At 38.3% G+C, this 265,104-nt stretch overlaps 6 protein-coding genes and 3 long non-coding RNA genes across 11 annotated transcripts; 5 read left to right on the forward strand and 4 right to left on the reverse strand.

Annotated features, from left to right (window-relative positions):
• The first annotated feature begins 10,787 nt into the window (after window positions 1-10,787).
• On the forward strand, window positions 10,788-11,365 carry LOC136258346 (uncharacterized). Its single transcript, XR_010702755.1, has 3 exons — window positions 10,788-10,831; window positions 11,193-11,261; window positions 11,313-11,365. It is a non-coding gene; the product is annotated as an uncharacterized lncRNA (long non-coding RNA).
• A 46-nt stretch (window positions 11,366-11,411) lies between these two features.
• On the forward strand, window positions 11,412-33,242 carry LOC136259328 (adhesion G-protein coupled receptor D1-like). The gene is made up of 18 exons (XM_066052822.1): window positions 11,412-11,427; window positions 11,476-11,634; window positions 12,836-12,908; window positions 12,993-13,092; window positions 17,294-17,394; window positions 17,450-17,579; window positions 17,633-17,739; window positions 18,369-18,477; window positions 20,547-20,700; window positions 20,750-20,816; window positions 20,876-20,942; window positions 20,995-21,083; window positions 21,132-21,258; window positions 21,319-21,360; window positions 32,252-32,329; window positions 32,383-32,428; window positions 32,760-32,870; window positions 32,935-33,242. The coding sequence occupies exons 1-18, from the start codon at window positions 11,412-11,414 to the stop codon at window positions 33,156-33,158; spliced, it is 1,800 nt and encodes a 599-aa protein (XP_065908894.1). The 3' UTR covers window positions 33,159-33,242.
• LOC136258012 (NACHT, LRR and PYD domains-containing protein 4A-like) lies at window positions 24,098-31,210 on the reverse strand. The gene is made up of 2 exons (XM_066051309.1): window positions 30,856-31,210; window positions 24,098-27,456 (listed from the first exon to the last, which is right to left on the reverse strand). The coding sequence occupies exons 1-2, from the start codon at window positions 31,155-31,157 to the stop codon at window positions 24,381-24,383; spliced, it is 3,378 nt and encodes a 1,125-aa protein (XP_065907381.1). The 5' UTR covers window positions 31,158-31,210; the 3' UTR covers window positions 24,098-24,380.
• A 27,668-nt stretch (window positions 33,243-60,910) lies between the features above and the next one.
• On the forward strand, window positions 60,911-161,885 carry LOC136257463 (multiple epidermal growth factor-like domains protein 11). Its single transcript, XM_066050684.1, has 6 exons — window positions 60,911-61,012; window positions 86,602-86,724; window positions 112,061-112,161; window positions 157,236-157,331; window positions 158,351-158,446; window positions 161,835-161,885. The coding sequence occupies exons 1-6, from the start codon at window positions 60,921-60,923 to the stop codon at window positions 161,855-161,857; spliced, it is 531 nt and encodes a 176-aa protein (XP_065906756.1). The 5' UTR covers window positions 60,911-60,920; the 3' UTR covers window positions 161,858-161,885.
• LOC136259020 (uncharacterized) lies at window positions 128,745-130,111 on the reverse strand. Its single transcript, XM_066052426.1, has 5 exons — window positions 129,939-130,111; window positions 129,655-129,885; window positions 129,422-129,593; window positions 129,222-129,370; window positions 128,745-129,168 (listed from the first exon to the last, which is right to left on the reverse strand). The coding sequence occupies exons 1-5, from the start codon at window positions 130,096-130,098 to the stop codon at window positions 129,020-129,022; spliced, it is 861 nt and encodes a 286-aa protein (XP_065908498.1). The 5' UTR covers window positions 130,099-130,111; the 3' UTR covers window positions 128,745-129,019.
• On the forward strand, window positions 129,092-131,285 carry LOC136259021 (uncharacterized). 2 transcript variants are annotated; one of them, XR_010703162.1, is made up of 5 exons: window positions 129,092-129,560; window positions 129,688-130,366; window positions 130,421-130,657; window positions 130,773-131,011; window positions 131,072-131,285. It is a non-coding gene; the product is annotated as an uncharacterized lncRNA (long non-coding RNA). The 2 variants fall into 2 exon arrangements; XR_010703161.1 differs by having other exon boundaries at window positions 130,421-131,011.
• LOC136258105 (uncharacterized) lies at window positions 151,956-154,838 on the reverse strand. The gene is made up of 3 exons (XR_010702583.1): window positions 154,126-154,838; window positions 152,778-152,849; window positions 151,956-152,259 (listed from the first exon to the last, which is right to left on the reverse strand). It is a non-coding gene; the product is annotated as an uncharacterized lncRNA (long non-coding RNA).
• Window positions 161,886-172,239: 10,354 nt separating the features above from the next.
• Window positions 172,240-199,145, forward strand: LOC136259329 (uncharacterized). The gene is made up of 6 exons (XM_066052824.1): window positions 172,240-172,319; window positions 185,768-185,863; window positions 192,222-192,317; window positions 195,695-195,820; window positions 198,592-198,714; window positions 199,035-199,145. Exons 1-6 carry the CDS (start codon window positions 172,248-172,250, stop codon window positions 199,143-199,145), a joined length of 624 nt encoding a protein of 207 aa, XP_065908896.1. The 5' UTR covers window positions 172,240-172,247.
• A 15,227-nt stretch (window positions 199,146-214,372) lies between these two features.
• LOC136258561 (uncharacterized) lies at window positions 214,373-216,693 on the reverse strand. Of its 2 annotated transcripts, none has more exons than XM_066051881.1 (8): window positions 216,147-216,693; window positions 215,936-216,098; window positions 215,685-215,811; window positions 215,367-215,431; window positions 215,278-215,306; window positions 215,095-215,187; window positions 214,585-214,649; window positions 214,373-214,525 (listed from the first exon to the last, which is right to left on the reverse strand). In XM_066051881.1, the coding sequence occupies exons 3-8, from the start codon at window positions 215,726-215,728 to the stop codon at window positions 214,450-214,452; spliced, it is 372 nt and encodes a 123-aa protein (XP_065907953.1). In that variant the 5' UTR covers window positions 215,729-215,811; window positions 215,936-216,098; window positions 216,147-216,693; the 3' UTR covers window positions 214,373-214,449. The 2 variants fall into 2 exon arrangements, with proteins under 2 accessions (XP_065907953.1, XP_065907954.1); XM_066051882.1 differs by having other exon boundaries at window positions 215,095-215,227; window positions 216,147-216,358.
• Between the last annotated feature and the right edge of the window lie 48,411 nt (window positions 216,694-265,104).

Below are 265,104 nucleotides of genomic sequence, written 5' to 3' on the forward strand. Positions count from 1 at the left end.
CCCAGGGGTGGGGACAAGAAGCAATGTCAAATCCCCACCTGGGGATGGGGACGCCCAGGGGTGGGGGTGGGGCATGAAATTGACAAGTGCATTAGCTGTAAGCAGATTCTGATGAATATTATCTGTTGCCTGTTGATCACAATCTACCAACCAGCACCTATATTAGTAGTTCTTTAGTTCTAGTTCAACGTACTAGGTTATATATAATAATAGTTCTTTATTTATGACACATTTTCCAGAATTCTTTGTTTTTATTACCATATTTGGTACTTTGTAAAATCACGTGAGCCATGATCAAGTGTGAAATTGCAGGACGGAATCGTACAAAGTGCTGGAGCCAGGAAGCAAGGAAAGGTGTCTCTACTAGCTATCAGTGACTTCGTATTTTAGAGGTTACCACTGAGCCTTATTTCCATCCCGGTACGCGTTGCTAACGTTTAACCCGGCCTTTGAAATGGTATGTCTGTAGTCGCCGTGTAGCTGCTACATGTACATCCAGCTATCGCTTAATATTACAGTATATAGCCATGCACGTACGTATTATATACGTCGTAACCATTGTTCAACCATGTGTAAGTGCTGCAGGCATAGCTTGACTTGTACCTGTGAGTCGTTGACAGCTAACTATGTAGCTAGCTAACTATATGTCACTCCTTTGGCCCTTTGCATTTTATTTTTAAGCTATATCAATGCCCAGTTGATATCAGTCCACAACTCCTAGATAGCTACACTAAAATTACCTTTTACTTTTCGGTATGGGCTACTGCTAATGTAGTTGAGTAGTTGTGCTACATGTTTATGCAATTGAATTGCTGAATCTATAAACCACAATTTATCAATGAAGGGGAAATTGTGTCCATCTGTACTGTAGGTGCCAAAACGTGCACAAAAGGGATGGTGCAAGTTGGAGGAATGCTGAAAGCATGCATGCTATTATGTGAAAGTGCGCTATATTCAAGTGCCAATCAATTCTTGATATTATGTTCCTTAAATATATCCATTAATTTTACACTCATTAATTTTGCATGGCTGGCTTATCCATTGTATACACAATGACATTTGCTGGCTTCACTTAACCTGTCTGTCTTTGACTGGCAGCTGATTCTATTGGATTCTCTTGAGCTAAGTGATATAGAAATGAATACTGAATGTAGTGGAATCATTTTAGTTTGTGTGTGTGCGTGTGTGTGTGTGTGTGTGTGAAGATGTTCAGTTGCAAGGGATCAAGATGTTGGTCATGGCAGTCATGTAGTCCTCCAAGTGTTTGCATGCAAATTTAATTTGTTAGATAAGTTGCTAATAGATTTCTTTGTTCATCAAAGCTACAAGTGGCTATAGTTAAAAATCACCAATATAATCCTGTAAAAAAATACTATGTACCTATAATTATACAGACTACCAGGCACCCACCCCTATAAGGTGAAAACTCTTGCAGCTGACCAGTATGAATTTGACAATCTTGACTTGAGAGAGTGTAGAATTTGACCAGCTACAAAATTAACTTTGTTACGTAATTGTTATACAACTAATTGCAATATAATTCTTACCCACTTCAAGGTAACTGGCGCCACTTACTGGCTGGATACTAACTCATGCACTTACTCACTGACTTACTCACTTCTTCATTTGCTAGCTTACACACCTACACCAATGTTTTGTTTACTAGTGATTCAATGCATTGTTACTAAAGACAATGGCAGCAGCTCACAAGTGAACACTTAAAACCTAACTGGCATATATAGGTTTGCATGGTTTTGTTGAATGTGGGTTGATGGCTGGTTTACAGTGGTTCATGTGAAAAGGGTGTAGATCTCCTGGCTAGTAATCACTGGTAAACACAAAGATTTCACATGGCTTCAATAAACAGACCAGCTTTGACTGAAGAATTAACAGTTGAATAATTAGTATGCAAACTATTGGATGGGAATGCTGTGATTACAGTTACACACTCTATATCTGGTTGACAGTTGCTATAGGTGTGCCCTGCAGTTGTGATTATATTGTTGTTGACATTCACACTTGAGATCCCAGCAACATTGAGTCTACACTAGCTAGTCAGTGAGGTACTAGCCACAATCTCACTGCCACATCCTTAATTTTTAACAAAGCCATAATATATATGGTTGCTACAATGGTGGCATTAGTACTACTGCTGGAAGAAGCACATATAAGTTTATGAGTTGCCCACCAAGTTGTCTAGACTGTTGCTAATAATGTAGTAGTTAGAATTAATGTTCATGATTAGGTAGAGAGTATTAAGTTTAAGCTTAAATGGTTCATTGACAAAGTATAATGTGTTTTGTGCATCACTCATTTATGGTGTGCTCTAGAAAACTATAAAAAGCTTAAAGCTCTACCAGTATTTGTGATGATTTGATTGCATTTAGTTGATCAAAATAATTTTGAGAATGTGTGTGGCAGAAAAGCAAATTACAACTTAAAACACATACTCAAATAAAGAACATTCAACTACATCAATTAATAGAACGATCATTAACACATTTGGTAAAATCCCAGATAATGTAATTGTAGTTGCACTGTATATACCTGAAAAATATATGCAACTGACTTTATTGACTAGTATAAATTCTTAATGCAATGTGCTTTGTGGTAATTAGATTCTGCTTAGCTATGTCATGCTGCTGAGTAGCATATATGGAATAGTGGTGGTGGTAGTCGATGGTATGTCAAGAGGAGCTCCCATTCAAGCTTGTGGAACTACAACAGATATTGTGCCAAGCCATAGTGGTACTTCATCCTCCACTGATTCACTTCCATTCTCCATAGACCTCAGTAGTTTTAAAAGAAACGTGTACACACCTGGTCAGATCTATACCAGTAAGTGTATCTACATTGTGTGTACTGTAGCTCCATGTTATGTTCACTATTATGCAGTTACCATGTCTGGTGGTGAGAATAATACTGATTTCAAGGGTTTCATGATTCAGGGAAGGATACTGGCTGATGATTCTCCTACTGGAACATTTGGGTCTGGTACTAACTACCAACCACAATGCGATAATAATGTAAGACAGTAGTATGTCCTTCATGAATATATTTGTGATAAAATATTCCTGGTATATCTGTACACAGACAGCTGCTACACATATCAATGGCAATGTAAAAGCTTCAGTTACTCTCTCATGGACTGCACCACCTGCTGGAACTGGTGCTATAAAGTTTAGGTGAGAATCGTAGTACTATATATTAGGGATCTCAGAGTTTGCATTAAATGACCAGAAACTATAGTTATAGCCTCACAATACATTCACGGTGCCTTTGCAGTATTGGTTAAGTATAACCAAGCCCAAAAGTGTCTTCAGTATGACCTGAAATGCTTCCAATGAGTTGCTATGAAATTTTTATTAAATGGTGATTTTCTGCTGAGTAACGGCCTGATGCCTTTGCAGAGATGCTTCTTGTACTGTTCTTTATTTGTAATGGGTTGAACATAGCTCAAAATGGAGCATAATGGACACTTCACTATTTCAGTAATTGATAGTTGGGGGCACGCATTCAGATGAAAGCAGTAATTCTGGCATCATTCTTTCTTTAAATGTAGTATGCATGGGTTCATCAGTCATAATTATGTTGCAAAAGTAACGAGTATAAAGCAAATTAAGTTTTGATTTGGAAATAGAAGTAGTGAAACAAAGGGAGGTTGCCTACACCTGCAAATATTCTAGTGGACATTTAATCTCTACCAGTATATACCCATGGGTGATCTTGAATTAGGGATTAAATGTCCACTAGTATATCTGTAAGTGTAAGTGATTTCCATTGTTTCATTTCTGAGAATTTAAAATTCCTATATAATAATATTTTCCATATAGTACATAGTCAATTTATGGGAATGGGTAGCTACTTCTGTAGTGTAAATATAACTTTAAAGCACACCACCATGTGTTATGATAGTAATATTATAGCAGTATATGTTCTTTCACAGGTTTGCATTTGTCGATACATTTTCTGTTTACTGGGCTGATTTGTTTACTGATACAATCAATGAAGGTATATCATTGTTGTATTATCATATATATACAATACCAATGCTGTAAAGACATTGACAACAAGGTTTGCTACACTAGTGTAGAACAAATTGCCACTGCAGAAATATTGCTTTTAAAGTTGTCACATTTGCTCCATTGGCTAAATTAACTGATTTCCACATAATAATAGCATGTGATCGAGATACTGTGATTGAGATAATCTAATAGAGCAGTCAATTTGTTGTTACACCTACTGGCTTTGTTATTCCAACCACAATGTCAATAATAGAAATTTGTTTGAATATCCAGTGATGAGTTATAATGTGAAAACCAACTATGCATGCATGTACCAAGCACATTTCAAGATCCCTTTATGGAACAGTTTCCCGATATTTTAATAGGCGATAAGACCGGTTTACCAGACTGGGTCACAAATTAAGTTCAAAAGAGTACAAGATGTCTCTTATAGTCTAGTTCTTCTGCTTATCTGTAGGGAAAAATACATAAAAGCCAGCATAGCTATATAAAGAAATGAAAACAGTAAAGTTATGATAAAGAGTGCTGTGGCCTTTAATAGGTTAGTACGAAAAAGATGTAATATCAAAGGTGATGGCCTAGAAATGGCTGCATACTGTAATTCATACTTCATACGTAGATTATTAATTAGTGTTTTAAAAAATACAGCCACCCAAGGGTATAGTGGGTAAGTGTATGAAACTTATACCACAGATTTATAAATTTATTAGCTTTCAGAACATGCCCAGCACTAGTAACTGCTTGTATAGTTTCAGCCAAATAACCTAAAGATAGAAAATTTGACAAGTTGGACGAGTGAAGTACTATCTAGAGCCTTTTGTACTCTAATAGAACAGTCATAGAACCTTCTAAAATTCATTATGATAGAACTAGTTAACTACTGTAACTTTCATTTATAACATAAAGTCAATATTATAAATTTAGGTAGTAACTGGCAGCAGTATCATAATGGTAAGGGATTTGGGAGATTAGTAGAAGAAATTCCTGGTTCGAATCTATGCAATGGTTTTTGGATGACTGTTGTATTAGAGTATTTTGATGATGATGTGAAGCATCTCTGGTTTCTCTTGTAACTAATTCTTTAATTTAATTTTAATTTGGTGAAGCATTTCTTATCTACAAGCAAATCTTGTGCAACTTTGCTGTTTCTGAAGTACAATAACTATACAGAAAATACAATACAGGCTATACAGCCATAGTAACATTCATGTATGTACGTTGTACTAACTATGTATATGGCTCAAAGCGTTCACTTTGAATATTATCAAACCAAGTCGGTTCCTTCAAATCAAGTTGCATTGTTTTCAAATCCATTTAAAGTATGCAAGTGTATCCAAGCACCGTCTCTCGGCCTACTACATATATTTGAGCTCACTTATTTGATACAGTCAGCCACATAAAAATACTATGCTTATAAAACTTTTTTGTTATCTACGTGTACAGTGAATGCTCTGGAAGGAGAGTAAAGCATGTGAACATTTGGCTTTGACTAACATTTCAAAGCTATGTACAATACTTAAAAGCGACATTTCTCGATCCTTGCAAATATATATGTAAGACCAGTTTTCTCTATTATACAGTGCAGATAAGGAAAATTTGATAACCTAGCTTGTTAAATACTACATGTGTGTAATGATTTGTTTAGTTTATGTAGATGGTTCACCAAATATTGATGAAGGGCCGGTCATACCACGACCATATTCCATTAAACCTGAGCACAAGACAGTCAAGATAGGATCTCCTGTATACATCATTGATGGATTTGATCTTACGATTGTTTGTGTTACCATTAATGGAACACCCACAATAACTGTTAGATGGTTTTATAATGGAGTGTTCAACCCATCTTGGATGAATGCCTCTACCATTACCATCCTTAATATAGGATTGAATATGAATGGTGACCATTATACCTGTAGAGCCGATAATGATGTGGGATATGATGAACACACTACTACTATAAATGTGTTTGGTGAGGAACTGATAAATTGCAGAAGTACTGTATTGATCTTGCAATTACATGCATGAGTGTTAATATTGGCATTATGCATTTGAAAATACCATAGATAATATAGTAAAGGGATTCGCAACGGTGACGTCACTGTGGACAATCCTCGTTACGGGGAGGGACTTTCGAGTGGCGATATCTCACTAACTCTACTTTGTTTCTTCTTGAATTTACCTTGACACTTTCCTATTCACTATTAGATTAAGTGAGTGTTATCAAATCACAGCGGTTTGCAGCCAGTTTGTCTCGGAACTTTTTCGCTTTGGTTGCTCAGGCGTGGCACCAATAGTTTTTGTGGCGCTATTACTAAGGATTGTGACAAGGTACGAGAATTTTTTAAGCATCAACTAATATAAGTCCCCAATGACTGAAGATTTGTATAAAAGTTGTATTTTGTGAGGCGAAGCTAATTCTTAGCCCGTAACCTTGCGTAACCAAGACCCATGAAACCCGTAACGAGGATTGTCCGTACATAAAACTATTAGTTCCTACGGAAATGACGTCATTGTTGCGAATCCCTTTACTATATTATCTATGAAAATACGTATCAACTATAGAAGTGAGGAAGTTAATTCTGTATCCATTTTGGTTTAAAGAATGAGGTACTCTTCACCATAGTATGCATATGTGACCGAATTTTGGAAAAATCACCCATATGGGTGCATTTGACACCTAAAATATTTAATGATCAATCACAAACCTTATAGTGCAAAATTACTTGCTAATGGTTGTAAGCCATTCTCAATGCCTTAAATTACAAGAAAATTCTTGAAATATTTTTAAAACTGTGCCATGCTCTTGTTAGCAACCCACTAAACCCGAAAATTCTAATTATTTCACGTGCACCCATATGTGTGATTTTCCAAAATTCAGTCACAAATGAACACATAATTATGTTCCTGTTGTTTGGATTCACAATGGGGCACTAGATCTGGTATGTTTTTTAATCCTGTATTCATGAGAATCACTCGTAAACACAATCCAATCACCTACAACTACACCATTAATGACATCTCTATCAAAGAAGTTGATCTTTAAAATGAAATCCTTGTGGTTTGTAGTTTATGATACATGTAAAGCATTGTACTATAATTGCTCTTATGCATATGTAGATCCACCACAGTTTTTGCCAAGCCTGCTTGAAACTGGTGAATCCGGATATGTAGCAGTCAGCATTGGAGGCTTTAAAGCTAGAATCAGTACTGGTTCAGTTGTCGTTGTTTACTGCAATGTTACTGGTATAGACATTCCTTCTATTGAATGGTTTAAAGATGATACACAAATCAGCAGTGGTGGCAAGTTGAGTATCACAAGGAGTTCTTCTCATTCACACATCACTGAAGTACTAACTATTAACAACTTCCAACCACAGGATGCTGGAATATATCAATGTTTAGCTACAAATATTGCAGGAAGTGTTAGTGGAAATATTACCCTTAGAAGTTAGTTATTTATAATTACTATAACATGTAATGTTCCATCATTGTGTTACTTTATACTTAATCTAGGTTTTTGTCCAGTGTGTCATATTCCAGCAGTGGAAACACTTAACCCTGATCCAGATAAATGTCCTATTTGTGGTATATGGTCAATATCTGAAGAGGTAAAAAATGTATTCTATTTGTTTAAATCAAATGAAAATGTTACAGTGTACTTGTCGTTCCGGTGCTCAGATCTGTTCAGTGACTTGTGTAGATCTTAATCATGGCAACATTACTGTGAGTGATACATTTTGCAACTCAGCCATAAGATCTGAAGAAGAAGAAAGTAGTGGAATAAACCAGTGCAATACTGGTTGGAGAACAGGCCCTTGGAGCATGGTATATACATTTTATTATAATTCACTTAAAATTTTTTATTGTACAGTGTTCCAGCCCATGTCAAGGTGGAAGTCAGGTACGTCAGGTGGAATGTGTCCAGAATGGGATGATTGTCCCAGATGGTGAATGTGATGACAATATTCAACCTATACCTCAGCAACCATGTAATGAACATGCCCCGTGTAATTGTGAGTTGATCAGTTAAGTACACTGTATCATTGTAAAGTCTTTTACAATTAAGTCAGCAAAGTGAACAATAGAACAATCCTTCTGGGTTCAAATACTACATACATACTTACTCTTTAATGGGCAATGCCCAAACAGTAGTATAAGACATTGTTCATGATACACATTACAGAATAGGGCTGGGTGGTAGTGTGAGCATATTGGAATACCAGGACAGTATCATTGTATCACCTATATACTGCATAGTTTGTAAAATTGTTCATTGTGTAACATGTAAAAACTCTGTATGCAGACATAAACACCAAACCCTATTTGTGGGGAGAACAGAATCAGCCTGTTCTCTTAGTTGAATGACATATCCATAAATGCATCCCTTCCTGCCTCTCTCTTTAAAAGTAACGAGTATGTACATATGCACCAAGTGAATTTTCACTATACATTGTTACATTATGACCACGCTTTAGTTTCATAATCTCAGAGAGCCAAATTAAATGTATGCAGGAATTGAGGAAATTAGTATGAACTTGATGTTATGCAAATAATATACTCACCATTTGTCATATTTAAAGTTTCAATACATGGGTGCTTAATGCACGTATCAATATGCACCCCCTGGACATACAGTATATGAGGCCATGGTTTGGATTTGACACACCTGAATGTCAAATGACCCATAGTAGGGAAAACCTAGCTTGTCAGATCCCCATTATAAGCCCCAGTTGCCACATGCGAATTTGGCATTGTAGAGGAGTTAGCAACAAAAATACTTAGATGATTAATGAACGTCCCATGGTGGAGCAACAGGTTCATTTCAATTTTCTCTGTGAAGCCTCACCTATGCCCAAGGGGGTGGTGGGGATAGATGCATAATAACTTAGCACAAAAAGGAGATTTATAAAACCTTGTTTTTTCAGCAATACCACAAATTACTGTTCACCCAGTTGACGTGTTGATTGAAGTTAGTAATGACATCACAAGTGTTCAATTCACATGTGTGGCTGCTGGAGCATCATCATATTACTGGCAGAGGGAAGGCAACGATAATATCCCAGCCAATGCTCTGGGGACACATTCCAATACGTTAACTCTTGTTAACATAAAGCCAACTGATGGTGGTGAATACAGATGTGTTGCTGTTAATGTACATGGACGCAACTATTCAGAATATGCTAAACTTACTATCAGAGGTAATGACCCATGCTAATTTATTTAATGCTAGGAAACTGTACACATGACCGGCATAATATTATACAATGCAACCTGTCTGATGTATCTGTCTATCTGGTCTTGCTTATACATGATAACTTAATTAGCTTTTCTCATTAAAGTGCTTAAAGCTTAAAGTGCTAATTTTGTGCATATACACATACAGTGTATGTGTGCTAAAGTTTGTTCACAATTGCATATATTAAACCACCAATAAAGCCTTGGAAAACATTTCTGAGCAGGTGGCTATAGTCACTTCATGTTCACCTGAGCCCTGCCAAATGCAGTATTACTAAAGAGGTAAACACATCAAGTGCTCACGCCTGGACTGGAACAGGGTATGTTTTCATGTTGTAAACAGGTTTGCAAGTGTGAATGTACTGATAATCAAAACTCACTTGTTCCCCGTATCAGTTAAATAAACAGTTCCAGGATTTAAAGGGCTTCACAGTGCTAATACCTATTTGGGTAGCTGGACTATTTCACAAGAGTTATTAAGGGCTGAGGTGAATAGCATACATAATACAGGTGACCTTAATTATAGCACATGTACAGTATAATTTACCTATCCAGTATTCACATGATTGTTTTCACAGCACATCCACCTGTGGCAAACATTATGCCACTGTCAGTAGATGCTATTAGGGGACAAAGAGTCACATTTTCATGTTCAGCTAATGGTGTGGGTGTTAGTACATTTGTATATGGCTGGCTACTCAATGGAATCCCTATTGATGGAGAAACTTCACCAAATCTTACAGTAACAACTTTTGGAGATTATACAGGAAATTATCAGTGTACTGTTAGGAATACATATAATGGATTTGGAAGATCACCAGTAGCTACACTGATACTAAGTTAGTACTTATAAAATTCATGTAAATCTACATATGCGTTTTTTTTTTTCAAGATCAGTTTTGCGATCCAGTCACAGTGCAGTATACTGGATTTACTGTTAAATGGAATGAAACACTTGTTGGTGCTACTGTGGAGGTGTCATGCACTGGACCTGGATTAGATGGTAGTTTTATATGTGTAGTAATTTCAAACTGCTTGTCATTTTATATGGTACATAATAAAAATTTAATTACTTCAGCTTCGTTTGATCATGATAACTCTCAGGAATTACATGTAATTTGCTGTAGTACTATTTAATTTTGTTCATTGTATTTTAGGCACTGTACAGAGGAGGTGCAAAGGAGGAAATGAATGGGAGGAACAAATCTATTGCTTTAGAGAAGAAGTCATGGTATTGTTGAATCAGGTGATGAAGCTTTATATACAGTACCTTCAACTCCTAATTTTAATGTGTACTTTTAATTAGTCAATGAGCCTTGTTGCATCTGTCAATGAGTTAAACGAGACTGAGAGAATAAGAAAAGTTGAAGATATTGCTATAATGCTGGCAAATTTCACTACAGTCCAAGACCAACCCATCTACGCCACAGAGATTGATATGGCAGTCAACATTGTCACTTCTTTGAACAGGTATAAGTATTCAGTTTTGCTTTATTTATATTAATATACATTTTAGTGTTACATCAACAGTGGTGAACAGATTGAGCCCTGCTGATATGTTCTTTGAGGTGAAAACTACTAATTTTAAAAGTTGTATACTAGTGGCTATTACTTCTGACGTTTTTGAGGAAACCCTGTAATGTAGCTGATTATCATTGTAAGACTTATAGCAACTATTCTAGATAGAAATCAATCACGTATTGAAGGGGAGTGTATGCAATATATTGAATTTGTTACCAAATAAGAGTTACTTGAGAATGAAAAGCTTACTGGAAATGAAACAAGGGACAGCTCCCAACTTAATGTATATACATACTATAATTTATATTGTACCCACTAATCCTGTGCCAATGCAAAATAGATCATGTATTGTGTATATGTTATCATCAAAATTAATGTTGCTTTGTACATACATGTATACATGCACAGGAAACATCAACAGTCATTGATAACCTGTTGAGTGAAACAAACCAGGATGCTTGGCAACAGCTGGAGCAGGTGTATAAAAATCATTTGATCAATTTTAAGCATTTTTCATATACATATTAGACATCACCAGAGACTAGTCAGTTTCTAGTAAATAGTACAAAACAGTTTGGAAGACTTTTAAGTGAGACACTTAACAATGAAACAACAAGAGTAATTAAAATGAAGAGAAACTTTGGTAAGTGCAAATGTAACATGTAAATAATTTACATTGCATCAATTACAGTTGTCAAAGCACAACGATTGTCCAATGAAAATATACAAGCTGGAGAGGCTTATGTGTTCCCAGATGAACAAGATGATTTAACAAGCTTCACTGGAGGAGATACTCAGATTATGATTCCTAATATTGTTCTACAACATGTTATGGAGCAGCTTCCATCAAGTATGTGTTTTGTATTTTAAATAAGAATAGTACAGGAGGGGTAGATCCAGGGAGGGGGCACACATCAAGATGCAGATAGTCAAGGATAATTATAGTGTTAAATGTAGTTATCTTTAAATTTAGCAGTGAAATAAACTGCTGCATTTGAGTGGCCAAAAGGAGTTTTATACATCAGTGGCAATGTTTCTATTAAAGATCTTGAACTGCCCCATAATTTGAATTGTAATAAATGTACTATTAGAGTTATCAATTGTTCTATATATCATTTTTTAAATGAATTTTTTTTACATTTGCATGATTCAGCTGGAGAGAGTGCTGCTGGAAAGATGCCTCTACATCTGCCTTAATGAAGCTAACAGCTTCTCTATAAGTGTTGTATAGTATCCATAGCCTTTAAAAAAGCCGCATCTTGGAAGTGGAGCCTTGGGAATAAGCATTGGCTCCAATTTATGTCCCATGAAACCACTATTGCACAAAAACAAAATTGTATGGGTGCTCTGTACAGTTAGTACAAGGCTTCCCAAGACATAGTCTGTTTTGCACTAAAAGAATATTATGGTCACTTAATTAGTCTGTGACATGTTGATGCATTTAAGTATCTGTAAATTAGGTATCCCATAGCAACAAGCGCACGCATCTTGCTATTCTACACCCTATCACTTAAATTAGAACTACTCCGTCACTTTTAATTCAATAGACATGAAATTTTCACACAAGCTACTTTAGTAATTTTGCCAAAGAAGAGCGTTTTCCATTTTTAAATAGCAAGTTCAGATGATGAATAAAGTGGAAGTAAAGAAAAGGATTTCTGGGAGTGTCAACCCGAAAGATAAATATGTGATGATTGAGAAGCTAAAAGACAAAAATAAAAATGCACAATGGTTTGTGCTGTTTAGCATAGTGTATCATAAAAGTATCAAGGCTCTTGTGCGTAAACTGTAGGACTAGTTCTAGTATAAACTGTAACTCCTGTTCTAAGCAGTTGGGTTTGGACTAAACTGTGTACTAGTGTTAGCTTATATCCAGTAAAAAAGTACAGAACATTTGCTAAAACCATTTGTAAGTTATAGAACAACTTAATTTCATGGGAAGCCATATAAGCGGACTGTACAGAGCACCCTTAAGTATCTGTTTGTACAGTTCATATACTGTAGCTTAATGTGGTAACTATAGCCAGCATATTACATGCAATTTTATACAGACACTACAGGATTTTCAATCACTAATACAGTTCTCAGAGATGACTCATTTCAGCTACCAAATCCTAATAATGGGTAAGAGGTCATAATTATAGGTTATTAGATTGCTGTATATGCCTAGCCATGCACATATAGACTTAGGATTTCTATTTTTTACAGAACTGATGCCATTCTACGGATATCTCCAATATTTTCAGCTCTTTTACCTGTATCTGTTGATGTTAGTGATGAGCAGTCCATAATGATGACATTTGACGTGGTAATATAAGTTGTTCATACACGTGCACTTCTATGCAATGAACTTTTCTTACCTGATGTACGGTATGGCAATCACACCTTCTACCTATTGTTGATTTCAGGTCAAAAATTTCCTTACTGTTTATATATATCTAAATTTTGTCCATAGTAACCAGCTCTGTGTAGTGTAATGGAAATACTACTGTACCGTTTAAGTAGGGATTGCCCAGAAAATTTCGTGTGCCACCCAAAAATTTGCCATTAAAACTCACCCTAGAGACATTTTATGTGACGAAAATCAACTTTACAGAATAGTACTAGTCCATATAATATATAAAATATAACAAAACACTTTCAGGTGGCTGGATATAAATTTTTTTTTAAAATTTCCAAAACTTGAATTTTAGTCTCACTGCCTGCCTCACTGACTACAGTCGCAAGGCTAGAGGCTAAACGAAGCAGCGCATGGCCACCATTTTACACCACAATAACAAACTCACCAGTGGAACGTGCCCTTTGGGGTTCCAACGAGTGTCGGCTCTCTGCGCCTTGTCTTTTCTTTTATCTTCAATCAGGCTGCTCGTCTTCTTCTTCATCCAACAAAACCATATCGAGGCATTAATTTTCCCATAGATAATATATGTGACTGGGATTGCAAAAATAGGGCATGTTGGCACATGATTTTCCCTACTATTTCAAACTTTCATCACAACTTTTTGTACCATCCTGCTATGGTAATGCAATTTTCAGCTCTTAGTAAGCATTTAATTGGCTTTAGGATGCAAGTCACAGAATGCAAATATTCTGTTCCACTACTGAGCTATGACCTATAAAGTGATGGGGGTGTAGTTTGTGCCCACATGCCCTGTTTTCACAGGCCTGGTCACATATATATATATATATATATATATATATATGATTTTCCACATCAACACTTTCTTTCAGCAACATAATAAGATGCCACAGAATTATTTCAGAGCTGGATTTCAGAAGCGCTTCAGTCCTAGTGCTACTATAAGAGATATACTAGCTAGATATCTGCAAGTTCACGATTGGGATCCTGCTGGTTCGCGACCATGCCCATCAATTAAAGATCTAGGTGGACTAATAGTGATAGAGTACGGAAACCACACCTCTTAACAAACTAGTTGTTTGCTTAACAGTAAACAAAATGACCTCACCCCTTATTGGTCTTACTTCTTGACTGATTCGAGAAATACTCTAATACAACAGTTACTCTAATACAACAGTCATGTATCAACAGTCATGTATGATAATGTGCCAAAGTAGGGACTTTCCCATCGAGTTATGAATACCATTATTCATCTCTTGTTTCACTACTTTTTATTGCATAGATCCCTACTTCATTTTAAAAAAATACTAGTTTGTTTAGTTATTTCGTTGTAGCACAGCTATAGTATGTTCACGTTGAGCTGAATCCTCAAAAACATTTAATAACTCATGGATGCAATTACACACGATCTTGAAATTTGGCTAATTTGTAGTACTCCTTGACCCACTAAAAATATTTCAAAATCTTTTTGTTCAAATGTTTGACATAATATTTATGGTCAATCAAAATTTTCACAATACATTTCCTATGGGGAAGCCATATAAGTACAGTGGCCATTACAGCCCTTTCCCGAACTTGTAATGGAGCCAAACCATACGTGTCTGTTGTTGACACCTTTGCTATTACCAATAATCATCTGGTTGGCTGAAATGTTAACTCTGTTGAGAAAAAATCCACTTTTAATTTTTAGCTGTTTTTCAGGATTCAGCTCAACATGAACATACTATAGTTACAGTGTAACTTGTGAGCTAGCTATTACATTCCTGTACAGCTTATTACAATACATTCTGTGCCAAAATTGGAAGCACATAGGCCTGTAGTGGCATGCAAAGCTTACCTTTGATCGTAGTAGCTAGCAGTGGTGCTCAGATCTATGACCTGTCTCAGTACGGTGGTCCGCGTTCTATTCATCTGGACTGGAAGTTGTTCGAACAAACAGGCCCTTTCAGTTGTCTGGAGCTTAGTCTCGACTAACAGGATGCAGTAATACAATTTCCACTCGAGTACTATCCAATCACTCGCTGATCTCATCGTCCGGCTGAGTCAGTGCGTTCAGAGGAACAAGCCGTCGAGTATCAGTCCGTCTATTAAGTAACAAATCTCTTTGTCGTCCAGGAGTTGGCAAAAGTTGAAGTGACAATTCAGCAGCCTTAATGTTTCACCATAGATTTCACATGCAACACTTGAAATTATAAGCTCCCTGCTTTTTTAGCAGCATAAGCGCTTTCTGAAATAATTTTGTGGTGTCTACAGAAAAGTGTTGATAGTTGATACGAAAAATTAATGCCTCGGTATGGTTTCGATGCTTGAAGAAGAAGACAACCAACCTGATTGAAGATAAAAGGAGAGACAAGGTGCACAGGGCGTATGCTCGTCAGAGCCCCAAAAGGCACATCTCACCAGTGAGTTTGTTGTTGTGGCATATATACAATGGTAACCATATGCTGCTTCAGTTGGGCTCTAGGCTTGTGACTGTGGTCAGTGAGTGAGTGAGTGAGTGAGTTAGACGAAATTTCAAGTTTTGGAGATTTAAAAAAAAATTCTATATCCGGTCACTATAGTATGTTCACGTTGAGCTGAATCCTCAAAAACATTTAATAACTCATGGATGCAATTACACACGATCTTGAAATTTGGCTAATTTGTAGTACTCCTTGACCCGCTAAAAATATTTCAAAATCTTTTTGTTCAAATGTTTGACATAATATTTATAGTCAATCAAAATTTTCACAATACATTTCCTATGGGGAAGCCATATAAGTACAGTGGCCATTACAGCCCTTTCCCGAACTTGTAATTAGGGACCCGCCGATTATGCTGGCATAATTTTGAGCATAATAGGTACCTAAAAGCATTGAGCATAATGCCAGCATAATAGGTTAAATATTTGTAAGATAGTATAAATTCTTGCTGGAAAAATGACAATTGCAAAATAAGATCGATATACTCTAATAGAGCAATCAGTAACTCTAATAGAACAATCATCAAACTGACTGTTCTATTAAAGTATATCGATCTTTTCTCTTACATGCAGCAAGAATTTATTATTTGTGTTCCAGCCACTCATTTTTTTCTTTCTATACAGTGTTAAACTAATAGCAAAGCATATGAACTAAAGCATGAACATTGAGCATAATCGAGCATAATAGGTAAATATTGAGCATTATTTTAAGCATAATAGGTGAATTTTTGAGCAGTGCAGCATAGCATAATAGGTAAAATTATGAGCATAATCGGCGGGTCCCTACTTGTAATGGAGCCAAACCATACGTGTCGTTGGCACCTTTGCTGTTACCAATAATCATCTGGTTGGCTGAAATGTTAACTCTGTTGAGAAAAAATCCACTTTTAATTTTTAGCTGTTTTTCAGGATTCAGCTCAACATGAACATACTATAGTAAGTGTTTTCTTGTTTTTAATACTATATTTCATGTTAGATGGACTAATATTATTCTGTAAGGGTGATTTTGCAGTGTAAGATGTCTCTAGAATAATTTTAAAAGGTGGAATTTTAGGTGGCACACGTCATTTTCAGGAGATCCCTGCTTAAAGAGTACTACCGTACTGTTTGCTAGAACAGTCACAAGTTATATTGTAGCTAGCTATGCTACTGCAAAATACTAAACAAATTATTATTTTAAAAATTGTTAATTTAAAAGTGAAGTAGGGATCTATGCAATAAAAAGTAGTGAAACAAGAGATGAATGATAGTATTACAGCATAGCTCAGTGGGAAAGTCCCTACTTTGGCACATAAGCTATAACAATTATTTTGCTCAATGTCAAAGCAGGGGCTTTCCCACTAAACTATGCTGTAACACCATCATTCATCTGTTGTTTCACTACTTTTTATTGCATACATCCCTACTTCACTTTTTAAAATACTATAGTCTATAGAACCAAACCCTGTCCATGTGAGCTTTCCCTCTTCATCAGGTCTCTAGTGTGATGACAAAGTTATATAGTTGGTATATATTAGTTCTCACTGTTGGTTTTACAGTTGTTTCTCTAAAATTATGCAGTCATGGCCTTCAGTTGGTAAATCAGCTATAATAGAAGAAATAAATTCCTAAATCTTTGTCAGTTATTCAACTGCATAGTGGCAGTATATAAGTATGTAGTTACAATATCTTTTCTTATTTACACTGTAGAAAAGCAGATCACAAATTTCAAATTTGTTGCAAACTAGTTCAGCAGCGTTGCAAGAAAGGAAATGTGTATTTTATGATCACAACATGTTGGACATCAAACTGTAAGTCGAATTATTCAAAACTTGTGTGCATTACATGTACCATCCTTCGACACAGTGATCAGGCTGGTGGTTGGTCACATGAAGGAGTGCAGTTAGACAAAGACAATTCTAACGAAACAAGAGTAACTTGTTTTACTACCCACTTGACTAGTTTTGCTGTACTGGTGACTATACAAGACAGATCAGTAAGTAGTTACAATTTCATAGACCAATTGCTTAATGTTACCAACACTTGTAGCCTTCTACAGAGGACAAGGCACTATCACTAATCTCAGTTATTGGATGTGCTATATCTCTTGTGTGTCTCTGCCTTGCTATAGTCATATTAGCATACGTTATACCGAGGTATGGTTAATATAATATGTGACTGGCTGACCACAAAACCTGCCATTTTTGCACATTCCTCAAATTCCATTTTATTACTTTTCTGTTATCTATAGTAACAAAGGAGTAGACTGCCAATGTTTCATCCTTTTATGATGAATAGTCTTTCAGTTCTAATGCTTGACAGTTAATTGAAACAGCAGAAACTATGCGACAAAAAAAAAAAATTACAGATGCTTAACTAATCCACCTTAACTTACTAGTGAACTGAGATATGCGGGCTAGACTTGTTTCAATCTTACACTGAACAGGCTAAAGTATAGTGTTTCCCTTATTTTCCTCTGTATGCAGACAATTCCAACAAAGAACAAAGAAAAGACTATGGTATACTTTATATTACACTAAGCACCCATATTGCATGTGCCTTTTACTGTACGAACATAAAACAATTTCTACACTCCATGAACGGGTGAATCTGATAATTGTTGAGTTGAGCCTTCTTTCAAATTGTACCAAAGCAATTGAAGCATGTGTAAAGTTCTATGTAGCACGCTTATTATACTTAGTAAAATCATTTTTTTGCAAAAATAACAGGTTTTTGCTCAGCTGGTCACATAGTTAAATTATTGTATATCATACATTTGTACCAGAACCAAAGATAGAATCAATCATCTCTTCATACATCTCAATTTGAGTATTGCACTTGCTTTGGGACTTGTGGTGTTCCTTGCTGGTATAGAAACTGCAACTGAATATTGGGTGAGTTGTAAAATGCATTGGTTGTGCATGCATGAAAGAAGTTTGATGTGCATTTTAATAAAGGCTGAGCATGGCCTCTATAATTATAAGCATTTGCATAACAGATACATCCCAACTACAGTAGGGTGATGTAAGGGTTGTCATCACCAGACATGGGCAGTGGAAATGGGCTCCCCCAATTTCACTGGACAATGCTTGTAAAAAAAATCGAGATACCAGTCAACCACACTAATACAACAGTAACTTTATATTTCTTTTGAAAATAGTAAGTAGCTACTTAAAATATCTGATTCAATAACTCATCTAAAATATACTTTTATAATATGCTGGTAGAAAGCCCCCAGACCCCCAAAAATATCATTCATATATGTTGTAGCTTCTACCTCCATTGTGTAAATTTCATTGCTATTGTTGCAGCCCCTTTCTTTTATTCCTTGACCTGCTCCACTGTCCCTTTCACTAGATCTACGTAGTGTAACTTAGGAGGGTATCACACAAGAACTCATGCATGGAGAGTTGATGGATATTTTACAAAGCATTACAAGAGTAAATAATGGAGATGACGTGGTACCGTATAATTACTGCACTTTATAGCATGACTAGCATCTCATGTATAACACTTTCTTTTTGGCTTTAATCCTCTTGCACAATGTATTAAGAACAATGGCTCCATAATCAAGGCTGGAGGAGACGGTCCGGTTGGTCAGGCCCGAGCCGGACCAATAATCTGTAGTTGAACCAACTAGCTGACCAACTTGAACTACATTACTCTCCTGCAATCTTTGGACGATCACATCTACATGTAGCTACGTACATCTTACACGTTATCGAAAATGCATGACACGAGTAGTTACCTAGTTTCTCAGCCTAACTAAAGCACAGAACTACACGTATAGTACCTCCAATTACCTTACAGCATTCGTATCATTTTGTACAGAAATGATTGTGGGTTCTACATACAGTATCATGTGTGCTGACAGTTGGCATTTATCACGTGTGCTGACAGTTGGCATTTATCACGTGTGCTGACAGTTGGCATTTATCACGTGTAAGGCAGGTGCCTTTTTTGATTCTAAACCAGCACACTTATATCACAATTCAATCTTCATAAAATAATCATTAGCATCCCTTGGTTTGTCTCTCTTGACTTCTTTTACTGGGAGAAGGGCTGGCAGTGACAAACCAGATGACTCATTCCACGGCAAGAAGCTGTACACCCATACATTACATGGTGGCCATCTGGATGAGATGTTGAGTAGAAATCACTCCTCTTAAACTACCCACTCGTCCTGTCGAGATACTGAGCAAACTCTCAGTCTTACCCACATCGTGCCATTTTCGAATACTAATTGGTCTCGTGACTGTCAACCAGTATATTTACGTGATGATCTGTTAACTTCATACAAACCAGTAAAGTAGTATACTGTATTTTTGTAGCTGTGTAGCTTTTTATTGTAGCTGTGTGAATGCACTGTATAGTACTTATATCCTAGCTAAAGGGGGCCATGCTGCATGGGTTCTCTGTGAAATTTGGTGGGAAAGTTGCAAGTTGCTAGCTAGTTTTACTTTAAAATTTAACATCAATTTTAAATTTTAAGGCATTTTCAAGCCTTTAAATTGCAAAATTCTGCAACTCCTGGGGGTTGGCAACCCCCAGACTCCCCTTGAACTTCTAATTGCTAGCTATAACTAAATGAACCATACAGCAAGTTTCATGCTGTGTCCCCTGTATGTCAGGTCTACAATTATACATAGTATAGAAAGTCTGCAGAACAACAGATAGGCTTGAGCATATTTATATAGCTAGCTAGCAGTGAAATATCACTAAAATTGCATATCTGGGTGTCTAATTTTCAAAAATTTCCTGTGGGAGCATGCCCCCAGACCCCCCTAGAATGCTCGTGCCGCTTCGCACTTCGCAGAGTGTGCTTTGCACACTGTGCAACAGCTCCTCTCATTGGCATGTATATAGTAGCAATTTCAACATTATAGTCAATGGCCTGACCAACTCAATTTTCCCTCCTCCGGCCCTGATAATTAATACAACACTATGCTACTTTGTTTTTTAGGCCACGTGTATCATGGTAGCAGCTCTTCTACAATATTTCTTCACTTCTGCTTTCTGTTGGATGTTATGTGAAGGAATAATGCTCTACATGATGTTGGTAACTGTGTTTGGTAATAAACTGAACTGTCGACGATTCTTCTTCATCTTGGGCTGGGGTAAACACCTGCCACTTTAACAAATAATACATTCATTCAACTTCTTTAGGTCCAGCTATTCCTATTGTTGCAATATCACTTGGACTAGCTCATAAACATTATGGAAATGACGATTAGTAAGTGTATTCCCATCCATTACTCTTTTGTATTGTTATTATACACAATCATACTGTAGTTGTTGGATTGAGTCAGAGGATGGAGCAATTGCAGCTTTTATTGGACCAATAGTAACAATTATGTTGGTATGTTTTGATACTGTTAAAACTTCATTTAGGTGTAATTTTGATGCTTCAGATAAATTTTGTGTTTTTGGGGATTACTTTAAAAGTTCTATACTCCAGTAGAAATGATAATAATGTTTCTACAAATAAAGACACAGCAAAGTAAGTGTTAAACAACAATGTATTGTTTATACCTCATTTATTTTTCAGGGAACTGTTAAAGGCAATAATAGTTCTTCTGCCATTGCTTGGATTGACATGGATAATTGGTATTCTTGTTGTGAATGAAAATACTGAAGTATTTGCATGGATATTTGCAATACTCAATTCCTTGCAAGTATGCAAGAAAAACAAACTGTAAGCAACAAGAAAGAACTATTCAATATTTATTTCTTAGGGCGTCTTCATATTTCTGAATCATGTACTGAGAAACAAACAGGTGACAATCACCTTAACAGTATAAAAGTTGGCAATGCTTTGTAACATACTGTAGGTTGGTACAACACTCAGGGAACGTTATCATATATGGAGATCAGGTGGAATGTATAGTATATACAACAGGATACGTTCAGTACGTAGTTAATATTTTAATAATCACAAAAAAAATCCATCATTGGATATAGGGACGAGGTAGTTCATATGCCATGGGAGGAACATTGAAGGATAGAAGTAAGTATGCAGGTTGAATATAATCATATAAACAGTGGCCCTGGGCGAGGACCGGGGATCTGCAAGGATTGAACCCTCTTGGGTTATATGCTTCACAATTTTTTTAGCTACCTCTGCCAGCGGTGCAAGTTTATATAGACATGTGATTTGTAGAGGTCAGCTAGTATATAAGTACAAACGTTGTGAAGTTTATAATATTTCTAGTTAAGTTGGTCCCCAGCTAGGCTCCTGGTCCTCAGGTCCACTGTTTATACTAACCCAGAAGAACCTATTGACTGTCATGATCAGAAGTTTACATTTCTTCACTTTGTGTTTTTGTATAGCCCCAGAAAATAATTCAATACATAGAAAAGATTTGGCACCTGCAAACAGTGGTACAGTTGATAACAAATTGAAATCCCAAATTGAAATTGAATTTGGCAGTAATGTGTCAGGTACAGTGGAGCATTTCATTCTACGTACATTAAACATGTTCATATATGCATATACTACTAACAGATGAAAGTATACGGGATGATGAACCCCAGACAACGGTACTGACTTTTAAGGGATCAAGTAATGAAGACAATGTTGCTAGTCTTAAGAAGAAACGTATTGATGAGATTAAAGATGACAAATCAATAGTTGAAAGTGTCACTGAGCAGGTATCAACATTTAAAGGTGTTGATACTGAGGCTGGGTTGAAAAGAAATGGGAATGAAGAGGCAACCCTTGTACCATAATGATGAGGAATATTAAGTACACATGTACTGTTTGCACACACACATATTGCTCACAGCTGTACTGTACATGAATTACTGCATACTTTACACTCCTTTTCAGGTTTCATTAATAATGAACCACAATCAAACCTTATATATATAGCTAAGCATACATCTTGTATATGAAAAGTACAGTAGAAAGATACATGTGTACAACAAGTGATGATTGATCATGATTGAATAACTTCTGTCACTACCATTGTAATAGAGAAGTGTGTGGCTCTTCTTGACTCTTTAAATACCATGTTTTGTAAGGCAGTTAAAAATTTTTATAAGTTACAAAACAGAATTAGCTATAATATACTCAAGCACAAGCTTAATTGATTGTTCTAACATATTTACAACATCAGTTTATTCATGGCTACTATTGGCTAGTAAAGTTGTTGTTCCTACATATGTTATATTTATGATCAAAATCACATGGCCCCATCATACAGTACATTAATATTGTATATTAAGGATCATGAAGATTTGGGCTTTATTGGCCAAAATATCATGTACAATAAATACGTATCACCCCAAAACCAATCTCACAATACCTTCATGGCATCTAGGCAGTATTATCTATGTATAAGTAAGCACAAAAGTGTCTACAGAGCAGCCAAAAACACTAGTTCCACTATATTACTTCGGAATTTTATTTGTTTTTCAATTTAGCACAATTTTCTACTGACTGCATGAATGACTGACTAATTAACTGCCTGCCTGATGCCTTCAGATGGGCGTAACTCGACAACCACTAAAGCTATGGGCTTGATATATATGTCACTGTTAGATGTTGCTTGAGCCCGACTAGTACATATGTGTAATGTATACTTCATGTGTCCCCTTTTGTGTCTCACAATACAAGGTGTTGATTCATGGTAGCACCACATGATGGCTTCCTAACGTTTGTAATGAGAATCGTCTGAGTTTTCCGTTGTGACTGTGTTGATTGCAGAGGTCCTTCTCATAGTGTTCTGGCTGAACATAGCTGAAAATGAAGCATAATAGCCCTTTACTTTTGAGTAATAATTGATAGTTGGGGCACGACTCGTGTTCAGATGCAAAATCTATTTAATAGCATGTCTGGCATCATTCTTCCTTTTGATGCACTATATGCACAGGTTTATTAGTCATAATCATGTTAAAAGTTAAACAAATATGTGGAAGGAAAAATAGGAATTTTAAAGTTGGATTAGGAAACAAAGAAAAGAAAGTAGTGAACAAGGAAATATATAGCTAAAAAGTATATAGTGAAAGGGCCTATACCTGCAGACATAATAGTGGATGTTTATATATATTCCCTATACTTCAGTATAGCTATAACCAACTGAAGTATATGGGTTCAATGTCCATTGGTATATCTGCAGGTATAGGCAACCTCTCTTGTTTCAGCACAAGGACTGCATGCTAGATATATACACATGTGCACTTGGGTCTGTGGCCCTTGTGCTTGTGCATATATATCAAGTAAACAACTTGTGTCTATTACTTAGGGATCGTAGACAAAGTATCAAGTTATGCTTGTTTTATAAAAAAAATCTGTAGCAAATTATTGGAAGCATTTAGGTTGCTCTGGAGACACTTTTGGGCTTGATTCTACCTAACCAATACTGCCAAGGTGTCATAAAGGTATTGTGAGGCAGGTTTCGGGTCAATATATTTTTTTGTGTGCAAGAAGTGTGTAAACCTCCATGATTCCTTAGATACAGTATTACCATACGTATGATACCACAGCATAAAGCTTCACAAAATATGGTCAATTGCAAAATTGCAGTTCCTTGGTAAAATGATTTCTAAATTCATTAAAATAAGTTGTAAAATTCAAGTGTAAAATGAAATAAACTTACATGTAAAAGCACATAACTATATACATGTCTAATCAAGTTTTACAGTATTTGATTTACCTATAAATAATACTACTACAGTAGCTGCTTTCACATGTACGTAAGTGTACAACTAGTGTTTCAATCTGCTGTAATAAAACCTTTTGAACCTGTATTGTTTAGTTGTGTTGGACACTATATAGCTAGTAACATCAAATATGTTATCTTTTCATTGGAACTACATTGAGTTTGCTATTCACTCCCACTTTACTTCTGTTTGCATTTATTGTGGTTATGCAATCTTTAACTTCTTGCCGATATTTGTTTACACTTACTCGAAGTTCTTGTAATGTACTAGTGCTGAGTAATGATTTCATAAAGTCTATTAAATCTGATGTTGAAAATTCATTGCCTTGTAATGCTAGATATTGGATCTTGGTGTTGACCTGTAACATATTCCTCAAAACCATTAATCTCTCCTTGGTGATATTACAATATGCAAGATCAAGTTTTAGTAGTGTTTTGTTATATTTTAAGCATTCACACAACTCAATAAATTCACTATCAGTAAATGAACTAAATGGAAGAGTAAGAGACTGTAAGTAGCACTGTGTTTGGACCAGTGTTAACAGATTGCTAAAGTCCCCTGGCTGCACATCGTACATCAATCGCCATAATCTTCCACGTACTTTATTAGGATTGGTAAGGTAAGTGAGCAGTAATGTCAGCCCACTAAAAACAGGTGCTATTTGTAATGCACAATTCTTATTGGAATGTGATACAAAATATGACAGTGCAATCATTGTTTGCTGTGTAGCAGCTGAGAACGGTACATCAATGTAACAAGCATCAGTTGAAAAGAAATGGTTAATAAATTCATTGCAAAGATTAGGACATTGAGCTTCATAACAACAAAGAATTAATACAATGAAAAACTCTGGTGATACTGTTAATTCTATGAGATGTTTGCAATGATAAATGGAACCATAGAATGCTTCATCAAAACTTTGATAGTCTGTATACACTTTCAGTTCTCTTTGAAATGATTGTGTGGATTCAGGCTTTACACCAGGAAACACATTGCTAACAGATACTAGCTCAAATTTGGTTAATCCAATATAAAATAGCCAAACCATTTCAAACTTAATATTCCCAAACAAACTCTTCATTTCTTTTTCTTGTTGCGTGCTTTCAAGTTTAGATAAATACAAAGCTGCTAGCAATTCTTGAATAGTTTTATGCAGAAAATTGTAATTTTTAATTACTCCTATATCATATTCTGTGTCATGGACTTCAAATAATCCCATTCCATCAAACTCTAATGGAACTGCATCACCTTGAAAAACCATCTCAGAAACTAACTCATCACTAAAAACAAGTTTATCTTCCCACAGTAACATATAAGACAGTTGTTCTAAGCCATTCAATATTTTGTTCAGCTCTTCTGGTAATTTGTACAAACTGGTGAGAGTTTTTGTGTCGTTGAATGTTTTAATATTGTAGCGTCGTAAAGACATTAGCAGAAATTTCTTGTACACTTCAGTGATCGTTTCTGGTAATTTATAGCTGTAACTAAAAACACGTATGAGAATGGCAAGACTCATGGGATTATATGTTAGCGTCTGTAAACTAGGAACTCTACTCATTTCATCTTTAAATTGCATTTTAACGTCATTTTCAGCAAAGCTACAGTCAATGTACTTTTGTGATAGGGTCTGTGTAAACTGGAATATTTCAATTTTATGCATAATACTGTTTTGTGGGATGGTCTCATATGCTGCTGGCCTTGTAGTAATAACAACAGTAGCTTGTGTCAATATGCGGCATAAGATTAAATCAGAAAACAAAGACTCTTGCCTTTTATTGTGAGCAAGCTCATCCCACCCTTCTAACCAAACCATGACATTTTTCCCATCTAAACTAATTAGATCTTGATTTATATGATTGGCATTTTCCCTACCTGTATCAATTTGAATAATTTCATCTAAAGTGTTTGCACTATTGACTCTGTTATCTCTTAGTACTAGCAGTATTAGATGAGATATGTGCTGCAGTATACTACCTTCAGCCCAGTCCTTACATAATTTGTATGTTAATGTTGTTTTGCCACTTCCTGGATTTCCTTCTATCACAATTACACGGCAGCCATCACTGCCTTCGCACTGAAAGATTTGTTTATAAGAGGTTAATTTTTCAATTTCATAGTCCTTTTCTTCATGATATTGTAAAAACTGGTTATCAAACTTTGGCTTACTGATTTCCTTAGGAACCCTAGCCAATGGTAAATCAATAAAGTGCTGATGAGGTTTTGGTGGCCAATCTCCACAAGATGATGTTCTTTGTGAAGTGTATTTAGATCTCAAAGACTTTTCATACACACCAAGATGAGATGATTGAGGGTAATGAGGAAATGATAGTTTGTCTTTTAGATGAGGATGATGAAATTTAAACACAGGTGATCTTAAAGCTGTCAGCAGGTTTTCCCAAGATACACTGTCACTTCTCCTAAGCCAGGTGTGCAACATTTCCCTGCAGCAGATTTCAACATGATTAAAGTTAGACTGGATATTATCAAAAATGTAAGAAGGTACTTCCAAAAGATCACCGAGGATTCTCCACTGAGAAGAACAGTATGGGATAACAAATTTTGCCAATTCTTTATGAGTTGGTCTACTGTTGCGGTGGTTTCTTATAATATCACTAAAGTCACGTTCTTTATCACATTGTTCATTACTACAATCTACCTCTCTAGGCTTAAGTTGTAAGTTTTTGATGTCAGCTAAAGCGATACTTGGATTAATGTAAGAGCTGTCTTTCTGCTGCAAGCTTGCAATAACTGATTGTAAAGGTGTAGATATTTTATCTGGCAAAGCTTGTATTATGATACTGATTGGAATATCCATGTCAAGAATGCTTTGTATCATTGTTTTAAGTACATCAGTGTGATCCGTAGTAGCCAAGAACCTGAGCACTGCAAGATGAAATTCAAATGTCTCAGTTTTTAGTAGTGTTTCAAAACAGCTTGCTGTACTAGTTTTATTAGTGCACTGCTTCATTTCTTCATATACTAGTTTACTTTCTTTAGCAACAACATGACATTCTAATAATTTAAAGGCACTTTTATCTGTTATTAGGAATTCCGAGATGATATGTATATTTTTGAAAATAGCAAATGAGAAAATAACTCTGGTAATGAATTGCTCGTAACAATGTTCTTTGGACAATACTATCAGAAACTGACTAAAGCATTTCACTCCATGTACTGATATTAAGTCACTCATACTGTTAATCAGTTCTCTATCACATAAAGATAATACATGACCATGTAACCATTCCCTATATACTACTAATAAGATTAGTACAGTGTATATCAACAATATGAATATGATGGCATGTGTAATGAATTCATTAATTCAGATTACACATTTAATTGTGTTCAATTAATGCATAATTAAAAATCAAGATACATGGTAGTGTGTCATGTTTGGACTGCTTTGGCCAAAAATATCACCCCGTGATGAAAATTGCCACATGCTTCATCGGATTATAGTCACAATAGCCATCAAAAATCATCGCCAGGTGTTGTTAGAAAGCATTAAAGATAATCATGTTTGTTTAGGAAGCCTACCAGTGAGTTATTTTAGCACTAATCTGATCAGGAAACCACCATTACTGGCAGAGACCAGAGCAAGGGTCAGAGCTGCACCAGTTGTAGCTAATTTAGTTGGATTTGGATTTTATTACTGAGCAAGACAGCCATAGGTGGCTGATACAGCTCAGCGGGATGGATTACAGACATCTGGGTACAGTATCTACACTATTTTAGACCTGAGGAATTATACAATAATCTCTGATCATTATGCCATTCCTCTCTAAAATAGAAGCTCTGGTGATTATTACATCATTCCTCAGGTCCCTAATATAGAAGCTCTCGGTGATTATTGTACCATTCCTCAGGTCTCTAATATAGTGGATTTGTGAAATAGCAATAACCTATACATAGATATTTATTCCCTGCTTTGGTCATGGCTATATACTCTAGAAGTAAGAATTAAATATCCACTATAAATATACACTGTAGCTACATAATTATGTAGATGACCTCCCTTTAATGCCTTGTATCCCTAAGTTTCTAATTTTTGATTACGTGTGGTTCCATACCTACAGACAATATCACACATTACAGATAAGTGGGCATGGCTTACAAAAGTAGTTACGTGTGGGTGGAAGGGAGTGCCTTTAGGGCCGGTGGGAAAAAAAAGAACATTTACATAATCACATCAATTTGTACACCAAGTACAGTAATAATAATATGTGACTGGATTTTGGAAAAAACGATCTAAATCGCACATTAGAAGTTTCAAGATAAACGGTTTTAAAGAATTCAAGTCAGCATAACTTGCCAAGGATAGCAAGCACGCATATGAAATTTACACAAAAGATGCATCAATCTATTACCTTTCAGACCACTTCCAGTACTTGTAGCAGTTTCCCGCCAAATAAGATAGAAAGTCTGAGCAGTTGGATGAGCGAAGTAGCATCACGAGTGCTCACAAAGGGGTAGGGGGTGGTGGAGTGGGCAAGAGATAGACTTCAAAATGGAGGCAGACCACGACTGGAGCCCAGACACAAGATTACAGGGCTGTGCTGGCTCTTTAGTGGCTGATATGTATCAAAATCAGTCTAGCCAACATTATCAGATTGTCCACCGGTAAACCACTGATTCTTGTCAAGCCAGATCCTTCACAAGGCCAGAAACCACCATTCAAGATCTTCACACCACCCAGAAAAGATGTCTGCATGGATTCGTGCAAACTTACAGACTGAAAAACTCCCACTGATAAATGGGTGTTACTCCATGTATGTCCACACATAATCCCTAAAGGTGAATCCTGATAAATGTGAGTGGCTCATGAAAGAAGCTGGGACTAGTGTATGAGGCGTTAGTGCATCTCCACATTGCCAATTCAATTTTACATGTGATCCAATCTGGGTCATACTATAAAGCAGACCTAACTCAGTGTCAAAGCTGATACATACAGTATACAACTAAAAATAGAAAATGTATAGTTAACTGCTTTATGTATCATTTTCAGCACTGTAATGCATGTTTGCATGGCTATGCATGGTGGGTGGCAACTGCCCTCTAGATCAGCCACAAGTGGGTGTCATGTAGATGTATGACCACAGACAAAGTCTTAACTGACTGAGATCTGTGACTTAGAGCTTTTTCCGGTGGGTGTGACCTGCATCTTAGCAACAGATATTTATACTTTTATATTGTGGGTTTCATCTTTTGATTATTGACTTAGCAGTACCACTGGCCCCTTCACAAGGGTCTGGTCACTCTAGCATTACAGAGGAATGTAAGTAAACAATGGAATGTAAGTAAACAATGACATCACAATAATGGTAGTAAGAATGGCACATCTAACAACCATACTAAGGAAGTAGTTCTAGAAATGGGTCAGCTAACACTGGGGCTAACACAATCAAAGATACTTTCCAGGTAGCATCACAAATACATTAGTTCTAACTACCATATGAAGAAGTTTTTACATGGAACGGACATAATTTGGCTTAATCATAGAACACTAATTTTTGCAAACTAACCTGCAGAACTAATTCACAGTGATTTTGTTTCATAGTAACGCTGATGTAGTGAAGGTTAATGGCTGTCAAGACATCCAAATACCTCGTAGCATTCCCTTCCAAATATCCTCCATTCAATTCGCCATAGAAAGTGATTTTCAACCTTAAACCTTAAAATGATGCATTTAAATTTCCTCTGATTTCCTTTTGCTATAGCTCATCGTAATCGCTATTCACTGCTCTTTCCAAATCTTGTTCGGAATCTGAGGTATCTATCACGTGTTGCGGGTTATTATGCCTTTTATTGTATGCCCCCGAAATGCCCAATACAAAATGTATGGGGAAATTTGCTACATCCGGTCAGTTTAGGCCATTTCGACGCACTTAAATTTCCGTGAATTGGACTTCTTTTGGTATCATATGTACTCGCAGAGAGTTTCTCTACATGATCAAATTTGGAAAGTTACTAAACAGACTCGAGGTAGGCGATACACGATAATTAATTTAATTTTTAATGGTTTTTCAATCGGAATGTATTGGACATGCCTGTTTCAGCTGGCATTTTTGCCATTGACAAAAGTACAGCAAATGTCCACAAACTTCTTGATATGAAGGCTCTTTATTGTCTCCATCTTTTGTTCTTTTAAAGAACACCCTATTGTATGTAAGAAGCCTAAATCATAACGCATCTTAGCAAAACTTCGTGACAAACTCTTCTGCGTATTATGTAATTCTATAGTATCTATTGTAAATCTAAAACATGTCACAAAATTTTTGTAATTACCAATAACAAAATCTGATAGGTGTAGCTAATCTGTTTTCTGTAACACGCCATAAATTTTGAATGCTAGAGTGACCATGCAGACCCTTCCAGGGGCAAGCACTGCCAGACTAAGTATTGACTGGATATGAACTGACTGTGGTAGCAGGTATATCTACGGTCAGTACCTGTGTGTCACCCCCTTGCTGTTTCACCTTGTGGTTAGTACATCAAAGGAGTTTGTGTATGTTTGAAGCAAGGGACGTGGTCAAAGACAGAGTGTTATCTAGTACTCCATCTAGTATACACTATGGTCATTAAACCAGTCTATTGATAACACTAACCTGTTCCTAGCTTCACAGGTCATTTTCTTAATCCTTTCTAAGAACGTGGAATCTCGATTAAACTCCAGCCGCAGATGCTCTGATTCCAGTTTGTACAAAACACACATACAGTCACCAGCGTGAACAAAATCATCATCATATTTGCGAATTACTAACTCCTCAACGGCAACAGTTTTACTCATCGTACACCGTGGTCTCGTGATTACTTTCTTCGGGCGCCTCGGGCAATGATTGGAAATTATACAAGACAGTCGTAGAGACTCTAGCTCTCTATACTGAACATTATTCCATGGGCACATCATGATGGAAATCTGTGGGATGTTTGCTGTGGTCTTATACAAGTTATTGACTTGGATCACGTGCTTTCTACCAGGAACAGGATAAGTGGAATCATAGACCTTCAGTGCTGGTCACTGTAAAGCATTAATACAATGCAATAATACAAATAGATAGTATATTCTACGCACCTACGGGTACGTAGAATATACTACTATGGTGGAATGTAGCTAGCCACAGAGGTATAGTATCTGAGCTAATCCATTGCAGAGCTCTCAACCTGTAACCTTTGCCAGGAGTGAGATCAACAAACTGCCATCCATCCCATACAACCTGATGGAGTGAACAAGCACAACATACATAAACTGTGCCCTTAGGCTGATAATGTGTAGTTGTGCAGTTATGCTTTCTATCTATCCACCTGTTTATGCAGGCTTAGTTGTATCTGTGCACGATCCATCTGCTATGCCACACACACTAGAATTAGTTGAGCACACTGACGTATCCATTGAATTCTGGTATTCTGGCAGTGCACATTTAGCTATCCTTTGAAGGCATTGGAATGTCACAATCTTTTTTAATGTTCAGCCACACTTAGTCGCTTGTTCTCTATTTTCATCTTGTGGTGTATCCAAGGCATCACGTGATCATTTTAGTACTGTTAAAACTTCATTTAGGTGTAATTTTGATGTCTCAGATAAATTTTATGTTTTTGGGGATTACTTTAAAAGTTTTATACTCCAGTAGAAATGACAATACTATTTCTACAAATAAAGACACAGCAAAGTAAGTATTAAACAACAATATAGTTGTGTTTATACTTCAATTATTTTTCAGGGAACTGTTAAAGGCAATAATAGTTCTTCTGCCATTGCTTGGATTGACATGGATAATTGGTATTCTTGCTGTGAATGAAAATACTGAAGTATTTGCATGGATATTTGCAATACTCAATTCCTTGCAATTATGCAAGAAAAACAAACTGTAAGCAACAAGAAAGAACTATTCAATATTTATTTCTTAGGGTGTCTTCATATTTCTGAATCATGTACTGAGAAACAAACAGGTGACAATCACCTTAACAGTATAAAAGTTGGCAATGCTTTGTAACATACTGTAGGTTGGTACAACACTCAGGGAACGTTACCATATATGGAGATCAGGTGGAATGTATAGTATTTACAACAGGATACGTTCAGTACGTAGTTAATATTTTAACAATCACAAAAAAAATTCCATCATTGGATATAGGGACGAGGTAGTTCATATGCCATGGGAGGAACATTGAAGGATAGAAGTAAGTATGTAGGTTGAATATAATCATATAAACAGTGGCTCTGGGTGAGGACCGGGGATCTGCAAGGACCGAACCCTCTTGGGTTATATGCTTCACAATTTTTTTTAGCTACCTCTGCTAGCTGTGCAAGTTTATATAGACATGTGTTTTGTAGAGGTCAGCTAGTATATAAGTACAAACGTTGTGAAGTTTATAATATTTCTAGTAAAGTTGGTCCCCAGCTAGGCTCCTGGTCCTCAGGTCCACTATTTATACTTCATACTAACCCAGAAGAACCTATTGACTGTCATGATCAGAAGTTTACATTTCTTCACTTTGTGTTTTTGTATAGCCCCAGAAAATAATTCAATACATAGAAAAGATTTGGCATCTACAAACAGTGGTACAGTTGAAAACAAATTGAAATCCCAAATTGAAATTGAATTTGGCAGTAATGTGTCAGGTACAGTGGAGCATTTCATTCTACGTATATTAAACATGTTCATATACACATATACTACTAACAGATGAAAGTATACAGGATGATGAACCCCAGACAACCGTACTGACTTTTAAGGGATCAAGTAATGAAGACAATGTTGGTAGTCTTAAGAAGAAACGTATTGATGAGATTAAAGATGACAAATCAATAGTTGAAAGTGTCACTGAGCAGGTATCAACATTTAAAGGTGTTGATACTGAGGCTGGGTTGAAAAGAAATGGGAATGAAGAGGCAACCCTTGTACCATAATGACGAGGAATATTAACTACACATGTACTTTTTGCACACATACATATTGCTCATAGCTGTACTGTACATGAATTGCTGCATACTTTACACTCCTTTTCAGGTTTCATTAATAATGAACCACAATCAAACCTTATATATAGCTAAGCATACGAAAAGTACAGTAGAAAGATACATGTGTACAACAAGTGATGATTGATCATGATTGAATAACTTCGATTCTGTCACTACTGTTATAATAGAGAAGTGTGTGACTCTTCTTGACTCTTTAAATACCATGTTTTGTAAGGCAGTTAAAATTTTTTATAAGATACGAAACAGAATTAGCTATAATATACTCAAGCACAAGTTTAATTGATTGTTCTAACATATTTACAACATTAGTTTATTCATGGCTAGTAAATTAAAGTTGTTGTTCCTACTTATGTTATATCCATGATCAAAATCACATGGCCCCATCATACAGTACGTTAATATTGTATATTAATGATCATGAAGATTTGGGCTTTATTGGCCAAAATATCATGTACAATAAATACGTATCACCCCAAAACCAGTCTCACAATACCTTCATGGCATATAGGCAGTATTATTTATGTATAAGTAAGCACAAAAGTGTCTACAGAGCAGCCAAAAACACTAGTTCCACTATATTGCTTCGGAATTATATTTGTTTTTCAATTTAGCACAATTTTCTACTGACTGCATGACTGAATGACTAACTAGCTGCCTGTCTGATGCCTTCAGATGGGCGTAACTCAACAACCACTAAAGCTATGGGCTTGATAATGTATACTTCATGTGTCCCCCTTTGTGTCTCACAGTACAAAGTGTTGATTCATGGTAACACCACATGATGGCTTCCTAACGTTTGTAATGGGAATCATCTGAGTTTTCCGTTGTGACTTTGTTGATTGCAGAGGTCCTTCTGGCTGAACATAGCTGAAAATGAAGCATAATAGCCCTTTACTTTTGAGTAATAATTGATAGTTGGGGTACGTGTTCAGATGCAAAATCAATTTAATAGCACGTCTGGCATCATTCTTCCTTTTGATACACTATGCACAGGTTTATTAGTCATAATCATGTTACAAGTTAAACAAATATGTCGAAGAAGAAATAGGAATTTTAAAGTTGGATTAGGAAACAAAGAAAAAAAAGTAGTGAACAAGGAATATATAGCTAAAAAGTATATAGTGAAAGGGCTTATACCTGCTAGGGATGTGGCGATTATGCCGGCATAATTTCGGGCATAATAGGTATGTGTGGGAATCAGGAATTACGCTAGCATTTTGAGGTGATTATAAAGCTTTAACAGTAGGAAAATCTGCAGATCACACAATTCCATTAAAAAAGATCGAGATACTTTAATCTAATCCAAAACAGCCTAACTGTAAAAAAAGTGTGCGGCCCTCAAAAAGGCTATGGTGAAAAAAGATGTGAAATCCAAGGTGGCAGCCAAGAAATGGCTGTGATGATAGGTTAATGGTAAAATTTTTAATAACGACAATTCAGGTGAATTATTGTGCCGCTTGGTCTTGGCACAAAATTAACCTGAATTGTTGTCATTAAAATTTTTACCATTAACCTACCATCACAGCCATTTCTTGGCTGCCACCTTGGATTTCACATCTTTTTTCACCATAGCCTTTTGCACACTTTTTTTTACAGCTTGGCTGTTTTGGATTAGATTTCACTTCTTTTTGTATTTGTATACCCCAAAGCTGGCCTATGGCCAGCTTTGGGGCTTTTTAAATCTAACTTTTTTTTCTTTTCCACAGGAAGAAGAAAAGATAAAGCAGATGAATACTTTAAATTTTTCTGATTTTATCAATAAATGTACAAATTATATATATCTAATCAAAAACAGCCAAGCTGTAAAAAAAGGTGCGGCCCCATAAAGGCCATGGTGAAAAAAGATGTGAAATCCAAGGTGGCGGCCAAAAAATGGCTGTGATGGTAGGTTAATGGTTACATTTTAATAACAACAATTCAGGTGAATTTGGTGCCAAGACCAAGCGGCACAAAATTCACCTGAATTGCCGTTATTAAAATGTAACCATTAACCTACCATCACAGCCATTTCTTGGCCGCCACCTTGGATTTCACATCTTTTTTCACCATGGCCTTTATGGGGGCCGCACCTTTTTTTACAGCTTGGCTGTTTTTGATTAGATATCACTTCTTTTTGTATTTGTATACTGCAAAGCCGGCCTATGGCTGGCTTTGGGGCTTTTTTAACCCATGTGTTTTTTTCTTTACCACAGGAAGAAGAAAAGAACTTAAAGAAGAATTTTAGTACTTCAATTATTTTTGATTTTATTAGTAATTATACAAATTATATACATATATTTATTACATGCTCATTATTCCCCACAGGATTTTTTTTGCAGCTGATCTCTCTACTGGGTGACTTGAAATGTAGCTGAACTATATACAGGATGGTTTCTTTGTAGCTGAACTCTCTGTAACAGGTGATTTGTTTGCAGCTTAACTCTCTACATGGTGGTGTCTTTATAGCCGAACTCTCTACATGATGGTTTCTTTGTAGCTGAACTCTCTATAAGGTGACTTCGTCTAGCTGAACTCTCTACAGGGTGATTTTTTTGTAGCTGAACTCTCTGCAGGGTGATTTGTTTGCAACTGAACTCTCTACATGATGGTTTCTTTGTAGCTGAACTCTCTACAAGGTGACTTCGTCCAGTTGATCTCTCTACGGGGTGATTTGTTGCTAGCTGAACTCTCTACAGGTGAATTGTTTGCAGCTAAACTCTCTACATGGTGGTTTCTTTGTAGCTGAACTCTCTACAAGGTAACTTCTTCTCTACAGGGTGATTTGTTGTAGTTGAATTCTCTACTAGGTGGTTTGTATGAGGCTGAACTCTCTACATGGCGGTTTCTTTGTAGCTGAACTCTCTACAGAGTGATTTGTTTGCAGCTGAACTCTCTACATGATGGTTTCTTTGTAACTGAACACTCTACAAGGTGACTTCTTCTAGCATGATCTTTCTACAGGGTGAATTGTTGTAGCTGAACTATCTACAAGGTAACTTCTTCTAGCTGATCTCTATACAGGGTGATTTGTTTGTAGTTGAATTCTGTACAGGTGGTTTCTTTGTAGCTGAACTCTGTACATGATGGTTTCTTTGTAGCTAAACTCTTTACAAGGTGATTTCTTCTAGCTGAACTCTCTACGGGGTAATTTCTTTGTAGCTGAACTCTCTATATGATGGTTTCTTTGTAAATGAACTCTCTACAAGGTGAATTCTTCTACCTGATCTCTCTACAGGGTGATTTGTTTGTAACTGAACTCTGTACAAGTGCGTTTTTGTGGGTGATCTTACTGCAGGTTGATTTGTTTGTAGCTGAACTCCTTGCATTGTATCTAGTTTCTAGCTGATCTCTCTACAGGGTGATTTGTTTGTAGCTGATCTCTCTACAAGTTGATTTGTGTGTAGCTGATCTCTCTGCAGGTTGATTAATTTGCAGCCGATCTCTCTACAAGGTAATTTGTTTGTAGCTGAACTGTCTATAAAGTGATTTATTTGTAGCTGATCTCTCTGCAGGTTGATTTGTTTTAGCTGAACTCTCTACAGGGTGATTTACTTGTAGCTGAACTCCTTACATTGTGACTAGTTTCTAGCTGATCTCTCTACAGGGTGATTTGTTTGTAATTGATCTCTCTACAAGTTGATTTGTGTGTAGCTGATCTCTCTGCAGGTTGATTTGTTTGTAGCCGATCTCTCTATAGGGTAATTTGTTTGTAGCTGAACTCTCTATAAGGTGATTTGTTTGTAGTTGATCTCTCTGCAGGTTGATTTGTTTTAGCTGAACTCTCTACAGGCTGATTTGTTTGTAGCCGATCTCTCTACAGGGTAATTTGTTTGTAGCTGAACTCTCTACAAGTTGATTTGTGTGTAGCTGATCTCTCTGCAGGTTGATTTGTTTGTAGCCGATCTCTCTACAGGGCAATTTGTTTGTAGCTGATCTCTCTACAGGGTGATTTTTTTGTAGCTGACCTCTCTTCAGGGTGATTTGTTTCTAGCTGATCTCTCTACAGGGTGATTTTTTGTAGCTGACCTCTCTTCAGGGTGATTTGTTTCTAGCTGATTGCTCTACAGGTTGATTTGTTTGTAGATGAACTCTCTACAGGGTAATTTGCTTGTAGCTGAACTCCTTACTTTGTGTCTAGTTTGTAGCTGATCTCTCTACAGGGTGATTTGTTTGTAGCTGAACTCCTTACATTGTGTGTAGTTTCTAGCTGATCTCTCTACAGGGTGATTTGTTTGTAGCTGATCTCTCTACAAGCTGATTTGTGTGTATATAGCTGATCTCTCTGCAGGTTGATTTGTTTGTAGCCGATCTCTCTACAGGTAATCTGTTTGTAGCTGAACTCTCTATAAGGTGATTTGTTTGTAGCTGATCTCTCTGCAGGTTGATTTGTTTTAGCTGAACTCTCTACAGGGTGATTGCTTGTAGCTGAACTCCTTACATTGTGTCTAGTTTCTAGCTGATGTCTCTACAGGGTGATTTTTTGTAGCTGAACTCTCTTCAGGGTGGTTTGTTTCTAGCTGATCTCTCTATAGGTAGATTTGTGTTGATTTGTTCATTGCTGATCGCTCTAAAGGTAATTGATTTGTTGCAGTTGAACACCCTGCAAAGTGTTTTGTTTGTAGCTGATCACTCTAAAGGGTAATTTGTTTGTAGCTGAACTCTCTCCACAGCGACTTGTGTGTAGCAGAATTCTGTGTAACTGAATTCTCTAGAGAGTGACTTAATTGTAGCTGAATTCTCTACACAGTGCATGACTTGTTTATAGCTGAACTTTCTTCAGTGTGACTTGTAATGTTCTGAATCTCTATAGTGGTATATTTGCTTAACTCTCCACATGGTGACTGTCTTCTTGCTGAACTGTCTAAGATTAACTGTTTGCAGCTGAACTCCCTACAGAATAACTTGTGATGTAATAAAATTCTATAATGGAGTAAATAAATTAGCCGAATGCTCTATTAGGGTGACTGTTCTATTAGAGTATCTCGATCTCGCATTTGCTACACGGAGTTGGCTTTCGAATCATAACTCAGTGGTTTGTAATCCGATTCTTCTGTACTACTGCAAGGACTTTCTATGAAGATTATTCCAGCTATACACCGATTTTCAGCTCATTGCTCTAAGCGGTTTGCCTAGTAGGCGTGAAAACTAATACATTTTTATTCATAAAAATCGATCGCGTAATTGTGACACAGGTTGGGTTTTGTGTCATATCTCCGTGGTCTTTATCTCGATTCCTTTCAAACCACCAAAAGGCACTCCTACGATGGTTACTCCATCTACATAGCAATTTTCAACTCATTCCATGAAGCGGTTTACCCTGTAGGCGTGACAACAAATCGATCTTGTTTTACGCGAATAATCGGTCATAACTCCTGAACCATACATTGGATTTGTACCAAATTTGATGCTAGGATTTGCCTTTGGACTCCCTTTCTGTGTGCCAAATTTCAAGGCGATTGGAGTACGCGTTTGCTTGTTATAGCAATTTTTGCAAGTGTGCGAAAAGACGAAGAAGAAGAAGAAAAAAAAGAAAACTTTGGCAGCTCGTATCTCGGAAATGGCTGGAGCGATTTCCTTCAAATTTGGAATGTAGACTCCCTTGGCTGGCGGGCAACTGTGTAGCAAATTTGGTTCCAATCAGATAAGTGATCACCGAGATACAAAGGTGTGAAAATGACGTTTTCGTTCTTCCTGTCAATATACTCACGGTGTGGCGCGCCGGCTTCTTGGGCCGCACGACACACTACCGTGTGTCTTGATAATACATATATTTATTACAGAACTCTACATGGTGGTTTCTTTGTAACTGAACACTCTACAAGGTGACTTCTTCTAGCTGCTCTCTCTACAGGGTGAATTGTTTGTAGCTGAACGATCTACAAGGTAACTTCTTCTAGCTGATCTCTCTACAGGGTGATTTGTTTGTAGCTGAACTATCTACAAGGTAACTTTTTCTAGCTGATCTTTCTACAGGGTGATTTGTTTGTAACTGAACTCTCTACGAGGTAACTTCTTTTAGCTGATCTCTCTACAGGATCACTGTTTCTAGCTGATCTCTCTACAGGGTGGTTTGTTTGCAGCTGAACTCTATACATGGTGGTTTCTTTGTAGCTGAACTCTCTACAAGGTGACTTCTTCTAGCTGATCTCTCTACAGGGTGATTTCTTTGTAACTGAACTCTCTACAAGGTAACTTCTTCTAACTGATCTTTCTACAGGGCAAATTGTTTGTGGCTGAATTTTTTACAGGGTGATTTGTTTGCAGCTAAACTCTCTACATGGTGGTTTCTTTGTAGCTGAACTTTCTACAAGGTGACTTCTTCTAGCTGATCTTTCTACAGGTTGATTTGTTTGTAGCTGAAATATCTACAAGATAACTTCTTCTAGCTGATCTTTCTACAGGGTGATTTGTTTGTAGCTGAACTATCTACAAGGTAACTTCTTCTAGCTGATCTCTCTACAGGGTGATTTGTTTGTAGCTGAATTCTGTATAGGTGATTTGTTTTCAGCTGAGCTCTTTACAGAATGGTTTCTTTGTAGCTGAATTTTCTACAACGTAACTTCTTCTAGCTGATGTCTCTACAGGGTCACTAGTTTGTAGCTAGCTGAATTCTCTACATGGTGATTTCTTTGTAACTGAACTCTCTACAAGTTAACTTCTTCTAGCTGTTTGTGACATTTTTGATCTTTAAGGATGATTATCTGAAACTGTAAATTAACTGTTACAGAGTGTTTAAGTTTTAACTGTGTGATGTTAAAATGTGTCATTAAAAGCCTGAAGGCTGAAATTTAGGTGTCAGAAAAGCTGTTATTACTTTTTAACATTACATGGGCAGCCAAGTTAATCCACTTGGAAATCATGTTTGCATCACTCAAGATATGTGCCGTCTGTGTCAACAATCAGATCAAGAGATTAGAGGTAATTAGTTAAACGCACCATCTACTGGCAACGTCAGAAATAGAGCTGGTAACGCCATTAACAGTAACTAGCTATGTGTTAACTGCTATCGGTAATTCTGTTTGCTTTACTTATTATTCCATGTTTTAATTGCTTCATTATCTCTATTCTACTACATGTTTAGCCCATAGTCCTTAATATTATGTTTCAACCTTCTGTCAACCTTCTGTCAAGTGTATGCAAGGCACTAAATAGAATAGCATTCTATTTCAATTCATATGTCAAAACGAATTATACCAAGTCTGTTTTGGACTTCTTAACACAAATACAGTAGAATAGAGTCATTATCAATAAGACTAGCTGCCTTCTGAAGACACAAAATATTTTTAGGTGCTGAATTCAAATCTGTTTTTAGTTTTTTGACACAAGCAATTACTTGAAAGTTATGGATGAAAGTTTATATGGGGATTTATGACTTCCTGCACTATATTCCCTATACTTCAGTCTAGCTATAACCAATTGAAGTATATGCATATGGGTTCAATGTTTGATATATATCTGCAGGTAGAGGCAACCTCCCTTGTTTCAGCACAAGGGCTACATGCTAGATATATACACACGCGCACTTGGGTCTGCGGCCCTTGTGCTGTGCGTATATATCAAGCAAACAACTTGTGTCTATTACTTAGGAATGCTTGTTTTATAAAAAAAATCTGTAGCAAATTATTGGAAGCATTTAGGTTGTTCTGGAGACACGTTTGGGCTTTATTCTACCTGCAGGTTTCGGGTCAATATATGTATATATTTTTTGTGCAAGAAGTGTAAACCTCCATGATCCCTCATATACAGTATTACCATATGTATGATACCACAGCATAAAATTTCACAAAATATGGTCAATTGCAAAATAGCAGTTCCTTGGTAAAATGATTTCTAAATTCATTAAAATAAGTTGTAAAATTTATGTGTAAAACGAAATAAACTTACATGTAAAAGCACATAACTATATACATGTCTAATCAAGTTTTACAGTATTTGATTTACCTATAAATAATACTACTACAGTAGCTGCTTTCACATGTACGTAAGTGTACAACTAGTGTTTCAATCTGCTGTAATAAAACCTTTTGAGTCTTTATTGTTTAGTTGTGTTAGACACTATATAGCTAGTAACATCAAATACGTTATCTTTTCATTGGAACTACATTGAGTTTGTTATTCACTCCCACTTTACTTCTGTTTGCATTTATTGTGGTTATGCAATCTTTAACTTCTTGCCGATATTTGTTTACACTTACTCGAAGTTCTTGTAATGTACTAGTGCTGAGTAATGATTTCATAAAGTTTATTAAATCTGATGTCGAAAATTCATTGCCTTGTAATGCTAGATATTGGATCTTGGTGTTGACCTGTAACATATTACTGAAAACCATTAATCTCTCCTTGGTGATATTACAACATCCGAAATCAAGTTTTAGCAGCGTTTTGTTGTATTGTAAGCATTCACATAATTCAATAAATTCACCATCAGTAAATGAACTATATGGAAGAGTAAGAGACTGTAAGTAGCACTGTGTTTGGACCAGTGTTAGCCGATTGCTAAAATCCCCCTGGAGGTACAATGTACAACAATCGCCATAATCTTCCAGGTACTTAATCAGGATTGGTAAGGTAAGTGAGTAGTAACTTTAGCCCACTAAAAACAGGTGCTAAGCATTGTAATGCACAATTCTTATTGGAATGTGATACAAAATATGACAGTGCAATCATTGTTTGTTGTGTAGCAGCTGAGATCATTACAACAATGTAACAAGCATCAGTTGAAAAGAAATGGTTAATAAATTCATTGCAAAGATTAGGACATTGAGCTTCATAACAACAAAGAATTAATACAATGAAAAACTCCTGTGATATTGTTGATTTTATGAGATGTTTGTAATGATAAATGGAACCATAGAATGCTTCATCAAAGCTTTGATAGTCTGTATACACTTTCAGTTCTCTTTGAAATGATTGTGTAGATTCAGGCTTCACACCAGGAAACACATTGCTAATAGATACTAGCTCAAATTTGGTTAATCCAATATAAAATAGCCAAACCATTTCAAACTTAGGCCTGAGCCTATTATGCTCAAAATTTTACCTATTATTCTTTCCAGAATTTCCCAAAAAAGTCTCCTATTATTCTTTTTGCTATTCTCGTATCCAGCCTATTATTCCATAATTATTCTCATTCAGTATATATATATAATTATGTGGCTAGTCGCTTAGTTTTCAAGATGCTGCTATAAGTAGTTTTGTCCGATTTATTATAATAGCCATATATGAAGCATTCCACCTTACACATCATTTTTCTATCCATAATAGTTACAGCAGACTTAGAATAGCTATCTACAGTAATAATTCAAGGGTATTTAATTATTAGTGTATTATAGTAATATGCTGTAACTACTATAGATAATAATGCTCAAAGACTTGAAGAAGATACACTGGTATAAGATGTACAAGTTTCGGAATTGCAGATAATTACGCAGTTAAATCCCTGATGCTGGCTGCAGATTGTTAACATGAAACGATCTGACTGCTTTATTAGAGTATTTGAGCGTTCTATTAGAGTATATCGATCTTTTAGAGGCTTTTCAGCTCCTTTCAACCAGCTTTATATAATTTGTAGTAGCTTAACTCTTTCTTCTAGGTAATCAAGAAGAGACATGCCCCCTAATTCCACCAATTATTCCCGTGGTCGTCCGATTATTCTAAAATTATGCCTGTAGCCATCCTATTATTCCGGAATTATTCTCACAAAATTGGTGACCTATTATTCTCAAGATTATGCTGGCATAATATGAGCAGGCCTATTCAAACTTAATATTCCCAAACAAGCCCTTCATTTCTTTTTCTTGTTGTGTGCTTTCAAGTTTAGATAAATACAAAGCTGCTAGTAATTCTTGAATTTTGTGCAGAAAATTGTAATTTTTAATTACTCCTAAGTCATATTCTGTGTCATGGACTTCAAATAATCCCATTCCATCAAACTCTAATGGAACTGCATCATGATGAAAAACCATCTCAGAACTAATTCATCACTAAAAACAAGTTTATCTTCCCACAATAACATATAAGACAGTTGTTCTAAGCCATTCAATATTTTGTTCAACTCTTAATTCTGGTAATTTGTACAAACTGGTGAGAGTTTTTGTGTCGTTGAATGTTTTGATATTGTAGCGTCGTAAAGACATTAGCAGAAATTTCTTGTACACTTCAGTGATTGTTTCTGGTAATTTATAGCTGTAACTAAAAACATGTATGAGAATGGCAAGACTCATGGGATTATATGTTAGCGTCTGTAAACTAGGAACTCTATCCAATTCATCTTTAAATTGCATTTTAACATCATTTTCAGCAAAGCTACGGTCAATGTACTTTTGTGATAGGGTCTGTGTAAACTGGAATATTTCAATTTTATGCATAATACTGTTTTGTGGGATGGTCTCATATGCTGCTGGCCTTGTAGTAATAACAACAGTAGCTTGTGTCAATATGTGGCATAAGATTAAATCAGAAAACAAAGACTCTTGCCTTTTATTGTGAGCAAGCTCATCCCAGCCTTCTAACCAAACAATGACATTTTTCCCATCTGAATTAATTAGATCTTGATTTATATGATTGGCATTTTCCCTACCTGTATCAATTTGAATAATTTCATCTAAAGTTTTTGCACTATTGACTCCGTTATCTCTCAACACTAGCAGTATTAGATGAGATATGTGCTGCAGTATACTACCTTCAGCCCAGTCCTCACATAATTTGTATGTTAATGTTGTTTTGCCACTTCCTGGATTGCCTTCTATTACAATTACACGGCAGCCATCACTGCCTTCGCACTGAAAGATTTGTTTATAAGAGGTTAATTTTTCAATCTTGTAGTCCTTTTCTTCATGACATTGTAAAAACTGGTTATCAAACTGTGGCTTACTGATTTCCTTAGACACCTTGGCTAGCGGTAAATCAATAAAGTGCTGATGAGGGTTTGGTGGCCAGTCTCTACAAGATGATGTCCTTTGTGAAGTGTATTTAGATCTCAAAGACTTTTCATACACACCAAGATGAGATGATGGAGGGTATTGAGGAATTGATGCTTTGTCATTCAGATAAGGATGATGAAATTGAAACACAGGTGATCTTAAAGCGGCCAACAGATTTTCCCAAGATACACTGTCACTTCTCCTAAGCCAGGTGTGCAACATTTCTCTGCAGCATATTTCAACACGGGTAAAGTTAGATTGAATATTACCAATAATGTAAGAAGGTGCTTCCAAAAAATCACCGAGGATTCTCCACTGAGAAGAACAGTATGGGATAACAAATTTTGCTAATTCTTTAGGAGTTGGTCTATTGTTGCGGCGGTTTCTTATATTATCACAAAAGTCACATTCTTCATCACATTGTTCATTAGCACAACCTGATTCTGTAGGCTTAAGTTGTAAGTTTTTGATATCAGGCAAAGTGATACTTGAATTAATGCAAGAGCTGTCTTCCTGCTGTGAGCTTGCAACAGCTGGTTGTATAGGTGTGGATATTTTATCTGGCAAAGCTTGTATTATGATACTGATCGGAATATCTATGTCAAGAATGCTTTGTATCATTGTTTTAAGCACAGCAGTATGATCCATAGTAACCAAGAACCCAAGCACAGCAAGATGAAAGTCAAATGTCTCAGTTTTTAGTAGTGTTTCAAAACAGCTTATTGTACTAGTTTTATTAGTGCACTGCTTCATTTCTTCATATACTAGTTTACTTTTCTTAGCAACAACACAGCATCCTAATAATTCAAAAGCTCTTTTGTCCATTATGAGATGATGTGTATATTTTTGAAAATAGCAAATGAGAAAATAACTCTGGTAACAAATTGCTTGTAACAATGTTCTTTGGACAATATTATTAGAAACTGACTAAAGCATTTCACTCCATGTACTGATATTAAATCACTCATAGTGTTAATCAGTTCTCTACCACATAAAGATAATACACCATGTAACCATTCCTTACTACTACTAAGATTTAGTACAGTGTATAGCAACAACATGAATATGATAACATGTGTGATGGATTCATTAATTCAGATCATACCAACAAATTTACTTGTGTTCAAATATGAAAATTCAAGACGCACGGTAATGTGTCATGTGGCCAAGATGCTGGTGTGTCACACCAGTGCGTATATTAACAGGAAGAACAATAATGCAATTTCTATACATACATAGTTCCGTGCTGCCTTTACAAGACGATATTTTCTATGGACATACCCTCACTTTCAGTAGTCCACATACCAACATTGAGAAAAATAGCTTCAAGCATTCCTGAGATATGAGCCTTCAAAAATTGGCTTACATTTGTTTTTTTATTCTTTGTCTTTTTACACACTTGGTTTCCAGTCACAACAGCCATCAGAAATCACTGCTAGAGTGTGTATATAGGTGTTGTTAGAAAGCATCAACATAATTGTGACAAGATTTTACAAAACCGTTCCAAATCGCACATCAGGAAAAATCAAACTAATACCACCAGTGGATATTTATTTGTTATTTATACTGAGCAGTCGGCCCTGCTGGTATGCTCAGGAAAAAAGAAAGGTTACAATGTAGACTAATTGTCTAACAAGTGTAGTAATGTGATAGTAAAAGTGATGTAAATACATCAGAGTCAGAGGTTTCAATGATATGAAGTGGTAACATGTTCCATTCTTTAATAGTTCTGGAGAAGTAACTGTTTTGATATGACCTTGTGGATGAAGACGGTATGATGAAATGTAATGAGTGGTATGATCTGGTTGCTCTCATTGATAGTAATTAAGTAATATGATGGAATGGAGATAGCAAACTGGTGATACAGTGCCTTGTGTAGGACTTGTAATCTAGATATCTTACAACGGGTCTCAAGACATGGTCAGGATAGTTCACTTAACATTTTTGAGGCTGAGCTAAATCTACGGCAGCGTACCTTTTCTAATTGTTGGATTTGTGAATCACAGTATAGATCCCACACTGCTGATGTATATTCCATTTGTGGTCTAACCATTGTGAGGTATGCTGATTCCTTAACCTTTCTTGAGCAATTAATGAAGTTGCAATTCAAATAATTTAGAATGTTTGTTTCCTTTGCTACTATGGTGTATATATAATAGTTATACGGGTACAATGTGGAGTCTATGAAATTTATAAACCCGAAGGCCCGGGCTGTAGCGCACGAGCGAAGCGAGGGCGCTACTAAGGGCCTGAGGGTTTATAAATTTCATAGACTCCACATTGTGCCCGTATAACTGCTTTAGACTCTATTTCACATTACACTCAGATCACTTACCTCATCCATGGCTGTTTCTGCTGTAGGCTCGGCAAAAGCGGCTGGTTTTCTTACGATAATACTAGCGCCATGGCAACTATGCGTCCTCACGTGACTAAATAATCGCGCTCGTTAAATCACTGCACGTGAACAACGCATAGCGATTGGACAAATCCGATTTTGAGCATATGTCATATTGTGCTTAAAGGCGTGGAGTATATTAGAAAACAAGGTGGAGTATATGAGATTTATTACCCACCCAAAACAGCCTAAATAGAGTCTAAGTGTAAGGACCAGCTGTTAATTAAGACACCCGTGTTGTTCTTCAATATGGTTCTTCAATATGTAATCTTGTGTGATGGATAAAGAGGTATTTGTACACCGCACTACGGCACATTGATAACATTAAAGTTTAGTTTCTAAGTGTTAGCCATTCGGATAACTTGTTCAGATATTGTTGGAGCCTAGTGGTATCTTCTCTGCTATTGATTATTCTGTAAAGCAAGCAATCATCTGCGAACATCCGAAGAGGAGAATTAATATCTTTTGTTATGTCACCTATATACAATAAATACACCAGGGGACCCAGGACAGTTCCTTGAGGTACTCCTGATAAAACTGGTACAGCGTTTGAAGTTTCACCATCTAAAACCACGTATTGTCGGTCAGAGTGATTAGTTGAGTGACGCAAGAGTGATTTGATCGAAAGCCATGTTGATTTTCAATTAAAACAATAGCTGCACCATCGTACTACTAGTTTTTACCTTCAGTACTACTCAAACTACTCGAGGCTGGTTTTAACAGATGTCTTTTCTGTGTGGTGTAGAGAGCTCAAATGGCAGTTTCAGGCCTTGTGAAGGGCCTGGCATGGCAAGAATCGGTATTTTACTGGTGGATGGCCTAATAATGTTGGGCAAACAATTTTGCTGCACATCAGCCACTAAGAAGTCAGCACAGCCCTGCAATCTTGTGTCTGGGCTCCAGTCATGGTCTACCTCAATCTTAATTGGCGGAAAACTCTACAAGCAGCTACAAGTACTGGAAGAGGTCTGAAAGGTAATAGATTGATGCATCTCTTGTGTAAATTTCATACACGTGTTTGCCATCCTTGGAAAGTTATGTTACCTTGAATTCTTTAAAACTGTTTATCTCGAAACTTCTAATGTGCGATTTGGAATGTTTTTCCAGAATTCAATCACAATTGTATTCACCTAGTAAGCCTACCAGTAGCACTAATCTGATCAGGAAGCCACCATACAGATAAAGTAGTGTGGCTCCATGCCTACAGACAATATCACACATTACCGATAAGTGGGCGTGGCTTACAAAAGTAACTGGCTTGCTGCAAGACCAGAATATGACTTATACAATAACTGTACATTTATATAAACACATCAATTTGTACACCAAGTAATAAACAAAAATTGTTGGCAAGGCTACACATATAGAAGGCTGCAGACAGTGAATTTGTGCAATTCTACAGACTGCAATACACCAGCTGATAAATGGGTATGGCTCCACATATGCCTACAGACAATCACACATAGTACCTATAATAACAGTGAATTCCAATAAATCTAAGTGGTTCATGAAACAAGTTGGGACTAGAGTATGAGGCATTAATGCACCTACACATTAAAATTTTCCAAACTAATATATTTATTTTAAACACGTGATCCAATCTGGGTCACACTATAAAGCAGGACTAACAAGACCTGGTTGACCCAACCCGGCTTCAAAGCTGATGCATACAGTATGTAACTAAAAATAACATAACTAACTGCTTTGTACTGTTAGTATGGTATGGTGGGTGGTATCCACCCCCTAGATCAGCCACAAGTCAGTGTTACGTACTGTGGGTAGATGTATGACCAGACAAAATCTTAACTGTGCCTTTCCCAGTGGGTGTGACCTGCATCTTAGCAACATATTTTTCTACTGTTGGTTTCATCATTTGTGACTACTGACTAGCAGTCTAGAGGTGCCCACCCCTTTGAACAAAGAGTGGTCACTCTAGCATTATGGAGTTGTAATTATGGAATGTAATTAAACTATGGCACTACACTAATGGCAGAAAGAATGATACGTCTAACAACCATATATACTAAGTAGAAATAGGTCAGCTAATGAGGCTAACACAACCAAAGATACTTTCTGTACTGATTAGGCAGCATCACAAATACATCAGTTCCAACTACAAGGCTCTTTGTTGTCTCAATCTTTTGTTCTTTTAAAGAACACCCGATTGTTGGCTACAAAAATCTTAAATCATACTGCATCTTAGCAAAACTTTGTGACAAACTCTTCTATGTGTTATGTAATTCTATAGTATCAATGGCAGGGATTATAACTAGTCTTCGTCGATCTGACATGAGCTGACATTGTATGGCAATACTTAGCAGCATGCGTGAATGTACCAAGTTGGGGCATACTCCCTGAAAAAAAGTAGGATTTCCAAAGCTTGGATGTGAGTATTTTGATACCCAAAACTCCTTCAGCAGCCATGCACTGCATCATTGTTAAGCCATATACATAATAAACCTGTAATAATAACATTAGCCATGATGATTTGATATGAAATTATCCAATGTGATGTTTTGTGACATGTATCTATATCAGTTATGGTTTTAACTGCAGGACATTTAAAACCCCATTAGAAGCCACCAAAACAGTGTTTGAGCATGTGGTAGAATGGTGCAGATTGGACTTCATTGTAAGGTGCAGATTGGACTTCATTGTAAGGTGCAGATTGGACTTCATTGTAAGGTGCAAGTTTGATTCCCAGTCAGACAACTTTTTTTCTTCTTTGCTTTTTTGAACCTTTTAGGTACATCTTTTTAAAAGCTGTTCGACTGCTCTATTAGAGTTACCGACTGTTTTATTAGAGTATATAAATCTTTTTAGCGGACATCGGTCGGCCATCCTTGACCGGTTCAGTAGGTAATTGGGTGGTCTTTGAGCTAATTGATCGGTAAATGTCCGATGGCCGACTGTTATAATCTGGGGTAACTCTAAAACAAACATCACAAAATTTGGTAATTACCAACAACAAAATCTGATTGCTGGTACCTGTTTTCTGTAACACGCTACAAAATTTGAATGTAAATAGAGTGAGCATATAAGGCTGCAGCACATGTTGCTGTCAGACCTTCAGTGCTGGTCACTGTAAAGTGTTAATAATAAGAATAACATGTGAAGGAACGGGCACCGCCAGACTTTTGACTGGGCATGAACCCAGTACCTGTGTGTCACTCCCATGTTGTTATACCCTGGGGTTAGTTTTTCAAAGGAGTTTGTGTACGGGTGAAGCAAGGGGCATGGTCAAAAACAGAGTGTAATCATAGATATTATATACTATGTACCTGGGATTGCATAACGACTTAGTTAACACTTATCAACACTGCCAATCTGCGTTGTACTTCAATATACGGTCTTCTGTTAGTAATCGTAAACGTTTCCCATAAAACTGGCCACCTCCTGGCGATTTTACTAATACAAAAGATTTAACCTCTTCAACATTATGTAAACAGTGAAAGGATACACTTGAACACTTCTCAATAGACTGAATTACTACGAAAATGCTTGAAATACAGCATAAGCATTGTGCAAGTGATTTTACAAGCCTCAAACTCTCCACCATATTTCATCAAATAATGACTAGGGACCTGCCGATTATGCTCATAATTTTACCTATTATGCTAGCTGCACTGCTCAAAAATTTACCTATTATGCTTAAATTTATGCTCAAAACTTACCTATTATGCTCAAATTATGCCCAATTATTTATGCCTCAGTTCTCATGCTCTACTAATAATTTCCAGTTTATGAATAAATAATAAGTGGCTAAAGCATAAATTTACTTGTCAAACTGCATATTACAGAAAAGATCGATATACTCTAATAGAACAGTCAGCTATATGATTGTTCTATTGACTGTTCTATTAGAGTATATCGATCTTTCTGTGATAATTACTAAGGATTCATACTATTACACAAATATTCTACCCATTATGCTAGCATTATGCTCAATGCTTTCAGGCACCTATTATGCTCATAATTATGCCAGCATAATCGGCGGGTCACTAATAATGACTCAACAAACCAAGCTACAATTGTCATGCCTATCTTAAACGATTTGTCTGTGTCCACTCAACCAACAGCATCATAGTAAGTGACATATTTAGCCATTTAACAAGAGCTAAGATCCCAAACACCTTCCAACCACACGAAGTGGATACCACTATTTTACCACTCAGCTCGTGCCGAGGGGTAGCTAACTAGTCTCGCGTGGCCAGACCGCTTTTTCTCCGTCATGGCGCTTATCGATTAGAGATATTATAAGCGTCTACTCCGAAATAGGGTCTGGTCCAGAATCAATACGTAAACTCGTTTTCACACCCCAAGCAAGAGCTCGGGGTGTTTAATCAACTTTCGTCATAAAACGTATATACTTCCTTTAATTTTCAAGCCACGTACGCACTGGAAATGCCATGAACGACAGCCGGTAGAGTTGATGCCGGAGAGATACTGAGGCTGGTATTCTACGGTTAAAAAGGTCACGGATGTGAAAACGAAAAGGCTAAAGGCAGCGGCGGAGGAAGTAGTTGATATGAGGGGGGGCTCCGTTGAGCTGACCCAGACTTATTTCTATAGTTTGGTAAAGTGAGACCCAAAAAAAAAAAAAAAAAAAAAAAGGTCACAACCAACTCACAAGAGCTTTGCACCTCACCAGCTACCATTTCTAGCTGATAAACTACATAAAAATCCTTACATAGCTCGCTACACACTGACTACTTTATTAGAGTGACTGCTCTATTAGAGTATCTCGATCTTTATCACGGTTTTCAGCTCCACTCCAAGAAATATAATTTAGGTGTGATATCATTCTGAGGGGGGGCTAGCAGACCTAGGGGGGGCTTTAGCCCCCTAGCCCCCCCCTATGGCTAAAGGCGAACTGAGCAAGGAATCAACCCGTGTTCTTTTTAGCCTTAGAAAACCAGCCTCAGTGTTTCTCATCGACTCTACCGGCTATCGTTCATGGTATTTCCAGTGCGTACGTGGCTTGAAAATTAAAAGGAAGTATATGTTTTATGACGAAAGTTGATTAAACACCCCGAGCTCTTGCTTGGGGTGTGAAAACGACGAGACGAAATAATAGAGACAGCATCACTAACATCCTTGAAAACTTGCAATGGCCTACACTACAAGAACGTCGCAAATCAGCTAGACTAGTTTTACTATATAAAGTACTACATGATTTATTAATTATACCGAACTGTTATCTCCTATTTAAATCTACTGTATTACGGACCCGACACTCACACAACTCAGTTTAAACTAGTACCTTACCAACCAAGAATTGATGTATATAAATATTCCTTCCTCCCAAGAACTGTACCAGAATGGAATAGATTAGATGCTGAGATTATTGAGACTGACTGTGTTGAAGAATTTAAGCAAAAATTAGCCCCTTTTATGTATATAGTTAAGTAACTTATCGTAATTGTATATATTTTTATAGTTTATTATTGTAATTGTACATATGTATATAATTAAGTAACTTGTCGTAATTGTACATACTTATATAGTTAAGTAACTAATTGAAATTGTACACATGTAATTGCACATCAGCATTATACCCCTGGAGGGTCCTGCTGATTAACTATAAATAAAACGAGTTTACGTATTGATTCTGGACCAGACCCTATTTCGGAGTAGGCGCTTATAATCTCTAATCGATAAGCGCCGTGACGGAGAAAAAAGCGCCACGCGAGACTAGTAGCTAACGTCTTGGGACTCTCGTACACTATCTGAGAAATCCAATTATAAACGCAGCTCCGGATTGTGGGTGCGAATGACGTGTTTTGCTAACCATTGCACCATTTGCGTCCAGCTGCGCAGTAGAATCCCCACAATCTCGGGATAGGCCAACGACGATGCTATACTATGTTCACCAGACCCTTTTCTTTCCCCACCCCCACACAAAAGAAAGAAAAGGGTCTGGCTACGCGAGACTAGCTTTGACACTTAGCCAATCAGAATCTGTTCTCTAGCTATTGGAACTGCATGTAGAGGGTAGCAGATATGATGCTGTTGAGGGGATAGAAAACTTAGATTTCACGCGCGCACTCCTCACCTCAGTACAGTCCGAAATTTACACCTTTCTTGGGCTTCACTTTCTATGGCTTTCTCTACTGGTTGATCCACATGGCGCTGTCTTCAAGAAACATAACGGGTCAGAATGGTTCTTTTCCAGGAGGTAAGGAAGCGCATCACGTTATACTGTACCGTGTTATGATTATTCCGTTTTCGTTAATAACAGATCCCGTGTTACTTATTCGAGCTTCCCTTGGGGAAATGAAGCTGGACGACAGTTTCCAGTTGCCCTCGTCGGCTAATAAAGCATGTCTGGCAACTGTTGACTTAATGTTAGCTGATACACATAGCCTACCTGACAGGACTGTATGGTTTTGTCAATGAGCTGGTTTTAATAATCAATCAATCACTTTTTAAGAAAGGCACATGCAGTAAAGCAAGTAGTCTGGCGCCGCCCGCCCCTTCGCATAAAGTAAGGGGCGGGCGGCGCCAGACTATAAAGCAAGGTGTTCTGTGGCCTAAGCTGCAATTTTTACAAGGTTCAGACTGCTACAGAAGTGGATGACCTACTTGTCTTCAATTAATGTCAACCCAGAAGCAATTTTCTTTCAACGCCTTACAAGATTTATTTTTGGAGATTTGCTAAAAAAGAAATTTGCAGTTAACGAGTCAGCTGGCACTGGACTAACAGATGACCCATTGACATTTGAGGAAGAAAATTCCATATATTATGTGGGGGGTTATGTGGTTCGCCAACTGAAAACACATGAAGCTGATGCTGAATTGATAAATGGGCTTGACCATTTACAGTTTAAAGAACAGGATGACCAGTGTGAAGTTGCTGTGTGGACTGACACAATTAACAGAGGTGGGTTGATTCGTATTAGTAAAGAAGCACAACAGGCTTTTGTTGCTATTGAAAATGCAATCCGTAGGCATTTAGTCCTTGATAAAGTCCACAGTATGGATGAAACAACTAGGACAAAGCTTGAGAAAAATGTTTTTGCAGATAACGACGTACAATTTCAATGGTGCTTGACTGGAATGTCTCATGAAATTGGTGACGAACGAGCAGAAGAGTTGCTTGAGATGTGCATTGACAAGTGCATAACAATCAGGGGGAACTGTTTTGCTAATACAATCCAAGAACTATGCAAGCAGGAAGCCAAACAAGGCACTGGTAAAGCAAAAGCATTGTGAAAAACATTATTTTAGATAATATGCTGCATATTTAATTTAATCACTATGTAAATGAAGAATTAAATCAAAAATGTAAATAGTGTTACAGAAAAATTATTAGCATGAAGATCTGCGTGCACGCTTTCTCTTTCGAAGAGGAAGCAGCTTTGTGTCGTCAATTGATTGTCGGACACCAACACACTTCCGGCAATTCCCTCTAGCATCGTCAAACCACATCAAGCCAACTTGATGGATAGTGCCACTATTCTTGACAAACTGGAGGACAGTGGGGTTATCATTTGACTTTCCCTTTTGGCGTTGCATGCCAAAATTCTTCTCTAGTGAGTCTTGATTTACACGTCTGCTCATGAAGCAACTAACTTCAGGAATGGCAAGTACCACTAGCACTAACTCCAGTAATGAGTAAACTAAAATTAAAAGTGATATGCACTATATAGGTGTGAATGTATTATCCAGAGTAGCAGTACTGCATCCCAGTTCTAGACTCCCTTGCTATCATCATCATTTCTTTTTCAGCATTTGTGAACCCATCTCTAGCCATGACACTCTTCTCCCAATTTTCAAAGTAAACAAGGAATTCCTCTTTGAGAAACTGTAGTTGGAGCATATAATACATTGTCACATTGCACACAACCAGCTTACCTTTAGACGAGAATCAGTTGAATACCTGTATGGCTGTTTAAACTGCTTCCTTTCCTTCTTAGCTTTGGAGATAGACAATACATTGAAGGAATTAAAAAATTTGTCCATCAAGTCAATAAAAATTGCTGCTTCACTGGCTTCTGCTCCACCTGTCAGCTTTAATGCATTGGCTACACTGTTGCTGAAAACCTGCATAAGTACAATACTGACTTAAATGATTAAAATATATACAACATACACAGTTTAAATTATTAACTATACATGCAAGCTTAGTCAATGCATGCATTAATTGGGAATATACAGACATTGTCTAATATACTCACTTCTGCTGCAAGGTCCACCCTCATTTTTGAAAAGTTTGTAAGCTTGATATGCTCATACTTAATCTTATAGGCCATGGAGTATCCTGGTCTGCCAGCATTTCTTTTATACAAATCCTTAATAAAATCCCATTTGATGCTCTTCCCATTGCACTAAATAGACATAAAATAATTGTATACATATACACATAGGCGCACATGCCATAATTATTACTGTAACAAATTTAATTTCTTACCCACAGTTTTCGGACAGGATTACAAACTGTTCCTGACGGTCTTAATTAAATGAGAAGGATCATCAAAGAAAAATATTTCTTTTTCATCATTAGAAAAGATGTTGACTGTTTTATATGTTGTATCAGGGTTATTGCATTGTGGCTTGGTGTGCATACGAAACAGTTTCCGGTTAGGTGCTGCACCATCACAAGTAATCCCAAGGATTACACAGCCCATCCTATTCAGACGACGTATAGCTTCCCACAGCAGAGGAAAAATATCATGCCCTTTCACAGATGTCACAGGAAACTGTGCAAATGCCAGTGCAATATTTGTGAATAATCCTCTGAACATAAACACCAGCATAGACTTGGCTAGTGGCCGGTGTAATCTAGGGTTGTCATTATTCAGAGATCTTTCGAATTCACTTAATTGGTTAGACACCTCACCAAGATCTGTGAAACCTATCATAGCTCCAGTGCTCTTATCGAACACAACTCCTTGTTTCACATACATCTCATCAATGAGAATGACACCATATTTAGCCAGACCTTCTCTAAGATTTAAAACATCAAGCAGTTGTCTCTCTGCATCAGCAGAAAAGCCAACTCTGGTTGGAGAAAGGTGAGTGTATTCTCTCAGAGTCTGTGCCGAGGGAAGTGTGAGAATGCCAGAATTCCGGATTGTATCATATGCTTTCCCAGAGAGGTGATGCAGATACATTGCCCACTTCATAACTAGTGGATGCCACCGTCTGCCATTAGGACTCTTACAAGCAGACAGTTTCAGCTGCTGCTTCCAAAATATAGCTTGAAAGGAATCTTCACTATATTTGGAAAGCACATTCTGCGTTTGGCTATTCATGATCATGCGAAGATTGCCATCCATAGTTTGATCAACCTGCAATGCTTCTGACTCAATGTGACTATCTACTTTGGATTTCATCCGTTGAAGTGCTCTACTCTCTATGCGGGTGACATGATGTGAATCAGCAAGCCTTGCATGCATTTCAGCAGTATTACAATGCCGATAGTTGGTGTGGCTTTGTGAGCTTGAACGGTTAGGGCTCACTCCCTGGTGTAAACTGCGCAAAGCAATATTGAGGACATTTCTCTGGTACTTGTAGCAATACTCACACAGGTCTTTCTTCATGTTTAATAACAACAGCCTCAGACACTTAACATGTCGTATGCAATTGAAGTGGTGGTCATAATATGCAAGCAGTTTCTTTCCTACAAAAAGGAAAATAATGATATACAACCACCTTCAGTGCAGGCATAATTATTATTATAAATGTTATATTATACTTACCTGAATAATCATAAAAACTTCCTTTGTGTTTTTCAATGAGTGGCTCATACTTCTCTTCATCTATTCCTTTGCAATTCTTGCAAGCATCAATCATATCAGTTACTATCTTTACATCACTCACAGATCTCAATCGAAGAGGCAAGGCTTGTAAAAGATCATGATGGTCCCTTGACAGAATACCAGAAGGAAGTTTTAACTGCCACTCATGTGTGGCATGTATTTCAATGGTGAAGGTGATAATGGGTGAACCAACATTGTTTACTCCGTAAGTACAAAACTGAATTTTGTCTACAGATTCATCTGGAATCACAAACCAGCCTCTAAAGCCCATACACTGTAAAAGATTTGATCTTAAGTTTAACAGTGAATAGTAATCTGTGTCAAGCTGAAGCCGCTGGTGAAATGGAAAAGGAGGATGTGGATGCATCCATGAACTGCCTGCAACCTGGTTCCACTCATAATATCCAGCTGATTGATCATTTGCAATCTGGGACTGCCCAACAGAGCAATAATAAGGCTGCCTGTAATCCAGTCTTGGAGGAAGAAAACCATATGCTTCCTGATAACCAATCTCCGGAAAATCCATTTCCTTATTCCAAGAGAAAGTTTGGTATCCGAGATGATTCCCAGAGTTACAATATATACTACAATCTAGCTGGTCATTTGCAAGCTGATAATTGTCTACTCTGCTATGGTCACTGTTTGTTACATTGTCTGTTATGTGGTCACTGTTCGTTACATTGTCTGTTTGGTAGTCACTGTCTAGTTCGTCTGTTACATTGTCTGTTATAATGTGGTCACTGTTCATTACATTGTTTGTTATGTGGTCACTGTTTGTTACATTGTCTGTTTTGTGGTCAACATTCCTTACTTTTTCTGTTATGTGGTCACTGTTCGTTTCATTGTCTGTTATCTAGTTGGTCTGTTACGTTGTCCATCATAATATGGGCACTGTTCGTTACATTGTCTGTTATGTGGTCACTATCTAGTTGGTCTGTTACGTTGTCCATCATAATGTGGGTACTGTTCGTTACATTGTCTGTTATGTGGTCACTGTCTAGTTGGTCTGTTGTATTGTGGTCACTATCTAGTTGGTCTGATACATTGTCTGTTGTGTTCTCATTGTCTAGTTGGTCTGTTACAATGTCTGTTGTCATCATTGTCTAGATGGTCTGCTACACTGTCTGTTGTAGTGTGGTCACTGTCTAGTTGGTCTGTTACCCTGTCTGCTATGGTGTGTACTAGGTGGTCATCATCTGGTTGGTCCATTGCATCATGATCTAGTGTGTATGGAAATAAACAAATGAGTGGCTATGCAAACAATAAACTGTATCTTTGGAATTCACTACTCGAGTTTCATTAGAACGCCGCTTCCGAAGCTATAATATGTAAGTACACAATCAACAGCTAGCAGTCCATAGCAGAGAAAACGCATTAATGCGTGTGCATGCATGGTGTATCCTTGGACTCACACGACCAAAATTTGGTGACGTATGACATTAGGGTTTCCACTCAAAATACGAAAGTGCTCCTTTATATTATTTGTAGCGATTTTCACATAGGCCAACCTTTAAGATATAACAAACAAGTGTTAATTTGTTGTTAAAATATCTTTAGCGCTTGGTAACAGCATAGTTTTAGAATGCGTAAATGCTCAAAAAGTGGTCACGTGACCAAAGATCCCACAATAGTTCGAGTTATATACCTTGTGCATGCTACGGAACTACAAGATGTAGAAAATGTCACTGAGGTAAGAAACATGACAATTGTGTCCTAGTTCACTCTATGAACTGGTTTTAGCCATAATTATTGTTTGAATATTGCCTATTGAATTGCTGGTCACGTGACCACTTTTTGAGTATTTATGCATGCTACAAACTACACTGATACCAAGTGCTAAAGCATTTTAACAACAAATAAATGGTTGTTTGTTATATATTAAAGGTCAGCCTGTGTGAAAATCGCCAAAATCAACAAAGAGACACTTTCATATTTTGAGTTGGAAACCCTAACCGTATGATCTATCCATTACACTTCCCGCATGCACGTACACACCCCGAAGATGTATGCCATAGTAAAGGATCTATGTGTACACACATGCCAACTGCATCTGTCTTCTCTTAGTAACCGTGCGAATAGCTCTGAGCGAGGCTCTGTGCCATTCGCACGGTCACGTACGAATAGCTCCGTGCTATTTGCACGTGACCGTGCGAATAGCTCTATGCTATTCACACGTGACCGTGCGAATAGCAACTGCCTTTTGTAAGCGCCTGTAATTTATTTTCCCTATACTTGCTGTACAAATGGATTTTTCTGGTGATGCTACTTTGTAGGGCTGTAACTCCAAAAGTTGTTGGCAAATGGAGCTGAAACTTTGCCAGTGGGTACACTTGGCCAAGTAAATTATAAATATTTAATAAACAGGAATTCGAAAAAAATGCAATTATGCCCTAGCTGTTTTCACAGATCTAGTCACAATTAATTAATTACTCAGCTAAAATTAATATGTTGCTAAATAAATTAATGTTAGGTGATTTGACAGCACTGCTGGATAAATCATTCCATAATCTATTTGCAGAAGGCAATGGCGGATCCAGGATGGGGCATTTGGGGCAAATACCCCCTCCCCCCTCTCTCCACCTTGTGGAGGAGCCAGCCATGCTTCTGATTAAAACAGCTAGTAAATTTTATGTCAGGTCAACCGAGATCAGTTTAAAACTTATGAAAATATGTACATTTTACTAGCATTTATTACAAATTCACCTGAGACCAAAGCAAATCAAAGTCAAACTAACTGTAAAATAGTCACCCAGCACCTTCGTACGTACTAAGCGCCTCTAAAAATAATTATTGTGTTGCTGTTATTTAAGACATTCAGAGCCTTTTAAACAGTTTTAAGACTTCACAACCATCTGAAAAGGCCAAAATGGCAAATATCAACAGTGAGACACCACTAAGAAGTGATTATTTGTTGTTTTAAAAAAGCAGCACTGAACTATAGAGAATATGGTTCTCCTCATGCATGCAACCACCTACAACTTACCCTGCTTGTGCCCCTCCCCTAGCTAGCTCCTGGATCCGCCCCTGGAGGGATAATATGAATAGAGATATATGCTGTATAAGCATCAATTATTATTAGCACTTTACAGTGACCAGCACTGAAGGTCTGACAGCAACATGTGCTACAGCCTTGAAGGTCTGACAACAACATGTGCTGCATTCTTGAGTGTGGCTGTAAAAGTCATTAGTTATGGCCCCGTGTATGGCTTGCTGTTTGGATTAGGTAGTTTCCACTTTCAACTTGGACTTGAATATGAATGATTTTATACATCATAACCAGTTTCAAATTTTTGCATTGCTCTTCAAGGGTTATTAGGTCAAGGTTGTGCACTGTCCGGCTCAGCCCAGGGTAAATAGTTGTTTGTAATAAACCTGGCAGCCCTATGCTGGACTATCTCTGACTTGTGTATATTACTGTTTGTGTATGGAGACCAAACGATTGATGCATATTCTAAAATGGGGCGTACCGTTGCTAAATGAAACATTGTCTTGAGTTGTAGAGGGCAAGAGGAGATGTTTCATCATAAGAAAGCATTGGCAGAGTTTGCTTTACAGATCACATGTTGGATATGGTTTGCCAAATTGAGGTGTTCGTCAATCATAACACCTAGGTAAGTGGCATTTTTAGATCAATGGATTTGATGTTGTTTCATGAAGTGTGTTGAATCAGTTGTTAATATCCTGTTAGTAATCTTGAGGTGTACACACTTCAGTGCTAAAATTGACCAGTCTTCACTCCATTTCACTATGGCATCAAGGTCTCTCTGCAGTGTTACTCAATTATGTGAATTTGTCTGAAAAGGAGTACATCATAATTGGATATGTCAAAGCTGTATAGTACAAAATACATTCAATAGTATGGAAACAATACACTGGTGTTTGCTACCTTTGATAATATTATCTGACTATGTATTTAAGAGCTACTGTATACATGATGATGATTAACTTGATACATGTTTATTTAGTGCAGTATAATATCAAGCACCACCAGCACCTCTTAATTATTATCATGTTAGATATCCATTAATGGATTTATAAAAAGTAAACAAACTAGTGCAAAAATAATTTTAAATAATTAAAACAAGGGAATATGGATCGCTGAAAAATTAAAGAAACAAGAGTCAAACAAACCAGCATGTTAAACACACACAGATCTCTTTTTTTACTCAAATGAACATTTACATTGTAGAAGCATTCTCATGAAGTATTTATCTGCCCCTGTTTTGTGGAATAACTACTGCTTTACCTTAGTTTCTATACCGTATTCATTAAGTCCCAATAGAGATCTCTGTGTATTTAGCATGCTGGCTTGTTTGACTCTTGTTTCTTTACTTTTTTTTCAGCAATATCTGTTCCCATGTTTTAATTTTTAAAATTATTTTTACACTAGTAATATGATACATGTGTACTTATCCTGTGTGGTAAACCACTATTAGAATATTGGATTTATTATATATATTTTTATCATTGCTCTTGTAGATAATTACTGTAACTCAAGAATTAAATTTTATATATGGACAGTCAGAAACCACAGTTCACATATATGGCTAATATAGGCACATTGAAATAATATAATAAATGATAACATTGCCAGAATAGCAGATGCAGCTGTTGTCTGAGTCTCTTAAGTATGAAGTATCTGAGTGGCAAACTAAGTTCTTTGGCAGTACTGCTGCTCATAATTTTACTACTGCTGCTAATCAAGAGATCTCATCAGCAAGGGTAAATGTGGAGTTGTAACAATGTGTATATAAAAAATGTCTGTTATGAGCTAGATTTACAGAATGGTACAGTGTATAAAGAATAAAATTTTGTCCGCTGGCATGTAAAATTGTGTGAGAATACTACAAGCACAAGGAACATTTAAGTCCAATTTGGGACCATAGAAATAAACAGTAGTGAAACTATGGAGGTTATTTGTTTTATCTACTTTACCAGTTAGGCACTGGAAGGCAAATATGGGAGGTCCTGTATAACTGCACATATACATTTTACTATAACTATGACTAAGGTAAGGATTAAACGTCCAGTAAATTAATTTTTCACCTGCCCCAAGCTGAGAAATAAAGTGACCATTACACTTTGTTCTCAGTGACATATTTTCAATCTGTTATACATAGCATTTCAAATAGAGAACAGTACAAAAAATGTCTCTGCAGTCAATCCAGCCACAAAGAAAAATACAGGCGATAAAATGGGGTAGCTACAATAGTCAGTACAACTGCAGGGAAGTCATAAAACACTATTGCAAATTAACACCTTATGCTGTAGGAGAAAGTATATTTACTCTTCTTATTCAATTGATCAGATCAATTGCATAATGTTTAATTATAGGTTAATCAATGTATAGTGTAGGCTAACAGTTAGATAGATATAGTTTTAGTGTGGTTACATAAATTATTAAAGTCATTTACACTAGAGCCACAAATTAGTTTAACATGAACATTTTAAAATTTGCACTAAGGGAATCCTTATAAGTAGTAGGCAACTTGCCTAGAACCTCAGGGAAAAAGGGTCCACAGAGTTTCAAGTATAAAGGCTTCAGAATTTCATATTTCATATGTTGTAGTCATAATTATGTTGATTATGTTGAAATGCAATTGCAGTATGGCTGTATCATATGGTAAGGAATTTGCAAACCGCATAACTCCTATCCAACGTCTAACTATGCATAGATGCATAATTTTTATCATTTGAAGGATCCCCGTATATAAATTTACTTTATATCCTCAATGATACTAAGAATGGCTCTGAGGGAATCATAGCATGAATGTGTTTAGCTTTTTAAATTTCACATTAATTTATATAGCTATAGATGAATGTATAACATTGTAGGGGCAAGCCTTGTTTAGATAGCTAATTAAAGTTAATGCAATTTGGTATACTTGCTGATAATTCTTTAATTGACCAGCCATTAATCATACAAAAAACATATGTCTATAGATTATCAATCCTGCAGTGTTTATATCTGTGTGAGATGATTAATCATGTGTAGGATGAATATAAATATAATATTTAGATTAATAATTTATTATAGGGATTGAGGTAATGAAAAGATGTGTGCATATACCAGCACACATACAGTGGCATGATAATAATATTATACATAGGTTACACTTGTCATGTTTCACTGGTCAGAATTAAAATTGAAGTGAAACTTGTAGTAGTTAATGGTTAGCTATAGTTGGCTAAATAGTAGAATCTATGTAATATGGCTAGGCTAGCACTTAGGAGGCTTTTGACTATACTGTTTTGTCTACACTTTAATAGTCTTCAAGGGGTTTGTAATAGTATTTGCTCTATCACTATAACTAGTTTCTCATAAAATAACTAGAGAGCACAAATTACACAACAACTCATAAAGCCTACTACAACAACTCTAAGGATGCATCATACCTTCTGTGGTTACATCACACCAATTACATAATTACCATAGAAACCTAATGTGTCTACTACATCTCTCTCCTTAAGTATGATGCATGCTACAAAATGTTTGTCATTGTTCACTCTCAACAAACCGTATAGAGGTCTAGAATTTCTTCCACTCCTAGTCTGAACTACAGAAGGGTTTTCATCTGAAACAGTAATAAAAGGTTCGTCTGGAATTTCTATTGGTGTTGGTATTGGGTTGTCAACACTTGAAGCTGTTTCTTGATTGGCTAGAGGTATCAAATCTCTTCTGTTTCGTCTGTAATAGTGGTAAGGTGTTTGGACCATATAGGATCTGTTGGATAGTTCTTCTGTGATTACACCTTCTGCTTCAATATCAATTATCCAAACTGACTCTCCTTTTTGCAAGGGAATTAAATCCTTTGCACAATGTCGCTGATCAAAGTTGATTTTTTCTCTTTTTCTCATGGACTTCTCCTTTTTCTTCAGTTTGTTGGCATCTGGTAACTTTGGCTTTAACTGCTTTGGGAGTACTGGAATAGTAGTATGTAGCCGTCTCCCCATCAGTAGTTCAGCTGGGCTATAACCATTCTCTAAAGGAGTAGAACGGTAAGCAAGCATTGCTAAATATGGGTCATCACTTTTGTTTAACAGATCTTTTACTGTTCTGACAGCTGTTTCTGCTGCACCATTGGCTTGAGGGTATTTTGGGCTGTTTGTAACATGTGTAAACTGTATTGCTCTGAAAATGACTTGAACAATGCTGCTGAATATTGTGGACCATTATCTGAAATGACAGTTTCAGGAATGCCATGACGAGCAAATATTGACTTGAGATGTTGTACTATGTTTTGTGATGTCATGGAAGATAACTTGGCAACCTCAATGTAACGAGAGTAGTAATCTATGACTAGTAAATAGCTAGAATTTCTCCATTCAAAAATTTCAGTCCCTACTTTCTCCCATGGTCTATTTGGAAATGGTGATGGCAACAATGGCTCCACATGGTTCAATCTGTGCTTAGAGCAAGCAATACATTTTGAAACTTTTTCTTCAATGTCCTTCTTTATGCCTGGCCACCACACAGAATCTTTAGCTTGCTGTTGGCATTTTGTAAAGCCTTGATGACCAGAATGTAATTTTTCAATAATCTCAAGACAGAGAGAGGAAGGAATAATCAGTCGATTGCCTCTTAGGAGAATGCCATTGTTAACACTCAGCTCATTTCTAACAGGAATGTAGTACTTCGGCATACCACTCAGTTGTTTTCTGGCTGGCCACCCATTTTGACAGTATAGTTTAAGTTTCTGACAGGTTTCATCCTGTTCTTGGAGATATTTGATCTCCTGTAGCCACTTTGTAGTAGCTGGAAGACGATCAATAACAAGATTAACATAAGCATTTACCTCTTTATGAAAGGCTTCTGCAGTGTGGTCTTCAGTCAGAACTGGTGCTCTGGAAAGAGTGTCTGCTGTGCAAATATCTTTTCCAGGAACATGATAAATTGAGTAACTGAATCTCATCAGACGTAGTCTAAAACGTTGTACTCTTATTAGCATTTTGTCAAGGCTCTTTGTAGATAGCAGCGGAACAAGCGGTTTGTGGTCTGTTTTCAATTTGAAGTGCATACCCAACAAAATACTGTTGAAATCTTTCACAAGCCCAGGTTGCAGCAAGGGCTTCTTTTTCAATTTGGGCATAGTTCTGTTCAGCTGCACTTAATGCTCGAGAAATATATGCAACTGGACGAAGGCTGCAATCTTTCTGCTTCTGTCGTAAAACAGCTCCCAGTCCATACACTGAAGCATCGGTAGAAACAATGGTTTCTAGAGTTGGATCATACATTGCGAGAACTTCACTGGATGTGATAGTATCTTTGAGACTTGCAAAAGCTCTGTCTTGTGCTTCTCCCCATACCCACTGAGTTTTAGTACTAAGGAGTTCTCGCAAAGGCTGAGTCTTGTCAGTTAAATGTGGAGAAAATTTACTTAGTTGATTAAGCATACCAAGAAATCGATGAAGTTCAGTGAGGTTACTTGGTGGTTTCATGTCACAAATTGCACGGATCTTGTTTTGATAAGGCTGAATTCCTTCACTGTTTACAGTTTGGCCTAGGAAACTGATACTAGTAGCACCAAAATGCATTTCTCTTTGCTAAGTGTAAGGCCTGCTTCACTTATTCTCCTGAGAGTTGCTTTGAGATGCTGATCATGTTCCTGTTCTGTTTTGCCATAAACTAGAATGTCATCAATTAGACAGACAACTCCATCAAGGTCTGACAAAATACCATTCATCTTTCTTTGGAAATGTTCAGGTGCAGAGGTTATTCCAAATGGAAGACGATTAAAGGCATATCTCCCAAATGGAGTAATAAATGTTGTCAGTTTTGAGGATTCAGGTGCTAATTCAATTTGCCAGAAACCAGAATTAGCGTCAAGTTTTGAAAAATACTTTGCATCCCCAACTTGTGCTAATGTCTGTTCTACAGATGGCAAGATGGGACGCTCACGGCAAACACTTGTGTTAAGGTTACGGGATACTGTAAACCCCACATGTACACTATCAATCATTTTTCATGCTTAGGGGCTTTATTTTTCTTAATGCATTGTTATCAAATATTTATGCATTCTTAACTTCTCATTAATCAACATGAAATTCAAATGTTGTTATGGAAACATGAGCTGTCCTCATGCTAATTAGTGAAAACTATGAACCAAAAATCAGACCAACGAAGAACCATGAGAACTTACTAACAATTCTAAGATTTGAAGAACATCACTTGTGAGGGACTAACAAGAGGATTTGTGAATAATGTGTATAGTTGCTGAAATATGACTACAATATGGCCTAAAGCAAGACACTGTGGTCACAAAATTAATTTTTAAATTGATATCATAAACACTAGAAACATTATTTCTAACAAATGGCTCCATCAGGACCTAGACAAGAAGCCAAACTAGTAGTCTGTTTATACAAAATGTTAACAACTAGTTTGACAGTCCTGATTTTTGGTTCAGGAAAATATCACCATTAGTCAGCAAAACTACTCATGCACTTACAGGTGTGCCAGTTGCTAAGTGTGTTGTTTCTATGTTATCTTCTACTGTTACGTGTGTTTTCTTGTACCTTGTACCTGTCCAATCAGCATGCTATGATTCTCCTAACAATTTAAGCCTGTTACCAGCTGATACACAACACAACAATACCAAGCCCACCTTAATTACGTAATAAAATTTTTGTTTGACAGTTGGGCTGACTGGACAGGTACAAGGAAACACATGTAACAGTACAAGATAACATATAAACAACACACTTAGCAACTGGCACACCTGTAGGCGCATGCATAGTTTTGCTTACTAATGGCGATATTTTCCTGAACCAAAATTCAGGGCTGTCAAACAAATTGTTAACATTTTGTACAAACAAATGACTAGTTAGGCTTCTTGTCTAGGTTCTGATGGAGTGGTTTGTAAGAAATTATGTTTCTGGTGCTTGTGATATGAATTTAAAAAATAATTTTGTGACCACAGTGTCTTGTTTTTAGGCCATTTTGTTGCCATATTTCAGCAACTAGACACATTACTCACAAATCCTCTTGTCAGTCCCTCACAATTGAACCTTAGAACTGTTAATAAGTTCTCATGGTTCTTCATTGGTCTGATTTTTGGTTCATAGTTTTCACTAATTGACATGGGGACAGCTCATGTTTCCATAACAATATCTAAGTTCCATGTCAATTAATGAGAAGTTAAGAATGCATAAATGTTTGGTAACATTGGAATAGGAAAAATCAAAACCCAAAATCATGAAAAATGATTTATAGTGTACATGTGGGTTTGCGGTATCCCGTAACCTTAAGTTTTGTCAGGTCAACACAGATTCGAACTTTGCCATTGGGTTTTGGAACAACAACAATATTATTGGAGTACACCATTCTGTGGGCTCTTCAATCTTTGAAATCACCCCAAGTGCTTCCATTCTTTGGAGCTCTTCTTTAACTTTAGGTAGCAGTGGTATTGCTATTCGACGTGGGGCATTTAGTGCAAATGGCTTAGCATCATTTCTGAGTTTGATCTGGTAACTGTCTTGAAGCTTGCCTAGTCCTGTAAATAATTGTGGGAACTGCATGAATATGTCACTGGCTTGTACTGGCTCAACAAATGATAAAATCTGTAGGGCTTCAATGGCAGGACGTCCTAACAAAGCTTTGTGCAAGTCTTCTATCACATAGATTGTTTGCTGTGGTTTCTTTCAAGGTAGCCCACAAACTTCCCTTTGACTTTCAGTACATGTTGGCCTGGACCACTGAGCGTTCTGTCTGCTGGTGACAATGGACCATCTCTGCTTCTAGAGTATTCTGTGTTGGGAATAACTGTCACATCTGCTCCTGTGTAAATTTTAAACTGAACTGCTTGACCTTTCAATGTCAGCTCTATCACCCATGGGTTGCTTTTGTTTTCATGGATGATTCCTAGAAAGGAATTATTATCTGATTCTTCAGATGATTCTGATGTCACTAGAGAATGTACACCATTTTGAATTTCTGTTGTTTCAGCTAGTTGGTCAATGGCACTTTTACTTCTACAAAATGCTTTGAAGTGGCCTTTCTTTTTACAGTTGTGGCAAATGGCTTTACTTGCTGGGAAGTGTACTCTACCATGCGATGGAGTTTGGCCACACCTGGAGCAATTGTTAGGCCTTCCTGGTGGATTTTGTGGTCTGGAAGAATCCTTACTGTGGTGGGAGTATGATTGCTTATGGGTTTGCTTTTTCACCAGTTCAATTTGTGCTTCTCTTAGCAAGTCATTTCTCACTGTTCTCTGTTGCAGTTTTACGGATTCGCTCTGTCGAGCCATCGCTGTGGCTTTTTCTATGGTCAGCTTACTATCCATCTGCAGTTTTTCTGACAGCTGGCTGTCTCTGATACCAATGACTATTCTGTCTCTGACCATTTGATCATGTAACTGTCCATAATCACAATGTTCTGCCAAGAAATAGCGATCAATTATGAAGTCATCAACAGACTCGCCTTCTTGCTGCACTCTTCTGTTAAATTTGGCATGCTCAAAGATAACATTGCGGCGCTTAACAAAGTGAGAGTCAAACTTGTCTTTTACTGTATTATAGATTTTTACCTGCTCTTCACTGAAGTTAAATGACTGGAAAATATCATCAGCCTTTGCACCCATAGAGTACACAAGAGTATTTACTTGGTTTACCTCTGACTTTGAGGATAGGCCAGAAGCTACTCGGAATCTCTCAAATCTGTGAATCCACTGAGGCCATTCTTCAGGTTTCTTGAAGTTGAATGGTTCAATTGGCTTAATCTGGTAGGATGCCATAACTGGTAACAAGGTTCTCAATTTCTGACACCATGTAATAGTATTTGCTCTATCACTATAACTAGTTTCTCATAACTAACTAGAGAGCACAAACTACACAACAACTCATAAAGCCTACTACAACAACTCTAAGGATGCATCATACATTATGTGGTTACATCACACCAATTACGTAATTACCATAGAAACCTAATGTGTCTACTACAGGGTTCACTAAGGTTCTCCCCAATTAATTTAAAAAGTGATGTAGGGATCCTATTGATAAAAGTAGTGTGGTGAGGGATGAATGATGGTATTAGCTACAGCATATCTATTATCACAATTATTGTTTGCTTGTAGAGGTCTTCCCACAGAGATATATTGTAGTTGTAGTAGCATTATTCATCTCATAGTTTCACTTTTGCTACTGTATAGTGTAGATCCCTACTTCATTTTAAAATTAATATATGTGACCCAGTCTGGGAAAACTGGTCTTATCGCCTATTTAAAAGTATCGAGAAACACCGGTTTTAAGTATTTTGTGTGTTGTAGCTCGCCAATGGTTGAAGCTATGTGTACCAAATTTTCACATGTTTTACACCAATTCCTTACCTTCCAGAGCATCCATTGCAAGTAGCCAACAACTAAGTTTCTCTACATTTTAGATAGTCTTTAAACTGAGCAGGTGAGCTCCAAAAGGGGTGGAAAGCGGGGGGCCTGGAAGGTGGGCAAGATGGTGTTCAAAAATTGAAAAGTAAGGTGTAGGGATGAATTAGGCCAAGTTTTCGGCCATCACTGTTGGGGATAACGCATTGCATAAGTAACGCGATACGTAATAATTTTTACTTTTGTGGTAATGAAGTAATATAATGAAATATGCTGTAAAAACAGGTAATATTATAAGTAGACTTGCACAAATTATGCCAGCATAATTTTGAGCATAATAGGCTAGCAAAAGAATCAAGCGTTATGCCAGCATAATAGGACAATTTTCAAGAATTTTAATTAAAACTTGCAATGCACGTGCCAAAAATGCTGTACAACATGAACACACTGCACATTATTACTGCATTTCATATCAAAAAACCTTACAGTGTTATTATTATAACTATTCCTTGACTGATTATTCACACTTTAGGCCCTATTTGGTGATTATTAGTTTCTCATCCACCGCCCGCATCCTTCTTAAGCTACCACATGGTAAGCCCGGCATTATTTACTGTACATGCTCTTTGTTGATGAACGCTACAATGCGCTATATATCGCCAGGAGAACTGTTGCTTTCCTTAGCAAATTGCTGCAGTGCCAGTTGAAATCGTGCTCTATCGACTTCATCAAAGCAGGCTTTCAGTTGACTGTCGAAAAACAGTTGGCGATCACGAAAAGTAGAATCAGCTGGTGAAGGAGATGTTTGTAGTAAGAAAGAAAGACAATTTGGGCAAGGTCTGTACGTCAGTGTGTTAATATTATAAAATAATGGCATAATGGTAATAGCTACCCTCCCGCCCGCATCATAATAATTAGAAACGCTGGATGAGAACTAATAATCACCGAATAGGGGCCTTATGGAAATAAGATCGAGATACTCAGTCTAATTGAGCAGTCACTTACTCTAATACAGCAGTCAGGAAATGCAGATATACTCTAATAAAACAATCAGCTCTCAGGCATAATCTTGATTTTGAGAGCATAATTTTGAGCATAATAGGCTGGATTTTTGAGCACTGCTAAAAAGCATAATAGTCAATTTTCAAAGCATAATTGGCTCAAGCCTAATTATAACTCAAGTTACTTTACTAGCAAATGTAACGTATTACCTAAGTAATGAAGTTACTGTAACAAGTCTAATATTATGTAATATTATTTCTTTAAGTAACGAAGTTACTAATCTTGTTAGTAATCCACTGAGTAACACCTAGCCACTATGAAGTAACGAAGCCTACTGAATGAAGCTTATTCACCAGCTTCTTGCGTATAACCAAGCTTTGCACATTGTCCATCAATGCAATCATGTCACGTGATAAAGTGGTAGTTTCACACGTGACAGCTTAAGGCTGTGGACACAAAGTATGTAATATTATTATAGTTACTTTATTATATGGGTAATATATGTAATGGTAACTATTGTAAATAATATGTATCGAGTTACATTTTAAAAGTAACTATCCCAACACTGTGGTCTCAAAATTGGCTAAAATGAAAGGAAATTCACAGCAGATTTACTTATTCAACACCACAGAGCTGTACAGCCACACACAGTAATCCCCAGGCTGACCAGAGCTCCATTAAGGCCCCGCACCGGACCGCATGTACGGATCGCCATTGGACTTGGGAAAGCAGCCAGCAAAACCAGACGACTCAAGTCTAACTGATTTTGATTGTGAAATTATATAGTTTATTCATGTAGATTTGTGTCCTGGGTGAAAAATCGAATCTGCTGACATGGGAGATCAGACCGGTTTTCTCAGACTGGGTCACATATCAAGACACACGGTAGTGTGTCGTGCGGCCCAAGAAGCCGGTGCGCCACACCCGTGAGTATATCAAGACACACGGTAGTGTGTCGTGCGGCCCAAGAAGCCGGTGCGCCACACCCGTGAGTATATTGACAGGAAGAACGAAAACGTCATTTTCACACCTTTGTATCTCGGTGATCACTTATCTGATTGGAACCAAATTTGCTACACAGTTGCCCGCCAGCCAAGGGAGTCTACATTCCAAATTTGAAGGAAATCGCTCCAGCCATTTCCGAGATACGAGCTGCCAAAGTTTCGTTTTTTCTTCTTCGTTTTTTTTTTCTTCTTCGTCTTTTCGCACACTTGCAAAAATTGCTATAACAAGCAAACGCGTACTCCAATCGCCTTGAAATTTGGCACACAGAAAGGGAGTCCAAAGGCGAATCCTAGCATCAAATTTGGTACAAATCCGATGAATGGTTCAGGAGTTATGACCAATTATTCGCGTAAAACAAGATCGATTTGTTGTCACGCCTACAGGGTAAACCGCTTCATGGAATGAGTTGAAAATTGCTATGTAGATGGAGTAACCATCGTAGGAGTGCCTTTTGGTGGTTTGAAAGGAATCGAGATAAAGACCACGGAGATATGACACAAAACCCAACCTGTGTCACAATTACGCGATCGATTTTTATGAATAAAAAAGTATTAGTTTTCACGCCTACTAGGCAAACCGCTTAGAGCAATGAGCTGAAAACCGGTGTATAGCTGGAATAATCGTCATAGAAAGTCCTTGCAGTAGTACAGAAGAATCGGATTACAAACCACTGAGTTATGATTCGAAAGCCAACTCCGTGTAGCAAATGCGAGATCGAGATACTCTAATAGAACAGTCACCCTAATAGAGCATTCGGCTAATTTATTTATTCCATTATAGAATTTTATTACATCACAAGTTATTCTGTAGGGAGTTCAGCTGCAAACAGTTAATCTTATAGACAGTTCAGCAAGAAGACAGTCACCATGTGGAGAGTTAAGCAAATATATCACTATAGAGATTCAGAACATTACAAGTCACACTGAAGAAAGTTCAGCTATAAACAAGTCATGCACTGTGTAGAGAATTCAGCTACAATTAAGTCACTGTCTAGAGAATTCAGTTACACAGAATTCAGCTACACACAAGTCACTGTGGAGAGAGTTCAGCTACAAACAAATTACCCTTTAGAGTGATCAGCTACAAACAAAACACTTTGCAGGGTGTTCAGCTGCAACAAATCAACATTTAGAGCGATCAGCAATGAAGCAATCAACACAAATCTACCTGTAGAGAGATAAGCTAGAAACAAATCACCCTGTAGAGAGTTCAGCTACAAAAAATCACCCTGTAGAGACATCAGCTAGAAACTAGACACAATGTAAGGAGTTCAGCTACAAGCAATCACCCTGTAGAGAGTTCAGCTAAAACAAATCAACCTGCAGAGAGATCAGCTACAAACAAATCACCTTATAGAGAGTTCAGCTACAAACAGATTACCTGTAGAGAGATCGGCTACAAACAAATCAACCTGCAGAGAGATCAGCTACACACAATTCAACTTGTAGAGAGATCAGCTACAAACAAATCACCCTGTAGAGAGATCAGCTAGAAACTAGACACAATGTAAGGAGTTCAGCTACAAGCAAATCACCCTGTAGAGAGTTCAGCTACAAACAAACCAACCTGTAGAGTGATCAGCTAGAAACAAATTACCCTGAAGAGAGGTCAGCTACAAAAAATCACCCTGTAGAGATATCAGCTAGAAACAAATCACCCTGAAGAGAGGTCAACTACAAACAAAACACTTTGCAGAGAGTTCAGCTACAAACAAATCAACCTTTAGAGTGGTCAACAACAAACAAATCAACCTGTAGAGAGATAAGCTAGAAACAAATCACCCTGTAGAGAGTTCAGCTAAAACAAATCAATCTGCAGAGAGATCAGCTACGTACAAATCACCTTATAGATAGTTCAGCTACAAACAAATTACCTTGTAGAGAGATCGGCTACAAACAAATCAACCTGCAGAGAGAACAGCTACACACATATCAACTTGTATAGAGATCAGCTACAAACAAATCACCCTGTAGAGAGATCAGCTACAAACTAGACACAAAGTAAGGAGTTCAGCTACAAGCAAATCACCCTGTAGAGAGTTCATCTACAAACAAATCAACCTGTAGAGCAATCAGCTAGAAACAAATCACCCTGAAGAGAGGTCAGCTACAAAAAATCACCCTGTAGAGAGATCAGCTAGAAACAAATCACCCTGAAGAGAGGTCAGCTACAAAAAAAATCACCCTGTAGAGGGATCAGTTACAAACAAATTGCCCTGTAGAGAGATCGGCTACAAACAAATCAACCTGCAGAGAGATCAGCTACACACAAATCAACTTGTGGAGAGTTCAGCTACAAAAAAATTACCCTGTAGAGAGATCGGCTACAAACAAATCAGCCTGTAGAGAGTTCAGTTAAAACAAATCAACCTGCAGAGAGATCAACTACAAACAAATCACCTTATAGAGAGTTCAGCTACAAACAAATTACCTTGTAGAGAGATCAGCTACAAACAAATCACCCTGCAGAGAGATCAGCTACACACAAATCAACTTGTATAGAGATCAGCTACAAACAAATCACCCTGTAGAGAGATCAGCTAGAAACTACACACAATGTAAGGAGTTCAACTACAAACAAATCACCCTGTAGAGAGATCAGCTACAAACTAGACACAAAGTAAGGAGTTCAGCTACAAGCAAGTTACCCTGTAGAGAGTTCATCTACAAGCAAATCAACCTGCAGAGCAATCAGCTAGAAACAAATCACCCTGAAGAGAGGTCAGCTACAAAAAATCACCCTGTAGAGAGATCAGCTAGAAACAAATCACCCTGAAGAGAGGTCAGCTACAAAAAATCACCCTGTAGAGAGATCAGCTAGAAACAAATCACCCTGAAGAGAGGTCAGCTACAAACAAAACACTTTGCAGAGAATTCAGCTACAAACAAATCAGCTTGTAGAGAGATCAGTTACACACAAATCAACCTGTAGAGAGATAAGCTAGAAACAAATCACCCTGTAGAGAGTTCAGCTACAAGCAAAATACCCTGTAGAGAGTTCAGCAACAAAGAAATCACCATGTAGAGAGTTCAGCTGCAAACAAATTACCTTATAGAGAGTTCAGCTACAAACAAATCACCCTGTAGAGAGATCAGCTAGAAACTAGACACAATGTAATGAGTTCAGCTACAAGCAAATCACCCTTTAGTGAGTTCAGCTACAAACAAATCAACCTGCAGTGAGATCACCTACAAAAAAGCACCTTGTACAGAGTTCAGCTACAAACAAATTACCCTGTAGAGAGATCGACTACAAACAAATCAACCTGTAGAAAGATCAGCTACACACAAATCAACTTGTAGAGATATCAGCTACAAACAAATCACCCTGTAGAGAGATCAGCTAGAAACTACACACAATGTAAGGAGTTCAGCTACAAACAAATCACCCTGTAGAGAGTTCAGCTAAAACAAATCAACCTGCAGAGAGATCAGCTACAAATAAATCACTTTATAGACAGTTCAGCTACAAACAAATTACCTTGTAGAGAGATCGGCTGCAAATTAATCAACCTGCAGAGAGATCAGCTACACACAAATCAACTTGTAGAGAGATCAGCTACAAACAAATCACCCTGTAGAGAGATCAGCTAGAAACTAGATACAATGCAAGGAGTTCAGCTACAAGCAAAATCACCCTTTAGTGAGTTCAGCTACAAACAAATCAACCTGCAGTGAGATCACCCACAAAAACGCACTTGTACAGAGTTCAGTTACAAACAAATTACCCTGTAGAGAGATCAGGTAGAAGAATTCACCTTGTAGAGAGTTCAGCAAAAAGAAACCACCATGTAGAGAGTTCAGCTGCAAACAAATCACCCAGTAGAAAGATCAGCTAGAAGAAGTTACCTTGTAGAGAGTTCAGTTACAAAGAAACCATCATATAGAGAGTTCAGCTACAAAGAAATTACCCCGTAGAGAGTTCAGCTAGAAGAAGTCACCTTGTAAAGAGTTCAGCTACAAAGAAACCATCATGTACAGAGTTCAGCTACAAAGAAACCACCTGTACAGAATTCAACTACAAACAAATCACCCTGTATAGAGATCAGCTAGAAGAAGTTACCTTGTAGATAGTTCAGCTACAACAATTCACCCTGTAGAAAGATCAGCTAGAAGAAGTCACCTTGTAGAGTGTTCAGTTACAAAGAAACCATCATGTAGAGAGTTCAGCTGCAAACAAATCACTCTGTAGAGAGTTCAGCTACAAAGAAACCGCCATGTAGAGAGTTCAGCCTCATACAAACCACCTTGTAGAGAAGAAGTTACCTTGTAGAGAGTTCAGCTACAAAGAACCATCATGTAGGGAGTTCAGCTACAAAGAAACCACCATGTAGAGAGTTTAGCTGCAAACAAATCACCTGTAGAGAGTTCAGCTAGAAACAAATCACCCCATAGAGAGATCAGCTGGACGAAGTCACCTTGTAGAGAGTTCAGCTACAAAGAAACCATCATGTAGACAGTTCAGCTGCAAACAAATCACCCTGCAGAGAGTTCAGCTACAAAAAAACACCTTGTAGAGAGTTCAGCTAGACGAAGTCACCTTATAGAGAGTTCAGCTACAAAGAAACCATCATGTAGAGAGTTTGGCTACAAAGACACCACCATGTAGAGAGTTTAGCTGCAAACAAATCACCTGTAGAGAGTTCAGCTAGAAACAAAATACCCTGTAGAGAGACCAGCTATATAGAAGAGGTTACCTTGTAGAGAGTTCAGCTACAAAGAAACCATCCTGTATATAGTTCAGCTACATTTCAAGTCACCCAGTAGAGAGATCAGCTGCAAAAAGTATCCTGTGGGGCATAATGGGCCTGTAATAAATATATGTATATGATTTGTATAATCTATATATATAAAGCTGAAAATGTCTGTCTGTCTGTCTGTCTGACGGTCACGCTGCTTACTCACCAGACTTGGTGCGAATCGACATAGTCTGTGCTGATAGTGAAGCGCTCATCATCCGCCTACTCTAAGATTGTTATCACGAGTTCGCGCGTGCTTCCGTTCGGTCTCTACAGCGTGTAGAAGGCCAAGGTGTAGAGAAAACTTGAGCAACATTCCTTTGAAAACCACAGCACATACTGTTCAAGTGGTAGAACGCCTGACTAGCGTGTAAGAGGTCGTGGGTTCAAATCCACGTGTTGACAGATTTTTTTCTTTCTACTCAGTACCTTTTTGTGAACACCTTTTTTTAAAACACGACTTTTAGCTCATCATATCTTGGCATGCAAAGCACGTATCGAGGCGGGACTTTAGTGAAATTAAACGCCCATCATCTGGCAACTCGAGTGTTGTTGTAGCAAATCAATACGTGCTTTTGTTCGCTCTTTATAGGGCGATGAAGGCACTGGTGTAGGGAAGGATCACTGAAAAGTTGAGCTACATTCCTGTCAAAACCACTGATAAACAACGGTGGCGATTTGTGCACCCCCCTTAACCCCAAGTTATTATAACCAGCCAGGGTTCAATCCCCGCCTAGGTCATAACTTTTTTTTTCACTTTTGGGACCTTTTTGATGCACCTTTTTGCTCTATCTGTTCCATGCAAGTCTTCATCTACAAACTCTTATGATCAGTTTTTCAGCACTGGCACTGAATTACCTCACATAATAGGGACTCTTATAGCACTTTTGGGACAGGGCAGACAAATTGCCAACATATTTGTCCATCTGTGTGTCGGTCCAGTGTGTTGTATTAGAGTAGGTAAAAGCTTCTTTCACCAGTATCCAGAATATCTACATCTTTGTTTTAAGCACATAGGTGTGCACTGACATAAAAAACTGTTTGTTCAGACTTACCTCAATACTGCTGTAGTAATAGGCAGCTTGCATGATTGAACAAATACTACTGTGCATCTGAAAAATGATAATACTGGAACCATGCAGATCCATAGTTTACACCGAGGAACTGCATCTGACCTGGCACAACTGTTTCACTATCCTGCTTACATGCTTTCACTCTAAAGATTCATACATTACCTTATTGGTCAATTACACTGCAGGTGTTTCAAAACTGGGTTTTTGTATGGCAAGAGGTATATGTGTCACTGCAACATCAGAACTGAAAGTGCATAGGACAAGTTCTGAACTTTTGCTTGCCATGCAGTAACTATAACTGCAAATTGTGTTGACTGTAAATTATGCTCAAGTTCATTTCTCTTTGTGACAGTCGGTAAGGTAAACATCAAAATGTAGAAACTGAAACTATACCGTGTGTACACAACCTGTATGTAATGTAGGGTATACTATATACAATTGCCTTAGCTCGCATGCAGTTTAACTAATTAGCTAGCCTTGCATGCATGCTTCACTATAAATTATTATGTACTGCATAAGGATCATGTACTTTAAAGCACTATCGACATACATGCTACACAGCAAATATAGGACACTAATATTTATGCTTGGTTCCCAATATATTAATTATTGTTGCATTAGTTCTCATGTAAAGCAGCAAAGGTTTCGTTTGTTCTATACAGCACGTTGAAGTCACTGGTAGGGAAGATGCACTGAATAATTAAGCTACATTCCTGTCAAAACAACAAACAATAAACTTTAGTGTTTTGCATCATTAATGACATAAGAAAACCTCATGCTCTTTAAAAAATGTGACATCACCATGTACCCTACATAGCTACATTAGCAGTGCTGGTGTTTAATGCTTAGTCCCTCTTCGTGGCATTAAAATGTTTAATGTGGAGATGGTCCTGCACATAGGGCAGGTACCAATGTGCACCTCCCTTAACCCCAAGTTATTATAACCAGCCAGGGTTCACATAACTTTTTTTTTCACTTTAGGGACCTTTTTGTTCTATCTGTTCCATGCAAGTCTTCATCTACAAACTCTTATACTCAGTTTTTCAACACTGGCACTTAACTGCCTCACATCATAGGGACTCTTATAGCACTTTTGGGATAGGGCAGGCAAATTGCCAACATATTTGTCCATCTGTGTGTTGGTCCAGTGTGTTGTATTAGAGTAGGTAAAAGCTTCTTTCACCAGTATCCAGAATATCTACATCTTTGTTTTAAGCACATAGGTGTGCACTGACATGCAAAACTGTTTGTTCAGATTTACCTCATTACTGCTGTAGTAAATAGCCAGCTTGCATGATTGGACAAATACTACTGTGCATATGAAAAATGATAATACTGGAACCATGCAGATCTATAGTTTACACCGAGGAACTGCATCAGACCTGGCACAACTGTTTCATCATAATCCTGCTTACATGCTTTCACTCTAATGATTCATACATTACCTTAATGGCCAATTACACTGCAGGTATTTCAAAACTGGGTTTTTGTATGGCAAGAGGTATATGACAACATCAGAACTGAAAGTACATAGCATAGGACAAGTTCTGAACCTTTGCTTGCCATGCAGTAACTATAACTGCAAATTGTGTTGGCTTTAAATTATGCCTAAGTTCATTTCTCTTTGTGACAATTGGTAAGGTAAACATCATAATGTAGAAACTGAAACTGTACCATGTGTACACAACCTGTATGTAATGTAGGGTATATACTGTATACAATTGCCTTAGCTTGCATGCAGTTTAACTAATTAGCCTTGCATGCTCATTATTTCACTATAAATTATTATGTACTGCATAAGGATCATGTACTTTAAAGTACTATCGACATGCATGCTACACAGCAAATATAGGACACTAATATTTATGCTTGGTTCTGAATATATTAATTATTGTTGCAATAGTTGTCATGTAAAGCAGCAAAGGTTTCGTTTGTTCTATACAGCACGTTGAAGTCACTGGTAGGAAAGATGCATTGAATAATTAAACTACATTCCTGTCAAAACCACAAACAATAAACTTTAGTGTTTTGCACCATTAATGACATAAGGAAATCTCATACTCTTTAAAAAATGTGACATCACCATGTGCTCTAGATAGCTACGTGAGCACTGCTGGTGTTTAATGCTTTGTCCCTCTTCCTGGCATTACAATGTTTAATGTGGAGATGGTCCTGCACGTAGGGCAGGTACCAATGCTATTACTAATAAAATCAAAAATAATTGAAGTACTAAAATTCTTCTTTAAGTTATTTTCTTCCTGTAGTAAAGAAAAAAACACATGGGTTAAAAAATCCCCAAAGCCAGCCATAGGCCGGCTTTGCAGTATACAAATACAAAAAGAAGTGATATCTAATCAAAAACAGCCAAGCTGTAAAAAAAGGTGCGGCCCCCAAAAAAGCCATGGTGAAAAAAGATGTGAAATCCAAGGTGGCGGCCAAGAAATGGCTGTGATGGTAGGTTAATGGTTACATTTTAATAACAACAATTCAGGTGAATTTGGTGCCAAGACCAAGCGGCACAAAATTCACCCGAATTGTCGTTATTAAAATGTAACCATTAACCTACCATCACAGCCATTTCTTGGCCGCCACCTTGGATTTCACATCTTTTTTCACCATGGCCTTTTTGGGGGCCGCACCTTTTTTTACAGCTTGGCTGTTTTTGATTAGATATATATATATACATATAGTTTGCTTAGTATTTTGATTTATATACGTACCTATACTGTATGTATATGTTGCCGTGACTGCTATATGAATAATAAAGTATAGTATGAGGCGCGCAGCTGAGATGCTAATAAAGCGCAAAGTGAAGCCGAGTCCTTTATTAGCTGCATCAAGGCCAAGTGCTGAGTGCTTTATTTTCATACAGTACGAGCAAGGCAATGCTTTAAATGATTTATGGAACTATCTAGTTGTGTAGCTTCACCATACACTAGGACTCGCAATTAACACGTGTTGCACGAATTATTAGCAACCTAAATGCACATGGCACACAAACTAGTTTAACAAAGTAACTCACTCGTAGTTCACCACACATGTAGTTTAATGGCATGGTAGATGTTCATCATGAATTTTGGCAGGTTTAGGTCTATATAGACCCACAATTGATTCTATTGTGACACATGGTGAAGTATTTCCGTGATATCTCCAGGACTTGTCTGTTTACATTAATAAACGTAACAGCAATGTTACCTTCTCCCACCCATCATCAAAGTATTTAGGTATGTCTATAAAGCAATCCTGTAGTAGCACTCATGATGGCTGGGGTGATTGACCACTCAGCGCGGTGAGGGCTATCAGCCTTCACCGGCTTGAGTGATTAGTTGTACTAGAGCACGTGGATAACTGTGATTCATTGCCCACAAAGAATGCTTTATTGCACCGCAAAGAGTGCTTTATTCATGCAATAAAGCACTCTTTGCGGTGCAATAAAGCACTCTTTGTGGTGCAATAAAGCACTCTTTGTGGTGCAATAAAACACTATTTGCCAGCCTAAAGTGTACTTTATAAATTCAAAGTACACCTTTTCCTTTGATCTCGCCCATGCAAAGTTCTATAAAATTATAAAAAAAGCACATGCGACTGTTCTATTACTGTACAATGCCATAGTACATTGTTGTTATATTAAGATGGCTGCCTTGAGTGAGACTCCAGCCTACGTGATACCAAGAGTTCATAATTATATATATATATATATATACTGAGGAGAGTATCCTACTCTCATATACCCCTGTAGAAGGACGTATCGTGAAGTTATGACATATCGACAAGATGTTGTGGTTTGTGACGTACAGGCAGCTGTAAAAGTGCAAGAATCGTTAGCACCATTTCACACTTGCAACATTCAGGATAGCTGTATTCGTGAATGACCTAGCAAGAAACGCCTACAAAAAGGTCTTAATCCATGAAGGAATGATTGTAGTTTGGTGAGAAATACTTAGAGCTGGAGTTAATTTGGTTACTAGCGACATTGTTAGGCACGTGTTCAATCGATACCATGTTCAACTAATGACATCATTAATTATACAAAGAAAATCAGAAGTGTTACATCATAACTTCACGATACGCCCTTCTACAGGGGTATATGAGGGTAGGATACTCTCCTCAGTATATATATTATGAATTCTTGGTGATGCTTCAATGGGCATGGTAGCCATAGCTTGTTTCACCATGTTATCATTATAAATGTAGCCAGACTAATAATTTAGGGTTTTTAGGTTTTTACCGTGATTGATAAGTATAGCAAGATCATTGAGGAACATGTTTGTTGTGTTTATCATTATGTGGTTATCATGGTTGATTATTCATGATGGAAGTAAAGATTAAATGTCTACTATAGTATAGTTACTGGTGTAGTTTACCTCCCTTGTTTGATAACTTTTTGAACCAATACATACATAAAGAATAGTACTGGCTAGACATAATTATTATAGAAATCAATTGAGCGACTTACTCAACTATAAATTGCTTTAAATTGCCATGGCCATCCCACTCCACCCATTAAACAGCATCAAAAATGAAGAACGGTTTGAGAAGCACCTCTGCAATCATTCCAGTATGTACAGAAATTGCAACTAAATGCACATCTGACTATTCATTACTGAGAATTGGCCAGTATGTTTTGTCCCAGGTATTTTCTACCTGTTGTACAGCATTACAAACAAAGAACATCATGAGAACTGCATGAAATAGCCTGTTCAATCAATGCAGTTGGTACGGAAATTACTCATGACAGCCAGCTTTACTAGCTGAAGTAATTACATGTTACGATGAATCGAAGTAGTAAAGAAACAAATGGGACACAATGGAGGACAGATGTAAATCCATGATGCATGCACTGTAGTTAATGTGGTTGGAAAAAGGGTACATCTCAGGTGGAAGTGATGTTATAAGAACAGTGACGAAATTATGCAATTAACGTTTGGCTGAAGGCATCACTTGGTTAGTTCAATTAGCTAGTTTGTTAGGTTGTTGGTTGGTCGGCTAGTTCATCAGTCAGTCAGTCAGTCAGTCAGTCAGTCAGTCAGTCAGTCAGTCAGTCAGTCAGTCAGTCAGTCAGTCAGTCAGTCAGTCAGTCAGTCAGTCAGTCAGTCAGTCAGTCAGTCAGTCAGTCAGTCATTCAGTCAGTCAGTCTGTAGGAAATTTTAAAATTCCATAGAAACTTGTTTGAAGGGCTTAGAATTGCTCTGAAGGCATCTAACCAATGCTGTCAAGCTGTTATGAAAGAAAAAATGAGATTGTTTTTGGTGAGATTTTTGCTAATGGGAGTGCAAACCCTCATGATAGGACAGTAATTCCATAATTAAGTAACAATCTACCATTAACTTGATGCTTATAAACAGCTTCCTAAATCTGCAAGTATTAAAAATTGAAATAATTATTTTGAATGTGCATTATCTTTTGTTTTTACTTATTGTTTACTGATGTTTCATGTGCTTATTTTTCTGTATTTGTGACAAGATTCAGGGGACTCCCACACTTAACCACTTTTCAACTTCGATAGTTTATTGACATCTACAAATTAGAACTGTTCAAGGCATGCTTATATAAATAATATACATAGGTAGTTATATCTTACTGAAACAAAGTTACTGTATAGTCTAGTCTTTCAAGCAGATTCATGCAGTACAGTGGTACGTTGTAGCAGTGATAAGGCCACATAAACCTACTTATTAGTTTCTCATCCTCCTGTACTCAAAATAGCTGTGTAAGAGGTCGGATTTTTATTATTTTTATACTACCTCTGTAACTAGATAGCTGATTTAGCTAAACTGACTCAAAATGCAATTTTCGTAGACTGCTGTAGCAAGGTGCCAACTATAAAAGGTGCTAATTGGCTTCCCTTAGTCACCAGTAGTGCAAAAAATCCTTGATGGGGTAAGAAAAAAGGCGATGCAGGTGGGCATGAGAAACTACTGTAATAATTAAGTTTATGTGGCGTATTGGAGGTTTGCAGTTTCCCATGAAAAATATTAACAATGAGACACGCTTATGTTCACGGCCTTTGACAGTACAGTGGAACCTCAGTTATCTGGACCCCACTTATCTGGATTCTTGATTAACCGAACTACGGAAATGACTGCTCTATTAGAGTAGTGACTGTTCTATTAGGGTAGTTGAAAATACTGATATTTAAAAAATTTTCTTTATGCTATTTTATATACACAGTTTCAGAGATAAGGACTTTTCAGACTTATGTACCACCCCTGGTCTCAAGGGGTTTGGAAACTGAGGTTATGCTGTTAGCCCAAAAGTGCCTTCAGTGTAATGTTTTTAAATATACAGTGGAATTTCTGTGGACTGACTCAATTGACTGTTACTTAAGGTGGTGACTACCTGATAACCCATGAATGTAATTAAAGTGTTTTTGCATGGGAAGGAAATTGTTGTTTGCTTCACAGTACCAAGCTTTATAGTGAGTGTAGTTATCAAATAAAATCTAGGTACCAGCTCCCATCCTATCCTGTGATAGAAGGGAGTTTAATCAGAACTGTTTTTCTGAAATAACATGCCAACCACGCTAGTTAGGGCTCTGAAACTTTTCCTAGGGCCTAGTATCATTATTCTTACCAACTCTATGGATTAGTTATCAACGATCTATCATTAGAACATGGTATAAAGGCAATATCTCCAATTTGTGGAATCATATTTCTGATCCATGATAAAGCTCTAAAATATGATCCATAGGGCTGTTAAGATATGTATTTTGTACCTGTCATCAGTCAAATTTTGATCACCTAGCATGCTGTTTTTGAGAGTTATTTGCTCTGATAGGGCCTATCATGTACAATAAAGTTGATCATGTTTGGTGCCTGCTAATTGATGCAGACATACAAGTGCCAAGATGAATCGTTGCTAGTGAAAAAAAGCATGGATTTTTGGCTTGCCACAGGTACTTCTACGTGGTTATAAACGCATTACAATATATCACAAAATTGTTGCAGTAATCCTTTCAGAAAGGTACGTAGTTATGCTGCCCTTCTTATTACCACTCTAATTTATTCAGGGAAGCTGCAAACCTGTTTGGTTATTTATTGGCTTCTTAGGATTAACATGGGCTACCAGGTAGCCACCACCTGCCCCACTCCCTCAGAAGAGAATGCGTAACTCAATCAAGGTATCATGATATATAGGGCTATGGGCTTGGTTTTTCATTGTTTAATAAACATTGCTTCAACCCAACAGGTGCCTTTAGGATATTTCAGTACATAGCATAAGTAACCAATTAACGGAATGTTTATTCCCACCACATGTCTTTTCTTATCTGAACATCACCGGAGCACAATTTTTGGCAGAGGAATTTCACTTGACTTCGTCTTCTTGTGTACCAAGTTTGGAGTTAAAAGGTGCTTCCCCTGACCAGTAACAGCTGAAAACATGCAAAGTTGAAGTAACCATGTATCGGAAACAATGGCTCAATCGCTGGGACTCCATATACTTGCATGTTGCAGTTATTGGACAACTGTCCAATGACTGGCCATGGCCTCATGCTGCAATGTCACAAAAATCTGAAAAAACTCCTGCATATTTATGAAGGTCTAGCCGACATCCATGCAAAAATTTGAAGCTATAGGTTGCATGATGGTAAAATGATTATAATGAAAAGCAGATAAATACGACAACTTACCCCTACTTAGCTGGCCTCCCTGGTTTGACCACTGAGTGTGGCACTTGGTCGGTATCTGGGTGGCCTGCGAATCAAAGTCAGGCTATGGATGGATCTTTACAAACCCCTTCTAGGTATGTGTCCCATTTAACTTAGTCAATGATTTTAGCTTAGGTTCCCAGGCTCATGGTAAACACCTCATAAAGGCTTTGCCTCCAGTGTTCACCCTCCAGTGACCTAACTTTTTATCAGTGGTGCCTAACTGTGGTATCATTGCTGCTGGTGGCACTTTGCTCATCACCATCGGATTTCTGGGAGCTGGCCCCCTGTTCATTATGATGGTTTTATGTCAATGTACAAACTTGTACTGTATCACCACTGCCACTACTACTTGGACATCCCAAGTCATCAGTAGCAGCACGGACATCTTGCACTCCATTTTCCATTTCATCACTTTTTACATTGGTTTTCATCAGTTCTGAGTTAGCCATGGTGACTGGTGAAGCTACAAGTACATCGGAAAAAGCATCTACAATAGAACGTTGAGACTGCCTCACCACCACAATGCTCTGCAAAAATCTCTGGATAGTTCTGCTTTATAGCCATCTCATATACTCTTCATCGGGAATATCAAATTCTTTTCTGAGCCTACGCTGGAAACGTTCCAGCTTCTCAGGTGATACTGTAATAGCCTGTTGTTGACTCCCCCTGCCATTATGACTCTCTGCCTCTGAACGTGCAGGTACCTGCTGTAGACTAGCCTCAGGGTTAATAATGTTGACACTGCAATCTATTGCACCAGGATTGAAAGGGTAAACACCACATCTTTGAAAGCCTGAACAAATTGTAGTGGGATTCATTGTATTGCTCCATGCTTGATTCAACAACCCTGAGAACTGGTACCTAGTGATGGTTATGCTGGGATTAGATTGAATAAAATTATGACAAGCATGCTGCCAATTTTGTTTAAGAGATTTAAACACACTGGCGTCCAAAGGCTGGCTCTCATGGGTCGTGTGGGGAGGTAAACAGAACATTATCACACTAAACTTCTTAGCATATTCAATCAGTTGGGGCTGGTAATGAGAGCTATGGCCATCTAGTATTAAAAGAAGCAGATGAACATGTGCAAGGAAATGATCTGATAGCTAGCCTCTGAAAAGTTCAGAGTCTACCCAACCATTACTACTTAGGCCACTAGCACTGACACAAGCAATTACAGTTAGCTGACTTTTGTTACCACTAGTCCTGCATTTAACCTTCTTTTGGCCTCTTTTAACAATAACCCTTGGGGCATGTCCATCTAAAGGAATTCCTGTTTCATCAACTTCATTAATTTGATTAGGAGAGTTAAACAAATCATGTTCAGTAAAAACATTTTTCATAAAGCAAAGTAATCTACAATAACTTCTTTGGTCAGGCAATTCATGCAGCCATTTGCAGTGGGGTCTCCCTTACGATAGGACAGTTGGGGCTGCTGTAGCATGAACCTTTTAAACCATCCATCTGATACTATTGCTTTGTCCCTCTTTCCTTTGTCAACGGCAACTCTGCCAGCAATTTGTCTCACTTCCCTCCTAGACTTACCATACACAGCTTATGACATTTCAACCAAAATGTTTGTAAATTCACTTTCCTCAGCAGCTGATAACAATGGTTTTGGTCCTGGTTTATCCCCATGGTTCATTTTACCAGAAATCCAGTCATTTAGGGTAGATTTGGGCACTCCACACTTCTTAGCAGCCCTTAACACTGTCATAATACCACCAACCATGTCCTTCATGGCATTCTCCATGTCTTCATTTGTCCACTGTTTCCACTTCTTGTCACTGACTTTTTAGTACTCACTACAGCAGGTGTTGACTTTGATCAGGGTCTGTCATGTTTGCTGTTATTCTTCAGCAATAGGGGTTGAAGTGGCATTCTGGAACGAGCCGTTGTAATTCCTCGTGATGAACAGTTTTTCTCTGTACTCCTACTCTAATTTACTGCCCATACAAGCTAAAGTAGAAGCATTTCAGATCAGGTAATGGTTTCCCTTGTTTAAGCAGCTTTTATTTTAACAAAAGTTGTAAAATTCCTATAAAAATGGATGTGTTTGAAATTTATGTAATGTAATATGTATGGTGTGCTTATATATATATAGTGTAACATGAAATTTGGTGGTGGCAAATTTAAAAAACTTTTCTAAATGTTGATACAGATAAATGTGACCCGGTCTGCAAAAAGGGCTCTTATAGCCTTTCCAATTGCATATATATGGTAACCCATAACGTGACTGGTGAATATGGTACAGGCCTACAATTTGGTCACTCAACAACCCTAACCTGGCAGTAGCTGTGGGTGTAATTACATGGTGATAGCTTTAGTAGATTAATGATTAGCCAAACATGGATAATTGGAAAGGCTATAAGAGCCCTTTTCGCAGACCGGGTCACAAATAATGTGCATTAGTAGTTTTTGACAAGAAAATTTTCCAAGTATTATATAGCTAGTAATTTTTAAACTTGCCAGACTTTTCCCTTCAAAGTAACACTGTATATAAACATGTGTGTTTTATTATCCAGGGTATGTTATCGGGTGACTACTAGACATGGAATAGAGAGAAGAACACGTACCACTCATTATAAGTCATATCACAGATACCGCTGTGGTGGTTGGCTAAGTAGAAAGAGATGCACTGGTGAAACGTATGTTATTGTATCAAATTATGTTCCATGGTGCCTGTCAGTCACTCTGTATGCTTTTAACTTGTGAATCTGGATGTTTCACTACATTTAATGTTCTGTTAAGTTGTGTTGATATAGTTTGAAGTTTGCAGACTGTAGGTTTTAGAGATTACTGATTTTTTGTCATAAGTTGTGACCAGATTTTATAAAGCTGATCCAAATCACACGTCAGTCAAAATCAAACTAACACTACCAGTAGATAGCTTTGCTATTGTACGCACTACTAGTTTGACCCTCAGTACTACTCAAACTACTCAATGCTGGTTTTAACAGACGACTTTTCTGGGTGGTGAGGAGAGCTCGAATGGCGGTTTCTGGTCTTATGAAGGGTTTGGCTTGGCAAGAATCAGTGGTATGGCCTGATACTGTTGGCCAGACATTTTTTCTATTGATTTGCTACATATCATCCACTAAGAAGCCAACACAGCCCTGTAATCCCGTGTCTAGACTCCAATCATGGTCTGCCTCCATTTTGAAGTCTATCTCTTGCCCACCCCACCACTAGGCCCCGGCCGATTATACAGACATAAATAACCAAAAGTATCAAGCATAATGCCAGCATAATAGGGACAATTTTTGAAATTTAATTAAAATGTGCAACGCGCACTATGCCAGAAAGAAACTAAAATGTGACACAATACTTACACTACTGCATTTCATATTCAAAAACACGTAAATATAACTAAATTAGCTGTTTCTTTGATGCTCATTCACAATTTGCAAAAATCAGATTGAGATACTCTAATACAACAGTCACTTATTCTAATACGGCAGTCAGGAAGCACTGTCATACTCTAATAAAACAGTCAGTTCTCAAGTATAATTTTGAGTATGTTAGACTAGATTTTTGAGCACTGCAGCTGCTCAAAGCATAATACGTAAAAATTTGAGAATAATCAGTTGGGGTTACCCTCAACCTCCACCCTCCATCTTATGTGGCAGGAAACTCTACAAGAAGCTATGAGTACTGAAAGTGGCTTGAAAGGTAATAGATTGATGTATCTTGTGTAAATTTCATACGTGTGCTTGCTATCCTTGGCGAGTTATGCTGGCTTGAATTCTTTAAAACCGTTCATCCCGAAGCTTCTAATGTGCGATTTGGAACATATTTCCAAAATCCAGTCACATTTGTGACCGGGCCTGCGAAAACAGGGCATGTGGACACAAACTACACCCCATCACACTACAGATCATATCTCAGTACTAGAAAAGAATATTCACCTCTGTAACTTGCACCTTAAAGCTAATTAAATGCTTACCAAGAGCTGAAAATTGCATTGCAATAGCATAATGGTATAAAAAGTTATGAGTGATGGAAGTTTGAGTAAGTAGGCAAAAATTATGTGCCCACATGCCCTATTTTTGCAGGCCCAGTCACATTTGTTGATTATTCCAGCATAATTCCTGGCACAATAGGTGGGAAAAGCATAAAACATAATGCTAGTGTAGCAGGCATGAGCTCTGGTATAGTGTATAATAATGGGTATAATATCTGTCACAATATGAAGTGTATGGATTTTTAAAGCAATCATCACAATACTGCAACAAATTTTCATTTTCAGTTTTTGTTAATAGTAGAATTTAGCCTGCTGTAACTCTGTAGCTACCACTATTAGTAATCTTAAGCTTGAGCTTATCTACAGTGTACACTGTAAATAATTCAGAACATTTAGCTGTTACTTGGGAGCTACTGTTTACTCACTTAATGTGACAATTGCTAGGGTTCCACTGATACAGAAAAATATCTACCGATCCGATACCTAGCAGAAAACTTTTACCAATACTGATACTGATAATTAGCATACAATTTATACACCTCTCAAGTTACCTATATGTGACTGCTCTTAGTCTATTAAATATTTTGTAGTGCAGTGACTGTTCTATTAAAGTATTTCAATCTTTTTCATGCAAACATAGTAAGTAGCAGTTGCTCTAGGTTAACAATGCAATTCCTGCACCTTTCCTGCTAGATAATGCTCAATACTATTTCCAGCTTGTTAGACCTATACCCCAAGTTTTGCTAGCATAGCATTTTTGATGATAGTTATGATGATGATGATTGATGCGAGTAGCTATTAATCGGTATCAGAATACCTAAATAACCAATATTGATTGATACCAAAATGCCCAATATTGGCTCCAATTTGATACCAATCTGATTATCGGTGTAACCCTGACAATTACAATAAGTTTGGATGCAGTGTTTTATCCTAGAGGTAGTTCATCAAAGTTGAAATAGTTAAACATAAAAATCCCACTTAGCATTCACAAAATCATAACAGAGATACATACATACATATAGACCTAATTGTAATGAACAATGGAATCTATGTAGAGTGAATTATTTTCTATCTATAACGTGGGTGTGGTCAGTATTCAACACCTTGTAGAAATGCTTCTGAAAAAGCTATAGTACTAGTTTGCACCTTAAACTATGTCACAGGTAAACAACATAGCCAAGGATAATGAAAGGCTTTTGCCTAAGTGAAAATGAAAGTTGTGATAATGATAAAATATTGAAATTGCAATAGCTTCACATGCAGGTATGTATATTAATATTGTATCAATGTACAAGTCAAGGTGTTATTAATAAGCATACAGTGATTATTGGTTTTAACAAACAAGTGGGGTTAGGAAGATTATTAATCATGTGTATATAATATTTTCTACAATGACATCACAACAATATTTAAATGAAATACATAAATTAAAATAAATTTCTTACAAGTTCCTATATTGTCTGGTTGACACATAACAATAGGTTTCTTCTCGTCGCTCAAAATTTGTACACGGACTCCATGTGCTTGGTTATCTCTCCCTTTCAACAGTTCAATTACTCTACCTAACTTCCACCAACATCAAAAATTCTAAATTGATACTGAGCTTGTCTAGTCAATTATTGGTCACTTCAAAATGATGTCTATTAAGGGTGGTAATAATTTGTCATCCATAAATTAAATCTGCTGGAATCAAGGGCTGAGATACGTCTTCTCCTTCATCATAAAGATATGTTAATGGATGATTGTTCCTTTCGCTTCCAGTAGTACAGTTCACAACTCCTCAAAACTCAAATCCAATCCACCTATAGTCTTCTCAAGGCACCTCTTCACACTGCCAACCAACCTCTCCCAAAAACCTCCCCACTAGGGGCCTTTTCTAAACTAAAATTCTAGGAAACTTGGTGATTGACCATGTATTGCTGCAACTACTTAGATCTGACAATCTTCTGAACATCAGATAATGCTGATTTTGAATGTCTTGGCATTATTGGTAATAACTGCTACTGGCAACCCTCTGTTACTTGTGAATTTTCTGAAGGTTAGAATGCTAAATCCTCAAATATATGACAGCTGCATATGCTCCCTTTGAGGCATCACTGAAGCCATGAAGTTGATAGCAAACAGATGTTCGATCCTTCACAAACAAACATCACGGATTCTGAATTACAGTAAGAGAGAAAACTCATTAGCAAGTCGCCTCCAATGTACCAGTGAATCTCCATCTAGCTAATCATCCCAGTTAACCTTATGTGTACACAGCTGTTGAAACAGAACCTTGGTTGACATTGTGAATGGACTAATGAGCCTAAACGGGCCAGGTAATGAATCCACAAACTGGATCAACTCAATAAATTCAAAGCAGATATAGTCTGCGTGTGTGTTCCATCCAAAACCCAGATTCTTAAGTGGCGTGTCCTCTGGTAGACCGACTAGGCCATTCTCAACCACCACTTCACCCTCTGTTCTGTCAACCATCTGTTGTAGGGTGCTATCACTAGTCTTCCACTTACAGAGGTTAAAGCCTCCATTCTTCATAATTTACTTGGACCCTGGAAAGTCATTAACATACAAGGTGTTAGCCTACAGTTTGATTACCTCAGGATCACTGTTGTTCTTGAGAAAGGTGATGCTGGACAACTCTTTATAGGATAGCTAGACTGAGTATAAGACCAACCACCAGTCTACAGAATCAGTACTGTACAATCTCTGGTTCTGCTACCTGTACTCCATTAAACCTACGTAGTCTTAAAATATTTCGGTCTTCAACATTAATTATGATCTGGTGAAATGCTTTCTCAATATTGGCTGTTATTTCAATTCTGTGAGTTGAAACCTCAACAGAACATCAAAAATCAGAGGAGTTAATGTTGGTCACTCACCTGTTTGGAGTGAATGTATCAATAGCCACCATTCCCATGAGCATTCTTCACCTCCCACGATCTATTGATTGTGGGGGTAATTTGGTAAATGTATGGGGTCTCGACTACCTTTGCTGGATAAATATTCATCTCTATTTTTTGTGGCCAAACATGTATGGGCTCTTTTGTTTTAAGACAATGGATACTTGGGTAAGGCGGAATTCGGAGTCAGGGAATTGCTTTCATTCCTCTGAATTCCTTGTACTCAAGCCTCCGCCTTAGGCATAGCCTATAATATATCTAATCAAAAACAGCTAAGCTGTAAAAAAAAGGTGCGGCCCCAAAAAGGCCATGGTGAAAAAAGATGTGAAATCCAAGGTGGCGGCCAAGAAATGGCTGTGATGGTAGGTTAATGGTAAAAATTTTAATAACGACAATTCAGGTGAATTTTGTGCCAATTGACCAAGCGGCACCAAATTCACCTGAATCGTCGTTATTAAAATTTTTACCATTAATCTACCATCACAGCCATTTCTTGGCTGCCACCTTGGATTTCACATCTTTTTTCACCATGGCCTTTTTGGGGCCGCACCTTTTTTTTACAGCTTAGCTGTTTTTGATTAGATTTCACTTCTTTTTGTATTTGTATATCCCAAAGTCAGCCTATGGCCGGCTTTGGGACATTTTTAAACTATCTTTTTTTTATTTACCACTGAAAGAATAAAAGATGAAGCAGATGTACTTTAAATATTTTATCAGTAAATGTACAAATTATATATATATATATATATATATGTGACCAGATTTTACAGAACCGAACCAAATCGCACACCAGGCAAAATCAAACTAACACCACCAGTGGATAGCTACACTATCTTACTACAAGTTTTGACCCTCAGCACTACTCAAACTACACGAGGCTGGTTTTAATAGACGTCTTTTCTGGGTGGTGTGGAGTGCCCAAATGGCGGTTTCATGCCTTGTGAAGGACCTGGCTTGGCAAGAATCAGTGGTTTACTGGTGGACAGCCTTATAATGTTGGCCAGACGTGTTCTCTGTAGATTTTGCTACATATCAGCCACTAAGGAGCCAGCACAGCCCTGTAATCTCGTGTCTGGACTCCAATCGTGGTCTGTCTCCATTTTGAGGCCTATCTTTTGCCCTCCCCGCCACCCCCCAGCCTCCACCCCTTTGTGAGCACTCGTGATACTACTTCGCTCGTCCAACTGCTCAGATTTTCTATCTTATTTGGCGGGAAACTGTACAAGCAGCTACAAGTACTGGAAGTGGCTTGAAAAGTAACAGATTGATGCATCTTTTGTGTAAATTTCATACGCGTGCTTGCTATCCTTGGAGAGTTATGCTGGCTTCAATTCTTTAAAACCGTTTATCTCGAAACTTCTAATGTGCGATTTGGATCGTTTTTCCAAAATCCAGTCACATATATAAAATACATAATTATTACAGAACTCTCCATGGTGGTTTCTTTATAACTGAACACTCTACAAAGTGACTTCTTCTAGCTGATATTTCTACAGGGTGATTTGTTTGTAGCTGAACTCTCTACATAATGGTTTCTTCGCAGCTCAACTATCTACAAGGTAATTTCTTCTAGCTGATGTCTCTACAGTGTCACTTGTTTGTAGTTGAGCTCTCTACATTATGGTTTCTTTGTAGCTGAACTCTCTACAAAGTAACTTCTTATAGTTGATGTCTCTGCAGGGTCAGCTGAACTCTCTACATGGTGGTTTCTTTGCAACTGAACTCTCTACAAGGTGGCTTCTTCTAGCTGATATTTCTACAGGATTTGTTTGTACTGTAGCTGAACTCTCTACATGATGGTTTTCTTTGCAGCTGAACTCTCTACAAGGTAACTTCTTCTAGCTGATGTCTCTACAGGGTCACTAGTTTGTAGCTGAACTCTCTACATGGTGGTTTCTTTGCAGCTGAATTCTCTACAAGGTAACTTCTTTAGCTGATCTCTGTACAGGGTGAATTGTTTGTAGTTGAATTCTCTACATGATGGTTTCTTTGTAGCTGAACTCTCTACAAAGTAACTTCTTCTAGCTGATGTCTCTACAGGGTCACTAGTTTGTAGCTGAACTCTCTACATGGTGGTTTCTTTGTAGCTGAATTCTCTACAAGGTAACTTCTTTAGCTGATCTCTGTACAGGGTGAATTGTTTGTAGTTGAATTCTCTACATGATGGTTCCTTTGTAGCTGAACTCTCTACAAAGTAACTTCTTCTAGCTGATGTCTCTACAGGGTCACTAGTTTGTAGCTGAACTCTCTACATGGTGGTTTCTTTGTAGCTGAATTCTCTACAAGGTAACTTCTTTAGCTGATCTCTGTACAGGGTGAATTGTTTGTAGCTGAGCTCTCTACAAGGTAACTTCTTTAGCTGATCTCTGTACAGGGTGATTTGTTTGTAGCTGAACTCTCTACAGGTGATTTGTTTGCAGTTGAACTCTCTACATGATGGTTTCTTTGTAGCTGAACTCTCCACAAGGTAATTTCTTCTATCTGATCTCTGTACAGGGTGAATTGTCTGTAGTTGAACTCTCTACAAGGTAACTTCTTCTAGCTGATCTCTCTATACAGGGTGATTTGTTTGTAGCTGAACTCTCTACGGGTAATTTGTTTGTAGCTGAACTCTCTACATGGTGGTTTCTTTGTAACTGAACTCTCTACAAGGTGACTTCTTCTAGCTGATCTTTCTACAGGGTGATTTGTTTGTAGCTGAACTCTCTACAAAGAACTTCTTCAAACTGATCTCTGTACAGGGTGAATTGTTTGTAGCTGAACTCTCTACAAGGTAACTTCTTCTAGCTGATCTAAGGCTGCAGGACATGTTGCTGTCAAACCTTCAGTGCTGGTCACTGTAAAGTGCTAATAATAATAATAATAATAATAATAATAATAATCTCTATACAGAGTGACTTGTTTGTAGCTGAACTCTCTACATGATGGTTTGTTTGTATCTGAATTCTCTAAAAGGTAACTTCTTCTAGCTGATCTTTCTACAGGGCGATTTGTTTGTAGCTGAATTCTCCACAATGTAATTTGGTTGCAGCTGAACCCTCTACATTGGTGATTTCTTGTAGCTGAGCTCTCTACAAGGTGACTTCTTCTAGCTGAACTCTCTACAGAGTGATCTTTTCGTAGCTGAAACTCTTCACAGGGTGATTTGTTTGCAGCTGAACTCTCTACATGATGGATTCTTTGTAGCTGAACTCTCTACAAGGTGACTTCTTCTTGCTGAACTCTCTACAGGGTGAATTGTTTGTAGCTGATCTCTCTACGTGATAGTTTCTTTGTAGCTGAACTCTCTACAAGGTAACTTCTTCTAGCTGATCTTTCTACACAGCAATTTGTTTGTAGCTGATTTCTCTACAGGATGATTTGTTTGTAGCTGAACTCTCTACATGGTGGTTTCTTTGTAGCTGAACTCTCTACAAGGTAACTTCTTCTAGCTGAACTCTCTACAGTGTGATCTTTTTGTAGATGATCTCTCTACAGAGTGATTTGTTTGCAGCTGACCTCTCTACATGATGGTTTCTTTGTAGCTGAACTCTCTACAAGGTAACTTTTTCTAGCTGATCTCTCTACAGGGTGAACTGTTTGCAGCTGAACTCTCTGCAGGGTGATTTAAACGATCTACAGGGTGACTCCTTTGCAGCTGAACTCTCTACATGATGGTTTATTTGTAACTGAACTCTCTACAAGGTAACTTCTTCTAGCTGATCTTTCTACAGGGCGGTTTGTAGCTGAATTCTCTACAGGGTGATTTATTTGCAGCTGAACTCTCTATAGGGTGAATTCTTCTAGCTGAACTCTCTACAGGGTGATCTTTTCGTAGCTGAACTCTCTCCAGGGTGATTTTTTTCAGCTGAACTCTCTACATGATGGTTTCTGTGTAGCTGAACTCTCTACAAGGTGACTTCTTCTAGCTGATCTCTCTACAGGGTGATTTGTTTGCAGCTGAACTCTCTACATGGTGCATAGTTTCTTTGTAACTGAACTCTCTACAATGTGGCTTCTTCTAGCTGATCTCTCTACAGGGTGATTTGTTTCTAGGTGAACTCTCTACAGGGTGACTTGCCTGTAGCTGAATTGTCTATCAGATTAACTGGTTGTAGCTGAATTCCCTATAGAATAACTTGCAATGTAATATAATTCTTTAATGGAGTAAGTTATAAACGTAGCCGAATGCTCTATTAGGTTGACTGTTCTATTAGAGTATCTCAATCTCCCATTTGCAACACGTAGTTGGCTTTCGAATCATGACTCAGTGGCTTGTAATCCCATTCTTCTGTACTACTGCAAGGACTTTCTATGATGATTATTCCAGCTATACACCGATTTTCAGCTCATTGCTCTAAGCGGTTTGCCTGGTAGGCGTGAAAACTAATAGTTTTTTATTCATAAAAATCGATTGTGCAATTTTGACACAGGTTGGGTTTTGTGTCATATCTCCATGGTCTTTATCTCAATTCCTTTCAAACCACAAAAAGGCACTCCTACGATGGTTACTCCATCTACATATAAATCTTCAACTCATTCCTCCAAGGGGTTTACCCTGTAGGCGTGACAGACCTTCGACCTTATTTTACGCACATAATAGGTCATAACTCCGTGTATGTTCATCGGATTCCTACCAAAGTTGGTACTGAGATCCGCCTTAATGAGCCCTTCAAGTGTGCCACATTTCAGCACTATCCGAGTACGCATTCGTGTTTTATGTAAATATTTTAATAACGACAATTGAGGTGAATTTGGCGCCGCTTGGTATTGGCACAAAATTCACCTGAATTGTCATTATTAAAATTTTTACCGTTAACCTACCATCACAACCATTTCTTGGCTGCCACCTTGGATTTCACATCTTTTTTCACCATAGCCTCTCTGAGGGCCGCACTTTTTTAACAGCTTGGCTGTTTTAGATTAGATTTCACGGGATGGGGTAAAACCGGGACGGGGACAGGGACGGGGACGGGGACAATAGGTGTAAAACCGGGACGGGGACGGGGAAAATAAGGGTAAAACCGGGACAGGGACAGGGACGAGGACGGGGACGGGGACGGCTAACAGGAGTAAAACCCGGACGAGGACAGCCGAGGTATAGGGACCACTGTTAGAGTAAGCGATTTTCTCTGAAGGGATTGAATCTTGGATTGGATATAAGTTATGTATGGCTAAGCAAAAATATCAAGTAGCTTTGAGGTAATTTAATCTTTAAACTGTCACTTAAGGTTTGAGAGATTTTGACGTCCTTATAAGCTAGTGCATCAACACTTTGGATGCTAATTCTCCCATCCAACCTATAAAGGAGGGACAGTGTTCCTTTATGATCTAGGCCTTTAGATAAAGCACAGTGGGAAGTCAAGAAAAAGAAGCTAAGGCAAGTGGAATTATTTAGCTCAAGCCGCCGTGCAAGCTGAAAATTAGTTTACTCATATGCTAGGCAAGAGTTCATAATATAGTAGTAGGGGAGAGTGTCTAACTGGAATACTTCTGTGGAACACACTGTGTTAAGTTACACCTGAGTCTGATCAAAGAATAAAGACTTGCCCTTAGCAGCACCAATTAATGCTAATCAAACGTTCTCTATCACCATGCAGTGGAGGTAGTTTTCTGTTTATATCCACAAGTATTTTCATGCAGGATAATATAGCTATACTTAGTAATACATAAGGTCATAGGCGGATCTGAGGGTGGTGCAAGGGGTGCTGTGCCCCCCCGGCCCCCCTCGGACCTACAGCACTATAATTGATACCATAAACTGGAATCATGCATTCATACTGTTCAATAGTATAGAAAACTAATGGACAAATAGAAGACAACAGTTATAAGTACACTTTACAGTTATACTGTATATTGTAAAGAAAGTGAGACAAATAAGTTTGATTTTTGTGCTAAGATCGAGATACTCTAATAGAGCAGTCACTACTCTAATAGAACAGTCACAATTCTAACGTCATTATAACAATACTATAGCTGTACCTTATTTTAGATTTAGTACACTTTACCATCAAACAGTTTTATCTCAAATAGGCTAACTAATCTTTATATGCATTGCAATCATACACGTTGTTAGCTAAATGTTATCAAAAATGCTCCCAAATTCAAACCTATAGGAGGTCTAATTTTTAAAAATGTTCTCTAACTACAGTCTTACAACAGTATGTCTATCATTCATCCAGTCATACTGAATAAAGTTATGCAACTAAATATAACTTGTGTACTAGAATTCCTGTTAGTGGAATAAACACTGTAACTCCTTGCCCCTCCTTGGCCGCCTCCTAGATCCGCCTATGTATAAGATTGCCACTAGCTAGCTATACTGATAAGACAAATGATGACATGATAAACACTGAAAATAATTATAGGATTAGCTATTTAAGACACTAAAATCATGAATTAAAAATGAAGCTCAGTACCTACAGTATAATAAAACAAATGCTAAGAAAAATGATAGACATAACAATGTGTGGCATGTAAAACATAGAGTTATTATCTACAAAAGGTAACTGATTAGCATGTGAACCAGTTGAAATTTTCAACTTTGTGGTCATGTTAGAGGAATATTTTACAAATGACTGTTGTTTTGTTGACTTCATACCATCATAATATAGGGACGTCCATGCCACAATATCTTGATAGAATAATGATGAGTAACAATGACAATTAAGTTATTGATTTCTTTGAGGCTGGTTGATTCTATGCTGATCAGAATTACCCATGGACTTTTATTGGTAAACAGGCATGACAAAACTTTTGATTTACCTTTGCATTCATAAAACTGATTTCTTATACTGTTTGCTGTACAGGCAGTAGCAGCAATTCAATCAGCAATGATATATTTTGCCTTTCAAGGTCTTTATTCTTTGATCAGACTCAGGTGTAACTTAACACAGTGTGTTCCATGGAAGTATTTCAGTTAGACACTCTCCCCCACTACTATATTATGAACTCTTGCCTAGCATATGAGTAAACTAATTTTCAGCTTGCACGGCGGCTTGAGCTAAATAATTCCACTTGCCTTAGCTTCTTTTTCTTGACTTCCCACTGTGCTTTATCTAAAGGCCTAGATCATAAAGGAACACTGTCCCTCCTTTATAGGTTGGATGGGAGAATTAGCATCCAATGTGTTGATGTACTCCTTATACGTTGTGTCAGAATTCTCCAAGTGATCTACAACTTGGTTATAGTCCAGAGCTACATTCAAATCGCTAGAAAGTAATTTTTAATGCTGTGCAGGCTTCCTGGGGATCTTGTATGCACAAAGAAAATAATTACAATCTGGGCACAAAATGATTTGATCTTCCACTTCACAATCCATTTGAAAAACCATTGAAGAGTGTCTAAGTGTGAGGTCTGGGTTTATATAGCTAGCTGAGGATGTCAAAATCTCTCTAACCTTATATGGTAGTTCAAAGGTTACTCGAGAAAGCTATTTGATTTTTTCTTAGCTAAGCCATGCACTAGCTTATAAGGACGTCAAAATCTCTCAAACCTTAAGTGACAGTTTAAAGATTAAATTACCTCAAAGCTACTTGATATTTTTGCTTAGCCATACATAACTTATATCCAATCCAAGATTCAATCCCTTCAGAGAAAATCGCTTACTCTAACAGTGGTCCCTATACCTCGGCTGTCCTCGTCCCGGTTTTACTCCTGTTAGCCATCCCCGTCCCTGTCCCTGTCCCGGTTTTACCCTTATTTTCCCCATCCCCGTCCCGGCTTTACCCCTATTTTCCCTGTCCCCGTCCCGGTTTTACCCCATCCCGATTTCACTTCTTTTTGTATTTGTATACCCCAAAGCCGGCCTATGGCCTGCTTTAGGGCTTTTTTTAACCTATCATTTTTTCTTTACTACAGGAAGAAGAAAAGATGAAGCAGGGTGATTTCTTTGTAGCTGATCTCTCTACAAGGTTATCCTTCTAGCTGATCTCTCTACCGGATGACTTGTTTGTAGCTGAACTCTCTACAGGGTGATTTGTTTGTAGCTGAATTTTCTACAGGGCGATTTGTTTGCAGCTGAACTCTCTACATGGTAGTTTCTTTGTAGCTGAACTATCTACAATGTAACTTCTTCTAGCTGAACTCTCTACAGGGTGACTTTTTTCTAGCTGATCTCTCTACAGGGTGACTTGTTTGTAGCTGAACTCTCTACAGGGTGATTTGTTTGTAGCTGAACTCTCTACAAGGTAACTTCTTCTAGCTGATCTTTCTACAGGGTGATTTGTTTGTAGCTGAATTCTCTACAGGGTGACTTGTTTCTAGCTGATCTCTGTACAGGGTGACTTGTTCCTAGCTGAACTCTCTACAGGTGATTTGTTTGCAGCTGAACTCTCTTACATGGTGGTTTATTTGTAGCTGAACTCTCTACAAGGTGACTTCTTCTAGCTGATCTTTCTACAAGATGACTTGTTTCTAACTGAACTCTCTACAATGTGATCTGTTCATAGCGAAACTTTCTACTGGGTGATTTGTTTGCAGCTGAACTCTTTGCATGATTGTTTCTTTGTAACTGAACTCTCTACACGGTAACTTCTTCTAGCTGATCTCTCTACAGGGCAATTTGTTTGAGCTGAACTCTCTACATGATGATTTCTTTGTAGCTGAACTCTCTATTAGGTACCATCTTCTGGCTGATCTGACTTCAGGGTGACTTGTTTGTAGCTGAATTCCTTACAGAATAACTTGCAATGTAATATAATTGAGTAAATTATAAATGCAGCTGAATGCTTTATTAGGGTGACTGTTCTATTAGAGTATCTCGATCTCGCATTTGCTACACGTAGTTGCCTTTCGAATCATAACTCAGTGGTTTGTAATCCGATTCTTCTGTACTACTGCAAGGACTTTCTATGGTCATTATTCCAGCTACATACTGATTTTCAGCTCATTGCTCTAAGCGGTTTGTCTGATAGACACGAAAACTAATAGTTTTTTTTATTCATAAAAATCAATCGCGTAATTTTGACACAGGTCGGGTTTTGTGTCATATCTCCGTGGTTTTTGTCCCGATTTCTTTCAAACCACAAAAAGGCACTCCTACGATGGTTGCTCCATCTACATAGCAATGTTCAACTGATTCCTCAAAGGAGTTTACCCTGTAGGCGTGACAGACCTTCGACCTTATTTTACGCAAATAATCGGTCATAACTCCGTGAATGTTCATCGGATTCCTATCAAAGTTGTTACAGAGATCCGCCTTAATGAGCCCTTTAAGTGTGCCAAATTTCAGCCCGTTCCGAGCACGCATTCGTGTTTTATGGCGGATTTTGCGAAGTGTGCGAAATGAAGAAGTAGAAGAAGAAAAAAATACCAAGAAATAAAAACGAAATTTTGTTCGCTCGTATCTCGGAAATGACAGGAGCGATTTTCTTCAAATTTGGTGTGTAGACTCCCCTTGCTGGCCGGCACCTCTCTAGCAAATTTAGTTCCAATCGGATAAGGGATCAATAGCTACATAGGTGTGAAAATTGCGTTTTCTTTCTTCCTGTTAATATACTCACGGGTGACACGCCGGCTTCTTGGGCCGCACAACACACTACCGTGTGTCTTGATATATAAGGCAGTCATCCTAGGTGAGACCCCAATACTGTCACATTCCTACTAGCAGGAATGGAGATGCTGCGTTGCAGCCAGAGCTAATGGTGCTCTGTTTCTGGAGTTGGCGCAGAAGGAGTTGCATGTCTACACTTGATAATTGTGTGTCAGAATGTAGGTGCAACTATCTGGCCGTACTGGAGCCAACATTTGCCATTAGAACAACAGCATGTTGGTGCTCCCAGTGTAAGGGGGGGACAGCAGTTGCTAGGGGTTAGCAGTGTGCGCTCCCCACGCTCGGAGCAAGGTGCCAGCATTAGCTTTGAATGAAAGCAGCTGACAAGCCCTTGCGAACCGGACAGTGGTAATAGTGCTACACTTGGGTGGCAGTTGTGCCTATATAGTCAGCCTGTGGCTCATCTGGTCTGATACATGTGGAGTTCTGTCTACAGTGGTGAAAAGTTTGAGCAATAAGACATTTATTTGGTGCCTCAAATGTGTTGTCTGGTTGTGCTTTGGGAGCTGCTGCTAGGTACACATACGCACAATATATATGCAGTTATGGCGAGTGAGTTTAGTCGGCCTTGTATGCATATATTCTGCACACGCAAGGTGTTACTGCACAAGATGTGACTATAATCGGCCATGCCAGTCGTTGGCACCAGCTACACAAATAAACATTGTGAGTAAATAAAATTAGCACAACATACAGTGCATAAGACCAGTGGTGGGAGGGGTTTAAGGGTAACACTCACTAGCGGCTGCTCAGCTGGCCTCGTGTGACAACTGCGCATGCGTCAATATTCTTATTAATGCGCTATTTCTTATTAGTGCCGTCCTACTGCTGACAGGAGGAGACTTGGCGTTCTGCTCCCACCATTAATTATGTTTAAAGGATTTAATGTTGGTCGCTCACCTGTTTGGAGTGAATGTATCAATAGCCACCATTCCCATGAGCATTCTTCGCCTCCCACTATCTATTGATTGTGGGGGAAATTTGGTAAATGTATGGGGTCTCGACGACCTTTGCTGGATAAATATTCATCTCTATTTTTTGTGGCCAAACATGTATGGGCTCTTTTGTTTTAAGACAATGGATACTTGGGTAAGGCGGAATTTGGAGTCAGGGAATTGCTTTCATTTCTCCGAATTCCTTGTACTCAAGCCACAGAAAGGGGGACCATCGAAGGATTGTGGAACCTTTCACCCAAGTAGCCTCTTGTGGTAAGTAGTGTATGATTATTAACTATTGTATACATGTGTTATGTGTCTCCCCCAATATTGTTATACTCCTTTATTCGTGTCTATGTATTTCTATTGCACGGGAGTATGCATAAGTGATTCATAATACATTACTTTATTCAAATGTATAGGGAGTACACATGGAAAAAAAAATGAGTAACATTTATTTGAGAAGGTTCCACTTACAGGCTCGTTGCCAATTTCTTAGTTAGCTTGGCGAGCTCTGATGGTGGTGTCTTGACATAGCTCTGATAGGCATTACTTTGCCAGCGTCCTAACATTTTTAATGTGGCTGTCAGGTATCTTGGCTTGGACCGCTGAAGTTGCAGCCCCGATTCGAAAACTGTGGGTATTGTAATGCTTCTGGTCCAGCTTAAGTGTGATCAGCAGGGAGTTCAACTTTGAACTAAACATTTGGCTGGTGAGGCCATGTCCTTCCTGAGTCTTGAAGAGAGGCCCAGCCTGGCCACCTCTCATAGCTAAGTAAGGTAATATAGCTTTTACTGGGCAAATGACACTGTCCGTGGCACCCAAGTAAATGTTTACGCCTCTTCTAAAGGGGTCGCTCTTTGACTGCTTAATGAAAATTTTCATTAGGTGGGGGTTATCTCTGCTGTCAATGGCGATGTCCCTGAAGGACAGGTGACAGGAAGAGTCATATGAATTTGTACTTGGAATTGTAAATTCACTGACCAGCAAGAAGCCGAAGAAAGCAAGTCAGCATGTTGCCCAAAGCATAGTGTCTGAGTAGGAGGGCCTCTTGTGTGAAAGAATGCATCAAATTTGATTAAGGATTTGAATGGTAATTGGGAGGCGTACTCTGGGAGGGTGAGTGAGTGCCTGGTACTTCTTGATACCTTTTAGGATAATCTGGAGCCGCGGTGTAAGCTGTTGGCTGAACTGGTCATGCAGGCCCTGTAAGACATGAATGTGTCGGATGGCTGAGAGATAGACTTTAATGGACGCCTGTGAAATGTTAGTAGTTGCCAGGTGTGTTACCAATAATATTAGTGTGGACTCAGTTGCTGGAGTAGTGGAGAGCTTAGCAGCCTTGCAGAAATTGGTGTATCGCCGTATGCCTGCTGCATAGGTAGTTCTAGTTGCTTTGGCCAACCCTGCTTCAAGGAATTGACGAGCTGAAGTGTGGAGCTGACCCTGGTCCAGAGTACCAGCATTGGGGGATAGTTCTGGACTACCTACAAGGGGTGAGACAGCACATTGAGATGGGTTGGATGTGCTGAAAAGTGCATGCAATTACAATATACAAGTATGATTAAGAAGTGCTGTACAACATTAAGGACATACAAGATCAATCTAAATTAAGTTATGCATGTATACGTGTTGACATTATGTGTGGTTAGTTATTGTCACTGGTGATGTAAGTGGGATGTGTCCTTCCTAGTCAAGTTAATAATGCGTCTGAAATGTCTGAGGAAAGCTGGAGAGGTCCAGTCGAGGCATCTTGGGGAGACAATCCTAAGCAGCAGGGTTGGCACTGGTGTCGGAATATGGGAAGCATAAGGATGAGAACTTAAAAATTGAGCTGTCCTGTTCCTAGAGAGCATGTCTGCTGCAGTGTTGAGTACTCCTGGGATGTGTGAAGCTCTGACTGTGATTTCGTGAAAGGCTGAGAAGAACCACAGGCACCTTAACAGGTGCATGACTACAAGTGCCTTTGATGAACCTTTGTTGATGGCATCGACAAGGCCGCGATTATCACACTTGAATTCCAATATCTTTTTGGGAAGTAGAGGGCCCCAAATTACACAACTTAGAACAATTGGGACTAGCTCCTTCGCCATAATATCCATTCGCTTCCATTCTGTGGACCACTTCAGTTGAAGCCAGATATTCTGAAACAGGGCACAACATCCCCAGGTGCCTGATGCATCCGTTTGGATTTGAGTGTCTGGTGGCAATGGTGGTGACAAGCATTCCAGGAAGCTCATGCCATTCCAATTGTGTATAAATAAGTGCCACCACCTCAGGTCTGAGCGGAATGCTTTCGAGAGTCGGGTGAAGAATGATAAGCGTTTGAGACAGGCTGCCTCGCTGTACATTCTGGCTACAAATGTGTGTCCAGGTTTTACCACCTTTGTAGCGTGCTGCAACAATCCCACTTGGGATAGTATTTCCCTCTTTGTAGCACTCTTCTTGCTAAGCCAAGTTGCCAAAAGTTTGCGAATTCATTGTAATTTATCTTTTGGCAGGCGAGTCTCCATTCTTTTGGTGTCCAAAGTGATGCCCAAAAAGGTGAGGCAGTGTGATGGCCCCTCCACCTTTTCCAGAGCAAGTGGAATACCAAGTGTGGAACATATTTCTTTGATAGTACATAAATTATGGGTGCAGGTTGAGGATCCTGGAGGTCCTAGAGTTAAGAAACCATCCAAGTAGTGGAGGACTGGCGAAATTTGCTTCTGTGTGAGTATCCAGGATAGCAGGTCGGCTAGTACATTGAACAATTTTGGAGCTGATCGAAGTCCAAAAAGTAAGCAAGTATCAATGTAGATGTCATGGTTCCAGTCCATTGCCAGCAGGTGACGATCACAGGGGTGGACAGGTAGAAGCCGGAATGCACTTTTAATATCAATTTTGGCTAGTAGAGTGCCTTGTCCTAGTTGCTGAATGTACTGAATGGCGGAATCAATAGTGATGTATGTGAGGGAGCAGAGTTTCTTTGAGATGCCATCGTTGATGCTTCGACCAGCTGGGTGGGACAGGTCAATGATTAGACGCCACTTGTCAGGTTGGTGGTTTTTTGGGATGACCCCAAATCTGCTTATATGTGCTTCTGGGATGACATGTCGCTTGAAAGGACCAACAATCCGGTGCTGGGCAATCTCATCAGCAAGGTACTGTGTAACAATGTCTGGATGATGGAGAGCACATTCCAGGTTACGTTTTGCTGACTTAAGGGGCTTGGGAGGTTTTTGAAGCCAATGTGGAAGCCATGTGAAATTCCAGTAATGAAAAATTGTGCTAGCTCCTGGTTGGGATGGCTTGATAGTAGTAATGCCCAGTGTTTTGGAATCAATGGTGTCGTGATAGCAGTAGCTTCCTGTGGTACCTTGATGTTGGCAGCCGAGTCAGAAAGGTAAGCAGTCCAAGCTGGGACCCATTCTTGATATGGGCTGCAGATGTCCTTCAGGTGTATTCCGATGACGTTTTCCCTTGAGAAGGCTGCAAGGAAAGATCTGTGTTAAGTGGAAACGCATGCAGTGGCCTAAGCCGTCAAGTGTGCTAACTTAGGTATATTTAATATTAAAGTATGGCACATCAGAAGTTGCAATGTTAATGAAATGTGTTAACACATGTACAATTAAAGCAGGGTACAATTAAAGCAAGGTAAAGGGGGAGAAAAAAAATGAAAGTAACAATATTAAGAACAGTTACATAGCGAATAAGTTCTGTGCTGTGAGCGAAGTTCTGTGCTCATTAATGCTGGTGGCCCCTTTTGTAGTTGGGTGGCTGCCCTCTCCTCTCTGTGTGGGCATTCTATAGCCTTATGACGTTTGTCAGTAACACGGGGGTTGTGTACGCAATGGTAGCATATGTGCTCATAGCGGCATGTGGAGCGAGAGCATCCCTCTGGGTTTTCATTCCAGTTCAGGCAGATTTGTTGCTTGTTATTGAATGCTGGTTGGTGGGGCAGGCGATAGGAGTTAGCTGGGATTGTCAGTTGAGATCGGCCAGATTGATAATTCCCTAAAGCATGATCGGGGAACGCTGTATTCCATATGGTTACATCGATGGCCAACCATTTCTTTATATTGGAGGCAGATGCTTTTAGGCGGAATCTCCGGTCGTACTGTAGATTGCCCAACGACCTTTCCGGTAATATAGTGAGGCAGAAATAATCAAGCTTTGATAGCCCACCAGGTCAGCAACCCGTTGTGGTACAGAACGGGAGAGTATTGCCATATATACCCCAAAGCACTGTATCCAGTCAAGAATGTTGTTCACCGCCTGGAGTTTTGTCTTTGCGCTAGTGGGTTGGTCTCTGGTGTTGGCTTCTGCGGAACTTAGGTAATCTGGGAATAGCTCTGCATTTCGACAAACATCCCTTGCTTGACTCTTTTCACCAACCCGGCTGGTACTGGTGGTAAACCGTCACTAAGTAAGATAGGGAATTGGTGATCAACCTGATGTTTGGTGTGTGGCATCTGAGGGGGCGAGTGATTGTCGGGATGATCTCATCTCTCTAATGTGCTCCAACACTCTGGCGGTTGGGAGTTCCTCAAAGGCTAAGGAAGAATGAGGTAGGTATATAATATGCTACAGACACCAGCTGGAAGGGGGGGGGCAATTGTCAGATATGCTCTAATGAAATAGCATGTCTCTGATGGTAAGCAGAGATATTAAGTGGCAGCCTTTGGTAGTAGCAAAGATATTGATTGGTGTTTAATATGGTGAAGCCACTATTAAGAGGTGTTGACGGCCCCACTGGTAACAGCGCATTTGCTGAACATGCAGTCTCTTGCAACTATACCTCACAAACTGAAGGGGTGGGTTGTAGATGAATGCACGCAATCAGACTACAGTACATGACAGGCTACAGGGTCCGTGATGTTTCAAGGCAAGGGGGTAGGTGGGGGGTGGGGTGGGGGCATTGGAAGGAAGATGCTATGATGGGAGTCCATCTTTGATCTTTACATAGTGTCATCACGGGCACTGTGCACCCGAATTCTTAGGATTTAACACTAAATTTATATAATTATATATATATATATTGTGCTCACCGAATTCATCACTGTCTTCGGAGTCTGTGCCATCGTTGATGTTGGCGGTTTCTTCCAAGGGCTCGGGGTTAGACGACTCTGGAAATGCCTTTCTGACGGCCTCAATGATGGTAGGAATATCGTCTGTAGTCAAAGAACGAGTCTTCTGGTGTTTACTCTGCTGGCTGTTTGGCTCTGTGGCTTTTCTCTTGCGTGTTGATCTTGTGACAGCGGCACTTGAATCACCTTTCTCTTGCTGTTGCTGTGTGTTGCTCGTCTTGGACTTGCTTGAACGGGTGGTAGCAACATCAGATCCAGAGCCGCGAGTACTAGTAGAACGAAAACCGCGCGTAGAAGCGGAGTCCATCTGTCTTGAACGAGACGTAGTGCCGCTCTTGGCAGTAGAGTTTCTCTTCTTAGACTTAGATTTCATCCTGTTTAAGGGGTAACACTCACTAGCGGCTGCTCAGCTGGCCTCGTGTGACAACTGCGCATGCGTCAATATTCTTATTAAAGCGCTGTTTCTTATTAGTGCCGTCCTACTGCTGACAGGAGGAGACTCGGCGTTCTGCTCCCACCATTAACTATGTTTAAAGGATTTAAACTTCATTTAATAAGATTTGGACACTTTTCCACACAATCATTTACGGAGTGATGCTGCTTCTCTGACTTAGCTGAACCATCAAACACTACTTACTCAGTTTTGCAGTATCCTTATTCTCTCATACAACACCGTGGTGAGGAAGAAAATGAAGATTACTAGAACTTAACTCTGACCATTCAATTGTGCCATTCTAGCTGGGTTGGAAATCTTATTGCACTCCACCAGTAATTAAAGAGTCTCTATCTTGTAGTTGAGCCTTCAACTTCCTTAGTCTGACCACACACAAATTATAATTCATAAATTCAGGTCTAGTTAACTTCCATGGCAATTCCACCTTGTAATGGCCTTGTAAGAAATTATACCATTATGTGTTGCAAATGGTCCCTCTACCACGACTGCTACAGAATCTTCTATAATTCAGTATCACACAATCTTTACTTTTGTTCCAGTCTACCCATATCATCTGAAAGTTCTCCAACTTCATAGGGGTCTTGCATGGTTAACACTAAGTGATCATGGGAGGTACTACTGTCAGATTCTCTAACTGTCACTGGTCCAGATATGAACCACCCCAACTTGCTACTCACAGCTACCAGCCCTCTAGACCCTTGAATTATTTCATCACAAACAATTTCCCAATGATCATCAGAACCACTAGGCACATTAATAGCACCGTTATCAAATCTTGAAGAACCATTCAGTAGGGTTAGATCAACCAATTCTAGTTCCTAGAATTCTGGGTGGTGACTCAGTGTAGCAATTCTATTCAAGGGGGAACCAATACTAGGAAAACAGAGATCAATCCCTTCTTGGCACATTCCTATCAGTTTCACCTGGCCAATTTCACCTGGACCAAATCACATTGATGCCTCAATGTCTGCCTACCAAACACATTCAGATTCCTTCTCAATGAGACCCAACCTGTTCTTCAACTTCTGAGTAGTGTATGATCTCTAGCTGCCACTATCTAGTAATACTCTCACTGCAACCAACTCATCTTTGTTGTTTAAGGCTGAACTACTAGCATTCTGAAGTAATACTGCTCCTTGATTATAGGCTTCCATTTGTGTGGTAGTTGTGCTTTACGGTGTCCAGGTTTGAATCAGGTACTCTTGGTTCACATATGGATTGATGGCATCATTGACCCATTTGCGGCATCTCCTTGTACTGTGACATTGACTGGTATGATGGTTCACTGTAAAGTATACGAAACCATTACCAACTTTGTCTGTAGAAGAAGGGACATGACGTTATGATAAAAAAAGGAAAAATAATGTATTACAAGCATATGGGAATGCAAATATAAGGTAACATGGTGTAGCAGTGAAAAGAGTGCTGCTGTTAAATATCATCAAAAGTTATCAGCCATCTATTAATATACGATTTAGCATCAGAATATCAGGAAAATATTGGTGTTGTCATTTGGAAATTTCAGTATTTATACATATTGCATTTCTAGTACATTTGTATAAGAAATGCAATATTATAAAATACTGAAATTGCCAGGTGACAGCACCAATATTTTCCTGATGTTCTGATGCTAAATCGTATATTAATAGATGGCTGATAACGTTTGATGCTATTTAACTGCAGCAGTCTTTTCACTGCTGCACCATGTTACCTTAAATTTGCATTCCCATATGTTTGCAATACATTCTTTTTCTTTTTTTAATCGTAACCTTATGTCCACCCAAACTTGGTAATGCAGTGACCATCTTGCTTCAAGACATTTATTCTTGCACCACAACTGAAACAAGAGGCTGAAAAGTGCTCTCCTTTACAAATATACATGATCTTCCACCAGAACCTTGTTATCTTATGTACAGTGATGAAGTAGTGCCTCGGGGATTCTTCCCAATTCCAGGCTGTCACTCAGACTTACTCTCATTCACTCAAACTGTGTTACTAAGCTCACGTGACTCCATTTTACACTTAATGACTTTCTTCTATCTGCGATACCTCCCTCTAGTAACTCTTGCAATTTGCAGGCAAACTTCATTAGGCAACTTTGTCAAGATTACAGGGATGAGGAAACTACCATACTCCTCTACCTTCACACCTAAGGCTTCTAGCACCCTAACATTTGCATAGACCTTATCATAAACCAATAAAAGGTGTGATGCCTTCTCACCTCAACACTTTGGTATCTGTATTAACTTGTCCATGTGTGATACAATAATTGTCTGTGGATTGCCGAAACATTTCTTCAGTATCTCCTTGGCCACTGAATAGTTCTTCTCCGACAAGGGCAATCTCCATATGCTATGAGCAGCTGTTCCCTCAAGCAACGAGTTAAGGTTACGGAATAGTTTAAAATACGTGGGCGGAACAAATTACAAAACCTGCTTTAAACCAAGCAGGGATAAATAATTTCAACAACTGTGTTGTGTTAGCAATACAACTAATTGTGCTTGTTTGTTTTTACTACAGAACAACTACTGTTCTTGGGTGTGTGGTCTACAATAGAGCGATGTTTTATAAAAACGCGCCACCAAAAACCAGACTAACAGATTACTGAATCCTTATGATTTCAACACAAGTGGCTAAACGATTTAAATATCTAGGTCCTGTGGAAGCGATTTTTTATGTTACAGGTTGTATAGACGTTTTATTGAACTTTTAGTAGTTTTTTTCGAGTGAAACAAGCTCTTTGAAGGCATGTATCTGAGTCACTGGGAAGAAACACACCAAAAACGCTTCCACAGGACCTAATAAATTTAATATACAATATCACTATGCCCCAGAAAAGCCAATAGAGCCTACAGCTTTTGCTGTATTTGGCGGCAGAAAAACATGGTAGTGACAGCTGGAGCTGAGCGATGTACGGGCTGGCTTACTTGTGTTACTACAACAAATTGTAGTGTTCCACCTGCCTCAAACTACACTGTAGCTACACAAAAACATTAAATATGAAGGGCTTCACCTTCATTTAAAACTTTTTACGCTGCTAGACTGGTTTTATGGGCTTCTCAAAAAGTATCGATAGGCATTCAAAATTTTGAACGATTGCCCGTGACTGTACCGTAACCTTAAGGTAATTAAACTGACTGACAGTCCAGGGTTATTGCCCATGGCACTCTCAAAGTTGTCCAAGAATGATCAATATCGGGTTATCTCTCTGTTGAATCTTGGAAACATAATCTTTGGGAGCTTTGGTTTAACAACATAGGTAGCCGTTATGTGGTGTAACCGTGGGAATAGACTCATGCTTAACCATTGGGTGCACCTGTCTTAATTATGCTTGCTGTTGACCCACATGTCTGCTCTGACTCACATGTCACTGAAATCTCACAAGATACACTCACACCTTTCGTTGTTTACTTTCACTCACTTCTACTTTCGGTACAACAGTACTAATCTGTAACCTCAGCCGGGTGATTTTGTCAGTAAGATTCTCAGCTTCTCCAATCTTGGTTTCTATGTCCTCCATTGGGCATATGGCTAGAATCAATTCATCTAGGGTTTGTAGTAGAGTATATTTGTCCTCCAAAGTCTTCAAAATCAACATAAAGAGTCTTCTTCTAATAGTTATGTTTCTAACAAAGACTTCGCCTATCATGTGTACTTTGTTACAACATCCCTCTGTCCTCTCAGCTTTGCCTTCAATCGCTCCAAGTCTCTAGACATCTTTTCGAGTCTTCCTTTGGGTTAAATCATTTTTTTTCACAAGTTCTCAAGCCCCACATTGGGCACCATTTAACAAACGAGTGGAGTTAGGAAGAATATTAATCACTTGTAATATTTTCTACAATGACATCACACACAATATTTTAATGAAATACATAAATTAAAATGTCTTAAAAGTTCCTATGGTGTGTGACATTGTTTTATCACAAATTATTGGGCATACTGTGCTAAAGCAATGCATCTACAATGAAAGCTTTGATGTGTACCTTTTTCTTAAGTTCTGGTAAGCTATTGGTAGTTATGCACTTGTCAACTTCATGCCCCACCCCCCACCCCCGGGGGTGGTGGGGGAATACAGGGGATTTGACAAATCGTGGTGTCAAATTCCCCACTACTGGGGCAAAATTGGCTGTCAAATCCCCACTATGTCCCCACTCCCTAGTAGGGGATTTGACAACACCTCAAGGATAAACGCATATTTCATGCATGCGACTAATAATTAACCTGGTATACACCTGTAGCTAATAAAATTATAGTGAGTACGATTTAATTGTTTAGAAATGCAACTACCGAAAATCGGTCAGTGAATTGGAGAACTGTCAATTGCCTCAGGGGTGGGGACAAGAAGCAATGTCAAATCCCCACATGGGGTGTGGGGATGCCCGGGGGTGGGGGGGTGGGGAATGAAATTGACAAGTGCATTACAGCAAGTATACTGCAGCACTAAAATGGTTTATAAGGTGTATAATACCACCCATGAACTAATTTAATTAGCAGTTGCATATAATATCAATATCAACTGATATTTCAATGGTATATAGTAGGTTTGCTATTACCAAAAACACTAATATCAAATAAGTGATAAAGTATTCACTCAATATCAATTTTCATGTGCTAGTTACATGTACCTGTATAATTATTTTACCAAACTAGGGTACTGAAAGTTTTCACCCATTTTAGAGCACTACTACTAACTACAGTAGCTGTTAAGCTTCCAACCAATTTAGAGGCATGTTGCAGAACAATGATTGCACACAATGGGATAGAGGGTGGAATCACTTAGGCATACGTATGAAGTGGACAATGCTAGAGACAAAATAATTGGGATGTTCTAGCCTCCTAGTGGCTAAAACACAGATACCTTCTGTTGTACCATTGTACTACCTCCCATCAAGGCCAGGCCCTTGCCAAAGCTAGAAGCCACTATTGAGCTTGTTATAATGCATTTTTTTCAAAACTAGCTACGTTGTGATAAAGAATATTGTGGCAGCTTCTCAATAAGGTTTTTATCTAATGTGTGATTAGGATTGGTTGTGCATAATTATAAAATCTGATCACAAAGAGTGATGATTGTGTACTGTACCTATGCATTGTGTAACAATTAAACACTGTATTCCATCATTTTATTAGCATTAATTACAAGAAAGTTGACTACTATGCCTATGTAACAGACTATGTACTATCATCTTATTGCTGCAAAGGATATACTGGAAGTGCACCTAGTTGTAGAGGTACGTTGCAATTACATTCTAGTCTGGAGACCTATTAATGGATCACAGGATAGTGTAGGACCTCATAAACTTCTGTATGAATTAGTATTCATAACTGTGGTATTTAATTGATCAAAGAAGTAATATTTACACCATTGAATTCAGTACATTTTCTGCACAAGATGATACTACTTGTGGGAAGTTGAGCAACCAATATAATTATATGTATAAGTTATACAAGAAAAAATTTGGAATTTTCCCATATGAGTAGGGACTGCAGCAATAAAAAGCACTGAAACAAGCCGCTGAGACAAAACACAACTGAATGATTGCATTTAATCCCTACTTTAACCATACATCATAGCAGGCTAAAGTAGGGATTAAAATGCAATCATTCAGTTGTGTTTTGTCTCAGCGGCTTGTTTCAGTGCTTTTTATTGCTGCAGTCCCTACTCATATGGAAAATTCCTAATTTTTTCTTGCACTTGTTTGTGTACTTTTTTTGTAAATGTTTATTCAATAACTGTATTTAGTAATTCACTCCCCCTGCAATTCTTGAAATACACAGCTAAACGTTCCTAAGGATGCGGATTTTTAACAAACCACTTTAAACAATGCATTACCCACAGAAGTATCTTTTCAACTGTTTTATAGTGTGTCTACAGTATTATTTTCCACTAATTCTCTCAACAAAGCCTCAGGGCTGCTCTTACTTTTAGTTCGTGTAAGAACAGGTCACGCCCACTTTCTAAACTACGAGATACACCAGCCTATGAGGCCTATTATGGTGTTTTTTCAGTTGTAGTACGCCTGATAAGTGCTCTGGGAAAGCTACCCATAGAGTCTGTAGAGAGGCACCATATACAACCGGTTTTTAAACTTGGAAAAGAAACCACCTTCGAGCCAAAGCAAACACCTTACGCGTGTAGTGGCGATGTTGTACAGGCAGCAGCATATCCCGAGGTGTATCCCAACATTAAAATCATGTGCTTACTACAATTATGCTACACATTTACTCCAATATGTTTGGGGTGCTGTGGTGTGCTTTGATGGAAGCCGTACCCATGAGAGATGGCCACGATAAAGGAGAATCAAAGATAAAACAGTAAGACAGTAGCGCACACATCGTAGGTATTTAATATTGTGAAGGGTTTTTCTCCACAAAATTCGAAGTGTTTCCACCAAAGAAGCAAGGCTGTAGCTGTAGCAAGCTTTCCGCTACGCTTGACTGAACGCATCAGTGAGGCGGTGAGGCAGTGAGGCAGTGAGGCAGTAGAAAATTCGCTAAAATAATATATTTAAAAAATTTCATAGCACTTCATCAGAAACGTTTCAGGTCGTTCTGAAGACACATTTGGGCTTGTTTTTACCTGACCAATACTGTGAAATGGCCGTGAAGGATTTCTGAAGTTGATTTGGGTAGATTTTTCTTCATGGACCATGCCCACACCTTCATCGTTCCTACTATATAGTACTATTGTACTGTATGATACCATGAGCACGAGTGCTATGCCTGATATATGTGCACAAGCATGAGGAGAGAGTTAGCTTGAGTGCAGTATGTATATATCAGGCAAAGCACGAGTGCCTGTGGTATAACTAATATGTGCCACATGGGTTAATCACCTACACGTGTGAGAAACTGCTGGGATGCTTCACGAGCGTATTTATATTGAGCTTAGTGGAATTTCGATAGTGTATACTGGAACCAACGTATGAATAACGACAAGGAGCTGGTGTGCTAAGGGTTCAAACGTACGCACAACGACATGAGCACACAAAAAGTTCGATTGTGGGTTTATACAGTGAGCAAGGGATACAGGAGATCAAAACATGGCATGGTTTATGCTGATATAAGTACTCCCAAGTATTCACTATAATAATTGTGAGTAAATTATAGCCATTACAGTGGTGCATGAATACAACTTCACCACCAATGGCTCAATCTATTTAGCTCACGTTGCATAAAAATAAGACACAGAACATCGAAGCGCGACTTGATAATGATGGTTTGATGATTTAATGCTGTTATAAGTGCTTCCAGGTATTTACTATAACAATTAGGAATAAATTGTATCTATGAATAAAATTACAGTTGTGCATGAATACCACTTCACCTCTAATGGCTCAATTTACTTAGCACGCTTTATGTAACATTAAGACAAGTGTCTAGAACTTCACAAAGCAGAGCTCACCTTTATTGCAAACAGCTCCATTTCAGTTAAAGGAACTACTCAACACACTTTGAGAAACTGCAAATAAACCTAATTCCACAATCGATTGTAACATGTGTGACTATATAATGGCACAAAGAGATAGCAAAGGACATCAAAGAAATCTGAGGATTTATTGGAATGGGTTAACATGATATACGCACACCTAACTGTGCAATATCGTGAGCTAATGAGATTATACATACTAGTACCAGTGTGTATATCTCGTTAAGACAATGCATATATCTCGTTAACATTTTGAGCTAGTTATGTGATATTTATGCACTGGCTTTCCTTTGATCCGAGGTATGAAAGTGGTACATATATATATATATATATATATATATATAAGTAGGGAAAATTAGGAATTTCAATCTGGATTAGGGATCCTCCAAGAACAAAAAAGCAGGGAAGCAAGGGAACAGCTAAAAAGTTGTGAAACGAGGGAGGTTGCCTATACCTGAAGATATACTAGTGGACATCTAATCCCTACTCTCCAGTCTATAGCCATGACTGAATTAGGTAGTACATGTCCACTAGTATATCTGCAGGTATAGGCAACCTCCCTTGTTTCACAACTTTTTAGCTGTTCCCTTGTTTCCTTGCTTTTTGTTCTTTAATACTTAATCCAGCTTAAAATACCTAATTTGTATTTTACTTGGTTGTTTACTTTTTAATAACACAATTATGACTACTGAATCCACGTGTACCACATTAAAAGAAAGAATGTATTCCATAAAATAATTTTGTGTCTGAATGTGCACCCCAATAATCAATTATGGTCTGAAAAGTGAGGTGGCCATTACCCTTCGTTTGTGGCTATGCTCCGCTTGTTACACAGCGTTACAAATGAAAACAGTACAAGAAACATTTCTGCTATGAATCCAGTTGCTATGGAAAATGCAGACGAAAAGCATGACACAGCCAGAGAGAAGCTGTATCACGCTATTACAAATTGACACCTTGTGTTGTCAGCAAAAAGAACTGGAACACAAAGGAGGACAAAGGTAAGTACATGATATGTGCATTGTATGTACTGCGGTTGGTGAAAAGGCACGTCTCGGGATGAAGCGACGTCGATCAAGCCTGCAGTCTTATCCATTGTCAAGTTATGCTTGGCTGAAGCAAGAGTTCATCTATATATATAAAGCTGAAAAGCTGTCTGTGTATCTGTCCATTTGGTTCGTGACGCCGCTAACTTGACAACAAAAGCACACATCGACGTGGAACTTTAACGAAATTAAACACTCATCATCTGACAACTCCAAGTTTGTTGTTACAAATTGCTACCTGCTTCTGTTCGTTATCTATAAAGCGTTGAAGGCATTGGTGTAGAGGAAAGCTTGAGCTACATTCCTGTCAAAACCACAAACAAACAGCCAAAGCGTTAGCGCAAAGAACCGTTAACCCAAATGTCCAGGGTTCGATTCCAGCCCATGACAACTTTTTTTTCTTCTCAGTGCCACCTTTTCGTGACACACGTTTTCATATGTCAGCTGCTGACAACCATTACATGGCAATCTGTGCATGTATTGACACGATTCATACATGAAATGAAATGCTCACCATCTGGCTATGTCACAAAGTTGATTGCAAGCTTCTGCATGTGTTCATTCGTCCACTACAGCACCTTGAAGGCCATGATGTAGAGGAAACTTCAGCTGCATTCCATTGCTAACCACACGATAAACAGCCCAGCTGGTAAAGCACCTCCCTGAAGTTGTTGCGGTTACTTCTGTGTAGGGTGTTGATTCAAATCCCGTGACAAAACATTTTTTTTTGTTTTATATGCCTTTAGGTGCATACTTTTTTTCTAACTCAATTTTTTAAGTTCTTATCATCCAGGCATTGCTTCACAGCATATGTACTTTTGGAAAAATACACAGTATAGGGCAGACACGGGCAGACCATTTGGATGTATGCTTGTTTGTCTGTGTGTTTGTCCCATATGTTCTATTAGAGTAAGTGCCTTCTCTTTGTAACTCCAATTCTTTGTGATACTAGCCACTTACCTAAATTATAGCCAGGAAGTTTGTACCTGTGTATTAAGTTAATTTTGCTCAAACCTTTGCTTGCAGTATAGCTACAACTGCTTTAAATACTCTTTGTTGACCACATTATTACAGTGCCTGCATGATAGGACAGCTCCACATAATCTGCACATGTCTTGATAATTATTGGTTTAGCTTACATGCAATTCTCCTGTTTAGTTAACTCTATGTTCACATCACTTTAACTATAAGGCTAGCATGATGGTGGAATAAAGTTCATGCATCATGCATGCTACTTTAGGACATGATTTTTAATGCCTCATTTTGCATTGACAAATATATGTTATTGTGGTTAATGTGACAGTGTGAAATGGCCCTGCACATAGGGCAGGCACCTTTGTCTGCTACAGCACGTTGAAGGCCATGATGTAGAGAAGTCTTCAGCTGCATTCCATTGTTAACCACATGATAAACAGCTCCTGGTAGAGTGCCTCCCTGAAATTGTTGCAATTACTGCTGTGTAGTTCAAATCCCTCCTGTAACAAAACTTTTTTTGTTTTGTTTTATATACCTTTATGGTACATACTTTTTCTAATTCAACTTTTTTCTCATATTAAGTTCATAGTATCCTTATGTTGCTTCAAAGCATATAGACTGTTGGAAAATTATACAGTAGCACATTTTATAGTTATAGGGCAGGCATGGGCAGGCCAATTGGTTGCATGTTTGTTTGTCTGTGTGTTTGTCCCATGTGTTCTATTAGACCTCATCTTTGTAACTCCAATTCTTTGTGATGTTAACTACTTGATTTCAGTATAGCAGTACTGTTTTCAACACTCTTTGTTGACCATTACAGTGCCTGCATGATAGGACAGCACCACACAGTTTACACAAGTCTTGATAATTATTGGTTTAGCATACACACAATTCTGCTCTTTGCATGTTCACATTATTTCAACTATTAGGTTTGCATGATAGTGGAAAAAGGTTCGTGCAAAAGATATCACAATGCATGCTACTTTAGGAAATGATCTTTAATGCTTCATTCTCATTGCATTGATTCATGTTATTGTACAATGTGAAATAATAGTCCTGCAGGTACCAATTCACCTGTGTGTTAAGCTAATTTTGCTCAAGCCTTTGCTTGCAGTATTACCTGTTAAATACTCTTTGTTGACCACGTTATTACAGTGCCTGCATGATAGGGCAGCACCACATAAATTACACATGTCTTGATATTATTGGTTTAGCTCACATGCAATTCTACTGTTTATAGTTAACCAGCATGTTCACATCATTTTAACTATTACACTTGCATGATGGCAGAATAAGGTTCATACAAAAGATATCACCATTCATGTTACTTTAGCACATTATCTTTAACTACTGCATTGATTCATGTTATTGTGGTTAATGTGAAAATGAGAAATGGTCCTGCACGTAGAGCAGGTACCAGTGCTAGTAATAATATAAAGGGAGGGAGAGCATCCAACTCCTGTATTGTCCCTTAAAAACACACTGCATTATAATGTTGCATCGTAGTTACATCATATCCGAATAATATACAGTAGTATAATTTCAGTCAACTGCAGCACAAGACTTCGCCACGAAAGAACCGTTGATAGGTGTTAATAGGAATTGATATATCAAAGAGAAGACCTGCAATCACTTAAAAGTGTTTGGTATTACCCACTGCGCTTGTTCATAGGGCGTGTTATTTAACCACCATTACTGTTTCCTTTGTATTAACTGTGACCTTGCGCGAATTAAATGGAGCCTGCTGGTGGTTGGATTAGAGTTCTGCCAACTGTGTTGTCAGCAGTGCTTGTGGATGAACTTGTGGATTGTGATATCTTATGAGAAACCACCTGCTTTGTTCTCCCATGCAAGTTTCGTCCTGGTGGTTGCTTACACTGAATTGGCATTGGTGTCTTCTTCACCAACTGTGTCATTGGTAGTATTCTTCACTTTCTTGCTGGTGTCTGTGTTAAAACTGTCTTCACTGTCTTGTTCTTCATGAAGAGAATAGCAACACCTTCCAATTGCAAGGTCCTCCACATCTTTTATAATGTACTGAAAAATAAAATTAATTGTGTCCGTGTAAAGCAATATTGTGCGCTTATAGCCCTTTGAGCAAGTTAATATGTTTTGGTGATGATCACTATTGCATAATATTATTACAACACAGTGTGTTTTGAAGGGGCAATTGAGTGTTGGATACTCTCCCTCCCTTTATATTATTATGAACTCTTGGCTGAAGACATCAGTTAGTTAATTAGTCAGTAGAAACTTCATTTAAATAGGAAATTAAAAAAAGTTCCATAGAAACTTGTTGGAAGGTTTTGTGTCACTCTGAAGGCATTTTTGGGCTTGGCCATGCCTAACCAATGCTGCCAAGCTGTTATGAAGGAAATTTGAGGCTGGTTTTAGGGTGATAGTTTTTGGGCAAGAAAACCCAAAACTGCATGATCCATAATATACAGTACTACCGTATTGTATGATATGTCATCCATTGCTATTGCAATGGATGATCTTTTGTAGAGAGAAGACCAACTATGAGCTGTTATAGTTATTGCTGAGCACTTTTGTGTGCGTAAAGTACAGTGAAACCTCACTTATTGGCCACCTCATTAATAAGTCCACTAGAGTCCAGTTGTATTTTTCATACTATTCTTAGTTGCTGCTCCTAAGTACCTAGTTTAAGTGCCAAAATTATTGCTGTACCTATAATTGTGACCAGGCCTGTGAAAATAGGGCATGTGCGCACATAAAATTGTTCACTTTTTCACATTTCTATTGCCCATAACGTGTTATACCATCATCATACTATGGCCTTGAAATTTTCAGCATTTAAAGCCGCATGCAATTATTAATAAAAGTGCACTGAAATGCATAGGCCTGTATTTTGGCCGTAATGCGTGACTGTAAATAAACCATTGTAATTTCTGTACAGTAAGTGCTAAGGCTACACAATTTGTACCATTCTATCCGTGATGTAATAAAACAGTACCTAGGGTATTAACCTTTGATGAAAGCATAAGTCCAAAACTCACCATGAAAAAGCTGTCACAAAATGCGAAAACACCTCATTACATACCTTTGGGAAACAGTTAATAACTTCTTCACAGTGTGTCCTATGGAGTTCTGATGAGGACCAATTCGATTCTCCATTCAATGGCTAATCACGCCACATGAGTCAAACATTTTTATAAATAGCTACCAACGTGATGTGTGTGAAGTACCAGGAAATACAGCCACTGTTCTTCACGGCATCATAACAAGTGAGCGATTGTTGTTGCAACAATTATTGATACTTGTCTAAGTAGCCCAATAAATAAACCTTCCATTGATATAAGGTTTTCAGTTAATATCATTAGACAAAGTTGTCTGTGTTGACTGTTTAGAAGCCATACTTTAAGCGTGCGTTACCTTAATATTTGTGCATTTACGTGCTTTAAAAAGACGGCTGATATATTGGCCTATGCAGCTTGAAGGGTTAAATAATCAAAGGGCTTTAGACTAAAAGTTGCAGAGTGCAAATATTCTATTCCTGTACTGAGATATTCCCTGTTGTGAGACAGGGTGAAATTTGTGCCCACATCCACTATGTTTGCAGGCCAGGATGCAATTATGGCAAATACTTCATGCTTAAACTAGCTATTAGCCAATGGTATATTGCTGTACAGCATCAGGTCTAGTGTTGGTTTGTTGAAAGCCTTGATAATAAAACCACTTTGTTTATGTTCACATTACAGTGGTAGGGACGCCTCACCAATAGAGCCACTTATCATGGGTCTCAGAAGTGGCCAGGTTTCACTGTGATCTTGTAGTTTTAAACTTTTTGTACATTATTTTGTAGCTGTGCTTGTCTGCAATGATAGTACATGATGTAAGGTATTTTACAGTGAACTGATGATGTATTTTGGTAAAGGTTGCTGTGTAATCCAATCTAATCAAAACCAACCAAGCTGTAAAAAGGGTGCAGCCTCCAAAAAATCCAGAGTGAAGAAATCCAAGGTAGTGGCCAAGAAATGGCTGTGATGGTAAATTAATGGCAAGAATTTTAATAATGACAATTCAGATGAATTTGTGTTGCCTTCTCCAAGGATTCGGCACCAGATTCACCTGAATTGTTGTTATTAAAATTTTTGCCATTAATCTACCAACACAGCCACTTTTTGGCCGCCACATTGGATTTCACTCCTTTATTCACCCTGACTTTTTTGAAGGCCACATCTGTTTTTGATTAGATATCACTTCTTTTAGTAATGTAGCGATACACCAGTCTCAGGCTACTCGCCACTAGTAGCTACACAACTCCATAGCCTTATTCACACAGCAACAGTTTCAAGCAAGGTACAAAAACTAAAAGGTGTAAACTATATTCTTTCCATTGCAAAAGTAGAGATGTCTTTGTTCATTTATTAACAGTTACAAGTTGTTGATTGTCCAACTATTACACTTTCCCCCTCCATGTAGAAACATGCCTCATATTCCACCATCCCTATATTGTGACAGTTTGCGATGATTCTCACGGACTGGATATCTTCTTGTTGAGGAACCATCACTGCTTAATGGTGTTGCTTGAGGGCTTTTCTCGTTCTCTCTATTTGTTAACTGACTGTTGTGCAAGTCATCCTCATCATAGGGTTCCACAAGTTGTAATTCTGTCCTAGGCGGTAGCCTTTGTACAGTTCTTGGTACATCTCTTTCCTGGGGTTTGTTGCTCTCATGTGGCTGCTTGATCACGGAATTGTTGAGTGACCTATGTTCTGCTGCCCATCTTCAGTTCTCAACAAACAGGGCTTCCGTCTATCAAAGTGCACTACTTGTCTGTGTCTCCTGGTTCATGTATCTTAGATTCAATGGATCACATCTGAGATGCACTTGACTATCAGAAACGGGCCACTCCAAGGTCAATGAAGTTTCTTAGCTTTCCCCTTGGGTATTACAACCATACCTTATCTCCTATTTTATATGGCACACCATGAACTCTGTCATCATATCTTTCGTTTTGCCTGCTTGCTGCTGTTTTCAGATTCTGTCTGGCTAGCTGCCTTTTCTAGGGATTGGAGGAGCCTGGTGACATACTGTGATGTAGTGGTTGGCTCATTTCCTGGGCTTCTAAACATCACATCCAAATGAATTTGTGCTTGCTGGCCAAATATTAATATGAAAAGGTGTAAGCCTGTAGATATTTGCTAGCTGGTGTTATACGCAAAGCACACTTTGCTAAGTGCTCTTCCCACTCACCCCCAGACTCATCAATAGTTGTGGCCAACATAGATAGTATAGTGCGGTTTAACCTTTCTACCAAACCATCTGACTGTGGGTGATAAGGTGTTGTGTAGGTTTTACATAATGTATATGAAGTAGCTGACATATTTCTTGTATTACCTTGGATTCCCCATAATTATTTGAATGGAGTTGTTCTAGTATTCAAAACCGATATTATGGTATTGTCAATTAGTTTGTTTGCAACCATACTAGCTTCTTGATTGGGTATTCCCCATGCCTCTATCCAATGAGTAAAATAAACAGAAATGACTAGAACAGATCAATTTCCACTTTGGGTCTCTGGAAAAGGGCCCATGATATCCATTGCCATTACTTGCATGGGGTAACCTGACTGAACATTCTGTAGTGCTCCCCGGTATTTTAGGATAAGGTTCTTCCTTGCTGCACAGTGTGGGCATGCTTGACACCACTTTTTAATGCTCTGTGAATATCCAGGCCAGTAGAATCTCTCTTTGACCTTATCCTTGGTCTTTTCCTCTCCCAAGTGTCCTCCCATAGGCCCTGCATGTGCCTCTCTCACTATTTCCTCCTGCATGCTCTTGGGGACAATCAATTGTAAATGTGACATTCCATCTGCTTTCTCAAACCTCCTGTACAGCAGCCCATTGTGGAGTAGTAATTGATCCCACTGTTGCAACAGTATATGGACCTCTCTTCCTTCTCCCTTAAGTTCCTCATATTTTGGCTTAACACTGGTTTGCTTAGCTTGTAAAATTGGTCTGATGACATGATCCATTCTTTGCGATGTATACACTTCATTCACAGGTTCTTCTGCAAGCTTATCAACACTCAATGCAGCTGCAATTGGAGTAAATGGTTGACTGTGCTGATGGTGGTCACTTGGCCTTCTGGATAGAGTATCTGCATTCGAATGCCTGCTACCAGTCTGATGAACAATTTCAAAATTGTATTCCTGCAGTTGTTCCAGCCACCTGGCCAACTGACCTTCAGGTTCATGAAAGTTCTGTAACCACTGCAAAGAGCTGTGATCTGTTCTTAGCTTAAATGTGCGGCCCAGCAGGTAGGGTCTGAAATGACAAATAAAGGTCACCATGGCTAACAGTCCTTTCCTGGTTACACAATATTTTCGCTCTTCCTTGCTGAGGGTATGACTTGCATAAGTGACAACTTGTTCTTGACCATTGCACTCCTGGGAAAGAACAGCCCCGATACCTTCCTGGCTGGTATCGGTCTCCAGTATAAATTGTTTCGTGTAATCTGGGAAGGCCAGCACTGGTGCTGTTGTCATTTGAAGTTTAAGTACAGCAAAGGAATTATTGCACTCTGCAGTCCAACTAAACTGGCATCCTTGCTCTGTGAGCCGGTGTAATGGCTTTGCTATCATGGCAAAGTCTTTGATAAATCGCCTGTAGTAGGAGGTTAGATCTAGGAATTGTTGTACCTCCTGTAGTGTGGTTGGGGTTGGCCAACTGGATACCCTCTCTGTCTTTGCAGGATCAGTTGCTACTCCCTTCTTGGACACCACATGACCAAGATATGTCACCTCTTCCTGGAACTTATCTGGTTTGACTTTAAGATCAGCTTGTTTGAGTTTCTGTAGAACTGCTTCCAAGTTATGCAAATGCTCTTCAAAATTCCTCCTCACTACAATTATGTTATCCAGATATACTAGACATTGTTGCCACTGAACCCCAGCAAGCGCCAAGTCCATTAGATGTTGAAATGCCACTGGTGCATTGAAAAGTCCAAATGGCATCACCTTAAGTCTGCCAGTGTGCCTAAAGTATCATCAATGTGAGGGAGTGTGTAGGCATCCTTTCTAGTAATTGCATTGAGTTTCCAGTAATCCACACAGAATCTAATGGACTCATCTTTCTTCTGGACCAGTACTATGGGTGATTCCCATGGGCTAGTAGATGGTTGTATTACAACTCGATCTAGCATACATGTCTTTAAGTAACTTGTCTAGTTCTTTACGCCAAAAGGGAAGGACTCTCCTTGCTTGCTGGCGAATTGGCTGGTTGGGATACTATGCTGTAATCTCTTCGTTTGTCCAAGACATGCACTGGATTGGGAAAACACATCAGAAAAACCCAATAAAAGTTATTATGGTTGGTTTTGTTGCATGCTGTTAAGACTTGATTCACTTCTTTCCTTTATATCCCATAATAGCTCTTGCATCTCAGCTGAAACTATGGCCTGGTCTTATTATTGCTTTGTTCTAGGCCAGCTACAAGTGCTGGATGGATTGCTTCTAATTTTGCTACCTATGCAGTGTCACTTCTTGAGATGACGGATTAATAATACGCACTGGTAAGTCATATAGGTTATCATCACTTTAGGATGGCTTCAGCATAACTAGAGCATTGGCAACTGTGATGGGAACTTTATCTTGCAGTGTTGTCTCCACGTAATATATAGACACCATTATCTACCATCTCTCCATCTCCAGTTGTCTGGGTGGCCACTATCACTTCTATTTCACTTAAAGGTGGTAGGTATAGATCTTGCTGCACGAAAGCCTCCAATAGTGATGAGCTGTGATGTGGCTTGTTTTTCTCCTGCAGCGATACAGACTTTCCATACAGCTGCAGGATATGGTGTTGAGCATTTATAATACAACTATGTTGTTCCTGCAACAGGGTTCCTGCTACAGGGTGTAGCATGTTCATGCTACAGGGTGCCGTAGCTAACTGATCTCTCTACAGGGTGAATGGTAGCTGATTTCTCTACAGGGTGACTTCTTGTTGGCTGAACTGTCATTTTGTTTTGAGGTAATCTCTCTACAGGGTTGCTTGTTTCTAGCTGATCTCTCTACAGGGTGACTTGAAAACTAGTTGAACTCTTTGCAGTGTAACTTGTTTCAAGCTGATCTCTCTACAGAGTGATTTGTTTCTAACTGAATGCTGTAGCTACAGGATAATTTGCTGATCAGTCTACTGAGAGATTTGTTTGTAGCTGAACTCTCCATAGGGTGACTTGAAATGTAGTTGAAATCTGTACAGGGTTACTTGATCAAGCTGATCTCTCCACAAGGTGTCTTGTTTTCAGCTGATTTTTTTACAGAGTGATTTTTTCTAGCTGATCTCTCAACAGTGAGATTTGTTTCTAGCTGATCTTTCTAAAGGGTAATGGTTTTAAGCTGATGTCTCTATAGGGTGACTTGTTTTTAGCTAAACTCTCTACTGTGTGACTTGTTTTTAGATGACTCTCTAGATGGTGATTTGTTTGTATATAGCTGAATTCTATATACTGGGTGACCTGTTTGAAGCTGAACTCTCTACAGGTAACTTGTTTGTTCTGCAGCTGAATTCTCTACTGAATGAGTACTGAACTTTCTGCTAGGTGACCTGTTTGTAGCTGAATTCTCTACTAGGTGACTTTTTTTGTAACTGAACTCTCAACTGGGTAACCTTTTTGTAGTTGAACTGTCTACAGGTGATTTGTTTGGTCAACCAAATGACTAGCTTGTACATAGCTGAAGGGTGACTTGTTTGTAGCTGAATTCTCTACTATATAGGTGGCTGAGCTATTTACTAAACGACTTGTTTGTAGCTGAACTCTCTACAGGTGACTTTTTGTAGCTGAACTCTCTACTGAAGGACTTGTTTATAGGTGAACCCTCTACAGGTAACTTATTTGTAGGTGAACTCTCTAGAGGGAGATTTGTTTGTAGCTTAATAGCATAGAGGGTGACTTATTTGTTGCTGAACTCTCTATGGTATGAATTTTTGTAGCTCAACTCTCTACTGTACGACTTGTTTGTAGCTGAACTCACTACAGGTAACTTCTGTGTATCTGAATTCTCTACTGGGTGACTTGCTTGTCTCTACAGAGTGATTGTTTATAGCTGAACACTCTACTGGTAACTAATTTCTAGCTGAATTCTCTACCAATCTACAGGGTGGCGTATTTGTAGCTAAACTCTCCACAGGGTGATTTGTTTGTAGCAGAACTCTCTAAGAGGTGATTTGTTTGTAGCTGAACTCTCCACAGGGTGATTTGCTTGTAGTTGAACCCTCTACTAGGTGATTTGTTTGTAGCTGAATCCTCTAATGGGTAACTGGCTTGTAGCTGAGCTTTGCAGGGTGAATTGTTTGTAGCTGGATTCTCTAAAAGGTAACTACTGTAGCTTGTAGCTGAACTTTGCAGGGTGAATTATTTGTAGCTGAGATGTTTACAGGGTAATTAATTTGTTTGTAGCTGAACTCTCCGCAGGGTGATTATCTTGTAGTTGAACTCTCTACTGGGTGATTTTTTGATCTAAATTCTCTGCAGGGTGACCTCCACTCTATATGGGTGAATTGTTTGTAGCTGAATTCTCTAATGGGTGACTAGCGTGTAGCTGAACTTTGCAGGATGAATTGTTTGTAGCTGAACTCTCTACAGGGTGATTTGTTTGTAAGTGAACTCTCTACTGGGTGACCTGAACTATCTACAGGTGACTTGTTTCTAGCTGAATTCTCTGCCATGTGACTTGTTTGTAGGTAAATTCTCTAAAGAGTGACTAGCTTGTAGTTGAGCACACCTTTTGTAGCTGAACTCTACTGGGTGACCTGTTTGTAGGTGAACTCTACAGGTGACTTCTTTCTGGCTGATCTTTCTACAGGGTCGCTTGTTTGTAGTTGAACTCTCCATAGGTTGATATTTTTTGTAGCTGAATTCTCTACAGAGTTACTTGTTTGTAGCTGAAATCTCCACAGGGTGATTTGTTTGTAGCTGAGTTCTGTACTGTGTGACGTGTTTGTTTGTAGCTGAACTCTCTACTGGGGGACTTGTTTGTAGCTGAACCCTCTACAGGCTACTTGTTTCTAGCTGATCTCTCTACAGGGTGATTTGTTTGTAGATGAACTCTCTACAGGGTGATTTGTTTGCAGCTGAACTCTCTGCATGGTGGTTTCTTTGTTGCTGAACTCTCTACAAGGTGATTGAACTCTCTACATGGTGGTTTCTTTGTATGTAGCTGAACTACAAGGTGACTTCTTCTAGCTGATCTTTCTACAGGATGATTTGATTCTAGCTGAACTCACTACAGGGTGATCTGTTCATGGCTGAGCTGTCTACAGGATGATTTGTTAGCAGCTGAACTCTCTACGTGATGGTTTCTTTGGAGCTGAACTTTCTACAAGGTAAGCTGATCTGTCTACAGGGTGACTTGATTCTAGCTGATCCCTCTACAGGGTGATTTGTTTGTAGCTGAACTCTCTAGTGGGTGACTTGTTTCTAGCTGATCTCTCTACAGTGATTTGTTTGTAGCTAAACTCTCTACATGGTCATTTGTTTGCAGTTGAACTCTCTACTTGGTGGTTTCTTTGTAGCTGAATTCTTTACAAGGTGACTTCTTCTAGCTGATCTCTCTACAGGGTGATTTGTTTGTAGCTGAACTCTCTACATGATGGTTCTATGGAGCTGAACTCTCTACAAGGTAAGCTGATCTGTCTACAGGGTGACTTGTTTCTAGCTGATCCCTCTACAGGGTGATTTGTTTGTAGCTGAACTCTCTAGTGGGTGACTTTTTTCTAGCTGATCTCTGTACAGGGTGATTTGTTTGTAGCTGAACTCTCTACAGGGTGATTTGTTTACAGCTGAACTCTCTACATGATGGTTTCTTTGTAGCTGAACTCTCTACAGAATGATTTTTTGCAGTTGAATTCTCTACATGATGGTTTTTTAGTAGCTGAACTCTCTACATGTTAACTTCTTCTAGCTGATCTCTCTACAGAGTGATGTGTTTGTAGCTGAACTCTCTACAATTTGATTTGTTTGCAGCTGAACTCGCTACAAGGTGATCCTTCTAGCTGATCTCTCTACAGGATGACTTGTTTCTAGTTGAACTCACTACATGATGGTTTTTTGTAGCTGAACTGTAGCTGAACTCTCTACAAGGTAACTGTTCTACATACGGAGGAGCAGGCCAATTGTTGAATATATGTACGATGACGACAACATTCCAATGGCTAAACCATTAGGCACAGGGTACTCCTTAACATTTTCTTTCGTGTATGATTATGGCACATTAGCCACATTTGGTAAAGATGAAACAATATTTTACAAATAAGTTTTGTTACTGTACACAAGCATTGTTAAACAATTAGTGTCTCTTAACTGTAATGAAACATGGAACTCTAACAATAATAATCAACTTCATCCTTGTATTACCTTTTGTTGTGTCCGCTCTTTTTACATTTGCTACATTTTTGTGAATTTTTAATTCGTGCATGACCTTCATCTTCCATAGTTTCTAGTCAGCTCCTTTTCTCTGACATCTGTCTTAAAGCTTCTATACTACGGTAGTTAGATACTCTCTGGAACTCTTTGGTACTTACGTCATTGAGCTTCTCTAAGCCCTGTTGTGTAAACGAAATCAGGTTGCCATGAAGTTGAATGAATCGTGGTATGTGTTTTGAGAAAGCATGTATGTAAGGAGTAGCATCCTTGGTTTGATAAACCTGAAGAAACAGTTCGACCCAAAGTGTGATATTTATATGCAGTTCATCTGCATTGCATTTCTCTTTGTTGATATATGACACCAATGAAAAAAAATTTCCATAATTCTCCAGTCTCTTTGGCCTTCTTTAATGCTGGAAATACTTCAGCAATATTCATGTTGGTAAAAAGCCTTACTTTTTCTGGACCTGAGGTTAACTGCAGTGGAAATTTTACCTACCCTTTTTAATGTCTGTGTATGTTTATTTACTCATACAGTGCACAAAACAACAATTTTTATAATGATATGTTGTTGTGTTGACGAGATATAAACCTGCAAAGATGTTGAAACGTCACTTCCTAGAATTCAGCCACAGGTCTTTGATGTCGATTGCAACGTCACAGTCAGATCCGGTAAACTGCTGACTACGCTAATTACCAATGGCGAATGAGTGAATGATCTTGCTCTGGTCTTGTTTTGTAGTGAAATATTGCAGCTGGTGTGTTTTAACTGTGTTCAGAAGCATGAGAACCTGTAACATGTTTGTTCCGTTTCTGACGCATGTGAAAGAACGTGTTTTGTTCCTGTTCAGTGATATAGTACGCTACGGTGCCTGGAAAATCATCACGAAGGATGCACAAGGGCGTATGCCGGCGAAGAAGCGAGTTTTGTCAAAAAGAAGGAGGTAGCAGCAATGATTAAGGTAACATATTGAATGTCTGCAATGGTGTAGCTACAACATTGTTCGCCACAGCTGGGCCTGACCTAGCAGCGGCAACCTTAACTAATATTATAATGTCTAACAAAATTCTTTGTGTATACTTTGGTGTTATAAATAAATGTTTGGAATTAATCTACAGCTGTACTGTCTAGCTCCTATTGTGAGAAAGTATCCCATAATTGCTATTTTACACCTCAGTGAATGACATATGCATGTTCCAGTGCAAAAAAAGATATTAATGTGTATGCAGTATGTTGATGATAAATTATTATCTTTTGTATCGAGAGAACGATGGAGTAGTGTCCTTGTCAGGATGCTCATATGCACTAGCCAATGGTGGGGGTGATTCAGAGTGCTCATGTTTTTCACCAGCAGTACAGTACTCCACTGTTTTGTGCATCAGCTTCTCTACATAGACTATATTGAAAGTTCACATGATACATGAAACAAAATTATTCTTTTTCACTTACTGTATGTCTTGGGAACTGGGATAGGTTTAGGAGTGCATTCACCGGCTTTAGCCTTTGTATATGCTATTGCTAAACGCTCCTTGCCTTCCCTTGTCCTTGCTTGTGGTCTTCCAAAGTTCTCATTGAAGTGTAATATAGCTAGTAACAACCTATTTACAATAATTATGTAATACTGATATCAGCTATGTAATACTAACAACCTAGAGTGCAATCCATGATAGGAGAAAGACAGCAACTTGGGAGCAAAATGGTTCACCACGCTGTGATAAGCCTCCAAGCTGCTTGTTTGATGCTGTGATGATAGTTTCTTGATGTCTGGCAACAACGTCTTACTGCAGAGTATGTCATATAATTTTTCATATGCTTTGCTGCCTGTGTGTTGTATAATAAACTATAGAATTTCAAAAGAGTATAAAGGTATTGATAATGTTACCTGGTGTAAACCACTTTTTTCGTCTATCTTCAGGTGACAGTGTTGTGTGGTAGCATTCATCATGTTCATCACAGATGTGATCTATCAATGACTTCCACCGCTTCAAGATGTCATCACCATCAATTCCATTCGCTGCACACCAATAAAGATGATTGGTAATGCTTTTTGTCCACTCCCTGACGAGGTCACAGTCTGCTTGTTTTGATAACTTGCCAAGCTTTTTTTTAATACCTACAAATCCAAGATATTTCAATGGTGGATTATTAAAAATAATATATACATACCTTTGGAAACATGCCAAATATCATAGCGATGGTCAATATGTGGATGTTGCTGCCTAACAAACTTACTGACTTGCTTGTGCCTATCCGTTACCAGAGTCCCAACTTCTAAAGACTTACTGGCTAGAAAATTGAGAGCCTTTAACATTCCCTCCTTTTCCATGTTGTTGCTTGATGCGACCTGATTACACTGTAAAGTAGTCAGTCAGTATCAGCATATCTTGTAGCAATGTGGTTACCTGGACAAGTTCAAGATGGATAATTTTTTTGGAGTCCATATCAACTATTCCATATGAACCAAACTTCGCACTGTGACCAGGACTATCACATCTTCCATCTCCACCTATGGAAAGAGGGCTACCTCGTGCTATACACTGCTGTAGCAGTACAGTTTGACTCTCCTTCCATATTGCTTTTATTGAAGGCAGAAGGTAAAATTTTTGATGGTCAAAAAAAGTTCTGTCTTTAATGCATGCCATTTTTAGGTGATCAAGAAGATGAAGCACTTTGGCAGGAGTGGCACCACTAAATAAGATGGATGCTGACAACAACAAATTTCCAGCAGGTGTATCACGGATAAATGGCTGGCTTCTCCAAGTCCACTGGTAGCCACAGTGGGAACACTCCTGAGTAACAGCAATATAAGTTCCCTGGGGCTTGTCTGAAATCCTACCAATGCATGATAAATGGCATGATCTACATTGGGTGAATAGGCTTAACAGGTGAGAATGAAATACTAAGTATTTGATTTCATTCTGTGGAGACATTTCAGTGTCATCTCTAGAGTGTTAATAAGTACAACATGTAATAACATGTTGAAATCATGTCATTATACAGGCTTACTCTGTGGTATAATCCTCTTGGCTAAGGAAGAATGAAGTGTCCAGGTCAACATCAGTAAAAGAATCATCTGGACACATTGTAGTGGACTGGAGATCTGGTTCGATTCCTGTGTGTTGTACTGGTTATAGCTCATGTGAAATAAATTATAAAGGCGGAGCATCAATCAGATTACATTGTATTTCTACTGATTTCTGTTTTGGGTGGGCTAATGTTCCTGTTTAAATGGCACAATGGTAAGGTCACACTCGGGACACACACATGCACGTACCTTTGTTCTTTGTTTTTATTTTTAGAGACGCTTGTGTTTCAACAGACTTCATCTCGGGATGTGCTTGAACATGTGCTCCCCCGCCTGTAGTTAAGGGGACAGGTATATCCATTTCTTCAGGTAAAAGGAGTGATGGTTCTGACGAAAGAACTTCATCTGTGACGGCACTAATGGAGAGGGAATCTTCATCCATAGCAGAAATTGTAGAGGGCACATCTTCATCCGTTGGAGCACTTGCAGAGAGGACATCTGCTATTATCTATTATTATAATAATGTAAATGTTATTTAAGTTTTATTACATCAAGTTGTTATAGCTTACAGACTTCTGTTGACGCTTTTCAAAAGCTGGTCTTGGTGCCTTGCTTGTACTTCCAGGTGGCTCAAACCTATCAATTGACCTTGGAAATATAGTGGGAATAGCATCTGGCTTCAGGCGCTTGGCTGCTGGCAATCCCATTTGATCTCTGTAACGACTACCTTCAGTATCAAAGCAGCTGGCTTCAAAGTGCTTAGAGCATAATACTGAAGTCGAAGTTGGGCCTTCCCAGTCACTCCTTTGCTTCTTCACTGCACTGGTCCACTTTCTTCGTAACCCTTCATCTTTTGGAAACGCATGAAAACTGCAGCCTTTCCCACTCTCGAATCCGCTAGCAGCATTACAACCAGCTACTATACAACGGGTGGGCATATTTCTTCGTTGAACAATTAATTAAACAGCTGCAAACCACCTCTACAAGCGAAATACTGGCAGCTGTCAGCTGTAGTTGTGTACCTATACTTGTAGCTACTCACGCACTCTCGTGTGTTCAGTTTGTACGGGTGTACACCGGATCTGATGATGACAGTGTATGATGCGGCTTCCGAAATGAAACCACAAGTGTAGCCACAAGTGACTTAGCTAAACTAGGACTGTGATTATTAGCCAAACCATGTCAGAAACTTAAAAACTAATAGTATCACATGTTTTTATCAACAATATACTACAGTGTAATAGTAAGAAAAGTTTTCACTGCAGTTGACCTTTAAGTCTCTGTATCAAGACTCACAGTAGTGAGTCGCATAGCCAGTAAAGCAGAAACGCGCACTGCAGGCAATAAATGATGCAACCACTACGTGTGAGGATTTTACAGGAACGAACGTTGTCAAATTCAGCCTTCCTGTAACTCACCGCCACTTACGCTATCCTAGAGTTGAACTCATCGTGTCACTAGTAACTACCACACAAGCGGTGAAGCAAATCCATGCTGACTGTTTTGAGATTGAGATTGCCGACATCAAAGGGTAGGTTTTATTTTTTTTATATCGCATGCGGTTAGACGCAACCGCAGGTGTATGCTTTGCATTCCTTTGTGCATTCCGAACATTGATTGTCCTGCTACCACTTCAGTACTCTCTCAATCGCCTCAAGATTCACATCATCGATTTCACCATACATCATTTCCCTACAGTCGTAATTTCAGCACCAAATGAAGTTTCAGTCGACCTAGAGGCCAAATACCAAACCTATATTGTTGTTTTCCGCCATACTCACTTGGCATGTAGGGCAATGTGTCATTAAACTGTTCTAAAAGTTTTGTTGAGATTGAAACATATGTTTTTGAGAATGGCTAGTTTGAAATTTGAATTTAGTTGCCCCCACGTAATTTGCTCTCTAAGAATTTAACTCGGAATTTGAAGAATGATGCAGAGCACAGCTGCGGTCACTGGTTATTGATGAACTGGGCTGTGTGTAGTTAATCAGTACATGTAGCCATAAAGAAGTGTGCTGCGTGCCATCGTTTGATTTGAAATTTGAATTTAGTCGCCCCCACATAATTTGCTCTCTACGGGCATGGCTTCAAGAATGACACAGAGCACAACTGCGGTTACCAGTTGTTGACACAAGCTGTGAGTAATTAGCACATTTAGCTAGCCTAAAAGGAAGTGTGCAAAACCACCTGATAATTTACAATTGTCACCATGCATTTTATAGCACCCCCACACAAAATTACACATGTAATTTTACAACATACAGAGGACACATGAATACCAAACAGTTTTCACAACAATAATGTAAGAATTGTATGATAGTGACTGTGATATAACTGCTATGAAAATCTACATGCATATTCATCCAAATACAATGGGAGTAATAATGAATAAGTGCAATGACAACAAGTTGGTATGACTCCATTTGTAGAATCCAAATGAGTGCACTGTTAAAACGAGGTGTTACAGGTACACCCATCGTAAAGGTGTTCATGTACACCCATGGTATTTACAACACCCTAGGGGAGTATTGTAGCACTTGGGGTGTTGTTGAACACCACAAATGTCATTTTATTCCCCAATAATAGCTAAGCCACTGTAAGGGTGTTTGCCTACACCTAGGTATATTGAAACCCACAATTGGATGCTTCTATTGAAAATTAGGTTATAAGTACAGTTTGCTAACTTCTATAAGAGTGACTTGGAAACAACTATGTGGTACGTATAAGGTGTTGCAAATATATTATTGCGTACTGCTAATGTGCTTTGTTGTTGGTAGTCATTGAGTATAAATTGAAATCAACATGAAGGTTACTGGAATGCTATAGCAAGCCTACATTTCTTTTCAACAAAATGCCACCATGGAGAGCACTAGAACATCTTTAAAGTGTACCGTGACACCTTTATAGCTATTCCTAGAACACCCTTAGGGAGTGTTGCAATGCCCTTGTAACACCTTTTAGTTGCTCCTAGAGCACCCCTGGGGAGTACTACAACTCCCTTCAAAGGAGTTTAATTTACACAGCAGTTAGAACTCCCCCAAAGGTGATTGGATTACGCCCTATTTTTAACAGTGTGGGTGTGGCTCCAGTATGTCTAAACAGATAACAAAAATATGTACTAGAGTTGTAATATAATAGTATACTATTTAAATACAACAATACATAGTCTCCATTGCATCACTATCAAACAACACTAAGTGGAGGATATTGTTGCATCTCTAGTGTGAGTACAACCTGTCTTAATGGCCACCAGTATAGAAAGACAACCTCTCTCGAAAAGCCAATTCCAAATTGAGAATTTATGCACTGCTACCTGCTTAATGAGTGAAGGTGGAAATAAACAAGTTTCACTGTAATTTATACATGTGATCTGATCCTGTATATTCTGTCAGTGGATGAGATCCACTTGGCCAGGACAAAATGTGACCCAAATGTCCTGGATGATCCACACTCAACCCACTTATGACCCAGTGTATTTGTGGACACATTACAACACATTAAAACATGTGCATACAAGACATGCTACCTGTACGTACCATTTTAGCATTTCAAGTCACCACATTATGCACGGACCAGCCAACAATACTTCATAGTGTCCATCAGTAAATCTGAAGAAGAAAAGTTACGAAAAATAAAAATGCATATAAGTACAGTAAAACCTCATTAATAGGGCCAGCTCTGGGACCAAAAATTTTGGCCTTAATAACAAGGTGGCCTTATTAATGAGGTCATAAAGTACTGCTTAGCTATGTTTGGGACCTACTAGAGGTGGCCAATATAACGAGGTGGTCGCTAAGTAAGGTTTCACTGTACCTACCCTTGACAATGGTGAACAATATAAATGGTTACAATATACACTGAAACCTTACTCAGGCCGCTTTATGGTCAACCTTGTGGCTGTACACAAAATGACACATTCAGGGATTGTATTTATATAGATGGATGATGAAGTAATGCATTGTTACTTAAATACTCATGATGTGTCACAGTATCTGATATGGCTACCATATATACAGCACTACCGAAGCGCAATGTCGCACTTGCTCGCATGCACAATTTTGCTCAAGATTTTAAATATTGATAATTAAGGGGCATGGCAACTGTTTCACTCAGAAGACTGTGTGGCAGCTGTTTCCCTAACGAGAATTGCAGCCAAAACAATTTCCACTCCCCTTAATTAGCGATTTTTAAAATCTCAAGCAAACTTGCATGTGCAAGCGAGTGTGACATTGTAATTGAGCAGTAACGTACCTGAGTAAACCACATAAGTAGGTGCAGTAAGATGGTTACTTTTGGGCCAACTTTTCTTGGCTTATAATAAGCAGGCAACTGCTTTATTTAGCAAGGCACTAATTTAGCCATATAAATGTCTCACAGGAGAATTTAAAAGTTGGCCTTCTTAGAGAGGCGGCCTCCTGTACAAGTGGCTACTAAGGTCCACTGTGGATGAAAGCCAGGCATTAGATATTTGGTATTTCATGTGTTGAAGGCATTCCAGGGCTTCTGCTTGTCTGAAATCTCACCACAGTTTACTCAGGCAGTGTTGTGGTCACCACTAAACCACTGGAATGCTGTGTTATGTTCATCTTTTGCTTAGCTACTATATAGTAGAACTGAAACGGATACTCTGAGATATATATATATATCCTATGGATAATGACTTCATCACTTTCTTCATCAGGAGCTTATAAGGACCAAAAGTTAAAATTTTTACGCTTTGGGATGACAGTCAACTGCCTACATCTGAAGCAGTGCCTTTGGTGCTCTAACAGATTGGCTGACCCCCGTGCTGCCAGCACTCACTGTGTCACACACTAAATCCATCTCTATAGCCAGTTAGAACAGCATGCTTTAAATGCAGCCATCTCGTTAATAAACTAGGTCAGAAAATTTTGTCCCTACCTGAATAATGACCAGTTTTCACTGTGCTATTAGTGATCAGTGATTATGAAGGATTATTTATTAAGCTACTACGATATACATATGCTACAACCACCAAATATAGCAGTACAATTTACATCCTGGTCCAAAGTTGCTAATCGCCTTGTTTTACAACACGAAGATCTATAGTTAAACTCACCAATTGTTTCTCAGTGGCACTAAATCCCTTCAACACGAAAACACAACCCTCATGCGATGAGACAACAGCCTTAAGACCTTAAGAGTCTTGCCAGCAAAGATTACAGCCTATTCTGATGCGCTTATTTATTAGTAATATAAATTTTAAAGGCGTTTATTAACAACACTCAACAGGACGTGTCCCTCTATTGTCTCTGTACATACTTGCCATTTCTCTACTATTCTCAATTCATTTCACAAGAGCTTGTACTGATATGTACAAGGGTGTGGTTTCTCCGCTTGAATTAGTTAATGGTCGAGATACTCTAAAAGAGCAGTCAAACACTCTAATAGAACAGTCACGTTTCTAGAAGTACTGTATTTTTTTATATTGTAAAGTCTGTAAGTAGCTAGTAATTTAAGCATTGCTAGGCAGTAGTTGTAGTACAAGATGAAGGGCAAAGTGTTACTAAGGGTTTACTAGTTAAAATGGGTGTTAGTTGACTGCAGTTGCATGCCACTAAAATTATTGTTGTATTTTAATATTCTGTCACTGTAATCTGGGGTTTCTGTCAAACCATGGAAACTCACCTACTGTTTTCAACAGTGTATGCTTATTCTAGCAAAAAGTATTGAAATCCCATCCAAAAACAGCTTGCAGCTGTAAAAAAGTGCACGTCCAAGTAAAGCAGAGTTAACTGCGACAAAAGGTAATGATATCATAATGCGGCCATGTGCGAGGTGTGCAATCAGCTAATATTAATTTTACATATTGCACACCTCGCACATGGCTGCATTATGATATCATTACTTTTTGTCGCAGTTAACTCTGCTTTACTTGGACGTGCACTTTTTTATAGCTACAAGCTGTTTCGGGATGGGTTTAATTTGCTTGGACTCTCGGTCGATGTTCCACCTAAACCGAATGTTACATTTATCATTTAGATTTTTTCATAATTATAGCTTTGTATAACTGTCAATTGGTATTTCTATTGTTGCTTTGGTGATTCCATCTTTAATATTAGGGTCCCTTATCAACAGATTAATCAAAACATCTCCTATTCTCAAGAATAAGTGCAATGAATCAATCACAACTCATTCAATAGGGATAAATGGGAAAATGGGACTTTGACAGCAACTGAATCTGTCTTTGTTTCACTTATCCAGTTTAGATTTTGTCTGAATTTTTGCAATGGTTCTTGCCCCCTTTTTAGGGTCAGTTGTCAACCACTCCAATGACATTTCTGATCTCTTTTCAGCTGGACATTTGTACCAAATGCAGGAATATTTTGCATTTGCTTGTCAATGCCACAAACGGTGGCTAAAAATTTCATATATCCATCTAAGAAGAATAAATTCTGTAAACAATGCCTTCAATTGTAAGCACTTCAATGTCCTTGGCTTCATTACAGATGTCTTCTAGTCCCAGTGCTAGTTCGTCATACTCTTCTGATGTTCTTAAAATAGCAACAGTGTAGTTTCCCATTACAGAATATGCCTTTTTCCTCTCATCAAGGATTATGAATGCAAAGCTTACAATATTGTAACATCTAGCTATTCTTGTACCGTCACCTACTAGCTTAATTTTCAGTTTTGAAGGAACAGGAGTACCTTCCTGATTTGCATTTCGTACAAATGTTGTGAGACATTGTACAAGTCTTTGTTAATGCTTTATTGAACACCACATACACCATTAGGGCAGTTTCTAATTTCGCATTTTGAATTCAATGAGGTGCTCAACTTTATAATTTCATGGAATGTAGGCAAATCAGAGATCACGCTCAATTCATGGTACGCATCATTCGAAATTCCATATTTGTCCTTTACATAATTATAATGTAGAATGAGTGCTGCTTGCAATGGTAGTACTATGATCAACTTTATCAAGTTTGGGAGTAAAGGTCCCATTATGAACATCTACAATCATCCTATCACCACTATCATTTTTTCCCTTCAGCTCAAGTAAACAAGGTTGAAAGTCTTCCATTTCACAACACTTAATTTTGGACTGAACTAACTACCTTTTCTTTTTCTATTGTATTGCTGTTGCCTGCTGACTTCAACAAGAGGTTTTCGAACATGGTGTTTTTTTAGCTAATTGCTGTTCATTTCTTTTCTCTAGTTTAAGAGTCTCTTCGCATCTTTCCCTTTTGACAATTTCCTCATTCAGCTTGGCTTCTATTTCTAGCCTTTTGCTTCAACAGTTGTTGGTTTGCTATAGATCTAGATTTGTCAAAAGTGAAATACCATGTTGATTCTGTTCCATCTTTCCATTTACTCAGCTTATTCATACGACTCTTACTACCACATCCTTTAAGTTACATTCCCATTCTTCTCAAATTTGATTTAAAAACTTGTCTGATAGCATATCCAACGGAATAGAATAGTGCAAAAAAAGATGTAGTTTAAAATACCTTTAAACAAAGTTAATGTTGAACTTGATGGCGGCCTCGAGCATTCATCCTTAGACATGAGACATTAATAAGAATAACGACGCACTAGTAAGAATTCTAGCACATGCGCAGTAGCACGTGGCGTTAGTTGTTAGACAAGTATTATTAGAAAAGTGTTATCAATTGCTATCAAGATCCCTATGAAGGCAGTAGGAAAGAAATCGAAATCGTCCGTAAAGAATGGAACAGGAAAAAACGCTCAGCAGAAGAAGAAATCCCCGCCTAAGAAGCCTCCTGTTAAAACTAGATCATCTGCTGTCTCGCCTGCCACCGAATCTTCCGCTAAGGTAGGAACAAAGCGGGGAAGACAGCTGAAAGTCCCGGAGCCCGACGAGAGAAGAGATCAAAGACGCGTCCCTTAACAACTGCTGACATTCCGGACATCGTGTCGGTGGTGATCAGGGGCATGCCACAGTCTGCGGAGGCCACCCCAAGTTCCTCTACACGCCAGAAGAGAGCAAGTCGTCACAAGCAGAAGAACACAGACCAGCCTAGCCAAGCATCCCGTCATCGCGTTACTCGCACGACGCCTACTCCTGAGACGGACGACAGTTCCGATGAAGGAGACGCCGACCATGAGGATTTTGGTAAGTTATGGAGTAATGCATGTTATGTCCGTGTAATGTTTCGTTTTACAAAATAATAAAGTGCACTATGCAAAGCCTTCTTCATAACGCGCACCATGTAAAGGCTTCTTGTAAGGCGCACCATACACAAGCCTATGCTTTATATGTACACCATACTTTATGTAGCCCGCACCATGTTCTAGCCTTCAGCTAATAGCCATCCTTATTACGCCATGCCTAAGCCTCTTACTGTTCCTCTGAAAAAGCCTTCCAATTGTAGTATGCACCATGCTCTAGCCTCATTCAAGGGGTATCTCATAATACCATGCCTAAGCCTCTTACTATGTTTACTTAATCAAGCCATATAATGTTAAAACATCAGACGTTATTCATCTCCATGCCCCCTTCCCCCCTTCTCATTGTCTCTCTTGTGTCCTGTTCTGCTGACGAGTCCGCTGATGGTTGTGAACTCCCTCATATCCGACAGTTGGAAGTCCATCCAGATTCCGATGATCTCCTTAGCATTGACAGCCATGATTCAGATGAGACATTCCCTTCGGAGAAGTCACGCCCACCAGTGTTAATAAGTAATGGCCTCCCTCCCATCCCATCCAGATTGATGAAGCACGTGGAGGATGGATTGTTGAGATGGCAGAACTTCTGCCAAGCCACCTGGACTCAGCTGACCTCAACATTAATGAATGGCAGGTCGCATCATGCAAGCGACTTCTTACAGTGACAGATATAATTGATTGGATCCAGTGCTTTGCAGTATATATGGCAATTATTTCCCGCCATAAACCCAAGAGGATTGCTGACCTCCTAAGATACCAGAGCCTAATAATTGGGGCATCAATGGACTGTCGTGAAGGCAAGTGGGTTATTTATGATCGTTGCTTTCGCCTAAAAGCATCGGCCTCTCGGAATGCTCAATGGTCTGTTATAGATGTTACGATCTGGAATATGACTTTCTCAGAAAGGGCTATTCAGAGTCGTCAGCAGGCAGGCTCCACCCCCTATGCTTCAAACCCTTCCCAACGGTCACAACGCCAATATCAATACCAACCAATTTGCCTGGACTGGAATGTAAATCCTAATGGATGCTCTCGGTCGCCCTGCCGCTTCAAGCATATTTGCTACCAATGTGTTCATAATCCCAGAGCCCAAGACAAGAATCACAAGGCCTCCCAGTGTCCATATAGGCAGAAGGACAGGCAGCACAACCAATCTTGACTTGATTGATTTGTTGTTTTTTCCTTTCTTTGTTAACTGACTTTTAGACCAATACTGATAGTAGTTTCTTTTCTTTCCATATGATTTGTTGTGCAATAACACTATTTAGTCAATATAATATTATGCAATATTATGTGTGGTGATAAGTATGCACAATGCTGACAGTATAACTATCGATACCTTATCCCCTCGCAGTGGTGTCGGAACAACATATTATTGGTGTGCACACTAAGGACTTGCGCTGTAACTACAGTGACTGGATCTCATCTTGGACCAATCACCTGAGCCACCAGCTATCTGATGTCAAAGTACCACCTGTGGCCAGGGAAGTCAACACACCACTAGATGCAAGCAACTGGAAAAAATTGCTGGTAGATCACCCTAACAGATCATTGGTCGACTTTTTTATTTTCGGTATCACAGAGGGCTTTTGCATTGGCATCAAAGAGCAATTAACCCCATTGAAATCTGCCAAGCAAAACCTGAGTTGTGCTCTTCAACACCCTGACACAGTGGAGAACTACCTAACCAAAGAGATTGCACTTGGTCGTGTTGCTGTCCCATTCCAAAAGTCTTCGGTCCCACAAGCACATGTTAGCAGGTTCGGGGTCATCCCCAAGCATCACCAACCAAACAAGTGGAGGCTGATTGTTGACCTCTCCCATCCGACCAGTGGCAGCATCAATGCAGGGATCCCTAAGGAACTGTGTTTGCTGAAGTACATCACAGTGGACTCAGCTATTGACCAAATTAAGTGCACAGGCCGTGGAGCACTGCTAGCCAAAATTGACATCAAAAGTGCATTCCGCCTCCTTCCAGTTCACCCAGCCGATTGCCACCTTTTGTCTCTGAGATTGAAGAAGCAGATCTTTGTTGATACTTGCCTACCCTTCGGGCTTAGGTCTGCCCCCAAGTTGTTCAACGTTCTGGCCGACCTACTGTCTTGGGTCCTGGAGCAACAGATGGTGACACCAGTCCTGAACTGTCTGGATGATTTCCTTACTATTGGCCCACAGGATTCCCCTTCGTGTGTTAGTAATCTTCAGAGGATTAAAGATACTTGCTCCTTGTTAGGAATACCTCTTGCCCTAGAGAAGGTTGAAGGCCCTTCCCAATCTCTAACCTTTTTGGGAATCTCTTTGGATACTCAACTCATGCTGGCCTGCCCACCCGATGAAAAACTCTGAAGAATCCGGAACCAAGTTTCAGCTTGGCTATCTCGCAGAAAAGCAACAAAAAGGGATATCTTATCCCTGGTAGGCTTGCTGCAGCATGCCACTAAGGTGGTAACACCAGGAAGGACCTTTGTGTCCAGAATATACAGACTAGCAGCTCGCCTCAAAAAATTATCTCACTTTATGTGTCTCACAAGCGGCTTCCGCTCAGATCTTAGGTGGTGGCACCTCTTCATCACACATTGGAACAGGCTCAGTTTTATCAACGGCTCCACTCCAGACTATATAATTGCCTCAGATGCATCAGGGTCCGGGGGCTGTGGAGCAGTATTTGGATCTCAGTGGCTGCAACTAGCATGGTCAAAAGACTGGGCACAAATCGACATAATGGCGAAGGAGCTAGCACCAATTGTTTTAAGCTGCGCTATTTGGGGACCACTACTATCAGGCAGCAGAGTGGAATTCCACTGTGACAACAGCAGTGTTGTTGACTCCATTACCAAAGGATCCTCAAAGGAAATAATGGTCATGCACCTCTTACGCTGTCTCTGGTTCTTCTCAGCTCATTTTGATATAAAGATCTCAGCTTGCCATATTCCAGGCACGTCGAACACTGCCGCAGACCAGTTATCCAGAAACAGATCAACAGAATTCTTAAAGCTGCACCCTCACACCTGCCACTCCCCTGCATCAATCCCAACATCACTGTTGAAGCTCATATCACCCCGGAGACAAGACTGGACTTCTCCCTCTTTTCTTCGCCACTTCAAGCGAACCATCAATACACTCCAAAGGTCTCCACCTGCAAAAAATAAAAAATCACATACTTAATGAGCTCACATAAAACAACGCTACAACATAATTGACCATACACTTGTTGTTCAATGTAATTGATATATGTGACTGGGCCTGCGAAAATAGGGCATGTGGGCACGTGAGTTTTGCTTACTTTTTCAAGCTTTCATCACTCATAACATTTTGTATTATTATGCTATGGCAATGCAATTTTCAGCTCTTAGTAAACTGTTAATTGGCTTTATGATGCAAGTTACAGAATACAAATATTCTATTCCAGTACTGAGATATGACCTGTAGAGTCATGGAGTGTAGTTTGTGCCCACATGCCCTGTTTTCGCAGGCCCGGTCACATATGCTGTTCATCGTAATTGCTGTATGATTAACTTAGTTGATAATTTATTTGCCATTCTTGTTACAAAATCGCAATAGACACTTGCAAACAAGGCCACACATACATACTTAAATTCCATTTGTAGACCTACCAAGGAGCACTCACCTCAACAAGCTACTGAACAAAGCCCAAAAGCTACTACATCATGGACTGGCAAAATCCAACAGAAACATCTACACGGCTGGACGAAGACGATATGTTAACTTCTGCAAAATGGCAAGGATTCACCCGATCCCAACATCCGAGTGCACCCTAACTCTGTTCATATCGCGCCTAGCTACCTCCAACATCTCGCAGGGAACTATCAAGGTGTATCTATCAGCAGTTAGACACATGCATGTATGCAAGGGGCTTCATAACCACTCAACCGCCAAATCACTCCTAGGCTCCATCTCATCTTAAGGGGAATCAAAAAACGCCAAGCAGGCATGCACTTGACAGCCGATTACCATCCAGATGCTCTATAACATAAAAGCCCTCCTATCAAAGAAACCTCCTTCCTATTATAATACCACACTCTGGGCTATGTGCTGTCTCGCCTTTTTTGGGTTCTTAAGAGTCAGCGAGTTTACAATTCCTACAGAAGGCTCCTATGATCCATCACGACACCTATCTCTCAAGGATATTGCAGTTGACAACAGGAAGAAATCCCGTCTCCTGCAACTGTCCCTCAAAGAATCCAAAACAGACCCATTCAGGCAGGGTGCCAAGGTGCACATGGGTGCCACCGATAGCTTGGTATGTCCAATAAAAGCAATGATTTCATACCTCGGCAGAAGGAGTGAACAACCAGGCCCACTCTTCATCACTGAAGAAGGAAATGGCTGGACGGGAGCCATGTTTCGTGCAGGCCTCCAGTCCCTGATGGTCAGCCTCAAACTCGATAAGCGCCGCTATATCACACATAGCCTTCGGATTGGGGCAGCAACGTCTGCGTCTCTAGCCAAACTACCAGACTCCCACATACAAATTCTTGGCCACTGGAAAAGCAACGCATTTAAAAGGTATATCAGACCTCCTCCCAACGAGGTAGCAAATATGTCCAATATCATCGCAGCTGGTCGTCACTGACTCCTCTTGACAACCTCAGCATGTAATTGGTGTATTTATATGTACTAAAGACTGTCTAATAGTACTGCATATGTCATATTGATAGTGTTGTACAGTCACTTCATGTTGCTACCGTGCTTGTCTTGACACTACCGCAAAGTGGCTTCACGCTATAACGGTTGACCTACACAATTTGTTGGCATGCACACCCGCCATAAGTGCTGTTCCCAAACAGCCGGTATCTCCAAAACACATAATCTAGATACTTGGGTGTGCCTGGTGAGGGGGGGGGGGGGGGGCTCACCTTTCTATGGCTTAAAGGAAGGCCTTTGGTGTGTAGAATGCCTCTGGGCACCAAAGTCCTTCCCTGCCCAAGTATCAGCACATCTGGAAAATAAAAATATAAGACCCGGTAGGCAATTGATCCCAAAAAAGAAATCTTAGGACTGAAAATTCTTTAAATCAAATTAACCCAGCAACCGGGACCAGGTACACATACCAAAACCACCACTACCAACAACAGTTGGCCGGTGGCGAAGAGCGACCAGTGCTGCACCTCCCTGGACACGTCAAAGGTTAGTCAAGTAATTACTATTAATTTTCACAATACCCCTTTCATATCTTAGCTGGAGAGGAGTGAAGCATGTTGAATCGATAGTAGAATACTGTTCATCATCTGCTAAGTCAAAATTAATGTTGGCATACCATTCTTTCCAGGGTGTGATATACTCCACAAATAAAAACTACAAAACAAAATATCACTTTATAACCATTTTATCCAAGACACTAACGTAAGCAACCAATTATCGTCAGTCACCTATTATCGTCACAAAACTTTAAAAATAAAACTGGTTGTGTTTACGGTAAATATCTCGGAATTCGGATATCTTTCCTAGACAAAGCAAGGTAAATCTAGGTTATTTTCCATTCTTTTTCTGCAAATATGTCTCCTTTTTGTCCCTATAGGTGAAATATGTGGGCTGATATTGTGAAGCGACCTGAAAAGAGACGAAAGTTTAGACGGTTTGAACAAACGGAAAGAAGGCCACATGGGAAGCCTCGAAGTAGATCCTCACCAGCACTGATAGTCACCAATTCTTCAAAGAATCAAAGGATACAGACAGAAGAGCAATTTAACTCCACCTATAAAGTTGTGGAGGGTAGTAGGAATGGATTTAGTATTGCACGTGAGTGTATTGTGTCAAGAATGATACTGCAAGATGGGATTTTGGAAGGGTAGTGAGGCATGGCAGTAATCCTGGAACCCAGCCATACTTGAATCAACCTGAGGAGACCAATACTGTAGTGGAAACAACCACAATTGGTTATAACAGGAGCCAAAAGCTGGTTGTACTTCTTGGATGGAGAGATCTGCAAAAGAAGCAAAGCTTGTTAGCTACCAGCCAAAGAAAAAGATGTAGAACTACCTTCATGACATAGGTAACACAGTGGGTGGATTCATATTAATTTAATTGGCGAAGAAAAATCTGGTAGAGAGTCACTGCAGTTACCAGCAGACAGCGGATTACTTCTTTTGATTATAGCTATTACCACAATCCAGCAGTTACAAGGTGAAGCAGTTGGGTAGCAATACCACAGAACTGTTCTCATTCAAGAAAAGATCCAGCCTTTGTTTAGATGTGCTTCAAGTGCTGCTAGAACAATTTGCCGTTTGCTGAAAAGTTTGTGATGTTTGATATGTACGAACGAAATGTGGAGCGAATCCTAGCTATGTGTGTGCGCAAACAATGGACTCATGAGCACTGTACTACACTAATGTTATTAAATTGCAGCTGAAATGATAGCTAAGTTAAGTTCATGGAACTGCTCATATCAAAACATTTGTCAACTTTTACCATACATTATAAAAATCCGTAGCATAAAAAATACACAAAAATTACACGACTGCTAAATACGGCACCATAACTTCTGCATAATTATGTTCATTTACGGAGATCTACTATGGCTCATCAGAATCCTTAATCAATGGCGATTTGAGTGATAAATAGGAGTTTGTTTAGTAACTAAGAGAAAAGGCAGGATAGAGCCTTGTGTTGCTAGATTATATGTTCAGGTACGTAATAATTTAGCGGAAAAAAACTGTTTTTTCGTATGTTTCACATGTAACTCCGTACAACAATTAGTTAGGCACTTGCTTCAGGCGGATTCTTAATCAGCAAGTGTTGATACATAGAATGATACCAAGTTTAGCGAATTTAGTTGAGGGTAACACATTGTATTTTTGGGGATTTCCCACCCAAGTAATTAAAATCTCCATAGGAAATTGTATGGGGGCGCGTATTATGTTGTAATCAACAGTAAATAACTGTTACTATGGTAACAATATAGGGTTACTTCAGGCGGAATCGTGTAGAGCAATTCAAGGGTTTTACTTTGTTGTATAATGTCCTGTAGAGATTATGGGTGCTAATGGTTGCTTTTTTGCATTTTTTGTATTTAGTATAAAATCCATGTATTTTGCATGGGGGAAGAAATAATGGCTGCCGACAAGGTTTTTCAACCAACTGATTTGACTAAGCTATGAATACCAAAATGACAAGGAGTTAATTTTAAGCTATTTTATTACATAATTCATAAGATGTAATAGTAAAACTTGATGCTATGCAAAATTTTGTTTAGACCGCTTCGGTTTACAATTCCCAATAGAATGTTGTACGCATGTAAATGTATGTAGTGTGTACATGCATATGTAACAGTTTCACTTGAAAAATCACACTTACCTGGTAATTGGTGCTAATGCTTTCAAATTACGGATAAAAGGTTTAGAATGTGTACAGAACATGGTATTCACTCACTGTAAGCAAGATATAGAGTGCTGAACTGGTAACTGACGATAATTAATACAGTATACTGATTGCGGTGACGATATTACGTTATGCCTGACGATAATAGGTAAATCTCGGTTTACAATGAAACGCCCCTGGCTTCTAAACAAAATACGCTAGGCACCTACAAAGCTACACATGGTAAGAGGAGCCTATAACTTTATTTTCGGTCCAAGTTGGAGATCCATGCGACTTTCGCTTCCGAAGTTACAGCACTCCGCCGATTTTCAGCTCATTGCTCTAAGCGGTTTTCCTGGTAGGCGTGAAAACTAGTTTTTTTTTGTTTGTTTATTTTTCAGTCATAAAAATCGGTCGCGTATTTGTGACATAGGTTGGGTTTTGTGTCATATCTCGATGGCCTTTATCTGGATTCTTTTCAAACCAAAAAAGGCACTCCTACATTTTTGGGAGGAATACTCACAGTTCTGCTGTTCCAATGGATTTATCTGCATTGAATTCTATTAATGATCATTCCAGACTGTTGCTATAGCTCTGATCATGAGGATTCCGCCAGCTTTGTTATTCCGCGCCATTCTCTTGGGAGTGAGCCTTTTATGTTTTCTGACATTACAGTCTAGCAGTTGGGTCCTAAAAAGTCCACTGGTCCTGATGGCTTGTCAACTAGATTTTTGAAGGCAATCGCAAATGAGATCTCTGTCCCCCTCACCAGAATATTTAATGATTCCTTAAAGGCAGGTGTTTTTCCTTCTCAGTGGAAGCAATCTCATATAACTCCTGTTCATAAGGTGGAGCATTTAGTGATCCTGGGAACTTCAGGCCCATATCTGTGGTGCCTGTACTAGCTAAAATTCTGAAAAAAATTGTTGCTGCTCAGCTAAGTAACTACTTGGAGCAGCATACTCTTCTCCGTCCACATTAGGGTGCTTACCGCTATGGAAAATCCACTGAGGATGTTCTTTTAGTGGCCGTAGATTTCATTACACAGTGTTTAGATGATGGGAAGGCAGTATGTGCATCCTTTTTGGATTCCACAAGGCATCCGATTCACTAGACCATCACATGCTGCTTGATAAGTTGTTCCAGTTGAACATCCATCCAAATGGTTCCAGAATTACTTATCCAACCGTTGGCACCGTGTGAAAAGTGGTAATGGATTTTCAGAGTGGAAGTCTATGAAAGGTGGGATACCACAGGGCAGTGCCCTCGGCCCCCCGTTGTTTTTAGTTTATGTTAATGATTTGCCATCACAAGTACCTGGCAGAATATTGTTGCAGTATGTTGATGATACTACGCTGATCTGTTCAGCTCCGGACGCTGAATAAGCTGCAGCTTTGATGAATTCACATCTCGAAGTGATTAGTCAATGGACTATAAACAATAGAATGCAACTGAATCTTTCGAAGTCTTCTGTAATGTGGTTTAGAGCTCCGAGTCAACGTGTCATCCCCTCTCCTCCTGGAATATTTGTGAGTGGCATCCACCTTGCTGTTGTATGTAAACAGAAGTACTTGGGGCTTATTTTCGATGATACCCTTTCTTGGTCATGTCTCCAAGGTGTGCCAATCAATGTCATAGTATCGAACAAACAGAGGCTGGTTTTTAAAACAAGTTTGTTGAAATTTCTGATTGAGAGTTTGGTGTTTTCTCGCCTAGTTTATTGTTTGCCAGTTTGGGGTCCTCCCCTGACAGTGACTAGTATCAATCGCTTGAAATGTTTACAACATCGAGCTGTTCAACTTTGTTTGGGCCTTCGGAGGTGCGACCACATCACACATCAATTCCATTCTTTACAGTGGTTACCACTATGTAGTGAGATTCAGTATCGCTAACTCTGTGCTATGCACCATTAGTATTTTCAGCCGTACCATATTTCATTAGTTCCACCTATTAAGTTTGGACACCAACATCAATATGTCACTAGAACTACTCAGCTATTTGCTCAGCCACCTAGATGTCATCTTTCTTTTACTCAGTATTTTTTTCGATTAAAAGCAATTCACGCAGTACCTTATGATATTTTGACTTCACCAACCTTCAAAGATAATTTATTTTCATATATGTGTTAATTTTGATTTATATAGTAATTTGTGTGCGTGTAATAGTTTGTGTGCTTATGTTGTAATTGTTTGGTTGTACATATGTTAAAGTATGTGTTCTGTTTTATTTAATTTTTGTATGTATGTATGTATGTACGTATGTTGTGTCTTTGCTCCTCTGCCAGGGAAGAACGGCATTGCCGACTGGTTTGAGGTAAAATTCAAAATCAATCAATCAATCAATCAGTTACTCCATCTACATAGCCATTTTCAGCTCATTCCTTCAAAGGGTTTACCCTGTGGACGTGGCAGACCTTCAACCTTATTTTACACGAATATTTGGTCATAACTCTATGAATGTTCATCAGAGTCTTACCAAACTTGGCACTACGATCCGCTGTAATGAGCCCTTTAAGTGTGCCAAATTTCAGCCAGATTGGAGTACGCATTTGTGTTTTATGGCAGATTTTGCAAAGTTTGCAAAATGAAGATAAAACAAAGAAATTAAATGAAAATTTAATTGCTCGTATCTCAGAAATCCGGAGCGATTTTCTTCAAATTTGGTATGCAGACTCCCCTACCTAGCCGACACTTCTGTGGCAAATTTGGTTCCATCGGATAAGCAAAGAGCTACATACGTAGGTGTGAAAATCGCGTTTACTTTATTCCTGTTAATATACTCACAGTGTGGTGCGCCGGCTTCTTGGGCCACACAACACACTACCGTGTGTCTAGATATAATAAAACTAGAGCAAATACACATGTAATTGTTATTAAATTGTCATTTGGCCACTTTTTTGTAGTGTGTGATTTTAAAGAGCGGCCAAATTACAATATAATAATAGTTGGATGTGATTTGCTCTAGTTTTATTATATAGCTATAGCTAGTTACGAAGAGAATGGGTAATACTGCATGCATTCACTTGACTGCAACTTGATATCAGTCCTTGCTCTTACCAGTTGTTTAACAGATTGATCATGGTAATATTCAAATCTACTTGGCCGCAACTTGATATCAGTCCTTGTTCTTACCAGTCATGTTGAATAAGCTTGTTTGGTTGATCCTACTTTGCTTGGCAGCGCTCTTTTTTACAGCCCCAAGGCTGTTTTTGTTTTAGGTAATACTCAGATGGAGGCATTTATTCTCCTTGCTATCTGATTAGTTTGGAAACATTGGGTTAAGAGTAGTAGTGATATAGCTTATTCACAAGCATTTTGGCTAAAATACAGATTATACCCACATTGCAGACAACACATAATTTCTACTTGACAATGAAGCTTACTTCTCTAGGCCTTTGGTCAATTCAATATTATCTATAAATTACTTGACAGTCTTGATTAATAATGAACTTACTGAGTTTGGGCTTCCTGTGAGATATATATATATATATATATATATATATATATATATAAATATCCATTCATATTGACAAACATTGCCAGGATGTACCAGCTGATGGCCCATAATTGACTGTACTAATATATGTATTTTTCACCTTTTACATATAGTGGTTTTCATTTTAATATAATTCTGCATACCAATGAAAAGCTTATCTATAATTTTCATGTATGTACCAATTTTCAGCTTATTCATCCAAATGGTTGCTAAGTGAACATGACAACTAATGACTTCTGTTATTTTACAAAACTTGTTTGGACAATCGTTGCACACATTTGGTTTCATCTTTCATCTTTGTGGTCTTCATCTCGATTCACTGATAATCTCCAGCATGGCTTACATGTGATTCTGTACAATATTGTGTTATTATTGACAGTATCTCTGTGATAGCAATTCAATTGCATGGTCGTACCATAGAGCTATCTTCTTTCACTGATAGGCTAGCAATGGATGCAGATGCATCTGCTTTCATCGGTGCTCTTATGAAGTTGAATTTCTGTATGCTGAGATCGAGGCAGTTCACTGCTTGAAGACTCTTAGTTTACTAATTTGTTAAGCTGCTTTTCTGTAATTGTACCTAGTTATACTGATAGTAAAATGTCAGTAACTTTAAGTATATGGAACATAATTGTTTTACTAAGTTTTAAACTCTCAGTAAAACATCAGTGAATGCGGGTTTTCTGATAAAGCACTAAAATAACAAAACAATTAACTGTTCCATATACTGGGGATATACCACTCTAGTAAACTGAGAATGGTTGTGTACAGCTACAGAATATTTGCTACATTAGAAGGTTGCCTAAAAGATTGACAGAGTCAGTTTGGTGGCTGGCCAGAATGTCTCAGCTTTCTTGGCAGTGCATATATACTTGTCATAAACAAACAACAATGCTTGACTATAGTGATGCTTAACTATACCACCATTGTGCTTGTGGGTGCTGGCCTATTTGGTTATACTATTGTTGAGTCAAAGTAATATTATATCCCAGTCTGCGGCAGCATAAACAGAGATCAAAGCTTCTACTGAAAATGTGCATCTAGAATAAAGGATGGAAATATTCCAACAACTTTGTAGTTCAGGGTAAAATGTTTAATATAGTCCAGAATAAGTACAGTATTATAAGTGTGCATACTTCACAAACCTGCCAGGTTTTTTGGGTATCTAGCCATTCAACCTACTTTTAACCCTGATCATGACTTACTGTACATCAAGACTCACGGTAGTGAGTCGCGCGGCCAGTAAAGCAGAAACGCGCGCCGCAGACAATAAATGACGCGACCACTACGTGAGGATTTTACAAGAACGAACGTTCTCAAATTTGGCCTTCCTGTAATCCACCCGTCACTTACGCTATCCCTCTGAAACTCTGGAGTTGAACTCATCGTGTCACTAGTAACTACCACACAAGCAGTGAAGCAAATCCATGCCGATTGTTTCGTGATCGAGATTGCCGACATGAAAGGGGATGTTTCATTTTTTTTTTTTTTATTTTTTTTTTTATCGCATGCGGTTAGACGCAACCGCAGGTGTATGCCTTGCGTTCCTTTGTGCATTCCGAACATTGATCGCCCTGTTATCGCTTCAGTATTCACTCAATCACCTCAAGATTCACATCATCGATTTCACCATACATGATTACCCTACAGTCGTGATTTCAGCACCAAACGAAGTTTCAGTCGTCCTCAGTCGACCTAGAGGCCAAATACAAATCCCAGATTGTTGTTTTCCGCAATACTCGCTTGGCATGTAGGGCAATGTGTCTTTAAACTGTTCTGAAAGTTTCGTTCAGATTGAAACATTTGTTTTCGAGAATGGCTAGTTTGAAATTTGAATTTAGTCGCCCCCACGTCATTTGCTCTCTAAGAATTTTACTCGGAATTTAAAGAATGACGCAGAGCACAACTGCGGTCTCTGGGTATTGATGAACTGGCGCTCTATGTAGTTAATCAGTACATATAGCCACCAAGAAGTGTGCTGCCATAGATTATAGTCCATAGATATAGCTAATCTATGGTGCTGCATACCATCCTTCGTTTTGAAATTAGTCGCCCCCACATAATTTGTCCTCTAAGGGCGCGGCTTAAAGAATGACACAAGAGTACAACTGCGGTTACCAGTTGTTGACACAAGCTGTGAGTAATTAGCACATGTAGCTAGCTTAAAAGGAAGTGTGCAAAATCGCCTAATACAATTGTCACCATGCATTATTGCATTTTATAGCACCCCCACACAAAATTACACATGTAATTACAACATACAGAGGAGACACATGAATACCAAACACTTTTCACAACAATAATGTAAGAATTGTACAATAATGACTGTAATATAACTGCTATGCAAATGTTTTCCAGTGGCCCGCCATGGTAGCAAGTCTCACATGACGGCATGTATATTCATCCAAACACAATGGGAGTAACGAGTGAGTATGATGACAACAAGTTGGTATGACTCCATTTGTAGAATCCAGATGAGTGGGTGTGGCTCCAGTATGTCTAAACGGTTAACAAACATTCCTGTTATAAATACGTGCTAGAGTTGCAATATAATAGTATAGTATTTAAATGCAATAATACATAGTCTCCATTGCATCACTATCAAACGACACTAAGTGGAGGATATTGTTGCATCTCTAGTATGTACACTCTATCAGTACAACCTATCTTAATGGCCACTAGTATAGAAAGACAACCACTCTTGAAAAGCCAATTCCAATTGAGAATTTATACACTGTTACCTGCTGAATGAGTGAAGGTGGCAATAAACAAGTTCCACCGTAATTTATACACGTGATCTGATCCTGTATATTCTGTCAGTGGATGAGATCCACTTGGCCAGGACAAAATGTGACTCAAGTGCCCTGGATGATCCATACTCAACCAACTTATGACCCAGTGGCACAATGGAACTGACTATTTATAGAGAATACAATTACATTTATTTCTAAGATGTGTGGATGTGTGGACACATTACAACACATTACATGTACATACAATTAAGACACGCTACGTACTGTTTTAGCATTTCAAGTCACCACATTATACACATACCAGTCAACAATGCTTCATAGTGCCCATCAGTAAACCTGAAGAAAAGTTACGAAAAATAAAAATTCACATAAGTACAATGAAACCTCATTAATATGGCAGGCTGTGGGACCAAAAAATTTGGCCTGAATAACAAGGTGGCCTTATTAATGAGGTCATAAGTAATGCTTAGCTATATTTGGGACCTACTAGAGGTGGCCAATATAATGAGGTGGTCTTATTAAAGAGGTGGCCACTAAGTGAGGTTTCACTGTACATATAGTTCACAATATTGTGAACAATATTAATGGTTAACAATATACACTGAAACCTGCAGGTCACTTCTTGTGGAAGATTGCTCTCTACACAAAATGACACATTCAGAGATTGTATTTAGATGGATGATACAGTAACGCATTGTGACTTCAATACTCGTGATGTGTCACTGCTAGGCAGCAACCATATACACGGCACTGCCACATCGCACTTGCTCGCACACACAATTTTGCTAACGATTTTACAAATTGATAATTAAGGGGTGTGGCAACTAGCTGTTTCCCTTCTGTACAAGTGGCCACCAAGACAGGTCCACTGTGGATGAAAGCCAGGCATTAGATATTTGGTATTTCATGTGTTGAAGACATTCCAGGGCTTCTGGTAGTCTCAAATCTCACCACAGTTTAACTCAGGCAGTGTTGTGGTCACCACTAAACTACTGGAATGCTGTGTTATGTTCATCTTATGCTTGGCTACTATATTGTAGAACTGAAATGGATACTCTGAAAAATATATCCTATGGATAATGACTTCATCACTTTCTTCATCAGGAGCTTATAAGGACCAACAGTGAAACTTTTTACACTTGGGGCTGACAGTCAACTGCCTATGTCTGAAGCAGTGCTTTTGGTGCTCTAACAGATTGGCTGCCCCCTTGCTGCCAGCACTCACTGTCTCATACGCTGTCATACACTAAATCCATCTCTATAGCCAGTTAGAACAGCATGCTTCTTACCTTTTTTTAAGGCCGCATAATGCAGCCACCTCTTTAAAAGGCAAGGTTAGAAAATTTTGTCCCTACGGCCTGAATAATGACCAGTTTTCACTGTACTATTAGTGATTAGTGATCATGGGGGATTATTTATTAAGATACTAAGATATACAAACGCTACAACCTCTAAATATAGCAGTAAATTTTTTACCCTGGTCCAATGTCTCATAATAATCGTGACTTCGTGAGAGACTCTACTGTGACAAATACATGTTTATCATGATATGTGCTAATCGCCTTTTTACAATTAAGTTTTACAACACAAATACATGTATAGTTAAACTCACCAATTGCGACTAAATCCCTTCAACACGAAAAGACAAATAATGAGACAACCTTGGAGACAACAGCCACACAAGCCTATTCTGGTGCGTTTATTTAGTAGTAATATAAATTTTAAAGGCGTTTATTTACAACAGGACATAATTACGCGCCCCTCTATTGTCTCTGTACATACTTGCCTTTTCTCATTTCATTTCACAAGATCTCTTGGCAGGGGCGTAGCTTCTTCACTTGAATTAGTCAATGCTTGAAGTAGATCGAGATACTCTAATAAAACAGTCACATTTCTACAAGTGCCATATTTTTATATTGTAAAGTCTGTAAGTAGCTAGTAATTTAAACTATACAATCCGATGCTAAGCAGAAGTTGTAACTATGCTAAATATTGATTGCTGTGTTCAGCGGTGGAGCAAGTAGTTGATATGAGGGGGGCTGGGCTGACCCAGACTTATTTCTATAGTTTAGTAAGGTGAGACCAAAAAAAAAAAAAAAAAAAAAAAAAAAAAAGGTCGCAACCAACTGACAAGAGCTTCCACCTCACCAGCTACCATTTCTAGCTGATAAACTACATAAAAATCCTTACATAGCTCGCTACACACTGAATACTTTATTAGAGTGACTGCTCTATTAGAGTATCTCGATCTTTATCACAGTTTTCAGCCCCACTCCAAGAAAGATAATTTCGGTGTGATATCATTCTGAGGGGGGGCTAAGCCCCCCCCCCCCCCCCCCCCCCCCCTTCCGCCGCCTATGGCTGTGTTACAGCTGTTTTGTGACTGCTCTAATAGAGTATCTTGATCGTTTCAATGCAGTACAAGATGAAAGGCAAAGTGTTGTTAAGGGTTTACTAGTTAAAATGGGTGTTAGTTGACTGCAGTTGCATGCCACTAACAGGGCCGTCCAGAGAAATTAGAGGGCCCAGGGAAAAGAGTTAAAGAGGGGCCCAGGGGCAAGGAAGGGTCTAGATCCTGACTGCTCTATTAGAGTATATCGATCTTTCTTTAAACAGGTATTCAAGTGGCCCCTTTCAGGCTGTGGTAGGGGGAAAAATACCCCAGTTACCCCCAATGTGGGCGGCCCTGGCCACTAAAATTACAGTTATATTTTAATATTCTGTCACTGTAATCTGGGGTTTCTGTCAAAACCATGGAAACTACTGACTCACCTACTGTTATCAACAGTGCATTGCTTATTCTAACAAAAAGTATTGAAATCCCATCCAAAAACAGCTTATAGCTGTAAAAAAAGTGCGCGTCCAAGTAAAGCAGAGTTAACTGCGACAAAAAGTAATGATATCATAATGCGGCCATGTGCGAGGTGTGCAAGTTGTAATATTAGCTAATCAGATAATACAATGTTATTGTTAAAGTGTTAATGAGAACTATGTGATGCTGCTAGTTTTGAAGTGTGTGAGCATCTTCATAAATGCCACATAAATTTAATTCTCAATAAAGCAATGTGTATAGATTCTCTGATAGTAATAAATAGTTTGAGTTTGGCCGCCTTTCCTGTATACAGCAATGCTACGAACAAAGGAAAGGTGGCCAAACTCAAACTATTTATTACTATCAGAGAATCTATACACATTGCTTTATTGAGAATTAAATTTATGTGGCATTTATGAAGATGCTCACACACTTCAAAACTAGCAGCATCACATAGTTCTCATTAACACTTTAACAATAACATTGTATTATCTGATTAGCTAATATTACAACTTGCACACCTCGCACATGGCCGCATTATGATATCATTACTTTTTGTCGCAGTTAACTCTGCTTTACTTGGACGCGCACTTTTTTTACAGCTATAAGCTGTTTTTGGATGGGATAGTTATTACATGGGCACTTTTACATGATTACATGAATATATCAAATGGGTAAACAACTGATATTAAACATTCACATATCACCAGGAAATATATTAACTTTTACTCTCAGTGTTAGGGGAATGCTGATTATGTTATCATAATAATGAACACAATAGGTTGAAAACATTGAGCGTAATTCTAGCATAATAGCCATAAACCTTGTGCAATACTACAAATTCTTCTGTTTCAAAATACATATCACACAAAAAGATCAATATGCTCTAATAGAACAGTCAGTAACTCTAATATAATTATCAGGTAGCTGACTGTTCTATTAGAGTATATCAATCTTTTCTATAACATACATTTTGACAAGTAAGGATTTACAGTCGTTGCTTCAACCACCTACATTTTCCCATAAGGTGCAAAGCTATTAGAAAAGCATGGGAACTGAGGTATAAATATTGAGCATAATTTGAGCATACTGATGATAGGTAAATATTGAGCATATATTTAAGCACAATAGTTAAATTTTTGAGCAGTGCAGCATAGCATAATAGGTAAAATAATGCATAATCGGTGGATCCATACTGAGTTTGTGTCCTCAGTATAGAAGCAAAATGGACATAACATCAACTACACCTGTATGCACACCGTCACAGCTACATAAATGTGACCGGATTTGCGAAAAGGTACCTTTTCCACACATTTTACATACCAGCAAACAAAATGATGTAACAATTGACTCCTTATACTGATTAACTTCCTCTTAGTATCACAATGCAGCCAGATACTATAGCTACACTAATGGAAAATTTCAGGCAATTATGTGTCATGATAAAAAAATTATAAAGCTTTAAAGGTTAAAAAATGGGTCAAATTTTGTGTGTGAAAAGGTACCTTTTTGCTAATCCGGTCACAAATATGCATAAACTTCATATAAAGAGTGTTTTAATTGTTTGTAGACATTATTTGCACTGGTTACATTGTTTGTAAGATGAATAAATTAGGATTTGTTTGCGTGTGTAATAAAAGGGGTGTAGCCCATTTAAGAGGTGTGCAATGGTCCAATATCCAAATTTGCATTTCTCTACTGTGCCAAATTTGGTGCTTATATCAGAAAATGCACAATTGCCATATGTACTATGCCACCTTACTTAATGGCTGATTGTGTTTGTATTATTTACTGACAAACATTAAAGGTAAGATATAACTTTGCAATTAAAAATATGTACGGTAAGCTTAATTAAACCCATTGCAGTAGCATTTCAATATTCTTTACATTGTTTTTTTATTTTATTTTAGCTGTTTGCTATCAAACATGTCACAATTTTGGAACTTGTGTAAAACCTGATACATGCGCATGCTCAACTGGATGGACTGGTCGTGACTGTCAAACACGTACGTAAGCATGCAATTAATGTACGTATTCTGTAACAATCTGTATTCTATAACAATGTGATGCAAACAGTCTGCAGTTTTTCAGATGCGTTTATAATCATCATCAGTTGTTACTTTTGTGGTCAATGACGATATGATGCAGTCTTTTCTGCTATTGGCCGTTCACCATTATTAATCTCAGTCAATGTCTTCCGTATATTAGTTAACACAGTCCTATTATTAATTTTCCTCAGTTGTCATTACAGCAGGCAACACCATCTTCTCAAACATCTCTCACACAATATTGTTTCTAATGTATTTTAATGAATTTTTGCAATATCACATGTTTTAAAAGGCATTAAATTTTATATCTGGCATGAAAGTGAAACAGAAAAAGTGTTGCACTGTGATGGAAAAATCATATGAATAGACTTTAAACTATCGTTTTCCAGCAGTTGTCTGGTAGGATTTTGTGAATGTGGTTTTGGCAGGGTGCATAAATGAAACAAGATCAACACTGCTTCCTATTGATCCAGATAGCAATCCAAAAGCGATTGATATAGCTACATATAGCACACTTTGGCTTACCCATTACACCATTACATTTGAGCATCAGCACAAACTGTACCAGCATCCCTTCACCAAAAAGCTAAGAGGCTACATGTAGATAATGAAAGCAGTACTACTTTGGTGTTCACTCTGCCTCTTTCTCCTGAAATTTTATCAGTACCTTTTCCACTACCACTGCCAATACCACTTATTGCTATCAACACTTCAGAGGTAGTCACACTTTGGCGCACTGTAATTCCACAAGCTTGAACAATTAAGTGCCCATACGTGTTCTAATAAATGTTTTTGTTAATAGAGACTTGGTATTTACGTATACGTATCGATAATGTTTGTACATACTATCACAGCACCTATAGCATAGACTACACATGTTTGTATGTAGCAACTATCAGGCAAATGCTGTTACTGTAAACTTAAAATGGTAATTAGCTGCAGTTATTTTATGCTTTGCTGCTTTAACACATTTTTAGCTACATGCCATCAAGAATGCAACAATCATGGAAGGTGCACAAAACCTAACACATGTACATGTGCACCTGGATGGACTGGATATGACTGTCGAATACGTAAGTACTATAATTATATCTATATACAGTGTTGGGGAAATTGCTTTTTAAAGGTAACTCATTACATATTATTTGCAACTGAACTATTTAGTTACAGTTACATATTACCCATAAAATAAAGTTAATGTTGGTAGTAGGACTAATGGTCCTTGGATACAACTCCCGTCCTAGGATAGTAGTTGAGTTTGGTAAATGTACAGGTTCCCAGAGTCCCATTGCAGCACTTCCAGTATTTGAGAAGTCCTTTCTCTGGTATAATACTACAAACCTAAGTACCACACTGGTCTCATTTACCAACCAACCTAATGGCCTGAGGAAGACCTGTCCATATTTACCAGTTCAAACAAACAAATAGATTGTAGGAGGATTGCTGCAGTAAGTCCCTATTAGGATCCCGTACTGTTACATTCCACAAGGGAACAGACGAGTTTGCAGCTATGTTGCCATGCAACTGCAGTCCTACATATCACAGCTACACACGGTTTTATTTATTTATTTATTTTATTTTTTTGTGTAGCTGGTAGTGTTGCACACCTATAAAATTTTTGTCACCGGTTAATTGCCTACCAATAATTGACAATAACCTGTTAATTGGTTTGTTTGTATATTGGCAGACATAATGCTACTAAACAAGCCTGCTGGAAGGATTAGGGTGGTACCAAAGTGATCATCAACATCCTGTCTTGCAATAACAGTTATTGCAATCACATATTTACACATGCTTTGAGGTTATGTTATGATGTTAACACTTGTCAGCAGCGGTAATTTATGGTTTACCAAGTGGGTGGGCAATAACCAGTTTAAAGGTTTCTTCACTGGTTATTGGCTGATCTAGACAACACCGGCTGACCTAAACAACACCGGATAACCAGTTAATTGCACACCAGTGTACAACACTAGTAGCTGGTAGCTAATTTGTACATTATTCAAAGGGCCAAACAAGTGCACAGCAGTTTGCAGCTATATTGCCATGTAGCCGCGGATCTACGTACTATATTCCTTGTTTGTTTAGTAAAGTTCATTCAATTCACAATTCTATGGGCCAAGTTAGCACACAATTATGCCAGCCATTTGCAGCTGGGTTGCCATGCAGCTGCGGACCTATCTACTCCAGAGGAGGTTGGACACGATATAAGCACTACTAAATACTATTACTGTTAATTGCATATTTCCAATTCCAAGATGATGATAAGGAAGGTATTAGCAACTGGTTTTTTGTGATGTACAACAGAATTCTTATTGAAACACTAGCTCTCAGGCTTCCCGTCTCTAATCAATTCTCCTAGAGGCCAGGATGGCGGCATCCGCTTCTTTTTTTCAGTTTACTTGGAGGCAATTTCAGCATCCATGTTACTTCCTTAAATGTTTATTCGGCTCAACTACAAGCACGTAAAGTGTCCTTATACCCATCTATTTATCCGTAGATAACTGATGAAGCTTGCAGCACACATGGTCCCTTAAGATTTCAACAGCGATTTACAGGCTTGGAGTAGTGGGGTTGAATTGGGTAGATTTCCCTAAAATACTAAACTTGAGGTGCACTTTTGAATGGTGCTTGTTAAAACTTTGCTGAGGGCTTGGTTATAGTTTCAATACAAATATATGCGCTCACGTGTGCCATGTCCAGCCTCCTCTGTATCTACTCTATACAATTTGTTTTGTAAAGGTGCAATTCACAATTCTTTAGGCCAAGTTAGCATACTATTATGAATGTAATTTGCAGCTAGGTTTCCATGCAGCTGTAGACTCACATATACAATTTGATTATTAAAGTTCGCTCAATCCGCATTTAAAAATTTTTTTAATTTTTTAATTTGTTTATTTATGTATGTTTTTTAATGGGCCAGGTTAGTACATATAATCATGAACACCGTTTGCAGCTAGATTGCCATGCAGCTGCTAGGTATAGAAATTCTTTCATTCTCTCATTGCTAATCCTGCAATAGCAGTAAGCCCTGCTCGCAATTTTACTTATTACTTATTATGCTTTTGAGCAATGCTAGCCTATTACGCTCAAAATTATGTGTTCAAATCAAGATTATGCTTGAGTATACTGGCTGTTTTATTAGAGTAAAATATTAGTGTTTCCCGACTGCTATATTAGAGTAATTGACTGCTCTATTAAAGTATCTTTATCTTTTTTCTGCAGTGTGTGAATAACCAACCAAGTAATGCTTAATAATTAAGTTACATTACATGTTGTTTTTAAAAAAATATAAAATGCACTAATAATATGTACTAGCTGTGATCATTGGCTTTCTTTTTAAGCGCGCACTTTGCACTTTATAATTAAATTTAAAATATCATCAGTATTATACATTATGCTTGATGCTTTTGGTTACCTATTATGCTGTAAATAATTCTGGCTAGGGCATAAATAGCAGCAATTAACACGCATACATGACTGCAGCTAGGTTGCGATGCAGCCACATAGGTATAGAAGTTCTTTCATTCTCTCATTGCAAATCCTGCAATAGCAGCAAATAACCCACACACACATCTCAATAACATTGCAGCAAACAATGAACAACACTAAGCAGCCTATACAACAGTAGCTTCAACATTAATATATATTTGTGCCTGTATACATACAGGTGTTGTGTCATGCACATCGTATGTACACCATGCAGCTGAATAGATTTTTTTTTGGAAAAAAACTGACAATAGTGGTGCATGCAGAAGCTGGAAGCAGCAAACAATAAACAGCAGCAAGCAATATACACAGCAATTCAATAACCCTGTATATGTGATTCACAGGTGCATATAGGTATACAAGATCTGTGTTCAGGCCCGTAGCCAGGTGGGGTTCGGGGGGTTCTGAAGAACCGACCTCTTGGAAAAAAGGTCCCAAATTTCAGTAAAAAAGTCCATAATGTAACCAAAAGGTCCACAATTTTTGGTATACAAGTCCAAATTTTCAGGAGCAAAAGTACATTAGCTACAGTTTACTAGATACCACTAATAAGAAACTAAATTAAGTGCTTCGAGTAACTCATTCATTGCATGGATTAAATGCAATGCAAGATCGAGATACTCTAATAGAGCAGTCAACCACTCTAATAGAACAGTCACAATATTTGGACCTTTACTAAAGGTCCATTTTTGGTCAAAAAGAACCCACCTTTCAAAATCCATGGCTACGGGCCTGGTGTTACTATGTTGTCATGCAGCTGCAGATCTACCACTGATAAGAAACATATACTTATGCGTAAAACCACACTCCTATAGTGGCAAACAATGAACATCACAAAACAAAATTCCATACATAATAGTCCAATGATTCACACATGTCATCTACCCATTATGATCAAAGCATGTCATTCGTACCTGCTTATGAGCATCGTTTATATGTATATAACTTTATATCTGTAACTTTGTTGTCATGCAGAGCCGCACATCTACTATTGGTAAGGAACATGTGATCAACTTTAAAGATCTACCAAGGAAAGCATGTACTCTTTTTGTTTGTCAGTTGGCATGAGGCTATTGTTTTTCCTTGTCATAAGGCGAATGCCATAATGACAGCAGATGACATACCACACATATTATTGTAGTAACAGCAAACAATAGACAGACAGCTGCAGTAAAAAAATCACTACTTATACGGAGAATATACACTTTATTGCTTTGATTAATGCATTTACACTGATCATATCTGTACACAAGTATACTCAAACTGAATCTCTGTGTACCCGCCTTTGAGTAGCACCCATATATTATGCATACATCTCTTTATGTACACATATTACACAATGAAATTCAATACATTTCATACAACACAATGTACAGGTACATAGAAATGTGTAACACCAATTATGACAGCTAGTTCCCAGACACAAACTTGCCCAGACAGCTAAAGTCCATTCATCAACATACCAGACTACTCCAAAAGAACATACAGTATTCTTATCGAAAACCTGATGCCAATTTACTCTAATAGAACAATCGTTTATATTGCTAGGATAATCAGGGGTTCAAATAACATTTGAATGATCTTGGTCGCACTGTATCTATATACCCTGTATATTTGGTATAATTCATATGTAATGCTGTTAGATACTATTTGATAAGTATTTTGGAATACAGGGTATAAAGCTGGTGAAACGGGAGGTGGGTGGGCAGATTACAAGCTGTCTTTACTCCACGCCACTGCTGTGACACATGGTGCTACTTATCACACATATAATTCCAATAAGCGCACACGTGTGTGCACGTTGACTCACTTAACTGATGAATTACTGTTTAATTGCAGCCCTACCCACATTAACTTAGTTTAAGGTCTTAAACTTCATTTTATGTTGGTAGTAAGACTAATGGTCCTTGGATACAACCCCATCCTAGGATGGTGGTTGGGTTTAGTAAACGTACAGGTTCCCAGAGTCCCACTGTAGCACCTCCAGTATTCGCAAAGTCCTTTCTTCCTTTCTACTGGTATAATACTACAAACCTAAGTACCACACTGGTCTCATTTACCAACCAACCTAATGGCTTGGGGATGACCTGTCCATATTTACTAGTGCCATATAAAGGTGAGTGATTACCAACCTTTCCCCCAAGCCAACCCTCTTAGTGGGAAACCTGTAACACAACTGGTTCACATGTATGGTGCAAAACTACAACATGGGAAGTCCATACTGACAAAAATGCATAAAAGATACACTCACCCAGATGAGGATATGCAGTATTATGTAGAAAGTAATGATATGATGGAAATATACTTATAGTTATAGGTAGCAAGCCTTTATATTATAATATGTAATATGACAATTGTGGACCTTGATGTCTACTAAACATGGGTACCTGACAAGATGCTGTGTAGTCTCCCCGCAAGTGATGTAGCTATTACAGGAAACTGGCAAATAGTCCATAAGCAATCTACCACAGAGTTGAGCAAAGTGGATAGCAGCAGTGGCAATGAAAACCCAAGGGTTGGGACCCGCCGATTATGCTAGCATAATTTTGAGTATAATAGGTACCTAAAAGCATAGAGCATAATGCCAGCATAATAGGTTAAATATTTGTACGATAGTGTAAACTCTTGCTGGGAAAATGACAATTGCAAAATAAGATCGATATACTCTAATAGAGCAGTCAGTAACTCTAATAGAACAATCATCAAACTGACTGTTCTATTAGAGTATATTGATCTTGTCTCTTACATGCAGGCATGCAGCAAGAATTTATTATTTGTGTTCCAGCCACTCATTTTTTTCTTTCTATATAGTGTTAAACTAGTAGCAAAGCATATGAACTAAGGCATGAACATTGAACATAATCGAGCGTAATAGGTAAATATTGAGCATTAATTTAAGCATAATAGGTGAATTTTTGAGCAGTGCAGCATAGCATAATAGGTAAAATTATGAGCATAATCGGCGGGTCCCTACCCAAGGGGCATACAGCCTGGATGGATTAGCAGTTGTGCTTAGGCAGTACACAACTTCACAGGTATATTCAATCCAGGTGTCATTTATTCCAACATTGTTAAAAACATGCCACAGTGCAAACTTTTTTTATATGGTATAGTTGGTGACTGTGCACAGAACCACTGTGATAAACATAAATAAACTTGGGTACTTCACTTATGTATGTATGCACCAAAAATTATTTTTCTAATTTTTATTAGTGACTTGGGTTCACTCTCTTTGTGAATGTGAATATGCGTTATTAGAACATGGTTTGTAAAGCAATTATGCAAAGATGATGGAGAGTACCGTATCAGATTTACAAATAGCAAACATGAGAGGACAAGTGAATGCCTCCATTATGGTGATTGACATAGTCAATGGACAGCAGATGTGCCTAGATAATGGAGAACTGTATAGGAAGGTCCACTGTATATTCTAGTATACAATTATAAAATACTCTAATACAACATTCAGCTACAGCATGTGGATTGTTTTATTTGCACACTTTGTATTTGGTTGTCTGGCATCCAGGGCTTTTTTCTAGAAAGCACATGGCTTGTAGCCTATTGAGGTCTGGGAAACAGAAAGAGGAGGTCTAAAGAGGTGATGTTTAGCTGTTAGGTGGCTTCTTTATTTCAATAACTACCTCAGTAAATTAATGACACAATTTACAGCCAAGCATACAGTGTTACAACCCAGGGAGGTGACTAACCATTTTGTATTCTACACACTAAGCTGCATAGCGCTCAATAACAACAGTACTTGCATTATTAAGTCAGCATACTAACATGCATTTCTTGGTTATGGGTATTTCTGAGATTGGGAAATTGGTATATGCACCAGACTGCCTAGAAAAAATAGGGTATAGTAATGTGTTTGTGCAGTAACAGAGATCAAAATAACAGCCCGTAATACTGTCATTTTCTGACCAATCACAGGGAAGTTATCAACCATAAATGCTCTCCCACTAAGCCACATAGCAATCAATAAGAACAGCACTGGCATTTTTTAGTCAGCATACTAACATGCATTTCTTGGTTATCAATATTTCTGAGGTTGAGAGAGTGGTATATGCCTAGACAATATAAGGTATAGTAATGTGCTTGGTGTACTGGCATTTCCGACTGGTCACAACAACTATAACCGGATTGAAAAACTTTGACATTATGACCTACCAAAATAATAAACTCCCAATAAACACTACATAATACTACTCAGCCTCATGCATCAATGGCTGACCACACCATACGTTGGTCTGTCAAATCAAGTAAAAGACATTACATATTGAGCACTGAGTAGGTATTGACAGTAGCTGGTTTTCATACTATTGGGGTACCTCGAAGTCTGCAGCAACAAAATTAATAAGGAGAGAACACTACACCAGTGCTTCCCCAGGTTATTTACCAAGCCAACAGTATCTTATGCATGCATGGCGACCACCAAATACATGCATACATTCAGCAAATTCCCCACACATATTATGTCGTGCTCACTTACACTCAACACATTCCATGATCGCACATTATTGTATTATTGTGCTCCCCTATACACTCAGCACATTCCAGACAACACCATGCTCACCTATACACTCAGCACATTCCAGACAACACCATGCTCACCTATACACTCAGCACATTCCAGACAGCACCTTGAGCAGAAATCCACTTAATAGTTAGAAGTTTATCCTTTGGTACAGCATTTTTTTGTTTGTTGATCGGTTGCTTGCAAAAAATTCAGAACAGAAATGTGATACAGATAGCCAGCTTAACCTGATGTACTGTAAAATACTCTTAACAAAAGACACAAATTTCCATCAGAACTGATTTTAAATCCTCACGTGGAATGTGCATGTGATTGCATATGATTGTGTCTTGATTTTGCAAGCAACTTGAAAAGCAGAGATGATATCCACTTCATTTTGTTAGCCACTGGCATCACATAGTTCAAGGTGCCACTAAATAACAAGTTTGGCCATGTTGAATCAAATCAGCATAGTAAGAGAATGTAGAAAACTGAAACAATCTGATATACTAAACAGTTAGACTAATATAGTAGCAACCCTAAATGTAGCCATGTAGTTTGAAGGAGCTAAATGGGTTGTTGATTTATATCGCACTTAGGACAACTTGAAAAGTTTTAATGCCACTGGCTTTAGCTATAGTTGGTTGCCAATGAGGACGTGGCCTGTATTAACACCATAGACAATAAAGTCTTCACATATATTTCATTAGATCCTCTGCTAATATTAATTCAGATAGCTGTGATAACTGGTTAAAAAAATGGTCAGTGATTTTGTGTTGTGTTCACTTGTCCCTCCCATGGCACATCTCAAGACTGATCTAGGCTGCACATGTTTGTTGTGCTGATGGTAAGCCCTGAATAGTAAAATCAACCAAGCACACATTTATGGCTTCTCATAGTGCTTTTAAACTGCAGCTGTGCAACGAAAAAGCTGCTGTTTTCCAGTAGTTTTACTAGCCTGGGGGTGAACAGTGACTTATTCACCTTATTGCACTACTGAGATACGTGCATGAGTGGCTATATGTCTAACTTTTTTGCAACAGCCTCGGTCACAACTTAATTTACACAGCACTTTAGAGACCTACCAATGTAACAATCATTATCCCATGTACCTTGCATTCACACTATCATAAAAACAAATAGCTACATGGAATGGGCTCACCGGACTCGATATACGTTTAAGCGTTTTCAGACTGGCTCTTCCTGGCTGCCGTGCCACTGCCTCAGACAACCTCTCACCTTCTGTAGCTAGTCCCTGCACCCATCTAGTTCAATTTCAAAGGTAGCACATAAACGGACTGGTCTCGCAACATTCTTTCAGACAATCACCAACAGGCTCTACTTCTGTCCAGCACGAGAATGAAGGGCCTTCCATTCCAGATTATGAGCTGTCTTCACTTCACGCCACTGCTATGATATGTGGTGCTACTTATCACATGTATAATTCCAATATGCACGCACATGTGTGCGCACGTGATTTAATTGCAAAATAAGTGCACACATGTGTGCGCACGTACACATAATGTAATTGCAATTAGCGACAATGACTCACTCAACTGATGGATTACTGTTTAACTGCAGCCCTACCCACATTAATTTAACTTAAGGTCTTAAACTTCATTAAATATAATTATAGCTACTTTGTTTCCACAGCCTTAAGCTGTCATGTGTGAAACTACCACCTTTTCACGTGACATGATTGCATTGTTGGACAATGTGCAAATCTTGGTTATAAGTAAGAAGCTGGTGAATAAGCTTCAGTCAGTAGGCTTCATTACTTTGTTGTGGCTAGGCATTACTCAGTGGATTTCTAATGAGATTAGTAACTTTGTTACTTGTTACTTGTACAGTAAGTGACCAATTATTGATGTATATCGATAATATTGAAGCATGCATAACATAAATGGTAATATTACGAGATTAGTAGTATACAGATTAAATAAAGAGCAAAATAAATTATGTGCTTTTCTTTACTGGCTAGTGTTAAAAAGTATTTCTTATATTTTCTACTAGTCCTAGATCCTAGATACCCAGTTATTATGAACAGTTTGGTGGTTTTTCATCAACTGAAAAAACCCATAACGTAATTACAGAATGATAGAACAGCATAACAAAGTCAAACCTGAGTCATTTACTTCCCAAGGATATTCCCACATTATGTAAAAGTCTTTGGGGAATCCGTTAATTCCACAGAAAGTTAGAGTGGAAAGTTTCTAAACCCGTTCTATGGAAATGTATTGGGCGGTCGATAATAGATTCATTTCGACGATAATTGATTTATTTGCGGTTTTACGCTTTTTGATGTACCAAGCTTAATCCTTTCACTAGCACTTCGAAATTCGGTTTCTATGGAGAGTGAAGAACAGTCTATCGAACAGTGAAAATTGATCCTTCATAGGTTGTTCACTTACAAAGTAATGATGGTTTTGATGAAATGCTGACAATAATCAATATTTTACGCTAGAAATAATATTACATAATATTAGACTTGTTACCATAACATCATTACTTAGATAATATGTACATTTGTAAGTAAAATAACTTAAGTTATATTACCAGTTTATAACATATTTCATTAAATTACTTTGTAACCACAAAAGCAATAAATATTACATAATGCGTTACTTGTAATGCATTACATAAGTAATGCGTACTCCCAACACTGTCTATATACACTTTTTGCATAATATGTCAGTGATATTTGAGGTTGTGTCATGTTTGCAGAAGGTATTATTATTATTGTTTATTTTCATAAGAGCTCTTCATGATAATAACAAAATGCATTTTATAATCTATGTATATCCTACATTTGTTTCTTGTTCATGCAGATCGCATACATAGTTAGTTTCACAGCAAAATCACCTTAAAAATATGGGCAGTGTTGTTGATGTATTAGCCCCACTCGTCTTGGTATCTGCATGTGGGCTAGACTGCCAATGGTGTAGTCGATAACACTGTCACCATCTACCTCAATAATGGGATAAAAATAAACTGACCAGCAGTTTCACTGGCAGTGATATCAACATTTCTTCGATATGTTATTGGACTGTCTCAGTCTTCCAGTTGTATTAAAACCCTGTAGAATCCTTGCCTGGAATGCTCCATATCCAATAATTCATTTATAGCTTGTATAGTATTTAGAAATACAAAGCATGTACTGTAATTTGCTTAAAATAAATTTTGTGACTGGGCCTACAAAACAAGGCATGTGGGCACATAAAATTTGCCTACTTTTTCAAACTTTCATTGCCCATAACTTTTTATGCCACTGTGCTGTAGTCATGCAACTTTTAGCCTGTGTTAAACATTTAATTGACTTTATACTAAAAGTTACAGAATACAAATATTTTATTCCAGCATTGAAATATGATCTGTTATGTTGTGGGATGTAGTTTGTGCCCACATGCCCTATTATCGCAGGCCTGGTCACAGCTATTTAAAACAGCAAAACAGGATAAGCAGAGCAGTTACGTAGTAGTCCTTGTCACCAATCAACACATCACAATCCCTGCTTGTCATGTACACACCATCAGCTCTTCTGCCATTAACTATTATTCACTATGGAAAAAATATGGTAGTATAGGGTATGTCTGACTCTTACGCAATTATTACCTTTGGGTATATATCACTCTATCAATTTGAGCTGTGTAAGGATCACTATATCTAACTAACTTAGTATGTCACCAATAAATGCAGATAAGAATATACACTCATATGGGAATTGTGATCTACAAATTATAGAACGGTTTAAAATGTACCAGGGGTTTGAAGTAAACCTTTTTCATGGTTAAATGTAAACACACTACAAAACACACACACACACACTACTACTACTACTATTACACAAAACAAAGCATGCTGAGATATATACCTGTGCATCATTCTGGTCCTAGAGTTGGTATCACGGGGGCAGGACTAGGAGGACTGTACAATAGAGGATGGTGAACTGGTGAACTTGAAGCTACACAATAATCCCAACACTGCTTAGTAAGACATGGACAGGTGGATAGTCAGTAGGCCTACTATATAGCGAGAATCAACTAAATCAACTGAGCATCAGTAAGGATTGAAGCAAGTTAGTACTAGGCAGATGCTGTACTGCTTGGTCCTGATGGCACACACACACACACACACACACACATACACACATACTGCACTACACTACACACTAGGTTATGTATACACCTATATATACCAGTAGTTTGTCTAGCCATGGTGATACCTCAATACTGGGCAACCAAGAAAACACTGAAAGATTATTTTTTCACCTTCCAAGAGGTTATACCATTGACTGGAGCCCAGTTTAGCCTTACTTTAGTCACCCCCTCAATGCAAACTGTACAGAAGTATTAGCAGTATAACATGCTGTCGCTGCATTGGTGTGGCTACATCTGCCAAGACAGTGACCATATCCAGCTACCAAACCATTGGAAAAGCTATGCTTATCAAATCAGCTGGTGTCTAATTCAATCAGCAGTACAGCACCTGCAACAGGCCACAACGGTTATCTTATCAACGGTTATATGTAAGACCACGAGTACATGTAGACACAATAATTATATTGTATGCCCTAGTTGATGGTTATGTAGAATCATAGTACATTGCAAAAACTGCATGGTAAGCATATATTATATAAAATTAAATTGAAATAAAAAAATTGCATGTATCCCACAAGCAAAGTTAATAAAAAAGAAGTTGGGGTGTGTACAAGGTGAACGGGTGCTACTAGGTACAGCTCCTATTGCTTGGAAGGAAAGGCGATTGTCTTTCTGTGGTCTGTTAAAATTCTGGTGGCTTCCACAGAATACTAGAACCCCAAGAATTCCTACCTTCAAGCCATCTTAGTAAAACATACAGTATTAAGTAGGGTTTAGACTAGGGGTGAAACGAATATTAGATTTTAGGTATTCGAATATTCTTCAAATTAATGAACGAATTAACAAATTATTCTTTAAGAATTTTCTGTATAATTAGGTGCTTGAAAGGGACAAAATCACTTTGATTACTACTACAACTTTAATGTTAAAAAAGAAAAGTCCTTTATATGTATTATAATTATATTTTAAAAGGACAGTTTTCAGTTGTCAAAATGTTTTCAAGGTTAAATGTGTACATTATCCGATTAACAAATATTTAACAAATAACGAATATTTAACGAATAACGAATATTTCTTAACGAATACGAATATTTCTTTATGAACGAATAACGAATATTCGTACTATTCGTTTCAGCCTTAGTTTAGACAAAAGTGTTCTGAACATGGACCTATTATAACGCTTATAGGAGAATCCATGAAAACCTGTACACCTTACCAAAACAACCACCATCTGTTGATGGTGGCAACTGACTCACAACTGGCGGCTTATGGTTCTAACAGCAAGGAGCTACTAAATAACATTTAAATGCCTTTTGCTCCTCTCTTTTTCCTCATCAAGTGACTTCAGAGGTTTGTATTTGGGTTACTGTCCTCATCTATGTTGACATCATCTCCCACACCAGAAAACGCTGATCTCTGAAGGGTTTCAGCTAGTCTAACAGTTGTTTTGATAATCTTGTTTGCTTTCTTTATAACATACAAACTTGAGTCACAATGTCCTGCACCATATCTTTGTCTATGGAACTAACAGAGTTGTTGTTATTTGCTTCAAGGACTGTGTCTATGGCTGCCTTATCACAGGGTTCACAGAACCAATGGAGTTGTAAATGATGTCCATAACCGAAGAAGGAAGACCTGTGTACTTACAGTACTACAGTACCAATGTTCATGCTGTTGTACTGATTGACGTTATCTACACGTTGTGTACTCTTCTCACAATTTAATTTCTCATCTGACTCCTCTGTGTCAACTGTTATACCATTATCATTTTGCTTCCTAGATGAATAGGATTCCACTGGAGTTTAGCACCCCTCTTCTCGTGATCTTTAGGCATTGTTCTAATTAGATTGCACCAGTTCTCCAAAGAAACATCTTGAGTCTTGCTAATGTGAGCCGGGATGTTCACAACATAAAAGTAAATCACTAATTGAAAATCAAAAATTAATATAATCATGCTAAACGGTCTCACAAGAAACTCATGAGTCCCTCACCAAACTCATGCTTGACATCAGCAAATGCAGGGAAGCAAAAACAGAGGGTGTTTAACCTACTGATCCATCATTAATGACAAAAATATCACAGCAGTAATTTTTTCAAAACATATGCATATTTTATTAATTTGTAGAGCCATTTAGGAAACATATTCACAATGTCTTCAGAAGATACAGTAGCTGTACTCATATTTCAAACCAGCATGATTAAACCACCTGAAAGCAAAGTTTTCCTGCCTCAAAATTTAATACAGGCTTGATCTATGCAATCTCTTCAGTTCTCACACACAGGCTGCTTTTCATTTGCTCATGTGGGTATGAAAAACCAATTATATACATAGGGTTATTTTATAGAATAATTTGAGGTGGATTTACACTTGTTTGAGAATAAAATGCAGTGAAATGTCTAAAAGAACAATCGATCATTGCAAGTGAAGTGCTTTAGAGGAATGTTGCAATGTTGAAATTTGAAAAAATAACAAAATTCTGAAATAAATGATCAATATTAATGAAAAACTCTATATACAAGAAAAAAAATGGACTATTACTCACCTCAAACTAATTTCACAGTTCATAAGATTTTGTGTCTGAGTAGTGTCCAAGAATAGATTGCTGACCATAGCTTGTCAATGCCACTTTCATTGATTAGTATATAAAGTACTTGTTTTGTATTTTCAATATTGTTAGAGGAGTATTCCATGTTGTCAATATTTTTGGTTTTAAAAGTTTAAATAGCCTTCTTTTTCATAATTTACTGTAGCTATATGCCATCAAACATGCTACAATGGTGGAAGGTGCACAAGACCTTATACCTGTACATGTGCAACTGGATGGACAGGATATGACTGTCGAATACGTAAGTACTGTATAAGCTATTTCTGTGTTATACAGCAAAAGTTTCAGTTTTACAGAATACACTCACCACCATTCTGTTTTTTTTTATTGAAATAGTAATTTACTAATTTAATGTTTAATGATTTTAGATGTTGTCAACTTAGTAATGCATTATAGACTATAAAATACATTCATGACACTAAAATTTCTGTATACAAGTAAGTAAAAGAAATAAAAGTAAAATTTCCTTATCTGCATTACTGCATAGCTAAGCAGGCTTGAGTTAAATTTTGCCCAAAATGCTTCCCAAAATTTTCACTTATTATGATCTTCAGTGTTCCCATTATGCTTGCATTATGCTCCTAGTTTAGCAACTTTTCTTACAATTATCTTGGAAAATTTCAATCATTGAATTCTCTATTAGAATGTTTCACTGCAAAAAAGACTGTTCTATTAGAGAATATTGATCTTAAACAATGCATTTGGGTGCTCTATTGCAGTTTGCAGTTACTCTGTTAGGGAGTATCGATCTATTTTCATGGAATGAAGATATCCACCTAATATTATGTTAGCATTATGCTGGCATAACACTTCATCCTATTATTATGCTGGCATAGTTGAGTCCTGACTACTTCTGTTTTGTAGCAGGAGGGCAGCAGTGTTTTTGGTGCTACTTGAAATTGGGAATGGACTGGACCACTGGACTGGTGTATTTTGGTTTTAGATTGCATTTTTCATCACTTTTATTAGGCACATTGGCTGTTACACTTTCTTCCATACACTTGTTTCATAACTGCTTGAATGTGATCAAGTGTGACAAGTCCCAAGATTATTTCATTAGTTATGGTATGTTAGTTCCCTATTGAAATTTCTAGAAATGCCTCCTTGGTGCCTTCTCTACCAAATCATTCTATTTAATTTGCAGATAAAAATTATGCACATCTATAATGATACTAAGCCAAAGTGTACATAAACAAGGTAGTGGTACAGCACACATACGTAGTATTACAACTCACTACTTGATAACAATATAGCAGCATCTTGTACAGGTGTAATTACAGTAGTTGATATATTTCATTTCAACATATACTTCCCTGAAAATTTTTTTGTGCCATGTTTGTACAAATCTACAGTGTTGGGCAAGTTATTGTAAAAGTAACTAGTTACATATTACATATTACTTGCAACAGAACTATTTAGTTACAGTTACATATTACCCATAAAATAAAGTAACTGTAATAATATTACATATTATATTACTTTACTTAGTGTCCACAGCCGTAAGCTGTCACGTGTGAAACTACCACCTTATCACGTGGCATGATTGCGTTGTTGGACAATGTGTAAATCTTGGTTATAAGTAAGAAGCTAGTGAATAAGCTTCATTCAGTAGGCCTCGTTACTTCGTTGTGGTTAGGCGTTACTCAGAGGATTACTAATGAGATCAGTAACTTCGTTACTTTTAGTAATAATATTATGTCATATTAGACTCATTACAGTAATTATATTATTTAGGTAACGCGTTACGTTTGTAAGTAAAGTATCTTGCGTTATATTACTTGTTTTCATAGCGTATTTCGTTATATTACTTTGTTACCACAAAAGTAATAATATTATGTAATGCGTTACATAAGTAACGCATTACTCCCAACACTGCAAATCTAGTGGTTGATCTAGAGTGTAGTGTATCTCTCTTCAATATAATACTCACGTTTGGGGATCAAACATGGGAATCAAAACATTTGCTATCAACATACACATTCAGCTTTGACATTATAAGTTTTTTTGTAGACATTGGCGATGCAATAATATATCAATATATTGCGTATCATATCATTTTATATACCACTTTAGCGTGGGCGTTCAAAGGCGCCGCTCAGTGTTTAACTCGCATATTGCCTGGGCAATATCAAGATATTGCCCGGGCAATATCATGGGAAAGCGGTTTGCCAATGACTTTGATACCCAGCCAGTTCAAAGAATCGATGCGCTTTGACTCATTATATTGAGCGACATAGAGCTTTGTATTGTGGGACTCGGTTTTGTAGAGGTTGCTAAGCTTAGTACATAGGCTAAAATAGAGTAGTTGGTTATTACTAAAGGATAATGAAGGCACAAAATAATTGTTTGGGCGATTGTGGATGCGTATTTCTACCCACCGCGTATCAGCCTTTGAACAGACCACGGAACAGCAAAGCTACTACTGCTATGTTGAAATAGGTTAGTAACTTACAGTTCTAAGCACTTAACTTAATATAATAACTTACTTACTGTCCAAATAGCGAAGTTAGTTGGCTTAACTTAGTACAAAAATAATAACAATATAAACTCCATCCCACAATCGCAAGTTTTCTAACATTGCGTGTTGAAGCATAGAAACGTATTAATGACATCAAGACACACGGTAGTGTGTCGTGCGGCCCAAGAAGCCGGCGCGCCACACCCGTGAGTATATTGACAGGAAGAACGAAAACGTTATTTTCACACCTTTGTATCTCGGTGATCACTTATCTGATTGTAACCAAATTTGCTACACAGTTGCCCGCCAGCCAAGGGAGTCTACATTCCAAATTTGAAGGAAATCGCTCCAGCCATTTCCGAGATACGAGCTGCCAAAGTTTTGTTTTTTTCTTCGTTTTTTTTTTTCTTCTTCGTCTTTTCGCACACTTGCAAACATTGCTATAACAAGCAAACGCGTACTCCGATCGCCTTGAAATTTGGCACACAGAAAGGGAGTCCAAAGGCAAATCCTAGCATCAAATTTGGTACAAATCTGATGAATGGTTCAGGAGTTATGACCGATTAATCGCGTAAAACAAGATCGATTTGTTGTCACGCCTACAGGGTAAACCGCTTCATGGAATGAGTTGAAAATTGCTATGTAGATGGAGTAACCATCGTAGGAGTGCCTTTTGGTGGTTTGAAACGAATCGAGATAAAGACCACGGAGATATGATACAAAACCCAACCTGTGTCACAATTACGCGATCGATTTTTATGAATAAAAAGTGTTAGTTTTCACGCCTACTAGGCAAACCGCTTAGAGCAATGAGCTGAAAATCGGTGTATAGCTGGAATAATCTTCATAGAAAGTCCTTGCAGTAGTACAGAAGAATCAGATTACAAACCACTGAGGTATGATTCGAAAGCCAACTCCGTGTAGCAAATGCGAGATCGAGATACTCTAATAGAACAGTCACCCTATAGAGCATTCGGCTAATTTATTTACTCCATTATAGAATTTTATTACATCACAAGTTATTCTGTAGGGAGTTCAGCTGCAAACAGTTAATCTTATAGACAGTTCAGCAAGAAGACAGTCACCATGTGGAGAGTTAAGCAAATATATCACTATAGAGATTCAGAACATTACAAGTCACACTGAAGAAAGTTCAGCTATAAACAAGTCATGCACTGTGTAGAGAATTCAGCTACAATTAAGTCACTCTCTAGAGAATTCAGTTACACAGAATTCAGCTACACACAAGTCACTGTGGAGAGAGTTCAGCTACAAACAAATTACCCTTTAGAGTGATCAGCTACAAACAAAACACTTTGCAGGGTGTTCAGCTGCAACAAATCAACCTTTAGAGCGATCAGCAATGAACAAATCAACACAAATCTACCTGTAGAGAGATCAGCTAGAAACAAATTACCCTGAAGAGAGTTCAGCTACAAAAAATCACCCTATAGAGACATCAGCTAGAAACTAGACACAATGTAAGGAGTTCAGCTACAAGCAATCACCCTGTAGAGAGTTCAGCTAAAACAAATCAACCTGCAGAGAGATCAGCTACAAACAAATCACCTTATAGAGGGTTCAGCTACAAACAGACTACCTGTAGAGAGATCGGCTACAAACAAATCAACCTGCAGAGAGATCAGCTATATACACACAAATCAACTTGTAGAGAGATCAGCTACAAACAAATCACCCTGTAGAGAGATCAGCTAGAAACTACACACAATGTAAGGAGTTCAGCTACAAACAAATCACCCTGTAGAGAGATCAGCTACAAACTAGACACAAAGTAAGGAGTTCAGCTACAAACAAATTACCTTGTAGAGAGTTCATCTACAAACAAATCAACCTGTAGAGCAATCAGCTAGAAACAAATCACCCTGAAGAGAGGTCAGCTACAAAAAATCACCCTGTAGAGAGATCAGCTAGAAACAAATCACCCTGTAGAGAGATCAGCTAGAAACTAGACACAATGTAAGGAGTTCAGCTACAAGCAAATCACCGTGTAGAGAGTTCAGCTACAAACAAACCAACCTGTAGAGCGATCAGAACAAATCAACCTGTAGAGCAATCAGCTAGAAACAAATCACCCTGAAGAGAGGTCAGCTACAAAAAATCACCCTGTAGAGAGATCAGCTAGAAACAAATCACCCTGTAGAGAGATCAGCTAGAAACTAGACACAATGTAAGGAGTTCAGCTACAAGCAAATCACCGTGTAGAGAGTTCAGCTACAAACAAACCAACCTGTAGAGCGATCAGAACAAATCAACCTGTAGAGCAATCAGCTAGAAACAAATCACCCTGAAGAGAGGTCAGCTACAAAAAATCACCCTGTGGAGAGATCAGCTAGAAACAAATCACCCTGAAGAGAGGTCAGCTACAAAAAAAATCACCCTGTAGAGAGATCAGCTACAAACAAATCACCCTGTAGAGAGATCAGCTAGAAACTAGACACAATGTAAGGAGTTCAGTTACAAGCAAATCACCGTTTAGAGAGTTCAGCTACAAACAAACCAACCTGTAGAGCGATCAGCTAGAAACAAATCACCCTGAAGAGAAGTCAGCTACCAAAAATCACCCTGTAGAGATATCAGCTAGAAACAAATCACCCTGAAGAGAGGTCAGCTACAAAAAATCACCTTGTAGAGAGATCAACTACAGACAAAACATTTTGCAGAGAGTTCAGCTACAAACAAATCAACCTTTAGAGCGATCAGCAACAAACAAATCAACCTGTAGAGAGATCATCTAGAAACAAATCAACATGCAGAGTGATCAGCTGCAAACACATCAGCTTGTAGAGAGATCAGTTACACACAAATCAACCTGTACAGAGATAAGCTAAAAACAAATCAGAGTTCAGCTAAAACAAATCAACCTGCAGAGAGATCAGCTACAAATAAATCACTTTATAGACAGTTCAGTTACAAACAAATTACCTTGTAGAGAGATCGGCTGCAAATTAATCAACCTGCAGAGAGATCAGCTACACACAAATCAACTTGTAGAGAGATCAGCTACAAACAAATCACCCTGTAGAGAGATCAGCTAGAAACTAGACACAATGTAAGGAGTTCAGCTACAAGTAAAATCACCCTTTAGTGAGTTCAACTACAAACAAATCAACCTGCAGTGAGATCACCCACAAAAACGCACTTGTACAGAATTCAGTTACAAACAAATCACCCTGTAGAGAGATCAGGTAGAAGAATTCACCTTGTAGAGAGTTCAGCAACAAAGAAACCACCATGTAGAGAGTTCAGCTGCAAACAAATCACCCAGTAGAAAGATCAGCTGGAAGAAGTTACCTTGTAGAGAGTTCAGTTACAAAGAAACCATCATATAGAGAGTTCAGCTACAAAGAAATTACCCCGTAGAGAGCTCAGCTAGAAGAAGTCACCTTGTAAAGAGTTCAGCTACAAAGAAACCACCTGTACAGAATTCAACTACAAACAAATCACCCTGTATAGAGATCAGCTAGAAGAAGTTACCTTGTAGATAGTTCAGCTACAACAATTCACCCTTTAGAAAGATCAGCTATAGAAGAAGTCACCTTGTAGAGTGTTCAGTTACAAAGAAACCATCATGTAGAGAGTTCAGCTGCAAACAAATCACTCTGTAGAGAGTTCAGCTACAAAGAAACCGCCATGTAGAGAGTTCAGCCTCATACAAACTACCTTGTAGAGAATTCAGCTACAACAAATCACCCTGTAGAGAAGAAGTTACCTTGTAGAGAGTTCAGCTGCAAAGAAACCATCATGTAGGGAGTTCAGCTACAAAGAAACCACCATGTAGAGAGTTTAGCTGCAAACAAATCACCTGTAGAGAGTTCAGCTACAAAGAAACCATCATGTAGAGAGTTCAGCTGCAAACAAATCACCCTGCAGAGAGTTCAGCTACAAAAAAATCACCCTGTAGAGAGTTCAGCTAGACGAAGTCACCTTATAGAGAGTTCAGCTACAAAGAAACCATCATGTAGAGAGTTTGGCTACAAAGACACCACCATGTAGAGAGTTTAGCTGCAAACAAATCACCTGTAGAGAGTTCAGCTAGAAACAAAATACCCTGTAGAGAGACCAGCTAGAAGAGGTTACCTTGTAGAGAGTTCAGCTACAAAGAAACCATCATGTAGAGAGTTCAGCTGCAAACAAATCACCCTGCAGAGAGTTCAGCTACAAAAAAATCACCCTGTAGAGAGTTCAGCTGCAAACAAATCACCCTGTAGAGAGTTCAGCTACCAAAAAAAATCACCCTGTAGAGAGATCAGCTACAAACAAATCACCTTGCAGTGAGTTCAGCTACAAACAAATTACCCTGTAGAGAGATCGGCTACAAACAAAACACCTTGTAGAGACTTCAGCTACAAACAAATCACCCACTGTAGAGAGAGCAGCTACAACCAAATCACCCTGTATAGAGAGATCAGCTACAACCAAATCACCCTGTAGAGAGATCAGCTACACCCTTTAGAGAGATCAGCTACAAACAAATCACCCTGTAGAGAGTTCAGCTACAAACAAATCAAATCACCCTGTAGAGAGTTCAGCTGCAAACAAATCACCCTGTAGAGAGATCAGCTACAAACAAATCACCCCGTAGAGAGTTCAGCTACAAACAAATCAACCTGTAGAGAGATCAGCTATATAGACACTAAACAATATAGGGAATTCGGTTACAAGCAAATCACCCTGTAGAGAGATCAGCTACAAACAAATCACCTTGCAGTGAGTTCAGCTACAAACAAATTACCCTGTAGAGAGATCGGCTACAAACAAAACACCTTGTAGAGACTTCAGCTACAAACAAATTACCCTGTAGAGAGATTGGCTACAAACAAAACACCTTGTAGAGACTTCAGCTACAAACAAATCAACCTGTAGAGATTTCAGTTACAAACAAATCACCCACTGTAGAGAGAGCAGCTACAACCTAAATCACCCTGTAGAGAGATCAGCTACAAACAAATCACCCTGTAGAGAGTTCAGCTACAAACAAATCACCTTGTAGAGAATTAAGCTACAAACAAATTACCCTGTAGAGAAATCAGCTACAAACAAATTACCTTGTAGAGAGTTCACTTACAAACAAATCTACCCGTAGAGATAACAGTTACAGACAAATCACCCCCTGTAGAGAGATCAGATCACCCTGTAGAGAGTTCAGCTATAAACAAATCACCCTGTAGAAAGTTCAGGTATAAAAAAATCACCCTATAGATAGTTTTGATACAAACAAACCACCCTGTAGAGTGTTCAGCAAGATAACAGTCACCCTGCAGAGACATCAGGTTACCCTATAGAGAGGTCAGCTAGAAGAAGTCACCTTGTAGAGAGTTCAGCAACAAAGAACCCACTCTGTAAAGAGTTCAACTAGAAACTAGTTACCCTATACAGAGATCAGCTATATGTAGAAACAAGTCATCCTGTAGAGAATTCAGCTACAAACAAATCACCCTGTAGAGATTTCAGCTACAAACAGATCATCATCCTGTAGATAGTTCAGCTATAGATACAAGTCACCCTGTAGTAGGAGAAGTCACCTTGTAGAGAGATCAGCTAGAAACAAGTCACCTTGTAGGGACCAGCTACAAAGAAACCATCCTGTAGAGAGTTCAGCTACCAACAAATCACCCAGAGAGTTCAGCTATGAACAGATCACCCTGTAGAGAGTTCAGCTATACAAGTCACCCTGTAGAGAGATCAGCCATAAGCAAGTCACCTTGTAGAGAGTTCAGCTACAAAGAAACCATCCTGTAGAGAGTTCAGCTACAAATAAATCACCCTGCATAGAGTTCAGCTGCAAATAAATTACCCTGTAGAGAGTTCAGCTACAAACAAATCACCCTGTAGAGTGTTCAGCTAGATAAAAGTCACCCTACAGAGTGATCAGGTCACCCTATAGACAGATCAGCTAGAAGAAGTGATCTTGTAGAGAGTTCAGCTACAAAGAACCCACTCTGTAGACAGTTCAGTGACAAAGAAACTATCCTGTAGAGAGTTCTTCTACAAACAAATCGCCCTGTAGAGAGTTCAGATGCAAACAAATCAACCTATAGAGAGTTTAGCTACATTTCAAGTCCCTTAGTAGAAAGATCAGCTGCGGACAAGTTATCCAGTAGGGAATAATAGACATGTAATAAAGATATTTATATAATTACTGATAAAATCAAAAACAGTTGAAGTATTAAAAATCTGCTCTGTCTTTTTATTCTTCCTGTGGTAAAGAAATAGGATAGGTTAAAAAAGCCCCAAAGCCAGCCTATGGCCAGCTTTGGGGTATACAAATACAAAAAGAAGTGATATCTAATCAAAAACAGCCAAGCTGTAAAAAAAGGTGCGGCCCCTAAAAAGGCCAAGGTGAAAAAGATGTGAAATCCAAGGTGGCGGCCAAGAAATGGCTGTGATGGTAGGTTAATTGTAAAAAATTTAATAACGACAATTCAGGGGAATTTGGTGCCGCTTGGTCTTGGCACAAAATTTACCTGAATTGTCGTTATTAAATTTTTTACCATTAACCTACCATCACAGCCATTTCTTGGCCGCCACCTTGGATTTCACATCTTTTTCACCTTGGCCTTTTTAGGGGCCGCACCTTTTTTACAGCTTGGCTGTTTTTGATTAGATAACTATTACATGACAACATTGCTGTATCGATACAAAGACAAACCGTATCAATATATTGCATATCATGATATATTGACATATCGTGACTTGTTAACATGGCTGACAATCAAATTATTGTACATTATGGTTAAACTAAATAATGTAATGCTTCTCAAAGAAAGAGTAGTTCACTTATTTCCCTTAAAACATGATATAGACCATTGCACTTTGTATTGTGCAATATATTGCTGTATCATGATATGTTACCGGATTTGCGAAAAGGTACCTTTTTCACACACAGAATTTGACCCATTCTTTGAACTTTAAAGCTTGATCATGGCATATAATTGCTTAAATTTTTCAATGAATCTAGTTACAATATCTGGCTACATTGTGATGCTAAGAGCTAGTTAATCAGTATAAGGAGTCACATGTTATATCATTTTGTTTGCTGCTATGTCAAATGTGTGGAAAAGGTACCTTTTCGCAAATCCGGTCACATATACCAGAGGCAATATATTGATACGTCTAAGCACAGTATCATTGCAACTATACTAGGCATGCTACAGAAAGTAGTCTGCAATAGGATGTTTTAGTGGAGAATGTATCAAGTTGGCATTACTGAGGGAAAGACAATTACAACAAACACAACCCTGTACCCTGGAATGTAAAAATGCAATCAAAAAACAAAAAATACCAGTCCAGTAGTCCATTCCATTAGTCCAGTCCAGTGGTCCAGTCCAGTGTTTCTACCTTCCCCTTGAAATTATCATGTTAGTTTTGTTTGGAATGTCATGTGAATTTCAATAGTCACAATACAAAACCATTGAAAGGAGGCGATTGCTTGGCTGAAGATTTGTACCATGTTGAGGTGACAGATAACAATCATGTACCTACATACTTCATACATGCATATACCCTAACCTCAACTATTTGTGTTTACCGGCAAGTCTGAGGTCTGCACTTCCTTAGATGTAATGTCTGCTCCAATTTTGAAGCTACGGGTGTTATAGTCATTATAATTAAACCAGAGCTGGCCAAAGATAATCTCAAGTTATGAACTGAATGACTGCATGTCTAGTCAAGGCCACCCCATTTTAAATAATAGTTAGACTTCAGACCACAGGGGTCTAAGTAATTAGTAACCTGATGGCCCTGTGTCATGGTGCCTGAGTGAAGTGAAGGTGTTACTACAAGACCTGAGGGTTACTAAATTACTTAGACCCCTGTGATCTGAAGTCTAACTTATTTAGACCCTCTGTGTAGTTTGTGTACCTTAACACTCTTGCAACATGCAGCTCACAAAATTTGGTCCTCATCAGGTCAAGGGTGCAGTGAAGTTGTTAGTACTGCTACATATGCTGCACACCCTTAAAGCCACTAAAATGTAAACTTGTGATGTCATGATTTCTGTTTTGAATAATTTCTGATAGGCTGCGGTTTCCTGAGAGAAGGTCTCTGAATTCAACAAAACTTCCAGACTCCATGTTTTCAACTAATGTGCAGGAGATTGAAGCAATGTTACTCCCATAAACAAAGTATTACATGACTGGTCTGCTTTTTTGCTGGATCTACCATTAGCCTAAAGTTCCAAAGGAGGAGCTTTTAAATTGGCTAAAGATAAATGATTCTTACTGTTATTCAGAGAATTGGTAGTACAGTATACTTTTTCTTATTTTTAGATGAAGGTAATAGAATGTCCTTTTCTGCATGGACGGGTTTTCACCATTGTCTTCATGGTCTCCAGTGTGAAACAAAACTTCAGCCACGATCCTTGGAGTATCAGCTGTGGTGATGGTTGTTGCGGCATTACAGTTTCTTGCTGAAGGACTGTAAGTAGTATGGCTTCCCAGGATGGCCCCAGTTAATGATGGTCTTCTCTGGCCTCTAGCCAAGTGTGTTATACTGTTTGTCAAAGGTGGGCCTCTCTATAGCAGACCTCTAAGTTTCAGTAGGCCCATTGTCAAGGGCAGAGTTTTGAATAGAACTTCCTTTATGTTATGACATACATACTATTACAGTAGCATATATACCAAGCACAATTCAGGATAAATGCCAAAGAAAAGAGAAAAAGCCAGCTAAAGGCTGAGTAGTGCAAATGCAATGTCAAGGTGACAGATAGTGATCATGTAGTTACTTCGCACATGCATATACATGTACCCTAACCACAGCCATTTGTGTTTGCCATGCATTGTGTACATTAAATTGGTTTATATTGTACCAGTATAATGTTCATTTACTGCTTCATCAAGCTTGTTATCAACATGGAGAGAATATTAAGCACCTTGGGAATAATAGAAGTATTATACTAGTAATAGCATGGGTAGCAGTGAAATTTGGGATAAATACCACAAGTGTTGTATTGGAAATTTACCATTTCCAATACAACAAGAGTGGTATTTATCCCAAATTTCACTACTACCCATGCTATTCCAAGTTAATACCATACTCGTTGCATACACATTTCTGTACATTAGGTTCATTGACTATACATGTATACTAGTCCAGCTAGTATAATACAATTAATATAATACATTGTCCTTCACTCAGAGTTTTTATCTCCAATCTTAGCCCTCTTCCAAGGTAAACACATTGCTGGATTGTTGGTAATATGTACTGTGCAATTTGTAAAATTGTATAAGGGAACTGACGTGGATTGCACTGAGCAAAATTCAGCATCAGAATGTATTTGTTTGCTAAACTTCTGACAGTCACTCCTTGTGTTGTAGCTCAAAGTATGATTAATCTGTCGATGATCCTCCATGTCAATGTCAGAGTAATCTCTCAATGACTGCTCACTTTTGTGACCACTGATTGAAGCAATTTTATCATTACTGAAACCTGCCTTTTGTAATTTGTGAACCATTGTTTTCCTTACGCTATGATTGGTGTAGCGTTTGTTACTGTTTGAAAGTCCACTCTGTTTAGCCATGTCCTTCATAAAGCTATTAATATTATTTATTCCCATTCTCTGCTGTGAATACCAGACATCTTGTCCTTGAAAATCCTGCAATGGTGTAAGATACAAAGGGCCAGATGACTTAAGTGGTTCCGGCCGCTTATTCAGTAGCTTTTGAAATATCTTAACTGGACACCTATCTCCTCCAATAGCACACATACGCTGAGGTACACATCTTTCCTGTTTTACTAACCTTCCGTTTCTTGTTTTTGTGGGACCTTCCACCCAATCAACATACAGAGCTTCTCCAGAACTTGGGTTATATATTAATTTTAGGTCTTCAATTTTTATTTGGTGATGCTCTTGACAGCCTAGTGTTCCGAAATTTTGGCTCAATAAAAAGAACATGGTATAATTTAAGTTTTGAGGTGTACTGCTTCCAAGAATACCATTATTCCACATGGTTTGTTCATCTTCAGTAGTCACAAAATTGGCCTTCCTTTTTCGCTTTCCTTTCCCACTTTCGCGTAATGCGATAGCTTTTCCATTGAGTACCTCCCTGGCACTAGCGAATTCTGGTGCTGTAAGAATGTTGTAACTGTATCCAGTACCTTTTATATATCTGTGCATTGCTGAAAGCATTGTTCTTAAGCTGTCAGGCTCATATTCTTCTCCCTTTTCATTGCAAAATTCAGCAAAATACTGCTGTAAAACAACATTCAAATTCAGCGCATAAATGTTTGGCTAATCTACAGATATACACTTTTCCTTCTTCCACTTTTCAAACCTCTTTACCCATGTGGCTGTAGACCTTATGGTGTTTCCATTCTTGTTTTTCTGGAGTAGACCTTGTATCTCCTTTTCCATTGTTGAAGCGAACACACTGGAGCTTGAGCTGGAGCTTGCATCGAGTTCAGGTGTCGTAAGTTCTTCTGAGAATGTATCAGTACCTATAATGTCATTGTCATTAAAAAACTGCAATATTTCATCAGAAAAGAAATCTTCTGGAATATTAAAAGCCATTGAACTAGCATTGCTAACGTAACGGATTCAGGCGCTAAACACTAATTATGTAATACTGTTACATAAATTCTAGCCAATGAAATTGCAATTACAACTTTTTCACTGCTACCAGTGAAATACAGGATAAATTTCACTGCTACTATTGAGACTTTTGTATGGGCAGTGAAACAGGTATGGCATTAACTGTAATACTGTATGTAGAAAAAGAATAAAAATTTATTTTCAGCGTGATTTTTATAGGCCTAGCCAAACTTTTACAACATGCATCTACAGTACATGACTCAAATAATCTATTCATGCTATATTGCTATTACAGCATCAGCACAGTAATCAATGTCACGATATTTTTCTGCTGCATTATTAAATTGCAAAAAAACTAATTAGTTTCACGTATGATGGGAATTCGTTGCTCACAAAAAGACAACATTGTATAGATCGAATTTTGCATTACAGTCTAATTCTTAGGTCTGGCCTTCTGTGTTAATTATCATGTGATAAGGTCTAGTAAAAATCTTTAACATTAACGTGTTTGCACTTCAGTGGTAATATCATACAGTATGGTAGTACTATATATTAAGGGCATCCAACTTAAAATTTGCAATTTTTTTTTGCTTTACTGTACTTGTATAGAATTCCATGATGTTTAAAGTTTTCACTTACATGATTTATGTAGCTTTAATCAACTTCTTTTTTCAAACTTCAGCTGTGTGTACTCAAACATGCCACAATGGTGGAAGGTGCACAAGACCTAATAGATGTACATGTGCACCTGGATGGACTGGATATGACTGTCGGACACGTAAGTATAACACTATCTTCTGTATTCACCAATACAAAAATGTAAAGTTCTGTCATGTTTTACAGAATCGTTATCTTTTCTTCTGATGTTGAAATATTACTGTTCCTTCAATTAGTTAATGGTTTATGCCATGAATTTATGCACTGTGTAATTTGTAGGGATGTACATGTCAATTTGGCTGGAGTAATTCAAATCAAGAGGCAAAATGCTAGTATAATCACGTATTTGAAAGTTTAATAGCATGATATAGTGGTAAAGCAAAATGCACTTGCTCTTGTATTAATATTATTATTACACAACTTCTAACTTACTTCTTTTGAATCTTACTGGAATAGAAGACACTCCATATCACAATTTAAGCTAAATTTCTGTAATTCTGCAACAGTACATCACAGTGTACAAGGATAAAATTTGAACAAAGTGCACCTGTACTTGACAAAACCGAAAATAAACACACCAAATTTAAGTCATAATAGAACCAAGATGTATGCAATTTGACATAAGTTTGAAAAGAAATATGATACGATGTGGTCCAATAGAGCAGTCTTTATAATCTAATACATTTTACTCTAATAGAATAAGCACAATGAACACAGTTCAACTTAGACCTGTATGTGTGGTATTATTCCTATCCATTTCAAACCAAATAAATCAGTATGTGTCTCCTTAATTTCTACAAATTATAATGCGGAAGCTGTCTCTAAGGATGAAAAAATCTATAGAATAAAGTCCAAGATCACACCCATGTAAAGTCCTACATAATTTTACTCACCAGGCCAATGTTGTCAACATGCATTAGCATTTTTAAGTAGACATACTGTACAGGTATATAAACTAGTAGGGATCATTGGAATAAAAAGTGCTTCATAAGATAATTATTCATTTCAGGGGCATAGGGAGGGGAGGTTCCAAGGGGTTCTGGAACCCCCCTGTAAAATTTAGACTTCTGAGTTTACAGCAGGATCCTAGCATGTACCATTTAGTGTGGCAGGACAAAATGAGTGAGTAATAGTGTATGGCACAGCCCAGCAATTTATAAAGCTTGCATTGATCTCTCAGGGAAGGATTTACAGAGGTAACATGAGCCCTCTTGAAAACTTGTTAAAAGGTCGATATACTCTAATAGAGCAGTCAGGTATATACTGTAATAGAGCAGTCATGTTACTCTAATAATAATGCTTTATTAGTGGAGCTTTTTAAGACATTAAATGCAAAACTGAGTATGACCTTACACTGCTATAGCTTTGATGTGCAGTGTTTAAAGATATGGAACTCCAGTAATTTATCACTTGGGCATGCAAAATGAATCCATGCTATGCATATAATGTTTTGATTGTAAGTCATTCCATTGTATCAGTGGATTCGTGGTTCCTATACCAGTGAGATAACTATCACTTACAGATGTATACATATATCTCTATGTGTTATGCTGTCTAGGTAGCTTTATCTAGTACTACCAGGGGCACTTATATGAATAATTTGTGACCGGATTTGCGAAAAGGGGCCTTCCAAACACATCCAATTCTATGAATTCAGAAGACCATAACTAAGTGCCCAAGTAATACATTAATGTGAAAATTTCTCCATCTACTAAGCTATGTTGGTGCTCACTACTGACCAAATGTAAAGTCAATAACTTTTCCCAATCTGTAGTTTAAAGTTGGTAAATTGGATGTGTGTGGAAGAACCCTTTTTGCAAATCGGTTCACATTTATGTACTGTTTTTTGCATAAAATATAGCAATCTGTTGAGTTTTGATTCATTAAATTAATGAAAGTCTCTCAGCAGAAGGGGACTGCATCCCAGACCCCTGCTCTGGTAACTCAATACTGCTGTTGGAACCCCCCTTCAAAAATCCTGGCAACAGCCCTGCATTTTAACTCCTGCATAAGTCATCCTACGTAGTTTATTTACTGTAATTTAGACTAAAGTAGGGATTTTGATGTTGCTAATTTATGTAAGAATGCACAATTGTGAAAGCATAAAACACTCAGAATGTTGCTTTATTGTTTATATATTTGCTTTGAACCTATTTTTAGTCCAAGACTCTACTGTAATAAAATTATTATATACACTCTGTTGTCTGAATTAAGTGGACAGTTTTACAGCAATACACTTTTCTGGCTATAAGGTATAAGCTGAGCTTGTTTGCTACTCTACTCAGCTATGCATATTCCATGCATACCGAATATGGTTTGTTAAACAAGATGGAAATTAGTTTATCTAGTTTATTGTGAGCTAGACTTAATAGAAAAACAGGATCACCTGGAAGGAGTGAAAATCACTAGAGTACTTGAAACAGGAGCTTGAAGATTTAAACCAGATTCAAGTAACAAGGTTCAACTTGCTGCTACACACACATAGCTGTATTGATTCCAATTGTTATATATCTTTTGAAGAATGTAGACAGCAAACAAGTGAAGCATATTCAAGGATTGAACTAACCAAACACTTGCTGTATTCAACTGCTTTAACATATGTGGGACACGCGAAGAGTGTATAATTAAAAGAAGGGGTTGCTTTGGCTGCAAGACATTTAACTTTGCTTCCCCAATTAAAGTGACAGTTGATGAAAATTCACAGTACTTGAGGCACTGCCATGCTTTAATCCTTAAAGCCACATGGTCCTTAAACTGTATTTGATAAAAAAGCATATTTAAAATGCACAATATACTAGTATTTAAAAAAAAATGTAAATGTAAAAATGAAGTAGGGATCTATGTAACAAAAAGTAGTGAAACAAGAGATGAATGATGGTATTACAGCATAGCTCCATGGGAAAGTCCTTACTTTAGCACATTCACCCTACTTCTTTATTTACGTTTTATTAAATACTAGTTTGTTTAGTTTTTGTTGTAGTGCAGCTAGCTACAATGTAACTTGTGACTGTTCTATTAGAATATTATACATGACTGTTGTATTAGAGTGACTGTTGTATTAGAGTATATCTTGAGTCAGCCAAGAGGTGTGCAGCTAGCTAGACCAATAAGGGGTGAGGTCATTTTGTTTGCTGTTAAGTAAACAACTAGATTGTTAAGAAGTGTGGTCTCCATACTCTATTACTAGTAGTCCATCTAGATTGCGGGTTATGAACCTATCGCGAACAGGATCCCAATTGCGAACTTGCACATACAATGTATCAAGTCTTATAGTAGTGTCAGAACTGAAGTGCTTCTGAAATCCAGCTCTGAAAAAATCTCAGAAATAATTCTGTGGCATTTATGGCTAGCTATATGTTGCTGAAAGCAAGTTTTGATATGGAAAATTAATGTCTTGATATGGTTTCGGTGGATGAGGAAGAAGACAAGCAGCCTGATTGAAGATAAAAGAAAAGACAAGGCACAGAGAGCCTACACTCGTTGGAACCCCAAATGGAAAATCCCACTGGTGAGTTTGTTATTGTGGTGTAAAATGGTGGCGTGCACTGCTTTGTTTGGCCTCTAGCTTTGCAATTGTGGTCGGTGAGTAAGGAAGTGAGACTAAAATTCAAGTTTTGGCGATTTTTTTAAACTCTATATCTGGCCACCTGTAAGTGTTTTGTCATATTTTATAATTATATGGATTGGTACTATTCAGTAAAGGTGATTTTTGTTCAATGAAATGTCTCTAGAACAATTTTTAAAGGCAGAATTTTTGGCGGCGTGCAAAATTTTCACCTCTATCCCTACTTAAACAGTACTACCATACCATTTGATACTTTACAGGCATGGTTCTAAACAACCAAATTTCATAAAGTATATATCCTGTCTCTTAGAAATACAGACTTTATTAATTGGCAAGGAGCTAGTGTCTAACTTATAAGTTTTAACATACGATGAGGAACTCACCTGCCATGAAACTTTCAATCATTTTGTGTTCTTTCACCTTTAATTTATATCGTCACTGTGCTTGTCTGCCATTTAATAAATCACGTGATATCTATATTATGTGACAGTGCGCCATCACGTGACAAGCAACACGACACCAAGAGAAAGTTGATAGTATGAAGTTGTTATGTGAATAGGAAAACTAAGGGATACTGCTTTTGTAATTTTAAGACACAGCGTGAAGTTCTGTATAGGTTGGAAGATGAAACAAAGAATGGGACCATTTAAACTAAAATTTAACCATGAGCAAAAGGATGATGTAATTTGTTAGACAACTTTACAGCTTTTTTACTATGGGAGTTGGTTTTAAAAGGCATGTGTAGAATCCAGTTTACTAGACAATGTGTTTTCAGTGATTACATTTTTTAAATGGGTACAGGTTTAAAAGGTTTAAGTAATATAATGTAATTTCTAGTCATTTTCCTAGAAGCATTCATGTGTATCTTATTATAAATACCAAAACTGCTTCAGTTTGAAGCCATCAGATGTGTCCATACAAATTGTTCATTTATAGGCATAGAAAAAAAATGGCTGTAATTGAGGTGAATAAAATTAATAAGCAATCACATATCAAGGCTATCAATTTATGAATGCTCAAATTTGGTATGTGAACTACTGAAGATGGAAGTCACATTCACAGTAAACTTTTTCTTGCTCAGATAAGGTACATATTTTGTGTCCCAAAGTATTGTTCTAGTTAAGGTACTAAAAGTACTTTTTGTAAAGTATTAAATTTTGGAATTCTAGTATACTAAAACTAACTCAGTATTATTATAACAACATAGTGATGGTTACCTCATCCAATTTCTGTATGTGGTGGATAAAGAAATGACCATAGCAACATGTGACTTAAGTGTCTGCAGTGTGTATCATGTCTTGTGAAGGAATTGTACTGGCTGAAATATACATAAACATTAATATTTATGAGGTGTTTTTGTTATAAAAATAAGAAGTTTTCATTCAACTAATTTCTTGGGAATATTTGGGTCAAAAACTAAAGCTTAAAAATTTTTTTCTTAGATTTTGGGTTCTAATACTAGTGCTAAAACATACAACATCAAATCCAAACCTGACAGTACATTCTAAATGGCAAATAGTTTATTGTGGGTGTCTGCAATTGAAGTCATAAAACATCATTTTCTAATTCAGCTTTTGTAACCTGACAGCCTCAGTTTTTACAAGAACCAAAATGTCTGTATTCTAGAAGTAATACCAACTAAAACTTTTGTAAACCAAGGATACTTGAACTAAAACTGCTTTTAAAATTGAGTTTTAAAACTACCAAAATGACTTTGCGGTACTGAAACAACACTAGTGACTGCTGAGCAATAACCCATCTAGTTTTACAACTTTCTTGGACTTCTTTAAATGACTTTTGTTGTCTTGAGGGAAAACCAATTTTTCAGCCATACTCTTGGAGTTGTAGTAATAGACAGCAGGAAGAATAAAACCATCAATTTGTACAGTCATTCAGAATCTATGGAAAACAGATTACAGGGTAGTCTTGTCTCCATTTGCCCACACTTTCGATCACTTGAAGGTCATGTAGTCACATTATTAGTCCAGCCTCTTTGCTAAGAAAGTGCACATTTGTAAAAAATATACCTGAAAACTAGCTTAGTAGTTGTCTAAAGGTCGTTTTCACCATTAACTATTGTTCAAAGTTGAGTTTTAAGACATTTTTGCATGTTATAATTTAAATCTGCATTACTGTAGCTGGTACATAGTCACATCAGTGAAAGTAATATTCCTTTAAGTGGCTGGAAAGTGTATTTATTTGAATGTATGCATGAATGAGCACAAGAAATGCATTTGTCACTAGAGCCAGGAAAGTGGACCAAAGTCACCGGATGACCTTTGCATGGGCAAGCATGTGGGCAGCTAGGGACAAGACTGATTGCAGGTACTTATTTTAATCGATAATAAGTTACACATGCAACAAGCTATGGAGTTTAAACTTGTTTCATTGTGTTCATAAACTGGGGAATTCTTCAAGGTACAGTGTTTGGCCAATATCCACCCATGCTATTAAGCAAGTAGGCTGTTCAAGTAAAACATGGTAGTGACAAGTTATATATTTACTGAACATAAGCAAACACATAATGTGAAACTCACATTTCCTTCATGGTACAGCAGTTAAACTCAATTTGCATCTTGTTTCACTGTTTACCAATGCAAATAAAATGTGCGTGTAGCATGAGGTTTACATTTCAATACAATTTGTTTTTAAAAGTTGGGTTTTCACTCAACTGGTCACATATATATAGCAATGAGGCATGCATTCAAGTTAGTATAACAGTTGTTCTGTATAATAATACACTGGTGTGGTGTTCTGGCTTCTTGAACTACACAACACGCTACAATGTGTTTTAACAGTATTCCCTCACAAGTATATAATTAGATATAGATACATACAGACATGTATACATACAGTAAAAATTATTAATAATTAATGATGGTATGTAAAAGTTGTATATTTCTTTCTCTAAAAGCTGTTTGTCTACAAGGATGTTCAAATGGTGGAACATGTACAAATCCTGGTATCTGTGCTTGTGCTACAGGGTATACAGGCTCTGATTGTAAAACAGGTCAGAAGTATGCATAGAGTACTGTAATAACATTTAGTAAAAGTTAGACACTCATAATAATATTATATCAGTGTCTTTGAATATTTAAAAACCATCAATGTTATTCCTTTACTTTGCCTCAGTAATTATTGACATCACCTCAGGCTTTTTAATTTTTAAAGAGAAACCAATTATGAATGCATACGTAAGTTTTTTAGGCAACGGCGTACAAAGAGTGGGTTAGTATAGAAACTTCCTATTATAAACATCAAGGGCATTTCAGTAAGCCAAACAATCAAGGTCACGATGACCCATGGAGAGCATGAGTAATGGTTTATATAGTTGATAAAATTTGTATTTGAGGCTTTAAAGAAATGTAGGAATGGTGACTATCTAGGTCTACAGAGCAATGTATAAGATCACTAACTGAATTAATTCATCGTTAGTGCTTCTTTCAAGTACTAATGACCCCCAGGGGCATAACCAGAAATTTTAAATAGGTGAGGCAGACTCCAGGGACAGATCTAGGATTTTGCTAAGGGCAGTCGGTAGAAGTGGTAGAAGTGACCACACAGTGTGTGAAGCGCAGTCTGCCACCTTCTAGAGAGGGGCTGGGGGCATGCTCCCCCTGGAAATTTTTGAAAATTAGGTGTTTCAGGTTTGAATCTGGAGGAAATTTTAGTCATACTATGGTAATAATTATTGCAAAGAATGTGCACTGGAAAATTAATACAATTATTATGTACAATAGCTTATATACCTTCTGTAAATACATGCCCCTTGGAGTTTTGAGCTGTCAAAGAAGCACTTGGTTCAAGCTCAGGTGTTGACTGAGGCTGATAAGGATGAGCAGCAGACCCTTCAAGCATAAAGGGCATTACTTAATCTATAAGGCAAAGCTATTCTCTAGATTAGTTAGTTATTACTAGCCTATTATATGTAAACTAGCATTGGTGGGCTTATAATAGAACACTTTGGAATTTATTGTAATAAAATTAATACCTAGAATTAATTAAACTCACCCCATATTTATTATAATAAAATTAATACCTAGAATTAACTAAACTCACCCCATAAATGTAGAATGGTCTTTTGGCGCTTCTTTTTTGGTTGTTGCAACCATAGGTGTAGCAAGATATTTTTAGATAGGTGGGCTCTAGTGTTGAAGAGCAAAAATAATAAATAAATAAAAAGGTCAACACCTACTAAGAATGGCTGCCCTCTACTAAATAATAATTTGTATAACTGATAAAGCACATAAAAATCCTTATTCACAACTTCTCTGAATACTGTGACTGCTTTATTAGAGTAACCGACTGCTGTATTAGAGTATCTCAATCTTTTTTGAATTTACAATCATAAAATCACAAGGGGGCCTCCAGCTCCCCTTGCACCCCCGGGTTGCTATGCCTATGGTTGTGACTCAATGTGGTCCTCACTCTGATCATCCATTTTTAGCAACAAAAGAATCACCTAACTATTCAAAAATTCTAATTAAGTGTCAACTGCTGTTTGTAATGCACTTGTCAAATTCATGCCACACACCCCACCCCCGGGAGTCCCCACACCCCGGGTGGGGATTTGACATTGCTTCTTGTCCCCACCCCTGGGGCAATTGACAGTTGTCCAATTCACTGACCGATTTTCGGTAGTTGCATTTCTAAACAATAAAATCGCACTTGCTATAATATTACTAGCTACAGGGCAGGTTTATTACTAGTTGCATGCATGAAATATATGCGCTTGAGGTGTTGTCAAATCCCCTACTATAGGGGTGGGGATTTGACAGCCGATTTTGCCCCAGTAGTGGGGAATTTGACACCACGATTTGTCAAATCCCCTGTATTCCCCCACCCCCCTGGGGGTGGGGCATGAAATTGACAAGTGCATAACGAAGCAGTACTGAGGGTAACCTGCTATGGATGGATTCGTACTAATTTCCATGGTAAGTTGCATTACATAACATATAAATTGTTGTAACATTAAGTTTCAAGTATCAAAAAGTCCACTACTAGCTTCCCACTTCAATTACTAATATTTGGTGAGGCAGCTGCCTCACCTGCCTACACGGTAGGTACACCCCTGATCCCTCAAGTATAATAGCTAGCTATGCAAAACATGAGGTTACAATTGAATTGTTAATGTTCACAAGATGCTAATTGCATTCATTGTGGTTGTAAAGAAGTCTTCTATGGAGTCCAGGTGTCTTACAGTACTAATAACACAACTGCTATCAGCTTTCTTAGTAAACAAAAAGACCTAAAGTAAACACTGCATTCCTAATTTTAGATAATTATTGATATATATTACAGCATACAGCTGTATCTCTCGTTATTGAAAAGTGTAGAGATGTCACAGAAATGATACATATAGCTACAGCTGTATATACCAAGATCAAAATTAGTCTATACCAAAACAGAAAAATGCAGCCTTCAAATAGTAGACAACATTTTTGAAAAGAATATAAAATCAATAGTTTCTGTTGAGTAGCTATTCCAATCTTACTAATGGCTATAAAATTAAAAATCTAGTAGTATTCATCTTATAATGTAATTACAGACACTTATATTTATGACCCAGTCTGTGAAAACTGGCCTTATTGCCTATTTAAAATCATCAAGAAATGCTGGTTTTAAGTATTCAGTGTGTTGTAGCTCGACAATGGTTGAAGCTACGTATACAAAATTGTCACATTTTATGCCAATTCCTTACCTTCCAGAGCATCCACTATACAAGTAGCCAGCAGCTAAGTTTCCCACCATTTAAGACCGAGGTTGATTGTGTCAAGCGAGCTCCAAATGGGTTGGGAGGCGAAGCCTTGTGGAGGGTAGGAGGTTGTTTAAAATCTTAAACTTAAAGGTGCAGGAATGAATTAGGCCAAGTTATGGGCCACTCAGAACTCAAAACTGGCTAAAATGAACCCAACCTGCTCGTATAGATTGCCACTGTGCTTGGGAAAAGCAGACAGCAAAAGCAGACCACTCCAGTCTAGCTGATATTCACGTAGTTTCAAGCTATTTATGAAAAATCAGAATTGCTGACATTGGTAAGACCAGCTTTCCATGATCCAGTCACATTTTGCAGCCTACTATACACAGTAGAAATGTTGCAACTTTCCTAGTAATGGTACCACATTGATAAAGTTATTTTTATTTGCTAAATGTTTAAAATAATATACACACATTGTACCAATGTAGTAGAAAGTTTGCATGTATATATATATAACTTACACTGTTATGTATGTACTGTATGTATGCCAAGTGCTCACAGATTTGGAAACATAATGTACATACATTTATGATGTAGCTCTTTGTTTTATATTAGCTGTAGTAAACACTGTGTTGTGACTGCTCCTCATGAATCTATAGCGTAATACAGTAATTATCATCAACTTGCAGAAATTGATAGATGTCTTGATAACAATGGTGGCTGTCAACATGATTGTACCAAAAGTGGTCCAGGTTTATATGAGTGCAGCTGTAAAGTGGGATATGTATTACGAAGAGATAAGCATAGGTGCAAAGGTACATATTTATTAAGGCTTTAATAATTTTTTACTGTACACCTATACAGTGTATCATATAAGTTAACAGTGAAAAATTTGCAGGACCACCAATTGTGAATTGAAGGACAATTTATTCATCAATAACTGTAGCTTCATACACTGTAATTATGTTAACTATTGCATAGTTGATTTGCCAGAATTTTTCGACAAATTGTTTGATGTGTTGTTTCAATAAAATTTCTTTCATTTATAGTTTTTAATTAAACCATGCTCTGTACACACTCACAGGCTGGCTGTGGGAAACAGCTAGTAAACTGTACTCATTATTTGAAAACAAATGTCCATGTCCATCTAAGACTCACATGAGCAAAATAACTTTCTGTTCAAACAATGTGTGTGTTGTGTGTGTGTGTGTGTGTGTGTGTGTGTGTGTGTGTGTGTGTGTGTGTGTGTGTGTGTGTGTGTGTGTGTGTGTGTGTGTGTGTGTGTGTGTGTGTGTGTGAGAGAGAGAGAGAGAGAGAGAGGGAGAGAGAGTGAGTGAGAGAAGGTGAGATGGTAAATTTGACCTAATTATGTAAAAACAATTATTTTGGCAGATAACTTGTTTAATAACACCATAAAATCGGCACACGATTGCTACACTATCTGGCTAACAGTTTTCATGTTAATTTTGCCTTTAATTTGTCAAGGTCAACTGGGTCAGATCAAATTTATAAATATTTGGATCTGACATCTCACTTAAAGATTTACGCTTCATTGTTCACTGTCATGAAAGGTGGCATTATAAAGTGCACATGTAATCCAATCCAATGTCCAATCCGAATCTTTATAAACTGATCATTACTGGTGAGTGCATTTGAAGAAAGCAGTTGAGCATGGAAGCAGTTTTGAGATGACTGCTCCAAAGAGTATTGAGTGTTCAGTTAGAGTGAGTGAATGGATATATGCAAATGTGACCAGATCTCAAAAACTTGACATAATCATGCTTTCTTTCAAATTCTGTATTTATGATCTACTTACAGCCTACATTCATATACTCTAGTGAAGTGAAGTTTCAGTTGTAACTTATGAACACAATAAATAACGAGTTAAGACTTACACTATTGTTTTTGCCATGAATAGTGTAATCCACTGATGGGTGTGTCTTCCCCCTGTGTAATATTTTTTCACCATAGAAGAAATAAATGAAATCAGTGAAGAAAGCTTGATTGCATATTATCTCTTTGATGCAATGCAAACAAATGCCCATAACTTACATTCCTGTTGATCTACTATTATCCTGTTAATCCCATATTCTGTTGATCCCCTATTATGTTCTCAGTTGTGTTTTACTATAGCCCACATATGGTCTTAGAGTATAGTTTTTGACTGCTCTTCTTTGAACGTTGTATATAGCATATTTTAACTTTTACATGCAGTGACTATTCTATTACAATATCTTAATTATCCATTCACAAGAAGCTAAAAATCTGACTTATTACTGTGTTTGTCTTATTTATTATAGTATCCCAGTTTGCATCATGTGAAATAATTATGCTGTGTTTCAGCTTCTCTGATCCAATGCACAAAAAATTGTGCCTTTTATGCTACATGTAGCATTATACTTAATACGTTTTGTTTACTTAATTTTCATGGCATAATCATTGCTGGCCTAATACATGCTAGTGTACTAATTATTATTTTAAAGATGAAGCAGGGTTCCAGCAATAAAAATCAATGAAACAAGAGATGATGGTAGTTATGAGGAAAAATTCCTAGTTACTTAGCATTGTAGCTATGTGGGTTTTTTTACTTTGGCAATACTCCTACAATGCCAAGTAGGGATTTCCCATTTTGCTGCAATGCTACATGTAAATAGTGAGGAGTATTGCCAAAGTAGGGATTTACCTCATAGCTACCATCATCTCTTGTTTCACTGCTATGTATTGCTTGTTTCGCTGCTATTTATTGCTGCTGCTTCATTTTTAAATCAATAATTTTTTTATTGCACTAGTTTGTTAACTGCATGTTAGAGCATGGCCATGAAATACACATGTGGCTGTGACTGCTGCTGTAGGGAACAGTTCAATTTAGCGATTTTAAAAGTATTTTAAACCCGCTGCATCATTTTACAGACTGTTTACAGCATTTACTAAACATCTATAGGGGTAAGCTTCACTGTAGAGTATTTATCTCACATTACTCAAAAACTGGGCATGTCCATATTCCAAAATGTGGTGAACCACTTATGAATATGCTATACCACTAGTTCTCACCTTAAACCAATGTTTCTCAACTCATTGGATGGCAAGGGTGACAAATCCCTTTCGTCTGAGTGCTGTAGGATGCAAAATCAAAAGCACAGTTTTCATCACATGACCAGTAATAAATTCCCACAATCGATTCCAGCTTGAGTTTTTTATAAAGAATTTGCCAGTACTGCTCCCACATCAAGGCCATGGTACATTAAATGTACCATAGCCAGCCATGGTTTAACTTAAATGTACCATGGCCAGCCAGGGTTTATAAGATATGTACCCTGAAATTTTCCTTTGAAGTTAGGTGGTTTCATGGTACATACACATGTATATATATATATATATACATCACAAGAACAAAATTTTGTGAATGCAAAAAATATGTATAGCAGCTATTGACTCCACACCTGTAATACTCTGCCATCTATTAAACTGCTGTTCTACTATTTAAACAGACACTAATTCAACAGTTTACGTTTTCTTGCATTTGCAATGATATGGATATGCATATGCTTGTTGCATTTGTGAAATGTTTAATGAATATTACTTGCAGATGATAATCCATGCCTCATCAACAATGGTGGCTGCAATCAAACGTGTGTTAACACTCCTGGATCATACATCTGTGACTGCATCAAAGGTTATATGCTGTCAAGAGATAAACACAGCTGCAAAGGTACATTACAAATATTGATGTTTGTGTATTTAGATATGTGAATATATTATGTGTCCCTTGCTGCATATTTTCTACTTACAAAAAAATACTAGTGATTATCACAGTAGAGTATAGAAATCACATATAATTGTATTCAACCAGCTTGAAACTTTCACAAAATTATGATGAGCAGTAATGATTACGTACATGTACATCAATTGTACACAGAGTAGTGCATGTATATGTGCAGAAATAAAATCCTAAAGTGTAGAGTATATAGCAATGAACACTGTACTCCAGAAAGTATATAATTGTGAATAAAGTATACACTATATACTTAGATATACCTGACAGACATAGAGACACATAATGATGTAGTGGTCACAGGTGGTTACCACTGCAATGTGCATATATGCAATAAGATGAAGTTTAAAATATTTAAAACGAGTTAATGTTGGAATCTAACAGATATAGTATACTCACCGTGTCATTGGTTGTTTGGAGAAGAGCGTTAATAAGAGTTAGTGCTATATTTAGAACATCAGTGCATGCGCATGCAGTAACACATGCAACCGTGAAGAATGGGTAGACAAACTGCTTCTACTTCGCGCAAGTCCGCGGCAAAGAAGACACGACGATCCCAAACCTCTGGGGAGATAGCAGACATGCAGCCGCCGCCAAAATGGAGCCGACGTTTAGCAGCTACTCCGCAACCCCTGACAACGGACGACATCCCTGCGATCGTTGCAGCTATCCGGGCACCACTAACTGTCACGCCCACATCAGGAGGACTTACTACCGCAACATCTACCATTACAACCACTGTCCGATCTGGAGTACTAGACACCGTAACTACCACCGAATCCGGCGGATCTACAACTACCACGACAGCGTCGGCCAGATCTCCCACCCCTACTACAGCATCGTCTGGCTCCCCAACTTTCCCCACTACAGCAGCGTCTAACCCCACATCTCTGACCACTATAGCGGCTGCTACCGGGACCTCTGACAGCCTTCGAGATGGTGGTAAGCTATAAATTTGTACATAACACGTTTATTAATTAATGAGCTGTTGCATTGTTGTTACTAATTAACACGCTGCCTGTATCATACGTCAGTTGTTGGGCCTACCATTCACTAGTCACTTAGTAATTTAATTAATGTGTTAATGCATTGTTGTTACTATTTAACACTTTGCCTGTATCATACATTACATGCCATTCAGTTGTTGGGCCTACCATTCACTAGTATTGCCGCCATCATGTATTCACCCATATGTAGCAACACCTTCACATTATACCCCCACCCCTAAATGTATACTAGTCAGCGAGCTATGTTCTCTTTGTGCATGTATCATCACGCCTATGCATTTACTTCAATCTGTTACCCCCCTCCTTCTTAACCTGGTACCCTTCCTCATTTAATAGCTCTCGGCCATCTCCCAAGTAGCAGTCAGATCTGGCACATACCAGAGATTTAGGAAGTAATCCAAGCCTCTCGCCAGGCAGGCGCAACCTCTACTGCAAGATCACTCATCCCATCAGGCAGTAACATGAATCCACCCATCATGGTTAGCGCTGGGCTCCCACCCATCCCTACCAAGTTGTTCAACAGAATTCAGGATGGGCTCTTCATAGAAATGTCAGACCTACTACCTGATACATTAACATCTGCTGAATACAATGCTGGTGAAGACCATGGTGACAGCCGAAAACCAAAGCACCACAGAGAGCTAAGCATTATGGAGTGGGTTCAGTCCTTTGGAGTATACATGGCAGTGATGTCTCGCACGAAACCGCAGCGCATAGCAGATCTTCTGGGCTGCGTGTTAGCGAGTTTACCATCCCAAGCCACAATGGCTATGACCCATCTCTACACCTGTCACTCCAGGATGTCTCCATCGATCACAGAGATAATCCCAATGTTCTGAGAATCCATATCAAACAATCAAAGACTGACCCTTTTCGGCAAGGCGTACAAATTTACTTAGGCGCAACCAATACAAATGTATGTCCCATACTAGGTATCCTCCCATACCTGGCACGGAGAGGAACACGACCAGGACCTCTATTCCTCACAGAGAATGGCCAAGGCCTTACCAGACAAATTTTCTGCACAGCATTAAACTCAGTCCTGTCCGAATTGCAAGTTAATTGCAATCGGTACAATTCCCACAGCTTCCGCATTAGAGCAGCAACCACCGCAGCCAAAGCAAATATACCTGACGCATACATCAAGATGTTAGGCAGATGGCAGAGTGACGTTTACCAAAGATACATCAAGACACCTCCATGTGAGCTAGCCAAATTTTCCGCATTGATAGCTTCAGCTTCATCTAGTATTCCACAGCAGAGTGACAGCACTTAGATAACAGTAACAAGAAACACATGAACTGACTTGATATGCAGCACTACACATTTATTGCACGCTTAAGTACAGTATCATACATCACACAGAGTACTGTAACTTGACTGTATTCTATTTACTTGTACACACACATAATATGCTTGTAATATAAATAAGCGATAATGCATTGAAGCGTCTGCACCAGAATCCTTGGTGGTGAAAGATTCCCAAGTATACATGGTCATCTTTCTATGGTTTCAGCAGCAAGAATTTGGACGGTCATTTGCTGACCCCGCTCCAACCTTCTTGCCTGCCCAAGTATTTGTCGCTTGATTTGTATTATTACTCTTGGCCTGTAAAAGTCAAAACAATTGAAATAAATTAGGTCTTCCCCAAAGCAGTCGGGGCCTCGCACACCTACCAACTGACCACAATCAACTTTAGATCGTGGTAGAGTCAAATGACAACCAAAACTACATACAGACTGGGGAAGGGTTAGACTACCACCAAAGACAGTTGTTCCCAGTAAAGGCTAGTGACAACATTAACTAACCCTTTGTCAATATAAAGCCTACAATTGAAGAGCCTACTTTTCAATAATTGCTGTGTTGAAACCAACTGCTCCATTCAGATTTGTGTGATGTGAGTTTACTGGGTATGAAAGAGCAAGGTCACTTACATGAAGCTTTGAGTCAGGAATGCCTGCACTGCAACAGCAAGCTTAAAAGGGTGTAGAAATATACTCCCTACCAGCATGATGTATATTCCTAAGATCATCACTACATTTCTGAGTGATGGTAGCAATTAAGCTATATATTTAAAAAGTATTAATTTGAAAATAAAGTAGGGATCCAAACAATAAAAAGTAGTAAAACAAGAGATGAATAATGATTATAGTGCAGTGAGAAAATCCCTACATTGGCATGTTATATATTGTTCAATGCTCAAGTAGGGATTTTCCCATCCAGCTATGCTGTAATACCATCATTTCACCTCTTGTTTCACTACTTTTTATCGCTTGGATCCCTAATTTATTTTCTAATTAATAATTTATAATTTTTAGCTAGTTTTTAGTTATAGCATACTATACACATGTGATTTTCCATCATATTGTTTACCATCAATGTGAACAATCAGATCATACATACCACCATTACTGTACTGTTTTCATCTACGAGGTCATATCAGAACAGTTATTTCTCCAGAACTATATATTAAAGAATGGAACACCTTGCCACTAAACATTATCAAAACCTCTGACTCTGATTTATTTACATCAATTTTGCAATCACATTATTGCACTCGTAATTAGACAATTGGTTTTTAACTTACCACCATGGCTGACTACTCAGTATAAATAATAAATAAATGAATAAATAATTAAATAAATATATATACCACTTTAGTGTGGGCGTTCAAAGGTGCCGCTCAGTGTTTAACTCGCATATTTCCCGGACAATATCAAGCATGGGAAAGCGGTTTGCCAATGACTTGGATACCTAGCCAGTTCAAAGAAATGATGTGCTTTGACTCGTTATATTGAGTGACATAGAGCTTTGTATTGTGGAACTCATTTTTGTAGTGGTTGCTAAGCTGAGTATATTTGCTAAGATAGAATAGTTAGTTGTTACTAATGGATAATGAAGGCACAAAATAATTGTTGGGGCGATCGTGGATGCGTATTTCTACCCACCGCATATCAGCCTTTGAACAGACTATGGGAAAGTAAAGCTACTACTGCTACGTTGAAATAGGTTAGTAACTTACAGTCCTAAGTACTTATCTTCATATAATAACTTACTTACTGTCCCAATAGTGAAGTTAGTTGGCTTAACTTAGTACAAAAATGATAACAATATAAACTCCATCCCACAATCGCAAGATTTCTAACATTGCATGTTGAAGCATAGTAACATATTAATGACGTTTTAAGGTATGGATAACTTTTTGATGGCTATTATCCCACGCTATTAAAACCACGATCGATCTTCAGATGCTACTGTATAAAACAAATGGGATGAGCTCTCGGTAGTTCTTTCACCTATTAGGTGAGTGCGTCCCAAGTGATATATATCACTTATACCACGGCTGCTTGGGATTTGCTGATATTATACACCCACAACCCTCGGGCTTTGAGTGTATATATCAGCAAATCCCTCGCAGCTGTGGTATAACTATTAAATATATACATAAAAATAAATGAATAAACACATAGTGTGGCTGTTCTGTTAGGGTGACAGCTGCATTAGAGTTTGTCAGGTGAGCCAGGGGTGTGTCACTATTTCATATTTTCATTGTGCTAGCAATATTAATACAGCTAGGCCAGTAATAATGGGGTGTGTCATCATAATGGTTTGTTAAGAGATGTGGTACCAGTGCTCATTAATCAAGATCGTGTTAATAGGCATGGTGTTGAACCTGTCATGAAGTTACAGGTATCTACTTAGCGCAAGCGCTTAGATAAGTTTGTGGCATTCTTATATGCTGCTCAAGGAAAGTGTTGATAGGGAAAATTATGGTTTGGATTTCATTGCAACAAAAAGAAGACAATTATTCTGATTGAAGGTAAAGGGAAAGACACGATGCAAAAAGCTCAAACACATTGGAACCCTGAAAGGGACATTCCACATCTCCTTTATTATTGTAGTGTAAAATGGTGGCTGTGCACTGCTTCATTTGGCCTCTAGCCTTGTGACTGTGGTCAGACAGGCAGTCAGATGGACATTTGAGTTTTGATGATTTTTTAATATTTATCAGGTTGCCTGTAAGTGTTTTCTTGCTTTTTGATACTGTATTTTTGATGTTAAATAATAAATTATTATTACTTAAAAGAGATTTTTATTGTGTAAGATATTTCTAGGATAATTTGATGGCATTCTAGGTGGCGCACATAATTTTTGGAGGGTTTGAAATTTTCATCATGAATGCAGCAATCCATAAGCTACCTATTGAAATAACCATGATATTGAGCATGATGGTATCTGTAACACAAGCATGTCACCTTGGGTGGTGGTGTGGGTTGGTAGGTGGGCAATTGGTATATGAACAGAAAATGGCTGAGTAGGTTATGTTGTGTCTCCAGCCTTAATATTGGGCTCCCAAGACCAGTGACGTAGCCAAGGGTGTGCCTGGGTGGGCAAGTTCCCATCCAAATTTCCCTGGGACAGTGACGCCCTAATGATATTACGGACAAGAAATGAGTAGTATATACCTTGGCAGTGCCATAGTTCCATTGTAAATCAACAGCTGATATCGAGGCAAGTTCAATAATTACATCGTACGATCTGAGTAGCTTCAATGTTGTCACAAAAATAGCCAACCAGCAGTGGTGGCACGAACCCTGTGTGTTAATTGGTATGGGTAGTAATGTAAAGCATGCATCAAGTGTAAGCATAGTACAGTGTAGTATGGTGTGGGAGGAAAAGTACAAGGAAGGAAGGAATCAAGTTTTTATCACATCTCGAATACTGAGTTGTGAGGAGTAGCACGGATTCTGTTGTTGACAGTAAGGTTATAAGTGACCTGAGTGATAAACAAAAAATTAAATTCTCGCTTGTTAAACAAGTCAGTTGGAGATGAAAGATTCAGTGGTGACTGAATTAAGCCATATGACTATCTTAAGAGTCAGGCTGGAGTAGAATGAGTTGTGTACAAGTGCAGATGAGCTAAAAGAGGAGGTGTAATAAATTAGTTATCATTTCTAGCTTCTATATCATTCATGCAGTAGTTTAGACTAGTGAAAATAAGTTGCAGGAACATATTATTAGCTAGCTAGATAAAATTTATACACTTTTGAAACACTTTTTAAACCAAATGTATTTAGAGTCCACTAAGGATGGACTCACATTTTGTGCTAGTTAGTTTCATAGGGTGAAATGTGTGGGTGTGAGTGCCCATCCATCCCTGAAGGGCTGGCTATGCCACTGCCTAAGACCACCTGTGCCAATGAAAATTAAAGAAGTGTATGCAGAAATATCTGGGAAACTGTCCAAGGCCATTCATGTCACTAGCAGGGGCAGCTCTAAGGGGGTCTCTGAGGTCTTCAGACCAGTCATATTCAGATCGAGATACTCTAATCAATCACTCTAACAAAGCAGTCACAGTGTTCTGAGCAGCAACGTGGCAAGCTATGTAGGTATAATTATGGATTTTTATGTACTTTATTAGTGATATTAATAATCTAATCAAAAACAGCCAAGCTGTAAAAAAAGGAGTGCGGCCCTTGAAAAGGCTATGGTGAAAAAAAAATTCACTTGAATTGTCGTTATTAAAATTTTTACCATTAACCTACCATCACAGCCATTTCTTGGCCGCCACCTTGGATTTCACATCTTTTTTCACCATAGCCTTTTCAAGGGCCGCACTCCTTTTTTTACAGCTTGGTTGTTTTGATTAGATTTCACTTCTTTTTGTATTTGTATACCCCAAAGCCAGCCTATGGCCAGCTTTGAGGCTTTTTAACCTATATATTTTTCTTTACCACAGGAAAAAGAAAAAGATGAAGCAGATTTTATAAATACTTTAACTCATTCTGATTTTATCAGTAAATGTACAAATTATCTAATCCAAAACAGCCAAGCTGTAAAAAAACAGTGCGGCCCTCAAAAAGGCTATGGTGTAAAAAGATGTGAAATCCAAAGTGGCGGCCAAGAAATGGCTGTGATGGTAGGTTAATGGTAAAAATTTTCAATAACGAAAATTCAAGTGAATTTTTGTGCCACTTGGTCTTGGCAAAAAAATTCACCTAAATTGCCGTTATTAAAATTTTTACCATTAACCTACCATCACAGCCATTTCTTGGCCGCCACCTTGGATTTCACATCTTTTTTCACCATAGCCTTTTTGAGGGCCGCACTGTTTTTTTACAGCTTGGCTGTTTTGGATTAGATTTCATTTCTTTTTGTATTTGTATACCCCAAAGCCGGCCTATGGCCAGCTTTGGGACTTTGTAAACCTGTTTTTTTTTCTTTACTACAGGAAGAAGAAAAGGTGAAGGAGATGTACTTTAAATATTTCTGATTTTATCAGTAAATGTACAAATTATATATATATAATACATATATTTATCATAGAACTCTCCATGGTGGTTTCTTTGTAACTGAACACTCTACAAGGTGACTTCTTCTTGCTGCTCTCTCTACAGGGTGAATGTTTGTAGCTGAACAAATTACAAGGTAACTTCTTCTAGCTGATCTATCTACAGGGTTATTTGTTTGTAGCTGAATTCTGTGCAGGTGATTTGTTTGCAGCTGAGCTCTTTACAGAATGGTTTCTTTGTATCTGAACTCTCTACAAGGTAACTTCTTCTAACTGATCTTTCTACAGGGCAATTGGTTTGTGGCTGAATTTTCTACAGGGTGATTTTTTTGCAGCTGAACTCTCTACATGGTGGTTTCTTTGTAACTGAACTCTCTACAAGGTAATTTCTTCTAGCTGATCTCTCTACAGGGAGATTTGTTTGTAGCTGAATTCTCTACAGGTAATTTGTTTGCAGCTGAACTCTCTACATGATGGTTTCTTTATAGCTGAACTCTCCACAAGGTAACTTCTTCTAGCTGATCTTTCTACAGGGTGATTTGTTTGTAACTGAACTCTCTACAAGGAAACTTATTCTAGCTGATCTCTCTACACGGAGATTTGTTTGTAGCTGAACTCTCTACAGGTGATTTGTTTGCAGCTGAACTCTCTACATGATGGTTTCTTTGTAACTGAACTCTCTACAAGGTAATTTCTTCTAGCTGATCTCTCTACAGGGAGATTTGTTTGTAGCCGAACTCTCTACAGCTGATTTGTTTGCAGCTGAACTCTCTACATGATGGTTTCTTTATAGCTGAACTCTCTACAAGGTAACTTCTTCTAGCTGATCTTTCTACAGGGTGATTTGTTTGTAGCTGAACTATCTACAAGGAAACTTCTTCTAGCTGATCTCTCTACAGGGAGATTTGTTTGTAGCTGAACTCTCTACAGGTGATTTCTTTGCAGCTGATCTCTCTACATGATGGTTCTTTGTAGCTGAACTCTCTACAAGGTGACTTCTTCTAGCTGATCTTTCTACAAGGTGATTTGTTTGTAGCTGAACTCTCTACAGGTGATTTGTTTGCAGCTGAACTCTCTACATGATGGTTTCTTTGTAGCTGAACTCTCTACAAGTTAACTGATGTCTCTACAAGGTCACTAGTTTTTAGCTGAACTCTCTACGTGGTGGTTTCTTTGTAACTGAACTCTCTACAAGGTGACTTCTTCTAGCTGATCTTTCTACAGGGTGATTTGTTTGTAGCTGAACTCTATACAAGGAAACTTCTTCTAGCTGATCTCTCTACAGGGAGATTTGTTTGTAGCTGAACTCTCTACAAGGAAACTTCTTCTAACTGATCTCTCTACTGGGAGATTTGTTTGTAGCTGAACTCTCTACAAGGAAACTTCTTCTAGCTGATCTCTCTACTGGGAGATTTGTTTGTAGCTGAACTCTCTACAGGTGATTTCTTTGCAGCTGAACTCTCTACATGATGCTTTCATTGTAGCTGAACTCTCTACAAGGTGACTTCTTCTAGCTGATCTTTCTACAGGGAGATTTGTTTGTAGCTGAACTCTCTACATGATGGTTTCTTTGTAACTGAACTCTCTACAAGGTAATTTCTTCTAGCTGATCTCTCTACAGGGAGATTTGTTTGTAGCTGAACTCTCTACAGCTGATTTGTTTGCAGCTGAACTCTCTACATGATAGTTTCTTTGTAGCTGAACTCTCCACAAGGTAACTTTTTCTAGCTGATCTTTCTACAGGGTGATTTGTTTGTAGCTGAACTCTATACAAGGAAACTTCTTCTAGCTGATCTCTCTACAGGGAGATTTGTTTGTAGCTGAACTGTCTACAAGTGATTTCTTTGCTGCTGAACTCTCTACATGATGGTTCTTTGAAGTTGAACTCTCTACAAAGTGACTTCTTCTAGTTGATCTCTCTACTAGGAGATTTGTTTGTAGCTGAACTCTCTACAGGTGATTTGTTTGCAGCTGAACTCTCTACATGATGGTTTCTTTGTAGCTGAACTCTCTACAAGGTAAGTGATGTCTCTACAAGGTCACTAGTTTGTAGCTGAACTTTTTACATGATGGTTTCTTTGTAACTGAACTCTCTGCAAGGTGACTTCTTCTAGCTGATCTCTCTACAGGGTGATTTGTTTGTAGCTGAACTCTCTACAAGGTAACTTCTTCTAACTGATCTCTCTACAGGGAGATTTGTTTGTAGCTGAACTCTCTACAGGTGATTTGTTTGCAGCTGAACTATCTAGATGATGGTTTCTTTGTAGCTGAACTCTCTACAAGGTAATTTCTTCTAGCTGAACTCTCTACATGGTGGTTTCTTTGTAGCTGAACTCTCTACAAGGTAATTTCTTCTAGCCGAACTCTCTACATGGTGGTTTCTTTGTAGCTGAACTCTCTACAAGATAACTTCTTCTAACTGATCTTTCTACAGGGCAATTTGTTTGTGGCAGAATTTTATACAGGGTGATTTCTTTGCAGCTGAACTCTCTACATGGTGGTTTCTTTGTAGCTGAACTCTCTACAAGGTAACTTCTTCTAGCTGATGTTTCTACAGGCTGATTTGTTTGTAGCTGAACGATCTACAAGGTAACTTCTTCTAGCTGATCTCTCTACAGGGTGACTTGTGTGTAGCTGATCTCTATACAGGTTTCTTATTTCTAGCTGATCTCTTGAATTCTCTTCAGGGTGACTGCTCTATTAGGATGACTGCTCTATTAGAGTATCTCGATCTCGCACTTGCTGCACCAAGTTGGATTTCGTGTTATAACTCTGTGGCTTTAAGTCTGATTCTTCTACATCATTGATGAGCCTTTCTAAGATGATTACTTCATCTGTACAACGATTTTCAAAGCATTACCCCAAGGGGTTTATCTGGTAGGCGTGGCAAGCAGTCGTTTTTTATTAGCTGATCTCGATTGCGTAATTGTTACACACTGTTGGTTTTTTCGTTGTATCTTCCTGGTTTTTAGCTCGATTTCTTTCAAACCACAAAAGGTTTGAGGTTCAATAGGTAACCTATTCACCCACCGATTTCAGCTTCTTCTCATACGCGGTTTACCCTGTAGGCGTGACAACATATTGGTGTTATTTTTCGTGAATAATCGCTCATAACTCTTTGCCTGTTTATCGTATTCCAGCCAAAGTTGGTACCGAGATGCGCCTTTATATCCCCCTTCTGTGTGCCACATGTCAAGGCAATCGGATATGGCGTTCGAGTTTTATAGCAGTTTTTGTAAGTGTGTGACAAGAAAAAGAAAAATAAGAAGAAAAAACGAAGAAACTGAGCCAATTTTTGAAGTTGAATATCTCGGGAACTCCCGAAGCGATTTCGCTCGAATTTGGAATGTAGAGTGCTGCAGTTGGAGGGAATGTCCACAGCAAAAATCGTCTTGTTTAATCAAGGCAGCACAGAGCTACGGAGGTGCGAAAATTGCGTTTTCTTTCTTCCTGTCAATATACTCACGGGTGTTACGCGCCGGCTTCTTGGGTCGCACGACACACTACCGTGTGTCTTGATGTATATAATGCATAAATCAAGAGTTCATAATATAGAAAGAGAGCATATATTTATTAAATGTCAATTAATCCCCATAGGATAATTTGCAGCTGACCTCTCTACTGGGTGACTTGAAATGTAGCTGAACTCTCTACAGGGTGATCTACTTGTACGTAGATGAACTCTTTACAGGATTCTCTCTACAGGGTGACTTGACTCTAGCTGAACTCTCTGCAGGGTTATCTGTTTGTAGTTGAATTCTCTACAGGGTGATTTGTTTGCAGCTGAACTCTCTACAAGGTAACTTCTTCTAGCTGAACTGTCTACAGGGTGACTTGTTTCTAGCTGGTCTCTCTACAGGGTGATTTCTTTGTAGCTGAATTCTCTACAGGGTGATGTGTTTGCAGCTGAACTCTCTACATGGTGGTTGCTTTGTAGCTGAACTCTCTAAAAGGTGACTTCTTCTAGCTGAACTCTCTACAGCGTGATCTTTTCATAGCTGAACTCTCTAGAGGATGATTTGTTTGCAGCTGAACTCTCTACATGATGATTTATTTGTAGCTGAATTCTTTACAGGGTGATTTGTTTGCAGTTGAACTCTCTACAAGGTAACTTCTTCTAGCTGATCTGTCTACAGGGTGACTTGTTTCTAGCTGATCTTTCTACAGGGCAATTTGTTTGTAGCTGAGTTCTCTACAGGGTGTTTGTTTGCAGCTGAATTCTCTACATGGTGGTTTCTTTATAGCTGAACTCTCTACAAGGTGACTTCTTCTAGCTGATCTCTCTACAGGGTGATTTGTTTGTAGCTGAACTCTCTACAAGGTGATACTTCTAGGTGATCTCTCTACAGGATGACTTGTTTCTAACTGAACTCTCAACAGGGTGATCTGTTCATAGGTGAACTTTCTACTGGGTGATTTGTTTGCAGCTGAACTCTCTACAAGGTGACTTGTTTCTAGCTGATCTCTCTACAGGGTGACTTGTTTCTAGCTGAGTTCTCTACAGGGTGATTTGTTTGCAGCTGAACTCTCTACATGGGAGTTTCATTGTAGCTGAACTCTCTACAATGTGACTTCTTCTAGCTGAACTCTCTACAGGGTGACTTGTTTCTAGCTGATCTGTCTACAGGCTGACATGTTTCTAGCTGAACTCTCTACAGGTGATTTGTTTGCAGCTGAACTCTCAACATGGGAGTTTCATTGTAGCTGAACTCTCTACAAGGTAACTTCTTCTAGCTGATCTTTCTACAGGGTGATTTGTTTGTAGCTGAATTCTCTACAGGGTGATTTATTTGCAGCTGAACTCTCTACAATGTGACTTCTTCTAGCTGAACTCTCTACAGAGTGATAGATTTTTTTGCAGCTGAACTATCTACATGGTGGTTTCTTTGTAACTGAACTCTCTACAGGATGATTTGTTTGTAGCTGAACTCTCTACAGGGTGATTTGTTCGTAGCTGAACTCCCTACAAGGTAACTTCTTCTAGCTGATCTTTCTACAGGGTGATTTTTTTGTAGCTGAGTACTCTACAGGGTGATTTGTTTGCAGCTGAACTCTCTACATGGGAGTTTCATTGTAGCTGAACTCTCTACAATGTGACTTCTTCTAGCTGAACTCTCTACAGGGTGACTTGTTTCTAGCTGATCTCTCTACAGGGTGACTTGTTTCTAGCTGATCTCTCTACAGGGTGACTTGTTTCTAGCTGAACTCTCTACAGGGGATTTGTTTACAGCTGAACTCTCTACATGGTGGTTTCTTTATAGCTGAACTCTCTACAAGGTGACTTCTTCTAGCTGATCTCTCTACAGGGTGATTTGTTTGTAGCTGAACTCTCTACAGGTGATTTGTTTGTAGCTGAACTTTCTACAAGGTGATACTTCTAGCTGATCTCTCTACAGGGTGACTTGTTTCTAACTGAACTCTCAACAGGGTGATCTGTTCATAGGTGAACTTTCTACTGGGTGATTTGTTTGCAGCTTAACTCTCTACATGGTGGTTTCTTTGTAGCTGAACTCTCTACAAGGTAACTTCTTCTAGCTGATCTTTTTACAGGGCATGTTTGTTTGTAGCTTAGTTCTCTACATGGTGATTTGTTTGCAGCTGAATTCTCTACATGATAGTTTCTTTGTAGCTGAACTCTCTACAAGGTGACTTCTTCTAGCTGATACAGGGTGACTTGTTTCTAGATGAACTCTCTACAGGGTGATCTGTTCATAGGTGAACTTTCTACTGGGTGATTTGTTTGCAGCTTAACTCTCTACATGGTGGTTTCTTTGTAGCTGAACTCTCTACAAGGTAACTTCTTCTAGCTGATTTTTTTTACAGGGCATGTTTGTTTGTAGCTTAGTTCTCTACATGGTGATTTGTTTGCAGCTGAATTCTCTACATGATAGTTTCTTTGTAGCTGAACTCTCTACAAGGTGACTTCTTCTAGCTGATACAGGGTGACTTGTTTCTAGATGAACTCTCTACAGGGTGACTTGCACATGTAGCTGAATTGTCTATCAGATTAACTGTTTGTAGCTGAATTCCGTACAGAATATCTTGCAATGTACTATAATTCTGCAATGGAGTAAGTTATAAACGTTGCTGAATGCTCTATTAGGGTGACTGTTCTATTAGAGTATCTCGATCTCGCATTTGCTACACGTAGTTGCCTTTCGAATCATAACTCAGTGGTTTGTAATCCGATTCTTCTGTACTACTGCAAGAACTTTCTATGATGATCATTCCAGCTACACACTGATTTTCAGCTCATTGCGCTAAGCGGTTTGCCTGGTAGATGTGAAAACTAATAGTTTTTTTATTCATAAAAATCGATCGCGTAATATTGACACAGGTTGGGTTTGTGTCATATCTCCATGGTCTTTATCTCAATTCCTTTCAAACCACAAAAAGGCACTCCTACGATGGTTACTCCATCTACATATAAATGTTCAACTCATTCCTCCAAGGGGTTTACCCTGTAGGCGTGACAGACCTTCGACCGTATTTTACGCACATAATCGGTCATAACTCCGTGTATGTTCATCGGATTCCTACCAAAGTTGGTACTGAGATCCGCCTTAATGAGCCCTTCAAGTGTGCCCAATTTCAGCCCTATCCGAGTGCACACATGTGTTTTATGTAAATATTTTAATAACGACAATTCAGGTGAATTTGGTGCCGTTGGTCTTGGCACAAAATTCACCTGAATTGTCATTATTAAAATTTTTACCATTAACCTACCATCACAGCCATTTCTTGGCCGCCACCTTGGATTTCACATCTTTTTTCACCATAGCCTGTCTGAAGGCCGCACTTTTTTTACAGCTTGGCTGTTTTGGATTAGATTTCACTTCCTTTTGTATTTGTATTTAGGGCTTTTTTTAACCTATCATTTTTTCTTTACCACAGGAAAAAGAAAAGATGAAGCAGGGTGATTTCTTTGTAGCTGACCTCTCTACAAGGTTATCCTTCTAGCTGATCTCTCTACCGGATGACTTGTTTCTAGCTGATCTCTCTACAGGGTGACTTGTTTGTAGCTGAACTCTCTACAGGGTGGTTTGTTTGTAGCTGAATTTTCTATAGGGCGATTTGTTTGCAGCTGAACTCTCTACATGGTAGTTTCTTTGTAGCTGAACTATCTACAATGTAACTTCTTCTAGCTGAACTCTCTACAGGGTGACTTGTTTCTAGCTGATCTCTCTACCGGGTGACTTGTTTCTGAACTCTCTACAGGGTGATTTGTTTCTTCTAGCTGAACTCTCTACAAGGTAACTTCTTCTAGCTGATCTTTCTACAGGGTGATTTGTTTGTAGCTGAATTCTCTACAGGATGACTTGTTCCTAGCTGAACTCTCTACAGGGTATTTGTTTGTAGCTGATCTCTCTACAAGATGACTTGTTATTATTATCAAGACTCACGGTAGTGAGTCGCGCGGCCAAGAAACTACAAAGCGCACGCCCAATTAAAAGACGCGCGGCCACTACTGTGAGTTATTTACGTGTAGGGCCGGTTTTGCAATATTAGTCCTAAATTACGCAACATCTCTCAATAGATTTGTATTGCATTACGTGATAAAAAATCTTTAGGAGTCGTTATAGTTTTCTTGCGACCTCGCTAAAATAAAAAAGTAACCATCGCAAAATAAAAAATAGGCGTATTTTACTTTATTTCTCTACCTTATGTTACAACTATTGTCACGTTATACCAGTCAACATAGTCAAAATAGTCGTGTTTGTATGGTCCATCTAGCACTGACATTATCCAATCCTGGTTTGCCTATACGCGTATTTTCTTCAATCAATCTCTAATCCCTACAATAACTTTTAAAGACACGACGTGGACACAAACTCTAATGCCTGATAAACAAGTTGTGACAGCGTGCTGAACCGTAAGTTCCCTAGGGATGGCGTTTTAAGCAGAAATCTTTTAAATTCCATTTAGTACCACACCCCATGCGAGCGTTTATAAATCGCCAGTTGTCTTATGGTTTGAAGAACAAAATCACTAGCGAAGGTGCTTTAAGCATACTCTTCAATTCTCTATTTACATGTAATTTTTAATAGATTATCCACAAAGGCCGGTAAGGTGAATACAAAAGGTAACAAGCCTTTAGGGGTTACCACCTCTATGTAGTATGTACCATGTAGCTTGTGTTGTGGCTTTCATTAAGTATTATGCACACACAAATGGTGCAACAAAATTTTGTAATGGATTGCTCGAATGTGGTTGGTGGTGTTGTGGCTCGAATGTGGTTCGTGGTTTGCCAGTGACCATGTATGAGTTGGGGTTGGTCCACACAACTTACACAATATTCAAATTTCATGATGGCCATGATAATTTCTTGCCATATGGTAAACATACAACAATGTGTAACAACGTTAATTAACATCACATCAAGACTTGACTAAAAATAGTTCCAACAATAGTGATGATTTCTTGTATGTCAGCATGACGATACTGAGACCTGTAAAAGAATAAGCAGGCACTGAAGTTAACCTTAAATTAAACACTCATGCAACTGACCTGGAACATCGGTCGCAACACCAAAAACACTTGTTTCGATATCTGATGACACAATCTAGCAGGCACTGAATTAAAAGAGAATGTACAAAAAATCAATATGCCGGGCTGTGTCAATAATAGTATGGATAATCAAAATGAACAAAAATTATATCCCAGGCTAAGTGAATGAATAACATAACTGTTGGGTAAGCATGTTAAACCAGAACATTAGGACATTAGTCAAACCAGAACATTAGGACATTAGTCAAACAAAAGTACGCTATCACAACTTGGTCATAATACAATGTTTGTACCACTGGATTTCACACTGGTTGCCCAAAAATTGTGCCATTCTGGGACAACAGCATAATATTATGAAACAAATAGTTACTACAACACAGAAGGCTTACTGTTGCACTGTCTACACTGATATACCATAATTTAAAAACATAACAGGTGGGCATTAAATACAATACACTTAATATCTGGGTACTAGGAAAAAATCACTAACATCACAACATGTAAACTGACCTGGAAATTAACACCCTTGATGCCACTACAGTCTACACTGGATACTTGTTCGAACCCATCAACACTATGCCTGATACATCTGAGTAGATTGACCTGCAAATTCACATCACTAGTATACAGTGATAATTGATAACTGCAAAAACAACAATTGCAATAATACAATTCTTCTGCACGTCAACTGACCTGAAATTCATGACACTCAATACCGAGACCTGTAAAAGAATAAGCAGGCACTGAAGTCAACCTTAAATTAAACACACATGCAAACTGACCTGGAACATCGGTCGCAACACCAAAGACATCTGTTTCGATATCTGACAAAACAATCCAGCAGGCACTGAATTAAAAAGAGAATGTGCAAAAAATCAATATGCCAGGCTGTACCAATAAAGGATGAATAATCAAAATGAACTAAAAATATATATCCCATATGCAAGTTAAGTGAGTAACATAACTGTTTGGTAAGCATGTAAACCGGAACATTTGGTCATTAGTCAAACAAAAGTACGCTATCACAAACTGGTCACTGATAATTGATAACTACAAAAAGAACAATTGCAATAATACAATTCCTCTGAATGTCAACTGACCTGAAATTCATGACACCTGTATCTTTGTTCCTGCATGGTCTCATCTTTGTTCCTGCATGGTCTCAACTTACATATGTACCATGATCACATTCAACTGCTAGTGGATAAACCAGTATGACCAGATGGCCTGCAAAAACCAACAAGCAGGTGTTAAATACAATACACATACCTAAAGCCTGGAATATGAAAAATATTATAAGCATTATTCCACACTGATATAGTAATAGATTATAGGATGTTGTGGAACTTGCCTAAACGTGTAAACTTGAACATGAGGACAGCCGCATAATCTGGACACTTGGAATTGTCCAATACCTGATGAACTGCAAGTAGGTACTAATGACATTTACTTCAACATTTTATCCCAGCTGGGTGAATCTCTTGTAACTGAGTAAAAAGGTGTTTATTTTCCACCTGCAACCACAATTCTACATTTCTGTGGTTGGGTGTACATAAACTGACCTGGAAAATCAGTATGCCATAGGGGTATGGAAATGGTTCCTTTCCTTCTGTTGTGACATTACTTACAGCTGACTGGTAAATGATCATCGATGTCCCCATGGACCCCAACAATGAGTATACCAACAATTTCACAAGTTGGAATGAATTTCCTTTCAACATCTGGTGGACAGGTCCAAAAACCCTATCGCACAAACACGGTGAATCAGTGTGTGGCGATGTGACATGTTGCACAAACTTCACTCCTCGTTTCGTTAGCATTCAAGACCGGCATATATCATAGAGTCCCTCAGTGTTCTTGACTCTTACTTTTTCAAGAGTTGCTCAAGCGATGTAGTTTCTCACAAGGGGCTCGAGTTTCTCAGTAAAGTCGAGCCGATTAAAGTACGCCTCACCATCCAGTTACATTCTTAAACCATTCAATTTAAAACCACGTATCATGAGTGTCCGCTTAAGGTAATTAGGGACTTTCCACGAGATTTCCCCTAAATAGATCACGTGTTAGTTGTCAATCTGGTGGATTCTGGTGGTATACATGGTTCAACAATGCGGTAATTGTAGTATAAGCTGTCAATGAATAATTGTTTGTACACTACTAAACTAAGTTATTTTTGTGTGATAAGCATGCTTGAGGAAGGGTCTGGGGGATGAGACTAATGTTTTGACAGCAGTTGATGGACAGCAGTTGATGATGGCCAGGCAAAGAACTGCGAGAAGAACTACTATGATAGTATGATAGTAGGGAAAAATTCCCACCCCTATAGCTCTGCCTAGGGCATTAACTAGCATTATCTACAGCTACTGTATTATGTTGCTGTCTACAGCTACTGTATTATTTTGCTGATATGTACATGAAGGCCAAGAATAAAGGTGAAAGTGGTAGTAAGGCTCAATCCTATTATTCTGCTGAACAGGCAAGGGAGTCTGGGACTCTGGGGACATGTTCCCTCAGGAAAGTATAAGTACTACAACTTTTTTGTTTTAATTGCTTCATCAAGTATAAAAATTTCAGTCAAAAGGTGATGATCGAGCTCTGGTCTTATGCACTGGTTGGAGTGGTTGTATCAATACTGCACTGTGACATCCTTGAGGGGTTAGTGCTGGCATTGTCCATGGCAATACTATTCCATCTCCCCGAGTCTTGATGATTGAGTCCTTCATTCCTTTCTCTGCTGCTCCAATCCTGAAGTTGTGACCACAGTCAAAAGGTGACGATCGAGGCTCTGGTCTTGCATCTATACTGTACTGCAACACCCTTGAGGGGTTAGTACCGGCATTGTCCATTGCAATACTGTTCCATCTCCCATATACAAGTCTTGATGGTTGAGTCCTCTATTCCTTTCTTTGCTGCTCTAATCCTGAAGTTGCGACCAAAATATTAAAAAATGGTTAAATGATTATGATGATAACAATTACAAATGTATTTATAGCTGTGTAGCAACTGTGAACTAATTAGGCACTTGCAAGTTTAATTAGGTGTCTGAAGCATTTAACATGCACAGATATGAGATATATTCATCACGTGCAGGCAGTAAAGATAAATTTACTTTAATAGAACAGTCATACTACACCGTAAATTCATACTTCCGAATTTACGGTGTTATGAAACAATCATTATTATGTATGGATTTTACTGACTCTCCAAGATAATATTCTGCATTAATGTTAATTGCTCATTTCCAAAAAAATTACCTTTTAAACCAAATATAGAGTCTATCACTGACAAAAATGAGTGATATCCACCCCAAAAACACCTTCGCTGTAAAAAAGGCGCGCCCAAGAAACTACAAGTACCTGGAACCCAATGTAAAAAACAAAAAGAAAAATCAGCTTAGCTGAAGTGAAAAGTAACTGGTAACTTAAAGAGCTGATATCTGAAGCGGCCAAGAATACAATTACTAAAGTTTAATCCATGCAAGAACACCTTGGCTATAAAACAGGTGTATACATGAAAGTAACTGGCAACTGAAATGGCTGATATCTGAAGCGGCCAAGAATGAATGGTCATATACAACTAATTCAAAAATTTAACACTGAACCTTTATAATTCAACTGTGTTCTATATTCACTCTTGCTGCATCGTAAAGTAATTTCTTTTAACTCTAATTGGCTGGTAATTTGGCTGCCTTTTTTAATAGTCAGTATAATAGAGCAAAAAAAGGCGGCCAAATTACCAGCCAATTAGAGTTAAAAGAATTTACTTTACGATGCAGCAAGAGTGAATATAGAACACAGCTGAATTATAAAGGTTCAGTGTTAAATTTTTGAATTAGTTGTATATGACCATTCATTCTTGGCCGCTTCAGATATCAGCCATTTCAGTTGCCAGTTACTTTCATGTATACACCTGTTTTATAGCCAAGGTGTTCTTGCATGGATTAAACTTTAGTAATTGTATTCTTGGCCACTTCAGATATCAGCTCTTTAAGTTACCAGTTACTTTTCACTTCAGCTAAGCTGATTTTTCTTTTTGTTTTTTACATTGGGTTCCAGGTACTTGTAGTTTCTTGGGCGCGCCTTTTTTACAGCGAAGGTGTTTTTGGGGTTAAATATACACACAACAATGCTGGAATTACAACTAGATGTAAAAAATAAGTTATATCCCACACTTTAGCCAAAAGGTTAGGATTTTAATGTTCTGTCACAAACCGACGTAAAATATGACAGGAGCTCAGTAAGACACTCTTCTGCATCTTCGGGATGAGGTTAGCATGATAAATCTGTAATGTTTGTAGTTGATCTTTTAAACCTTCAGGAACAGAGCCAAGGGAACCAATGATAACAGGAGCCACAGATGCACTTACAGACCACATTTTCTGAATTTCAATCTTCAGGTCACTATAGCGTTGTCATTTTTCAGGAATCTTTTGGGAAATTCTACTATCTCCTGGTATAGCAACATCAATCAAAAAACAGCAGTTCATTGTGAAATCAAGGCATAATGAACTGCTGTTTTTATGCCTTGATTTCACAATGAACTGCTGTTTTATTATTATTATTATTATTATTATTATTATCAATTTTACCACGAGGGAAGGCATACACAAAAGGCAAAGCCTGTACAAGGTGTCGGCCCAAAATAAAACATTACAAAAACAACAAAGAAACAAAGAAATTTACAAAACTACACTAAATACAAAATACACAGAAATAAACAAAAGCAACATCAATTAACACACACATAACAGCATAATGAATGCCAGAAAGATTTGGGGTTGGAGTCATTGAGAATGTATAATGGTATGGAATTCCACAGAAAGACAGTATTGATAGTTTCTAACTGAACTCTCTACAGTGTAATCTGTTCATAGCGGAACTTTCTACTGGGTGATTTGTTCTCAGCTGAACTCTTTGTATGATTGTTTCTTTGTAACTGAACTCTCTACAAGGTAACTTCTTCTAGCTGATCTCTCTACAGGGCAAATTGTTTGAGCTGAACTCTCTACATGATGGTTTCTTTGTAGCTGAACTCTCTGTTAGGTACTTTCTTCTGGCTGATCTGAGTACAGGGTGACTTGTTTGTAGCTGAATTCCCTACAGAATAAATTGCAATGTAATATAATTGAGTAAATTATAAATGCAGCTGAATGCTTTATTAGGGTGACTGTTCTATTAGAGTATCTCGATCTCGCATTTGCTACACGTAGTTGTCTTTCGAATCATAACTCAGTGGTTTGTAATCCGATTCTTCTGTACTACTGCAAGGACTTTCTATGATGATTATTCCAGCTACACTCTGATTTTCAGCTCATTGCTCTAAGCGGTTTGCCTGATAGACACGAAAACTAATAGTATTTTTATTCATAAAAATCGATCGCGTAATTTTGACACAGGTCGGGTTTTGTGTCATATCTCCGTGGTCTTTATCTCGATTCCTTTCAAACCACAAAAAGGCACTCCTACGATGGTTGCTCCATCTACATAGCAATTTTCAACTGATTCCTCAAAGGTAGGGTCCGCAATCCGAAAAATCAACTTTTACAAATCGAACCCCCTACCATTGTGGGATGTTCATTGTGGTATCCCATTGCTAGATCCACCATGAAACCGGAGGCACGATTGTCATCTTCACAGAAATATCAATTTTAGTATTTCGTGAGAAGCAAAAATTATTTTTAAAATTTTGTGCTCCACACAAAGAACAGGATAGAACTTACTGCTTAGCTAGATATTATCTAGAGTTAATGTAGTTTTAAAGTACGCACAGAAATAAGCAAATGATTCACTGGATTCCCGGCACAGGGTTGCTTTCTCTCGAAAAGCAGAAAACGAAACACAAATTTTCGAATTCAAACTGCCCTACCAACCAAGACAAGAAAAGCCAACTCTTCCTCATAGTGATGTGATAAAGTTGGATGCATAGTCTGTCTATGCTGTTAGTCTGGAAAGGATCTGAGACTTCTCACCATCTGGGTGAAGAACGTCAAAATTTTCGTGCGTCGTTTCAAGGGATTCTCTCAATGGTACCAAAGTGCTTTCCGGTACTTCTGATGCCACAATGGTGACTTAATTTTGTTTAGAATGATGATAAATAATGGATCAAAATGTTTGGTAGTAGTAGTAGTAGTTGGTGTTTCGGTGATTTCATATGATGCAGTATACCAGCAGCTCACCAGGAGCTCCACCCAGCTCGAATCAAAAATGAAAGATTTTGTGCTTTTTTCGGTTTGTTTTTGGATGTTTTGCAGCATAATGGTGATGTAGGGTGATCTAGTGAAGATTTGAAGCTGCTGTGGAGCGTGAGAGGTGAAGTCAAATTTGGACGATTTTGCTGCCTCCCTTGATACATAGCTTAGAGCGAGGCGTGGAAGCCGTGGATGGAATAATAATTGACAACCTCTGCTACCAAATGTTCAGGGACATCTTTTGCCATAGTTTTAGTTTATAATTGATGATTGTTGTGGCTGCAGAAGCGCTGGAAATGACTAACAAGCGTGACACAATCCTTTGATGCTGCAGAAAATTTTTACGCTCGTCACCCAGATGGTGAGAAGTCTCAGATCTTTTCCAAACTAACAGCATAGACAGACTATGCACCCAACCGTATCGAAACACTATGAGGAAGAGTTGGCTTCTCTTGCCCTGGGTGATAGGGCAGTTTGAATTCGAAACTTCATATCTCTTTGTCTGTTTTTTCAAAGAAAGCAACCCTGTGCCGGGCACCCAGCAAATAATTTACTTATTTTTGTGCGTACTTTTCAACTACAACAACTCTGGATACGATTTGGCTAAGTAGCAAATTTCATCTGGTCCTTTGTGTGGAGCACGAAATTTAAAAAATAAATTTTGCATCTTGCGGGATACTGAAAACAACATTTCTGTGAAGACAACAATCGTGCCTCCGGTTTCATGGTGGATCAAGCAATGGGATACTACAATGAACATCCCACAATGGTAGGGGGATTGATTTGTAGAAGTTGATTTTTCGGATTGCGGACCCTATCAAAGGAGTTTACCCTGTAGGCGTGACAGACCTTCGACCTTATTTTACGCAAATAATCGGTCATAACTCCGTGAATGTTCATCGGATTCCTACCAAAGTTGGTACATGCAAAGATCCGCCTTACTGCGCCCTTTAATTGTGCCAAATTTCAGCCCAATCCGAGCACGCATTCGTGTTTTATGGCGGATTTTGCGAAGTGTGCGAAATGAAGAAGTAGAAGAAGAAAAAAACGAAGAAATTAAAACGAAATTTTGTTCGCTCGTATCTCGGAAATGGCTGGAGCGATTTTCTTCATATTTGATGTGTAGACTCCCCTTGCTGGCCGGCACCTCTCTAGCAAATTTGATTCCAATCGGATAAGGGATCACAGAGCTACATAGGTGTGAAAATTGCGTTTTCTTTCTTCCTGTTAATATACTCACGGGTGGCACGCCGGCTTCTTGGGCCGCACGGCACACTACCGTGTGTCTTGATTTATAGTTAGTGGAGGGCAGTTATTCTCAGCATGCATTACCTTTTATTTCAATCTTCACCTTCTTGATCACAAACCAGTCACTAAAAATCCTAAACCCGCTCTTGTCTAGTCTCGTGTTTCAGTTGGCCAGTAAAATTATGATTGTTGCAAACAAATTTAAAAAACAGTATGAATTAACAATCTTGAAGCTACATACAAGTAAAGACTAGGCCACATCTGATTCAATATTAGCCATACTATGTATACATACGTATACAGTATTATAAAGTGCTAGAGCGTTCCCAGTGGCTCTCTAAAAATACACTGATGAAAAGGTGCCCAAGTAAATTAGTGGCATGGCTGTGGTACAAATGTGTAGAGTATTGCTGTGACTATCCATTCATGATGAAAAGTGAACTTCGCTAGTGTGTGTGTAGATCAACAGTTATCAAAAATTTTGGTCACATAATATCAAACCCTACACATTATGTACTGTATATATGGAAAAATAACAATATTATCTGTACCTTTTTTGTTTCAAAAAAGACACTGTGAAATGTTGTGTGCATTTTCTTGCAGACAAGATTGAATGCCGTGACAACAATGGTGGCTGTGAGCATAAGTGTATGAACACTCCTGGCTCATATATCTGCAGTTGTTATACAGGATACAAACCACAGTTAAAAGACAGGCATATGTGTGAAGGTACTTTAGTTTGTTTGTGCATGTATCAAAATCACTTGGTTAAGAATGTAAAAAAGTATGCCAGTTATGGCCAAAACCTTGAGTTATTTATGTATATCACCAATTTTGTAATACATATCACAACTTACCAATCTTTGCTTGGCAATTTTTACACCTCAGTTCCTAGCTGTAAGTCAAAAGAGATGTACTGATTTAATTTTATAAACTATGCTCACAGCATAATTCATATACAAATACTGCCTGTATTTATTCTGTTTTGTGTTGTAACTACTGTATAATCCAAAATTTTTACTTAGGTTCAAGAAAACACAGATTACAGGCCCCAATACTAAATAAAATTGGAGTCATTTATAGATTTGTGGTCCATTTTGCTTTAGTATAGGGAGTTTTTAGAATAGTTGTTTCAATATGCTAAAGACAGAGTTATTATACATAGGTAGTATTGGAATACTATATTTTCTGTATCTGATACTAATTCTGTATAAGAATTTTACTGCATACCAATTTACTGATATTCAACTGTAATGCAGTATGGTAGTACCATACTATATATAAAATAGGGATCATCAAAATTTGCAGTTTCTGGTAAATTTTTAACATTTAAAAGCATAATGTTGTTTATCTACAATATGCATTTTGCCAACAAAGTCAATGTGCAAAATAGATTTTGAATGCTATATTAAAGTATTTGGGAAATACCAGTTGCCATATCCATTTCAAATGACTCTTTGTAATAAACTTAGCCAGTGTGATAGAACAGGTCATCAGCAGAGGTCACATTATGTAATAATATTATGTTTAATGTACGTAGCTCCTGAGTGGTATACATAATCCTGTATCTAAATCATGTGTGCGATTGTGTACATTTGTTGTTACTTAATTAATTACTATCTAACAATTGTATACTGTTAATTACAATCTAATCCAAAACAGCCAAGCTGTAAAACAGGATGCTGCACCGCAGTGAAAAAGATGTGAAATCTAAGAAATGGCTGTGAAATGCCAAAAATTTTAGTAATGACAATTCAGGTGAATTTGTACTACTTCCTCCAAGTTTCACTAGGACTCAGCAGCAAATTCACCCTGAATTGCATTATTAAAGTTTACCTACCATTGCAGCTGTTTCTTGGCTGCCAACTTGGATTTCACATATTTTTTTCACCATAGATTTTTAGGGCCACACTCTTTTTTACAGCTTGGCTGTTTTGTATTAGATATCACTTCTTTTTGTATTTGTACAGTATATATTCCAAAACAGGCCATTGGGGCTTCTTTTAACATGTCTTTTTTTCTTTACTACAGGAAGGAGAAAGTAGATGTTGAGCAGTTGCGGATTTAAATAATATTATACATTTTTATAATCGTACAAAATTTTATATAAATAAGCTTTTCTCAAAAGGCCAACAGAGCTCCAACTTGTTGAAATTTTTGACAATTAATCCTTGTTACAAATCAAGACACATGATAGTGTGTCGTGTGACCAAGTACAGCTAGTGCAGGTGCATGACAGACAAGTGTGTATTTTACAGAAACCAAGAAAATACAGTTTGCATACATTCATAGCTTGAAAATGGCTTAACTGAAAATCTGAAATTACCCAGTTTGAGTGTGAAAACTCCTTTGGGGTAGGGCACTTTCCATTCCAAATTTGAAATGAATCTGCCCTTCCATCACTGAGATACGTGTCCTCAAAGCTCATCTTGTTTTCTTTGTATTTTTCTTCTTAATTTTTTTCTTCTTTGTCTCGCACACTTTAGAAAACATTATAATACCTCACACATGCTTAGTCGATTTTTTTTAAAATTTGAAGGGCAGTGAGAGTGTAATGCTGCACATTTACAGTCCAATTTTGGCACAGATCAAACAAAGAAAAAGGGAGTTATGTGTGATTTTTCAAAAATCCAAAGGCAATTTGTTGTCACGCTTCCAGGGTAAACCGCTTGACAGAATAATGTGAAAATCAGTTGTAAATGGAGTACATAGTACACACCTTTTGTGGTTTGTAAAAAATCACACAAACAGTCATGGAGTTATAACAAAAATGCCAACATGTGTAAAAATCGCATGATCTAGGTTTTAGTACTACTTAGGTCTACCAGGCAACTAGCTGGTGGAATCAGCTGAAAATGGGTAGAGGCATAGAATAATTACTTTAGAATGATCTTACGTAGGAATTAAAAACCACTGAGTTACACTACGAAAGTCAACTAAGTGTAATAAACGTGCAATTGAGATACTCTAATAGTTCAGTCACCCTAATAGAACATTCAGCTGTGCAATAGTCACTCTATTAGAAAGTTCAACTTCAATCAAGTAACCATGTAGAGAGTTCAGCTAACAACAAGTCACCCAATAGGAAGTTCAACTACAATTAAGTCACCCTTCAACTAATACCAAAACATATCACCCTGTAGAGAGCTCAGTTACAAACAAGTCACCCTGTAGAGAGTTCAACTACAAACAAGTCACCCTTAAGACAGTTCAGCTATGTTTTAAGTCATCCTGTAAAGAGCTCAGTAGAAACAAACAGCCCTGTAGAAAGATCAGCTAGAAACAATCACCTTGCAGATAGATCAGCTTGATCGAGTAACCCAGTAGGTACATTTCAAGTCACCCTGTAGAGAGTTTAGCTAGACACAAGTCACCCTGTAGAGAGATCAGCTAGAATCAAGTAGAGAGTTCAGCTAGAAGCAAGTCACCCTGTAGAGATCAGCTCAAAACAAATCTCCCTGTAGAGAGATCGGGTAGAAACAAGTCACCTTGTAGAGAATTCAGCTAGAAACAATTCACAGATCAGCTAGAACTAACTTTCCCTGTAGATAGTTTAGCTGGAAACAAGTCACCTGTAGGGAGATCAGCTAGAAACAAATCACCTAGTGAGAATTCAGTTACATTTTGTAGAGTGATTCAGCTAGAAATAAGCAACCCTGTGGAGAGTTCAGCTACAAACAAACTCTCAGCTAGAAGAAGTAAGTTATCCTGCAAAAGATTCAACTACATTTGAAGTCACTTTGTAGAGAGATTAGCTCAAAAAAGTAACCTTGTAAAGAGATAAGCTACATTTCAAATCACCCTGTAGAGAGATCAGCTAGTAGAAGTCACCCTGTAGAGAAATCAGCTAGAAAAGTCATTTGTAAAAAGATCAGCTAGAAACAAGTCACCCTGTAGTGAGATTAGCTACATTTCAATCACCCTGTAGATAGATCAGCTTGAAACAAATCACCCCGTAGAAGGATTAGTTAGAAACAATTGTCACCCTGTAGAGAGATTAGCTTGAAGCAAATCACTATGTTGAAAGATTAGTTAGAAACAAGTCACCCTGTAGAGAGATCAGATAGAATGAAGTCATCGTGTAGCACTACCAGAGAACATTGCCATGAACACCTATGTATTATCCATGAATAGTAAAGTAATTCCCATAAAGTGCCATGAAAGTCATTACATGGATATTTCATGGTAATATCCATGCCATGAAATACTCATGAAAAGTGGAGATTTCATGATAATTTCATAGCACTGAAATTATTTCATGGCACAAGAAAATGTCAAGGTTGCAGTGGCCATGACTTGTCAAATTTTCATAAGCAGTGTCAAATTTTCATAGGCAGTGTCCATAAAAACTATATGACATTTCATGGTTTACCATGGCATTTTCATAGACTGTTCTCTAGGAGTTCAGCTAGAAATAAGTCAGATTAGATAGAAACAAATCACGCTGTAGAGAGATTAGCTTTGAAAGATCACACTGGATCAGCTGGAAACAAGGCATCCTTTAGAGAGATCAGCATGATCAAGTCACCTTTGTAAGAGCCCAACTAGCTACTTTTTAAGTCAACCCGTGGAGAGTCCAGCTATGAACAAATCTCTCAGTAGAAAGATCAGCTAGAAATAAATCTACGTGTAGAAAGATCAGCTTGAAACAAATCACTCCATAGAAGGATTAGTTAGAAACAAGTCACCCTGTGATAGAATAAAGTCATCATGTAGAGTTCAGCTAGAAATAAGTCACACTGTAGAAAGATCAACTAGAAATAAATCACGTTGTAGAGAGGTCAGCTAGAAAAAATCACTGTAGAGAGATCAGCTGGAAACCAGTCACCCTGTAAGAACCCAACTACTTTTCAAGTCACCCCATGGAGAGTCCAACTACAAAACAATTTCTTAGTAGAAAGATCAGCTAGAAATAAAGCACCCTGTACCCTTAGAAACAAATCCCTCTGTAGAGATATAAATTAGACAAGATACCCTGTTACCTGCAAAGATTTCAACTATATTTCAAGTCACCCTGTAGAGAGCTCAGTAGAATAAAGCAGCCTGTAAAGAGATCAGCTAGAAACAAATCACCCTGTAGAGCGATCAGCCAGAAACAAATCACCCTGTAGAGAGATCAGCTTGATCAAGTCACCTAGTAGGGAGGTTAACTGCATTTCTAGTCACCCTGTAGAGAGCTTAGCTAGAAACAAGTCACTCCCTACAACGTAATTTGTTTGTAGCTGAACTAGCCACTGTAGTAGGGTAGAAATTTCCAATTCCGTGACAACCCTCTGGCTAACATGTTTTGATGGTGGAATTGAGTTCTAGAGTCCTTTTCTAAAAGATTTATCTCCTAGGTCCCTCTCAAACATGTCGGCATTTTTTGCCAGTGGGTAGAATTTAAAATGGCTGCCAGCAAAATAACTTTAATAACTTTAAAATTTATGATAACTAAAATCTTAAACACGGACACTTCTGAGAAAGTCAACCATCAGGATTCTGATTATGTCATTATTTTGATGCTATGATGTCATTAAAACTCTAAAATCATACTAATTACATCCAGCAGTATTATTAATTAGATAAGTTAATTAGTATGCAATGTTACAACATGTCATCGAGAGTTCATAATAATATATGAGAGTATCCAACACTCAACTGCCCCTTCAAAACACACTGCGTTATTATATTATGCAATAGTGATCTTCACCAAAACGTGTTAGCTTGCTCAAAGAGCTATAAGCGCACAATATTGCGGTTAAAGATGTGCATTACACAGACACATTTATTTTATTTTTCAGTACATTAGAAAAGATGTAGAGGACTTTGGAAGATGCTGCTATTCTCTTGATGAAGAACATGACAGTGATGATAGTTTTAGCACAGACACCAACAAGAAAGTGAAGAATACTACTAATGATCCAGTTGGTGAAGGGAACTCAGTGTAAGCAACCACTAGGATGAAACTTGCATGGGACAACAAAGCGGGTGGTTTCTCATAAGATATCACAATCCACAAACTCGTCTGCAAGCATTGCTGACAACACAGCTGGTAGAACTCTAATCCAACCACCAGCAAACTCCATTTAATTCATGCAAGAAAGTTATGAAGGAAACAGTAACAGTGGTTAAATAACACCCCCTATGAACAAGCACGGTGGGTAATACCAAATACTTTTAAGTGATTGCATGTCTTCTCTTAATGCCTATCAGCACCTATCAACGGTTCTTTCATGGCAAAGCCTTGTGCTGCAGTTTAATGAAATTATATTAAAATATTCAGATATGATGCAACTATGATGTAACATTATAATGCAGTGTGTTTTTAAAGGGAAGTACAGGAGTTGGATACTCTCCCTCCCTTTATATAATTATGAACTCTTGATGTCATTTATTCAGAATCAGAACACTCTGTTTGTGAGTTAGATGAATCTTCCCCTCTCATCTTGCACATCTTTATCACTCTCCTTACATTTGTCTTCCTCATCTCTTCATGGTACTTCAAGGGTTGGTGTTGGTAAATGTGTTGGAAGAGTGGGAAGAGTACGTCAAACAGGACAGCAGTGACCATTCACCAGCTCCCAGCCATGGCAAATTGGTGAAGGGTGATGCTTTGATGATGGCTGAAGCACTAGATATGCTAAGTAACTTGAGTGCTGGTGCAAACAATTTGTGTCTGGAGGAAAACAACTGAATGACTTTTTTCATTGCCTTCTAATTATCAACTCAAGCCTCAGCCATAAAGCTACTTTGTTATTCCATAAACCACATTTTGTGTAAACTTAAAGAGCTCATCTATGATACCCTTCTCGAAATCAAGACTGTCTCCACACTTGAAAGCAACTTTTATGTAGCAACACTCTACCACTTTGTCATACACTGAAGACTTGCCCCTGCCATTTAAACTAGAGTTAGCATCACAACCTTTTATATAATGGAGTTGTATAATGCAGCCTGCCATCTCCTTTGCCACCAAACTACACTACAAGATAGTTTCCTGCTTTCTCTTAACAGCAGGAAGCTGATGAGAGATATATGCTACTGAAACAAATGCATCTGTATCAATGGCATCAATGATAACTGGGCAACTGTAGCCTGACTAACGTAAAACAACATACGTAAACAGAGAAGAGGATGGTGTCAGCCTCAGGCTGCATGGTCAAAGCTGTGTTGATTCATGTTTTGCTGGGTTAACAAGTTAGTGCAGCATGATCCAATGGAGTGGATAACCTCAACTTCCATAATTATTTCTTGCAAAGTTAGCCAGGTAGCTTCCGCACAGTGCCTATCAATTCTTGCAATCACCTTTTGTTGTTAATGCCACAAAGCAGTGTCTTAAATACTTTGCAGAAGGAAATGGATCATCTAGTTTCATGTAAATATCGGGGATTTTACCTTTGTACTCGCACGTTTTGCTCATCATCTTTGGTTGAGATTTCTGTATAAGTGTCATTCACACAAATAATATGATGGGCATTATTATGGTGAGCAAAAATGATAGATAATTAGATGTCACATTGTGGACACTTGTTAGGAATGGCATATACTTGTGTTTGCTGATCTTCAGGTGATAGAGTGGCCATTCTTCAGATCATACCCACATCTATAGGGTTCTTGTAGAGTTATAGACTGCAGTTATAGTTATTAAATGAGTTTGCTCTTCTGAGTCTTTCTATATGTACCATTATAGTCTAATAAGGCTAGATACCTATCAATAACTCGATGATTCAGCAACTCTGTGAGATTCACAAGTTGAGTGACTTCAACCAAATTAATAACTTCCCTAAGTGCTCCATCTCAAGTTCTCACTTTGAGATCCTCTCTAAGTTTCTCATTGCATGGCTTATTGGAAAATGTCAAGCATTTGCTCAAAGGGATACATTCATGGAGAGAATCAAGACACGTGGTAGTGTGTCGTGCGGCCCAAGAAGCCGGCGCACAACACCCACGAGTATATTGACAGGAAGAACGAAAACGTAATTTTCGCACCTCCGTAGCTCCATGCTTCCTATGATGAAACAAGAGGATTTTTCCGTGAAAACTCCCTCCAACTTAAGTACTCCACATTCCAAATTTGAGCGAAATCACTTTAAGCGTTCCCGAGATATGCAACTTCAAAAATGACTTAGTTTCTTCTTATTTTTCTTCCTGTTTTCACACACTTACAAACCTGCTATAAAATGCGAATGCCATATCCGATTTCCTTGAAATTTGGCGCACAGAAGGGGGTATAAAGGCACATCTCAGTACCAACTTTGGCTGGAATATGATAAACAGGCAAAGAGTTATTAGCGATTATTCATGAAAAATAACACCAATATGTTGTCACGCCTACAGGGTAAACCGCTTATGGGAAGAAGCTGAAAATCAGTGGGTGAATAGGTTTTCTATTGAACCTCAAACCTTTGTGATTTGAAAGAAATCGAGCTAAAAACCAGGAAGATACAACGAAAAAACCAACAGTGTGTAACAATTATGCAATCGAGATTAACTAATAAAAAACGACTACTTAATTGTCACGCCTACCAGAAACACCGCTTGGGGTAATGCTTTGATAATCACTGTACAGATGGAGTAATCATCTTAGTAAGGCTCTTCAATGGTGTAGAAGAATCAGACTTAAAGCCACGGAGTTATAACACGAAATCTAATTTGGTGTAGCAAGTGCGAGATCGAGATACTCTAATAGAGCAGTCATCCTAATAGAGCAGTCACCGTGAAGAGAATTCAAGAGATCAGCTAGAAATAAGTGACCTGTATAGAGATCAGCCACAAACAAATCACCCTGTAGAGAGTTCAGTAACAAACAATTCACTCTGTAGATAGATCAGCTAGAAGAGTTTACGTTGTAGGGAGTTCAAATACGGAAATAGGTAGTTCAGCTAGAAGACGTCACGTTATAGAGAGTTCAGCCACAAAGAAACCACCATGTAGAGAGTACAGCTACAAAAAATGTCACCCTGTAGAGAGATCAACTACAAACAAGTCACCCTGTAGAGAGATTAGCTAGAAAAAGTTTCCTTGTAGAGAGTTCAGTTACAAAGAAACCACCATGCAGATTTCTGTAATAAATATATGTATTATATATCTAATCTAAAACAGCCAAGCTGTAAAGAAAGAGTGTGGCCCTCAAAAAGGCTAGGGTGAAAAAAGATGTGAAATCCAAGGTGGCGGCCAAGAAATGGTTGTGATGGTAGGTTAATTGGAAAAATTTTAATAACAACAATTCAGGTGAATTTGGTGCTGCTTGGTCTTGGCACAAAATTCACCTGAATTGTTGTCATTAAAATTTTTACCATGCATTAACCTACCATCACAGCCATTTCTTGGCCGCCACCTTGGATTTCACATCTTTATTCACCATAGCCTTTTTGAGGGCTGAACTCTTTTTTTACAGCTTGGCTGTTTTGGATTAGATTATATTTACTGAAAGCATAATGTTGCAAAAAATTGATCGACTTCTCCTCTCCTGTAGCATAAGTTGAAATGAAGTCTGCATTGAGTTCATCAGAGGCATTGTAGGTAGCGTGTGATGGGCAGCTGAGGATAGGTCAAAAGGAAAATAGCCAAACCCAGACAAGCAAGTATGAGGTCTTGAACACACTGTTCATCTTCTTGCATCCGTCTTGAACTACATTCTACATGCTTCAACTTAAATTTTGTTCAGTTTGCCAAGGAAATGTGAGCAGGTCAGTCTAATCTGGGCCACTTGCTTTACATTTTTATAGTGTACCAAATACTGTTCAAGACACATGGTAGTGTGTCGTGAGGCCCAAGAAGCCGGCATGCAGCACCTGTGAGTGTATTGACAGGAAGAACGAAAATGCAATTTTTGCACCTCCGTAGCTCTGCATTTCCTTGATGAAACAAGAAGATTTTTGCTGTGAACACACCCTCCAACTTCAGTACTTCACATTCCAAATTTGAGTGAAATCGCTTCCAGCATTCCCGAGATATGCAACTTCAAAAATTGGCTTAGTTTCTTAGCTTGTTTTTTTCTTCTTATTTTTCTTCCACTTTTCGCACACTTACAAAAACTGCTGTAAAATGCAAACGCAATATCCGATTGTCTTGAACTTTGGCACACAGAAGGGGGGTATAAAGGCACATCTCTGTACCCACTTTGGCTGGAATATGATAAACAGGCAAAGAGTTATTTTATCATAATGATTTAATGATTAATATATGATTTGAAGGGAAACTACACCAGTTCTAAGAACTGCTTTTCAGCAGTGCCCTATACAAAGTACACAATATTATACAACAACAACAATAAAAAATACTTACGCAAGACAAAACAAAATTTACAAAACATAAATATGTACAACACAATAATTCTTTAATTAACGAAACTATTGTTTGTAGGTAGCCTTAAAATTGGCTAACTACAAACAATGTGTTGTCACGCCTACATGGTAAACGTGGGCAATTATTACATGTTAGCAATTATTCACGAAAAATAACACCAATGTGTTGTCACGCCTACATGGTAAACCGCTTATGGGAAGAAGCTGAAAATCGGTGGGTAAATAGATTAACTATGGAAACTCAAACCGTTTGTGGTTTGAAAGAAATCAAGCTAAAAACCAGGAAGATACAACGAAAAACCAACAGTGTGTAACAATTTAATATGCAATCGAGATTAGCAAATAAAAAAACCACTACTTGCTACGCCTACCAGAAAAATCGCTTGGGGTAATGCTTTGAAATTCGCTGTACAGATGAAGTAATCATCTTAGAAAGGCTCTTCAATGGTGTAGAAGAATCAGACTTAAAGCCACGGAGTTATAACTCCAAATCCAACTTGGTGTAGAAAGTGCAAGATCGAGATACTCTAATAGAGCAGTCATCCTAATAGAGCAGTCACCCTGGAAAGAATTCAAGAGAAACAAGTAACCCGTATAGAGATCAGCTACAAACAAATCGTCCTGTAGAGAGTTCAGCTACAAACAATTCACCCTGTAGAGAGATCAGCTAAAAGAAGTTACCTTGTAGGGAGTTCAACTACGTAGTTCAGCTAGAAGTCACCTTGTAGAGAGTTTAGTTACAAAGAAACCACCATGTAGAGAGTTCAGCTACAAACAAGTTACCCTGTAGAGGGACCAGCTAGAAGAAGTTACCTTGTAGAGAGTTCAGCTACAAAGAAACCATCATGTAGAGAGTTCAACTGCAAAAAAAAATCAGCTGTAGAGAGTTCAGCTACAAACAAATCACTCTGTAGAAAGATCAGCTAGAAGAAGTCACCTTGTAGAGAGTTCAGTTACAAAGAAACCACTATGTAGAGAGTTCAGCTACAAACTAGTGACCCTGTAGAAACATCAGCTAGAAGAAGTTACCTTTTAGAGAATTCAGCTACAAAAAAACTATCATGTAGAGAGTTTAGCTGCAAACAAATCACCTGTAGAGAGTTCAGCTACAAACAAATCACCCCTTAGAGAGGTCAGCTAGAAGAAGTTACCTTGTAGAGAGTTCAGCTACAAACAATTCACCCTATAGAGAGATCAGCTAGAAGAAATTACCTTGTGGAGAGTTCAGCTACAAACAAATCACCCTATAGAGAGATCAGCTAGAAGAAGTCACCTTGTGGAGAGTTCAGTTACAAAGAAACCATCATGTAGAGAGTTCAGCTGCAAACAAATCGCCTGTACAGAATTCAGTTACGAACAAATCACCCTGTAGAGAGATCAGCTAGAAGAAGTCACCTTGTAGAGAGTGTTCATTTACAAAGAAACAATCATGTAGAGAATTCTGTAATAAATATATGTATTATATATACGTATATAATTTGTACATTTACTTATAAAATCAGAAATATTTAAAGTATTTTACATCTTCTTCTTTTCTTCTTTCTGTGGTAAAGAAAAGAAAGATAGGTTAAAAAAGCCAAAAAGCCCCATAGCTGGCCTATGGCCAGCTTTAGGGTATACAAATACAAAAAGAAGTAAAATCTAATCCAAAACAGCCAAGCTGTAAAAAAGGAGTGTGGTCCTCAAAAAGGCTATGGTGAGAAAAAAAGTGAAATCCAAGGTGGCGGCCAAGAAATGGCTGTGATGGTAGGTAATGGTAAAAATTTTAATAATGATGATTCAGGTGAATTTTGTGCCAAGACCAAGCAGCACTAAAATTCACCTGAACTGTCGTTATTAATTTTTTTTCCCATTAACCTACCATCACAGCCATTTCTTGGAAACCACCTTGGATTTCACATCTTTTTTCACCATAACCTTTTTGATGGCCGCACTCCTTTTTTACAGCTTGGCTGTTTTGGATTAGATTTTCATTTCTGGGTTATGCAATGAGCTTTTATGGTGATGTATAATTTTGACATGGAACCTTACTTTACTTTTGCAACATTATTAGATGGTATCCATCTTGAATTTTAAGGCTTCAATGACATCATAGCACTAAAATAATGACAGAATCAGAATTCTGATGGTTGACTTGCTCAAAAAGTGTCATTTTAGCTAACATAAGTCAAAAGTTATTTTACTGGCAGCTATTTTAAATTCTACTTCTTGGCAAAAAAATGCCTGCATTTTTGGGAAGGGACTTGGGAGCTATAATTATTAGGAAGGGTCTATATATCTATTCCAACATCAAAATATGTTAGCCAGTGGGTGGTCATGGAATTAAGGTTTTTGACCTGACAACTGGGTGATTTGTTTGTAACTGAAATCCCTACTGTGAGACCTGTTTGTAGCTGAATTCTGCATGTAACTTGTTTCTAGCTGATCTCTCTGCATGATGGCTTGTAGATTCTCCACAGGGTGATTTCTTTATAGGTGAACTCTACAGGGTGATTTGCTGGTCGCTAAACTTTCTAGAGGGTGATTTATTTGTATTCTCTACATAGTGATTTGTTTGTAGCTGAACTCTCCACAGGTAGTTTGTTTGTAGCTGAGCTCTCTATGGATGATTTGTTTATAGCTGAATTCTCTACTTGGTGATGTACTTGAACTGCCTGATCATCGTTAAGGGGAAATTGAGGCTGTTTTTTGGGTGATATTATTTGGTGATATTATTTCGTGGGCCACACCTACTCCTTTGTGGTCCCTACTATACACTACTATCGTAGTGTATGATAATGTCATTTGGAGACAGGACTCAAACAGTGTGTACAAGTATAAATGCATTCTAATAGAACACTCACCTTACAAGGCTATCAAGTTAACTACAATTATATGTGACTGAAATTTGGAGAATCACCCATATTGTACATTTGACATCTAAAATATTTGATGATTAAAATTTATAGTAAGCTTTATGGTGTAAATCCACTTGTTAGTGATTTTAATCAATACTCAATTCCTTAGATTACAAGAAAGTTTTTGAAAGACTTAAATATTGGACGTTGCACTAAACAGCATTATCCTGAACATTAAAATTCCCAATTATTTCATGCATTTGATTGTCCATATGAGTGGTTTTCCAAAATTCGGTCACATATTATAGCAGTGATATCTACCAGAATAATATTTACTTGGCCTCACCATATCCTTTACAAGCAATTTTAGATGCACAAATAATGAATTATGACCTGCTGAGCGAAAACCAGCTATTTTTAAGAAATTCTATTTTGCTATGAAAATGTTTTGAAATAAAAACTGGGTAATAATAAATTTATACACATTTTAATTGCTTTGGCACAGTACCACTCAAATGTAATGTTGTCTCACAAGACTGTGAGCAATTAAAAAACTTGCTAATTAAAGGGCGTAGTACCCATTTTGCTCACGAGTATTCATCCCGAATAAAATGGATCAATACTTGCAAACAAAATGGGTGCCATTCCCTTTAGTTAGCGAGTTTGTTAATCACTCGCACTCTTGCGAGACGATGTTACATTTGAGCGGTACCGTATGTACTGAAACAAAGCTCAAATCAATGAAACCTATACACAAAACCACAATAGTATATAGAGATCCAGACCTTCTTCTGCATCTTAAATTATCTCAATTTCAGTTGTAAACTGATCATAACGAAAGACTCACAGCATGCTGCTGTGAGGCTATCCTATCACTGCACAGGAATAGTTACAGACTGAAAGCATATTAAATAGGTGAAAATTTTGGGAAATTCCTGAAAGCATTTTGAGCAAAATTTCGGGCATATTTTACTAAGGCCTAGACCTCATGCATGATCACCATCCTCTATTGAATGAAAGAGCATTTGTTCAGAAGACAAATTAGTTTCTAGTTGTCTTTGAGTAAGTCACCACATTCTCCTGTTCATAAGGAGTAAGAAACTCTTTGTCATGTTTGTACAGCGTAACGTACGTAGTACGTACATGAGTTATGGAAGGTGTTTTGAAGGAGTTTTGGGTGTCCAAATACTCACATCCAAGCTTTGAAACTCCAAAGTTTTTCAGGGAGCATGCTCCAGCTTAGCATGCTTACATATACTGCTAAGTATTGCCATACAATGTCAGATCAACTTTGACTTTGATCTGACATAATGTCAGATCAATGAAGACTAGTTATAATCCTCTCTGGTTTTGTGTGCTTGTTTTTTGTTTTAAACTTCTCATTGACTGTACTATTAAAGTATCTTGAAAATCTAGGTTGTTAGAGAATTCTTCTATGTGCATGCGTTGTATTGAAATAGCGCTCAGAAAAATGTGCACTGTATTAGAGAGGCACTCAGAAAAAAATGTGCACGCTCTGTACTACAATTTTTTTAAACAAATAAATCTAGCTACATATCAAACATATAATATGTATACAAAAATCATGCAATCAAGATACTCTAATAATGCAGTGACTTTGTTGCAATTTGTTGCTATGCCTAACGATTTTAATGCTTATGCTAATTAGTTGAATTTTTTGGGTACTATTAAGCAGTGGCTAAAAAAACTATGTTTTACAACTGGCCCAAACTTGAGACCGGGGAGGTAATTATAGTACAAATAAACAATAAACAAAATTGTGACTGTCTCTGGGAAAACCGGTCTTATCGCCTATTTAAAAGTATCGAGAAACGTCGGTTTTAAATATTCAGTGTGTTGTAGCTGACCAATGGTGGTAGCTACGCATACCAAATTTTCACACGTTTCACAACAATTTCTTACCTTCCTGATCATCCACTGAAGAAGTAGTCAACGGCTAAGTTTCCTGCCATTTTAGATAGCTTTTAAACTGAGGTTGTCTGTATTAGGCCAGCTCCAGAAGGGTGGGAGGCGGGGGCCCTGGAAGGCGGGCAAGATGGTGTTCAAAAAATTGAAAAGAAACATGCTGGGATGAATTAGGCCAAGTTATAGGCCATTCAGGACTCAGAACTGGCTAAAATGAAAGGAAATTTACAGCACAGGTCATTGTCCAACACCACGGAGCTGTACAGCCACACACAGCCATCTCCTTGTTGGCCAGGGCTCCATCAAGACCCCAGATCACTCGTACGGCTCGCCACTGTGCTCTAAAAAAGCAGCCAGCAAAAGCAGACCACTTTACTCTGGTTGACTGTGGCAGTGAAACTTGATAGTGCATTCATTAAGCTTTGTGTTTGTGTGAAAAGATCAAACTTCCTGTCTTGGGCGATAAGAACGATTTTCGTAGATCCAGTCACAATTTTGTTTGTGTTTTAATTGCATATTTTGTATTTTGTCAGAATTGTTGTGTAGCAAAATGTTAGTGATCAAGGGAGTGTGGGAGTATATTTACCTAGTTGAAACATAATTGTGGCAAGAATGAATCTGGAAGGAATTTGAGATAAGTGGCTGAGACCTGGAACTAGGAAATAGCAAACAAACTTACAGTGATGTACAACCCAATTCTTTTGGTCAAATTGTTTTAACAGATTTTAGGCCGCATAAACTTAATTATTAGTTTCTCATCTCTGCCCACATCGCCGCTTTTCTTACCTCATCAAGGATCATCAGATTTTTACACCACTGATGGCATAGTGCAGTCATAGTGCAGTCATCCAGCACCTTTAAAGTTGGTACCTTGCTAGAGCAGTCTAAGACAACTGCATTCTGAGTCATTTTAGCTAGTTAATTCAGCTATCTAGTTAATAAAAAATGAAATGAAAATCCGCCCTTCCACATTGCTATTTTGACTGCAGGAGGATGAGAAACTAATAATTAAGTTTATGTGGCCTTAAGGCAATTATTTTATATCAGTAGTGGACTGTGAAAATGACCATAACTATAGCTAAGTTGCAATTTTAGTAGACCACAAGTGGAAATTTTTTGAAAATGGCAATCTCAAGACTGGATCTCGAGTTACTTTTAGTCAAATTCCTGTAAACATGCAAAACACATGTATGTAATTTTTGATTTTATTCTTTTCTGTGGTGCAGCTTGTTATTTAGTATGACTTTTACAATTAGCCAAATCACCATTTACAACTAGCCAAAAGTGATTTACAACTAGCTTTTTGGCCACAACTAGCCCCTTTTTTTACAAACCTTTAGTATTATCATGGAAATCTGTTTAATCTTTAATGAGTTACAACATGAAAACCAGCCATACATGTACAAGTACACGAAAAAATTTGGAATTTTCAACTAGAGCAGAGACCATAGCACATTGATAAAAGGTACTGAAACAAGTTGGAGTAGTCCATAATATTAAATCACAGTAAAACAATAAGAAGTATTATATCCTTACTGTGCTCAAGATACCATAACGAAAATGCACAGTAGGGATATAACATTTCTTATTGTTTTACTATGATTTATAATATCATGGACTACTCCAACTTGTTTCAGTACTTTTTATCGATGTGCTATGATCCCTACTCTAGTTGAAAATTCCAAATTTTTTTGTGTACTTGTTTGTTAACTTTTTTCGTAAATAATTTTATTATGACTGGTGAACCCACGCATACTGCATCTGAAATGATGTCGCGCACCCCAGCTATATCAATTATCATCTGAAAAGTGAAGTATCCATTACGTTTGGTTGTCAGCTATGTTCAACCCATTATACAGCATTTCAAATCAAGAACTTTTCCGGAAGCACCTCTACAATCTATACATACCAAAAGAAATGGTGCCGCACCCCAATTTTATTAATTATTGTCTGAAAAGTGAAGTATCCAATACGCATTGCTGTCGGCTATGTTCAACCCGTTACATAGCAATGAGAATCAAGAACTGGTTGATAAGCACCTCTACAATCAAAATAGCCACTATGAAAAATACAGATGGTTTCCGTTTTGAAGGGAAGCCATCATGTGCTACCACCAAATCAACACCTTTCCCTGTCAGCAATGATGAATGGGACACAAGGGAGGACACTGGTAAGTCCATGAAGAATGCATTGTACATACTGTAGTATGCATATGCCAAAAGGCACCTGTCGGGCCAAAGCGATGTCAATCAGTGAAAATATCAAGCCCATAGCCTTAGCTGTTATCGAGTTACATTTGTCTGAAGGAATCAGTCAGTCAGTCAGTAGAAAATTCTGTCAAATAAAAATTTTAAAAATTCCATAGCAACTTGTTGAAAGCATTTTGGGTCGATCTGAAAACTTGTTTGGGCTTAGTTTTACCTCACCAATACTGCCTCATCGTCGTCAGGGAAAATTGAGGCTGGTTTTTGGGTGATGTTATTTCATGGACCACACCTACTCCTTTGTGGTCCCTACTATACAGTTACTATCGTACTGTATGATGTAACAAGCATGTTTCAAACAAGATACATTGAGCAACTACTTTAGTAATAAAGCACAATATTACAAAATATAATATTCAGTACAGCTCATGAGTAACGTCACATGTACACGCATGATGCATGTGACGTGCGCTCGAGTGACCCGTGTGGATGCAGCTAGGCTACAGTAATGCTCCACGATAGCTAACTTTACTCGAGAGAGTCACGCAAGACCACATAACAGGTCTCACCTATGGTCTTGGGAGGTGGCACTGGCTCAGTTCCGCCAGCTTTGAAGTCTCCTATTGCAATGCCTGTGTTGTAGCTACCGAATACTTGGTAACTTAGCTACTGACTTGACTTTGACTGTCACGGACTACAGTCAGTGGTGTAGTTAGCAGTATAGCTACCGTAAACCTAGATGGATTGGTTGCCACAGAACCCCAGTTAGTGCACTTTTCTTTTCTTTATCTAGATAGTTAAAGGAATGGTCAACCAAAGTTTCAACTCTAGAAACCACGAAATTTCTAAGTTACAGCGCTACGAAGGGCCTATGAAGTGCTAACAGCAAAAAATCGATTTGTACAGTGACAATAACCTACAGGCATTTAATAAAATGAACATAACATGCAGATGCAGTTCTCTACCAAGATGCAACTTGCACCATCGAAGTTTCCATGAACAAGCAAATCCATTGCTGGGTAAGTTTTGTCTTCCAGGCCTTTCATACGTCCACGGGGGACCGGCGAAGGCAAACAGACATGAGAAAAAGCGATAGTGAACCGCTTGTCTAACGCAAGGAAGACTATTACTGATATCTTCTATCTCCTTGAGAGTACTGACACGAAACAAAGATTTTGGAACTCCTCTTGCTTTTGGGATCATGATGCTGCCAAGGTGTTTGGTGTTATCACTTTCTTTCATTGTGAAACAAGCGCTTTAGAATTTATGGATTTTTTTTTTTGTTTTCGTAAATATTCCACTCATTGCGTTCTGTGGGCCCAGGCGTGCATTTATTGCATTGTACTGTATAATTAGCTAGCTAGGCTCGCACGAACATAATTATGGGACCAATCACAAATTTTTATGTGATTTAAGTGTTGTATGAAGTTACTAAACTCAGTAGCGAGTGTTCTCATGTGTGGCGAGTTTCTCGCGGCTAGTGCATATCCACACGATATTCCACAGGTATTGTACAGTACACTGCAAAAGAATGATCCCACGAGAAGATGCGAGCATTACTCGCATGTGTATACTCGCGACGTTACCTTTGAGCTGTACTGTAAATGTCTTTTATAATTTATTTCCTCTGTTTACTTGTAGGAACAAAAGATAGACAAAAACTAGTGTAATATAGATTGTTTATGGACAGATTATAGCTATTTAGTTTTGTAAGAAGTAATTAGTACATAGTGAACAATTAACACAAGGACCTGTAAATGACGCACACAGTATATAAGGATACATTCTTTTTGTACGAAAGTCTTTTGTTGGATAACACGTGTATGATGGTGTCAAGTACTTCGCTTACACTAGCGTAGTCGCCAGGACTGAGCCGTGGGAGTAGTGAGTCGGCCGTTCCTGTCTTTTTGAACCTCAAGCAATCAAGCTGTTGTACCGTGGTGAGTTGTGGATAACGGTACCAGAGAAGGTGAAGTTGTCAACCACAAGTGCCATGTTGTGTGTGATTTTTGTTACGGAGAGACGTCGAATTCTAATGACGGAGAGCAAAGTACAGCACCCAGAGACCAGCGTCCCAAACACCCTCTGCTCATCCCAGATCCCTTCGACGGAGAGACAAACTTTGATGAGTGGATAAGTCACTTTGAGAACGTGGCGGAGCTAAATGGATGGACTGACGAAGAGAAACTATCTTGGTTGAAGGTCAGGTTAATTAGCAAAGCTCACACGTCATTCAATAATCTAGCTCACGTGGTACAACAATCGTACTGAACAATTAAAATAGCGTTACAGAATCGTTTTGAACCAGATAGCAAGCGAGAAATGTACAAAGTGGAACTGGAAAACTGGATTAAATCTGATAAAGAAGGCTGGGCAGATTATGGGGATACTTTATCACAGTTGGTCAGCAAGGCGTTTCCTGATCTGCAGGTGGAAGCCAGAGAACAAATTGCGTTGAGCCGCTACTTGAATCAATTGCACAATCCACAAATCGCTGTTGCTGTCAGACAAAGACGCCCAAAATCTATACAAGAAGCAGTCACTTCCACCCTTGAACTGGAGTCCTACCTGGTGAAGCCTAGTAACCCTTCCAGCGTGCATGAGGTAGCTGTCCAAGAACAAAGAGAAGGAGGCTGTACAGGTGTTGCCATGCAGTTGAGCATGCTGGAGACACTACAAAAACTGCTAAGCCAAGTGGAGCAACTGGAAAGTGAATTAGAAAGAAACCACATCCCACCCAAGAACTCCAAAAAGGCCAAGCCAGTGGTATGTCGTATATGTGGTCAAGTTGGACATTATGCCAGAGGTTGTGTTGTTAAACAAAAGCCATGTCTTATCACTGAGCAAGAGACTGTAGATAGCACACCTGCACAGAGCATGCAAACATTATCAATTAACAATGTGTCAAGTTATACATTAACGTGCAAAGTGTATGGCACATCAGTGTCATTTTTAATCGACACAGGAGCAGGAGTATGTCTACTAAAAGATGAAGTGTGGAACAAAGTGAAACCTCCACAAATTTGACTCCTGTAACTCTACACAAAGACAGCAGAGCTGCGCTTGCGGAAGGACTTAATGAAACAGCTATTTGCAACACTACTGTAAGTGACCAAGTAAAGTCTGGAATTGTACATGATATAGAACTAGCTGAACCCCTGCCTGATGACATCACAAATGCAGAAAGGGAACAATTTTTAGCATTTCTTTCCTATTACCCTGATGTAGTAACTGCCAATTCAGATGACCTAGGGAGAACAAATGTGTCACAACATCATATTAACACAGGAGTTTCACCTCCAATCTGCCAGTCAACAAGGCGAGTACCAATACCACAGCGAGACACAGTTCATCAACTTCTGCAGGAAATGCTCAAAAGAAGTGTAATTTCACCATCTAAAAGGGAATCTCCTATTGTGTTGGTTAAAAAGAAAGATGGCACAATTCGTTTCTGTGTTGATTATAGAAAAGTAAATAATGTGACAACAAAAGATGCCTACCCACTCCCAAGGGTTGATGATACCCTGGACACTTTGGCAGGGTCAGTCTGGTTTACAACACTAGACCTGAAAAGTGGCTACTAGCAGGTTGAAGTCACACCCAAAGATCGTGCAAAGACAGCGTTTTGCACCCAAGAGGGCCTTTATGAATTCAATGTTATGCCCTTTGGACTATCAAATTCCCCGCCACTTTTCAGCGTCTGATGGACTCGGTACTTGCAGGGCTTCAGTGGTCAACTTGCTTATTATACGTAACTTGACGATATTATTATTATGGGCAGGTCTTTAGATGAACATATGAAAAATTTACAGCAAGTCTTTGAATGTTTAAAACAAGCTGGACTAAAATTGCAGCCTAAGAAATGTCAGTTTTTGCAGCACAAGGTTACCTTCCTTGGCCACATTGTTTCATCGGATGGGATATCACCTGATCTCACAAAGACAGCAAAAGTAAGAGAGTGGCCTAGACCAATCACAGTCCAAGAAACTCAACAGTTCCTAGGTCTTGCTAGTTACTACAGACGCTTCATTAAAAGTTTTGCAGAAATTGCTAAGCCACTATACCAGCTAACTGAAAAGAAAGTATGCTTTAAGTGGACTGACCAGTGTGAAGATGCATCAATGCATTGCTCAAAACCAAGGAAACCAACCAACGTCCATCTTCAGATGAAGCCAAAGGCCAGAATATAGAATACCGTCGCCTTCTTCAACAGTAGGAGCAGCTTATCATCCGTGATGATGTTCTTTGGAGGTGTTTCACCCACCCTGCAAGTGATTCACATTGGCTACAACTGATAGTTCCCATCAGTCTTCGTACTGACATCCTACATAAGATTCATCAAGGAGCATGTGGTGGTCATCTAGGACAAGAAAAATCCCTTGGCAAGCTTAAAGAACTATTTTACTGGCCTGGGCACTTCAATGATATTCATAATTGGTGCAAGACATGTTCTACATGTGCCTCTAGAAAAACGCCATCACCAAAACAGCGGGCCTCTCTAGGGATGATCTCTGCAGAGTACCCCACCCAAATAATGGCTGTAGACATACTAGGTCCACTACCAGAAAGTACTGCAGGAAATTCTTATATCATTGTAGTCGGAGATTATTTTACTCACTGGATGGAGGCATTTTCCACCCCCAACCAGGAAGCAACCACAGTGGCAGAGAAATTGGTAGAAGTCTTCATGAGATTCTCCATCCCTGAGCAACTACACTCAGACCAGGGTCGCCAGTTCGAGTCCAAACTTTTATCTGAAATATGCCGTCTTTTAAACATCCAGAAAAGCAGAACTACAACTTACCATCCACAAAGTGATGGCTTGTTGGAGAGGTTCAACAGAACTCTGTTGGATATGTTGGCAACCTGTACTAAGGACCATCCTTTTGACTGGGAAAACTACATCAGAAAAGTATGCATGGCCTATAACACTAGTGTGCAGTGTTCCACTGGTTACACACCTTTCTACCTCATGTTTGGGCGACAAGCACGTATACCAGTAGACATCATGTATGACACAGCTAATACTACTACATCACCACAAACTCCTGGTGAGTATGCTACTGCATTACAGAACCGCCTAAAGACTACCTTTGAAATAGTTCAAAATTGGCTCTCAGAAGCACATCTGCGGCAGAAGGACTTCTATAATAGGAAGGTGCATGGTGAGCCTCACAAACCTGGAGACCTAGTATGGTTGCACTCAACTGTAGCAGGGAAAGGGAAACGTAAGCTACACCACCAGTGGACAGGACCATAATTATAAAGTTACTAAGAAATTGTCTGACGTGACATATCGAATCCAACATGCTCAGAGAAGAAACCAACGAAAAGTTGTGCATTTTGACCGGCTTAAATCATGCCCAATGAACATGAGATTTGATTCAGAAGTAACATCACCCCCACATCAGCCACAAGGAGACACACCTTCTACTAATACCATAAATCCCAGCGTAGGAGCACAATTAGAACTTGTGGATAATGATGATTTACAGCCATCTCCTCTAGATCAACCTACTTCCACTCCTGAACAACCACCTAGGCGATATCCTTCAAGGGAAAGAAGAGAGCCTGCTAGGTACCAGGACTATGTTAGGCATTAATCTCAAGACTGAGGACAGTCTTCTCAAAGGAGGGGAGTAGTGTAATATAGATTGTTTATGGACAGATTATAGCTATTTAGTTTTGTAAGAAGTAATTAGTACATAGTGAACAATTAACACAAGGACCTGTAAATGATGCACACAGTATTTAAGGATACATTCTTTTTGTACAAAAGTCTTTTGTTGGATAACACGTGTATGATGGTGTCAAGTACTTCGCTTACACCAGCATATGTACAGGGTAGTCAAGTACAGAAAACAATGATATCTAATTCAACACAGCCAAGCTACGTATATCTTATCCAACATAGCCAAGCCGTGAAAAGGGAGCTGTCTTCCAAAAAATAGGCTAGTATAAAAAATGTGATATCAAAGGTGGCAGCCAAGCAATGATATTATGTCACTTAATCTGTAATATTACTTGCCCGCCATCTTTGAGATTACATCATTTTATTAATTGACATAATATCACTGCAGCCATTTCTTGGCCACCACCTTTGATATCACATCTTTTCATACTAGCGTATTTTTGGAAGGCCGAACCCTTCTTTTTTTACAGCTAGACTGTTCTATATTAGGTTATAATTACAGTGAAGACTTAAGGATCGGGCTGTGTGATAATAGTAAACCTATATCTTAATAAGTGACAACCATTTTATTTCGATAATTGATATTATCTCAATAATTGAGTAATGTCATAACATGGAGTGGAGTTTACATACATATTTGTTGACTTGACGTCATTTAGTGCTTAATTAAGACGATTATTAAGTCAGTAATTTTATCATTGTCCCAACTAACTTGACACTTTTCCTCAAGCTTTCCATCTGAGTGTAGTTGATACACAATAGATTATGTAGATTTACTATTATTTCGATAAGTAAAATCAATTTCTTAATTACAATAAGTCATTTAGGCACCTCAACAATCTTTTTGCCTAAATTATCTCCCAGCTCTATTCACCTCTGATTCAAAAAAGAGACCACAACAATGACAGAGGTGGCTTTAGTAATGAAGTGTTCTGGTACTTCATTTGTGTATTTTGCAGATATTGATGAATGCCTCAACAATAATGGTGGCTGTGAAGATATTTGTATAAACAATCCAGGCTCATACAAGTGCAACTGTAAAGTGGGATATATGCTTAGAAACAATAAACACAATTGCAAAGGTACAAAATAATGCTTTTAAAATATTTAAAACAATTGATATAATTTAATTACTCCATGCGCATGCATCTTTACTTTTGCAGATATTAATGAATGCCTCAACAATAATGGTGGCTGTGAACATAAATGTACAAACAATCCAGGTTCATACGAGTGTAGCTGTGATGCAGGATATTCACTTCGAAGGGATAAACACAGATGCAAAGGTATGTACGTAGTTCATATGTGGTACATATATGTAGCAAATGATATAATTAAGGCCATGCAAAGTTAATTATATTGTGTATTTCTGATCCTACCAACTCCTCAAAATTGACCAAGTGATCAAGGATTTTTTGTATGTTACACTATACTTGATGTTGTAGGGTATGTGAGGTACAACATCAAGTATAGTGCAAAATAGGTGATATAATTAAAGTACTGTATGTGCATATCAAAAAAGGGTGTTTGCATACTAAGAATGTTTCAGCTATTTACATTGTAGTTGCATTGTATAAGTAGTAGAGCTGGGCGATACACCGGTATTGTTAGTAGCTGTGCATGATATTTAAGTCATATATACCGGTTTTGATACCACCTGTGTTTCAAGAACCGCCAATCCCATACTGTCTATAGTATGACTTGCCTGTGGACATGTTTCATCCCATACATGTATACTCATCACAGAAGATACATATGTGTAAAAACATAAAGATACACCCACTACCAGTATTTCACAATAGCTAATCCACTAATACAGCATATTAATGTTTTGTAACTTGACCACAATTAAAACTATTGTTCTAAGCCTCTATGCATTAATTCACTAATTCTAGACAAGGATTCACTGATTGAGGTTTTTCTTGATTTTTCATATTGCAATAAAGTAGAATTAATGCATAGTAACATTCATAGAATCTAATGTTAATTACTGTTTGAGTATATTGCCTGCTGCATTTGTGGCACTGGCCCAATTAAGTCCAGCTGCACAAAACAACTTGTTTCTACCCACACGCTTAATAAGCCTACTTTGGGGTGGCCAAAACCTTAGCTAGTGTACAATTTAATCTACACCTAAAAAGCTGTTGTTATAACCTGTGATGCTTTAGTTAAGTAAACAAAGTTTCATGAAATACCACGACTTTATTTTACATCTAATTACATAACTGTGAAGTTTCAAGCCCAGTTTTAAAATAAGTTTGCCAATCACTAAGCTAGTTTGGTTTCATTTTTCACCTTGTAGAATAATTCTATGCTTTCCTTTCACTGATAACAACATGGAAAGTAGTGAAATGCACACCTGTGGACTACAACTTTGGCTAACAGCTCCATCAATCCTTAATCACAAAAATTCTATACATGCTATTACAGAGTAATGCTAGTATCCAATGCCTATACAAAATTTGATGGTGTGTAGTACATAATTTTGAAATTATTTGGTATGAAAGGAGACCGTGTGGCTAGTCAAGGCATGCTCTGTATAACAGTGATCACATGATGGCAGCTGGTACCATTCGCCAGTGAATCAGCCAGAGTTATGATAAGGTAATATTAAAGCATGAATAACGTTAGTTGTATGAACAACAGTAGCTGGGCAGTTGGACAGAGCTTGTTCTGTTAATCCTTTGAGACGCTTTGCTGTGGTCTAACGGGGTAGTTGGAAAAGGCAGATACGGTCAGACACAGATGCGGACAAGAGAACGGATATTTTTAAAATACATTTTACATTTATAAAACAGTTATTTTTCATACCTAACATTGTTTTTTTACAGCTGCATGCGCTTCCAGACCCAGGTGTCGATTTTGTCATAGTGCTTTACCATTTATATGTGTATGTAAGAAGGATAGACTAGCACTCTAAAAACCATTATAGTGTTGTACATATACCGTATTTAGAATTTGCACTGCACTATAATTAGAGCTGCATGCATGCGCACGTCAGTTGTAATTCTCATGATTGTAAGAGCACATTGTAAATTTGTATCTGGACTAATCGTTATCTTATTGAGTGATATTGTACTAATACTTGGTGCCACAAGTGGGATAAAGAACTCATTTTCATCATGGACAACTTGAAACCACCTGGAGAACTAGACTTGTGTACCAATGGGCCCACGACTATTGCGGAAAGATGGCTGCAGTGGAAACAAATGATGCAATTATTCATCGAACTTAGCATGCCCAAGAAACCTAAAAGGGAGAAGTGCAGTGCCTTCCTCTACACAATAGACCAGGCTGGGCGAGACGTATACAACACGATGACCCTGACAGAGGAAGAGACGGACAAAATCGACATTCTATTCACCAAATTCGAGGCATACTATAAGCCCAAACAGAATGTCACAATAGAACGATACCATTTTAACATGTGAGCACAAAGAAGGAAGAGATGATTGACCAGTATGTGTTGGAACTAAGACTGATAGCAAAGAATTGCAGATTCGGCAACCTAGAAGACCAATTGATCAGAGACCAAATTGTCTGTGGCACATGCTCAGAAGATGTGAGGCAACAACTGCTACGTGTTGACAACCTTACACTGGAGAAGGCAATATCAATCTGTTGGCAGATGCAGAGTAAAAAAGGAGTGCACAATACATTTGTGAAACTAGTGTAGAAGTCTTCAAACTAAGACAGAAACCAGGTAGCCATCACAACACCCATGTCAAGGTTACCAGGAAGTCCTCAGAAGAGTCAAACAGCGAAGGCGTACTTGTGGTAATTATGGTCTAACACATCCCAAAAAGCAGTGCCCTGCATATGGCAAAAAGTGCCTTAAGTGCAGTAAGTTCAACCATTTTGCAAAACATTGCAGAAGCTTCCCTCATAAGACCAATACCACAGAACAGACTGAACAGTGTGGAAATCCAAGTGACTCAGATGATGATAGATCATTATACATTGATGCCATCATGAATGAAACAGAAATTTCTGAGAATGACTGTTACACAATGCTCCAAATAGAGGGTACCTTAATTAAGTTTAAAGCTGACACTGGATACATCCTGCCAGTTTCAGTGTATCACAAGCTGACCACCCGATCACTCAAAAAGTGCAACACCAAATTTACAAGTTACAGTGGTGGTAATCTGAAAGTGGTGGGGTGTACCCATCTAACCTGCAGACAAAAATGATTAGATGGTTGACACAACACAAGATCCAATTCTGGGCCTGTCTGCATCACAGGAGTTGAGCATCATCAAGACTGTTCTAAACATAACTCATGACACAGATTACTTTGTCAAATCACACCCAAAGATGTTCAAAGGCCTGAGCTGTCTCAAAACTCCTTACCACATCCAAACTGACCCATCAGCCACCCCAGTTGTAATCCCATGCCGGAACCACCCTGTTGCCATAAAGGAGACTAAAACAAACTTTAAATGAGATGGAAACAATGGGTGCGATAAGAAAGGTGGATGAATCCACAGATTGGGTAAACTCACTTGTGGAGATTGAAAAGCCAAAGTCTAAGAAACTGTGTGTCTGTCTTGACCCCAAACCTCTCAACATTGCCATTCGCGGAGATTATTTCCAGCTTCCAACCCTTGAGGACATAACAACTTGATTATCAGGAGCTCATATCTTTATCAAGCTGGATGCCAATCATGGATATTGGTTGGGATGAGCCTATTTTGCTTCTTTTTTTCCACCTATTTTACTTTCCAGCAATTCTTTTATTTCTTGCCTATTTTGCTCAATATTTTGCTCGAAATTTTTCTATTTTGCTGAGCATCAGTAAAAATTAATTGCAGTATCTCTAGCTTACAAGCATGTGTGACTGGTCTACTAGAACATTTCGTACATAGTGACTGCTCTATTAGAGTATCTCGGTCTTTAGTCACCATTTCCTATGAGCATATGTTGTCCTATTACTATGTGTGACTGTTCTAGTAGAGTATCTCGATCTTTTTCATACAAAATGTGCTAAGTTGCCATTCCTTGGTGCCAATTTTTCCATTTTTCCACCTATTTTTCCAGCATTTTGCTCTTTGCTTTTACCAACATATTTTTCCAAACAATTTGCTGGGAAAATCGGTGCATCCCTAGATATTGGCAAATACCATTGTCAGAAGAAATCCAGTTGCTGACCACATTGAACAGTGCGTTCAGTAGGTACTGTTTCATGTAAATGCCTTTTGGGATCAAGTCAGCCCAAGAGATATTCCAAAAGAGGATGAGCCAACTGCTTGGTAACCTACCCGGAGTGGAACCTGATATTCTAGTGTGAGGCACTAGCCAAGAAGAGCATGATAGCAGGTTAACCGCACTACTGAAGAGATGTGAAGAGATCAACCTTACATTAAACAATGATAAGTGTTTATTGGAGTCCCAGAAGTGTCATACATTGGGCACATTCTAAATACCACTGGTGTCAAACCAGATACTTCGCGGTGAGGGCAATTATAAGTATTCTCCCCACCATATGACAAAAAAGTTGTTGAAAGATTACTTGGGACAACTAATTATTTGGCAAACAACATGTCAACCATCACACACCCAATCCGAGAATTGCTTAAGTTAGACGTCATTTTTGAATGGGCAGAACCACAAGAAAGAGCATTCCACAAAGTCAAAGAAGTTTTATCAAAGCAGCCTGTTCTAGCATACTTTGATGTAGCAAAGCCGGTGACCATCTCATGTGATGCCTCTCAATCAGGATTAGGAGCCGTCATTCTACAAGAGAATAAGCCTGTTGCATTTGCCACCAGGGCTCTCACTGATGCAGAAACAAGGTATGCACAAATAGAAAAAGAATTACTGGTAGTAGTTTTTTCCTTTAACAAGTTTCATCAGTATGTTTATGGAACAGAGGTGACAGTGGAGTCTGACCACAAACCGCTAGAGGCTATCACAAAAAGCAGTCATCAGCAACTCCACCAAGACTGCAAAGAATGCTGCTACAATTACAGAAATACAGTTTTACATTAATATACAAACCAGGAAAAGAAATGTTACTGGCTGACACCCTATCACATACCTACCTTGAGGACGAACCAGCCTCAGAAGATCTCAGTGAAGACCTTATTTCTGCGGTCAACCAAGTAATGAGCAACCTTCCAGTATCAGATGCCAAGCTAGAAGCAATACGTCAAGCCACAGTAAGTGATCCTGTCATAATCAAACCACAAGAAACCCTCAAACTTGGGTGGCCTGCGAACAGGTTCCAAACTCCAAATGAACTCAAACCTTATTGGACTTTCCGAGAAGAACTAAGTGAAGCCCATGGGATTATTCTCAAGGGGGAAAGATAGTGATACCCAAGACTTTGAGAAAAGAGATGCTGGTAAAGATTCACACAAGCCACCTTGGAATAGTAAAATGCAAACAAAGCCAAAGACATTCTTTTCTGGCCAGGAATGACAAAGGACATTCAGGAACTTGTGTCTACGTGTGATATCTGCTCACAATATCAATCATCAAACTCCAAGGAACTCATGAGATCTGATGAGGTACCTTCAAGACCCTGGAAATCAGTGTCAACAGACTTATTTTGTCTTGATGAAGAAGACGTTTTGCTGATAGTGGAAAGCTATTCACAATACATAGAAATAGCCAAACTAAGCAATACTTCAAACAAAACAGTAATCGAGTGCACTAAGTTTGTGTTTGCATTTCATGAAATACCCACAATAGTTAAGAGTGACAATGGACCCCAATATACAGCAGCAGAGTTGAAAGAGTTTAGCAGTTCGTGGGGATTCAAGGACGTCACTGTAAGTCCGTACCACCCAAGGGCAAATGGTCTGACAGAAAAATCAGTTCAAATTGTTAAGAGACTATTAAAGAAAGCCAAAGCAAACAGAAAGAATCCCTACCTGAGTTTGTTAGAGTACAGGAATACAATAGTGAACAACAATGACCACAATTGGCAATGGGTTGCAGACTGAACTCAGTGTTACCATGCACTCCAGAACTACTAGCTCCTCAAACAATTGACTCAAAGAAAGTGATGAAGTCCATCCAGCAGGCAAAGGAAGAGAACAGGAAATACTGCAATAGAGGCTCCAAAGACCTTCCCAAATTGCAACTAAAAGACTCAATTAGAATACAAATGAATGGAGAGTGGGTTCCGGAAACAGTGAAAGGACCAGCTGGAACACCAAGATCATACACAGCAGTAGGACCAGGTGGCCGAGAATATTGACAAAACCACAGACACCTTAGAAAGACTACACAGTTTCCGACTACAAGCACAGATGATTATGATGATGACATCGCAATTCAGCCAATAGGGTAAGAGGCATTGGAACAGCCCAGTGTAACACAGCCAGTAGGGCAAGAGACATTTGAGCAGCCCAATAACTCACCCCAACAAGTTGTAACCTCAAGAGGACACACCATCAAGGTTCCCACAAGGTATAACGATTTTGCTAAACACTGGTCTACATGCACACACCACACCTGTTGTATTTTGTTAGGGGGAGTTGTACTGTATTTAGAATTTGCACTGCACTATAATTAGAGCTGCACGCATGCGCACGTCAGTTGTAATTCTCATGATTGTAAGAGCACATTGTAAATTTGTACCTGGACTAATCGTTATCTTATTGAGTGATATTGAACTAATACAGTACATGTGCTCTAGAAATCTAATTCAGTGTCATAGAGATTAACCTGGCATGTCCCAACCTAATCTCGTAGGTCAGGTCCTTAAAACCCTCAACATTTGGTATAAACGCCTACACCTTATACTAAAAGGTATAAGATTGTGGACAAGCTAAGTAGCATGGGGCTAATCTCTACAATCATTTAACTCTGTATTAGACTTTAGAGCATGTGGACAACACTGTATGGTCTTTGGCATTCTGTGGAGTGCTGGTCTATTCCTTCGCACGTGCGCTTATAAATAGATAAGCACTATGACAAGATCGACGCCTAGGTCTGGAAGCGAAGACTGCTGTAAAAACAATGTTAGGTATGAAAAATAACTGTTATATAAAATTAATGTAAAAGTGCTTTTTGAAAATGTCTGTATCTGTGTCTGCATCCCATCATATCCACTACCAGGTCTATGGATTCCGTGTTTGTTTGTGCATTACCACAAACATGTTGTCCAATTAACATTCTATGGCTGCCCTTAATTGGTTCAGTGCCACTTTAAGAAAAAAATTTATTAAGATTTTTTTTTTTGCAGATGATAATCCATGCCTTATCAACAATGGTGGCTGCAATCAAACTTGTGTAAACACTCCTGGATCTTACATCTGTGAATGTAACAGTGGTTATATGCTGTCAAGAAATAAACACAGCTGTAAAGGTATGGAACAAGGAAATATGCATATGTAGCACAATCACAAAATTGTCTACATGCATGTATTATTGGCAGTGGTGCCTATAAATATTGGCAAGCAATTTAACACAAGCTATCAGTTGATCTAACTAGATCCAGTGAAGAAGATTGCACTGTTTTATACTGCTATCAGTACCTGAAGTGGTGAAAATTATGTCCTCCTAGTGAATACCTTAATTTAGCTATCATACAGTAGCTGGTGGAAAGAGTGCTTAGTCACCCTTCAGAATGAGATCTTGACAAAAATTATACATTTGGAGTGGGGCTTACAAACTTTAAAAAATCGATATCATGCAGTACAATAGTACTGTATATTAGGGATCATGGAGAATAGGGTTTTTTGTCTAATTATATCACCCCAAAACTAGCCTCACTTTACCTTCATAACAACTAGGCAATATTGGTTAGACATAACCAAGCCCAAAAATGTTATCAGACACACTCTAAACCCTTCCAGGAAGTTTCTATGAAATTTTAAAATAATTTGTGTTTAACAGAATTTTCTACTAGCTGACTGACTGATGCCTTCAGCCAAGCATAACTCAACTTTGGTTAGAGCTATGGGCTTGATTTCTTCACTATTCGATGTCACTTCTTCACGAGGTGTGCCTTTTTGCCAACTGCTGTAGCTACAATGAGTGCATCATGGACTTACCTTTGTCCTCCTTTGTTCCATTTGTTTTTCGCTGACACCGCAAGGTGTCAATTCATGATAGCACACAATGGCTTCTCAATAGTTTGCTATGCAAAAATCATCCATATTTTCCGTAGCCAGTGGATTGCTTGTAGAGGCAGTTGTCATACTGTTCTTCATTAGAAACACTGTGTAACGTGTTCAACATAGTTTGAAACGAAGTGTAACAGCTACTTCACTTTTCATTAATTGATACGTAGTTTGGGTACGTATCAATTTTTCGTAGCGAGTGATCATGCTTGTAGAGGCAGTTGTCATACTCTTCTTCATTTGAATGCTGTGTAATGTGCTGAACATCGCTTGACAAGAAGCATAACAGCTACTTTACTTTTCCTTAAATTGATAGTTGGGGCGCGTGTCTAACAATGTCAGGCACCATTCATTCTTTTGATATGGTATTTGCAGGTGCAACAGTTATAATTATGTTACAAAGCAAGTAAACAAACAAGTGCAATGAAAAATTTGGAATTTCAAATTTGATTAGGGATCATAGAAATAAAAAGTAAGGAAACAAAGGAGGTTGCCTATACCTTCAGGTATACAAGTGGATATTTAATTCCTAATTCAGTCATGGGTATACAGAGTGAATTAGGGAGTAAATGTCCACTTGTCTACCTGCAGGTATGGGCAGCCTCCCTTGTTTCTTTACTTTTTATTTCTATGATCCCTAATCGAGCTTGAAATTCTTAATTTTTCATTGCACTTGTAATTATATACACTGATACCCTACTAGAGCAGTCAAAGCACTTCTTTATGCACCTTCCACTGTACTAACTCTTTTCAAGTGTTTAATAGTTGTTTTGCACTATTTATAAAATGCTGTATAGTTATTAGCTTTATAGAGATGTACATACAGTACTCTAGACAGAGAAGCCATCATTATTATGTCCAGAAGTATGTGAGGTGTTTTACTATTTTAATAAATGTTATGTAAATACAGGATAACTCCTCTAAATAGTCACCTTGAAATGTGGACACCTTGACAACCAGAACAAATGTTCATGGTCCCATTATAATGGTGTACATATACATTTAGACTTGAGACACTTTGTGATCTCTATAAACACTTTATCATAGTCACTGGGATAGTGGGGGTTCCACTGTATACACATGTTTTGTAGACTGTTTGTATTTCATCTCCTGAATGTTCATTTACATGAATTTAAAGCTTACCTGTACTGATCTATCTTTTAAAGTGCCTCAGTAACTACTTTTGCACATTGTTACAAGTAACATACATACTGTATGCAGTGAAACCCTGTATTCCTAGAGACTACTCTAGGCCTGCGCCTATTATGCCGGCATAATCTTGAGAATAACAGGTCACCAATTTTGTGAGAATAATTCCGGAATAATAGAATGGTTACAGGCGTAATTTTAGAATAATCGGACAACCACGGGAATAATCGGTGGAATTAGGGGGCGTGTCTCTTCTTGATTACCTAGAAGAAAGAGTTAAGCTACTACAAATGATATAAAGCTGACAGGAGTGCTGGCTGAAAGGAGCTAAAAGATACTCTATAGTAGAACGCTCAAATACTCTAATAGAGCAGTCAGATCGTTTCATGTTAACAATCTACAGCCAGCATCAGGGATTTAACTGCATGACTATCTGCAATTCTGAAACGTGTACATCTTATACCAGTGTATCTTCTTCAAGTCTTTGAGCATTATTATCTACGTAACTTAGTAGCTATACAGTAGTTACAGCATTTTATTATAATACACTAATAGTTGAATACACTTGAATTATTACTGTAGATAGCTATTCTAAGTCTGCTGTAACTATTATGGATAGAAAAACAATGTGTAAGGTGGAATGCTTCATATATGGTTATTAATAATTTGGACAAAACTACTTATAGCAGCGTCTTGAAAACTAAGCGACTAGCCACAGATATATACTGAATGAGAATAATTATGGAATAGTAGGCTGGATACAAGAATAACAAAAATAATAATAGGGGAATTTTTGGGAAATTCTGGAAAGAATAATAGGTAAGATTTTGAGCATAATAGGCTCAGGCCTAGGCTACTCATATTCACAGAAGTGTCTCATGCCCAAATTTACCTCAACACCTTCATTTAGTAAGAAGCTTGGAATGGCCTGTTAAGAAGTGATTATTGAAGATATGTGTATACTCCCATACAGGCATAGCATTATTTGACATTATTTGTTCTATCCCAACTGGTTTGCATTTTCTCAAATTACTTTTTGTTGCCTAGAGAAATAAACCAATAGCCTTTAAAAGTTTCAGCCTTATCAATGATCCTATCAAGACACACAGTAGTGTGTCGTGCGGCCCAAGAAGCCGGCGCGTAACACCCGTGAGTATATTGACAGGAAGAAAGAAAACTCAATTTTCGCACCTCCTTAGCTCTGTGCTTCCTTGATGAATCAAGACGATTTTTGCTGTGGACATGCCCTCCAACTGCAGCACGCTACATTCCAAATTTGAGCGAAATCGCTTCGCGCGTTCCCGAGATATGCGACTTCAAAAATTGGCTCAGTTTCTTCGTTTTTTTTCCTTCTTATTTTTGTTTTTCTTGTCGCACACTTACAAAAACTGCTATAAAACTCGAACGCCATATCTGATTACCTTGAAATTTGGCACACAGAAGGGGGATATAAAGGCGCATCTCGGTACCAACTTTGGCTGGAATACAATAAACAGGCAGAGTTATGAACGATTATTCACAAAAAATAACACCAATATGTTGTCACGCCTACAGGGTAAACCGCGTATGGGAAGAAGCTGAAAATCGGTGGGTGAATAGGTTAACTATTGATCCTCAAACCGTTTGTCGTTTGAAAGAAATCGATTTAAAAAACAGGAAGATACAACGAAAAAACCAACAGTGTGTAACAATTACGCAATAGAGATTAGATAATAAAAAAAACGAGTGCTTGCCACGCCTACCAGATAAACCGCTTCGGGTAATGCTTTGAAAATCGTTATACAGATTGAGTAATCATCTTAGAAAGGCTCATCAATGGTGTAGAAGAATCAGACTTAAAGCCACGGAGTTATAACACGAAATCTAACTTGGTGCAGCAAGTGCGAGATCGAGATACTCTAATAGAGCAGTCATCCTAATAGAGCAGTCAACCTAAAGAGAATTCAAGAGATCAGTTAGAAATAAGAAACCTGTATAGAGATCAGCTACACACAGGTGATCCTGTAGAGAGATCAGCTAGAAGAAGTTACCTTGTAGGAAGTTCATGCAACTATGGAAAGAGATAGTTCAGCTAGAAAAAATCACCTTGTAGAGTTCAGCTACAAAGAAACCACCATGTAGAGAGTTCAGCTACAAACAAATCTCCCTGTAGAGAGATTAGCTAGAAGAAGTTACCTTGTAGAGAGTTCACCTACAAAGAAACCATCATGTAGAGAGTTCAGGTACAAACAAATCTCCCTGTAGAGAGATCAGCTACAAGAAGTTACCTTGTAGAGAGTTCAGCTACAAAGAAACCATCAGGTAGAGAGTTCAGCTACAAACAAATCTCCCTGTAGAGAGATCAGTTAGAAGAAGATACCTTGTAGAGAGTTCAGCTTCAAACAAATCACGCTGTAGAAAGATCAGCTAGAAGAGGTCACCTTGTAGAGAGTTCAGTTACAAAGAAACCACCATGTAGAGAGTTCAGCTACAAACTAGTGACCTTGTAGAGACATCAGCTAGAAGAAGTTACCTTGTAGAGAGTTCAGCTACAAAGAAACCATTCTTTAAAGAGCTCAGCTGCAAACAAATCACCTGTACAGAATTCAGCTACAAATAAATCACCCTGTAGAAAGATGAGCTAGAAAAAGTTACCTTGTAGAGAGTTCAGTTACAAAGAAACCACCATGTAGAGAATTCAGCTACAAACTAGTGACCCTGTAAAGACATCAGCTAGAAGAAATTACCTTGAGAGAGTTCAGCTATAGAAGAAGTTACCTTGAGAGAGTTCAGCTACAAAGAAACCATTATTTAAAGAGCTCAGCTGCAAACAAATCACCTATACAGAATTCAGCTACAAACAAATCACCATGTAGAGAGATCAGCTAGGAGAAGTTATCTTGTAGATAGTTCAGCTACAAGCAAATCACCCTGTAGAGAGATCAGCTAGAAGAAGTTAACTTGTAGAGAGTTCAGCTACAAAGAAACCATCATTTAGAGAGTTCAACTTCAAACAAATCACCTGTAGAGAGTTCAGCTACAAACAAATCTCCCTGTAGAGAGATCAGCTAGAAGAAGTTACCTTGTGGAGAGTTCAGCTACAAACAAATCACCCTGTAGAAAGATCAGCTAGAAGAAGTCACCTTGTAGAAAGTTCAGTTACAAAGAAACCACCATGTAGAGAGTTCAGCTACAAACTAGTCACCTTGTAGAGACATCAGCTAGAAAAGTTACCTTGTAGAGAGTTCAGCTACAAAGAAACCATTCTGTTTAGAGCTCAGCTGCAAACAAATCACCTGTACAGATTTCAGTTACAAACAAATCACCCTGTAGAGAGGTCAGCTAGAAGAAATTACCTTGTACATAGTTCAGCTACAAAGAAACCACCAAGTAGAGAGTTCAGCTGCAAAGAAATCACCCTGTAGAAAATTCAGCCACAAACAAATTGCCCTGTAGAAAGATCAGTTAGAAGAAGTTACCTTTTAGAGAGTTCAGCTACAAAGAAACCATCATTTAGAAAGTTCAGCTTCAAACAAATCACCTGTAGAGAGTTCAGCTACAAACAAATCTCCCTGTAGAGAGATCAGTTAGAAGAAGTTACCTTGTAGAGAGTGAAGCTACAAACAAATCACTCTACTGAAAGATCAGCTAGAAGAAGTCACCTTGTAGAAAGTTCAGTTACAAAGAAACCACCGTGTAGAGAGTTAAGCTACAAACTAGTCACCTTGTAGAGACATCAGCTAGAAAAGTTATCTTGTAGAGAGTTCAGCTACAAAGAAACCATTCTGTAAAGAGCTCAGCTGAAAACAAATCACCTGTACAGAATTCAGCTAAAAACAAATCACCCTGTAGAGAGATCAGCTAGAAGAAATTAACTTGTAGATACTTCAGCTACAAACAAATCACCCTGTAGAAAGATCAGTTATAAGATGTTACTTTGTAGAGAGTTCAGCTACAAAGAAACCATTTTGTAAAGAGCTCAGCTGCAAACAAATCACCTGTACAGAATTCAGCTACAAACAAATCACCCTGTAGAGAGATCAGCTAGAAGAAATTACCTTGTAGATAGTTCAGCTACAAACAAATCACCCTGTAGAAAGATCAGTTACTTTGTAGAGAGTTCAGCTACAAAGAAACCATTTTGTAAAGCGCTCAGCTGCAAACAAATCACCTGTACAGAATTCAGCTACGAACAAATCCCACTGTAGAGAGATCAGCTAGAAGAAGTTACCTTGTAGATAGTTCAGCTACAAACAAATCTCCTTGTAGAGAGATCCGCTAGAAGAAATTACCTTGTAGAGAGTTCAGCTACAAAGAAACCATCATGTAGAGAGTTCAGCTGCAAAGAAATCACCACTGCCCAAATTTCAAGGCAATAGCTCTTTCCAATCTGAAGTTATCAATTGTCAAAGTTGGCAAATTGGATGTGTGTGGAAGGCCCCTTCTTGCAAATCCAGTCACATATGTATTATATATATAATTTGTACATTTACTGATAAAGTACATCTACTTCATCTTTTCTTCTTCCTGTAGTAAAGAAAAACAACATAGGTTTAAAAAGCCCCAAAGCTGGCCTACGGGCCGGCTTTGGGGTATACAAATACAAAAAGAAATGAAATCTAATCCAAAACAGCCAAGCTGTAAAAAAAGTGTGCGGCCCTCAGAAAAGCTATGGTGAAAAAAAGATGTGAAATCCAAGGTGGCGGCCAAGAAATGGCTGTGATGGTAGGTTAATGGTAAAAATTTTATTAACGACAATTCAGGTGAATTTTTGTGCTGCTTCACAAAATTTACCTGAATTGTCATTATTAAAATTTTTACCATTAACGTACCATCACAGCCATTTCTTGGCCGCCACCTTGGATTTTACATCTTTTTTCACCATAGCCTTTCTGAGGGCCGCACACTTTTTTTACAGCTTGGCTGTTTTGGATTAGATTGTAATTATCTATATACCACTTTGACACCTCAGATCAAAGGAAACCACAGGGTTATATATCACATATTGCCCTGACCCTGTGGTTAGGGCGATATCATGATATAGCCCTGACCACAACTGCCTGTGATGCTGAGGCAGCTACAAAGCATCAGTTCCCTTTGAGTATTTATATAGAGATGCTTAAAGTTTTGCATTGTGGGTTTGAGATAAACATGTTGATGTAGTTAGGGGCATTGTTGTGAAGTAAGAAGAATTGAGTGAATCAGCATTGCATAGTTCAGTTACTAAGCATCACTATATAATCATTTTTGCAATGTGGGGATTGTTTTTCTACAGAGTACATTTCAACTGCATGAAAAGATGCCTCAAACATTCACAACCTATATGTCTAAGTGTTTATTTTAGCACCTTAGGTAACTTTATTCATCCACAAAGTGGTTATTTGGTTTAAAATGGTATCACTACAACCAGTGAAACCCACAATCATTTCTTTTATGTGTCCACAATTTAAACCCACAATCAATTTTTGCAAACCTTTATATAAAAGTAATGTGGTGAATGCAGGTTTGTCTTTCTTCACCTATTAGGTGAGCATGCCAGAGTGGTATATATTACTTATACCATGGCCACTCGGGATTTGCCTGATATATATGCCCAAGCCTGAGGGCTGCAGGCCCACGGGTTTGGGCATATATATCAGGCAAATCCCTTGTGGCCATGGTATAACTATTAAATAATCACTGTTAGTGTTTACTAGTCCTAGTCCCGATACACAAGTAGAAATTATTTAAATTGGTGTAGAATTCTAATGGCATTACCTTAGGCGATACTTGAAGGTCACGAATAGCTCAGAAAAATTCACACTCATATTTATAAAAATGCAGTATTTGCTGTGCACTGCAAACATTAATATTCAACTGTGTTTACTTTTAGCTATATGCAACTTTACAATACACTATGCATACAGTCCTATATCAAGCCATATGTGACCAGATTTTACAGAACCGATCCAAATCGCACATCAGGCAAAATCAAACTAACACCACCAGTGGATAGCTACACTATCGTACTACAAGTTTTGACCCTCAGCACTACTCAAACTACACGAGGCTGGTTTTTACACATGTCTTTTCTGGGTGGTGTGGAGTGCTCAAATGGCGGTTTCAGGCCTTGTGAAGGACCTGGCTTGGCAAGAGTCAGTGGTTTACTGGTGGACAGCCTTATAATGTTGGCCAGACGTGTTCTCTGTTGATTTTGCTACATATCAGCCACTAAGGAGCCAGCACAGCCCTGTAATCTCGTGTCTGGACTCCAATCGTGGTCTGCCTCCATTTTGAGGTCTAACTTTTGCCCTCCCCACCACCCCCCAGCCTCCACCCCTTTGTGAGCACTCGTGATACTACTTTGCTCGTCCAACTGCTCAGATTTTCTATCTTATTTGGCGGGAAACTGTACAAGCAGCTACAAGTACTGGAAGTGGCTTGAAAGGTAACAGATTGATGCATCTTTTGTGTAAATTTCATACGCGTGCTTGCTATCCTTGGAGAGTTATGCTGGCTTCAACTCTTTAAAACCGTTTATCTCGGAACTTCTAATGTGCGATTTGGATCGTTTTTCCAAAATCCAGTCACATATAATACTCATCTGGCTGTAAAGGAGCCAAACACACAAAAACATACTTTGGAATCACTCCATGACCAGTGCCAGCCACCACACACTGACCAGACTTCTTTCCACTGCTCCAGGATTCTTGGCAGGTCACGTGATCTCACGTGATGCTCCAGAAATAATTTATATGTGACCAGATTTTACAGAACCGATCCAAATCGCACATCAGGCAAAATCAAACTAACACCACCAGTGGATAGCTACACTATCGTACTACAAGTTTTGACCCTCAGCACTACTCAAACTACACGAGGCTGGTTTTTACACACGTCTTTTCTGGGTGGTGTGGAGTGCTCAAATGGCGGTTTCAGGCCTTGTGAAGGACCTGGCTTGGCAAGAGTCAGTGGTTTACTGGTGGACAGCCTTATAATGTTGGCCAGACGTGTTCTCTGTTGATTTTGCTACATATCAGCCACTAAGGAGCCAGCACAGCCCTGTAATCTCGTGTCTGGACTCCAATCGTGGTCTGCCTCCATTTTGAGGTCTAACTTTTGCCCTCCCCACCACCCCCCAGCCTCCACCCCTTTGTGAGCACTCGTGATACTACTTTGCTCGTCCAACTGCTCAGATTTTCTATCTTATTTGGCGGGAAACTGTACAAGCAGCTACAAGTACTGGAAGTGGCTTGAAAGGTAACAGATTGATGCATCTTTTGTGTAAATTTCATACGCGTGCTTGCTATCCTTGGAGAGTTATGCTGGCTTCAACTCTTTAAAACCGTTTATCTCGGAACTTCTAATGTGCGATTTGGATCGTTTTTCCAAAATCCAGTCACATATAATACTCATCTGGCTGTAAAGGAGCCAAACACACAAAAACATACTTTGGAATCACTCCATGACCAGTGCCAGCCACCACACACTGACCAGACTTCTTTCCACTGCTCCAGGATTCTTGGCAGGTCACGTGATCTCACGTGATGCTCCAGAAATAATTTATATGTGACCAGATTTTACAGAACCGATCCAAATCGCACATCAGGCAAAATCAAACTAACACCACCAGTGGATAGCTACACTATCGTACTACAAGTTTTGACCCTCAGCACTACTCAAACTACACGAGGCTGGTTTTTACACACGTCTTTTCTGGGTGGTGTGGAGTGCTCAAATGGCGGTTTCAGGCCTTGTGAAGGACCTGGCTTGGCAAGAGTCAGTGGTTTACTGGTGGACAGCCTTATAATGTTGGCCAGACGTGTTCTCTGTTGATTTTGCTACATATCAGCCACTAAGGAGCCAGCACAGCCCTGTAATCTCGTGTCTGGACTCCAATCGTGGTCTGCCTCCATTTTGAGGTCTAACTTTTGCCCTCCCCACCACCCCCCAGCCTCCACCCCTTTGTGAGCACTCGTGATACTACTTCGCTCGTCCAACTGCTCAGATTTTCTATCTTATTTGGCAGGAAACTGTACAAGCAGCTACAAGTACTGGAAGTGGCTTGAAAGGTAACAGATTGATGCATCTTTTGTGTAAATTTCATACGCGTGCTTGCTATCCTTGGAGAGTTATGCTGGCTTCAACTCTTTAAAACCATTTATCTCGGAACTTCTAATGTGCGATTTGGATCGTTTTTCCAAAATCCAGTCACATATGCTGTATTGTTGTGTGCACATGCAAACAAATACCAGCTAGCATTTAATTTTTTTACAATATAAACAAGGTAACAACATTGTACATACACCCAGGAGCTTATTGCCTTTGGTGCTTACAAGCTCCTGATACACCTAATGAAACTTGTGACTCATTGAGAAGTTTCTACAGCAGTTGCTACAAGAAGCAACAGTACTAGTTTTGTTTAGTTTGTGTGAAAACCATTACTGCCATGCACAGTGTGCAACATAACTTTTTAGACAGGTGCATGCTGTCACACTGTCAGAACAACATGAAAGTTGAGTGGACATAAATCAATTTGTCTGGATGTTAAAATGTTTTTGTGTTTCTCCTTTCCTGTATATGTTTTGCCAAATTAGATGTGTGTTTCAAGCATTGGGGTACCAATGTACCATACAACTGATTACTTCTGATCCACTCACTAACGTTGATAATCAGACAAGTACAGCATTTTAGGGTTCTGGTCACATGTAAGAGTTCCTATAAGTTCAGTGATGATACAGGACCATTTGTAGGCAAGGACTCAAAGGATTTATAAGGAAATTACCTAGGTAGTACTTTAGCTATGTAGTCAAGCTTAACTATTGCTGCTATGAAATAACGTCTCTGTAAAAATAAACAAGAAGTACATTTGCCAAGTAACTAAGTCAAATAGGTTGGCACAACACGAGGTAAGCAGAATTCAAAGAAAACGGGAATGGAAGGCGGGAACGACTTACGGAAAATGCCTTAATGATTTAAGTTCTTTTCTTCTTCCTGTGGTAAAGAAAAAAAAACAGATGGGTTAAAAAAACCCCAAAGCCACCAGCTTTGCAGTATACAAATACAAAAGGAAGTGATATCTAATCAAAAACAGCCAAGCTGTAAAAAAAGGTGTGGCCTCCAAAAAGGCCATAGTTGAAAAGGATGTGAAATCCAAAGGTAGCAGCCAAGAAATGGCTGTGATGGTAGAAATCTTTAATAATGGCAATTCAGGTGAATTTTGTGCCATTACCAAGCGGCACCAAATTCACCTGAATTGTCGTTATTAAAATTTCACCATTAACCTACCATCACAGCCATTTCTTGGCCGCCACCTTGGATTTCACATCTTTTTTGACCATGGCCTTTTTCGCCTTTTTTTACAGCTTGGCTGTTTCTGATTATAACAATAACTGCAACGAAGTTATCAAACAATGAAGTCTAAACTTTGGTAGAAACCAGCCCGAACAATCAACAGAATCCCAACTAACTATTTACAAAGGTGTATTACACTTCAAAGAACTATTCTAAACAGTTTACTTACTGTGCAATCCATTCCACAGCTGGTTTCTTCATGATTTGTCCCATTTCTGCCGTTGCCTATGCGTATCTGCACTCATGTCCATCATGCCATGTCTGGGAGAAAGCAGCCGACTGTCGACTTCGCCTGTCTCCATTGATGTACTGTATAACACTTTCTTTGTTATCAGCTACTAGTTTTCAATTCGCATAACGATGTAATTTGCGCCTGGAATAAAGCAACCAACTGTCAACTTTACCTGTCGCCATCAATGTATAACACTTTCTTTGTTATCAGCTACTAGTTTTCAATTCAAGAATGATTTAATTCACTTATTGCAAAAGTTGCACTTCATGCTATTATGCTATTACATATCAAATGCATGGTTATCCCAGAAATTGGACCTCTATGGGTGTGTCCATTTCAGTACTAGTGCATCTTGCTATGAAATGTGTTT

Source organism: Dysidea avara, chromosome 6, assembly GCF_963678975.1.
Source record: "Dysidea avara chromosome 6, odDysAvar1.4, whole genome shotgun sequence".
Classification (NCBI taxonomy): domain Eukaryota; kingdom Metazoa; phylum Porifera; class Demospongiae; order Dictyoceratida; family Dysideidae; genus Dysidea; species Dysidea avara.

Excerpts from the sequence above, each read along its gene's own strand:
- LOC136259328 (XM_066052822.1), top strand. Across the intron at positions 12,909-12,992 it reads CTACCAAATCCTAATAATGG|AACTGATGCCATTCTACGGA; the intron begins GTAAGAGGTCAT and ends TATTTTTTACAG. Across the intron at positions 32,429-32,759 it reads AGGAACATTGAAGGATAGAA|CCCCAGAAAATAATTCAATA; the intron begins GTAAGTATGTAG and ends GTTTTTGTATAG.
- LOC136258561 (XM_066051881.1), bottom strand. The coding sequence starts at position 215,728 with ATGAGACCATGCAGGAACAAAGATACAGGTGTCATGAATTTCAG. Across the intron at positions 215,307-215,366 it reads TGTTGCGACCGATGTTCCAG|GTCTCGGTATTGAGTGTCAT; the intron begins GTCAGTTTGCAT and ends ATTCTTTTACAG. Across the intron at positions 214,526-214,584 it reads TGTTGCGACCGATGTTCCAG|GTCTCAGTATCGTCATGCTG; the intron begins GTCAGTTGCATG and ends ATTCTTTTACAG.
- LOC136258012 (XM_066051309.1), bottom strand. The coding sequence starts at position 31,157 with ATGATGTGCCCATGGAATAATGTTCAGTATAGAGAGCTAGAGTCTCTA. Across the intron at positions 27,457-30,855 it reads ACCTGTGAAGCTAGGAACAG|AGAACTGATTAACAGTATGA; the intron begins GTTAGTGTTATC and ends TTTATGTGATAG.
- LOC136259020 (XM_066052426.1), bottom strand. The coding sequence starts at position 130,098 with ATGGAAAAGGAGGGAATGTTAAAGGCTCTCAATTTTCTAGCCAGTAAG. Across the intron at positions 129,594-129,654 it reads AAAAAAGTGGTTTACACCAG|GCAGCAAAGCATATGAAAAA; the intron begins GTAACATTATCA and ends TACAACACACAG. Across the intron at positions 129,371-129,421 it reads TATCATGGATTGCACTCTAG|GTTGTTACTAGCTATATTAC; the intron begins GTTGTTAGTATT and ends TATTGTAAATAG.
- LOC136257463 (XM_066050684.1), top strand. The coding sequence starts at position 60,921 with ATGAAGTATCTGAGTGGCAAACTAAGTTCTTTGGCAGTACTGCTGCTC. Across the intron at positions 157,332-158,350 it reads TGGTCGTGACTGTCAAACAC|CTACATGCCATCAAGAATGC; the intron begins GTACGTAAGCAT and ends ACACATTTTTAG. Across the intron at positions 158,447-161,834 it reads TGGATATGACTGTCGAATAC|AGCCGCACATCTACTATTGG; the intron begins GTAAGTACTATA and ends GTTGTCATGCAG.
- LOC136259329 (XM_066052824.1), top strand. The coding sequence starts at position 172,248 with ATGGTGGAAGGTGCACAAGACCTTATACCTGTACATGTGCAACTGGAT. Across the intron at positions 172,320-185,767 it reads AGGATATGACTGTCGAATAC|CTGTGTGTACTCAAACATGC; the intron begins GTAAGTACTGTA and ends TTCAAACTTCAG. Across the intron at positions 185,864-192,221 it reads TGGATATGACTGTCGGACAC|CTGTTTGTCTACAAGGATGT; the intron begins GTAAGTATAACA and ends TTTCTCTAAAAG.